We start from the raw sequence: 213,166 nt of genomic DNA on the forward strand, positions 1-213,166 counted from the left end.
TGAACCGCAGACATCATCACCTGGGCCCTACTTCTGTGTGAAATGGGTTGTTTTCTCTGATTATGTCTACTTGTTTGTTTTTCCTAATTACGGAGTCACCACAGCAGATCTTTTTGATCCTTGCTCTTCCTGATGAATACCGGTGATGCTTATTACTAGTGGAGATTCAAACGCGAGGTCCAGAACGCTAACCACAACACCATGGGAGGCGCTCTCTGATTATGTCTACTACTATATAGAGTAATAGGAGGGTAATGGTTACTATAGGGGTGTTATTTCATGTATGGAGGGCTCTTAAAAAACATTTGAAATAAAAAAGTACTTGAATTATGAATAGGGAATCCTACATCCTATTATGGAAAGCAGGAAGTGAACAAATGTAACAGTTACTTCGTACTTTGTTACGTGACAAAAAATAAAAAAATAAAAACTTAAACTACATTAGGAAAGCAGGAAGTGAACAAATGTAACAGTTACTGATTGTAAAAGTACCAGATGGAGGGGTAGGATTTAATAAGCTTTGCTTCTTCCTACTCCTTTTGGACATGTGGAACTGTGAACTGATTATGTGATGCATTCAATTGTAATCTGATGCATGTTCAAATCAAATAAAATCATAATTTTTTTTATTAATTATAAAAAATGAAAAACAATTTTTTTATTAAATTTAAAAAAATAGAATAAAAATAACTTAAATTATATTCAAAAGGCAGGAAGTGAACAAATGTAACAGTTACTGATTGTAAAAGTACCAGATGGAGGGGTAGGATTTAATAAGCTTTGCTTCTTCCTACTCCTTTCGGACATGTGGAACTGTGAACTGATTATGTGATGCATTCAATTGCAATCTGATGCATGTTCAAATCAAATAAAACCATTAAAAAATTTTTAAAAAATTGTAATTACTAAAAAAAAAAAAAAAGAAAAACATTTTTTTTATTTACAACATATTGCGCAACTGCAGGGTCTTGAGACACATGCTAACTCGCAAACTAGAGAGCTAGCGACCTAAACGGTAGCCTTCAAGTTATTTCCTTTAAACTTAAATAGCCAAAAACTTACCACTTCCACACAGATAGGGAGGATAACTATTAACAGTTGTTTAACCTTTAACATGAACATTAATCAAATGTAATAATTTTTTCGCGGGCTGCACTAACATTACCATTAGTTGAAAAATGTAACAAACCAAACTAGTTTGTAGCTTCTTCTTACCTTCTTTGTTGCTTTGGTCGTCGTACCTACATAGGAGACAAATGGCAGATCAAATGGAATTAACATCATTGAGTCATTCAAACCCCCTTTCCCCCTGGTGTGGCCTTTTCTGTGCATGTCCAATTTTTCCACCACAGCGGCGGTGTTTTACCGGAGTAAGTCACCAGCACACCCACACCCACAGCAAAGGAAATCTCTCATTAGTTATGCACAAAGCGCACTGAAAATAGTCTTTTCTTTGATTCCAAGTCCTGAAATCATTTGAGAAAGCATTCAGCGGGAAAACAATTGGTGGATTTTCTTTGAAGACTCGTTTTCCTTTGCGCTAGAAAAATTACAGGGTCGGCCCCCAGAATGAGTCAGACACAAAGACAGCAAGAGGAGGGGGGGGGGTTGCTGTCACAATGTGAGAGTGATGGAGTGTCACAAAATGAAATGCTATCCTATTGTTTCCGATACCAAATCCAATCTTCCGATTTATTTATTTTTTTTCCCCCCACCCCATTTTCTCATTCATCTATCCTCATTGCCCCCCCCCTATCTTCACCTACTAATTGAAAAAAAGTTCAACAAAAGGACTGGATCAACATTAATATATATATATATAGGACAAGCTGAGATACCAGAGGACTCATCGTCTCCTTGACAACCGTCTCCAGGCAACCATTACTCCTCAAAGCATTTCTGCCCTCTTCTCTTGCTTTTTTTTCCCCGAGCCTCCGAGTCTCTATACCGGTTTTTTCTTTTCTCTTAAGAGTCCTCGCATTGGATCCACTTGAGTACCAGTTACAGTACCAGCATAGTAACCTCAAAACCGCGGTGGTTCCGTGTGATTGGGCGGCTGACTGAACACGGTCGTGCTTCCCGGTTCATTCCATTTTGGGATTTAGGGGGGAATCAAAGTAAGATTAAATGCAGTTTTACACATTGAATAGGTTTTGCGGACTTGATTTGAGAGTCAAATACATTTTTCAGTAGACTACTATGATCTGTAGTTTAGGGTTGCGGTTCCGGGATTCGAGATTTAGGGTTAATTCTTATCGAGGGTTCTGTTTAAGTTAAGACTTTGGGGGGTACAGTGGTTCTCGAGATAGAGGTTGCTAGTTCGCACATTTTATGAGTTTCTGGAACGAGCCCCGACAGGAAAGACCAAAACCACGACCAAAAGTAGACAGCTGCTAATAGGATTTTGTGTAATACGTACTTAAATAAAGAACATATTTATGCTGACTTTGGATTTCCACGGGGTCAAAAGAAGTACACCAGTGGGAAAATATATTCATGTGTACTTTTGAAATCATGAACCCACAGCTAACTTTTAATTCTGTTTTTGTACAAAAGAGACTTTGAAAAACCGGATGCTTCCAAGCACAAAAGATGTACTTGGGTAGGTTTGGTTTGGACACCTTTGGGGGGGTCAAACTAAAACCGAGACTGTGAGCCAGCGGGTCTTCGCTCGGTGTCTTCAATCTGTCCGGTATTCAGTGTTTTTGATGCTACTGGGACACAGCATTTAAAGCAGGGGTCTCAAACTCAATTTACTGGAGCTAGGGTCTGGGCAAGGTTTTTGGTTTTCCAAAAAAAAAAAACAACCAAAAAACGCATTTATTAAAAACAGAAAAATGAATAAACTTTGCTTTGGTTTCGATTTTCTACAATAAAAGCTGTGATAAAAAACATTCCACTGTTCTCAAATACTTTTTATTTTTCTGCACAAAATAAGATGAAAAATAAATAAACAAATCAAGAATAAAAAAAATCAATCAATCAGTAATAAATAAATATAATAATAATAATAATAAAACGGCAAATAATAAAAACTTAAGAAACCACATATAGTTGGTGGGTAGATGAAAAAGAAATAAAACCATTAATTTTTTTTAAATTTAATTACAAAAAATGAAAAACAATTTTTATATTAAATAAAAAAAATAACTTAAATTAAATTAGGAAAGCAGGAAGTGAACAAATGTAACAGTTACTGATTGTAAAAGTACCAGGTGGAGGGGTAGGATTTAATAAGCTTTGCTTCTTCCTACTCCTTTTGGACATGTGGAACTGTGAACTGATTATGTGATGCATTCAATTGTCATCTGATGCATGGTCAAATCAAATAATATCATTAAAAAAAATTACAAAAAATTAAAAAAAAATTGATTAAATAAAATTAAATTAAAAATAACTAGGAAAGCAGGAAGTGAACAAATGTAACAGTGACTGATTGTAAAAGTACCAGATGGAGGGGTACGATTTAATAAGCTTTGCTTCTTCCTACTCCTTTTGTTTGTTTGTTTTGTTTTGGCTTTTTTTCAGATTACTATATATACATATATACTATATTGCTACTATATAGGGTAATAGGAGTGTAAAGGTTACTATAGGGGTGTTATTTCATGTCTGGAGGGCTCTAAAAACACTAAAAAACACAAGTACTTGAATTATGAATAGGGAATCCTACATTCTATTATGGAAAGCAGGAAGTGAACAAATGTAACAGTTACCTCATACTTCGGTACGTGACAAAATGTTTTTAAAAATAAATAAATAAAAACTTAAACTACATTAAGAAAGCAGGAAGTGAACAAATGTAACAGTTACTGATTGTAAAAGTACCAGATGGAGGGGTAGGATTTAATAAGCTTTGCTTCTTCCTACTCCTTTTGGACATGTGGAACTGTGAACTGATTATGTGATGCATTCAATTGTAATCTGATGCATGTTCAAATGAAATAAAACCATTAAAAAAAAATTATTACAAAAAACCTGAAAAACAATTTTTTTATTAAATAAAAAAATACAATAAAAATAACTTAAATTATATTAGGAAAGCAGGAAGTGAACAAATGTAACAGTTACTGATTGTAAAAGTACCAGATGGAGGGGTAGGATTTAATAAGCTTTGCTTCTTCCTACTCCTTTTGGACATGTGGAACTGTGAACTGATTATGTGATGCATTCAATTGTAATCTGATTTTTGTATGATCTCAGCAAATAAGCAAGTGACCATAATAAAAGCACAAGACGCCATCATTGGGATGTCAAACCAAACTTTATTCTCGGTGTAAAGGTGTGTGAGTGCTTAGTAGACCGTGACAAACAATGGCATGCTGTTGAGATACCGTTTTCCGGAAGGTTCTCTAACGCATACGTACGTACGTACGTCCTAATAAATAACGCGGTCGGAAAGAGAAACACGAAAAAACATCAAACATCCAAAGGTAGTTTTAGGTTTGTTCTAAGTTTATCATGTCTGTTCCAGAGTTCTTGTGACCCGTCTTATTTTGTAAAACCCCTTTTTTCCTCTTGGCTCCACTTCCTGTTTGTAAAGGGTTCTTAGTGATGATTGCTTATTGCGCAATCAGCAAGAATATGGCTTGGACAAAGTCAGGGATGAACATATAAGTGGTCCTCGGTTTACAATGGGGTTACGGACGTAATCCGTTGAATTCATGAACGAACATTACATTTTAGTCGGTAAACACAAGAATCCGTCAGGAAGTAGTCGGTTTCTGCGTCCGCACAGAGAAAACGCAATAATGCGGATTCACCTGTCAATCTGCCTGAAAGGACAAGATCAGGGCTTACAAGACTGGGATCTCTGGGCCCCTGAACCCCTCCCTGTTCAGGGCACGTCCGACTGGTAGTAGATTCCGACTCCCACAAAAACACGACTTGAGTCGTTCGATAACCCGAGAACCGCCTGAACTGTGTACCACCGATGATATCGAACGCTCTTCTCAACGGAAAAAATGGTATAACACACAGAGTGGGCGGCATTGTGTCAAATAAAGGGTCGTTGCAATTTGCGTAAAAACTAGCTAAGATTGTGCATAACCTAAGGTTCGATACCCTACCAGGGTCCATCGTCTACTGAGCATGCTATAAGAGGATCTACTATAGCTTTACATTGGGTTGCTATCAGTCTATGCAATCAGCGCTACTTGAGTGTTTGTGTCTATTTGTGACCTCCATCCACCCCCCACCACCATGCCCCCCCCCGGAACCCAACACCCACGCCCCCCTTCACTCCTGGTTCTCCAGTCAACATCTTCACAAAGTGATGTGAGTCCTGCTAATTTTTCAGTCTGTTGGCGAAATCTTTTCTCGATAATACGCTCAAATAATTTTTGGGTGTAATTTTTGACTGTAAATACTGTAAAAAACTGTAATACTTAGTGTTTTTCTGCATCGAAAAAAAAAACAAAGTCCAATTTTTGAATGTAAAACCTATTGTCAAAGGTGACAGAGGTGAATACTACATATTTATATATAATAATATTTATATATATGTTGTCATTTTGGTCGGCGTATTGTGGTTATGTTCTAGAGATTGTTATTAAATTAAATTATTATTATATTAAATTCTGTCCACCCCCCTTTGACCACCATTTGGCACCCATAAATGTAAGGCTGGATTAAGATAGTTTAAGGGGTAAATTTGTGCCTCCTCCATTTTTTTCTTGTGTCCTTTTGACGGTTTACACCCCCCCCTCTGTGGTAAATCTTCCAATCTGTTGTGTGTACATGTGTGGGAGTGTGCGTTTTAGCCTGCGTGTGTGTGTGTTGTTGTTGTCACAGTGCGCTGAGGTCGTGGCAAGAGCGCGACTTCTGGCGGAAGATCTTGCTGCCTCGGTGGCGGCTCATCTCTCGGTAGCGTCCCCGGTCACGCTCTCGTCCGTACGAGCGTGGCACTAGCCCCGCCAGAAAGCGTTTGGCCCGGCTGGTGAGACTCTCCCTGCGCCCTGATCCGGGGTCGCCGTCGGCCCAGTTGGGGCCCACACAGTCTCCCCTTGCAGTCCGAACGGCCGCCTCAAGCAGCTCATTGGTGCCGTGTTCGAGAGAAGCCGAGAGCTCTAGGTAGTGGCAGTCGAACATCATGGCGCTGGATTGGGCCTCTGTTGCAAAACGACAAGAATATTCATTCATTTTCTACCGCTTATCCTCACGAGGCGGGGTACACCCTGGACTGGTGGCCAGCCAATCACAGGGCACATATAGACAAACAACCATTCACACTCACATTCATACCTATGGACAATTTGGAGTCGCTAATTAACCTAGCATGTTTTTGGAATGTGGGAGGAACCTGGAGTACCCGAAGAAAACATGCAAACTCCACACAAAGATGCCCGAGGGTGGAATCAAACTCGGGTCTCCTAGCTGTGAGACCTGCACGCTAACCACTCACTCCACCGTGCAGCCCCATACGCACATTATTAATGACAACTAACGTTAGTGACGTTAGTACCCGGAGAAAACTCACACATGCACTGGCCGATGGAATCAAACTCGGGTCTCCTAGCTGTGAGACCTGCGCGCTAACCACTCACCGCCGTGCATCCCCATACGCACATTATTAATGACAACTAACGTTAGTGACGTTAGTACCCGGAGAAAACCCATGCATGCACTGGCCGATGGAATCAAACTCGGGTCTTCTAGCTGTGAGGCCTGCATTGTAACCGCTTGTCAATCTAGTCTAGCCAGTCTGGATCTTAATCCCATAGAAAATCTCTGGAGGGATCTGAAACATCGAGTTGTGACCGCCTCAAAACCTTCAGGATTTCAGGATTGTATCTGTAAAGGGTAGACCTGATCCCTACTAAGATTTGGACAATCCTGACCGACAAGAATCGTCTGACGTCTGTGCTTGCCAGGAAGGGTTCCTCAACCAAATACAGGCACAAATATTACATATTTCACGTAAACCAATACAATATCACCACCACTAACTGTGCGATTATTCAGGATTAATTTGGGGTTTGTGGTTTATTCGAACCACAACTCCGATTTGAAACATCCTCCAGTCCTGACAGGTTAATAACTACATACCAGGAAACAAACCGGCAATTGAATTTATTATAGCAGATACTGAAAAAAGAAATTACATTTTCAAGCTACTGTACCACACACAGAGAACCAGACCTGACATGATTGGGCGCACAATTGGTGTCGGTCTTGGGTAATACAAAAAGAACAAGACCGGATCTGCGATTAATCATCTGGCATCACAACAGCTGTCGGCTTTCACTAAATACGAGGAAGAACGACCTCAAACCAGATCAGCGGGGTTTAGTACTTACAGCTGCTGATTGAATTGACTTTTACATTGTTTACAACCGCGTCTTACCGCGGGAAATAGGTTTGGAGAGGCAGGTGGGGGGGTTGTGATGGAAGACGTCTGAAAAACGGTTAAGGGTTACAGTCTCTCCTACAGGGTTTCCCGTACAATCTTCGAAACATTCATTCATTCCTGCAAAAAAAATGAAAGGTACCTCAATCTGAAAGAATGAATATTAGGATCTTGCATCATTAGAGCCGTCCTATCTCATCGGAAAAAAAACGATAAAGCCGTCTCGGATGAGAGGCAAAATGTCTGTTACTGTGATATATTGTTTGTGCTGCAAAACGTTTTGAGACATAGTTTGGTACCACGTTTTATCACATACTACAGTATTAATTGGCCCTGTACCCTAGAAACCGCCCATGAATGATACAGGAAAAGGCCAAAAATGATACTGTGTCAAGGCCCAGGGCAGTGATACTGATAAAATATAGAGTTTAACCATGTCCAGTATCAGCCCCCGTAGCTGTCCACTCAGAGCGCGCTGCTCTGGTATCGTGCCCGTGAAACAACCAATCAGAGAACAGCGCACGAGCGTGAACACACAGCGTTTGTTTTTGCTGTCTGGTATCAGGCCCAGACAAACCATGTGATAACCTATAAGTAGATGTTACATGGTACTGTAAGCTAGCTAACCGATGTCTGTTAGGAGGGTAATGTTTATGTTTAATATGTGTATTTGTTTAGGTATAGACATGTACAGTATATGTTCTTTTTTTTGGATGTTTGAAAAGTAGAAAGGGTTTGTTGTCTTGTTGATTTGCTGTGCAGGTCTACTTGTGGGAAACAAAATGGCTACTGTGTGCTTGACATACATGTTTAATTTTTGTGTGTGAAATAAATAAAATAAAATAAAAGCATTCTGGATGAGGATGCCAGAGGGAGACATCGTGTCCGGCCATCCTTATTCACATACAGTAAAGTCTTGTTATATCGATATCGGTTAAAACGAATTACTACTTATTACGATACTATTTTCCCGGCAAATTTCTAGTCTTTTATGATATAATTAGCTCCGTTAGTACGATACACGGTTATTATGATAATCCGGTTACTAGGATGCCCTTTTCATCTCCCGCCAGCCAATTTGGTCTGCTTATATCGATACAAAAGCAGCTTAAATCAATCTTTGCTTAAGGATTTCAATACCAAAAAAGAACACAGCGAACGGCTGCTTCCAGTCAACTTTATTTTTCACACTTCCACCACCAGAGTGCAGCACACAGAGCGGAAAACACCCGTCCCTCGCGCCTACCCCTCCGGGTGGCAACACCTTCCCTATCGATAGTTCCGGGGTGAATTATGTCCCGGTAACCGGTAATCACTACAGCGTAAGTTTATTTTTATTTACTGTAGTACAAAATTTATTGTAGTACAAAAGCATGCTAGATACGCAATCCATGAACTCAAGGAGAAAATTACATGCCATATCAAAGATCCGCCCACTTTTAATGCAGTTCGGCGCAGGATCGGATATATGGATAGTCCGGTTATATCGTATTTTTTCCGACTCCCGAGAATATCGATATAACGAGACTTTACTGTATTTCCCCCTTTTTCAGGGTTATAACATTACAATATGACTGAAAACATCGCCTTGACTCATGAAAGACGATTTATATGGAGACAGTTTGATCAATTCAGTTACAGAATTTTGTATTATTTTTCAATCCTAGCTTGATCCGCGTCCTGCGGCGAATTATGTTACAATCTGAAAGGTTCAACTCCCCCAGATATGAGGAGCCAGGAGGAGCCAGACAGTGAGTAAGGAAGCAAACGGAGCCACAGTGAATGTTAATCAAAGCCCAGAGGAGCAGGGCCACACTGACAATATTGAGTCGGTGATAAATATGTTCACAGTGTGTGTGTCACAGTGTATATTCCAGAGTGTGTGTGTGTCACTGTCCATGCCATAAATAGGCTTTATGACTCAGCTCTTTTAGTGTGACCAGAGGTTCTGGAATGAAGATGTTAGGATGCCATCCTCCCTGCGTCAGACTCGCATATCAGCAGGAATCCATGTGCTTTGTCCTCCTAGAACCCAGAACATCTTTCGTCAGGTGCCCCGGGAATGGAGATGGAGCATTTCCATACTGCTGACCTCATTTATGATGCTAGTGGTGACAATATGCTAAGAACATCTCATCTCTCATCATTCAACCCTCGCATTCCTCGTCTGTCTTCCACTCGAAAGTCATTTCACTGAGCCGACACAGAAGCAACTTTTTGGCTTAACTTACAGAAACAAGCTAACATTCCAACATACGTACAAATAGTTGTCAGCTAATAGTAGCCACTAACGTATGGGGCTGCACAGTGGACGAGTGGTTAGCTCACAGGCCTAAGATAGGAGACCCAAGTACGATTCCATCGGCCAGTGCATGCGTGGGTTTTCTCCGGGTACTAACGTCACTAACGTTAGTTATCATTGATAATGTGCATATGGGGCTGCAAAGTGGTCGAGTGGTTAGCGCACAGGCCTCACAGATAGGAGACCCGAGTTCGATTCCACCCTCTGGCATCTCTGTGTGGAGTTGACATGTGTGGAGTTGACATGTTGTCTCCGGGTACTCCGGTTTCCTCCCACATTCCAAAAACATGCTAGGTTAATTAGCGACTCCAAATTGTCCATAGGTATGAATGTGAGTGTGAATGGTTGTTTGTCTATATGTGCCCTGTGATTGGCTGGCAACCAGTCAAGGATGTACCCCGCCTATTGCTCGAAGACAGCTGGGATAGGCTCCAGCACCCCCACGACCCTCGTGAGGATAAGCGGTAGAAAATGAATGAATGAATGACATGGATGGAATACATTTGTGAAAATACAGCTGGGATAGGTGCGGATTCTGGAAGATCTAGATCTAGATATCCACAACTCAATAGAAAGGGCTGAAAAATTAGCATAATAGGCCCCCTTTAAGCCTTAAGTCAATGTTGTACAAGTTCTCTATTTCATCCCCCGAGGCTAATTTTTTGACATGAAACAAAATATGCTAATTGATGTGAACGCTAACTGAGGTAGCACAATGTTTACTTTGCCAGGCAGAGACTGAATATCAAATAAATAAACACAACCTCGGCTTTTCGACAGACATTTTCATCGAAATTTTTATCAGTTATCATACAATACTGATAGATTTATACGTTTTTTTCAACTTGAACAAAGACACTTTTATCTGTCTTTTACATTTTTTTTTTGGCGCAAGAGTGATGACGCATGTTTTTGTCAGGGGTGAGGGGGAGATTAAAAGTCAATAGTGTTAAAAAAAAATCACCCGCATTAGGGTTTTTAGGTCAACACGAACATGAACGTTAAAATCCCCAACAGTAAGCATATTTAAGCATTGTGTTTGACAGGAATGTAGACACGTCATTCAAGTCCCGAGTTGCTCTGTGTCCAAATCCAAATGAATTTTATTCCTCTTTTGGCTTTTCCCTGTCAGGGGTCGCCAGAGCGAGTCAATCGCGTGAATGGTTTTGGCTTTTTTTTTTTTTTTTACACTGGATGCCCTTCCCGACAAAACCCTGGCCAGGAATCAAGCTCATGGCCTCTGCCATGAAGGGCAGAAGGATTTAATATGACACCACCGGGCATCCAAATACAAATTAATTAAAGTCCAGATTCAGCACTCACTAACATTTGTGGATTTTTGCTCCCCGAAATGAAGCTATTTTTTCAACAGAAAACACATCTCATGTAATATTTTCATACATTTACTGCTTTACGCACACTTTAAACATTGCAATCCAACCTACTTTGGTGTTCCCAGCATCACTCGCTAGTGACGTATGATTGACAGCTGCGCCTCTGTTAACATCCAAGCAGAAGCTCAAGTAATTCTACATTGGATCAAACTTACTTAAGATTTGTCAGATCAAAACACATATGTTTTGATGCAGATGACCGCTACCAAAACATGTTATAGTAGAGTCTAATTCAGATGTACTTCTTGGTAAGGCACACAAAGCATCATGGGAACTGTAGTTCTTTTAGAGTAAGCGCAAAGATAATTTACAGCAATTTGTGAGCAAACATTTTTATGGGCTTATTATTATTCCTGGTGTTTCGCCATTGGCTGGAGGCACCGGAACGTATTAATTGCCTCTCTTGGTTAAAGGCTGCCATTCGGCCTGGATAGTTATTTACAAATATCAGTGATATCATGCTGTTGGCATGCATTTGAAGAAAAATATGTCGAGAGCTTTCAACCTGTATTCAGTTTCACTTTAATATCAGTCATGTTATCATGGCCCAGAGGCTGTCCATGTCCCTTGTGGTCTTATCACTGAGCCTGCACATAGACACTGGAGAATGTATTGGTGTTGTTGTCGCCCTGGTGAGTCACAGCGGTGTTCGGTTTAATGCTGACAGCACCAAGCAAATATGATTTTGCCGCTAATAGACGCTTGCATGTAATTGTGTGTGTATGTCATTGAAAATTCAATATGGCGAAACAATAAATGCAGGAAGAGCCGCGTCGTTATTTTACAGATGGAGTATCTATCCACTCCCCAAGCTACAGCTAATCGAATTGTGTTACCACAAGGAGTTAAACATATTTGTCACGCATTTGTCTTGTAAACAGAAAGAAATTGATTTTGCTGATCAATGGTAAATCCCAGAGGAGTGTTGCCGATAATTATGGAGGAATTTTTATGATTGTCTCCCAAAAGCAGCATAAAAGGGGGAGCCTGGCAGTTCAAAACTATATTTATATCTGTATTATACACGTACAAATATCAAATATAGCTATATATCTCGATGGATAGCTCATCTGGAATGTAACAAACTGTGTACAAGGGTATTTGGACACCACTCTCAATCACAGTTAATCAATCGGTGGTTGGCTCAGACCTGCACTCCTTAATCTTAATTCCCAGACATTTGTTTGAGTCAATTCATGACTGTTCCTTAATGCTCAAAGCAAGGCCCATAAATGCATGGTTGGCTGAGAAAAAAACTACCCTGGCTCAACCTAGTAAGTACGGTCATCACTCACTGAAATCGGGTTTTGTCAGAAATAAATCAATAAATGATTGCAGTTTTGCGTTAGACTATGATCTATATATGTAGTGATTTGGTCACTAGTAACGATAAAGCATTCAGACAATCCATTACCTTGACACAGCATGAAGTCAGCCGTGGGAAAAAAATGTTATCCTCATATTTAGTGTGGAAGTGGTTGTGTACTGCACTTTTTTTTCAATCACCTGCAATCCTTATGTGAGACATGAACACGACATGACAAAGCCGCCTATTAAGACCTTCTGGAAAAAACTCCAGAAAGCTCCAACAACGGTTAATTTAGCTAATAGCCGGTTAGCGGCCATCTTGGGCATCAGAGTTGAGCAATGTGTTGTAAACAAGGAATCACAGGGTAATGTAACGGTGACTGATAATGTTAAAACCCGTATTTAGAAAGTCATAAACAGGTTTTCTATACTCTAACTCCAAAAATATTCAGTTATTTAATCATCGTTTATTGCGGCTGAGTCTGAAAAAAACGAGCATTGTAGCATAGCTTAAGACACGTACAGCGTTAATTATCATGTCTTCTGTAACTTTTGACTATAATTCAATGTGTTTTGGAGTTACATATGCAGTTCACATCATTATCATTTCCTTTCTAATCATCAATGTCATTTTATTTGTATCCAATGTCACATTTTAAAAAGGGGAACTAAACTAATGACATCTCAGAACTGGACTTTGTGGAGTCATTCTATTTAGACCGGCAGCCGTTCTCAAATACGCATTCATGCCCCCTCCTCGGGGACAGCAATGTTTTCACACCCTTTTTCCCCCCGATTTGAAACGCTATTATCACGGGAAAATCTGCTGCGAGCTCCAAAACAGACAAGAAAGGAGAGAGAAGGTGTTTGAGAATAACAAGGAGTACAATTTGATAAAACTTGCACGCAAGGACACAAATCAATACAACCTGAAAAGGTGGCTTTGAAGGAAGTGTCTGACTATTCATGCAAAAAAAGGGGTGATCTCCTCCTGTGAGGAACAAAGACGATAATTGCAAGACGCCCAAGGCTGGTTCCAAGAATGTGGAAGACTTGTTTGAGACAAATGGCCTCTCATCTCCTGCAGATAATCACCGCAAGTAAGTATGGCATTAGCAGAAATACATATGTACTGAATGATAATTACAACTAATAATAGAGCAATCAAATGGAATAACGGACACTTGAGCTGCCACTAATTATAATTTTTTTGTTGTCGATTAATCTGAAGCTTGCTGTTTCGATTAATCGAGTAATCGCTCAGGCCAGTTAGTGGTTCGGACCATCACATATCGGAAAAGAGGCAAGGTCCAAGGTCAAAGTTGATGTGTGTGGATAGTAGGGTTTTGAACGATAAATCAATACCGGTTATCCGGTTTGACAAGAAAAGATACGGATTAATCGAGTAATCGCTCAGGCCAGTTAGTGGTTCGGCCCACAACATATCGGAAAAGAGGCAAGGTCCAAGGTCAAAGCTGATGTGTTGTGGATAGTTGGGTTGTGAACAAAAAATCGATACCAGTTATCCGGTTGTGAACGATAAATCGATACCGGTTATCCGGTTTGACAAGCAAAGATACGGATTAATCGAGTAATCGCTCAGGCCAGTTAGTGGTTTCGGCCCACAGCATATCGGAAAAGACGCAAGGTCCAAGGTCAAAGCTGATGTGTTGTGGATAGTAGGGTTGTGAACGAAAAATCGATACCGGTTATCCGGTTGTGAACGATAAATCGATACCGGTTATCCTGTTTGACAAGCAAAGATACGGATTAATCGAGTAATCGCTCAGGCCAGTTAGTGGTTTCGGCCCACAGCATATCGGAAAAGACGCAAGGTCCAAGATCAAAGCTGATGTGTTGTGGATAGTAAGGTTGTGAACGAAAAATCGATACCGGTTATGCGGTTGTGAACGATAAATTGATACCGGTTATCCTGTTTGACAAGCAAAGATACGGATTAATCGAGTAATCGCTCAGGCCAGTTAGTGGTTCGGTCCATCACATATCAAAAAAGAGGCAAGGTCCAAGGTCAAAGCTGATGTGTGTGGATAGTAAACGATGAACGATAAATCGATACCGGCTATCCGGTTTGACAAGCAAAAGATACGGTTGCATCGGTAGCAGCCTCCTGGATCGATAAGCATTAGCCAAAATCCTGATATTAATCGATTGGACCGGGTATCGCAAGACTAGCCTGGGCTTCCGTGCATTCGTCAACAAACATGAACATGAATTCGATTAATCGCTCAGGCCAGTTAGTGGTTCGGCCCATCACATCTCGGAAAAGAGGCAAGGTCCAAGGTCAAAGCTGATGTGTGTGAATAATACGGTTGTGAACGATAAATCGATACCGTTTATCCGGTTTGACAAGCAAAAGATACGGTTGCATCGGTAGCAGCCTCCTGGATCGATAAGCATTAGCCAAAATCCTGATATTAATCGATTGGACCGGGTATCGCAAGACTAGCCTGGGCTTCCGTGCATTCGTCAACAAGCATGAATATGAATTTGATTAATCGAGTAATCGCTCAAGCCAGTTAGTGCTTCGGTCCATCACATATCGGAAAAGAGGCAAGGTCCAAGGTCAAAGATGTGTGTGGATAGTAGGGTTGTGAACGATAAATCGATACCGGTTATCCGGTATCCCAGCTGTCTTTGGGCAAGAGGCAGGGTACACCCTGGGCTGGTCGTCAGCCAATCACAGGGCACATATAGACAAACAACCATTCACATTCATACCTATGGACAATTTGGAGTCGCTAATTAACCTAGCATGTTTTTGGAATGTGGGAGGAAACCGGAGTACCCGGAGAAAACCCGGGGAGAACATGCAAACTCCACACAGATATGGCCGAGGGTGGAATTGAACCCTGGTCCGTGTAATTCATCCATATTTTAAATTATTAATATATATTTTAGGCAGAGCATCAGTGTTTGTGTGCTCTGTAGTAAATGAACAACATTGCAGCGATCTGTTTATCATATGTCCCACAGTCGTCTCGCCGATTGTGAAATCTGCATAAAACACCCCCTATAGCGCCACTATCTCCCCCGAAACACCAACCCATGTTCACCTCTGCCACATGTGGGGAGAAACACAAAGCCAGAGAGGCCTGTCGAAGCGAGATATCACGCTAACCCCACGATTGGATGATCTCTGTTTGCCCCGGTGCGTTTGTGTGCAGGTGCGCCTCCGTCTGCCGTACTTACCCTCTGCACTTATTTCACGGGAGCGAACAAGGTCGCTCTTGTTGCCCACCAGGATGATTGGAGTGTGAGGCTGGGACTCCCTGAGGAGAAGGCGGAGCTGTGCGGTGCGGTGGAAACTTCGCCTGTCAGTCACGGAGAAGACCAGGATACACACATCACACTTCAGAGTGGACAGGTCCTGTGAATACACACCGGGGGTATTAATAAAAAAAAGCACCTCAGCAGAGGCAATTAGCTTGACATACAGTAAAGTGCACAAAGCTGATATCCAGTGGCAGACACATAAGAGTTGAATATCCCTTGGAAGCAATCAACGTAATTGGCGATTTGTCCTTGACTCAAGTCTTGTTACGTCGGAGCTTGGCAGGGCGGTGCGGACGTTTTTATCACTGCCCTTATGACATGACGCAAAGGAAGCTTTATTCACTTGACAATGCATATCACGCTTCGCTTTCAACCTCCTGACCCTTTTAGCAGTGACCACTACCATTCCTGTCACAGAGCTTCAATTAGCCAGAATGTTTCTGAAGCAGAAATTGCAACCTGGTATCCGCCTAAGACAAACCTTTGCTTTATGGCTATGAGCCCATCAGCATATATCAGAATTTTGTCACTATAAAAAGGGCTATACTATTGTTTGTAACTTGAAGCAACACACACGGCCATTTGTCTCGGTGCTTAACCAAGCAAAATGCAATTCAATGTGCATTCACTCCTGCAGTTGCAGAATCCAAGGATGGTCGTCTCAGTCTATTATTGAGTGTTGAGCACCCTAAACTAAATGGGGCGCTTATTTTCAAAATAGCTTATGAAAATTGGATAAATTGCATTCAGAATGTAGAAGGTGGTGCAGCTGGTGATGAAACCAACACTTATATGCTAGGACGACGTTAAAAAATGGGTATTGGATGTAATGTGTTTTTTTCTGCATTTTTCTAAATATTCCATAACAAATATGGATTAGTCATATCTGTAATGCTAACAAAGTCAGTGGAAATCACATATTCCCACTGAAACGGAGAGGGAATGTCTCCAAGGATGCACTGGTTTGGAGCGGTCAAAGGTATAAAGGTGTGTTCAAGTCAAAGAACACAGCAGGTTGTCGTCTTTTTGGTGGATTTATTAAGATTTTATGCTGTGGTACTTCAACAACATACCGGAAACACCGGAACAACAGCCATTTTTTTTATTAAGGTCCAAAATACAATGCTTCCTCAGTACAAGGGCTACTGTCACGGCCATAACAATTCTCTAACATGCAGGCTCTCCTCACTTCCTGTCCGTCACTCCTTTTCCTTCCCAACCCCGGAACATATCTCTCCATGGCAACACATTCGCAAATACAATACATACAATACAAATACACAAATAAATGATAAGTAAAGTAACGTAACTCATATTACATAAACATAATAATGAGCCAAATGTACATTACATACATAAATCAACAAGGAAAATAAGTAAATATGACGCTTATTAGAACAATAGTTAGTCATACAGTTAGCTTGAATGCTACTATTAGCACCAATGAACAAAGGAGCGTCACTTCGCGAAAAAGGTGCGCAAACAACTCCACAGCTCCCACAATGGAACCGAAAACTCACCTCTATGCATTCAGGCACAGCATCAACCCGATGAGATGGTGGATGAGGCTCAAAAAAGCGTCAGAGAAGTCATAAATCGCTCACCCGACACAACGGCGCACTGTGGTGCGTTTACTGACCGCTGAACACAGTACGACAAAAGAACGCCCTGAGATTTAACATTATCAGTGACACAAACCATGTAAATTATGGGCTTTCTAACACTCATCTTCAATACTCTTTCTTCTCTGGCCAGCTGGGGGAAATAGGATAACAAACTAGGAAATGCAGTGAAGCATTTACTAGCTGAAAAGAATAGAAATGAACATAATTTCTGACTTTAATGTTTCTCAAAGCAGAGCTACTCCACACAGCAAGTAGCTGAATCTAAACTTGGCCACGCACAATCAATAGAAACTCATTTCCATGATAGAAAACAGCTCTATAAAGTCATGCCAGGCGTGTTTTTGTCATACTTTAATTACAAACAGCCATACAAAAATTCCAGATATTGTCAGTTACCTCCCTTCGAGCTAAATAATAATGTACTGTAGATATGAGAAATAGGAAGTAGGAACCAAGCAAACATTGGTCAACTCCTCTTTCATAAGATAACAACCTGGCTCTTGCATTTGCCTGAGGATTTGTCCTCAGAAATGATGAAATCCAATTTGGAAAATGTATTTACACACAAAAAAAAAAACATAGGAAATCTAATTTGCGGAATTTATTTACACCAAGCTACCGTCAGTAATCACATTACCGCCATATGATAATCATACTGGGGTGGGGAATTATTAAAATTAAATTTTCCTTGGACTCTGCTTTTTATCAAGGTGTGTGGAAACCAAATTATGGGCAGTCTGCTTGAATGGCTTCACACTGTCCTTCCAAAATAAAAGTCCATGTACTGCATAGGCGAGGATGAGCTGCTGACTTAGCTGTCAAACCTCACATTTTTCTCGGAGAAAACTCCCGTATGAATTAATTTTTTTTTTAAAGTAAGCTCCTATAGAGTTTGACAAAGAAACTCTGCAGTCTGCATCGAAAATTTTTTGCACGTAGGACCTGTGACCTAAGCTTAAACCCGGGCTTACACCAGATCCGTCCTGATGCAATCCGTCATGCTCTCATTGTCTCTGGTAGGTGTTGCTGTGAGCAGCCACAGTACTGGTGCACGGGGGAGAACATGCAAACTCCACACAGAGATGGCCGAGGGTGGAATTGAACTCGTGTCTCCTTGCTGTGAGGCCTGCGCGCTAACCACTTGACTGCCGTGCAGCCTTCGCTGGAAATAATGGTCTCTTATTCATGTGCCCCGCCTTGCTTTTAGCCTTGTTTTTAGCTCTGATTGAATGTATGGATATTGTATTTTAATGCATCGTTTACTCTGTTTTTTACTCAACTCTATTTTTATTTTTTTTTTCTTTACTGTAAAGTGTCTTTGAGTACTATGAAAAGCGCTATACAAATAAAATGTAGAATTATTATTATGTTTTGGGCTGCACGGCGGACGAGTGGTTAGCGCACAGACCTCACAGCTAGGAAACGAGGGTTCAATTCCAGTTTTCCCCGTGCATGCGTGGGTTTTCTCCGGATACTCCGGCTTCCTCCCACATTCCAAAAACATGCTAGGTTAATTAGCGACTCCAAATTGTCCATAGGTATGAATGTGAGTGTGAATGGTTGTTTGTCTATATGTGCCCTGTGATTGGCTGGCCACCAGTCCAGGGTGTACCCCGCCTCTCGCCCAAAGACAGCTGGGATAGGCTCCAGCATCCCCCGCAACCCTTGTGATGATAAGCGGTAAAACGAATGAATGTAACATATTCAGGGCTTCAGCAAGGAGACCTGGGTTCGAGTCCCCTCTTGTGCATGTCTGTGTGGAGTGCATGTTCTCCCCCTGTGTGGGTTTCCTCCCACATTCCAAAAACATGCTAGGTTAATTAGCGACTCCAAATTGTCCATAGGTATGAATGTGAGTGTGAATGGTTGTTTGTCTATATGTGCCCTGTGATTGGCTGGCCACCAGTCCAGGGTGTACCCCGCCTCTCACCCGAAGACATCTGGGATAGGCTCCAGCACCCCCTGCAACCCTCGTGAGGATTAGTGGTAGAAAATGAATGAATGAGTTCTCCTCCTATTTTGTGTGGAAGTGGTAACTTTTTGGCTTCTTATTTTGTCTTTCCCCACCCTTGGCCATCTTAGTATGGAGGTTGCATGTTCTCCCCGTGCATGCGTGGGTTTTCTCCGGGTACTCCGGTTTCCTCCCACATTCCAAAAACATGCTAGGTTAATTAGCGACTCCAAATTGTCCATAGGTATGAATGTGAGTGTGAATGGTTGTTTGTCTATATGTGCCCTGTGATTGGCTGGCCACCAGTCCAGGATGTACCCCGCCTCTCGCCTAAAGGCAACTGGGATAGGCTCCAGCACCCCCCACAACCCTCGTGAATTATTATGTTTTGATGGCAAACCTAAATGTTTTCAGTCTACAACAACAGTAAAGGAATTGGCCTCAGTCCTCCAATACTTCTGGAGATTCTAAATGTGTGCAAGCGTGTGACTGCCCTTGCCCTACATCCATAGTCCCCAAGGTAACACCCCCCCCCCCCCCCCCCATGGAAAGCTCCCAACCAACGCCTGAAGAATTCATCTCTCAAGTAGCCAAGTAGTATCAGATCAAACCCCGGAGCAGGAAATTCAAGGGAGTGTCCAGGCAATCTGTTTGATGGCGTACAAGAAAGGACAAGAGCAGCAACCGGGGGGACGGGGTGGGTGGGGGGGGGGGGGTTACTGGCCACCTGTCACTGTTTCAATAACAGAGGAAGAAGAATGAAAATAAACTAAGCGGGGAGAGGAAGCATTCTGCAGAATTGGGTACGCATATGTGTGCAAACCCAAAGACTGAATCGACTGAGAGTGTGATGCGGGTGCTTGGTAGGAAACCAAGTAAAAGCAAACCACGTAGGCACAGTAAGTCAGGATGGTGCCAACTCCCTCTCCCTTAATTAAGCAGCTTCTCTCTGTTCACAAAGAGCAGGCCATCTGTCATGAACGACTCTCCTCATGCGCAAACAGAAAAAGCCTCAATGGTACTTTAATAAGTACAATTCATTTAGAATTCAGAAATATATTGTGAATTATTACGTCTCATTTCATATGCTAGCAGGGTAACGTGCATCGATTGGACGCTGATCAGTATTGGATGATTTCTGTGAAAAATCATGTAATGGTAAATAACGGTTTTATTTCATTTGAACGTGCATCAGATTACAATTGAATGCATCACATAATCAGTTCACAGTTCCACATGTCCAAAAGGAGTAGGAAGAAGCAAAGCTTATTAAATCCTACCCCTCCATCTGGTACTTTTACAATCAGTAACTGTTACATTTGTTCACTTCCTGCTTTCCATAATACAGTTTAAGGTTTTTTTTTTTTTTTTTTAATAATGCACCTTGTACCGGAGTACGAGGTGATATGACCATACAATGCCATAATGGGTACCATAGTAAGTGTCAATGTAGTGATATATATAGCATATCATGACTGGTTCAAGACTCTTCATCCTTGTATTTAGCAAACATCAACTGCTTGTATTGTTTCTTGAATTCTTAATTTCTTAATTTAATTTAATTTAATTTAATTTAATTTAATTTAATTTAATTTAATTTAATTTAATTTAATTTAATTTAATTTAATTTAATTTTATTTTATTTAATTTTATTTAATTTTATTTAATTTTATTTTATTGGCTCATCGTTGTGCATTGTTTGAGGTCCTTACTCAATCCATTCCCTAGTTTGATTCCACATACTGAAATGCTATGGCTTTTTAATGTAGTCCTAGCATATAAGTGTTTTATTTAAATGTAGTTCTTCCCTGAGATCATATTTCTCCTCTCTTGTAGAGAAGTATTGGATGATATTTTTAGCTAATTGGTTATTTTTAGCCTTATGCATTATTTTAGCTGTTTGAAGATGAACTATATCAGCAAGTTTAAGTATTTGTGATTTTAGAAATAAGGAGTTAGTATGTTCTCTGTAGGCGGCATTATGAATTATCCTTACTGGCCTTTTTTGAAGTACATTTAGCGAGTGAAGATAGCTTTTATAGTTATTAGCCCATATTTCCACACAATGTAAGTAAGATATGGTAGAACCAGAGAGCAATAAAGAGTGTGGAGCATATTTTCATCTATTGTGATCCCCATATGCCGATAAATGCCTTTCAACGCCGATCACCTGTGGCTCGTACGATTGCAGCCTGCAGCCAAAACATAAACAAACATGTCTGCCGTGTGGAACTTACCTGCCAACACATGCTACAAAAACTATCTAGCGGGGTGGAACAAACACTATCACATGGAGTATGATGAGTTTTTCTTTTTTTAGATCATATCTGCAGGGGTGCCGCCAGGAACTCTGGGCCCCATGAAACAACAAATCTTGACCCGGCAGTCAGGGGGACCTTGGACAATAGCACTTTAATAGCATCATTAATACATTTCAAAATGTATTGATATTGCTGGATGATCAGCAGCATAAAATCCGCATCCTTACTAACAGCCCCTAAATGCACCGTCTAACATGTATGAATGCTAATGTTTCATATTATGTTTTTTTTTTTCTTTTACGCCACAGCCCAGTTCATTCGTTTGAACAAAACGTTCAAAGTACAGATACCTGATTTGCATACAAATCATTCTCAACTGCAGCTCTAAATTACTTATATGAATAAATCAATTTTTGATGGGCAATTGTTGCCATGGGCGACATCTTGGCATTTCTCAGTGCCACCATGGGTTTAAATCATATCATATCAATATCTACCGTACATTATATTCATTGCAACTGCTTCAATACATAGTAGATATGGTGTATATATATATATATATATATATATATAGTATTTGTCTTATTTTAGATGTAAAAGTGTCCACTCAAGCAAACCCAGACATCATCATCAGCCATGAGGTCGCATCTAGAGTTTATGGTTAGGGTTACGGTTCGAAAATCAGCATGTGACAAACCACAAACAACAGGCAGGCCCATAAAAAAAACAACAAATGTGAATATGAAGAGTAGGTGAACGTCCCTCTTGTTTGCTTACCAGACAACCTCCTCGATATGTTTTACAATTAAAGAAAAACACTACCAAAAAGTGTGACAGGAGTAAATCCACTTCTCTAATTTGCATATTATGACATCACCACGCTCGGGATTTGTCTCCATGATACCAAACAAGCTAATCAAAACATCTGATCCACTCAAGCAAACCCAGCCATCATCATCAGCCGTTAGGTCGCATCTAGAGTTTATGGTTAGGATTACGGTTTGAAAATCAGTATGTGACAAACCACAGGCAGGCCCATAAAAATGTGGGTTTGCATTTGTCTAGTTTACACATCGACAAATATGAATATGAAAAGTAGGTGAACATCCTTCTTGTTTGCTTACCAGACAACCTCGTCGATATGTTTTACAATTAAAGAAAAACACTACCAAAAAGTGTGACAGGAGTAAATCCACTTCTCTAATTTGCATATTATGACATCAACACGCTCAGGATTTGTCAGATCCCTGTCTCCATGATACCAAACAAGCTAATCAAAACATCTGATCCACTCAAGCAAACCCAGTCATCATCATCAGCCGTTAGGTCGCATCTAGAGTTTATGGTTAGGATTACGGTTTGAAAATCAGCATGTGACAAACCACAGGCAGGCCCATAAAAATGTGGGTTTGCATTTGTCTAGTTTACACATCGACAAATATGAATATGAAAAGTAGGTGAACATCCTTCTTGTTTGCTTACCAGACAACCTCGTCGATATGTTTTACAATTAAAGAAAAACACTACCAAAAAGTGTAACGGGAGTAAATCTATTTCTCTAATTTGCATATTATGACATCACCACGCTCAGGATTTGTCAGATCTTTGTCTCCATGATACCAAACAAGCTAATCAAAACATCTGATCCACTCAAGCAAACCCAGTCATCATCATCAGCCGTTAGGTCGCATCTAGAGTTTATGGTTAGGATTACGGTTTGAAAATCAGCATGTGACAAACCACAGGCAGGCCCATAAAAATGTGGGTTTGCATTTGTCTAGTTTACACATCGACAAATATGAATATGAAAAGTAGGTGAACATCCTTCTTGTTTGCTTACCAGACAACCTCGTCGATATGTTTTACAATTAAAGAAAAACACTACCAAAAAGTGCGATGGGAGTAAATCCACTTCTGTAATTTGCATATTATGACATCACCACGCTCAGGATTTTTCAGATCCCTTTCTTCATGATACCCAACAAGCTCATCAAAACATCTGATCCACTCAAGCAAACCCAGCCATCATCATCAGCCGTTATGGTTAGTGTTACGGTTTGAAAATCAGCATGTGACAAACCACAAGCAAGTGTCCCAACATTCTATTGATGGCTTTTATCCCGGGTTGAGATACTATCAGTGATGACATTGAGGAAAAAGCCAGCCTTTTTCAAAACAAAACAATAAACCGGAGTTGAACTTTTACTTTTTTTTTAATAAGCTGCACTCTCTGCTTCAAAGAGGATGTGTCAAATGTGGGGGATTTCATTCTGTTTTCTCGTGCACAGTGACAAAACTAGGTTTTCCTCCTCTTCTTGCTAACAATAAAGTCATCCACAGCCAAATCACCAGCACGCACAATCCAACACAGTCATGCACAAAAGTATCACAAGTTAGCAATCATTTGCTAAACACACAACTTTACTACCCCTAACTATTATTCATCTGCGTGAACATGTTGATGCACATTACACAACATTACCCCCCCCCCTCCAAGATCTGGAACACAGGTCCTGAACTCTTGCCATGTACTCACTCCCAAGTCATTTGCTCCACGACGAGAAAATCAGCTTACGGCTTTTAGAGAGACAAAAGGTCAAATTCATCTCCACCTGCCGTGCACACATGACACATGGTGCCACCACATGACCACCACTTGACTTCATCAAGATAAAAACCTGTCAACACCGAAAGAAAAACCACATAGATCAATAAAAATGTAAGGAAGATGAATGATGTCAAGAAGGGAGTCCAGCAGTGTGCAGGGGGGGGGGGGGGGGGGGACACACAAAGGAGGTCCTTTGCTCCACTGGCCCGATTAAGATCTCATAATAGGATGACAAAGCTTAGCACGGATGGAATGCAGAGTTAATATCTTGTTCTTTTTCTCTGCCTTGTTTACTGCTGTGGCCAAAACACTCCCCTTAGGGCAAGGGGTCTCAAACACGCGGCCCGCGGGCCAAATGTGGCCCGCAGGACACTAGTTTGAGGCCCCCGCCTTGATATGAAAGTTTAATGTTAGTGCGGCCCGCGCAAGTTTGATACGGATGCCGTATGGTATCATGTACCCAGAAAAAATTATTACGTTTGATTAATGTTCATGTTAAGGGTTAAATAACTGTTAATAGTTATCCTCTCTATCCGTGTGGAAGTGGTAAGTTTTTGGCTATTTAAGTTTAAAGGAAATACCATGAAGGTCGCTATAGCTCTCTAGTTTGCGAGTTAGCATGTGTCTCAAGACCCTGCAGTTGCGCAATATGTTGTAAATAAAAAGTATAAATGTGACTATAGTCGTGTTTTGTCATGTCTACAGGGCTCTAATAATGCTTTGTTCATTTTAATCTGAAAAAAATAATTTGTCTACCCACCAACTATATGTGGTTTCTTAAGTTTTTATTATTATTATTATATTTATTTATTACTGATTGATTTTCTTTATTCTTGATTTGTTTATTTATTTTTCATCTTATTTTGTGTAGAAAAATAAAAAGTAAGATATTTGAGAACAGTGGAATGTTTTATCAGAGCTTTTATTGTAGAAAATCGGAACCAAAGCACTGAAAAAGTTTGTATATTTTTCTGTTTTTAATAAATGCGTTTTTTTGTTTTTTTTTGGAAAACCTGATGCGGCCCAGTCCAGGGGTACACCCTGGACTGGTGGCCAGCCAATCACAGGGCACATATAGACAAACAACCATTCACACTCACATTCATACCTATGGACAATTTGGAGTCGCTAATTAACCTAGCATGTTTTTGGAATGTGGGAGGAAACCGGAGTACCCGGAGAAAACCCACGCATGCACGAGGAGAACATGGCCGAGGGTGGAATTGAACCCGGGTCTCCTAGCTGTGAGGTCTGCGCGCTAACCACTCATCCACCGTATATATGTATTTATTTCAAACTATTTTTAAAAGACTAAAAAGAAAAAGTGATGCACGGCCATTGAGTGGTTAGCGCACAGGCCTCACAGCTAGGAGACCCGAGTTCGATTCTACCCTCGGCCATCTCTGTGTGGAGGAAACCGGAGTACCCGGAGAAAACCCACACATGCACGGGGAGAACATGCAAACTCCACACAGAGATGGCCGAGGGTAGAATTGAACTCAGGTCTCCTAGCTGTGAGGCCTGCGCACTAACCACTTCTCCACCGTGCCGCCCACAATACAATATTATATATATATATATTGCATATATATTGCTTTCATTCCTCCCAATGTGGCCCTTCCTGGAAAAATGTTTGAACACCCATGCCCTAAATAAATCCTTTTCCGTCTCCCTTCCCATATCTTGATCTTCCTGAACTCACAGAACACACACGTGGAGGGCGTACAACCTCCCTGTGGAGACTAAAACAACCTGATGAGGTTTAATAGCTTCTGGGGATTAGGCCAATAAACAGGGAACTAAATTATGCAGAACAAAGTCGACCGAGGCTAAAAAAAAAAAAAAAATAGCAGAACAGCACAGAAAGAATTCCATGGAAAATTCCACACCCCTGGAGTGATGGAGCAATGTTTAGTTTCTCGCTCCCCCCCCCCCCCCCCCCCCCAAGCGACAAAAATGTACTCAAGCAGCAATTAACGTCGTCCAAATTCTGCCTAATTGGCTTCAACACAACAAGCAGTTTTGTCCTCTGGGTGGAAACAAATCTTCCTCGCTCTTAGTTGAGCATATAAACATGCCTGGCCTATTTTTGGCAGGCTGCACTGATAAAAGTTCCAAAACATGGAAAAGATGATATTGAAATGACTCCTAAGTTACAAATCAAATCAACTTTATTTGTAGAGCACTTTTCCCGCAAAAACATGTAACACAAAGTGCTTTACAGAATTAAAACAATTACCACAATTAAAAGGAAAAACAATTACTAAGAAAGCCCCGACCTCCCACCCTCCATACTAGACACACACACACAACATATAGACAAACAACCATTCACACTCACATTCATACCTATGGACAATTTGGAGTCGCTAATTAACCTAGCATGTTTTTGGAATGTGGGAGGAAAACCGGAGTACCCGGAGAAAACCCACGCATGCACGGGGAGAACATGCAAACTCCACACAGAGATGGCCGAGGGTGGAATTGAACCCTGGTCCTCCTAGCTGTGAGGCCTGCGTGCTAACCCCTCAATACAATATTCATTCATTTTCTACTGCTTATTCTCACAAGGGTCGCGGGGGTGCTGGAGCCTATCCCAGCTGTCTTCAGGCGAGAGGCGGGGTAAACCCTGGACTGGCCAGCCAATCACAGGGCACATATAGACAAACAACCATTCACACTCACATTCATACCTATGGACAATTTGGAGTCGCTAATTAACCCGGAGAAAACCCACGCATGCACGGGGAGAACATACAAACTCGAGGGTGGAATTGAACCCTGGTCCTCCTAGCTGTGAGGTCTGTGCGCTAACCACTCGACCACCGTGCCGCCGGTGTGTCTTTAATCTTTTTAAAAAAAATATCAACAGTCTCCACAGTCCTGAGGTTCTCCGGCAATCTGTTCCACAGGTGGGGGCCATAGTGGCTAAATGCTGCCTCACCGTGGGTTTTTGTTCTGGGTTTTGGTATAGTTAAAAGGCCAGTGCCGGAGCACCACAGGGTCCACGGGAGTTTATATGGTAAAAGCAGATCAGATAAATAAGAAGGTGCAAGGCCGTTAAGACATTTAAAAACCAGTATGAGAATCTTAAAATCGGTACAAGCTCAGTGGCTTGAACGTATCTTGAAATAATCCACCTTAAATAACAACATCACATAAGTCAACTTAATCTACAACGCAGAGGACATCATTGGCTGGCTGGCTGGGTGGATGAGTGGGTCAAGGCCAGGCGCTCAGTGTTTCTATTTTGGGATCACGCATGACTTATTTAAACCACGGCAGCCCTGTGTGACGGCAGCGACTGAAGCTGACCTCCATTCATGTCATGTCTACCCTGATTGTAGGTTTGTGAAGTATTTCGGCTGTAATCTGGCCGACTGTAATGTGGCCGACTGTAATGTACCACGTAGCACTTGAAGGAACAAAATCCTGGGGTGTGAATGTAACAGCTTATCGTCTCTGATGGCAGTTTGCATGGCAAGAAAAGGTGCCGCTCACACTGGACTGAGACAGTGACGCCCCCCCCCCCCCCCCACACACCCCGCCCCCACTCTCCCCAGCCAAGAACTGGATGTTAAACATTATGTTATGCATGCTTGAGTCGCCCAAGTGGCAGTACAGCACTCGATTCATCACATAGCAACTTAACACCCAAAAGGTGCACCTGATACAAACGTGTATCAGGTACACCCTGGACTGGTGGCCAGCCAATCACAGGGCACATATAGACAAACAACCATTCACACTCACATTCATACCTATGGACAATTTGGAGTTGCTAATTAACCTAGCATGTTTTTTTTTTGGAATGTGGGAGGAAACCGGAGTACCCGGAGAAAACCCACGCATGCACGAGGAGAACATGCAAACTCCACGCAGAGATGCCAGAAGGTGGAATCGAACTCGGGTCTCCTATCTGTGAGGCCTGCGCGCTAACCACTCGTCCGTCGTGCATCCCCATACACACATTATTAATGATAACTAACGTTAGTGACGTTAGTACCCGGAGAAAATCCACGCATGGAATGATGGAAAAGGTGCCACTCACACTGGACTGAGACAGTGACCCCCCCCCCCCCCCCCGCACCCTCCCCAGCCAAGAACTGGATGTTAAACATTATGTTATGCATGCTTGAGTCGCCCCAGTGGGAGTACAGCACTCGATTCATCACATAGCAACTTAACACCCAAAAGGTGCACCTGATACAAACATGTATCAGGTACACCCTGGACTGGTGGCCAGCCAATCACAGGGCACATATAGACAAACAACCATTCACACTCACATTCATACCTATGGACAATTTGGAGTCGCTAATTAACCTAGCATGTTTTTTTTTTGGAATGTGGGAGGAAACCGGAGTACCCGGAGAAAACCCACGCATGCACGGGGAGAACATGCAAACTCCACGCAGAGATGCCAGAAGGTGGAATCGAACTCGGGTCTCCTATCTGTGAGGCCTGTGCGCGAACCACTTGTCCGTCATGCATCCCCATACACACATTATTAATGATAACTAACGTTAGTGACGTTAGTACCCGGAGAAAACCCACGCGTGGAATGATGGAAAAGGTGCCACTCACACTGGACTGAGACAGTGACGCCCCCCCCCCCCCCCCCGCACCCTCCCCAGCCAAGAACTGGATGTTAAACATTATGTTATGCATGCTTGAGTCGCCCCAGTGGCAGTACAGCACTCGATTCATCACATAGCAACTTAACACCCAAAAGGTGCACCTGATACAAACGTGTATCAGGTACACCCTGGACTGGTGGCCAGCCAATCACAGGGCACATATAGACAAACAACCATTCACACTCACATTCATACCTATGGACAATTTGGAGTCGCTAATTAACCTAGCATGTTTTTTTTTTGGAATGTGGGAGGAAACCGGAGTACCCGGAGAAAACTCACGCATGCACGGGGAGAACATGCAAACTCCACACAGAGATGCCAGAAGGTGGAATCGAACTCGGGTCTCCTATCTGTGAGGCCTGTGCGCGAACCACTTGTCCGTCGTGCATCCCCTTACACACATTATTAATGATAACTAACGTTAGTGACGTTAGTACCCGGAGAAAATCCACTCATGGAATGATGGAAAAGGTGCCACTCACACTGGACTGAGACAGTGACCCCCCCCCCCCCCCCCCACCGCCGCACCCTCCCCAGCCAAGAACTGGATGTTAAACATTATGTTATGCATGCTTGAGTCGCCCAAGTGGCAGTACAGCACTCGATTCATCACATAGCAACTTAACACCCAAAAGGTGCACCTGATACAAACGTGTATCAGGTACACCCTGGACTGGTGGCCAGCCAATCACAGGGCACATATAGACAAACAACCATTCACACTCACATTCATACCTATGGACAATTTGGAGTCGCTAATTAACCTAGCATGTTTTTTTTGGAATGTGGGAGGAAACCGGAGTACCTGGAGAAAACCCACACATGCACGGGGAGAACATGCAAACTCCACGCAGAGATGCCAGAAGGTGGAATCGAACTCGGGTCTCCTATCTGTGAGGCCTGTGCGCGAACCACTTGTCCGTCGTGCATCCCCTTACACACATTATTAATGATAACTAACGTTAGTGACGTTAGTACCCGGAGAAAATCCACTCATGGAATGATGGAAAAGGTGCCACTCACACTGGACTGAGACAGTGACCCCCCCCCCCCCCCCCCCCCCCCACCGCCGCACCCTCCCCAGCCAAGAACTGGATGTTAAACATTATGTTATGCATGCTTGAGTCGCCCAAGTGGCAGTACAGCACTCGATTCATCACATAGCAACTTAACACCCAAAAGGTGCACCTGATACAAACGTGTATCAGGTACACCCTGGACTGGTGGCCAGCCAATCACAGGGCACATATAGACAAACAACCATTCACACTCACATTCATACCTATGGACAATTTGGAGTCGCTAATTAACCTAGCATGTTTTTTTTGGAATGTGGGAGGAAACCGGAGTACCTGGAGAAAACCCACACATGCACGGGGAGAACATGCAAACTCCACGCAGAGATGCCAGAAGGTGGAATCGAACTCGGGTCTCCTATCTGTGAGGCCTGTGCGCGAACCACTTGTCCGTCGTGCATCCCCTTACACACATAATTAATGATAACTAACGTTAGTGACGTCACTCACACTGGACCCCCCCCCCCCCCACAGCCATCGCCCCCCCCCCCCACCCCAGCCAAGAACTGGATGTTAAACATTATTTTATGCATGCTTGAGTCACCCCAGTACTGTATATATATATATCATATATGTGTCTGTGCATGTTTGTTGCCATGGTAACTTAAGTGTAGGTTAGCACACATATGGCTAGCGACAACCGTGCCACTTGGGAATGGGAGGAGTCATTCGGCATGCAGCTGTGCGGCATCTGTCCGTGTACGTCACCGTGCGATTATTGGGATTACACGTGTGTTATATGACGCTGATGCAAAAAGCGTAAAGAATAAGCGCGCAACGGTGGATTATTTAGGATGCCATCCACCCCCCATGCCCCCCTTCCCACCACCACCACCACCAACTGATGGCGGCTCTGGAGTTTTTCCAAGCATCACGCTGGCCTGCGTCTGCTTCTGCTTCGGCCTTAATACCCTTGCCTGGTATTTACACACGCGGAATAACGAATGTAATTAACACTCGGTGAGATTACCAACTGCGGAAATGACAGGAAGTCAAAATAATTAGGAGAGAGAAGAATGTGATGCACAACGGAATTCTTTCAGTGGAATTCCTTAATTGGAATATGAATAATTTAACCTTAAGGGGGAGACCCAGATGGTTCTAGTGGGCATCTGGAGAAAGATACATCACCACTGATACTTCCATTCATCCATTTTCCTCCGCTTATCCGGGTCCGGGTCGCGGGGGCAGCAGTCTTAGTAGGGAAGCCCTGACTTCCCGGTCCCCGGCCACCTCCTCCAGCTCCACCGGGAGGACACCAAGGCGTTCCCAGGCCAGCTGTGAGACATAGTCTCTCCAGCGTGTCCAAGGTCTGCCCCGGGGGCCTTTTCCCGGCTGGGCATGCCCGGAACACCTCACCAGGGAGGCGTCTGGGAGGTATCCGGACTAGATGCCCGAACCACATCAACTGACTTCTCTCAATGTGAAGGAGAAGCGGCTCTACTCTGAGCCCCCTCCCGGATGGGTGAGCTCCTCACCCTAACCACTGATACTTTCTCATGAGATTATTCATGGGAATTAATGCGGGGGTCGGACCCGTTGAGGTGAAGATTTACCATTTGATCCATGTCGCTAACTTTACGTATGATCATGAGCATTGGGTAGTGATCGAAAAGGACGAGATCACAGCTACAAGCTCCTCCCCTCTCTCTCCTTTACAGAGAAGGTGAGAATTCAGGAGAGATGCGGTATAAAGGTTTCAGTCCACTGCATAAGGAGCCAGATGAGGTGACTCGGGCATCTGCTCGGGATACCCAATGGACGCCCCACTAGGGAGTTGTTCAGGGCACAAAGGCCTCGGCAAAGACCCAAAACCTGCTGGAGAAACGATCTCCAGCTGCTACCGCCGCGACCAAACCTCGGAATGATGGATGGATTTATTTAGGAAGCAGATCAAGCCAATCACAGGGCACATATAGACAAACAACCATTCACACTCACATTCATACCTATGGACAATTTGGAGTCGCTAATTAACCTAGCATGTTTTTGGAATGTGGGAGGTACCCGGAGAAAACCCACGTATGCACGGGGAGAACATGCAAACTGCACACAGAGATGCCAGAGGGTGGAATCGAACTCGGGTTTCCTAGCTGTGAGGCCTGCACGCCAACCACTTGCATACCGTGCAGCCCTGCTCCATAACATATCAACAAAAAAATTTCATTCATTAATTTTCTACCGCTTATCCTCACGAGGGTCGCGGGGGTGCTGGAGCCTATCCCAACTGTCTTCGGACGAGACGCGGGGTACACCCTGGACTGGTGGCCAGCCAATCACAGGGCACATATAGACAAACAACCATTCACACTCACATTCATACCTATGGACAATTTGGAGTGAGTGTGAATGGTTGTTTGTCTATATGTGCCCTGTGATTGGCTGGCGACCAGTCCAGGGTGTACCCCGCCTCTCGCCCGAAGACAGCTGGGATAGGCTCCAGCACCTCCCGCGACCCTCGTGAGGAAAAAGCGGTAGAAAATGAATGAATGAATGAATGAATGAAATGGATCGGGGTCCTATGAAAGAGACAGTGATAACAGCATAAGCAGCGTTATGACTGTAGCTTTAGGTATAAGATCCTACTCCACATGTCCCCATATTGGGGGGCCCCGACATTGGTGAATGTCTCTTAAGTATTGGGGATCACCCATGTTTTCTATTTCTAATGAATAGACTTTCACTTTCAGGTAAGGAAAAACACAATGAAATCGAACGTTTACAGATCCAAGCATCAACTAAGTATTCGATGTCGAACTACCAGACTGGGAACCAGAAAGCTACTTACTGACCTGTTTCCAATTGTCAAAAATGATGACTTTGCTGTCCTCGTCGTCGACTGTGACAGTACACTCGTAGCCTTCACCTGCAAGGAAAACAATGGCGGTAAATACAGGGAGCGTGATATGTCGTGGAAAATAGTATGCAGCAAAACAACAAATCTAAAAAGCAGGATAACGGCGTCTGGACTAAGTGAAATGTCAACTGTCTCATCGGCTGTGGGAAAAATTCTTTTCAGGCTCTGCCGTAACATTTGAGAAAATGTCAATCTAATTCTTAAGATTCTGTGCTCGGCACAACTGAAATATGTTGTGGCTGACTAATATGCCAGGTAGTGGTGGGGAAAAACCGGATCATTCCGGTTCATTCAGTAAAAAGATCTGTTCATTTTGGTCATTTTGGTCAATTGGTCGTTAGCCTGTGACTCGGTCAGTCGTGTCGAGTCAGTCCGTTCACTCATGTTCACGTTCGTTCCGACTCAACTGTCGGTCATGAATGAACGGCGGACGAGTGTCGGTCAATCTCTCGGTCTCGGTCATCCAGTCAGCTAACCCCACCCACCCATAGATTGAGGAGTGACAATAGGATAAGACAGGCAAGAACGCAGATAGTAAAAAAAAAAGCATCAGCAACTGAACTGAACGGGTATTTTAGGGGCGGTGACCTCGTTCATTCCGTTCACAAAAAAGAACTAGGTCTTTTGACCCGTTCGTTCAGTTCGTTCAGTTCGTTCAGTTCGTTCAGTTCGTTCAGTTCGTTCAGTTCGTTCAGTTCGTTCAGTTCGTTCAGTTCGTTCAGTTTGTTCAGTTCGTTCAGTTCGTTCAGTTCGTTCAGTTCGTTCAGTTCGTTCCGTTCCTTCCGTTCGTTCCGTTCCTTCCGTGCGTTCGACACACCACCAATGCCAGGAGAATTTGGGGGTTGCAAAGCCTAGCGTTTAAGACCACAGTTCTGTTCGCTCCGTTCGCTCTGTTCGTTCCGTTCGACACACCACCAATGCCAGGAGAATTTGGAGGTTGCATAGCCTAGCGTTTAAGGCCACAGTTGCGTTCGTTGCGTTCGTTGCGTTCGTTGCGTTCGTTGCGTTCATTGCGTTCGTTGCGTTCGTTGCGTTCGTTGCGTTCGTTCGACACACCACCAATGCCAGGAGAATTTGGGTGTTGCATAGCCTAGCGTTTAAGACCACAGTTCTGTTCGTTCCGTTCGCTCCGTTCGCTCCGTTCGTTCCGTTCGTTCCGTTCGTTCCGTTCGTTCTGTTCGTTCCTTCCGTTTGTTCAACACACCACCAATGCCAGGAGAATTTGGGGGTTGCATAGCCTAGCGTTTACAGTTCTGTTCATTCCGTTCGTTCCATTCGTTCCGTTTGTCCCGTTCGTCCCGTTCATCCCGTTCGTTCCGTTCGTTCCGTTCGTTCGTTCGACACACCACCAATGCCAGGAGAATTTGGAGGTTGCATAGCCTAGCGTTTAAGACCACAGTTCCGTTTGTTGCGTTCATTGTGTTCATTGCGTTCGTTGCGTTCGTCCCGTTCGTTCCGTTCGTTCCGTTCGTTCCGTTCGTTCGTTCGACACACCACCAATGCCAGGAGAATTTGGGGGTTGCATAGCCTAGCGTTTAAGACCACAGTTCCGTTCGTTGCGTTCGTTGCGTTCGTTGCGTTCGTTGCGTTCGTTGCGTTCGTTGCGTTCGTTGCGTTCGTTGCGTTCGTTGCGTTCGTTGCGTTCGTTGCGTTCGTTCCGTTCGTTCGACACACCACCAATGCCAGGAGAATTTGGGGGTTGCATAGCCTAGCGTTTAAGACCACAGTTCCGTTCGTTCCGTTCGTTCCGTTCGTTCCGTTCGTTCCGTTCATTCCGTTCGTTCTGTTCGTTCCGTTCGTTTTGTTCGTTCCGTTCGTTCCGTTCGACACACCAACAATGCCAGGAGAATTTGGGGGTTGCAGAGCCTAACGTTTAAGACCACAGTTTTAAAAACCAAAATCAAGGCAAACGTTTTATGTCAGGTATTCACGCGGTCATGATCTCTTGATGGCAAAGGCAAAAAAGCTTTCTCTCTTTGAACGCAGTGGAACTATAGCTGCTGAGGTTTTACACACTTGGACAGTCGTTTGATACTTCAAAGATCCTGAGGGCTATGGAACAAAAAGTCAAGTGCTAGACCCCCAAAAAACGTTGCGGACAATCCCATTGGTTGTCCGGCTTTGGCCCAAATGAAAGTTGTTACTGGTGTCGTGTGCAGTCCAATAACCATCAGACGCCATCTGCCAGAGATGGCTTTTAAGAAGAAAAAACTTTTTCAAAGTCCTCGTCTCCTTCAGCACCACAAAATTGGCCTTTTGGAATTATCAGGAGAGGACCAAACACGGCATTTCTTTAGCTATGGCCTTAAGCTTTTGATCTTTTTTTTGTCTGAGTACCGTTTCTTCTTTTTGTATTTCGGATCTCTACTTAGAACCTCCTGAAAATCCATTAGTGCAAAATAGTTATTTCAATTTTTTAACTGGTCAGGATTGTATATAGATGTAGTTCCTTGACAATAGTAATTATATTAACTAGACGTCTAGCGCTACACTTGGTTCCTTGTATACATGGTTCTGATTTGGGCTTATTTGGTCAAAGTCTGTAGGGTGAGTGACGGGCGTCATTAGGTTCTGAGGACGGGGGGGGGGGATGTCGTTGCTTGGCTCCCGTGTAATAAAAAATAAAAAATAAAAAATAAAAAATAAAAAATAAAAAATAAAAAATAAAAAATAAAAAATAAAAAATAAAAAATAAAAAATAAAAAATAAAAAATAAAAAATAAAAAATAAAAAATAAAAAATTACAAATTAAAAATTAAAAATTTAAAATTAAAAATGTGGAGAATAAATAGAATAAACGAATGAATGTTGTATTTTAACTAATCTTTTACTCTGTTTTATTCTATTTTTTATTCTGTTTTACTCTATTTATTTTATTTAACTCCATTTTTCTGAAAAGTGTCTTTAAGTATTTTGAAAAGCGCCCTACAAATAAAATGTATTATTATTATTATTATTAATGTCGTACACATTCAAAAAAAATAAATCCCAAAAAACAAATAACAAACAAGAACCTGCTTTTGCCCTATTATATGAAATTTGTCAGAGATTTTTTTTGTAAAAAAAATTTAAAAAATCAATAAAAAATATCGGGGCGGCACGGCGGTCGAGTGGTTAGTGAGTTCAATTCCACCCTCGGCCATCTCTGTGTGGAGTTTGCATGTTCTCCCCGTGCATGCGTGGGTTTTCTCCGGGTACTCCGGTTTCCTCCCACATTCCAAAAAAACATGCTAGGTTTTTTTTTAGCGACTCCAAATTGTCCATAGGTATGAATGTGAGTGTGAATGGTTGTTTGTCTATATGTGTCCTGTGATTGGCTGGCCACCAGTCCAGGGTGTACCCCACCTCTCGCCCGAAGACAGCTGGGATAGGCTCCAGCACCCCCCGTGACCCTCGTGAGGAAAAGCGGGTAGAAAATGAATGAATGAATGAATGAGATTAAAGACACACCGGCTGCACGGCGGACGAGTGGTTTGCGCATAGCTAGGAAGACCAGGGTTCAATTCCACCCTCGGCCATCTCTGTGTGGAGTTTGCATGTTCTCCCCGTGCATGCGTGGGTTTTCTCCGGGTACTCCGGTTTCCTCCCACATTCCAAAAACATGCTAGGTTAATTAGCGACTCCAAATTGTCCATAGGTATGAATGTGAGTGTGAATGGTTGTTTGTGCCCTGTGATTGGCTGGCCACCAGTCCAGGGTGTACGCCACCTCTCGCCCGAAGACAGCTGGGATAGGCTCCAGCACCCCCCGCGACCCTCGTGAGGAAAAAGCGGTAGAAAATGAATGAATAAAAAATATCAAATTATTTAGGGGAGGGGCATAAGACCCCCAAAAATAGGCCTAATGACCCCAATTTTCCGGTCCTAACACCATTTGGTTTGTTTCCATGCATGTTTAGTACCCCAAACAAACGATTATAAACCCCTTGTACCAACTGGGTCTTTGTGTTTGGGCGCCAATAAATGTATTAAACCAAACTAAAGGACACATTAATGTCAAAAACCAGTAGACTGAAAAACCCTTGTATACATGACACATCTATTTTAGGTACCAACTCCAGTTCTTAACCAGAGATGTCGTCGACTGGTAATTACTTTGTGAGGCAGCGTTTTAATTGACATCAAGTGTTAATCCACTCACAACGCTGATACGGTGTTGCATCAAATGATCTGAAAGCGGTATAATTAAGCGTGTGTTTCCTGCGGTAGCGCACGCATACTCCAGCACACCTCTGCAGAATGAGATGTAAATCAATGAAGCGGCCATTTTTTTTCGCGGCATAAAGGGCCCATGTGATGCACGGGCGATAACGTTCTCTCATCACAGTGTCAAAGGGTAGATGTCGCTTGGTGACAATGATGGAACAATTTAATGAATCGGTGGTTGAGGACCCGGTTATTAACTTTGACAGGCAGTTCTATTGACTAACTGAGGTCACATGATGGAGCAGGGAAGGGGGGGGGGTGCTTTCAGCATGTACACTAGTTTAGAAAGGAAAGAGTTTGATTCCTTACTTTTGCAATGTTTTCTTCAGACAGTCGATATAATAGTTAGCTAAATGGCTAGCTTGCCTGTTGCCGGGCAAACCATTATTATTATTATATAATACAGGCGGCACGGTGGTCGAGTGGTTAGCGCGCAGGCCTCACAGCTAGGAGACCAGGGTTCAATTCCACCCTCTGCTATCTCTGTGTGGAGTTTGCATGTTCTCCCTGTGCATGCGTTTTCTCCGGGTACTCCGGTTTCCTCCCACATTCCAAAAACATGCTAGGTTAATTAGCGACTCCAAATTGTCCATAGGTATGAATGTGAGTGTGAATGGTTGTTTGTCTATATGTGCCCTGTGATTGGCTGGCCACCAGTCCAGGGTGTACCTGATACATGTTTGTATCAGGTGCACCTTTTGGGTGTTAAGTTGCTATGTGATGAATTTAGTGCTGTTGGTAGTGACAACATTATAACTGTCACTGTACACTGGTATATTTACACATTTACACATTTGGTACCTAGACCTCACAGCTAGGAGATCAGGGTTCAATTCCACCCTCGGCCATCTCTGTGTGGAGTTTGCATGTTCTCCCCGTGCATGCGTGGGTTTTCTCCGGGTACTCCGGTTTCCAAAAAAAACATGCTAGGTTAATTAGCGACTCCAAATTGTCCATAGGTATGAATGTGAGTGTGAATGGTTGTTTGTCTATATGTGCCCTGTGATTGTATATAACAGTATAGCGTATAAAAATATTGTTGACAACTTTCCGTTTGAGCGGGTGCAAGATACCTCAATCGGATTGTGGAAAGGAATATTCCACCCCTGGGAATCCGATTATATATTCATTCGGATTGGCACTTTCCTTTCGTTTGAGTAAATAAACCGAACGCAATTGGATTATTTGGTTCCATGTATACATGGCAGACCTCCCATTCCGAAAACCAAACCTATCAACAAGCACACGTAATGAGGCAATTACCACATGCTTGAGTCTCAGAGTCTATCGAGAGCGATCTGTCCGACTGGCCGGCCAGCGATAATGCCAGCGACGACTTCCCCACGCCATTCTGTCCCAGCAGCACGATCCTCAGCGTCCCTCCGTGGCTGTGGTAGACCGACTGGGCTGCCGACGTTTGACTGAACGATTCATCCCGAGGCACAGCTGTGTCACTGATAGGCAATGTGGCAGGTTCCTCCAAACCCGGGATCCAATCGCAGTCCTCGGATACAGCCTCTTCCCTCCGTAGTTGATGTTTGACAGGAAGGGGTGTGCTTCCTCGTCGGAGGGGCGGTGCCGTGGTGAGAAACATACTGTACTGGAATAAAATGGACACAAAACTCTTAAAAGACGTATCGTTTTTGTAGCTTGAATTCAGTGAGCTACAACTGATTTCCTAAGGGTTTTGCTCAACTGGGTCAGCACCTGGTGAACGTCTAAGGAGGATGTGTTTACTGACGCAGTAGCAGGTCAGGAAAAGGAGACGCTCATCAATATTAACGCAACAATCAATCTTTCTCTTTGCAGAACCCTCCAGAGTATCTGTGGCCTGGCTTCTGCCGAGGGGCGAAGCCAAGCAGTCTGGCGACACTTAATTAAAGGTAGTGAAAAAAGGCTACTTATTCCCGTTAGAGCAGGGGTCTCAAACACGCGGCCCGCAGGACACTAGTTTGAGGCCCCCGCCTTGATATGAAAGTTTAATGTTAGTGCGGCCCGCGAAAAAATGATTACGTTTGATTAATGTTCATGTTAAAGGTTAAATAACTGTTAATAGTTATCCTCCCTATCCGTGTGGAAGTGGTAAATTTTTTTTGCAGAACCCTCCAGAGTATCTGTGGCCTGGCTTCTGCCGAGGGGCGAAGCCAAGCAGTCTGGCGACACTTAATTAAAGGTAGTGAAAAAAGGCTGCTTATTCCCGTTAGAGCAGGGGTCTCAAACACGCGGCCCGCAGGACACTAGTTTGAGGCCCCCGCCTTGATATGAAAGTTTAATGTTAGTGCGGCCCGCGAAAAAATGATTACGTTTGATTAATGTTCATGTTAAAGGTTAAATAACTGTTAATAGTTATCCTCCCTATCCGTGTGGAAGTGGTAAAAAAAATTTTGCAGAACCCTCCAGAGTATCTGTGGCCTGGCTTCTGCCGAGGGGCGAAGCCAAGCAGTCTGGAGACACTTCATTAAAGGTAGTGGAAAAGGCTACTTATTCCCATTAGAGCAGGGAGACTCAAACACGCGGCCCGCGGGCCAAATGTGGCCCGCAGGACACTAGTTTGAGGCCTTGATATGAAAGTTTAATGTTAGTGCGGCCCGCGCAAGTTTGATATGGATGCTGTATGGTATCATGTACCCAGAAAAAATTATTACGTTTGATTAATGTTCATGTTAAAGGTTAAAGACCCGAGTTCGATTCCACCCTCAGATATCACTGTGTGTTTGTTTGTTTGCATGTTCTCTCCGGGTACTCCGGTTTCCTCCCACATTCCAAAAACATGCTAGGTTAATTAGCGACTCCAAATTGTCCATAGGTATGAATGTGAGTGTGAATGGTTGTTTGTCTATATTTGCTCTGTGATTGGCTGGCAGTCCAGGGTGTACCCCGCCTCTCACCCGAAAACAGTTGGGATAGGCTCCAGAACCCCCGTGACCCTCGTGAGGAAAAAGCAGTAGAAAATGAATGAATTAATTAATTTGGACCAGTTGAAGACACTTGGCGGGCCTCATGTGGCCCGCGGGTCGCAATTTCCCCACCCGTGGTGTATAGTGTTGCAATGATTGAAATTGAATACATACATTTGGTAATATGATACTTTTGTTACACACAGATAAGCTTACTTTGGTAGCTCATTTAGGTTAATTGAATGGGCTAATTAATTAAACATGGCTTCCATTGTCAGGCTCAGTGGCGTCCATATTGGTGATGGCGGCAAGTGACCACAGGCTGAGCAGGTTGGCAGGGGTTAAGCTGCTTCTCTCGGCAGGATAGAAAGAAACTAGGGCAAACAACAACAGTGCACAATGCAAATTTAATTCCACAGCCATTTTTTTTTCTTTTTATGCTTGTTTTGTTCCACAGGCTGAGTGGGTCTGCAAAGCATCTCAACCACTATGAGTGGAATTTAAACAGGAAGTTAGCTTGTCATGCGCATAATTATTTCAAGTTTACAGTTTGCACTTAAATGTGATCCGGGACTGTGGAGTATTGTGCTGCGTGCGCGCGCACCGGGTGCGTTTAAGAACAACAAGAACAAAAATAGGTGTTTTCCTTACCTGGTCAGCCATGGTTTGCTCAAAGGATCTCAGGAGGGAAGAAGTGGTGCAGTTGCACTTCAACTCATCGGTGCTCTCAATGCGGTGCCGGCATCATCAGTGCACTAAAAAACGAGCTCCACATTGAATGCACCATCATGTGTCTTTCTTCTCGCTACGGCGCGTAAAATCCTGTGGCGGGAGAAGAGGCGCGTGGCGTGGAGATGTTGGTCACACAGGAGGCAGCAGAGGCTTCTCCGTGAAGATTGGGATGATGGAGATGAGAGAAAGCCATCAGCGATCTATCACACGTCTCCTTTGAGCTGCTCCCCTTGTAGTGTCCTAACAGGGACCACGCGTCCCTCCCCACAGCTTAATGCTCTACCTAGGCGGGGATGAGTGGATCGAGCCAAATAGAGACGGTGTCGATACCGACCGCATGGATAGGTTCGATATTTTTTAGCTCTCGTCTGTGTTATATTTTACTTTTATTGTTATGTTGACATACTTTATTTTTATTTTTATTTTTATTTTTATTTTTATTTTTATTTCTATTTTTATTTTTATTTTTATTTTTATTTTTATTTTTATTTTTATTTTTATTTTTATTTTTATTTTTATTTTTTGTTATGCAGTTTTCAAAATCCATTATTTACAGGCTTCACAATTGGATGGAATTAATGATTTTATTATTATGATTATTATTATTATTGGCATTTGCACACTTTTGGTTGTTTATTTTTATCCATAAACACACACGGAATATAAAAACGGTTGTATTTTTATTTTTATTTTTATTTTTATTTTTATTTTTATTTTTATTTTTATTTTTATTTTTATTTTTATTTTTATTTTTATTTTTATTTTTAGTTTTATTTTTAGTTTTAGTTTTAGTTTTAGTTTTATTTTTAGTTTTAGTTTTATATTTATTTATTTATTTTTGTTTATTTTTAGTTTTATTTTTAGTATTGTTATACAGTTATCCAGTGTTTACAGGTTTCACAATTGGATGGAATTAATTATTTAATGATTATTATATATTATTATTATTATTATTAATTATTTCATTCATTGCTTTAAATTTTTTTTATTGATTTAAATTTTTTTATTATTTTTTTTCATATTGTTATAGTTTTCAAAATTTTTATTTTTATTTTTATTTTTATTTTTATTTTTATTTTTATTTTTATTTATTTCTTGTTGTTATATAGTTTTCAAAATCCAGTGTTTACAGGTTTCACAATTGGTTAGAATCAATTATTTTTAAATTATTATTATTTATATTATTTATTATTTTTATATTATTATTATAATATTATTATTAATTCATTCATTCATTGGTTTAAATTATTTTTTATTGATTTAAATTTGATTTTAAAAAATCGGTTTCGGTATCGACAATGCTGTCGACTTTGGTATCGGATCGATACCGGAATTTGCAGTATCGCCCAACCCATCCCATTTCTTTCTTCTCTTTCTCTCCTCTCTGTCTCGCTCACACACGATATTTGCGTTGTGGATAGTAGGCCCGTCCTTGGATGCCTTTGGATACACCAGTCTCGGCACTTATTGGATGAATTTACTCCATATGTGATGGTAGTTTTAATGGAGTTATTAATAACGCTAATCCATTTACATTGCCTTGCCTGCAAAACAACGGCCGCCAGAGGGAGCCAAAGCAATGCCCCATCTGACAAGGTATCACATGTTTGCACAAAGGAATGAGGTCAGGGGATGCAGGGCATCACCTGGCTCCGATGGCACGTGAAAAAATGTGATATAGGGAAGAGAAATTACCCACTGAGCTGCAAAGCGTCATTTCTTTATGGGCACATTTGTTTTTCTATGTTACATTTGTTCACTTTCTGCTTTCCTAATATAGTTGAACTTGAAAATTTAATTTAATGTAATTTAATGTAATTTAATGTAATTTAATGTAATTTAATGTAATTTAATGTAATTTAATGTAATTTAATTTAATTTAATTTAATTTAATTTAATTTAATTTAATTTAATTTAATTTAATTTAATTTAATTTAATTTAATTTAATTTAATTTAATTTAATTTAATTTAATTTAATTTAATTTAATTTAATTTATAATTGTAACTGTCTGGATTGTAACTGGTATAATTGTAACAATCAGTAACTGTTACATTTGTTCACTTTCTGCTTTCCTAATATTTGTTTTTCTATATCTTCTACCAACATGGATTCATATTCTCTGATCAAAAAGACAATCCGAACAGTTTGGGAATCATGTTTGGAAAACATCGCTCCGTATATCGTGTCTGCGATCATTTATTCCAACAACAAATAACGACCTGACTTTTCCCATGCAGATTTAAGAGCTGCAGGCGGTGCAAAGGAAGCCTATTTCTCAGAGTGACATGTCCGCAATATATCTTCGTGTTCAGTGTAAACTCTTCCTCAATCAATCAAGTCAAGCGGTGTGAAATAGATGGGTTACGTTACACCTATGGGCAATAAAAGAGGAATAAATCCTACCATTTAGTTCTGCCCTGGCATCACTCAACAAGGATAATGGAGATCTAAAAGACTGATGCGTACATATAGTTCTACTCTGGTGCTTGGTCTGGGGTCAGAGGTTCAAGAGCCTGGGCATGGTTTGCAATCTGGAGGAGATCCCCTAGTGGATGGGGCTAAGTTGTGGTGGTTGTGGTTCTTGGTCTGCTTCTTGGTGAACTTGGTTTACTCTGATGGATCTGCGATATCTGCGTCAACTTATGTGACACCTTGCTGTTGGTTGGTGGGGATCTAGGGTGGGTGGATTCTGAGCCGGGGAGTGACGGTTCCCCCGTATCCTCGTCCGGGGGAGCTCACCTAATGGGGAGGTAGTGATACCGACCGGATGGATAGGTTCGATATTTTTCAGCTCTCGAGTGTTAAATTTCACTTTTTTTATGTTGACGTAATGCGGACCCTCATATACTCACTATTCGGCATTTGCACACTTTTGGTTGTTTATTTTTATCCAAAAACATTCACATAGAATATAAAAACTGTTTTATTTATTTATTTTTTCACATTTATTTAATTTCTTTATTAGTGTATTTTTATTTTTATTTTTATTTATTTCCTGTTGTTATATAGTTTTCAAAATCCAGTGTTTACAGGTTTCACAATTGGATGGAATTAATTATTTTATTATTATTATTATTTTTTTTTAAATATTATTATTATTATTATTATTAATTTTTATTTTTATTATTATTTTTATTATTATTTTTATTTTTATTTATTTCCTGTTGTTATATAGTTTTCAAAATCCAGTGTTTACAGGTTTCACAATTGGATGGAATTAATTATTTTATTATTATTATTTTTTTTTTTAAATATTATTATTATTATTATTATTAATTTTTATTTTTATTATTATTTTTATTATTATTTTTATTTTAATTTATTTCCTGTTGTTATATAGTTTTCAAAATCCAGTGTTTACAGGTTTCACAATTGGATGGAATTAATTATTTTATTATTATTCTTATTATATTTTTAAATATTATTATTATTATTACTATTATTATTATTATTATTTTTATTTTTATTTTTATTTTTATTTTTATTTTTATTTTTATTTTTATTTTTATTTTTATTTTTATTTTTATTTTTATTTTTATTTTTATTTTTATTTTTAGTATTGTTATACAGTTATAAAAATCCAGTGTTTACAGGTTTCACAATTGGATGGAATTAATTATTTGATGATGATTATTATTATTATTATTATTATTATTATTATTATTAATTATTTCATTCATTGGTTTAAATTATTTTTTATTGATTTAAATTTGTTGATTTTTAAAAAGTCGGTTTGAACTTGTTTTTATTTTTTATTTTATTTTTATTTTTTATATATTTTTTATTGTTATACAGTTTTGAAAATCCAATGTTTACAGGTTTCACAATTGGATGGAATTAATTATTTAATGATGATGATGATGATTATTATTATTATTATTAATATTTCATTCCTTGGTTTAAATTATTTTTTATTGATTTAATTTTTTTTTTTTAAGTCGGTTTAACTTACGTGACACCTCGCTGTTGGTTGGTGGGGCTCTGGGGTGGGTGCCATTCTGAGCCGGGGAATGACGGTTCCCCTGTATCCTCGTCCGGGGGAGCTCCCCTAATGGGTGGGACTGCATGACGTCTCGGTTAGCGGTTCCTGGTCTGTTCCTGTGTGCTTCTGGCTGATGGATCCTGGGACTCGGGGCCTGCTCAGTGGTGGCTCCCCTGCCTACAAGCAGATAGCAGCTATTCCTGTACAGGATCCATATCTGACTGATGCTAGCACCGCCTGTTGCGCTCTCTCTCTCCTTTCTCTCCAAGATTAGATTCCTGCTATTCCTGCAGCCGATGCTTATCTGGCCCTTCCAGCGCTTCCCAAAGAGGCAATGAAATGGACGTTCATCCTATCTGTTGCTGCATGTTGCCCCCCCCCCCCCCCCCCCTTTGTCTCCCAATCGCACTGAATGGAGATATTTTCTTTCCTATGTGTCTGTTCCCCCCTTACACCTTCTACTGTTTGGTGGTTTTAGTCAATGCTAAGACTTCTAATGTGAGAAGACACACATGATGTTAATTAGTCCACAAATATAATGCTAATGGTTTTATTTCATTTGAACATGCATCAGATTACAATTGAATGCATCACATAATCAGTTCACAGTTCCACATGTCCAAAAGGAGTAGGAAGAAGCAAAGCTTATTAAATCCTACCCCTCCATCTGGTACTTTTACAATCAGTGACTGTTACATTTGTTCACTTCCTGCTTTCATATTTTATGTTATGTTATGTTATGTTATGTTATGTTATGTTATGTTATGTTATGTTATGTTATGTTATGTTATGTTATTTTATTTTATTAGGGTTAGGGTTATAATTGTAACCGTCTGGATTGTAACTGGTATAATTGTAACAATCAGTAACTGTTACATTTGTTCACTTCCTGCTTTCCTATTTTATGTTATGTTATGTTATGTTATTTTATTAGGGTTAGGGTTATAATTGTAACCGTCTGGATTGTAACTGGTATAATTGTAACAATCAGTAACTGTTACATTTGTTCACTTCCTGCTTTCCTATTTTATGTTATGTTATGTTATGCTATGTTATTTTATTAGGGTTAGGGTTATAATTGTAACTGTCTGGATTGTAACTGGTATAATTGTAACAATCAGTAACTGTTACATTTGTTCACTTCCTGCTTTCCTAATATAGTTGAACTTGAAAATTTAATTTAATTTAATTTAATTTAATTTAATTTAATTTAATTTAATTTAATTTAATTTAATTTAATTTAATTTAATTTAATTGGGTTATAATTGTAACTGTCTGTATTGTAACAATCAGTAACTGTCACATTTGTTCACTTCCTGCTTTCCTAATATAGTTGAACTTACATTTTATTTTATTTTATTTTATTAAATCTCTGATTATGGGAATAATAGCTTCTATTATTATCAGCATCTCCACAATCTCATTTCCTCTCATCTTAGCGTCTTTTCCAAGCCTGTGCACATGTTGTAGCCTCAGTCAACATTGTGAACGGCAGCAGTTAAAATCCTCCCAATGACATATATTAAAAGTGCTCACTAATCTGCAGCGGCCCTAATTAAGTCTAGTCGGGACATCAGACGACGCTGGTGTCTTTCACAGGGCAAAGGCAGCGCTGAAGGATCATCAGCCAGATGACAGGAACGAGTAGTCCCATTAGCCCCCACGACCACAAAGAATCTAATGAGGCTGGGGTGATTGGAATGTGCAGCGGTGCATTCTGGGACATATCAGAGGGTCAAGAGGTAACCAAGGCAGGAGTTATGGCTGCCAGACTATGATGGCATGTCTTAATTATGGACATGTGTGATGCATTGCACAGAGAATTACTTGAAAATTGTTATTTATATATTTAAAAAAACATATTTTTCTATGGTGTTTTGGCCTAACCCTAACCCTAACCCTAACCCTAACCTTAACCTTAACCTTAACCCTAACCCTAACCCTAAGTCTTAGCTTGTGTTAGAAGAAACATGCAATATTAACTAGTGGTGTGTCATTCATGAACGAACGGGTCAAAAGAACTTTTGTGAACGGAATGAATAAGGTCACCACCCCTAAAATACCCGTTCAGTCCGTTCAGTTGCAAATGCTTTTTTGTTTTTATTAGCTGGAGAGTCAGTTCACCGTTCCCTATTGCAGGGCAGGACTACGTATCTGCGTGCTTGCCATAGTTCCACTGCGTTCAAAGAGAGAAAGCTTTTTTGCCTTTGCCATCAAGAGATCATGACCGCGATTTTGGTTTTTAAAGACTGTGGTCTTAAACGTTAGGCTATGCAACCCCCAAATTCTCCTGGCATTAGTGGTGTGTCGAACGAACGAACGGAACGAACGGAACGAACGGAACGAACGGAACCAAATGAACGGAACGAACGGGTCAAAAGAACTAGTTCTTTTTTGTGAACGGAATGAACAAGGTCACCGCCCCTAAAATACCCGTTCAGTTCAGTTGCTCATGCTTTTTTTTTTACTATCTGTGTGCTTGCCTGTCTTATCCTATCGTAGCACCTCGCTCTGTGGGTGGGTGGGGTTAGCTGACTGTACGACCGAGAATGAGCGATTGACTCGGTCAATTTCGCCGGACCGGAAAGCTGAGACGCTCGGATCCGGATGGCTGTCTTAATATATCAGATTTCAAGGTATGTCATGACGTGTTGAATTGGAACGAACGTGAACATGAGTGAACGGACTGACTCAATGGCTGACCGGGTCTATGCACAGGGGGAGATCACAGGCTAACGACCAATTGAACAAAATGAACGAAATGAACGAAATGAACGAAATGAACGAAATGAACGAAATGAACGAAATGAACGAAATGAACGAAATGAACGAAATGAACGAAATGAACGAAATGAACGAAATGAACGAAATGAACGAAATGAACAAAATGACCGAAATGAACAAAATGACCGAAATGAACAAAATGACTGAAATGACCGAAATGAATGAAATGAACAAAATGACCGAAATGACCGAAATGAACGAAATGAACAAAATGATCGAAATGAACGAAATGACCAAAATGAACGAAATGACCGAAATGAACGAAATGAACAAAATGACCGAAATGAACAAAATGACCAAAATGACCGAAATGAATTAAATGAACAAAATGACCGAAATGAACAGAATGAACAAAATGAACGAAATTAACAAAATGACTGAAATGACCGAAATTAATGAAATGAACGAAATGACCGAAATGAACAGAATGAACAAAATGACCGAAATTACCGAAATTAATGAAATGAACAAAATGAACAAAATGACTGAAATTAACGAAATGAACAAAATGACCGAAATGAACGAAATGAATGAAATGAACAGAATGACCGAAATGACCGAAATGACCGAAATGAACAAAATGACCGAAATGAACAAAATGACCGAAATGAATGAAATGAACGAAATGAACGAAATGAACAAAATGACCGAAATGAACAAAATGACCAAAATGACCGAAATGAATTAAATGAACAAAATGACCGAAATGAACAGAATGAACAAAATGAACGAAATTAACAAAATGACTGAAATGACCGAAATTAATGAAATGAACGAAATGACCGAAATGAACAGAATGAACAAAATGACCGAAATTACCGAAATTAATGAAATGAACAAAATGAACAAAATGACTGAAATTAACGAAATGAACAAAATGACCGAAATGAACGAAATGAATGAAATGAACAGAATGACCGAAATGACCGAAATGACCGAAATGAACAAAATGACCGAAATGAACAAAATGACCGAAATGAATGAAATGAACGAAATGAACGAAATGAACAAAATGACCGAAATGAACAAAATGAACAAAATGACCGAAATGACCGAAATGAACAAAATGACCAAAATGACCGAAATGAATGAAATGAACAAAATGACCGAAATGAACGAAATGAATGAAATGAACAGAATGACCGAAATGACCGAAATGACCGAAATGAACAAAATGACCGAAATGAACAAAATGACCGAAATGAATGAAATGAACGAAATGAACGAAATGAACGAAATGAACAAAATGACCGAAATGAACAAAATGAACAAAATGACCGAAATGACCGAAATGAACAAAATGACCAAAATGACCGAAATGAATGAAATGAACAAAATGACCGAAATGAACAGAATGAACAAAATGAACGAAATTAACAAAATGACTGAAATGACCGAAATTAGTGAAATGAACGAAATGAACAGAATGAACAGAATGAACAAAATGACCGAAATTACCGAAATTAATGAAATGAACGAAATGAACAAAATGAACAAAATGAACAAAATGAACAAAATGAACAAAATGAACAAAATGACTGAAATTAACCAAATGAACAAAATGACCGAAATGAACAGAATGAACAAAATGACCGAAATGAACGAAATGAATGAAATGAACGAAATGACCGAAATGAACGAAATGAACTGAATGAACAAAATGAACGAAATGAACAAAATGAACAAAATGAACGAAATGAACTAAATGAACAAATCTTTTCACTGAATGAACCGGAATGATCCGGTTCACTGAACTGAACGGTTTTGCCCACCACTAATATTAACGTAGTGAAACATTATTTAACATTAAGCCATTAAGATATAGACTTTTAACGAAAATATCAATGGACATTGAAATACAGTAGACTCCATAATATAAACTCCTCCGAAAAATCCTGTGCAATAACCATGCAATAAATCGTGCAATAAAATTTTGCACTTTCTATGCTCTAGTGTGCTTTTGTACTCTGTTAACCTGGAACCAAACAGAACCGAATGTCCCCCCCATACATCCCGAAGTTGGTCAGATCCATCCAAAAGGACGAGGGCATATCCTTGAAAGGCCAGCAATCAAATTTGAGTAAAGGATAAAAGTAAATCCTGTAGTTTTATTGCTCCCATAAAACAAAATCCAATTACTAGTTTACCTACGTAGAAGGCCACTGACCTCTGTATGACTTATCTTGGACAGTATAATATTGGAACCATACACACTATATAAATCCACTTGTTAAGAAGTCATTTCCCAACAGATTCCCCCTGATGTCTTTTTGGTGTCAAATCCCAGTTTTAATACTCTTTCAGTCTTAGAATGAAAACAGACAGCTACTCTAAAAAATGTCTTTTTCCACAAGGTTAGGAAGATGACATTGAATTTATATTATGGAGCGGGCTGGCACAGATGAATAGTGGTTTTCACATCTGCCTCACAGTGAGTTGAATCTTTGTGGAGCGTTCAGGTTCTGATGTTTGCTAAATACAAGGATGAAGAGTCTTGAACCAGTCATGATGTGCTATACATATCACTATATTGATACTTACTATGGTACCCAATATGTCATTGGATGCTCATATCACCTTGTACTTCGGTACGGGACAAAAAAACAAAAAAAACCAAAAACAAAACAAAAAAAAACAAAACAAAACAAAAAAAAAATTTAGCTTAGGCCGATATTTGTGGCCGATACTGCTTTTGCTCCCTCAATTTATATGAAAAAATTACAATGATAACAAATATTACAGGTCTCAAGTTTTAAATAATGCGGCGAAAAAATTATCGGCGAAACCACACGCGTATCGGCCGATACCGATTCAAGTAAAAAATGCAAATATCGGCCCGATATATCGGCCGGCCGATGTATCGGTCGATCCTTAGTCATATCACCTCGTACTTCAGTACGTGACAATAAAATAAAATAAAATAAAATAAAATAAAATAAAATAAAATAAAATAAAATAAAATAAAATAAAATAAAATAAAATAAAATAAAATAAAATAAAATAAAATAAAATAAAAATTTCAACTTCAACTACATTAGGAAAGCAGGAAGTGAACAAATGTAACAGTTACTGATTGTAAAATTACCAGATGGAGGGGTAGGATTTAATAAGCTGTGCTTCTTCCTATTCCTTTTGGACATGTGGAACTGTGAACTGATTACGTGATGCATTCAATTGTAATCTGATGCATGTTCAAATGAAATTAAACCATTACCATTACCATTACATCTGGGTCAGTACCAGTCGTACGGCTTTTACGGATAGACTATGTGCAAAAAAACGGTGCTGATTTTCAAGCACATGAGTCATTAACTTTGCCTAAATATGTTATATATTGTTTGTAATTATGTTCTACGGGGTTTGATTTTTCAAAGCCAATTGTAAATTTCGCAAAAATTACAGTGAAGAAAATAAGTATTTGAACACCCTGCTATTTTGCTATTTCTCCCACTTAGAAATCATGGAGGGGTCTGAAATTTTCATCGTAGGTGCATGTCCACTGTGAGAGAGATAAACTAAAAAGAAAAATCCAGAAATCACAATGCATGATTTTTTAACAATTTATTTGTGTGATACAGCTGCAAATAAGTATTTGAACACCTGTGTATCATCTAGAATTCTGACCCTGAAAGACCTGTTAGTCTGCCCATTAGAAGTCCACCTGCACTCCATGTATCATCCTGAATCAGATGCACCTGTTTGAGGTCGTTAGCTGCATAAAGACACCTGTCCACCCCATACAATCAGTAAGACTTTAACTTGTAACATGGCGAAGACCAAAGAGCTGTCCAAAGACACCAGAGACAAAATTGTACACCTCCACAAGGCTGGAAAGGGCTACGGAGCAATTACCAAGCAGCTTGGTGAAAAAAGGTCCACTGTTGGAGCTATCATTAGAGAATGGAAGAAGCTAAACATGACGGTCAATCTCAATCGGAGTGGAGCCCCATGCAAGATATCACCTCGTGGGGTCTCAATGATTCTAAGAAAGGTGAGGAATCAGCCCAGAACTACACGACAGGACTTGGTCAATGACCTGAAAAGAGCTGGGACCACCGTTTCCAAGGTTACTGTAGGTAATACACTAAGACGTCATGATGTGAAATCATGCATGGCACGAAAGGTTCCCCTGCTTAAACCAGCACATGTCAAGGCCCGTCTTAAGTTTGCATATGACCATTTGGATGATACAGAGGAGTCATGGGAGAAAGTTTTATGGTCAGATGAGACCAAAATAGAACTTTTTGGTCATAATTCCAATAAGCGTGTTTGGAGGAAGAAGAATGAAGAGTACAATCCGAAGAACACCATCCCTACTGTGAAGCATGGGGGTGGTAGCATCATGCTTTGGGGGTGTTTTTCTGCACATGGGACAGGACGAGTGCACTGCATTAAAGAGAGGATGACTGGGGCCGTGTATTGTGAGATTTTGGGGAACAACCTCCTTCCCTCTGTCAGAGCATTGAAGATGGGTCGTGGCTGGGTCTTCCAACACGACAACGACCCGAAGCACACAGCCAGGAAAACCAAGGAGTGGCTCCGTAAGAAGCATATCAAGGTTCTAGCATGGCCCAGCCAGTCTCCAGACCTGAACCCAATCGAAAATCTTTGGAGGGAGCTCAAACTCCGTGTTTCTCAGCGACAGCCCAGAAACCTGACTGATCTAGAGAAGATCTGTGTGGAGGAGTGGGCCAAGATCCCTCCTGCAGTGTGTGCAAACCTGGTGAAAAACTACAGGAAACGTTTGACCTCTGTAATAGCAAACAAAGGCTACTGTACCAAATATTAACATTCATTTTCTCAGGTGTTCAAATACTTATTTGCAGCTGTATCACACAAATAAATTGTTAAAAAATCATGCATTGTGATTTCTGGATTTTTCTTTTTAGTTTATCTCTCTCACAGTGGACATGCACCTACGATGAAAATTTCAGACCCCTCCATGATTTCTAAGTGGGAGAAATAGCAAAATAGCAGGGTGTTCAAATACTTATTTTCTTCACTGTACATTTTAAGTTCAACTAGCTCTCTGTGTTCAGAAAATGGCATCTAAAACAGAGTAGCCAACGACTGGGTTCAGCATATTTTTCATAAAACAATTGCAAAATTGTTGTGTTGCTGCTGGATGTTCACAAGCCGGAGTGATACTTTGATACTTTTTTTTCCAAAACAGGGAAAAAATGGATGAAGCAAGCACAGAGAACAGAGTATTTGGCTTGCAAGTACGGTATAAACGCATTTTTGGAACGCTCCTACTACGTATATCGTCACCTGACATGAGTCATCAACTTTGCTTAAATATGTTATATATTGTTTGTAATTATGTTCTACCAAAATGACATTTTAAGTTCAACTAGTTTCTCTGTTCAGAAAATGCAGTTTAAAACGGAGTAACCAAACTAAATTCGACTGGGTTCAGCATATTTTTTCATAAAACAATAGCAAAAATGTTGTGTTGCTGCTGGATGTTCATAGGCCGGAGTGATACTGTGATACTTTTTTTTCCAAAATAGGGAAAAAAATGGATGACGCAAGCACAGAGAACACAGTATTTGGCTTGAAAGTACGGTATAAACACATTTTTGGAACGCTCCTACTATATATCGTCACCTGACATGAGTCATCAACTTTGCTTAAATATGTTATATATTGTTTGTAATTATGTTCTACCAAAATGACATTTTAAGTTCAACTAGTTTCTCTGTTCAGAAAATGCCGTTTAAAACGGAGTAACCAAACTAAATTCGACTGGGTTCAGCATATTTTTTTATAAAACAATAGCAAAAATGTTGTGTTGCTGCTGGATGTTCATAGGCCGGAGTGATCCTGTGATACTTTTTTTTCCAAAATAGGGAAAAAAATGGATGAAGCAAGCACAGAGAACAGAGTATTTGGCTTGAAAGTACGGTATAAACGCATTTTTGGAACGCTCCTACTATATCGTCACCTGACATGTGTCATCAACTTTGCTTAAATATGTTATATATTGTTTGTAATTATGTTCTACCAAAATGACATTTTAAGTTCAACTAGTTTCTCTGTTCAGAAAATGCCGTTTAAAACGGAGTAACCAAACTAAATTCGACTGGGTTCAGCATATTTTTTTATAAAACAATAGCAAAAATGTTGTGTTGCTGCTGGATGTTCATAGGCCGGAGTGATCCTGTGATACTTTTTTTTCCAAAATAGGGAAAAAAATGGATGAAGCAAGCACAGAGAACAGAGTATTTGGCTTGAAAGTACGGTATAAACGCATTTTTGGAACGCTCCTACTATATCGTCACCTGACATGTGTCATCAACTTTGCTTAAATATGTTATATATTGTTTGTAATTATGTTCTACCAAAATGACATTTTAAGTTCAACTAGTTTCTCCGTTCAGAAAATGCTGTTTAAAACGAAGTAACTAAACTAAATTCGACTGGGTTCAGCATATTTTTTATAAAACAATAGCAAAAATGTTGTGTTGCTGCTGGATGTTCATAGGCCGGAGTGATACTGTGATACTTTTTTTTCCAAAAGTTTTTTCCAAAAATGGATGAAGCAAGTACAGAGGCACATGCCGTCTAAAACGGAGTAACCAAACGCTTCTCAAGGTAAATTCGACTGGGTTTTGCTGGGGTCACATTTGGGCAAAACGTCCATTTTTTTGCGATCTCGACTTTACCGATTCAGTCTGCCTGTCAGGGTTTTATTCAAATACCGGAAACTGTGGCTGCTTTTGAGTCAATTTGGGTAACAGGAGCGATACGACGCCGTATTTTTCTCTTCTTCACCGTATTCTCCTGTAAGCAGTCAGGCAGCAGAGCTCGCAGTTGACGCACTGCAGGGCGTGACAGCAGGAAATACAGCGGCGGGTTCCAGCAGGGTGCAAGACAAACCATCAATATAGCAGCTAATGATGATACCTCCCATAACAGGGACACTTTTGTCTTCGTTTCCATGCTTGGTCCAGATGTTGAGACCAAGAAGTTCAACTTACGGCTAAACATTCCGATGTTCGGAACCGCGGAACTAATATACGGAGATATAACGTTAACAAACTCAAGTGCGTAATATGGCAACCAGCTCAATGCAAAAACTAAAGTTGAAGCAACTAGCAAAGCGGTAGCTTTTTTGTTACGTCGGTGCCCGGCCAGAGACCCCCTGCAGGTATGGAGATGGGAGATGATGAGGCCGCAGTTGATAGCGATACAAAGAAGAGGACCAACGTAATAAAACAAGAAAGCTGGGACCAGAAAGAACAGCCACTCGTCTCGGCCCACCGACCACGTGCAAGCCCCGCTAAAGCTGACGTAGGTGACCTTGGGTAAAGCCATGGTTACCGACACCAACCATATGGCCGCCACAATGCATAACCTGTGGGAGAAGATAGGAGAACATCAGTAGGACTTCTAATGACTAAGGATGCTAAGGGGTCCCTTTCACATTAGCCACGTTTACATGAGGACTTTTTCTCTTTCTGAAAGCAATGGTATACATCAGGGGTCTCAAACACACGGCCCGTGGGCCAAATGTGGCAGGTTTGAGCCCCCCCCTCCCTTGATATGAAAGTTTAATGTTAGTGCGGCCCGCGCAAGTTTGATATGGATGCTGTATGGTATCATGTACCCAGAAAAAATGATTACATTTGATTAATGTTCATGTTAAAGGTTAAATAACTGTTAATAGTTATCCTCCCTATGCGTGTGGAAGTGGTAAGTTTTTGGCTATTTAAGTTGAAAGGAAATAACTTGAAGGCTACCGATTAGGTCGCTAGCTCTCTAGTTTGCGAGTTAGCATGTGTCTCAAGACCCTGCAGTTGCGCAATATGTTGTAAATAAATAAAATATGAATGTGACTATAGTCATGTTTTGTCATGTCTACAGGGCTCTAATAATGCTTTGTTCATTTTAATCTGAAAAAAATAATTTGTCTACCCAGCAACTATATGTGGTTTTGTTAAGTTTTTATTATTATTATTATATTTATTTATTTATTACTGATTGATTTTCTTTATTCTTGATTTGTTTATTTATTTTTCATCTTATTTTGTGTAGAAAAATAAAAATTAAGATATTTGAGAACAGTGGAATGTTTTATCAGAGCTTTTATTGTAGAAAATCGAAACCAAAGCAAAGTTTATTCATTTTTTTGTTTTTAATAAATGCGTTTTTTTTGTTTTTTTTTGGAAAACCTAATGCGGCCCAGTCTCACCCAGACCCTAGCTCCAGTGGCCCCCCAAGTAAATTGAGTTTGAGACCCCTGGTATACATGGAAAGCAATGTACCAATCGCGTGTCTACATGCGCCGCTATAATGTTCAAATCCGTAATCAATCCCCCAGATCCGTACCCATTTTTTACCCCGGGATACTCACACTTGCGTCGAGCTTACTGGTCGTCTCATCCGTGGTGCGACAATTCGATACCGTAGCATGGACAAAGCAGCCAGACTGAAAATTTCCACCCCGACTGTGATGGAAGTCAGGAACCCCAAAAGGATGCAGGTTGTGTCCCCGAGTATCCAGTCCTGGAAACTAGCGCTCAGAAGCACACAGGGTAAGGTGAGCAGAGCGCCCGTATCGGCCAGGCTGAGGTTGAGAAGCAAGATGGAGCTCGGCTTCGAGCGGCTCTTGGGGTTCCTCACCATCACCATCCACATGAGGAGGTGACCCCCCACGCCCCCCAGGAGGGAGACAAGGCTGACCAGGGGAAGCACCGTGTTGAAGGAGATTGTGGTGTTGGTGGAGACGACATTGAAAAGGAGGTTGACAATGGCAGGCATGATGAAGGGTCATGTGACGTGATTGGATGTTTCTGCTGAGATGTTTAGTGTTTCCTGTAAAACACAAGCGTTAATAATGTCAAATAATAATAATTATAATAAATAATAATTATTTAATATTGTCAAATGACAAAAACTGTGTGACATCATTTAAAGAGACAGAAACAAAAACAGCCATCCCTAGTCAAAAAACGATTATTCTTTTCAGATGGCTGCACGGTGCTGAAGTGGATAGCGCTCAGGCCTCACAACTAGGAGACCCGAGTTCAATTCCACCCTGATTTCCAAGGACTTGTCCTGTTTTCATGATCTGTGTTGGTTGTCTTGGATTTTTTTTCTTTAGAAAGTGCTAAAAGTAGAAATGGAATTTTATAAATAAAATTTATAAATTATAAATTTTATAAAATAATAAAAATAAAAATAAAAATAAATACATAAAAAAATAAATGAAAATGAAAATGAAAATGAAAATGAAAATGAAAATGAAAATGAAAATGAAAATGAAAATGAAAATGAAAATAATATAAATTTTATAAAATAATAAAAATAAAAATAAAAATAAATACATAAAAAAATAAATAAAAATAAAAATAAAAATAAAAATAAAAATAAAAATAAAAATAAAAATAAAAATAAAAATAAAAATAAAAATAAAAATAAAAATAAAAATAAAAATAAAAATAAAAATAATATAAATTTTATAAAATAATAAAAATAAAAATAAATACATAAAAAAATAAATGAAAATGAAAACAAAAATGAAAACAAAAATGAAAACAAAAATAAAAATAATATAAATTTTATAAAATAATAAAAATAAAAATAAATACATACAAAAATAAATGAAAATGAAAATGAAAACAAAAACGAAAATAAAAATAAAAATAAAAATAAAAATAAAAATAAAAATAAAAATAAAAATAAAAATAAAAATAAAAATAAAAATAAAAATAAAAATAAAAATAAAAATAAAAATAAAAATAAAAATAACAAATTGAGGAGCTCTGAGTGAGATCAGGTGTACCAGACTGGAGTTTCTTATGAGGCTGGATCCGATGACAGACCACATGATGGGCCACCCAGTTATCCTCCAGCAAATGCCCTTGAGACAGCCAACAAGTCTAACCAGGGTGAAAGCTTGCAGCGTGATCTACAAATTGCAACAATCTGGTTCGGCAAAGCCATCAAAGATGGAGGACGATAGCGACTTTCCCAAATATGTTACTTAGAAAAACCTTTTTTGGGTCACCAGTCACACAGTTCCAATTTTTTTTCTTCAGAACTTTCTACAAGAAAACAACAAAGAAATAAAAAAGCTATCTGGGTTCAATCAAGCAGAAGAAACAATATGGATGAGACGCAGCATATCCGCTACCATAATAGGCAAAAAGAAAATGTATGAGATGGAAAAATGCATCGCATCAAATCCTGGATTTCAAGAGAGATGCACAACAATGGAGATTTTTAGCAAATCATTTTAATAACAAACTACCCAGCATGCATTATTCATGTATATAATAATAATTGCGCTCCTTGGCATCCAAATCACCTGCTATTCAGAGCTCATCAGGCTCCCTGTGACTGACAGGCCTGATGAGTCAGATGAGAGAGTCTAACCCCCCCCCCCCCTCTTCTGCCTTCTCTCTGTGACATTAAAGGGATAGTTGGGATTTTGACATGAAGTTGTATGACATCCACAGTAGTGACTTTTCCCCGAGCCAAGTTCTGGTCGGTTTTCGGTGTTGAGCAAAGTAGTTCCACCGAGTCGGTAGGGTCACTAAACTCATTCTAAGAGCCCAACAACGTATTTATTACGTATTTATTAGTCTTCTATGGTTTTTTTTTCACACAACTCCCCACTAATGGATTTGAGCATCAGAGCAATATGCTAACATATGCTAACACACAAGCATTAACAAATATGAAAAAGCTAAATAGTCCATGTTGTTATATTTGTAAATAAATTCTCATTTTGATGTAAAGCCACCCTATTTTTGTGTTGTTATGTTAGTAATATAGCGCTGTCGAGACCAGTACATAGTTTTCCAGTAACTACTCTAAACTTAAGTGCCTTAGTGATTAGTTACTTATTAGTTCCTCAGTAACCACTCTACTTATTAGTTCCTCATTCATTCTTCATGGGTTACTCCGTAACTACTAAAAATGTATGTGCCTCAGTCATGAGTTCCATATTAGTTATTCAGTAACTACTCTAAATGTATGTGCCTTAGTAATTAGTTCCTCAGTAACTACTCTACTCATTGGTTTCACATTAGTTCATCATTAGTTCCTCGGTAACTACTAAAAATGGATGTACTTTAGTCAATAGTTTCTCAGTAACTATAAATATATGTGCTTTAGTCATTAGTATCTCAGTAACTACTCTAAACGTATGTGCCTTAGTAATTAGTTCCTCAGTAACTACTCTACTCATTGGTTTCACATTAGTTCATCATTAGTTCCTCAGTAACTACTCTAAATGTATGTGTCTTAGTCATAAGTTCCTCAGTAACTACTCTACTCATTCGTTTCTCATTAGTTCTTCATGAGTTCCTCAGTAACTACTTTACTCATTAGTTCATCAGTAACTACTACAAATGGATGTTCCTTAGTCAATAGTTCCTCAGTAACTACTCTAAATGTATGTGCCTTAGTCATTATTTCCTCAGTAACTACTCTACTCATTAGTTCCCCAGTAACTACTCTACTCATTACTTTTTCATTAGTTCTTCATGAGCTCCTCGGTAACTACTCTAAGTTTATGTGCCTTAGTCATTAGTTGCTCATTATTTCCTCAATAACTACTCAAAATTGATGTAGCTTTGTCAATAGTTCCTCATTAGTTCCTCAGTAACTACTCAAAAGGTATGTGCCTTAGTCAATAGTTCCTCATTAGGTCTTCATTAATTCCTCAGTAACTACTCTACTCATTAGTGATTAATTCCTCAGTAACTACTCAAAAAGGTATGTGCCTTAGTCAATAGTTCCTCATTAGGTCTTCATTAATTCCTCAGTAACTACTCAAAAAGGTATGTGCCATAGTCAATAGTTCCTCATTAGGTCATCATTAGTTCCTTAGTAACTACTCTACTCATTAGTTATTAATTAGTTTGTTAGTAACTACTCTAAATCTATGTGCATTGGTCATTAATTCCTCATTAGTTCCTCAGCAACTACTCAACATTGTTGTACCTTAGTCAATAGTTCCTCCTTAGGGCTTCATTGGTTCCTCAGTAACTACTCTACTCATTAGGTATGAATTAGTTCTTTAGTAACTACTCTAAATCTACATGCTTTGGCCATTAGTTCTTCATTAGTTCCTCAGTAACTACTGTTCTTTTTTGAGACCATGAAAACACTTCCAAAAACCTCCACCAAGGTTTTAGGAACTTTAGAAGCTCCACACAAAAAGCTGACCAGCGTGAAGCCCAGCAAGTAGACCAGCTTTCTCTCTGCGCTCAGCCGAGCTCCAGCTGTGAGTTAGCGTTAAGGCTAACGAAGAAAGCGAGACGAAGATGCTGAATAAATGATTCCACATCACTGAACGCACCCCCAGCCCCGCCACGGCCTCTTTCTCCCCTCCAGTCAAATACAGAAACAGGAATACGCTAATTATTTTTTTTCATATTTAACTGCAGGCTCTGCGAGTCCTTGGAGTTTATCTCCACTACATCTGCCAAAGCAAGAGGAGGACCACCGCAAACTACACTAGTGGTCCTAGTTTTAGCTCCACACTTCCCTATCATTCAATAATAGCATTTATGGTGGCTTTGCTGTGGAATGATCCAAATGTTACAATGACGAGTGTAGTAGTGGGATGCATCATTACTCCCACTTTTGTCAAAATCTCATCAAGTGTTGTCTGTGTATTGTGTGTGTGTGTGTGTGTGTATTGTGTGTGTGTGTGTGTGTGAGGCACAGATGGACGAGCAAATGAACAAACGTTTGTTTATTCCGTCACCCATCTGTGCTGCTCCTGCAGCCTCTCACTGAAGTCCGGCCTTCCCCGTGTCACGGTGCGGCGTTCATCTTGCGTGCGAGCAAAGGCCGACGAGGCAGATTTTGCAAGTTGTTTTATTTTGGAGGAAGTAACAAATTAGCAGCTCGCCCCCCAGCCTTTCCAGATTTCGCCGATTCACCGCATCACGTATGTGACAATGTATAAGCGTGTTATTAATTATGGATGTTATTTTAGGGTTTCAACTGTCTAGATCAGCAAAGACTCGTGGGTACTCGACAAAGACAAGAGTTTCACTGAGACTCGTGTACTAGGCAAAGACTCGGGTTTCACTGAGACTCATGGGTATTCAACAAAGACTTGAGTTTCATAGGTACTCGACAAAGACTCGAGTTTCATAGGTACTCGACAAAGACCCATGTTTCATTGAGACTCATGGGTACTCGACAAAGACTAGAGTTTCACTGAGACTCATAGGTACTCGACAAAGACTCGAGTTTCATTGAGAATCATGGCTACTCAACAAACTCTTGGGTTTCACTGAGACTCATGGGTACTCGACAAAGACTCGAGTTTCACTGAGAGTCATGGGTACTCGACAAAGACTCGAGTTTCACTGAGAGTCATGGGTACTTGACAAAGACTCGAGTTTCACTGAGACTCATGGGTACTCGACAAAGACTCGGGTTTCACTGAGAGTCATGGGTACTCGAAAAAGACTCGAGTTTCACTGAGACTCATGGGTACTCGACAAAGACTCGGGTTTCACTGAGAGTCATGGGTACTTGAAAACGACTCGAGTTTCACTGAGACTCATGGGTACTCGACAAAGACTCGAGTTTGACTGAGACTCATGGGTACTCGACAAAGACTCGAGTTTTATTGAGACTCATGAGTACTCGACAAAGACTCGAGTTTCACTGATACTCATAGGTACTCGACAAAGACTCGAGTTTGACTGAAACTCATGAGTACTCGACAAAGATTTGAGTTTTACTGAGACTCATAGGTAGTCAACAAAGACTAGTTTCACTGAGACACATGGGTATTCGACAAAGACTCGAGTTTCTTAGGTACTCGACAAAGACTCGAGTTTCACTGAGAGTCATGGGTACTTGACAAAGACTCGAGTTTCACTGAGACACATGGGTATTCGACAAAGACTCGAGTTTCTTAGGTACTCGACAAAGACTCGAATTTCACTGAGAGTAATGGGTACTCGACAAAGACTCGAGTTTCACTGAGACTCATGAGTACTCGACAAAGACTTGAGTTTCACTAAGACTCATAAGTACTCGACAAAGACTCGAGTTTCACTGAAACTCATGTGTACTTGACAAACTCTTGGGTTTCACTGAGTTTCATGGGTACTCGACAAAGACTGGAATTTCACTGAGACTCAAGGGTACTTGACAAAGACTTGAGTTTCACTGAGACTCATGGGTACTCAACAAACTCCTGGGTTTCACTGAGACTCATGGGTATTCGACAAAGACTCGAGTTTCATAGGTACTCGACAAAGACTCGTGTTTCACTGAGATTCATGGGTACTCGACAAAGACTCGAGTTTCACTGAGACTCATGGGTACTAGGCAAAGACTTTGGTTTACTGAGACTCATGGGTACTCGACAAAGACTCGGGTTTCACTGAGACTCATGTGTACTCGACAAAGACTCGAGTTTCCCTGAGACTCATGGGTATTCGACAAAGACTCGAGTTTCACTGAGACTCATGGGTATTCGACAAAGACTCAAGTTTCATAGGTACTCGACAAAGACTCGAGTTTCACTGATACTCATAGGTACTCGACAAAGACTCGAGTTTCACTGAGACTCATGGGTATTCGACAAAGACTCGAGTTTCATAGGTACTCGACAAAGACTCGTGTTTCACTGAGATTCATGGGTACTCGACAAAGACTCGAGTTTCACTGAGACTCATGGGTACTAGGCAAAGACTTTGGTTTACTGAGACTCATGGGTACTCGACAAAGACTCGGGTTTCACTGAGACTCATGTGTACTCGACAAAGACTCGAGTTTCCGTGAGACTCATGGGTATTCGACAAAGACTCGAGTTTCACTGAGACTCATGGGTATTCGACAAAGACTCAAGTTTCATAGGTACTCGACAAAGACTCGAGTTTCACTGATACTCATAGGTACTCGACAAAGACTCGAGTTTCACTGAGACTCATGGGTATTCGACAAAGACTCGAGTTTCATAGGTACTCGACAAAGACTTGTGTTTCACTGAGATTCATGGGTACTCGACAAAGACTCGAGTTTCACTGAGACTCATGGGTACTAGGCAAAGACTTTGGTTTACTGAGACTCATGGGTACTCGACAAAGACTCGGGTTTCACTGAGACTCATGTGTACTCGACAAAGACTCGAGTTTCCCTGAGACTCATGGGTATTCGACAAAGACTCGAGTTTCACTGAGACTCATGGGTATTCGACAAAGACTCGAGTTTCATAGGTACTCGACAAAGACTCGAGTTTCACTGATACTCATAGGTACTCGACAAAGACTCGAGTTTCACTGAGACTCATGGGTATTCGACAAAGACTCGAGTTTCATAGGTACTCGACAAAGACTCGAGTTTCACTGATACTCATAGGTACTCGACAAAGACTCGAGTTTTACTGAGACTCATGGGTACTCGACAAAGACTCTAATTTCACTGAGACTCGTGGGTAATCGAAAAAGACTCGAGTTTCACTGAGACTCATGGGTACTCGACAAAGACTCGAGTTTCACTGAGACTCATGGGTATTCGACAAAGACTCGAGTTTCATAGGTACTCGACAAAGACTTGTGTTTCACTGAGATTCATGGGTACTCGACAAAGACTCGAGTTTCACTGAGACTCATGGGTACTAGGCAAAGACTTTGGTTTACTGAGACTCATGGGTACTCGACAAAGACTCGGGTTTCACTGAGACTCATGTGTACTCGACAAAGACTCGAGTTTCCCTGAGACTCATGGGTATTCGACAAAGACTCGAGTTTCACTGAGACTCATGGGTATTCGACAAAGACTCGAGTTTCATAGGTACTCGACAAAGACTCGAGTTTCACTGATACTCATAGGTACTCGACAAAGACTCGAGTTTCACTGAGACTCATGGGTATTCGACAAAGACTCGAGTTTCATAGGTACTCGACAAAGACTCGAGTTTCACTGATACTCATAGGTACTCGACAAAGACTCGAGTTTCACTGAGACTCATGGGTACTCGACAAAGACTCGAGTTTCACTGATACTCATAGGTACTCGACAAAGACTCGAGTTTCACTGAGACTCATGGGTACTCGACAAAGACTCTAATTTCACTGAGACTCGTGGGTAATCGAAAAAGACTCGAGTTTCACTGAGACTCATGGGTACTCGACAAAGACTCGAGTTTGACTGCGACTCATAATGTAGTGCATTTTAGTTCATCCTGAAATGTCACCAGAAAGCCGTTTATCCCCAACTTTTTGTGAGTGGAGCGCATGTCGGAATATTCAAATATTCAAATATTCCTATTCATAAAAACAACAAGTGTCATGTTTAAAATAACCCACTACTTCAACACAAAATTAGAATATTGCAACCAGTGATGGACACCGGTAATCCAGCCACATCCCAATTCCACTCTACCTGCATATCCTGGCAATATCTGGCATGTTCCCCATTGATTTGTGTTGTGTTCAACCGATGAATAATGAATGACTTGCGCTCACGTGTTTAGCACGTCTGCCCTGCTGTGCGCTGATCCTAACCGGTCGTCGACAGGAAAAGCCTCTTAAGGGAAAGATGGGAACAGGACAGATGGGCAGCGACGGTCAGGAGCACAGATGTGATGCTACAGAGACATGGAATGACAACACAGGGCAAAAAGACAATTTATTTATGTATATAATTTATTTATATATGTATATAAAGTCATTAAAAATCATAGTTGGGGTGTGGTGTGGAAATGTAGTGTTTTTAATTTAATTTTATTGCTCCTGGTTTAAGATCATTCAGTCTGGTGCTTGTGTGTCTCACCAAACATTACAGTAACATTACTGACACCTAGTGATTCGTGTAGAATACTGCATATCACCACGGTGCATTTGCCTTATGTTTGTATTTTTCTTCTTTTAGATTTTTTTTTTGCTTGAAAATACCCAATTATGTCAAAAAGAACAGCTAAACATAAATATTATTTTTTTACTTATTATATTATATTATATATTATATTATATTATATTATATTATATTATATTATATTATATTATATTATATTATATTATATTATATTATATTATATTATATTATATTATATTATATTATGTATGTATATTATATATATATATATTAATATTTTTTAAATATGATATATTTGTCATGCACATTTTGTCAATATACGTTTTCTTGTTTTGTTGGCAGATTTGTTATTTTAAGCTCAGATTTTAGTCTTTTTATGATTTTTTAAAACGATTTTATAATTTTAATTTTTTAATTAAATGATGCATTTAAAAATACAAAGTAACAAAACATTAGCATTTATATTATTAAACATGTTGTTATGTTATTCATGTATTATTGAGCATATTGGCATAGGATCACATATTATTGCTCTCAAAACTAAGACTAGTTATGGGTTAATATGAATAAACACATTAAATACATACTGTAATCAATACCCTTGGGTACACCGACACCAGATCATAATCATAATTATAACTTTGAAGTGATTGTGCAGCCACGGTGGTTTACTTCCCATCTGTTAAAATCTTAGAAACTGTTTGAGGTGCAAAAAAAAAAAAAAAAAGTGATCCACTTTGCCTCATAAACAAGCTGTGCCTTCAACGCTGAGCTTTAAGCCGATACGATTAAGCCCGTCTGAACGTGACACCAGCCAGGTACGACACGTTGACAGCTGTCACCGTTCATCCGTGGTTTTTCCTCACAGGCTCACATTCGTGGACGTGATCTCTCTGTCCCGTTCCTTGACTTCTGTCTCTGAACATCACTGATTGGGTTCAGAGAAACCGGGATTGACGTTTTGTGGTTCATGTTACCCTTTCCAAACCGGCATACAAACAAAAACATCCAATCATAGCAGGCATTGTACACAGGACTGTAAAACAGCATCGCTACAGTGCCAAAATCCATGCGCATGAAAACCATAATCACCATACATAAAGACTTTTGCATATTGCACCTAACAAACTAGTCTTGTTTGCCTTGCACTGAATTGTTCTGAGGAATCTTTGGCATTAATACAGCGCCAGAATCCCAAAACCATAATCAGTGTACATAAAGACCACTCTACTCACGCTTGAAAATGTTTACAAAAATGTTTACAAAAAATGTTGCGTCTTTCGTACATTGTTTTTGTATATTGCACTTAACAAACTAGTCAGTTTGCTTTGTACAGTATTGTTCTGAGGAATCTACGGTATCAATACAGTGCCAAAATCCACACGCATATAAATCATAATCATAAAGACTGCCTTACTTGAGCAAAAAAAAAAATTAGGAAAAATGTTGAGGTTTTTGCACATTTTTTTGTATATTTTGCACGTAACAAACTAGTCTCTTTGCCTTGTACTGTACTGTACTGAAAATCTATACAGTGCAAAATCCACACGCATATAAACCATAATCAGTGTACATAAAGACCACCTTACTTGAGCTAAAAATGTTTGCAAAAATTGTGAATTTTTTTTCCACATTGTTTTGGTATATTTTGCACGTAACAAACTAGTCTGTTTGCCTTGTACTGTACTGAAATCTATGGTATCAATACAGTGCCAAAATCCACACGCATATAAACCATAATCAGTGTACATCAAGACCGCCTTACTTGAGCTAAAAAAACGTTAGCAAAAATGTTGAGGTTTTTGCATATTTTTTTTTTATATTTTGCACGTAACAAACTAGTCTGTTTTCTTTGTACTGTACTGAAATCTATGGTATCAATACAGTGCCAAAATCCACACGCATATAAATCATAATCAGTGTACATAAAGACTGCCTTACTTGAGATAAAAATTTTTGCAAAAATGTTGAGGTTTTTGCACATTGTTTTTTTATATTTTGCACGTAACAAACTAGTCTGTTTGCCTTGTAATGTACTGAAATCTGTGGAATCAATACAGTGCCAAAATCTACACGCATATAAATCATAATCAGTGTACATAAAGACTGCCTTACTTGAGCTAAAAAATGTTTGCAAAAATGTTGAGGTTTTTTGCATATTGTTTTTGTATATTTTGCACGTAACAAACAAGTGTGTTTGCCTTGTACTGTACTGAAGTCTATGGTATCAATACAGTGCCAAAATCCACACACATATAAACCATAATCAGTATACATAAAGACCGCTTTACTTCAGCTAAAAATTTTAGCAAAAATTTTTAAGGTTTTTGCACATTGTTTTTGTATATTTTGCACGTAACAAACTAGTCTGTTTGCCTTGTACTGTACTGAAATCTGTGGCATCATATGTGCACATCATATGTACACATCTGTGTGTACATAAAGACCGCTTTACTTGAGCTAAAAAAACGTTAGCAAAAATGTTGAGGTTTTTGCATATTGTTTTTGTATATTTTGCACGTAACAAACTAGTCTGTTTTATTTGTACTGTACTGAAGTTTATGATTTCAATATAGTGCCAAAATCCATGCGCATAAAAACCAAAATTAGCACACATGAAGACCACTTACTCGCACTCTAAAATGTTACACAAAATTTTTTTGTACATTGTTTTTGTATATTGCACGTAACAAACTACTACTTACAGAGGTACTAAAGCTATCTGTAAATGAATGTTATATAGGAATTAATGTTGTAGTCAGAATAGAGAATTATGAAGTTTGCAGACCCAAGCAAGGTCAAATCTAACCTGAGTCCAAACAATAAATATAAATTATGGATGTGGACTCGGGGCAGAGATGAAACAAAATTGGCGAGGTAGCTGTGAAAGGAGGGCAGAGCCACAGGGAGAAAGAAAACCGTGAACGTGCCTGACTTCCTGTGCACGGCGACCTTCTCCAGGGAACGGCCCTCCGTTCAACCTCAGATGATGTGATGGATAAAAAGGGGAAAGTGAGGGCACGTTCCTGCGCTCCTCCTCATCTCCTCGCCTCCTGCTCTTGATTTCCCAGGCCGCTCTTTGACCATGTACGCTGCCCTCCTTAACAACGCAGTGCTATAAAGCCCAAACGGGGTGGCTGAGGATAATGCAGCAATTTATCATTCTTTACTGCCAGCTGGGGGTCTCAACCATTTTTACTATGGGAGCTACTTTGACAAAATACAAAAAGAGGTACTCATTTTTTTTGTATAAATGACTAGATTTTTAAAAATCAACTGTTAAACTATCTAAGGAGTTTTAAGCAACCACACACTGAGGCTATTTTTAGAATACAGAGAAAAGGACGCTGTTTTCCAGCCAATCACAGGGCACATATAGACAAACAACCATTCACACTCACATTCATACCTATGGACAATTTGGAGTCGCTAATTAACCTAGCATGTTTTTGGAATGTGGGAGGAAATCGAAGTACCCGGAGAAAACCCACGCATGCACGGGGAGAACATGCAAACTCCACACAGAGATGGCCGAGGGTGGAATTGAACCCTGATCTCCTAGCTGTGAGATCTAGGAGCCAAATGTGTAAATGTGCAAATATATCAGTGTACAGTGACAGTTATGATGTTGTCACTACTAATAGCACTAAATTCATCACATAGCAACTTAACACCCAAAAGGTGTACCTGATACAAACGTGTATCAGGTACACCCTGGACTGGTGGCCAGCCAATCACAGGGCACATATAGACAAACAACCATTCACACTCACATTCATACCTATGGACAATTTGGAGTCGCTAATTAACCTAGCATGTTTTTGGAATGTGGGAGGAAACCGGAGTACCCGGAGAAAACCCACGCATGCACGGGGAGAACATGCAAACTCCACACAGAGATGGCCGAGGGTGGAATTGAACCCCGGTCTGGACGTTCATCAGTGACTGAAATTCCAAAGTTATTCCACTCACAGACTTCAGTTTGGTCGTTCTTTCCCTACAATAAAAAAAAAAGACATTTGTGTTGAGGCTTGAGATTGGTTTGACAGGTGGAGAGGCTGGCTGGCAATCAGAAGGATGAATCGATCATTAGTTCCTCAGAGGCCACGATAAAAGGTCCTTGAACATAACACGCCATGCAGGCAACCTTCACCGGTGCTATAAGTACTACCTGTGTGTATTTGTGTGGGTATTTGCTACGACATTACAGGCAGGACTAAAGCTAAATATGTGTTGACCTTCCTGGGAAGGAAACCATATACTGTACATACTCGGACATCTTTGTATGGAATTTGCATGTGGGTTTTCTCCGGGTATTCCGGTTTCCTCCCACATTCCAAAAAAAACATGCTAGGTTAATTAGCGACTCCAAATTGTCCATAGGTATGAATGTGAGTGTGAATGGTTGTTTGTCTATATGTGCCCTGTGATTGGCCGGCCACCAGTCCAGGGTGTACCTCGCCTCTCGCCCCAAGACAGCTGGGATAGGCTCCAGCATGCCCGCTACCCTCGTGAAAATAAGCGGTATAGAAAATGGATGAATGTACAACACAAGTTAATTCGTTCATTTTCTACCGCTTAGACATGGCCGAGGGCGGAATTGAACTTGGGTCCCCTAGCTGTGAGGCATGCGTGATAACCACTTCACCACCGTGCACCTGAAAAATTGAGTTTGCATGTTCTTCTCATGCATGCGTGGGTTTTCTCCGGGTACTCCGGTTTCCTCCCACATTCCAAAAACATGCTAGGTTAATTAGCGACTCCAAATTGTCCATAGGTATGAATGTGAGTGTGAATGGTTGTTTGTCTATATGTGCCCTGTGATTGGCCCCAGCACCCCCCGCGACCCTCATGAGGATAAGCGGTACAAAATGAATGAATGAGTTCCAGACAGTGGAAACCTCCTGGAAACTGTGGCATCAAGCATGCCCATAACCAATTTTTGAGTTGACCCAACAGTGCATGATGTCCATTCGTGCATGATGTCCATTCGTATAGCTAGGAGACCCAAGTTTGATTCCACCCTCGGTCATCTCTGTGTGGAGTTTGCATGTTCTCCCCGTACATGTGTGGGTTTTCTCCGGGTACTCCGGTTTCCTCCCACATTCCAAAAACATGCTAGGTTAATTAGCGACTCCAAATTGTCCATAGGTATGAATGTGAGTGTGAATGGTTGTTTGTCTATATGTGCCCTGTGATTGGCTGGCCACCAGTCCAGGGTGTAACCCCGCCGCTCCCCAGCACCTCCCACGACCCTCGTGAGGATAAGCGGTACAAAATGAATGAATGAGTTCTGGACCTCCTGGAAACTGTGGCATCAAGCATGCCCATAACCCATTTTTTAGTTGACCCAACAGTGCATGATGTCCATTCGTGCAATTTTTCAACTGGTATTAAATTTTTTACAGAAAGATATTTAGAGTGGAACTGAAGTATGAAACGTGAGCATCAAATGTTCCTGATTCATACCTCAACCTTTTCCCTCCTCGTTTGTGTCAGAAGGGAGCAATCGGTGTCTTGATAAAACTGTATCTCGCAGAATCAGCCGCCGTGACCTCACCGAGTCGCTGGACCATGAACAGGAACAAAGTCCTGCAGTCAAATACCGAAAAGCTTGAAGAAAAAAAAAAAAAGTTGTAGATACAGTACATCTTCATTATATAACCCTCCTCTTTGCTTTGGGCACCTCAGTCAGCCACCCCCCCGTCCCCTCGTCCCCCCCAGGTATGTGTTGTCTACAAAATGTCTCATCTATCACACCCACTCAATCTCACCGTGACTCATCTTCTGCCCCACGACCTCACTATCACCGCTCCATCCAAGCACGCCCCCTCACAAATGGCGAATGACGGCGACAAACTGAATAGAAACCTTTGAGGAACCAGTGAGGGGGAATCAAACACACATCTGTGCCGAGCAAAGCGCCCAGGATGGAGCCAGAGGAATCTTGTCAAGAGTCTGCTGCTGCTCGGTTGCGTCATATCCCCCCCCCCTTTTTTTTTTTTTTTTTTTTCCCAAAAGGATGAATAGAGGTGTGCCAAGCACATAAGCTCTGGAAAAAGGAAGCCGGAACATTTATTGCTTTACTGCCTCACTTGAAGACACAGAAGTAGCTTATATGATTGCGGCATTGAAAGCCTCGCCCTGGAATAACCCAGCTGGCACTGAAGTAGCATAAAGCAATATAACATACGCCACATTTAACAAGAGTTTACATTATTTAGATGATGGAGATACATTATAGTCGTCCTTTACATCTTTCTGCAATTTCATCCATCCGAGTTGGCTCGCCTCAAGAACGTTATCAAACTCAATTCTTATAGCAATCTGCATCATTAAGTGATTCTTCCGGTATGAACTAGACCTCTAGCATTAGAATTCATTCATTGTCTACGGGCGAGGCAATACAGTACACCCTGGACTGGTGGCCAGCCAATCACAGGGCCCATATAGACAAACAACCATTCTTCGGGCGAGCCAGCCAATCACAGGGCCCATATACACAAACAACCATTCTTCGGGCGAGCCAGCCAATCACAGGGCACATATAGACAAACAACCATTCTTCGGGCGAGCCAGCCAAACACACGGCACATGTAGACAAACAACCATTCACACTCACATACAAAAGCTAAATATACGTATATGTTCATTCTAAATATCTAATCTAAATATAAATGTCAAATTTAAATTTAAACATATCTAAATATAAATGTTACTTCTAAATCCAAACATTAAATCAAAACATAAATGGGAAAAATATATATTAAATCTAAAAATAAATGTTAAATCTGAATATAAATGCTACATATAAATGTTAAATAATAATAAATAAATAAATAATAGTAAAATGTTAAATATAAATGTTACTTCTAAATCAAAACATTAAATCAAAACATATGGTCAAAATTTATATTAAATCTAAAAATAATTGTTAAATCTAAATCTAAATGGTAAAAATAAATGTTAAATCTGAATATAAATGTATATAAATGCTACATATAAATGTTAAATATAATAATAAAATGTTATATATAAATCAAAACATTAAATCAAATCATATGGTAAAAAATTATATTAAATCTAAAAATAAATGTTGAATGTAAATATAAATGGTAAAAATAAATGTTGTTTATATTAAATCTAAAAATAATTGCTGAATCTAAATGGTAAAAATAAATTTTAAATCTGAATATAAATGTTCTAAATCTAAACATTAAATGAAAACATATACGTATGATAAAAAATTATATTAAATCAAAAAATAAATGTTGAATCTGAATATAAATGTTGTATATAAATGCTACCTATAAATGTTAAATATAATAGTAAAACGTTAAATCTAAACCTAAATGGAAAAATGTTCAATCAAAATATTCAATGTAAATATAAATGTTGTGTAAATAAATAAATATATACATAAATAAATATATACATAAATAAATGTTGTATATGAATGCTACATAACTGTTAAATGGTGAAATAAATGTCAAATAAAATTAATTTATATACATAAATGTACATTTATATAAATATAAATGTTATATACAAATGTTAAATTAAAATACAATATGTTAATCCAAAATATTAAATATAACTGTTATATCTAAATATAAATGTTACATATATTTACTGGTAATTGTTTACAATTGAAGTTATTTTATGTTTCAGATACTGATGTATTTCATACTTCCGATCTAACATGCTTTTCCGAGGAGCACGGACAGATGCTCCCTAAAACTATTCCCACACAGTTGTAAGAAAATGTCAAAAGGTCTGGATGAATTACATTCCGCAATCCTCCGCTGGTTACTCATCCGTGTGTCCACAGGCTCCCACTCTGGTTAACCTTCATACAAAGCTTCTTTTGTGCTTTTCATGTCTCTTTCAATGAATGTTCAAAAATCAAAACCAGTCTGCTCTTCGCTCACGTGCGAATCCCAAGGTTAAATCCCGACCTCGGGAAAATAGCTGTCAAATATGCTGTACCATTATCCTGGAATGATTTCCACAAGGAATTGATGAATTTCCAAATGAATACAATTCAATAACTGTCATTGTGCTGGAAAGACGACATCGACATGCAACGTAGCATTCGATGTCGGGATAGGAATGTCGACAATGTCACATGATTACCAGAAATATCCACAGTACACAAAATACAGCAGCAGAATGCAACATAAATACCAGGAGCGTGTACATATAATACTGTATGTATACACTTACTGTAGTTTTGTGGACAATGGAGCCTGATGGATGGGGTGGGCGGAGAGGGGACGGGTGGACGGAGCTTATTCAGTCATCTGACCACCTGATGATAAAAAAATGTGGGTCATTCTGGTGGTTCTGGCCCCCCGAGGGACCGTTACCTTCTCCCTAGCATGCAGTGGGTGGTGTACACGGTGGATATCTCCTGGCTGGTTCGCCACGATCATTTTCGCCGTTCCGCTTTGGCGGAATGGACTGAGCTGGATACTTTTCACACATGGTTGGTTAAAAAGTCCAGTATCCACTCGCATAGTAAGGTCACTCCAAGGTCGTACTGGTCCAGCAAGAGTTTGGCAAGGTTGACTTGAGTCAGTAACAGGAAGCTTTGTAGCCGTGTTTTGGGGCTTCAGGTGTTCAAGCAATGTGCTGTATGTATGTATGTATGTATGTATGTATGTGTACATGTATGTATGCATGTATTTTTGTATGGATGGCTGTATGTATGTATGCATGTATTTTTGTATGTATGTATACATGTATGTATTTTGTATGTATGTATGCATGTATTTTTGTATGTATGTATACATGTATGTATGTATGTATGCATGTATGGCTGTATGTATGTATACATGTATGTATTTTTGTATGCATGTATACATGTATGTATGTATGTATGTGCGGACATATGTATATATGCATTTATGTGTGTATGTACATATGTTTGCATTTATGTATGTACGTATGTATGTATGTATGTATGTATGTATGTACATATGTACGTATGTATTTTTGTATGCATGTATACATGTATGTATGTATGTATTTTTGTATACATGTATGTATGTATGTATGTATGTATGTGCAGACATATGTATATATGCATTTATGTGTGTATGTACATATCTTTGCATTTATGTATGTATGTATGTACGTATGTATGGCTGTATGTATGTATGTATGTATGTATGTATGTTTGTATGCATGTGTACATGTATGTATGTGCGGACATATGTATATATGCATTTATGTGTGTATGTACATATGTTTGCATTTATGTATGTATGTATGTATGTATGTATGTATGTATGTATGTATGTACGTATGTACGTATGTATTTTTGTATGCATGTATACATGTATGTATGTATGTATTTTTGTATACATGTATGTATGTATGTATGTATGTATGTGCGGACATATGTATATATGCATTTATGTATGTACATATCTTTGCATTTATGTATGTATGTATGTACGTATGTATGGCTGTATGTATGTATGTATGTATGTATGTTTGTATGCATGTGTACATGTATGTATGTATGTATGGGCGGACATATGTATATATGCATTTATGTGTGTATGTACATATCTTTGCATTTATGTATGTATGTACGTATGTATGGCTGTATGTATGTATGTATGTGCGGACATATGTATATATGCATTTATGTGTGTATGTACATGTTTGCATGTTTGCATGTATGTATGTATGTATATGTATGTATGTATGTATGTATGTATGTAACATACCCTTATCACTCTGTTCAACATTCCGATGCCATAGTGGGGACGTTGCTCCTGGTGGTGAAGATGGCTTCATGGAGGGCATCCACTGTCTGGAACTTTCCTTGCCGTCCATCCACAAATGTTCTTCATTGGGATTTAGATCAGGGGAACATGCAGGATAGTCCAAAAGAGGGCCGTCAGTCATGACGGATTCCCCCCTGCAACATCTCCAAGTAGCCATTTCTCACTTTTTAGTTGTTATTGTTGAATTACTGCTTGGGTTGTTGCCCATTTTTAGACCAATTTTAACCTGAAAATGCTGAATCGCGGGTGTGTGAGCATCCATTGTATTATACTTTTTTTTTTTGTATGATTCACTACTCCAGTGGACAGCATGGACCCGGAAGGTAAAATCTAGTAACTGGACCATTCCACTGCCTGTCAAGTGTCCTTGAGCAAGACACCTCGGGCATCAACGGACCTCAATTTAATTCTCCCTATGGGATGACTACAGTAAAAATGGATTTATGAGTAAATGTTCAAGCTTTGCTCCTCCCCATGTGTCTCTCAGTGGGGGCTGCATGCTGGCTTACGTCAACTCATTACCACCCTGCCAGTGTTGACACAGCACTGTAGAGTGGCTTACTGCTGACCCATCTGCCGGCATTGTGCACACAAAATCTTCACATCAGCACACATCCACAGTGACAGAAACACGGCGCTCTACAAGTGCAGACATGCTGGAGAGAGATGGCAAGGCTTGCAAAACACGCAGAGTGCGCATGCTCTTGTCATGAACATCAATAAGGTTTTTTTTTTTTTTTTTTTTTTTAATGCTCTCCCAGCGGACTGAAGGTACTGTGATGGTTTCATGCACCCTCACAATGTCAACTATCAGGTGTCTCATTTCCTATTGTTTGTAAAAGCTGATGAGCATTTCATCAGTTCGGAAAGATCAGACAGACTTAAGAACCTCTGGGCCTTAATCGTCCGCTTACATGCAGGAGATAGCAGTAATTAATAGGCACACGATTAGGCAATGATCTCGCTCATTACTGAGACTCATCTTGATCTGCTGGCTCGCTCTCCCAAGGCGACCATCTTTCCAATGTGCTCAGCTGCAAATGTAAACACCACAACAGAGCATCGTGGTCATGCATACTCACGGTTCATTAGCGTGGAGGAAGTAGCTCTTTGACGTTGCTGCCCCCTGTTGTCCAGACACTATAACGCAGTCTTCCCTTAAAATACCCGTTCAGTATGTTCAGTTGTAAATTCTTTTTTTTTTAATTGGCTGGAGAGCCAATTGACCGTTCCTATTGTCGCGCCTCGCTCTGTGGGTGGGTGGGGTTAGCTGACTGAAAGACAGAGACCGACAGATTGACAGAGCGTCGTTCATTCCGTCCCCAAAAAAGTAGTAGTTCTTTTAACCCGTTCGTTCACGACTGACACACCACTTACTCATCACGTGTTGTTGAAGGTGAACTTGAGTGAACTGACTGACTCGACACGGCTAACCGGGTCTATTGCACAGTGGGAAATCACAGCCTAATTACCAATTGACCGAAATGACCGAATCTTTTTACTGAATGAACCGAAATAATCCGGTTCACTGAAATGAACGGTTTTGCCCACCCCAACCGAATCGTTATGATGCACCAACACAGGCATCAGAAATATTTGTGTAAATTCATTTTTATTCATTCTCTTTCACTGAAGCATTTTCAAAAAATAGAATCATTTTTCCTCCCTGTAAAATGAGATTAAAACTATAAGTGATCATAAATAGCTAATAGAGATGGAACAGCTAAGCGTGTTACGACACAGTTCTCCATAAAACGCATACAATAATGCATAGCGATGGATACATGATAAAAATGATCCTGATTGTACATGTACCACAACGGTTAGTGCAGTTTTATGTCCATCATGTGCATATCCATTGGAATAAATACACGTACAAATGTAGCTTTTAGCAGATTGTCAGTCAACGACAGGCAGGAGACGGGAAATTCTCTTTTTGAAATGATTTAGCTTCAGGGCATAAAACAACTAGCGGGGACAAACGTGGAACTAGAACTGTATGAAAAGTGCTTTTGTAAAATTCCCTCTAACGAATGCAATCACTTTAACATGAAAAAGAAAGACACAATAAAAGCACACTCACAAGTCTTTACGTTAATTTAAAAAGTAATTATAAAAAAAAAAAAAAAAGAAAATCATGGACTCCAGGGTGTTGGTCAGCGCCAGTCTTCCGGTTTTCCGGTCTTGTTTTCCATGCAAACCTCAGCCGGACAACCTTAACGTCATAAAGCATCTTTGTTACCAAGATGGGGACCCTCATAGCCTAAAAAAAAAGCAAACGCACTGTCAATTAATACAAAATACATCCCATAATATAAAAACTCTCAACTAGTCCCTTGTAACTTGTGATAATAAATCATGTTTTACGCCTAAAATCAAACATTTTCAACCATAAAAAACAAAAATATAAGGCATTCAGAAGACGCATTCAAATATGTGATATGTAGTATTCTACAGTGGTCACTAGGTGTCAGTAACAGCCACCGCAAGTACTACACAGAAACCAGAAACAGTCTATCTGTCTTATATTGTTTACTATGTCGGGTAATGCAAGTGTAAATGTAACTATAGGGGTGTTATTTCATGTCTGGAGAGCTCTAATAATGTTAAAAAAACATATTTAGAAAGTTGCAAACAGGTTTTCTAAGCTCTAACTTAAAAAATTCCATTTATTAAGAACTGATTAACTGCTGCTGAGTGGTTAGCGTGCAGGCCTCACAGCCAGGAGACCCGAGTTCAATTCCACCCTCGGACATCTCATGTCTCAAACATGCTAGGTTAATTAGCGACTCCAAATTGTCCATAGGTATGAATGTGAGTGTGAATGGTTGTTTGTCTATATGTGCCCTGTGATTGGCTGGACACCGCCCCCCCCCTGCGACCCGCATGCACCAGGACAAAGGAGGCAGCAGCAACAGGAAGTCAGACAGACATGCACCCACACACTACGGCAATTATGTACGGTATATGAATGCATTAAGATAAACGCATTCATATACATAATTAGTTTCACTAGTGTCCGAGAGCACAAAGGATATTTACCATCTGAAGCCATTTTTTGCTCATAATCTCCATAATTAGGAATTTTATTGTTTGAAAACCTCTCTCTTTTACCCTGCGTTACTCAAACCTGTGTTGCACAGAAAGTAGTCAAAGTTGCGTTAAGTTGCTTTAGGAGGTATTCATCACCCGCAGTGAATCACACAGTACTAGAAAACAGTACTAGAAATTACCCAGCATACCTTGTGGGTTAGATATGAGTGTAAAATAGTATTGTTTTGCATGTATATTAGTGCATAAGTCTTTAAATGGATACCTACATATGTTGATATGTTTTGATATGTAATAAGTAATTTTTTTTTTCAGTATAAACAAGATGCCCAAACATCCAAACTTGACACCGCAACAGCGAAGAAGTGGCAAGTCGACTGTTGTTCATACTAATTTGAATCGACTGGCTTGAGTCCCCTGCAGACTTTGGATGCGTGCTTCCTGATTACTCGCAGAGATAATTTGCAGTCGTTTGATTAGTGGCCCTTGAAATCTATTGCAGGGAGTTTTTCATCTTAAAGGCCTGACTGCACAGCTTAAAAAAAAAATAAAAAAGATGAATAATGAAGCCATGCCTGCCAATTACTGCGCTAATAGAAGCCTGTATCTGAACAAAGTTAAACCAGAGCTGAGAAAAGCCTTTCCTCGCCGAAGAATGTTGACGTTCTAATTAAAAAAAAAAACAAAAAAAAAACTTAAACTATATTAGGAAAACAGGAAGTGAACATTTATAAATATTTTATAAATATAACTTTTCCTAATAGTTTAAGTTTATAAAAACATTTGCTTATTCAATTATTAAATATAAATAAATATTAAACATATATAATAAATAAAATAAAATAAATACAAAAATAAAATTTAAATTAAATAAAAAATTAAATAATAAAAAACATAAAAAACCAAACCTTAAACTATATTAGGAAAGCAGAAAGCAAAAAAAAAAAAAACAAAAAAAAAAAACTTAAACTATATTAGGAAAACAGGAAGTGAACATTTATAAATATTTTATAAATATAACTTTTCCTAATAGTTTAAGTTTATAAAAACATTTGCTTATTCAATTATTAAATATAAATAAATATTACATATATATAATAAATAAAATAAAATAAATACAAAAATAAAATTTAAATTAAATAAAAAATGAAATAATAAAAAACATAAAAAACCAAACCTTAAACTATATTAGGAAAGCAGAAAGCAAAAAAAAAAAAAAGGAAAGCAGGAAGTGAACAAATGTAACAGTTACTGATTGTAAAAGTACCAGATGGAGGGGTAGGATTTAATAAGATTTGCTTATTAAATTATTAAATATAAATAAATATTATTCAATATATGTTATGAATAAAATAAAATAAATAAAAAAACATATAATAAAAATAATAAAAAATAAAATAAAAAGCAAACCTTAAACTATATTAGGAAAGCAGGAAGTGACTCCCCAGACCATCACTGACCTACCTCCAAACTGGTTATACAAATATGTATCGCAGATCTCCAGACTCTATCTATGATTTGGGAGTCTTTCAGTTTTGGTGTTTTCGTTTTCTGAGACCCAGTCCGGCTGAATTTCCGACAACCTCCATACTGTAACTGTGCTGGGAGACTCCGCAAAAACTCTATCCACACTGCAGAGATGCGTCATCCCAAGGGAACGATTGGAAAATTGACAATTGTTATTGCTTCCTAACCGGGCGGGTCGATACCACAGGGAACGCCTTGACTGTTTCTTTTTTTTTTTGTGGATTCAGCATGAAGGGTTTTGAAAACTGTCACATGCAGGAAAGGCAAACAGATACATACACCTGGTCCCAGCGGGGTAGTCCAGAGATCTGTTTCTGTGTCGGGGGAAATAAGGTTTTCTCACAGGGAATCTAGGATCTGAAAACCTTTCCAGATCGTTGTGACTTCCCCGCTCCATGCCTACGGGGGGGGGGGGAAATGACATGATGCACATACGATAACATGGGGCTTAAACGTAACTGACCATAACTAACCATATTTCATACATCCATGCATTGAAGTGTGGATATAACGTGGAATAATCACGTACCAGTCGTGGGGTACTAAAACCACAAGTTGAGTTGAGACCTACCTGTATCAAACGAGTTGGACTTCCTTGTGCTGCCTCGTGACACATCCGGGAATCCATTGCGATCTTCATTCTTATCTGATAATAAAACAAACATTTTTGAAATAGGGTCCAAAAACTGTTTGGACCTGGTCTTGTACTAGGCGGAAGTCCACTTGGGGTTCTTTTATTCAAACGGCTGTGAAATGAGTCGAGGAGTATCTAGCACAGTTTAAAATGTAATTGATACAGAGTTACAGGGGTGGGCAAACTGCGGCCCGGGGGCCTCATGCGGCACGCTAAGTGTTTGAATCCGGCCCGCTAGTTGCTTTCTAAGTATTTCAACTTTTAACATACAAACTGGCAAAATTGTAAAATTAAATGACATAGTTAAGTGGTTCGCGTTATGTGATATGTAGTACTACACAGTGGTCACTAGTTGTCAGTAATATTACATCGATGAGACAACTGCCACCGGAAGTACTATAAAGAAACCAGAAACAGACTATCCGTCATATCTTGTCTACTATGTTGGGTAATGCAAGCTTAAAGGTGACTATAGGGGTGTTATTTCATGTCTGGAGAGCTCTAATAATGTTAAAAAAACATATTTAGAAAGCTGCAAACAGGTTTTCCAAGCTCTAACTTTGAAAACATTCCATTTATTAAGAACAGATTAATAGCAGCTGAGTGGTTAGCACGCAGACCTCACAGCTAGGAGACCAGGGTTCAATTTCTCCCCGTGCATGCGTGGGTTTTCTCCGGGTACTCCGGTTTTCTCTCACATTCCAAAAACATGCTAGGTTAATTAGCGACTCCAAATTGTCCATAGGTATGAATGTGAGTGTGAATGGTTGTTTGTCTATATGTGCCCTGTGATTGGCTGGCCACCAGTCCAGGGTGTACCCCGCCTCGTACTTCGGTACGGGACAAAAAAATTACAAAATGTAAAAAAAAAAAAACAAAAAAAAAAACTTAAACTGTATTACGGAAAGCAGGAAGTGAACAAATGTAATGGTTACTGATTGGAAAAGTTACACGGCCGCTACCTTGACATACGTAGACTTTGTGTTTATAAAATATTACCAAATTATGGCGGACGAGGTGTGGTTTTTAATACCTTCACTAAGAGCAGGGTCGGTGCTTGAATCCTTTTCAGGCTTGGCAGATACCAGCAGGCTCTTCTCATTGGTGACAACGTCATGACTGACAGGTGAGATTTTGGGAGAAATCTTAGCGTTTTCCGGGGAGGTTTTGTCTCTTGAGAGGTCCAGACTGGGCTGAAGGTTGGGTAGATAGGAAGTGACTGTGACATATTAGCGCTTAGCGTTTATTTTGCAAACACGCACCTTCACCGGAATGAGAGGACGCTGCCCTTCTGGTCCTCGTGCTTTTTCTTTCCCCTCACGTTTTCTTTCATTGTGTTCTTCTTCCGCTTCAAGTCTTCCTGCCTCTGCTGAAAGTCAACATTAAAGTAAAAATTAAGAATGTATGTCATGTCTTTGGGTCAAAGACATTAATAATTCATAAGTTAGTTAAAATGAAAGTAATAAATAGCTACAAGTTCGAATAAATATTGTTAAAAAACGCTAGGGTTAAAAAGTTTACAGAGTGAGACATCTTCTCTAGAAAGTATCGTTTTGGGCCACTAGAGAGTGCTCTCGCATATAGACAAGCTTTGTCGTTTTTCTCTCGGTGAAAAGCAGGCTAGCTTCACAGCAGAAATGAAACCTGAAAACCTCATAAAGACGCTGAAAATTGCTTTAAACGCTTGTTTCTTGGGAAATTATCGTCTTTGTAAGTATATCGGTGTATAAAGCACTTACATAGATGCATTTTCTGTTTCAAAAGTTGTATTTGTTTTGTCAAGTTCGCTAGCTTCATGCTACTGCTAGCTTGCATTTACAGTTGGTGTACGTGTGTTAGCTAACGGTTAGCTGTGTTTTTAGCCTGTAACATGAGCAGTAATTGGAATTAATTTTATTTTTTCCCTGTATGTTTCACTTACCACTTGTTTTTTTTATAAGAAAGCTTCATAAAGGAAGAAAAAGAGCTTTCTTCATTTGTTGTACATTTATTGTACATGCAGCTATAGTCCATACTACAGTTGCAGTACCTAAACTCTCCTGCAGGTGTCTCTGCCGCATAGCAGCAAGACTGGGCTTGGTGCACTGAGGCGGAGGATCCGGCCTGGGTCCACAAGCAGCTCCGCTTCCGCTTTTATCGCCAGCCTGTGTGTCCTCCTCCATGTCGCTTTGTAGGCCAGTCAGCGGTACGATCCTCTCCTGCCTGCCTGTCTCCGCCAGCTGCTTGGAGGACACCACGCGTCCGTTGTCTGCCGGGATCTCCAAGGTGCCGGTTGACCTGTCGGTGTCTTGATCCATCGCTTTGAGGTCAGAGGTGCTGCTGGTGTCAGATTCCTCAATGTCGGCACCTATGCAGCTGTACACCATGCTGACCAGATCGGTGGACTAAGGAAGGAGACATGTCAACATACAGTACGTTATACAGTACGACCATTTTGGATCATACATCTGCATTCCAAGTTTTCCAAGTTTTCTTAAGGACTCTAAGGCAATGGCTGCAAGTGCGGCAAAACAACGCAATCCAGATTTATTCTAACTGAACAGAGTGAGAATGATATTAATTTAACAAAGCTAATTATTGTGGTTGTTGTTTCCAGTGATGCAGAAGAAGAATGTTTTGCCATCTTAATTAGATGCAAATTAGGAAGCACTCCGATTGTTGCGGTGTCACACTTAAATGTGTCAGATCATAAAACAAATTAAAATATTAGTCGATGACAACAACTGAACGCAATGAAACTAAGTGAATGAAATGAATTAACTAAATCAATTTAAATGAAACTTTTAACTCCCGTTACAACATAACTGAGGAAAAGGTTAGAAAGTGATTTCTGAAGCTTTGGGACTCCAGCCAGCCACAGTGAGAGCCATTACCCACAAATGGCAACAACTTGGAACAGTGCTGAACCTTCCCAAAAGACCATGTTTTCTAATAATCGATGGCGTTGTGCTTTGCACTTGTTTTGTACTGACCTTTTATTATGGCCAGCCTAAGAGCATGTGAGTGAACCTGTGCAAATAAGAGCATACCTGTGCAAACATCATGCTGTCTAATCATCTGCAGCTTGGTGCTGTGTGATAAAAATTCACATTTTGAAGCAACCTTTTACTGTGGCCAGCCTAGAGCACACCCGTGCAACCATCAATGTTGAATCAGTGGAATTGTGTGGCGCAATATAACTGCACATTTTTGGAGTGGCCTTTTACTGTGGCCAGCCTGGAGCACATCTGTACAAAAATCAATGTTCAATCAGTGGAATTGTGCTGTGCAACAAAGCGGCACATTTATTGTGGCCAGCCTAAGAGCACACCTGTGCAAACACCATGCTGTCTAATCATCTGCAGCTTTGTGCTGTGGGATAAAAATTCACATTTTGAAGCAACCTTTTACTGTGGCCAGTCTAGAGCACACTTGTGCAATCATCAATGTTGAATCAGTGGAATTGTGCTGTGCAATACAACTGCACATTTTGGATTGGCCTTTTACTGTGGCCAGCCTAGAGCACATCTGTGCAATCGTCAATGTTGAATCAGTGGAATTGTGCTGTGCAATATAACAGCACATTTTGGAGCGGCCTTTTACTATGGCCAGCCTACAGCACATCGGAGCAATCATCAGTGGAATTGTGCTGTGCAATATAACTGCACATTTTGGAGTAGCCTTTTACTGTGGCCAGCCTAGAGCACATCAGTGTTGTATCAGTGGAATTGTGCTGTGCAATATAACTGCACATTTTGGAGTGGCCTTTTACTGTGGCCAGCCTAGAGCACATCTGTGCAATCATCAATGTTTTATCTGTGGAATTGTGCTGTGCAATATAACTGCACATTTGGGAGTGGCCTTTTACTGTGACCAGCCTAGAGCATACCTGTGCAATCATGTTGTCTAATCATCTCAACAGACCGATTAGTTATGATATCCATAGAAAAAGTTGTAGATCTTCGAGTTAAAAATTCAAAATTTCTGCACATTTGAGACATCATATGAGTTTGGGAATCATACTGGAAGCGTCAGTATTGCCAAAATCCGAGTACAACATTTGAACACAAGAGACTGGAGTCCTGAAGAACAGAGGTGATGAGACTGCACCTGTCGCTGGATGAGGCAGGAGGGGCTGGTGGGCCTGAGGCCTTGCACGGGAACACCCTGTCCGACCCCAGGCGAGGGCATGGCCCCGTTTGCGCCATGCATGGTATTATCTGTCCTCCCCGCGTCCTTTGGGTGCTGAATCATCGAGTAGACGTTCTCCGAGGTGCTGCTGATGTAGACAGGAAGAAGTATTAGTCGTAATGAAGTACTTTTATGGGTGTCGAGGATTGGACCCGGCAGGCCAGCAAAGATGGGAAGTGAGAATATTTTGGTTACTTTCATAAATGTTCTATTGAATTTAGGAGGAAATGAAGTGATGGCTATGAGCCAAAAGCTACATTGACTATGACAGATATTAATTTTGGCGTAGAGTCATCCCACCCAATGTCACAGGTCGATTATCGCTCCGTTGTTATATCACGGTTTTCAGAAATTAATTAATAATTGATCGCTGTTTAGACTGTAGTCTATTATTAGTCAAAACATATTGAAATACAAGTATTATTATTATTATGGTCGCTAGCCAGCAGTAATGCCACAAAACATTGCAACATTACCTTACATGACATTACCTTAAGTCGCGCAGTCAGCCATGGCATGTCTGACGGTAGAAAGAAAAAAAGTTCTCTCATTCTGTGTGGAAGTGGTACGTTTTTGGTTTAAGTTTAGAAGAAATAAATATGAGGCTAACTGGTTAGCTGACAAGCTTGCTAGCAAGGGGAATGTCTACAGTGCAGTGCTTTAATAATGTTTGAAAAATTGTCATTAAATATAACTATTTTTTTAAATTGTATGATTTTAAATTTTTTAAATATTTTAAATATTATCTATTTAATATGATTTATTACAATCAATTTCAGTTTACTTAAATTTTATGTATGGATAATTTAATGACATTTTTAACTGTATTTTTGAGGTTATTTTTGTATTTATTTTAAATTTTATTTGTTTGAATATTTTTACCTTTTATTTATATATAAATAACATGCAGATTGATATGTTTTCCTCCTTTCTCAAGCTTTATGTCGTACAGTGAGTGACTCACTCTAACTCCTGGTTGGATATGGTGGAATTGCGGTTCCTACGGAAACCGGAAAAAATAGACAACACGCTGCGTCTCTTTTTCCTCCTCAAAGACTGGGCCTGATGGATGGCTGACAGCTGACTAAAGGTGAGAGAAAAACAACAAACAGAGATAGGAAGAGATCAATATAACCATATAAGTACGCAAAACTGTGTAAGTTAGCAAAGAACAAGAGAGTCGTCCCCTGATGACATCATAGACAGGTGACGGAGTTGACTTCCGGTTCCTGTTTTCATGTATTAGCAAGCTAATAGGATGCTAGCAAGGATTTTTTTTTTTTCCATCGGAAAATTGTTTCTACCTTCTGTTCTACAAAAAGGAGAAAAACAGCCTTTTTAGAAAAGCATAACTTCCACTTTGACGCAAATATTTTTTTGCTTTTATGACAGCTGAAATATCTAATACCAACACGCTAAAGCCGTCAGTACCATATCTTACTTATTGTGTGGAAATATGGGCTAATAACTACAAAAGCAATCTTCACTCGCTAAATGTACTGCAAAAAAGGCCAGTAAGGATAATTCATAATGCCGCCTACAGAGAACATACTAACTCCTTATTTATAAAATCACAAATACTTCAACTTGCTGATATAGTTCATCTTCAAACAGCTAAAATAATGTATAAGGCTAAAAATAACCAATTAGCTAAAAATGTCATCCAGTACTTCTCTACAAGAGAGGAGAAATATGATCTCAGGGAAGAACTACATTTAAATAAAACACTTATATGCTAGGACTACGTTAAAAAGCCATAGCATTTCAGTATGTGGAATCAAACTATGGAATGGATTGAGTAAGACCCTCAAACAAATTAAAATTAAAATGTAAATTTAAATTTGAAAATGGAAATTTAAATGTAAAAATTAAAATTACAAAAAAAACGCAAACTTTATTGGGAAAGCAGGAAGTGAACAAATGTAACAGTTACTGATTGTAAAAGTACCAAGATGGAGGGGTAGGATTTAATAAGCTTTTCTTCTTCCTACTCCTTTTGGACATGTGGAACTGTGAACTGATTATGCGATGCATTCAATTGTAATCTGATGCATGTTCAAATGAAATAAAACCATTACCATTACCTGTCAGGAAGGACTCTCTTGCTGTAGAAATCTGGCAGTCCATCCTCCAGTACACTGACTCCTCCATTCTCAGAGCAAGGCTACAAGAAACAAGGAAAATGATAACAATGTTTAATCCTTCCATGTCAAAAAAAAAAAAAACACAAGTTGAAAGTCTGCCATTTGCACTTCAAAAAAAACAAAAAAACAAGCAGGCCAAAATTCCAAGCAGCGCTTGTCGTGATTTGGAACGTTTCTCCAATTTTGGTAAGTTAGAAGCTGCCTCCAGGAGACAAAGCTAGTCATTGCACAACGACGCAGGCAACGGCTTCAGAATTCAAAGGCTGCTTATTTTTGGATCGTGCCACTGGCAGGGGGGGGGATAAAATGAATGAAAAGTTGGCACGAAGCAGGCAACCTTCAGAACAACATTTTTCGCCTGAAGGTCCTGCGGAAACGCAACCCCCCCCCCCCTCTTCCCGTGTTCCTCAGTAATAATTCAGATACACTCCCTCTCCCTTCGCACACCCAACGTGGTTTCTCATTTGTAATGAACTCACAAATTCTGGGGGAAGGTGCCCTGCTCTGTGTCTCCGCGGTGGACGGGGCCTTACGTGGGTCACGTGGCGTAAGGGCGAGCCATTGGTGGGAAGGGTGGACAGACATTCCCACGATGCGGAGTGGGGAAGATGGGCAGAGGGTGGAGGAGCGGAAGGGACGGGGGAGGAATTGGGCTCATCTCCGAGACCTACAAAAAAAAAAAAAAAACATTACTACGACTTACGACAAGTTTTTCAAATCAAGTCTATAGAGACAAAAAAACTCACTTGGTCTGGTGGAGACAGGGCGGATTCTTCTGGTTCTGGAGCTCCGCTTCTTGATAGCCATGGTGTCCTTTAGATTAAACATTGCAGCATTAGTGTTGCTGGATATTATTGTTACACCTTTTAGATTCAGTGCATTTTCAGCCTCACAGCGCCACTCACGTAGCACAACTATTCACAGATAATGCATAGTAAAGTACTGATAGGACACAATAGTAAACACAAACGCTATCTCAGTCGCTCTCACACAAACTTAACTTTTCATTTTCTTTCATCCCACCCCCGTTGTCCCAACAGATCACCCCAGACGCCACACCAATCCGCATGTTGATCATCCTTCCTTCTGTCGTAAACAAAACCCCAAGGTACTTAAAACTCCTCCACTTGGGGAAGGGGACTTTATCTCGACATTCTGTCCACAAAAGTCATGAATATAAGTCAATGATAACAACTGTGATGATTTGGACACCGCATTTCCTTTTTTTGCGTGGTGTAAATTTGGCCCCATAACTATAGACGGGCATCTTGCTTTTTTGGTGTGTGTTAGAAGCAAAACAAAAGGTTTGCAAGGTGCTTCCCGTGCTATATAACGCGCATGATGGCAGTGGACACGAAGTGTCTTCAGGCAAAAGGCGGGGTAGACCCCGGACTGGTGGCCAGCCAATCACAGGGCACATATACATAGACAAACAACCATTCACACTCACATTCATACCTATGGACAATTTGGAGTCGCTAATTAACCTAGCATGTTTTTGGAATGTGGTAGGAAACCAGAGTACTCGGAGAAAACCCACGCATGCACGAGGAGAACATGCAAACTCCACACAGAGATGGCAGGAATGGTGGTGGAATTAAACCCTGGTCTCCTAGCTGTGAGGTCTGTGCGCTAACCACTCGGACCGCCGTGCAGCCCTGCTCCATAACATATCAGCAAAAAATATTCATTCATTCATTCATTCATTTTCTACCGCTTATCCTCACGAGGGTCGCAGGGGTGCTGGAGCCTATCCCAGCTGTCTTCAGGCGAGAGGCAGGGTACACCCCGGAATGGTGGCCAGCCAATCACAGGGCACATATAGACAAACAACCATTCACACTCACATTCATACCTATGGACAATTTGGAGTCGCTAATTAACCTAGCATGTTTTTGAAATGTTTTGGGAGGAAACCGGAGTTCCCGGAGAAAACCCAACGCACGCACGGGGAGAACATGCAAACTCCACACATAAATGGCCGAGGGTGGAATTGAACTCGGGTCTCCTAGCTGTGACACAATGTGGTAAACCACTTAGTTGTCACCACAACCAGCTTTACAGGATACTTACTATTCCCAAGGTGACACCCACATCTTCATCAGGGAATTCCAGAGACTCCATGATCCTGGATTGTCTGATCGTATGTCTTCCAGTCCCAGCATCGTCCCAGCGCTTTGTCTGAGACACCTGCCGCAGCTGATGCAATACACACACAAACACACACACAAATACACATGCATCATCATGTACACACTATTAGACACATTAGTGGCAACAGTCTGTTTGGCGACGTCTCAAGTGTATCCGCCCTTTTCGCCCACGCAGGTAATGATGCGGATTGTTGTTGAGCTGACCCGGAGAGAAAAGCAATTTCTTAACAATCAAAGTGGAGAGACGCATGAGAGAGGATGGATTGCGGCAGAACACAACGATGAGAATGAGTTGGAAGGCGAGCAGGAGTGAACAGAATGCAAAACAGGATGAGAAAGGTGTCGTATATTATCAAACGTCTCGTACTGCCTCATCTCAAAACCGCTAGATTTGATGGAAATAAGAACATCCTCGTATTACTCAAACCTTCTTTGTCTTTGAGCACCTTATTCAAAAAACAACACACTTGAACGTTTATCTCCCAAGTGACACAAATGAGGAAATAAAAATGAATCAACCATTTGGAGATTCGGATCAAAATCGCAAGATGCATCACATGAGTGCGTATGGATCACCTTCACAAGTTAATCGGGTAATCGACTCACTTCTCACAAAGCAAGTTTGGCAGCAAGCATTCATGACTCAGTGAACCTCAAGTCTTCAGGGATTACCCGTGGATCAGTGAGTCTCAAGTCTACACGGAACACTTGTGAGTCGGTGAAACTCAGGTCTTCAAGTAACCTTGAGTCGGCAAGGTTCAAACCTCTGTAGCACCCGTGAGTCACTGAAACTCGAATCTTCATTGAGAAATCTTGAGTCAGTGAATCTCAGATTTCCGAAGAACCTTGAGTCGGCAAAGCTTGAATCTTTGTTTAGCACCCGTGAGTCACTGAAACTCGAATCTTCTTTGCGTACTGTTGAGTCATTTAAACTCAGATTTCTGAAGAACCGTGAGTCAGCAAGGCTCGAATCTTTGTTCAGCACCTGTGAGTCACTGAAATTCAAATCTGCATTGAGTCCTCTTGAGTCAGTGAATCAAGTCTGCGAAGACACTGTGAGTCAGCGAGACTCGAATCTTTGTGTAGCACCTGTGAGTCACTGAAACGCGAATCTTCTTTGAGTACTGTTGAGCCATTGAAACTCAGGTCTTGAAGAACCGTGAGTCAGCCAGGCTTGAATCTTTGTTTAGCACCTGTGAGTCACTGAAACTCAAATCTTCATTGAGTACTCTTGAGTCAGTGAATCAGTTCTGCGAAGAACCGTGAGTCTGCGAGGTTTGAATCTTTGTTTAGCACCCGTGAGTCACTAAAACTTGAATCTTCTTTGAGTACTCTTGAGTCAGTGAATCAGGTCTGCGAAGAACCCTAAGTCAGCGAGACTCGAATCTTTGTTGAGCACCCGTGAGTCACTGAAAGTCGAATTTTCTTTGAGTACTGTTGAGTCATTGAAACTCAGGTCTGCAAAGAACCGTGAGTCAGCGAGACTCGAATCTTTGTTTAGCACCCGTGAGTCATTGGAACTCAAATCTTCTTTGAGTACTGTTGAGTCATTTAAACTCAGATTTCTGAAGAACCGTGAGTCAGCAAGGCTCAAATCTTTGTTCAGCACCTGTGAGTCACTGAAATTTAAATCTGCATTGAGTCCTCTTGAGTCAGTGAATCAGGTCTGCGAAGAACCTTGAGTCTGCGAGGTTCGAATCTTTGTTTAGCACCCTTGAGTCACTGAAACACGAATCTTCTTTGAGTACTCTTGAGTCATTGAAACTCAGACTATCGAAGAACAGTGACTTAGCGAGGTTTGAATCTTTGTTTAGCACCTGCGAGTCAATGGAACTCAAATCTTCTTTGAGAAGAATCGGGTCTATATTTATTTCGACACATGCACGGTATTCAAAAATGTCTTTTCAAGGAATGGCTTTGAATGTCCATTCCCACTTTGAAAAGGCCCGACTTTAAATGTTTCAACAATGGTTTGCTAGAGCTCTACAAAGAAGTCATGCAGAAAAGGCGTATTACCAGTACCAGTGTTTTATGTGTGGTGTAGAGTTCCTGCAGAATCTGATCCACAATGGAGTTGGTTAAATACGAAACCACGGACAACTTCACCTCCCTGATGCAAAGAGAAAAGGATAAAAAAAAATACATGTGAAGTAGTCATTTAGAATATTTTACTCAATTCCTTTTACTAGCGTGTTCTTACTCGAGGGCTCTGTTAATATCCTCTGACGCTCTTTCCATGAGGGCGTTGCGAATGGCCGCACGAGGGATCAAAACTTGCTCGGAAATGGACGAAAGAGACGGGCTGAGTCTCTCGGCAGCTGAACAGGACATGGGACATAACTCCCGGCACAGGGACACCATGGAGTCCACCACCACCTGCAACCAAACGCAGTGTCACAGACCATCATGCTCTTCTCCTTCACAGGTATGTCAATTATTTGCACAGGGGTTCATTTTGTCGGCAAAGTTTTCGTCTATCTTCAGGTGAGAGGCGGGGGTACACCTTGGACTGGTGGCCAGCCAATCACAGGGCACATATAGACAAACAACCATTCACACTCACATTCATACCTATGGACAATTTGGAGTAGTCAATAAATTAAATCTAAATTAAATAATAAAATATAAAAAATATCAATTTATAATTAACTTTATTATTAAATATAAAATTATTATTTATTAAATATAAATGTATTATTTATTTTATTATTTAACCTAGCATGTTTTTGGAATGTGGGAGGAAACCGGAGTACCCGGAGAAAACCCACGCATGCATGGGGAGAACTGAAGGTTGGAATTGAACTCAGGTCTCCCAGCTGCAAGGTCTGTGCGCTAACCACTCGTCCACCGTGCAGCCCGAAATGAGTTCTGTGTAATTTTGTCTGATGGACAAAGATATGAATATGTCCCATCACAACTATGAAGCGGGATCGTTTTAGTCTAAGGTAAATTCACTCACTCAAGGTACAAAGAATATTTTGTTCTATGCCTAGATAAACATGTAACCTACCCAAAAAAGGTTTGTTTCTAAATTCAAACTGTCCTCACCTCACACCAAACTAAGTTCATAAACAAAAAGATGCACACAAAAAAAAAATCCGCGGCTGTTTGTTGTTGTTTTGCAAACTAAAAATGTGTCCTTGTGCAATAAATTAAACTGCTCAGATTCTACCTAAGGCTGCACTACTTTTATATCCCAAAGGAAACAGTAGAAGTGAAAACTTTGTTTTAGATGAAAATACAGCATTTTCAGTTCTGGACCACACATAACGGGTATTTAATACTATGGAATTAGGAGTACACCGAACTGATATGAGGGTATCATACCGATAAATTCTGTTATCGGGTTGCTCACTCTGCTGTATACGCTACATAACCTGATAATAATAATAGCAGTAGTAATAATAGTAATGCCATCATATTTCATTAAGGTTGGCCAAATCCAAATTTGTCCGAGTCTTTCTTACCTCCATGTGTGCACCAACTACAGTCAACTAAATGTTAGATGTTCTCGGTTAATGGTTCCATATCGGTCTCGAGAAACACAAAGTTATCGGTATCGGTTTGAAAAAAAAAAGTTCATAAAAAAATCGAATGATCACACGATAAATTAAAATTAAATTAAAAGTAAATTTTGCTAGCCTCAATATATTTCCATGTGCATACAAGTTTGTTTTTCCTTGTCTCTGTCCTCCAAACAGGCTGGAAGAGAGTTCACTCTGTGCATTGGGTCAGCACCTTAGAACAACGGTGAACAGAGTGACACTTCGTCAGTCAAACAGTCTTTGCCACTATGGAGGTAGGCGGGGCTGCTAGCATATACACACAGCAAAAGGGTGGAGCTTCATAAAGAGCAATACAAGGTAACAATTAGAAGGGACAAAATATGCAAAATAACATAGGGGATATTAATAATAGGAATATTACTAATGAGTATCAACATGAACAAGCCAGTATGCCAAATATATTCAAAAGAGGTAGCAAATAAAAGTATAACCTGCCAACTCAGACATCTCCACCTGACCCGGTTTTCCCATCTGGGAAAAAAAAGCTGCACATTGAAATGCAGTGCTTTCATCCCGACAGTCAACACTCACAGAGACGTTTGGTGTGCAGAGTAAATAAGAGCGGAACAGCAGCAAATAATACACAGCATGTCATCACATAAAAAAAGCCTGTATTTCAAGAAATGCTGCAAATGTTTGACAGACGGTACAAATTGCTTATGAGAAAATACACGACCCAAACTTTATAGAGTAAAAGATAGTATATTAAAGGCTTATTTTGTGTATAATTATATATTATCATAACATTAGCAACGGTATGATCTCACAGCATGTCATCACATAAAAAAGCCTGTATTTCAAGAAATGCTGCAAATGTTTGACAGACGGTACAAATTGCTTATTAGAAAATACACGACCCAAACTTTATAGAGTAAAATATGGTATATTAAAGGCTTATTTTATGTATAATTATATATTATTATAACATTAATGGTTTATTTGGTTTTAAAAAATGTTTCAAAACTCACTTGAATTAAAAATGTTTTTTCGCGTCAATACGTTATGTACAAAAAAGTACTTTTTGGAATTGTTTTAAAAAAAGCAACGGTAAGATCTCACAGCATGTCATCACATAAAAAAGCTTGTATTTCAAGAAATGCTGCAAATGTTTGACAGACGGTACAAATTGCTTATGAGAAAATACAAAAAAGTACTTTTTGGAATTATTTTAAAAAAAAGCAACGGTAAGATCTTGTGCCTGGTCTCGACTGACACCCCTACTGTGAGTTTATACCGCATTTGGGATTTTGTGTCTACGCCAATGGAACAGCGTCCAGCCTACCTGCAGTTCTTTGTCGGCAGCCTTGGCCAGCTCCCCCACCAAAGTGTCCAGTCGTTGTCGGATGGGGCCGTCCACCGACAGCACGTGGGCCAACTCACACAAAGACGGATACAGCTACCGCAGACAGGGCACAGATGGTTAGATTCAATATTGAGTAGGTTATAATAAAATATACCAAATGTTTACATTTACATTACCAAGACCTATTAATTTCATAAAAACTCTATGATCCTCCTGTGGGCCACTTCCTTCCGCGATCAGATGACTTGACATTCACAAGATTTAAAAGAAGTGTGTTAAATTAACTGCTTTCAAAATCCCTTACATCATCCCCTGATGTCCATGAAAGCTGCTTTAATGTACCTCACTGAGAATCCCCGGTTGAACGGATACTTCAAGTTTCTACATCAGAGCACACAGAACATCTGTCTGCTAAAAATATGAAACCGCCCGCGAGTGTCAAACCTCACATTTGGAGATTGAGCCAATGAAGTAGCGATAAGTACCCTGTTGAGAGGAACGGGACCAGAACGACCAGGAAGCTTTGATAAAGTGAATACTACGTGATTGACATAGACACGCAGTAGTAGAACAAGGCAGCATTAGCCAATATAATCCAATGGAAGCACTGTGCCTAAGAATCATTTATATGAGATTATTATTTGCGCCAATGCAATTTGCTGTGTCGCCAATAAGGTGCCTAGTGGCGTGCAGTGGCTCAAACTGGCTCGTGGTGGCCCGTAATGGCGGCAAAAATTTAGTTTGGCGGCAAGAAAACTTCAAAACGTTTAAAATCTTTGTGTGTCCACAAAGTGGAACCAAATGTCACAAACAATCCGTGTGTTGGAATCCACTGGATTGTAATGGCTCGAGCTAAGTTGCGCCAACGATGCTAGGAGTCCACTAGGCCGGCGCCAGTTGGTGCCAGTTCACAGCAATGCAATTTGCTGTGGCGCCTAGTGTCGCCAATAAGGTGCCTAGTGGCGTGCAGTAGCTCAAACTGCCTCCCAACTGGCACGTAGTGGCCCGTAACAGCGACAAAAATTGAGTTTGGCGGCAAGAAAACTTGAAAACTTACAAACGTACAAATCTTCGTATGTCCACAAAGTGGAGCCAAATGTCACCAACAATCCGCCTGTTGGAATCTACTGGAATGTAATGGCTCGAGTCAAGTTGCGCCAATGATGCTAGGAGTCCACTGGGCCGGCCCCAGTTGGTGCCAGTTGGCGCCAGTTCACGCCAATGCAATTGGCTGTGGCGTGTAGTGTCGCCAATAAGGTGCCTAGTGGCGTGCGGTGGCTGAAACTGCCTCCCAACTGGCTCGTGGTGGCGGAAAGTAAACTTGAAAACGTTTAAAATCTTTGTGTGTCCACAAAGTGGAACCAAATGTCACCAACAATCCACCTGTTGGAATCCACTGGAATGTAATGGCGCGAGCCAAGTTGTGCCAATGATGCTAGGAGTCCACTGGGCCGGCTAGGCGGTTTGAGCCACTGGACGCCACTAGGCACCTTATTGGCGACACTAGGCGCCACAGCAAATTGCATTGGCGCGAACTGGCACCAACTGGCTCGTGGTGGCCCGTAACGGCGGCAAAAATTGAGTTTGACGGCGAGGAAACAAAGTGGAACCAAATGTCACCAACAATCCGCCTGTTGGAATCCACTGGAATGTAATGGCGTGAGCCAAGTTGCGCCAATGATGCTTGGAGTCCACTGGGCCGGCGCCAGTTGGTGCCAGTTTGCGCCAAAGATTATGTAATTGGCGTGTAGTGGCTCACTGTGGCGTGGAATAACGGCGACATGGCAACATGCCGAACAAACAAATTAATTCAGCGCCACAGCGAGCCACTATGCGCCAATCACAATCACATAATCTTTGGTACAACTTGGCTCGTGCCATTACATTCCAGTGGATTCAAATAGGCGGATTATTTGCAACATTTGGTTCCACTTGGTGGACTCGTAGCATAAACAACACTTGCAACAAACAAACATGCAAATTAAGTCAACCACACTCACAGCCCTGGAGTTCCTGGCTTCCTTCAGGATCTGCCTGGCTGTCTGGACTTCCTCTGAATCCTCAGAACCTTTCAGGACACAAACCTGGTGCTGCACCCGTACACACAAACGCTCCATCACCTAAAACACACACACACATGAACATTACTTTTGAGTTTCCGTTCATACGCATTTAGCGGGTGAAGTAACAACACCTGTTCAGCAGTGCTGGTAACCAAACCCTGGTGCAGCCTGAGGGCCTGCTTCTGAGAGAAACGCTGCGTCTGGTTGTTTCTCAGCAGGGCACGCTGGATCTGTCACAATAACACACACACACACACACAAATGAGAAGAGTCGGCATGGCAGGTGTTTACAGAGTAAAGCATCAAACGGGAGAAAAGTCAATTTACATGCTAATAAGGAGACTGAGCAGAACTTTGATCCTTGGAAATGAGCTCCATGCGTTGGACTTAATGTCTTTTCTCAGGTGGAAATGCTTGCTGTGTAATGATGTTATGTAATGGCAGGTGGAATAAAGAGCTCTTAATGGACGCCATCCAAATGCTAAACTTTATCTAAAAACACAGCAAAATATGCCGCATGTTTTGAATATTGTTGACGAATTGCTCAAATAAAGTTTGGACTATTTGTGCTTTTCCTGGAATCTCCAGTTTTAGCATCCATGCTAGTTGTCAGGATGCATCCATCCATTTTCTAGGTCGCTTGTCCTCACTTGGGTCACATGGGTATGCTGGAGCCAATCATAGGGAGGATAGGATGCAGGATAAGATGGTTCGATCCTCAGCATGGCTGTACTCATACATGTATTACTGGAACATTCCATTTGTTCTGACATGGTTCAGGTGTTAGATTAGTAGTCTCTGAAGACGATAGTTGCTGGTTCAATTCTCTCGTATAATCGTTCAACATATTTATAGTTTTCAACAATCATTCTCAACATTTCAAATCCGGAGATGGAGCGGTTGTTTACCAAACCGAATGGTTGCTGGTTCGATCCTCAGTTTGGCTGTACTAAATGTATTCATACATGCATTAATGGAACATTCCATTTGTTCTGAAATGGTTCAGGTGGTAGATTGGTTGTCTCTCAAGCCGATAGTTGCTAGTTCAATTCTCACCTCTTGTATAATCGTTCAACATATTTATAGATGTCTACCAACCGAATGGTTGCTGGTTCGATCGTCAGTTTGGCTGTACTCAATGTATTCATACATGCATTACCAGAACATTCCATTTGTTCTCACATGGTTCAGGTGGTAGAGATTAGTCATCTCTGAAGCCGAAAGTTGCTGGTTCAATCCTCAGCCCTCGTATAATCGTTCAACATATTTATAGATTTCAACAATCATTCTCAACATTTCAAATCCGGCCGTTTTGAGTCTGCTAAAAAACAAATGGCCAACCTCAATAGTGCCTCCAACTGGTGGAAAATCAGGTAGAGCGGTTGTTTACCAACCGAATGGTTGCTGGTTCGATCCTCAGTTTGGCTGTACTCCATGTATTCATACATGCATTACTGGAACATTCCATTTGTTCTGACATGGTTCAGGTGTTAGATTAGTAGTCTCTGGAGCCGAAAGTTGCTGGTTCAATCCTCTCGTATAATCGTTCAACATATTGGTTAGATTTAAAAAAAATCGTTCTCAACATTTCAAATCCGGCCGTTTTGAGTCTGCTAAAAAACAAATGGCCAACCTCAATGGTGCCTCCAACTGGTGGAAAATCATTTTCCATTACTTAACATTCTGTTTCTGGTTCTGTTCGTTTACCAACCGAATGGTTGCTGGTTCGATCGTCAGTTTGGCTGTACTCAATGTATTCATACATGCATTACCAGAACATTCCATTTGTTCTCACATGGTTCAGGTGGTAGATTAGTCGTCTCTCCAGCCGATAGTTGCTGGTTCAATTCTCTCATATAATTGTTCAACATTTGGCCAAACTCAACTGGTGGAAAATAATTTTACATTTATGTAACATTCCACTTGTTGCAAAGGGGGACATGGGCTCAGGTGGTAGAATGGTCAACCGCTGGTTCAATCCTCGGTCCTCGTGTAATCATTCGATATGTTCTTCCATTTCAACACTCATTCATGCTTTTTTTGTCCGCTAGCTATTCCAGTATTTCTCAACCACTTCAAACCATTTCAACATCAAAGTGTTCAACTCATTCAGGACTTTGGCCGTCTATCCGGACTTCAAAAAATGTCACACATTTGCCATAATTCAATATTTTCTGGGACATTTTTATGACGTAAACAAATCCTGCTTGTTCTGTGCAAGCATGGTGGCAGAGTTCAGGTTGTAGCGCGGTCGTCTAAAAAAAAAAAACTCCAAAAAATAGTTGCTGGTTCTATCCTTAGCCGGTGAACAGATGTCAACACATTTGTACGATATTTCAACATTCATTCGACATTTCAGTTCAGCTTCACACGCAATTTCTACTGAAATTGCTTCAATGAGTTGTTCAGGTGCTCAGCAGTCATATTGTGAGGAAAAAAAAAACCTCCCAGTTGACAACAATATGACTCACAGTGTGAAATGATTGCGTTTGCGGTAACAATTTTCTTAAAAAACGTCAATGTACTGTAGACAGAAAATAAAAATAACAATACTTTGCATCAAATTCTTGATATCGACTAAAAGTAATTATTCGGATAACGTTAGTGAGTACCCCATTGGAAAGAAACGATCTGAATTCCAAATGACTTGAAGTCATCCATCTACCATTCGTCGCCTGCATCATTGGACCGTTGAATCGATTTCCCTCACCTTGGTCAGAGCTTGGTCCGTCTTGTCTGGGGCGCTGCGGTACGCCTGAGAGACGTCACTGAGGGGCAGGGGCATGTACTGCAGTGTAAAGTTGCTAGAAAGAAGGAGAGAGAGATGGAGAAGGGAAAAGGAAAGCGATCGTGAAATAGTTTGTACACAAATATTTCTCATAAATAAATACATTGAAGGAATACACCAATACACGCGACTGACTGTGGAAGCTAATGCTTCTATAGCCAAACAAACTTCTATGTCTCAGCATGCAACTATGGTGCGTTCAAGGACTGCCGAACAAAGCGCCAAATCTCAGCGCTTCACAAAAAACACAGATAAGTCTCAGTTATCCTGTCATGAAACGGTCTGCAGCATATCCCAAAAGAAACTGGGTGAAAGAAAGAACTGGGAATTGTTCATTAAGCGGGATGCGCACCCATGCTAGCTGCATGGTCAGTTACGTGAACCACTACACTAACCAAAACCATAAACCAGTGCAAGATTACGTGAAAAACTTAAACTATATAAGGAAAGCAGGAAGTGAACAAATGTAAGAGTTACTGATTGTAAAAGTACCAGATGGAGGGGTAGGATTTAATAAGATTTGCTTATGAAATTATTAAATATAAATAAATATTATTAAATATATACAATAAATAAAATAAAATAAAAAAATAAAAAAAATAATAATAAAAAATAGAAAACAAAAAAACAAACCTTAAACTATATTAGGAAAGCAGGAAGTGAACAAATGTAACAGTTACTAATTGCAAAAGTACCAGATGGAGGGGAAGGATTTAATAAGATTTGCTTATTAAATTATTAAATATAAATAAATATTATTAAATATATACAATAAATAAAATAAAATAAAAAAATAAAAAAAATAATAATAAAAAATAGAAAACAAAAAAACAAACCTTAAACTATATTAGGAAAGCAGGAAGTGAACAAATGTAACAGTTACTGATTGTAAAAGTACCAGATAGAGGGGTAGGATTTAATAAGATTTGCTTATTAAATTATTAAATAATTAAAAATATTATTATATTTATATAATAAATAAAATAAAATAAATAAAAAAATGAAATAAAAATAATAAAAAATTATAAAAAATAAAAAACATTAAAAAAACAAACCTTAAACTATATTAGGAAAGCAGGAAGTGAACAAATGTAACAGTTACTGATTGTAAAAGTACCAGATGTAGGGGTAGGATTTAATAAGCTTTGCTTCTTCCTACTCCTTTTGGACATGTGGAACTGTGAACTGATTATGTGATGCATTCAATTGTAATCTGATGCATGTTCAAATGAAATAAAACCATTACCAAGATTCCAATTTTCAATAAGCTAATACATTGTTAATCATATGCTCCTGCAATAAATAATACATGAGAAGAATTTTGCTATCCTAATTAAAAAATAATAATACAATTTTTATGTTTTATATGTCTTCCATGATGCATTGAACAGCAAAAAGCCTTTTTGCTTATGGCATATGCTGTGGCTGTAAAAGGATGCAATATTATTTAGTTATTTACAGTATAAGGTTTGAGGTGAACTGCTTTCCGGGACTATTTTACGTGATGGAAATTACCCTGAGAGCACATTCATTCCAAAAGAGACACATCTACAGACTTTCTGTACTTCTGCCAGCAAGCTGAGCTTTGCAGGAAAAAAAAAAAGAGAGAGCTACCTTCTGGGAATTTGACTGCATCGTTTAATTGGGCCAATGATTACTACACAGCTAGAGAGGGTGTTTTTTTTTGATGTTCAAGATATACTGAATCATATAACTGTCACATCACACGACTGATGTAACATCGTGTAAATAAACAGCAAGGCGCTATGAAGGCTATCTGCCTTTTCGATGTGTGACTCATGTATGAATCCAAAATGTGTGTGTGTGTTCATCTTACTGCTCCAACGCTCTTGCCACATCCTGGAACCCTGTCGCCGTAGTGTTGTTGCGATCCCATGTAACGCTCCTGAGAGGAGGAAAAAAAAAACAAGACAGATGATGGGGGGAGCACAGTGAGAGTAGTTGTGCCATCGTGCAGCGGCATCCGCGCATCACAGTGCAAATGAGTGTAGGAGTTCCTTTTCCTTTGTGCATATTAGATCATGATGCATGTGAAAAAGACTGTAACGCCACTAATGAGCTTCTGCTGTGGAAAATCCTCCACCCGTATGTGCGCTTTTCCCCACCTCTTCACCGACTTTGCTTTCCACCTCCGCCGTCCATGCCCTTGAAATGTCATCAGGAAAACTCAAAGCGGGATCACTTTTTCAAGGCTTTCTGTTTTTTTTATTTATTTATTTATTTTTTTCGAGGCTTTCTCTTTTTTTTTTTTTACTTTTTTTGAGGCTTTCTCTTTTTTTCACATTTATTTTTTCGAGGCTTTCTCCTCTTTTTTAAAACTTGTTTTTCGAGGCTTTCTCTTTTAAAATTTTTTTTTTTCAAGGCTTTCTCAAGCAAAGCGTCTCCCACTGATATTAACACCCAAAAATGATGGGATCACTTTTTCAAGGCTTTCTCTTTTCTTTTTACTTTTTTTTCGGGGCTTTCTCTTTTTTTTTTTATTTATTTTTTCGAGGCTTTCTCTTTTTTTCACATTTATTTTTTCGAGGCTTTCTCCTCTTTTTTAAAACTTGTTTTTCGAGGCTTTCTCTTTTTTTAATTTTAATTTTTTTTTCAAGGCTTTCTCTTTTTTTTCCCCCAGGCTTTCTCTGTTTTTTATGTATTTTTTTTTCAAGGCTTTCTCTTTTTTTAAATTTATTTTTTCGAGGTTTTCTCTTTTTTTCACATTTATTTTTTCGAGGCTTTCTCCTCTTTTTTAAAACTTGTTTTTCGAGGCTTTCTCTTTTAAATTTTTTTTTTTCAAGGCTTTCTCAAGCAAAGCGTCTCCCACTGATATTAACACCCAAAAATGACTGTCACGCCACTTATGAGCTTCTACTGTGGAATCCTCCACCCGTATGTGCGCTTTTCTCCACCTCTCATCTACTTTGCTTTCCACCTCCGTCGTCCAAATGTCATCTTTTTTTTATTTTTTTTATTTTTTCGAGGCTTTCTCTTTTTTTTAATTTTTTTTTTCGAGGCTTTCTCAAGCAAAGCGTCTCCCACTGATATTAGCACCCAAAAACTCAAAGCGAGACCACTTTTGAGGCTTTCTCTTTTTTATTTTTTCAAGGCTTTCTCTTTTTTTTCCAGGCTTTCTCTTTACTTTTTTTTTTTAACTTTTTTTTTCGAGGCTTTCTCTTTTTTCTATTTATTTTTTCGAGGCTTTCTCTTCTCTTTTTTTTTTCTCGAGGCTTTCTCAAGCAAAGCGTCTCCCACTGATATTAACACCCAAAAATGACTGTCACGCCACTAATGAGCTTCTGCCGTGGAAGATCCTCCACCTGTATGTGCGCTTTTCTCCACCTCTGACCTACTTTGCTTTCCACCTCCGTCGTCCATGCCCTTGAAATGTCATCAGGAAAACTCAAAGCGGGTTCACTTTTTCGAGGCTTTCTTTTTTTTTTTTCTCTCGAGGTTTTCTCTTTTTTTATTTTTTATTTATTTTTTTTCGAGGCTTTCTTTTTTATTTATTTTTCCAAGGCTTTCTCTTTTTTTTCCGAGGCTTTCTCTTTTTTTTTATTTCTTTATTTTTTTCAAGGCTTTCTTTTTTTATTATGTATTTTTTCGAGGTTTTCTTTTTTTGTTTTTGCTTTCTCAAGCAAAGCGTCTCCCACTGATATTAACACCCAAAAACACCGTAATTGCATCCCTTCATAGGTTGCCCTATTGTCATATCCCCCTTCCATGTTTTCCACTTTCTCCACCCGTGTCCCCGCATGCTCTAATCTGCAAGATAGCACCCCCCCCCCAACCTTCATCTCTCTATCTCCCTCTCGAGTGCTGACTGAGCCCCCCACAACCCCACCTGAGCGTGGTGTTAATTTGCAAGGCTTTGCTGAGCATCTTGGCGCCAGAATCCTCCAGACCATTGCCGCTCAGGTCCACCTTCCGTAGGCATGTGTTGGAGCCCAGGGCGTTGACCAGCACGGTGCCCCTCTGGCGGAGCCGCGAGTCAGCCAAGGACAGAGACTGCAAAACCTGGAGGATGACGAGGAAACGGATCCAAAAGTTATCGTGTATAAGCGAGTAAGTCTCAGTTATACTGTCATGAAATGAATGAATGTGGGTGAAAGAAAGAACTGGGAATTGTTCATTAAGCGGGAAGCGCACCCATGCAAGCTGCATGGTCAGTTACGTGAACCATTACACTAACCAATGCCATAAAGACTAAAATTTACAATAAACTAATACATAGTTAATCATATGCAATGCAATAAATTATACATGAGAAAAAAAAACATGTCTTTCCATGAAGCTATGGAGTTGAACGTGTGTCCAATGTATTTTTAATAGAATCAAGTCAAGCACTAAAATTTCACAGGAGTGTCACTGCAGTGCTTAAAAAGCCCTACAGGGACGTACTTGAAAAATACTGGAGAGCCACTACACATAAATACACTACACAAAGATGCTGGACTAAAAATATACAGTATGCTTTGCTGCATGACGCTAAGCCGAAGGACACTTTTATTGCAAATGTTGATCCTAAATGTCAAAGTTAGCATGAGGGTTTGTTGTGTGTTCAAATGAGATTTTTTTCCCAATTATTTCAACATTTCTTCTTGTATATTTTCATTATTATTCTCATTATTTGGATTTTATTCCCATAATATTTTGACATTTTCGTAATGTATATGGGAATTAAGTCAAAATATAGAAAGAAAATCTAAATGTTATCGGAATAAAGTCAGTATATTATGTGATTAAAGTCAAAATATCAAAATAAAATCAAAATATGGGAATAAAGTGAGAATATTATGGGAATAAAATCAGAATATTATGGGAATAAAGTGAAAATATAGAAATAAAGTCAGAACATTATGGGAATAAAGTCAGAATATTATGGGAATTAAGTCAAAATATAGAAATACAATCTAAATATTATGGGAATAAAGTCAGAATATTATGGGAATAAAATCACAATATAATGGCAATAAAGTCATAATATTATGGGAATTAAGTCAAAATATCGAAATAAAATTATTATCGGAATAAAATCTGTATATTATGGGAATAAAGTCAGAATATTATGTGAATAAAGTCAAAATATTATGTGAATAAAATCCCAATATTATGGCAATAAAGCCATAATATTATTGGAATAAAGTCAAAATATTATAAGTTTAAAGTCATAATATTATGGCAATAAAGTCAAAATGTTATGGAAATAAAATCCAAATATTATGGGAATAAAGTCAAAATATTATGGAAATAAAATCCAAATATTATGGGAATTAAGTCAAAATATTATGGGAATAAAGTCAGAATATTATGGGAATAAAGTCAGAATATTATGGGAATAAAATCACAATATTATGACAATAAAGTCATAATATTATGGGAATTAAGTCAAAATATCGAAATGAAATTATTATCGGAATAAAATCTGTATATTATGGGAATAAAGTCAGAATATTATGTGAATAAAGTCAAAATATTATGTGAATAAAATCCCAATATTATGGCAATAAAGGTATATTATTATCAGAATAAAGTCAAAATATTATAAGTTTAAAGTCATAATATTATGGCAATAAAGTCAAAATGTTATGGAAAGAAAATCCAAATATTATGGGAATAAAGTAGTGCAAAAATAAAATGTGTTGAACTTGAAATATTTACAAAAACGCAGTGGGGGAAAAAAACAAATGGGCACTAATAATAGGCTTTTTCATGCATATCACAAAGCTAACAAACAAAACAGCCAGGAACCGCACTTTGGGCACCCTCTTTTCATAAAGTGCCACCAGCAGCTGCCTGTATAAACAGTGATGCGCAGGTGCGCCCCGTTGTTGGAAGTTGAATTGAAAATGAAAGAGTATAATTGCACAAACCAAACTCGCCCATATGAATCATCCACTGGGCCCACAGACAACATTAGGGGGGGTCACGCTTGGTTGGACGCTGTGGACATGGACATGCCATATGTGGACAACTGTGGCAAGTTCATCTGAGTGTGTTGAAGCTAAAAAAATCATGCACGGGTGGGTGTGTGTGTGTGGGCGTGGATTTGACATTTGTGTGCAACGTTACATAATTCAACTCACACACTCTTCCTCTTGCACCAAATGAACCAGTTTCTGCAGTATTTCATCCAGCACCCTAAAGAGGTAAAAAAAAAAAATAAACAAGTGGGTGGGTGGGGTGAGGTGGGGCTGGGGGCATTCATCACCGCTATCATCACCACCATCTGGCACTGCTGGTCTCCGGCAAGGTCCGTACCTGCCCTTGATGTTGAAGTTCTTCCCCAGCATCAGGTGTTTGAGGGAGGGGTGTCTCGAAAACGCGGGGATGACGGCGAGCAAGTCGGAATCTAAGCCTGCAAACACATTTTTGAAAAAACTTCTTTAAAGGAGTTAAAAAAAAAAATCACAAAAATTCCAGAATGCTTTCAGCGAAACCCATTACCACCCGCTCAAATGTCACGGATCTAAGAGGATGCGTTTGGAAAAGATAATTTAGCAACAAAGTCATCAACACCCCCTGAAGGAGAGTTTAAATCTTTCATTCTAATGACTTTGATTTTGTTAGTAAGCGCCTAAAAATCCCAACGCACTCAAACTAGACCAAAAGTATTGAACTTAGAGGTCGCCTCATGGAGGTCTTAAGGGTCCTTCACATGATTCTTTAGCTTTACTTCAATATTATTCATATTGCTTGTACTTCTCTTCTACATTGTTGGGTGTGAAAGAGGAGAAAAACAGGAACAAAAACATTTAGAGATGAAATGGAGAACCCTTTCAGCCTTAAGACCAGCGTTTGTTCCATAGAACAACGGCGTGAACGGAGTGAAACTTTGTGTCATGTATATTTTTTTTCATTGTACCTTTCTAAAAGTAAAGTACGTTAAAAATGTGGAATCAAACTATGGAATGGATTGAGTAAGACCCTCAAACAATGCACAATGATGAGCCAATTCAAGAAACAATACAAGCAGTTGATGTTTGCTAAATACAAGTCATGATGTGCTATATATATATCACTATATTGACACTTACTATGGTAACCAATTAAATTAAATTAAATTAAATTAAATTAAATTAAATTAAATTAAATTAAATTAAATTAAATTAAATTAAATTAAATTAAATTATTCATTCATTTTCTACCGCTTTTTCCTCACGAGGGTCGCGGGGGTGCTGGAGCCTATCCCAGCTGTCTTTTGGGCGAGAGGCGGACTGGTCGCCAGCCAATCACAGGGCACATATAGACAAACAACCATTCACACTCACATTCATACCTATGGACAATTTGGAATCGCTAATTAACCTAGCATGTTTTTGGAATGTGGGAGGAAACCGGAGTACCCGGAGAAAACCCACGCATGCACGGGGAGAACATGCAAACTCCACACAGAGGTCTGCGCGCTAACCACTAGTCCGCCGTGCCGCCCTTAAATTAAATTAAATTAAATTAAATTAAATTAAATTAAATTTAATTAAATTTAATTAAATTAAATTAAATTCAGAAAGCAGGAAGTGAACAAATGTAACAGTTACTGACTGTAAAAGTACCAGATGGAGGGGTAGGATTTAATAAGCTTTTGCTTCTTCCTACTCCTTTTGGACATGTGGAACTGATTATGTGATGCATTCAATTGTAATCTGATGCATGTTCAAATGAAATAAAACCATTACCATAGCCAAAGTCAAAATCCCGTCTTGACCCAACTTCGGGTATTGTCTAAATTAACATTTAGTTCCGGTATTCAGTTGTATTTTAAAACACGATTTCCAGCAGTGTCTCGTAAAGTTTGAAAACTTTGTTCCAGTCTGTAAACTTCTTATCGTACCAACAAACGTGCTCATGTCTTAAAAAATGTACAAGAATGACCAGATGCCCTCAGGTAGGAGTGCGTCTTACGGGAGTGTCTTACCATTATCGGAGATATCTAAAGTCCCGACACAAGAAACTCTTGGAAAAAGTTCCTGGATAACACCGGCACCCGCAGACCTCAACTGTCAGAGCGAGAAAAGAGTTGGGACGTGAGGGAACGTCCTCGAGCATCAATCGACAAGAAGATGAATGAACATGACGGAGTACCTCGCAGCCGCTGATGTCCAGTTGCAAATCTGCGATGTGAGGGTTGTTGGACAGGCCTAAGAAGAGAGCCCTGAAAGAAAACATCGGCAATGAGAACGAGAAGTTCCGTTTTTTCTTCCATCTAAGCAATGGCTCATCCAACCATAGAATTGCACCATCCGCTCACACAAAGCCTAAAAGTTACAATATAAACAAGTATCATCAGATTTAAAGAGTACCTATTATGCTCATTTTTCAACACTTCTATATAGAGTTGTGGACTCCTATAGAGCGGCGACACACAATAACCCATACAGAAAAACTCCTGGATCTTCCAGAATCTGCACCTATTCCGCCTATATAGGAGCCGTGCTTCTCACCAAAACAGTCTGTTTTACGGTAATGGTTTTATTTCATTTGAACATGCATCAAATTGCAATTGAATGCATCACATAATCAGTTCACAGTTCCACATGTCCAAAAGGAGTAGGAAGAAGCAAAGCTTATTAAATCCTACCCCTCCATCTGGTACTTTTACAGTCAGTAACTGTTACATTTGTTCACTTCCTGCTTTCCTAATATAGTTTAGTTCAATTTAATTTAATTTGTCAGTGTCAATAGTCAGTGTTAATAGTAAGTGTCAATATAGTGATATATATAGCACATCATGACTTGTATTTAGCAAACATCAACTGCTTGTATTGTTTCTTGAATTGGCTCATCGTTGTGCATTGTTTGAGGGTCTTACTCAATCCATTCCATAGTTTGATTCCACATACTGAAACGCTATGGCTTTTTAACGTACTTTACTTTTAGAAAGGTACAATGAAAAAAATATACATGACACAAAGTTTCACTCCATTCACGCCGTTGTTCTATGGAACAAACGCTGGCCTTAAGGCTGAAAGGGTTCTCCATTTCATCTCTAAATGTTTTTGTTCCTGTTTTTCTCCTCTTTCACACCCAACAATGTAGAAGAGAAGTACAAGCAATATGAATCATATTGAAGTAAAGCTAAAGAATCATGTGAAGGACCCTTAAGACCTCCATGAGGCGACCTCTAAGTTCAATACTTTTGGTCTAGTTTGAGTGCGTTGGGATTTTTAGGCGCTTTTTTTTTTTTTAGGCACTCAATCCATTCCATAGTTTGATTCCACATACTGAAATGCTATGGCTTTTTAACGTAGTCCTAGCATATAAGCATAAGAGAGTCCTTCCTGACAGGTAATGGTAATGGTTTTATTTCATTTGAACATGCATCAAATTACAATTGAATGCATCACATAATCAGTTCACAGTTCCACATGTCCGAAAGGAGTAGGAAGAAGCAAAGCTTATTAAATCCTACCCCTCCATCTGGTACTTTTACAATCAGTCAGTAACTGTTACATTTGTTCACTTCCTGCTTTCCTAATATAGTTTGCGTTTTTTTTGTAATTTTAATTTTTACATTTAAATTTCCATTTTCAAATTTAAATTTACATTTTAATTTTAATTTGTTTGAGGGTCTTACTCAATCCATTCCATAGTTTGATTCCACATACTGAAATGCTATGGCTTTTTAACGTAGTCCTAGCATATAAGTGTTTTATTTAAATGTAGTTCTTCCTGAGATCATATTTCTCCTCTCTTGTAGAGAAGTACTGGATGACATTTTTAGCTAATTGGTTATTTTTAGCCTTATGCATTATTTTAGCTGTTTGAAGATGAACTATATCAGCAAGTTGAAGTATTTGTGATTTTAGAAATAAGGAGTTAGTATGTTCACTGTAGGCATCATTATGAATTATCCTTACTGGCCTTTTTTGCAGTACATTTAGCAAGTTAAGATTGCTTTTATAGTTATTATTTTAATGTATTCCACCCAGTAAAAAAAAGTAAAACAAAAATATGCGGTTATGTCAGTCATTTTTCTTTTTTTAAGAGTACATGGAGATTCTCAAACTTAAACTTTATTTTGAAGGTGGATTCTTTTCAACAGCGAGGTCATGTTTTAACTCCAATTCCATTGCAATGCCGTTTCCTTCACCGTTCAGCTGAAGCATATCACTCATCGCCGTAAATGTACGATTAAATGATCTTATTTCCTTGCTTTAATAGTTTTTTTTTGTAGGCAGTGTGTATGAATGGGATTCCAGCTGATGCTCATGCACACCAACACAGAAACATCAAGGCTATCGTGAAGGTTGTGCGTCACGATGAGATGCTAAGTGGGGAGTCTGCTCTTCCCGTTTTGGCTGCAATCCATCACCGGGTAGGCAAAAACCTCCGTTTTTTTGGCAGTTTGCTTTGTTTACTCAGCTCCTGATGCTGTGTTTGTTTCCATTTTTAGGCTGTGGGACAACAGACGTTCAACCATAGCATGGTTATGGTTATGGTTGCTTCCATCTGTGACCTTGAGGTAAAACCTAATGTCATCTCATGTTAAGGAATATTTTTCATAGCCATGAAGAAAAAAAATTTTGCATTATTACTTATGGTGAAAAATTTATTTGGTTAACATCTGTTTTGGTTAGAGTCGGCCCTTCTGGAATGAATTAATGACGCTAACCAAGGCACCATTGTACTTATGCAAGATGGCAGAATCCCTGCATCTCTTTTGTTGTTATTTTGCTACTCTTTGCTAATCTTCCACCTGACGAGAGCTTTTGGACATTGGATTTCGGACTCCAGACTTACCCGAGACTACACATAAATTGTGTCACAAGATCTTGCGAGACTAAAATATGACAAGAGGCTCGGGATGATTCATTCATTCATTTTCTACCGCTTTTCCTCACGAGGGTCGCGGGGGTGCTGGAGCCTATCCCAGCTGTCTTCGGGCCGAGAGGCGGGGTACACCCTGTGATTGGCCAGCCAATCACAGGGCACATATAGACAAACAACCATTCACACTCACATTCATACCTATGGACAATTTGGAGTCGCTAATTAACCTAGCATGTTTTTGGAATGTGGGAGGAAACCGGAGTACCCGGAGAAAACCCACGCATGCACGGGGAGAACATGCAAACTCCACACAGAGATGGCCGAGGATGGAATTGAACCCTGGTCTCCTAGCTGTGAGGTCTGCGCGCTAACCACTCGACCGCCGTGCAGCGGATCGGGATGATTTTAAATAGAAATCACACTACAAATGAAAATTAACTTCAGAATTTTGTCGACGGGCTGCACGCAGGCCTCACAGCTAGGAGACCCTGAGTTCAATTCCACCCTCGGAGTCTCCGGGTACTTCGGTTTCCTCCCACATTCCAAAAACATGCTAGGTTAATTGGCGACTCCAAATTGTCCATGAAGTGTGTGAAGGAGAGATATTTCCTTCCTGTAGCTTTCAGACTGTATAATATAAACTTCTCCAAAAAATCCTGTACAGAAACTGTGCAATAAACCGTGCAATAAACATGCACGCAGCTGTAAATACTGTATATAACTTATTTGTATTACTTTGATTTTGCACTGGGCTGCACGGTGGTCGAATGGTTAGCATCCCAGTTGAATTCAAACCCTCGACCATCTCTGTGTGGAGTTTGCATGTTTTCTCCGGGTACTCTGGTTTTCCTCCCACATTCCAAAAACATGCTAGGTTAATTAGCGACTCCAAATTGTCCATAGGTATGAATGTGAGTGTGAATGGTTGTTTGTCTATATGTGCCCTGTGATTGGCTGGTGACCAGTCCAGGGTGTACTGGGAAATGCCTGGGATAGGCTCCAGCACCCGGAAAACCGGTAGAAAATGAATAAATTTTGTCGACTTTGTTTGTTCCATAGAACAACGGCATGAACAGAGTAAGCCCTTTTGTTAATTCTTGTTTTTGTAAAATGACATTATTCAATTATTATTTTTCCACCTACAAAAAACACACAACATCAGCACTTGAAACAACTCGACAATGCAATTTTGTACACGTCTTACCTCAGCCAATCAGGCGGAACCTTTGTGGACGCCAGGCTGACATGAGTCAGGCTAAATGCAGAGCTGAAGAACTGGCGGAAAGTTGGCAGTGAATCTCTGGCTTTCCTGGAACGGGAACATTCAACAAAATGGGATATTTTAGTAAGGAAGAGGTAGCGTGACAGAGCATTAACCAGTCATCAAACATGGCGACGTCAGGACGATATGAAAAGAAAGAGACAACAGGGTGTGGCGTGCTGATAGTTACAGGTAGATATTTGATGGGGATGAACAGATTGAGTATGAGGTGGGGGTTGGGGGGGGGGGGCTGAGTTAGAGCAAAAATACAGAAGACTGAGGCTCAGCAGATGCCAGCAGGGACGTTTAGGTCAGCATATTGTTGGAGTTTGACATTAATTACTGCCAACATTTTAAAGGCATCTCATACCAATTATGCAGCCACCTGTTTGGCTTAGACTTTAAATTAGCCTACCGTCAAAGGACACACTGTCTGCTTGGACTTGGATACAAAAAAAAAGCTAACGAGTGTAAGTAGCATTGCAAGGTTTATAGTGTCTTTCTGTGCAAATATCCCATGTAACCACATGGATACAAAAAAAAAGCACCTCATGTCTCACTGGAGCTAACGAGTAATGCTGGGAACACGAGTGTAAGTAGCATTGCAAGGTTTATAGTGTCTTTCTGTGCAAATATCCCATGTAACAACATGGATACAAAAAAAAGCACCTCATGTCTCACTGGAGCTAACGAGTAATGCTGGGAACACGAGTGTAAGTAGCATTGCAAGGTTTATAGTGTCTTTCTGTGCAAATATCCCATGTAACAACATGGATACAAAAAAAAGCACCTCATGTCTCACTGGAGCTAACGAGTAATGCTGGGAACACGAGTGTAAGTAGCATTGCAAGGTTTATAGTGTCTTTCTGTGCAAATATCCCATGTAACCACATGTATACAAAAAAAAGCACCTTATGTCTCACCGAAGCTAACGAGCAACGCTGGGAACACGATTGTAAGTAGCATTGCAAGGTTTATAGTGTCTTTCTGTGTAAATATCCCATGTAACCCCATGGACACATTAAAAACAAACATAAAAGCGGACACAAGGTGGACACATTTGATAAGCGCTCAGAAGGTTACGCACTATGCTACAAAAAAAAACACCTCATGTCTCACCGAAGCTAACGAGAGACACTGGGAACATGAGTGTAAGTAGCATTGCAAGGTTTATAGTGTCTACAGTTTCACTGTACAAGGTCCGTGTGGCTTAGTCTTTGAGACAAGCATATGCTTAATAATAAATAATAATACATTTTATTTGTATATGTTTATATGTATACGTTTATATATGTTTTTTAGAGTACTCAAAGAGTTGAGTAAAAACAGAGTAAAAGATGCATTAAATACAATATCCAATATATTTTTATCATAATAATAAATTAAAATTACATTTATTATTATTATATAATAATAAATTAAAATTAAATGTACTATTATTATCACATATTTAAACATTTTTAGCGACTTAATAATAAATAATAATAAATTACAATAATTACAATAAAAATCCAATACATTTTTATCATAATAATAAATTAAAATTACATTTATTATTATTACATAATAATAAATTAAAATTACATTTATTATTATTATCACATATTTATAAAATTTTAGCGACTTAATAAATAATACATTTTATTTGTATAGTGCTTTTCAGAGTACTCAAAGAGTTGAGTAAAAACAGAGTAAAAGATACATTCGAATACTATATCCAATACATTTTTATCATGATAATGATAATAAATTAAAATAATATGCATTATTATTATATAATAATAATAAATTAAATGTATTATTATTATATAATATTAAATTAAAATAACATTAATTTATTAATTATTATCACATATTTATACATTTTTAGAGACTTAATAATAAATAATCATAATACATTTTATTTGTGTAGCGCTTTTCAGAGTACTCAAAGAGTTGAGTAAAAACAGAGTAAAAGATGCATTCAAATACAATATCCAAACAATCATTCAGAGCTAAAACAATGCTAAAAGCGGGGGTCGATTTCTGGTGAATGTGATGTTTTACTTTCATACAAAATAAAATATTGCAAATTAGCAGGACTGCTGTGATCTACAAAATATGTAATTAAAAGCCGACAAATAAAAAGAAATAGAATTGTGGGGTAAAACGTAGCGAGTGAAGGTGATAAACAGCTTAGCGAGGGAAGGTCAGGGTGCTACGTTAAAGCTGCTGACACAAGCTTGCATCGCGAGACGACGGCTCATCTTTGACCCATTTGTATTAATTAGCGCTGCGTCTATCAAGCCTCTGCAGATATTGCATAAGCGAATAACCGCATCACTCTTTCGTACAACACGCCCTCCGGGGAGCCGCGTCAGCAACATGTTTGCGTGTGACGAGCCATTGTTTCTTCTAAGTGGCACAGATGCAGTCAGTGTGTATGATGGCTGACAAAGGGTCGTAAAAAAGGTGCTCGTTACATATTCATGAGCTACAGTCAAGCGTTTCTTATCAGCTTTGTGGCTCCATGTTGTCAAGTGAGCATCACGACAGTCTGGCCGGCGGCATGGAGCCAACATGTAATACCAGCGAGCCTGGAGCGCATGACAGAAAAGTAAATTATGTAATATGTGTGTGTGTGTGTGTGTGGGGGGAAGGGGGGGTTGTTGGCTGGCGAGAGATTATGTTAGCGATTAGGTAAGAAATAATATACAGTGGATCCCCTCGCAGTCGTGATTCAGCATTCATGGCCTTGTTTTGGTTCAGAAAAAAAAACAAAAAACTAAATATGTCCAATTTTTTTTTGTTTTTAATTTTATTTTTTGATTTTGACATTTGACATTTACGGCAATGAGTGATATGCTTCAGATGAACGGTGAAGGAAACGGCATTGCAATGGAATTGGAGTTAAAAACATGACCTCGCTGTTGAAAAGAATCCACCTTCAAAATAAAGTTTAAGTTTGAGAATCTCCATGTACTCTTAAAAAAAAAAAAAAAAGACACATATTTGTTTTAATTTTTGTGTTTTTTTTTTTTACTGGGTGGAATACATTAAAGTAATATCTATAAAAGCAATATTAATTTGATAAATGTACTGCAAAAAAGGTCAGTAAGGATAATTCATAATGCCGCCTACAGAGAACATACTAACTCCTTATTTATAAAATCACAAATACTTCAACTTGCTGATATAGTTCATCTTCAAACAGCTAAAATAATGTTTTAATAAAAACTAAACTACCTGGGGGCCACTGAAGCTAGGGTCTGGGCAAGGCTGGGCCGCATCCCCCCCCCCCAAAAAGAACGCATTTATTAAAAACAGAAAAATACACAAACTTTTTCAGTGCTTTGGTTCCGATTTTCTACAATAAAAGCTCTGATAAAACATTCCACTGTTCTCAAATATCTTACTTTTTATTTTTCTGCACAAAATAAGATGAAAAATAAATAAACAAATCAAGAATAAAGAAAATCAATCAGTAATAAATAAATATAATAATAATAATAATAAAACGGCAAATAATAAAAACTTAATTAACCACATATAGTTGGTGGGTAGACAAATTATTTTTTCCAGATTAAAATGAACAAAGCATTATTAGAGCCCTGTAGACATGACAAAACACGACTATAGTCACATTTATACTTTTTTTTATTTACAACATATTGCGCAACTGCAGGGTCTTGAGACACATGCTAACTCGCAAACTAGAGAGCTAGCGACCTAAACGGTAGCCTTCAAGTTACTTCCTTTAAAGTTAAATAGCCAAAAACTTACCACTTCCACACGGATAGGGAGGATAACTATTAACAGTTATTTAACCTTTAACATGAACATTAATCAAACGTAATAATTTTTTCTGGGTACATGATACCATACGGCATCCATATCAAACTTGCGCGGGCCGCACTAACATTAAACTTTCATATCAAGGCGGGGGCCTCAAAGTAGTGTCCTGCGGGCCACATATGGCCCGCGGGCCGCGTGTTTGAGACCTCTGCTTTAATGGGAATAAGTAGCCTTTTTTCACTACCTGGCTTTGCAGAAGCCAGGCCACAGATACTCTGGAGGGTTCTGCAAAACCTAAACGACCTAAACGGTAGCCTTCAAGTTACTTCCTTTAAAGTTAAAAAAACTTACCACTTCCACACGGGTAGGGAGGATAACTATTAACAGTTATTTAACCTTTAACATGAACATTAATCAAACGTAATCATTTTTTCTGGGTACATGATACCATACAGCATCCATATCAAACTAACATTAAACTTTCATATCAAGGCAGGGGCCTCAAACTAGTGTCTTGCGGGCCACATTTGGCCCGCGGGCCGCCTGTTTGAGACCCCTGACATAAGAGATGATACCAGAAATCTAACACAAGAGGAAGGTTAAAAAAAATGAGTAGAACGGCGCCCAATGACACAAAGATGAGCAAAACTGTACAAACGTGGTAGTTTAACAATTTTTTAAAAATAAATAAAGCGACACGTACGAACGTCCAGTTCAACTCCAGTCATGTAGCGGAGGTCAAATGCCTTTTTTTTTCCCCCCACTGCGGTTTCACCTTCTCTTGATCAGGCAGACATTAAAACACGGAAAGACTGAAAATGAATTTCCCATTTTCCACCTTCATCCAAAGACCCGCAGCAACATTTAATAGGTTCTACCTTGGCCCGTTCTCCGCCACTCTGCATCATTACTGCTGAAAGGCTGGCTGAGATGAAGTTATTTATTGGTTATTAAAACAAGCGCTGGATTTCTACACAAGCCAAAGAAAATTTGTTCAATACTTTTTTAATTTGAGTGAAGGCATTTCGCACAGACACGGGTCTTTATATTGTGTTTTATATTCATTATTAAAAACACATAGTTGCGAACATTCCGATGAATTCAATATCTGAATATACCCGTAATTAAATTACAACGTGCAGCAAAAGTTTGTTTCAGCACTGAACTCCACACTTTGACCTAAAAAAGGATGGTAGAGTGGCAGAAGAGGGCAGAAAAAGCGTCAGATGCCCATTTCTACCACAGAACCAACCAATAACTAATAACTTTATAGCTATAAAAAAAGTCAAAATTATGAAGATTAAAACTCCTCATTGTGAGATAAAAAAAATTCAATTATGATTTTAAAAATCATAATTACCAGATAAACTGGCAAAATTACAAATTCAAAAGAAAGTCATAATAATGATATAAGAAAGTTATATTAATAATAATAATTATTATATATTATTATATCATATATTATTATTATTATATTAAAATTATTATTATTATTATTAGACTTATATAGTCAAATAAACGATCACATTAGATAAAAAGTCAAAATTATGAGATAAATCCTAATTATGAGATAAGAAAGTTCTAATTTTAAGATACAAAGTCAAAATTATGAGTTAGAATTATGACCTAAAAGTCTAAATTACGACATTAAAACCTCATTATGACATTATTGTTATTAGACTTATAAAGTCAGAATTAGGAACTAAAAAGTCAAAAGAATTAGTTAAAAAAATAAACGATCACAGATAAAAAGTCGAAATTATGAGATAAATATAAATAATTATGAATTATAATTCTAAGATACAAAGTCAAAATTATGAGTTATAATCATGACCTAAAAAGTCTAAATCATGACATTAAAACCTCATTATGACATTATTATTGATTATGAGATAAAATGACAAAACTATGAGATTAAAAACTCATGCGATAGTCATAATTATGAGATATGAAAGTTATCATACATTTAAAAAAAAAATCGTACTTATAAAACTCGGAATTATAAGAGTCATAATTGTGAGATAAAATGACAAAATAAGATGTAATTGGGGAATGTCATAATTATAAGCTAGACACAAGAGCACTAAATTCATCACACAGCAACTTAACACTATATAAATATGCAAACATTTCTCAATATGGGTTTAAAATAACACCAACAAGTTTTCCCATAAGGCATTGTGTCTGGGCAACACATTCATTGGGGTGCTGCATTGACATCAGCTTCCTCTGGCTTTGGGCTCTGAGTCCCATGGCTCCCTCTGGTGGACAGAGGCATTTTCCATGCTTCCTATCGGAACACTATCGGAACGGCCATGTTAAACTCATATTGATACATGTTTGTATATTTCTGATGTATAACTTTTGAGTGTTAGTTGCTGTGCGATGAGCTTATTTAATGTTTGCAAGATGAAACCGTGAGTCTGACTCGTGTCATTTTTTTTTAAAGAACACGTTTCTAACAGCACTAAATTCATCACACAGCAACTTAATACTATATAAATATGCAAACATTTCTCAATATGGGTTTAAAATAACACCAACAAGTTTTCCCATAAGGCATTGTGTCTGGGCAACACATTCATTGGGCTGCTGCATTGACATCAGCTTCCTCTGGCTTTGAGCTCTGAGTCCCATGGCTCCCTCTGGTGGACAGAGGCATTTTCCATGCTTCCTATCGGAACACTATCGAAACGGGCATGTTAAACTCATATTGATACATGTTTGTATATTTCTGATGTATAACTTTTGAGTGTTAGTTGCTGTGCGATGAGCTTAATTAATGTTTGCAAGATGAAACCGTGAGTCTGACTCGTGTCATTTTTTTTTTAAAGAACACGTTTCTAACAGCACTAAATTCATCACACAGCAACTTAATACTATATAAATATACAAACCTTTCTCAATATGAGTTTAAAATAGCTAAAACAAGTTTTCCCATAAGACATTGTGTCTGGGCAACACATTCATTGGGGTGCTGCATTGACATCAGCTTCCTCTGGCTTTGGGCTCTGAGTCCCATGGCTCCCTCTGGTGGACAGAAGCAGTCATTTTCCATGCTTCCTATACTCTTAATGAAATGGTTCTCAAACGAAATGCATTATCGGAACACTTTAGGTTTTTTTGCCATGTTAAACTCATATTGATACATATTTGTATATTTCTGATTTACACTTAGCAAAGTGTAAACAGAAACAGTAACAGACTGGAAGTCTCGCATACAAAGACGACCGCTTGGCAACGAGCGATGTTTGTGCATCCGACTCATGCTGCAATGCCATCCGAACACAGCTTTTTGCCCGAGTGAGAAGAAAAGCAAAAAATAAGAGTTGAACACCACCCACCTGTGCGAGAAGCAGTTCTTGGATAGGTTCAGATAGGAAAGGTCGGCACAGCAACCTCGAAGCAACGCTCCAAACAACTAGGAGAGGAGAGGGAAAGCATCAGAGAAAAGTTTGTAGCTTGTGTTCGTTTTTTTTTTTCCATTAAATATTTCAGGCAGACATTTTTAGGCGCAATTATTAAAAAAAAATACACTTAAAAATATTATGTAAATACATATACATTTTGTAAATGGGGGCTATTACTTTGTTAAAAAAATAATACAAAATTATAATAATAAATAAATAATTATAATTAATTTTTTAATTTATTTTAAATTATTATTTTAATTATTTTAAAAGCGGTAGAGAATGAATGAATGAATGAATAATACAATTATTTTGAATTATTTTAAATTATTATTTACATTATTTTAAATAAAAAAATATTTTATATTCATATCAAGGCGGGGACCTCAAACTAGTGTCCTGCGGGCCACATTTGGCCCGCGGGCCGCGTGCTTGAGACCCCTGATGTAAGGGTATGTGCGCAATATCACTTAAGGATACACAGTCCCCTTCACCTCAATAATCCTTCCCAGACTGATATATACAAATATACAGACAGCAAAAAGTGGATAGAATTATTTCAATCTGATTTATTAAGACGAATGACTTCATCTAAAGCGGTAATATAATCTAAACATTGCCATCTCTCATTGGAAAAATGCAATAACTTAAATGAAATCCAGTAAATGAGTCACTATGCTCTTCAATGATTAAAATTGCCTCCTGAAAAATTGAAAAATACAATATGCATTCCTTCATTCACTTTGTACCGCTTATCTTGTTCAACGTCTGGAAGATTTGGACTGCGTTTGATGGGTTTAATCATTCTTGCATTACCTGTTACTATTTTTGGTTGAAAAATAGAAATATCCTTTTTTTTTTAAAGCACAACTACTATGACTGTATTTTAGGCAAAACAGTGAATAACTCATTAAACAGATGATGCAATTCAATGTTCAAATGTAGCAGGACTTAAAACTTGAGTCCAACTAAAGTAAAAGCTAATTTAAAAGCATAGTGGTTAGCGTGCAGGCCTCACAGCTAGGAGACCCGAGTTCAATTCCACTCTCGGCCATCTCTGTGTGGATTTTGCATGTTCTCCCCGTGCATGCGTGGGTTTTCTACGGGTACATTAAATAATATGAAATAATACTATAGTCGGTTGCACGGTGGTCTAGTGGTTAGCGTGCAGGCCTCACAGCTAGGAGACCCGAGTTCAATTCCACTCTCGGCCATCTCTGTGTGGATTTTGCATGTTCTCCCCGTGCATGTGTGGGTTTTCTACTGGTACTCCGGTTTCCTCCCACATTCCAAAAACATGCTAGGCTAATTAGCGACTCCAAATTGTCCTTAGGTCCTTAGTCAGTGTCTCTAGATTATATCAAATATTCCCCATCACACTCAGACCTCACTGAATGAGAAAGGAAATGTTTTTTTTTTTTTTACAGGTTTTTTTTTTTAAGTGACTCCTGAGATAATGAGGAGTGATCAAGAGGAAGGGCGAACGTGACTGACTTAGCCAAGGCTAGCACACAAAGCAAAGTATAAATAAGGACAGCAGTGCAGACTCACATTTGTCAAACTAAAGTTAAGGCCTATCCACAAGGGATTATTCCGAGTTTTTGTTTTGGTTGAAAAAAAATTGCGCCTATACTTTTAAAGAACACGTTTCTAACAGCACTAAATTCATCACACAGCAACTTAATACTATATAAATATACAAACATTTCTAAATATGAGTTTAAAATAACAAAAATAACATTTTAAAGTTTTCCCATATGGCATTGTGTCTGGGGCTTATACACTGAAAATGTCAAAACCCGGGCATGGTTATCGGACAGGTGATGTCATTGCTTTTAAAAAAAACAGCATTTCGGCCGTCTATACGATCAAAGTCAAGCTTTGAAGTTTTTTGTCCCACCCATAAAAATCATTCATATTCACCCATATTCAGTGCCATCCATCCCACAAATGAACTAATCAAGCATCCTTGGTACATACAAACAGGTTAAAAGTACCGTAGATCATATTCATAATTCAATCCAGCAGAGCGTCATTAAAACAACTGTGTCTCAAAGACAATTTGGATGAAGGATAAATGACAATTAGGAAAAACCCTGTGAGGGGAATAGTAAAGACAGAAGAAAATTGTATTGTTGGATTATTCCTGCAGAATAGAGGTGTCCAAAGTGCCCCCCCGAGGGCCATTTGCAGGAATAAAATTTAAATCCATCCAACCATACACTTATCTTCTACCTCTTATCTGAGGTCTGGTTTCGAAATGGGTGGGGGGGGGGGTGTCCAACCCTTTTAGCAGGCCGGGAACAACCCATGGTCGTTAATTCTTTCAACTGTGAAATAACCGAGTCAAAAAGTCTAGCTATTGATTTTATTTGGAGCGGATACAAGCAATTGCAATGGCAGCGTTGGAGAGAACGGTCAGCCCAATAGCCAAGGTCTAGTAAGGTCCCAGCAACCTCTAAAGTCAAACAGCTGCTGTGGCGGCGGTCCCAATTAACAAGAAACTTCCTGTTAAGGAAGCATAAACAACAACATGCACTAACTGAAACTATGTTTGTGTGATATTAATTAAAAAGGACAATTTTGAACGCAGGGTTCAATTCCACCCTCGGCCATCTCTGTGTGGAGTTTGCATGTTCTCCTCGTGCATGCGTGGGTTTTCTCTGGGTACTCCGGTTTCCTCCCACATTCCAAAAACATGCTAGGTTAATTAGCGACTCCAAATTGTCCATAGGTATGAATGTGAGTGTGAATGGTTGTTTGTCTATATGTGCCCTGTGATTGGCTGGCTCACACGAAAAATGGTTGTTTGTCTATATGTGCCCTGGGATTGGCTGGCTCGCCCGAAGAATGGTTGTTTGTCTATATGTGCTCTGTGATTGGCTGGCTCGCCCGAAAAATGGTTGTTTGTCTATATGTGCATTGTGATTGGCTGGCTCGCCCGAAGAACGGTTGTTTGTCAATATGTGCCCTGTGATTGGCTGGCTCGCCCGAAAAATGGTTGTTTGTCTATATGTGCTCTGTGATTGGCTGGCTCGCCCGAAAAATGGTTGTTTGTCTATATGTGCTCTGTGATTGGCTGGCTCGCCCGAAGAACGGTTGTTTGTCTATATGTGCCCTGTGATTGGTTGGCTCGCCCGAAGAATGGTTGTTTGTCAATATGTGCCCTGTGATTGGCTGGCTCGCCCGAAAAATGGTTGTTTGTCTATATGTGCCCTGGGATTGGCTGGCTCGCCCGAAGAATGGTTGTTTGTCTATATGTGCCCTGTGATTAGCCGGCTCGCCTGAAAAATGGTTGTTTGTCTATATGTGCCCTGTGATTAGCCGGCTCGCCCGAAAAATGGTTGTTTGTCTATATGTGCCCTGGGATTGGCTGGCTCGCCCGAAGAACAGTTGTTTGTCTATATGTGCCCTGTGATTAGCTGGCTCGCCCGAAAAATGGTTGTTGGTCTATATGTGCATTGTGATTGGCTGGCTCGCCCGAAGAACGGTTGTTTGTCTATATGTGCTCTGTGATTGGCTGGCTCGCCCGAAAAATGGTTGTTTGTCTATATGTGCATTGTGATTGGCTGGCTCGCCCGAAGAACGGTTGTTTGTCAATATGTGCCCTGTGATTGGCTGGCTCGCCCGAAAAATGGTTGTTTGTCAATATGTGCCCTGTGATTGGCTGGCTCGCCCGAAAAATGGTTGTTTGTCTATATGTGCCCTGTGATTGGCTGGCTCGCCCGAAAAATGGTTGTTTGTCTATATGTGCCCTGTGATTGGCTGGCTCGCCCGAAAAATGGTTGTTTGTCTATATGTGCATTGTGATTGGCTGGCTCGCCCGAAGAACAGTTGTTTGTCTATATGTGCCCTGTGATTGGCTGGCCACCAGTCCAGGGTGTACACTGCCTCTACCCGAAGACAGCTGGGATAGGCTCCAGCACCCCCCCACAACCCTTGTGAGGATAAGCGGTAGAAAATGAATGAATGAATTAATTTTGAACGCTTCTGTTCTACAACAAATCACTTAAGTGGTGTGTCAGTCATACAAAACACAGAGGGGGGGGGTAAAGTTAAAAAATCTGAATGAAATATTAAATACCGTTTGACCACTCCCCCCCCCAATATGAAAAAAACACCATAAGACGTAAGAATTTGTCTCCCTCCAGTAGTCGAGTCCCGCGCTTATAAAAGCTTTCAAGGCGCACTAAACAGTCGGACGGGTGGGGATGCGTGGATGTAATTATTTTAGTTGAAAGACTCATAAACTGGGTGCAAAAGGTGTATGACTCATCTCTTATTCCCATTAAAAACAAGTGCACCTTGACGTGGAGCTATTTGGATGACCGATTCAGCAAATTGCAGAAATGAACGGTTTTGTGCTGAGCGGACACTTTTTTGCTTGTCCGAATATATCAAAGGCTAAACTGTAACTGCATTTCCCCTCAGCCCCCCCCCCCCCCCCCCCTCTGTCCTGTTAGGTAACTGCAGTTGATGTCGTTTAAATCATGTGGAATATTTTCTGCTAGGATTGACTTTGTGGGGGGGGGCCTTAAATGTGAATTATTAAAAATAACAATGTGACCCATGCTGGAATAAAATGATGGCTCGATTAAATGAAACAGAAGCTACTAAATCAGTGGGGGGAAAATGTTTTGATTCGAGGGCTGCATTGCTTTAAAAAAAAATTATGGGGGGGCCAGACTATATATTTTACACATAACAGTCCACCTGGAAGTATTATATCTGTAAAAGTGTGTGTGTTGGGTCCCTTTTTTTCCAGGAGCACTTTGTAAACAGCAGACCACATCAAATAACAGGGGGGGGGGGGGGGCTGGAGCCTATCCCAGCTGTCTTCGGGCGAGAGACGGGGTACACCCTGGACTGGTCGCCAGCCAATCACAGGGCACATATAGACAAACAACCATTCACACTCACATTCATACCTATGGACAATTTGGAGTCGCTAATTAACCTAGCATGTTTTTGGAATGTGGGAGGAAACCGGAAAACCCAGGCATGCACGGGGAGAACATGCAAACTCCACACAGAGATGGCAGAGGGTGGAATTGAACTCGGGTCTCCTACTTGTGAGGTCTGTGCATTAACCACTCGACCGCCGTGCAGCCCGGCCAGGTTGTATGTTAAGTTTAAATTCAATACTTTGGAAAGAACGGGCGGGCCGTATTCAAACACTTGGCGGGCCGGATGTGGCCCCCGGGCCGTAGTTTGCCCACCATTGTACTAAATCGTTACTATTTTTCCACCCATCCATTTTCTATGTCGCCAGCCAATCCCAGGGCACATATAGACAAACAACCATTCACACTCACATTCATACCTATGGACAATTTGGAGTCGCTAATTAACCTAGCATGTTTTTGGAATGTGGGAGGAAACCGGAGTACCGGGAGAAAACCCACGCATGCACGGGGAGAACATGCAAACTCCACACAGAGATGGCCGAGGGTGGAATTGAACCCTGATCTCCTAGCTGTGAGGTCTAGGTGCCAAATGTATAAATGTGCAAATATACCAGTGTACAGTGACAGTTATGATGTCACTACCAACAGCACTAAATTCATCACATAGCAACTTAACACCCAAAAGGTGCACCTGATACAAACGTGTATCATGTACACCCTGGACTGGTGGCCAGCCAATCACAGGGCACATATAGACAAACAACCATTCACACTCACATTCATACCTATGGACAATTTGGAGTCGCTAATTAACCTAGCATGTTTTTGGAACCCTATTTTTGTTTTCTGAAAATATTTCCAATTTCTGCTGTGTGCACTGCTGGTATGGAACAGATAACGAGACATAGTTGAACCCCCTACCTGTTGGCCCACTTTAAACCGCGCCATTGACACTCAAGTTTTTGTAGGCCACTGACGCTAATACTTTGCCTTGCAGCAAGATAATATACAAGCTACATGATATGACCGATTCCAACGCATATTGCGGCCCGCACACCCACCAAAATGGTAAAAACAATGTCAAAAAGTGCAGGTTGCCCTCTACTGCCTTATTATTATTATTGCTTCCTGAAACGAGCAGCACATACATTATGTTCATATCTTCCCCTTATGGGGGCCACATGCACCGAAGACATCATCAGTTATTAGTGAATATGCTCTCCCACGTAGAGTAGAGGGCATGATCATTATTCAACGCACCGCCCGATTTCTTCCAAACTATTGCATACATACTGTAGAACCAGGAGGTTTCCCATACACTCATTTACTATGACATTTGCACCGCCACAGCAAGCATTATCTGGTCGTCCTTGCTCACAAACATAAAGTATTATAATAAGAATGTCTGTGTGATAGAGTAGAGTAGATGGCATCAGACTTTACAATAAAAACCATAATGTAACAGGTAAGTACATAAACACGCAGCAACAATGAACTACCATTGGATAAAGGTAAAGAAGTAACCACAAACCTTAAGTGTTATCTACAAAGCGCCCGCAAAGCATGCTGGGTACAACTCCATAATAGATGTAAAATGACCTTTGCAAGAATAAATTATATTGATGTGATTTATCTTAAGTGTTATCTACAAAGTGCCCGCAAAGCATGCTGGGTAAAACTCCATAATACATGTAAAATTAACTTTGCAAGAATAAGTTATAGTGATGTCATTTATCTTAAGTGTTATCTACAAAGTGCCCACAAAGCATGCTGGGTGCAACTCCATAATAGTTGTAAAATGACCTTTGCAAGAATAAATTATATTGATGTCATTTATCTTCATGTTCTATTTGGACCAAAATGTTGTGTTGCTGCTGGATGTTCACTATATCGTGTGATATCACAGTATCATTCAGCTCACTTTTAAGTGTTATCTACAAAGTGCCCGCAAGGCATGCTGGGTACAACATCATAATAGATGTAAAATTAACTTTGCAATAATAAATTATATTGATATCATTTATCTTAAGTGTTATCTACAAATTGCCCGCAAAGCATGCTGGGTGCAACTCCATAATAGATGTAAAATGACCTTTGCAAGAATAAATTATATTGATGTGATTTATCTTAAGTGTTATCTACAAAGTGCCCGCAAGGCATGCTGGGTACAACTCCATAATAGATGTAAAATGACCTTTGCAAGAATAAATTATATTGATGTCATTTATCTTAAGTGTTATCTACAAAGTGCCTGCAAGGCATGCTGGGTACAACTCCATAATAGATGTAAAATGACCTTTGCAAGAATAAATTATATTGATGTCATTTATCTTCATGTTCTATTTGGACCAAAATGTTGTGTTGCTGCTGGATGTTCACCATATTGTGTGCTATCACAGTATCATTCAGCTTACCTGCAATTGCACCGTGCGTAGTTCTGTGGTAGCTCACCTTTAAGTGTTATCTACAAAGTGCCCGCAAGGCATGCTGGGTACAACTCCATAATAGATGTAAAATGACCTTTGCAAGAATAAATTATATTGATGTCATTTATCTTAAGTGTTATCTACAAAGCGCCCGCAAGGCATGCTGGGTACAACTCCATAATATATGTAAAATTAACTTTGCAATAATAAATTATATTGATGTCATTTATCTTAAGTGTTATCTACAAAGTGCCCGCAAGGCATGCTGGGTACAACTCCATAATATATGTAAAATTAACTTTGCAATAATAAATTATATTGATGTCATTTATCTTCATGTTCTATTTAAAGCGTCACTGTACCAAAATGTTGTGTTGCTGCTGGATGTTCACGGTATCGTGTGATATCACAGTATCATTCAGCTTACCTGCAATTGCACTGTGCGTAGTTCTGTGGTAGCTCACCTTTTAAGTGTTATCTACAAAGTGCCCGCAAGGCATGCTGGGTACAACTCCATAATAGATGTAAAATGACCTTTGCAAGAATAAATTATATTGTTGTCATTTATTTTCATTTTCTATTTAAAGTGTCACTGTACCAAAACGTCGTGCTGCTGCTGGATGTTCACTGTATCGTGTGATATCACAGTATCATTCAGCAATTGCAATTTCACTGCAATTGCACTGTGTGTAGTTCTGTGGTAGCTCACCTTAAGTGTTATCCAGAAAGTGCCCGCAAGGCATGCTGGGTACAACTCCATAATAGATGTAAAATGAGCTTTGCAAGAATAAATTATATTGATGTCATTTATCTTAAGTGTTAGCTACAAAGTGCAGATGCGTACAGTGACACGTCTGCCCAATAGAAGTTCGATGTCAGGGGTTCGTTGCAACAACGACTTGGAAGACTGATGAGGGACTTGGGCATGCATCAGCTCACAATCTCTACGCCAGGCCATTAGGACAATATTTAAGGCGGCACAGAAGAGTAGTGGTTATGGCTGAAGAAGAGAGATCCTTATTGGTCTCCCAGAATCCACCACTGAGCCGACTGGATTCGTGGCGGGCAACGAGGTGTAAGTTTGGTTCGGTGGAGGACGACGCTTCTACTGTGCACTTAAAATGATTTTATCTTCACAACCTCCGTATTACGAATCTCGAAAAAGGATACGCTAACGCAACAAGACATCATTTTATCTCGATGACCCACAAGCTAAATTTAGACGCAACTCAGACAATAGCGTCCCTGTGAGGTGATGCCATCTCTGAAGAAGACATGATGCGCATAACTTCTCTAATGAATGTGTTTTGGTTTTTTTTGTGCGATGCTGATTTGTATTCTGAAAATGAGTTCAAACAACGTGTGCCTGGTGAGGGTACGAACCGAGTCCACTGTGCAGTCCGTTCCAGACAAGTCCAAATGGACCAGACAGTTAGGCTGGGCGAGGAACAAGTAGAGATTCTGCAAAAACAAAACAAAAAAACGTTCAAGTCGGCATACAAATGCTTGGAAGGTAAAAATGTATCGATGCATGATACTCACTGTGGCATCCTCGCCTGAGAGAACCCCGGGGTTTTTACTCAAGTCCAAGTGTAGCAGAGAGTTGGAGTAATCATCACTTGAGCACAACGCCTGCGAGAGAGACACCACACCTGCCGAGGGATAAGGAAGAGGATGGGGTTGGACGTGATTTTAAATACTATCGAAAGTCATTCATTTTCTACCACAAGGGTCGCTGGAGCCTATCCTAGCTGTCTTCCAGCGAGAGGCGGGGTACACCCTGGACTGGTGGCCAGCCAATCACAGGACACATATAGACAAACAACCATTCACACTCACATTCATACCTATGGACAATTTGGAGTCGCTAATTAACCTAGCATGTTTTTGGAATGTGGGAGGAAACCGGAGTACTCGAAGAAAACACGCAAACTCCACACAGACATGGCAAAGGGTGGAATTGAACTCAGGTCTCCTAGCTGTGCGGTCTGTGCGCTGACCACTCGACCACTGTGCAGCCCAGTGCAAAATCAAAGTAATACAAATAAGTTTTATGCAGTATTTACAGCTGCATGCATGTTTATTGCACGGTTTATTGCACAGTTTCCGTACCAGTGTACAGTGACAATTATGACGTCGTCACTACCAACAGCACTAAATTCATCACATAGCAACTTAACACCCAAAAGGTGTACCCGATACAAACCTGATACCAGACTGGTGGCCAGCCAATCACAGGGCACATATAGACAAACAACCATTCACACTCACATTCATACCTATGGACAATTTGGAGTCGCTAATTAACCTAGCATGTTTTTGGAATGTGGGAGGAAACCGGAGAGAACATGCAAACTCCACACAGACATGGCCTAGGGTGGAATTGAACCCTGGTCTCCTAACTGTGAGGTCTGCGCGCTAACCACACGACCGCCGTGCAGCCCAGAAGGGAAACATTTAGATTAAAAAAAAAAATAACTAAAAAGATTTTTGGGGCAGAAACTGAATTGCGAATATGCGGCGATCCGCTATACCCACTTTTGCCACCGAGTTATCTCAAAATCATCGTTTAGGCCCGACTCCGCAATTAACAAACAATCCAGTAACAGAGAAAGAAAAGAAAGCTTTGTGCCACTAAATAATCCATCAGGGACTGTTGAGCTCTTCTGGCAGGCTAATATTAAACCCCTTTTTTGGATGAGGCCCACCAATGTCATTACAATCATCACACACACACACACACACACACTAGTGCAAGATATAGCCTGCTAATTGGGATAAATGCATTCATATACATATATACATATACTACATATACCACAAGGAATAAAAATAACCAAACATCTCATTTATATTGATTTTAGAAAATATACCTGGGTAATATTTTCTCAGAATTCACTAACAAAGAACATGAAAAGCTTAAAAAAAAAATGAAATCCTACTATATTCCTTTGACAACAGACCCGCATATCACATCTACTTAGCCGGAATTTCATTTTAGGATGGTTCTCTGGATTTTGGGAAGACGCCACTGCATGTGGCGCTCTGAAGTGGGCAAAGCGCTAATCTTTTCATCCCTAATTTGCAGCAATTCGCAGGGAAATGAGGGGAAGCGGGGAAAGGGCGTCTAATCTCTTCCCCCATCTATCAGCCGCTTGTCTCGTCTGGAAGGAGAGATTTAGAGGCCATCCGGAATGTTTGACATTGACGAGTTTATGAGGGGGACAGGGACTTCACGAAACATCTTTACAGACGGTGGAGGATCGGAGGGAGAAACCTTGATACATTAAAAAAAATTAAAAATAGAACCAATATATAATGAATCAAGCTATTTGTGGTTGAATACAGCCTACTATTAGTAAAAAATGCATATTTTTAAGACATTAAAAATTAAATATTTTTTTAAATATTTAAATATTAAATATTTTAAATATATTTTAAATATATTTTAAATATATTTTAAATATATTTTAAATATATTTTAAATTATTTTTTATAAAGTATTAAATATTTTTAAGCATAAAAATGTCTAAATAAAGTAAAAACGCAAACATCAGGCATCATTTTTTAAAAATATTTAAATATTTTAAATATATTTTAAACTTATTTTAAATATATTTTTAATATATTTTTTTATAAAGTATTAAATATTTTTAAGCATAAAATGTCTAAATAAAGTAAAAAGCAAACATCAGGCATAATTTTTTAAAATATTTAAATATTTTTAAATATTTTAAATATATTTTAAACTTATTTTAAATATATTTTAAATATATTTTTTATAAAGTATTAGATATTTTTAAGTATAAAAATGTCTAAATAAAGTAAACGTAAACATCAAGCATAATTTTTTAAAATATTTAAATATTTTTAAATATTTTAAATATATTTTTTATAAAATATTAAATATTTTTAAGCATGAAAATGTCTAAATAAAGTAAAACGCAAACATCAGGTATATTTTTTAAAAATATTTAAATATTTTTAAACATTTTAAATATATTTTAAATATATTTTTTATGAAATATTAAATATTTTTAAGCATAAAAATGTCTAAATAAAGTAAAACGCAAACATCAGGCATAATTTTTTAAAATATTTAAATATTTTTAAATATTTTAAATATATTTTTTATAAAATATTAAATATTTTTAAGCATAAAAATGTCTAAATAAAGTAAAACGCAAACATCAGGCATAATTTTTTAAAATATTTAAATATTTTTAAATATTTTAAATATATTTTTTATAAAATATTAAATATTTTTAAGCATAAAAATGTCTAAATAAAGTAAAACGCAAACATCAGGCATAATTTTTAAAAATATTTTTAAACATTTTAAATATATTTTACATATATTTTTTATGAAATATTAAATATTTTTAAGCTTAAAAATGTCTAAATAAAGTAAAACGCAAACATCAGGCATCTGGAAGGCGTTTTTATATGTTGTATACAAACTGGTCACTAGGTGTCAGTAATGTTAACATAACATTCGGTGAGACAAACGGCATCAAATCTGACCAAGAGGCTTTTATTGCAGGTTTTGATGATCTCACAACAGGCACAATAATCCCCAAAAAGGGCTTCTATGAAACCTCCTGGGGACACCGGCATGGAGCGTGCCCAAACCTGTTTTTGAAGTGACTGAGAATAACAATGCAGCTAGTCATTATTGAGTCCTATTTAGCCTATTTCTCTTTGTTTGTTTGCAATAAAATGCATTTATTCAAACAACCATTCACACTCACATTCATACCTATGGACAATTTGGAGTCGCTAATTAACCTAGCATGTTTTTGGAATGTGGGAGGAAACCGGAGTACCCAGAGAAAACATGCAAACTCCACACAGACATGGCAAAGGGTGGAATTGAACTCGGGTCTCCTAGCTGTGCGGCCTGTGCGCTGACCACTCGACCACTGTGCAGCCCAGTGCAAAATCAAAGTAATACAAATAAGTTTTATTAGTTTAGTTTTTTTATAAGGGGGAGAACATGCAAACTCCACACAGACATGCACAAGAGGGGAATCGAACATGGGTCTCCTTGCTGAAACCCTGTATATGTTATATTCATTTATTCATTTTCTAACCGCTTATCCTCATGAGGGTCACAGGGGATGCTGGAGCCTATCCCAGCTGTATTCAGGTAAGAGGCGGGGTACACCATGGACCGGTGGCCAGCCAATCACAGGGCACATATAGACAAACAACCATTCACACTCACATTCATACCTATGGACAATTTGGAGTCGCTAATTAACCTAGCATGTTTTTGTGGGAATGTGGGAGGAAACCGGAGTACCCGGAGAAAACCGTAAAACTGTATGAGTTTGTTTGCAATAAATTGCAATAAATATCGGGGGTTGGGGGGGGGGTGGCAGCACCACAGCAGCTGACAGGAAGAGGCTATACAAGGTGATTAAAGAGGCCAGGTCTGTCCTGGGATGTCCTCTGGAACAGGTGGAGGAGGAGGTGAGCAAGGGGAGGACGAGAGCCAAGATGTCCTCCATGATGAAGGAAGACTCCCACCCCCTCCAACACTGAGGTGTTCCATTACTGACAGGATGATGCATCCTGCGAGTGTGTGAAGGAGAGATATCGCAGGTCTTTCTTTCCTTGTAGCTTGCAGACTGTATCATATAAATAATATACAGAAACTGTGCAATAAACCGTGCAATAAACATGCATGTAGCTGTAAATACTGTATAGAACTTATTTGTATTACTTTGATTTTGCACTGGGCTGCACGGCGGATGAGTGGTTTGCGCGTAGGTCTCACAGCTAGTAGACCCGAGTTTGATTCCACCCTCTGCATGTTCTCCCTGTGCATGCGTGGGTTTTTTCCAGGTACTCCGGTTTCCTCCCACATTCCAAAAACATGCTAGGTTAATTAGCGACAAATTGTCCATAGGTATGAATGTGAGTGTGAATGGTTGTTTGTCTATATGTGCCCTGTGATTGGCTGGCAACCAGTCTAGTATCAGGTTTGTATCAGGTGTTAAGTTGCTATGTGATGAATTTAGTGCTGTTGGTAGTGACAACATCATAACTGTCACTGTACACTGGTATATTTACACATTTACACATTTGCCACCGAGACCTCACAACTTGGAGACCCAAGTTCAATTCCACCCTCAGCCATCTCTGTGTGGAGTTTGCATGTTCTCCCCGTGCATGCGTGGGTTTTCTCCGGGTACTCCGGTTTCCTCCCACATTCCAAAAAACATGCTAGGTTAATTAGCGACTCCAAATTGTCCATAGGTATGAATGTGAGTGTGAATGGTTGTTTGTCTATATGTGCCCTGTGATTGGCTGGCCACCAGTCCAGGGTGTACCCTGCCTCTTGCCTGAAGACAGCTGGGATAGACTCCAGCACCCCCGCAACACCGAAAATGAATGATTGAATGATTTTGCACTTTCTATTATTCCCTTGTGGCAGCACTAAAAGGCCTATCTTATCTTACCTGGAACCTTTTTTAGATCCAACAGTGCAAAACGTTAATTCTTGCATTTTTTTTTCAACTGGTCTTAAAATCAGGAGTGATCGGGAGTGTAAGTGTCTGACCAACAGTAAGTGCTTCTTACCCTTGGAGGACAAGGAGGTCTTGGAGAGATTCAGGAGGCGGAGGCCCTTGTTGAGCCGACACACTTGTTGGATAAGGTTGGCGACTCCTGGTGTCAAGTGTGGGGGGGGGGGGGGGGGGGTAAATAAACATGTTAAAACTTATTGCCTGTGATAGGAAGCAATGACTAAGTAAGTATAAGTCGCACAAATGCATAATTAGGTAGAAAAAAACATACATAAGTCGCACTGGAGTATAAGTCGCATTTATTTTCCAAACTACTTGAACTACCAAAACAGACATTACATTATCTCGGAAGGCAAGTTCTAACATTAATAAAATAATAGAGAACAGACTGAATAGATGTAAGATATGCTAACACAATAGTTAGCATAGCTACACAAAAAATAAACATGAACAGAAAAGGTGTCCAGTGTTTATGTAACATAAACAGTTTTATCATATATAAGTCGCTCTGGAGTATAAGTGGCAGGAACAGCCAACCTATGAAAAATAGTCCGGAAAATACGGTAATCAACAACTATTTTGGTAATAATTAATCATTTTTTCATATAATATTCATAAATTAATTTAAAAAAATAAACGAACATTAACAGTTTTTTCATTTATAAGTCGCTCTGGAGTATAAGTGGCAGGAACAGCCAACCTATGAAAAAAAGTGTGACTTATAGTCCGGAAAATACTGTAATCAACAACTATTTTGGTAATAATGAATCCTTTTTTCATATAATATTCATAAATTAATCAAAAAATGAACGATTAAAAAACAGCTTTTTCATTCATAAGTCGCTCTGCAGTATAAGTGGCAGGAACAGCCAACCTATGAAAAAAAAGTGTGACTTATAGTCTGGAAATTACGGTAATCGACAACTATTTTGGTAATAATTAATAATTTTTTCATATAATATTCATAAATTTATCAAAAAATAAATGACTATGAACATTTTTTTCATTTATAAGTCACTCTGGAAAAAAATTAAATTCCATGGCAAAAAAATATTAAGAGTTAACAAATACACATTTTGTATTTTTTTGAATGAAAAATATAATATAATAATATAATAAATATAAAATATAAAATATAAAATATAAAATATAAAATATAAAATATAAAATATAAAATATAAAATATAAAATATAAAATATAAAATATAAAATATAAAATATAAAATATAAAATATAAAATATAAAATATAATAAATAAATATAAAAATAAAACAATTATAATAACACAAATTCAATAATAATGTTAATTACAAAAATCGTCAACCTCAGTTGAAAAATAACATTTTTTAACATTTTTTTCATTTATAAGTCACTCTGGAAAAAAATTAAATTCCATGGCAAAAAAATATTAACAGTTAACAAATACACATTTTGTATTTTTTTGAATGAAAAATATAATAAAATATAAAATATAAAATATAAAATATAAAATATAAAATATAAAATATAAAATATAAAATATAAAATATAAAATAATATAATAAAATATAATAAATAAATATAAAAATAAAACTATTATAATAACACAAATTCAATAATAATATTAATTACAAAAATCGTCAACCTCAGTTGAAAAATAAAACAAATACTTTTTTCATGTAATATTCATCAATTAATCGAAAAAATAAATGATTAAAATTAATGTTTTTTTTTTTATAACCGTCACAGCCCACATGTGGTAAAAAAATGGATGAAATGGCAGCAGATAAGACAAAAAAAAGGGACTCTGATGGATTTATTTTGTGAAAAGAAAGCAACTGGCACCCTCCATTAATGAAGTACTTTATGAAAAGAGCAACCCACACACTTTTTTGCTGCTAAATTGTAGCCTCACTCCACACGCATTCAAAACTAAAGCAAACCCGCTTGAAGGCAACAAACAAACAAAAATACAAAAATACACAATGCCACGGACTCAAACAGACAAGCCTGCATCGCTATAAGATTATGTAAGTATTCACTCCTTCATCACGCTACACGCTACACGCTACACACCCACACACCAACTCTCATGTGAAGAGTGATCTGGAATTCTTCAAAAGCAACCAAAAGTCGAGATGAAGCAAGAGATCAGAGATGACACGAAAGTGCGTGAGGGTGAGAAGGAGGAGGAGGAGGAGGAGGAGGAGGAGGAGGAAGCTCAGGCCGATACCTTGGTTGTCGAGCGTGTTGTGAGCCAGGTTGAGAGAGTGAATCATGGAGGCTGGGTTCTCTGAGAGGGCGGATGCCATTTTCTGGGGAAAATCCCTGGAGAGAAAAAAAAAATTCAGTTAATTCCACGGAAAAACAAAACTTTCTTGATTAACTACGGTGAAGGGGGAATTAATTAACTGCGATGTTGAAATAATACTCTAGTAATACTCTCAAGGAATGTTTACTTCGACGCCGGTATTGTGATGCCATGACGCTCTTCCTTTAAAACACTGAATAATTGACGGCTAATAATTAAATCCGTTTTGCCGCAATTGTTTCAAAACAATTCCGGTGTTCATAACGACGTTCAATACATGAATTGATTAATTACTACCACATCTCTAATTCTAATATGAAGACATCAAGAATGATTCAATTGGACGGAAAGAATTTTTGAACAGATTCTGTTTAAAAATGTCTGTAATATTTTGCAAAATATTACGTCTGTTTTGCGGAGAACTCATTAACAAATCAGCATCATTTCCCATTCCCTTTAAAAAGGCAGACGTGTTCAAGAATTGATTCCGCTCCGACTGATTCGATGGCATTGAAGCTCTGAACCGACTACAATCACAGTCGGAAGCGAACGCACATAGAGTAAATACTGAAAAAATGTATTTTCTAAAGATCTGATTAAAAAAAAAATCTGATTAATTGAAAAAAATAATCGACCGATTAATCATTCATTTTCATTCATTCAATTAACCAAGCATGTTTGAATGAATTAATGAAATTATTCATTATAATAATCAAAAGTGAGTTGCACGGTGGTCTAGTGGTTAGCGTGCAGGCCTCACAGCTAGGAGACCCGAGTTCAATTCCAGCCTCGGCCATCTCTGTGTGGAGTTTGCATGTTCTCCCCGTGCATGCGTGGGTTTTCGCCGGGTGCATTAAATAATATGAAATAATAATATAGTCGGTTGCGCGGTGATCGAGTGGTTAGCGCGCAGGCCTCACAGCTAGGAGACCAAAGTTCAATTCCACTCTCGGCCATCTCTGTGTGGAGTTTTGCATGTTCTCCCCGTGCATGCGTGGGTTTTCTCCGGGTACTCCGGTTTCCTCCCACATTCCAAAAACATGCTAGGTTAATTAGCGACTCCAAATTGTCCAAACATACGTAGATAAGTTTCAGGGAAATATCAGTTCCCGACTAAAAAAAAAAAAGACAAAACATTTCAAGCATAATTGGCACAATTTGTTTGCTTTTGTGCTCAAATATCTAAAACAAATGTACCAACATAAATGACACAAAAATGGGTTGTTTTACATCCAAATATAACAATATCAGCAGTCGAACATAGGTAAGTTTCAGGAAAATATCGGTTCACGACTAAAAACATGCTAGGTTAATTAGCGACTCCAAATTGTCCATAGTTATGAATGTGAGTGTGAATGGTTGTTTGTCTATATGTGCCCTGTGATTGGCTGGCCACCAGTCCAGGGTGTACCCTGCCTGGGATAGGCTCCAGCACCCCCCACCCCGGCAACCCTGGTGAGGATAAGCAGTAGAAAATGAATGAATGAATGAATGAATGAATGAATGAAGATTACATATGATGTTTGCATATCCTCCTTTTCATGGTAAGCTGCATGAAGATGCTATTTTTAGCGCAAAAAAAAAAAAAAAAGTCTCTCAACTTCAATAAATGTTTTCATGGTGTCCCAAGACATCCGATTCATTTGCATGATTCCAAAATGAAGCAAGCTGCTCTGCCAGATGATTGCAGTAAGACGTCCACAGAGAAAAACAACACCGCCTCCGGGAGGTCGGGAGATCGGAAATCAATAGATTGAAAGGTGTAGAAAAAAGAAGTAGCGAAAAGGTCAATCCAGTGACGGAGATGAAGCTAAGGTGTGAAGGTGAGATGCTCTCCAGAATTGAAGAAGAAGAAGAAGAAGAAGGCTAAACGGTGAATAAACGCAACACGACGCATTTAAGGATGTCGGGTGTGAACCTACGACTTCAGTCCAGCATTTTCCAGAGTGAGTTCTTCCAGACTGTTGGACTTGCTGACTGCGTGAAGGACCTGGTCCACCACCTCTGATCCCTGAAGAAAAAAAAATATAAAAAAATTATACAATATTTAAAGAAATATTTTGTTATTTTATTTTTATTTTTATTTTATTTTTTATTTTGTTATTTTATTTTTAAAATGTGGAGTATGATGGAAGTAATAGTTACAATGCGCATGTCTTTGCAGTACAGTTTGGTGAACCAGGTGTTGTACGCGATGGATGCTACAATCACAGCCAGGTCCCTGAAACACACACACACACACACACACACACACACACACACATAAACAGGTCAAATCAATCTCCTGGAAACATCAGTCATAAATTCATACAGTCACATTATTGCAGCTAAGCTTCTTTGTGGCTTGCCTATGCAGTTTATCATGGAGACAGAGCGGACACAGCGGGACGAGATGTTTGTCTAAAAGATGACTGATACCGCTGTGACAACGCTAAGAAGGTGGGGGGGGGGAAAAATACAGAGGAAGGCCGAGACAAGTTGTGATTGATTGATTGATGGGTGGGTGTATTATGTGGTGAAAATCCGTGATATATTTATATCTGGCACAGTCCTCAAGTCACATGACACAGCTATCGGCCATGACTATTATTACACGTGTTCGAACTAATTAACGACTTGAGAAAAGCTGTATCATGAGAACAGGGCAATCAGAAGCCAATCAGACTGAACTATGGTCGTGGGCTAATATGAATACAGTGATAAAATGCACATTAAGTATCATTTAAAGACATCGTGTTGCTGCTGGATGTTCACAATAGCCGAGTGATTAATTTGGATGAAATTGGCAGGAAATGGTGGAAATGGAACTGATTAAATTTGGGTAGGATCTGGATCCAAGAGTTTTTTAAAAATAAAAAAAAATTAAAAAAATTAAAATTTTAAAAATAAAAACATTTAAAAAAATTTTGTCCAGTCATATTTTTTTTGTTAAAAAATACTCTATGCTTTGTAATTAAACTTAATCTTACTCTTTGTAATTATGTCCTACATTGTTAAGATTTTTGAAAGCAAACAGGAAATTAGCAAAAACTACTATTACTAGTATATTACTATTACTATTACATTTTTAAAAAAAAAAATTAATTTAAAATTTAAAAATAAAATACTTAAAAAGTTTTTGTCCAGTCATATTTTTTTGTTAGAAAATACTCTATGCTTTATATTATTTGTAATTATGTCCTACATTGTTAAGATTTTTGAAAGCAAACAGGAAATTAGCAAAAACTACTAGCTTGTAGTGCAGCCTCATTTCCGGAAGTGACATCATCGGAGTGACATCTCTCAGCTAAAGCAGAGTAAACAATCAAAATACTATCATGCAAAGACGTTGTGTTGCTGCTGGATGTTCACAGTAGCCGAGTGATGAAATTGTCAGGAAATGGCGGAAATGGAACTGATTAAATTTGGGTAGGATCTGGATCCAGGAGTTTTTTTTTTTTAATTTAAAAAAAATTAAAAAATTAAAAAATTTTAAATAAAACACTTAAAAAATTTTGTGTAGTCATATTTTTTTGTTAAAAAAATTAAATTTGGGTAGGATCTGGATCCAGGAGTTTTTTAAAAATTAAAAAAAAAATGTAAATTTAAAATAAAACACTTGAAAAATTTTGTGTAGTCATATTTTTTTGTTAAAAAATACTCTATGCTTTATATTATTTGTAATTATGTCCTACATTGTTAAGATTTTTGAAAGCAAACAGGAAATTAGCAAAAACTACTAGCTAGTAGTGCAGCCTCATTTCCGGAAGTGACATCTCTCAGCTAAAGCAGACTAAACAATCAAAATACTATAATGTAAAGACATTGTGTTGCTGCTGGATGTTCACAGTAGCCGAGTGATGAAATTGGCAGGAAATGTCACAAATTGAAGAACTGATTCAATTTGGGTAGGATCTGGATCCAGGAATTTTTTTAAAATTAAAACAGATTAAAAAATTTTAAAAATTTAAAAATTTTACATTTAAAAAAAATTGTCCAGTCATATTTTCTTCATTAAAAAATACTCTATGCTTTATATTATTTGTAATTATATCCTACATTAAGATTTTTGAAAGCAAACAGGAAATTAGCAAAAACTACTAGCTGGTAGTGCAGCCAGTCATATTTTTTCATTAAATTAATGTTAATATCTCATTTTGTCTCGTTCTAGTGGATCCGGTCTCCATGACACCACTACTAATGTTGACTGGTTAAGGCTTCACTCCGCTTAACGACTATCGTTTTACACCACAGTGAAAACCTTAGCCCACCTTAGCGGACAAACACCTTGAATCAAGCATCATCCAATCAGATGAGAGCTGTCCTATCTAGTCCGAGTATGAACTGATGATGCCTGCTTTCAACCTGACCGGTTGCAATGAATCCAATGCCCTGAGATGACTGAGAATATTCACAGTATGTAACCTTTGTGGAAATCTACACTCTCCAAGTACTCTTGCTGTGCGTGTGATTAAACGTGTGTGCTTTTTCCCACCCCCCCCCCCACCCACAGTGTGTCCGGCCAAACCCACGGTGCCGCTGCGCCCGCTGATAGTGAGGCGAGACGCACAGAAAGAGAACAAGCCCAGAGGCAGACAAGGAAATACAAGAAAGAAAGACAAAAAGGAGCGTGAGGAAGAGTGTGATTTCGCCAGAGGGGGGGTGGGGGGGGGGTGTTGCTGGTGACGGCAGCATCGTGGACTTTTAATACACGTTTTACTTTAGACGAGTAAAAAGCGCTACAAGGCTGTGCACCAGCTGCCACGGTCGAGGCTGCATGTGGAACATGATGCACGGTGTCAAAATCCATCAACAACACGGACTTTTGATTTACGTGTTGATGGTAGGACGTGGAATCGACCTCTGATGTCTGGCACATGATGCCATGTTGGTCTATCTTGTTCTTCTATCTAGTCCACAATGACATGTCAGCCATCTTTTCCGTCCTTACTTTATCCATCATATTTGTAGCGTACAGCACGGAAAATTTAAGATTTTTATAGTTTCTGTTTCAAGTCTTTGTTTTAAAATGTGATGTAATGGTAATGGTTTTATTTCATTTGAACATGCATCAGATTACAATTGAATGCATCACATAATCAGTTCACAGTTCCACATGTCCAAAAGGAGTAGGAAGAAGCAAAGCTTATTAAATCCTACCCCTCCATCTGGTACTTTTACAATCAGTAACTGTTACATTTGTTCACTTCCTGCTTTCCATAATACAGTTTCGTTTTTTTTTTTTTTTTTTAAATAATGTACCTTGTACCGAAGTACAAGGTGATATGACCATAATTAAACAATAAAACAATGACTATACAGTGATGTGTTACCGTATGCATTAAAACCATTGGGACTATTGTGGATATCAAATATCAATATTTTTGCATCTATTACAACAAAGTGTGAGATTTGCTCTCATGAAAACAATTACTGTTTTAAATTGGCCCGTGGTACATTCTAAAAATATTAAAAACAGTAATTTTACAAGAAAAAAGTCAAAATATTAAGAAAAAAAGTCAGAATTTTAAGAAAATGTATTTGAGGAAAAATTATGTCATTTTAGTAACATAATGTTGGTATGTCAAATATTTTTTTGTTCAAGTCACATTAATGAGAAACAATCAAAAACAAAAATAGTTGCAATTTTTGTAAAATTAGGGGGCAGAAAAAGTCAAAAATAAATAAAGTCACAAATAGAGGAGAAAATGTATTAGTCGGAAATGTTTTTAAAAAAACAGCAGAAACTGATTTTTTTTTTACAAGAATAAAGTCAAAATATAAGAGAAAAATGTTGTACTCTAACAAGAAAAACATTGCATTTATATGACAAAGTCGCAATATAGGACAAAATTAGGACAAAATTATGTAATTTTATTTTGAATGGAATATTTTTCTTTTTAGCATAGAAAACCTGTTCATGAAATAACACCCTCTTTGTTTGCATCACATTGTGCAGGCTACGGGATCACAGAGAGGACAATGCCACTGGCATAGTAAGCTACCAAGCTAACTCATTAGCCTTTCCAATGAACATATTCATTCAAATGGAGTGGGGAAGAAGGACAAAAAAGCCAAAACCTTACCACTTCCACACAGAATGAGAGGAGAACCTCCCTCCTGAATGGAATGGCATGGCTTTTAGAAATTGCACATTTACATTTTAAGTGATTCAAGTGACATATTGAGCTAAGCAAAGCATGTGGATATCGCCGATATCATTGTCTGCAGGAAAACCTAATAACAGTCGCTGATATCAGTCAGCAGATTTTAGCGGACATCCTGAGATAAAATATAAAATATAAAATATAAAATATAAAATATAAAATATAAAATATAAAATATAAAATATAAAATATAAAATATAAAATATAAAATATAAAATATAAAATATAAAATAATAGGTTGTTTAAAACCCCATCGGAACAATGCCTATGCACTTCCTGGATGAGGGGTCGGTTGGAGGAAGTCCTGCTTGGTGGCATTTTAGTAAAAAGGTCAAGGTGACATCGTCCTCGGAGGAAGGCGCATCCTAATTTGTAGGAGATGTTGCGTTTATTTAAGTCAAACACAAATGTGGATGATACACCTCGACGAAAGGACCACGCCAGATTAGTGACAGCTGAAGGAGGTGGAGATCGGGAGAGATGGAGAGATGGAGATCAGGTTGAGAGGAATAAAAGCAGACAGATCTGGACACATCCTGGTGTTTGCTTGCGAGTACATCAACCTGAATAGGTCAGATCCTTTACTTGGACAGGGCCAATACAGATAGACAGATACTGGGTGTGTGTGTGTGTGTGTGTGTGTGTGTTTGTGTGAGTGAAACACAAAAGAGGGGTGTTCCACGGACAAAGAGGAGAGCTGAGAAGAAGGACAGAAAAGAGAATGGATGAGAAGCTTTTTAAGCGAAAAGGGTTTCCACATTGAGTTGAGAGGAATGAGCCGTGACGGCGTTTGAACCGTCATCAGTCACCCGAAGATTGATTGCCTTGTGGTCTGCAATGAGGGTAGATGGGTCCAATCAGAGGAAGATATTGCGGGGGGGGGCGGTGATGAAGATGATAGGACCGGGAATGACGAGTAATTTGCAACAAATAACCTCTGACACATGATTTGCAAAAAAAAAAAGACCATTTCTTTGTTTCTTTCAGTCAGTTGGACTTTTTCCTATTTTTTTAAATGTATCGTTCAGGCTGCAATTAATGATTCTTTTCTTAGTCCATTAATCTGAAGCTTGTTGTTTTGAGGAATTGACTAATCGGTTAGGCCCCAAAAACAGGGCTGTCCAAATTTTTTCCAGCGAGGATCTGGTAATGGTAATGGTTTTATTTCATTTGAACATGCATCAGATTACAATTGAATGCATCACATAATCAGTTCACAGTTCCACATGTCCAAAAGGAGTAGGAAGAAGCAAAGCTTATTAAATCCTACCCCTCCATCTGGTACTTTTACAATCAGTAACTGTTACATTTGATCACTTCCTGCTTTCCTAAAATAGTTTTTATTTTTTTATTTTTTTATTAACTTTTATTTTTTTGTTTTATTTATTTAAATTTAATTTTTTGGTCACATACCAAAGTACAAGGTGATATGTTTTTTTTATTTTATTTTAAATGTTTTTAAAATTAATTAATAAATTCATTCATTTTCTACCGCTAATCCTCACGAGGGTCACAGGAGGTGCTGGAGCCTATCCCAGCTGTCTTCGTTTTTTAATTTTTTTTTTGTCATGTAACTGTCAATATAGTGATGTGCTGCTATATATGTCACAAAAAATAAAAAATAAAAAATAAAAATAAAAATAAAATAAAAAATAAAAAATAAAAAATAAAAAATAAAAAATAAAAAATAAAAAATAAAAAATAAAAAATAAAAAATAAAAAATAAAAAATAAAAAATAAAAAATTCATTCATTCATTTTCTACCGCTTTTTCCTCACGAGGGTCGCAGGAGGTGCTGGAGCCTATCCCAGCTGTCTTTGTTTTTTATTTTTTTAAATAAAAAAATAAAAAATAAAACTATATTAGGAAAGCAATGGGTACCATAGTAACTGTCAATATAATGATGTGCTATATATATCACTATATTGACAGTTACCATGGTACCCATTGCTTTCCTAATATAGTTTAAGTTTAGTTTTTTTTTTCAATATAGTGATATACATAGCACATCACTATATTGACAGTTACTATGGTACCCATTATGTCACTGTATGGTCACATCACCTCGTACTTCGGTACATGACAAAACAATTTTTTTTAACTTAAACTATATTAGGAAAGCAGGAAGTGAACAAATGTAACAGTTACTGATTGTAAAACTACCAGATGGAGGGGTAGGATTTAATAAGCTTTGCTTCTTCCTGAAAACTGTACTTAAAATGTACCATTTACTGAAGCCAAAAGGTAAACAAAATCCCATTTGAGTGGCTGAAGTCAAAGGATATGTCGGTTTTAAATAAATAAATATAAAGAAATCATTGTTATTTAATTGTATTGATCCATCGATGAACTGTCGCGGCACTACTTCAAATTTCCAAACGTGACTTCTGCTAGCATCCTTCAATTCTTAGAGCCTCTGTCGAAGTGCAGGAGAGGAGTTTAGTGATAGATTGAGGGCACACGGGAACAAAAGAGGTCTTTAAAAGTAGCAAGTGCTGAGAGGCTCCCTGCAAAATAAATAATTGGGAGGAAAAAGCTCAAACGCTGCAGTGGTTTTTTGTTTTTTTTGCTCGCTATTTAATGCATTAATATATGCATGAGTTGCTGCAAAGACGCACTAAGAATTGCTTTGTTTTTACCCGCATAACAACAATCCCCAGCTACCATTCCGTGTTGATCTTCGTACGAAGATGGAAAGTGCTGCTTTCAATGTGAAGGATAAGGAAGTACACTAGGTTAACTTCTTTTAAAATGTCATGTTTTGGGTTTTTTTTGACAAGCAGCACTTAGCTAACATATTAAATTATTGCATGCTTTATGGATGCCGTGTAGGGAGGAAAAAAAAAAAAAAAAAGACGCCGGTAGAGCGATACAAGAGAAGACATGACATTTTACAGCTGTTCTCACATTCTGCGCTCAGACTCCGACAAGCACATCATTCAACCCCCCCCCACCGCCCACCCCCGCGCCTTTCATTGCCCCCTGGTTGGAACAAGACAAGAAAAAAAGAAAGCGAACAAAAAATTGTACCACCTGAAATAGAAAAAAACTAAAGCCGACATGTACCATGCTAGCATATACGTACAATAAAGATGGCAGTCAAGACAGTATCAGACACTTGGTTCAGTATATTATGCATCAAAATAGTAATGTTGTGCTGCTGCTGGATGTTCATTTTAACAATGATGGCGTACGTTTGTTTTCTTTTCCAAAAGAGGGAGATTTAAGACAAAATGGACAGTTCTATATCTATTTTATTGTTTTTCTTTTTTTTGTTTTTAATTTTTCTTCTTGTAACTAACATTTCGATAATATTTTGATTTTATTCTCCTAGCCTCTCCAACCTAATTTTCCAAAATTGCAACTTTATTCATTGAGTTGTTTGTTTTTCATAAAGTTATGACTTATAAAAAAATATATTTTTTTATTTTTAGGAATTTTTAATATTTCGACAACATGCTACTAAAATTGTTTTTTTCCTTCTTAATAGTTATTCACGTAACATTACTGCTGATTTTTCAATTTTTTGCAAAAGTTTTTTTAAATTATATTTTTAGAATGTGCCAATATAAAACCAATAATGGGCCAAAAAAAAAAAAAAAGAAAAAATTACGGGCGGTACTTTGGACACTCCTGGTCCTAGCTTCAGATTAATCAACTATGCAAATAATTATTAGTTGCAGCTCCACAGGGGGAATTTTCATTGGTCACGCTGTAGTCTTTTTAATTAAATTAAAGTAAAATACAGTAAAAAGACAGTAAAATAAAATAAAATGAAATAAAATAAGCCGTGGAAAATGAATGAATGAATTAATGAATAAATTAAATTAAAGTAAAATACAGTAAAAAGACAGTAAAAAGACAGTAAAATAAAATAAAATAAAATAAAAAAGCCGTGGAAAATGAATGAATGAATGAATGAATTAAATTAAAGTAAAATACAGTAAAAAGACAGTAAAATAAAGTAAAATAAAATAAAGTAAAATAAAATAAAGTAAAATAAAATAAAATAAAATAAAATAAAATAAAATAAGCCGTGGAAAATGAATGAATGAATGAATGAATGAATAAATTAAAGTAAAATACAGTAAAAAGACAGTAAAATAAAGTAAAATAAAATAAAATAAAAAAGCCGTGGAAAATGAATGAATGAATGAATGAATTAAATTAAAGTAAAATACAGTAAAAAGACAGTAAAATAAAGTAAAATAAAATAAAGTAAAATAAAATAAAGTAAAATAAAATAAAATAAAAAAGCCGTGGAAAATGAATGAATGAATGAATAAATTAAATTAAAGTAAAATACAGTAAAAAGGCAGTAAAATAAAATAAAATAAAATTGAATTAAATAAAATAAAATTAAATTAAAATTTTAATTTCCTTTCATTTATAAACAGTTCACCCAAAACAGTGCATCATTCTCCTGTGGCCTTCAATGCATCACTGCAGTAATCTTGTACTGCCATTGCGGATAATTGCAACGTAAACTCTCTCACCTGCTGTCAAGATGGCTGAAATCCATTAAATTGAATTCTCGGTTGTCCTGGGAGTGGTAGATGGTGTCAACATCCTGAAGGAGGAACAGGAGACAAAGCAGGAGTGAGCATAGTCAAATATGAATGATTTCATTCGGGATTCGGCTGAACCAAACACTGTGAAACATTTTATAGCGTGGTGGGAATTGGACTTACCCACTGCACTTCTTCTTTGCACCCAATGCCATTGTAGTCACAAAGAGCAGCGTACGTCTCGGAAAATCCCCCTAAAAAAAAAAAAATAAAAAAAAAGATAAGCGCAAATTAGCAGTTCCAGCATGAATACAGAGATGAAATTAAACACAGCGATCCCTTGTAAACACGGAGGAGGTGTGACTGAGCTCTGAGATTGGAAGCATAGCTGACATTAGGTGCGTTCAGTCGCTTATTAGCGTGTTTCATTCAGTCAACGCGAGGGCAGTGAAAGCAAGGCAGCAGGACTCACCACAGGTCTTCTGGGGGTCCAACGCCGATTCCGACATTGGTGAAAACTGGTGAATTCCATCACTGGTGTCACCTTCTGCTCGACAAATTGGCGGACTGAAAAGTAGAAATAAAAAAAATATGACATAAGTGGCATGCAAACATGAAATTAAACACACATTCGATACCGTCAAGGCCGATTCATTCATTCATTCATTTTCTACCGCGAGGTGGGGTACACCCTGGACTGGTGGCCAGCCAATCACAGGGCACATATAGACAAACAACCATTCACACTCACATTCATACCTATGAACAATTTGGAGTCGCTAATTAACCTAGCATGTTTTTGGAATGTGGGAGGAAACCGGAGTACCCGGAGAAAACCCACGCATGCACGGGGGGAACATGCAAACTCCACACAGATATGGCCGAGGGTGGAATTGAACCCTGGTCTGTCAAGGCTGATTGTTTAATAAAATATTATAATTGCACATTTCTTATGACGCAAATGACATATTATGCAAATTATATGATCACATAATATACCACAAACCCCACCACACAACAACCCAATGCCACATATAGATTGCAGTCCTGTGGGTCACCATCCATACCATTTTTACCATCAATTTTCTTATCCTCACTACGGTGCTGGAGCCTATCCCAGCTGTCTTCAGTCGAGAGGTGGGGCACATCCTGGACTGGTGGCCAGCCAATCACAGGGCACATATAGACAAACAACCATTCACACTCACATTCATACCTATGGACAATTTGGAGTCGCTAATTAACCTAGCATGTTTTTTTTGGAATGTGGGAGGAAACCGGAGTACCCGGAGAAAACCCACACATGATTTCGATTAATCGAAACAGAAACGACTAAATCGTTACTATTTTGCCGCCCATCCATTTTCTATGTCGCTTATCCTCACAAGGGTCGTGGGTATGCTGGAGCCTATCCCAGCTGTATTCAGGCGAGAGGAGGGGTACACCCTGGACTGGTGGCCAGCCAATCACAGGGCACATATAGACAAACAACCATTCACAAAAACATGCTAGGTTAATTAGCGACTCCAAATTGTCCATAGGTATGAATGTGAGTGTGAATGCTAGGTTAACCTAGCAAAAACATGCTAGGTTAATTAGCGACTCCAAATTGTCCATAAGTATGAGTGTGAATGGTTGTTTGTCTATATGTGCCCTGTGATTGGCTGGCTGGCTAGCGACCAGTCCAGGGTGTACCCCGCTTCTCGCCCGAAGACAGCTGGGATAGGCTCCAGCACCCCCGCGACCCTCGTGAGGGAACTATAGGGGTGTTATTTTATGTCTAGAGGGCTTATTTTATGTTTTTATTTTCTCTTACGTCCACTATATTGGGTAATAGGAGTGTTACTGTAACTATAGGGGTGTTATTTTATGTGTAGAGGGCTCTAATCATGTTAAAAAAATCGTATTTAGAAGGTAGTTAACAAATTTTCTTTCTTTAAATGAAAATATTATATTTATAAATAAATAAATAAGGAATCCTACTTCACAAAAATTGACTTATCAGGGTCGGGAACCGATTAACCACCGTAAACGTGGGATGACTGTATTTGGCCACACAAAAAATAGTTTCGGATGTACTGATGTACACTCTTAATAATAATAATTCGTGAGGAAAAAGTGGTAGAAAATGAATGAATGAATGAAAGTTCCTGGTTCATTTGTGACTTTACTGTATCTCAAAAATAGAAACGGAGGACCGAGATCCTCTCCATCCAAATTACGGCGCTCTACCTGCTTTGACTCTTTGATAGGATTACATCCCCGCTAATGGAATTCAACAACAGTTTCACACCATCTGGAGCGCTACGATAATCTGGAAAACGTCTTGCTTAAAACGGGGACCAAGATTCTCTCGGTCGCAGCGCTGCGGGGGTGCTCCAGTCCAGCATGTTAAATAAAATAGAATTAATGAACCGGGAATCGAGATTGCTGTATTTTTGGGTAGCATCCCTTTAATCCCATTTGTCATATCACACACACATACAACCCACTAGTGACCTTAATCTCTGTACCACATCTTCAACTGTGATACTATCGATATTACGCAGCTCAAATAAAGCGGCACCAATCAGTTACAAGGCGGTACAATCAGTCCGCTCGCTTTATTCGCTATGAATGTTCACTACAGGCAATCATCGTGGGGAGAAAAAAAAAGGCTTGCAGATGGATGGTGACATAACCTTGCACAGGTCAATAATAAGCAAGCCCCGCCCCATTGCTGGTAGAAATAGATTGAACACAAGTAAGCATAGTCGCATTCACGCAACGCAACATCAAATGTGACCTCAGGAGCATTGGGGCCCCCCTCCGCCATGGGTCCGCCATCTATAGTCTTTATTTCTGTGATGGAGAAAAGGACTCCTCTATCACTTTTAACGATATGAAGATGCACACGCCGCACACGAATAGGCTGGCACGTAACCAAACACAAACCTGACAACGTATTCCGCATGTGTGGAATTTCGAAAATGCACACTCGATGTTCACACGCCACACACAATCCACACTATGCATACGCAAGACTCACCTCATCAGCCTGCTGCCAACGCATACCAGAAAGGACTACTTTCTATACTAGATATGTTATATATATTACTAGATATATTATAATATTATACACATTATAGTATATACTATATTATTATTATTTAAATTATTTGCAATTTACTGTTTACGCTGTACATTGCTGTTCATATTGATAGGGTGCTGGAGCCTATCACAGCTGTCTTTGGGCGAGAGGTTGGTGACCAGCCAATCACAGGGCACATAGTATAGACAAACAACCATTCACACTCAAATTCATACCTATGGACAATTTGGAGTCGCTAATTAACCTGGTTCATCTTCAAAACAGCAAAATTAAAATTAAAATTAAAATTAAAATTAAAATTAAAATTAAAATTAAAATTAAAAACACTTAAATTATATTAGGAAAGCAGGAAGTGAACAAATGTAACAGTTACTGATTGTAAAAGTACCAGATGGAGGGGTAGGATTTAATAAGATTTGCTTATTAAATATAAAGAAATATTATTAAATATATATAATAAAATAAATACAAAATAAAATACATAAAAATACAAAATAAAAAAATACAAAATAAAATAAAAAATAAATAAAAACAAACAAACCTTAAACTATACTATGGAAAGCAGGAAGTGAACAAATGTATCAGTTACTGATTGTAAAAGTACCAGATGGAGGGGTAGGATTTAATAAGATTTGCTTATTAAATATAAAGAAATATTATTAAATATATATAATAAAATAAATACAAAATAAAATACATAAAAATACAAAATAAAAAAATACAAAATAAAATAAAAAATAAATAAAAACAAACAAACCTTAAACTATACTATGGAAAGCAGGAAGTGAACAAATGTATCAGTTACTGATTGTAAAAGTACCAGATGGAGGGGTAGGATTTAATAAGCTTTGCTTCTTCCTACTCCTTTTGGACATGTGGAACTGTGAACTGATTATGTGATGCATTCAATTGCAATCTGATGCATGTTCAAATGAAATTAAACCATTACCATTACCAATTTATTTTACTTCCTTAAATGAACTCGTGATAATTTCATAACCTGCTTAAAAATGAGCTTTGCATTCAAATCTCCAAAGTGTCAGCCGGCGAAATCAATGCCAGTGTTGGCTGTGTTGGGTGCGAACTACTGTGTTCCCAGGATGCACTTGGCTGAAAGCCGGCCAAAAGTGAAGCTGCCAACTTCTCAAAGCTACTGCAAGCTCCGTTACTGTCGCCTAACTCATCTTTGGTTCTCAGCTTACACAACACAACACAACACAACACAACACACCAGGAAAACGTATTTCCTTGAGGCTTACGCATAAATGGAGTTGTTGAAGACTCTGGAGAGGGCGTGGTTGATGTGACCGACCATGTTGTCCAAATGGTCCTGGGTCTCCAGTCTCAGCGAATAGGTGGTCTTGTCTGTATCGATGACAACCTGCAGCATGTAGACAAGATAGTGTTTGTGAAACAACATCGTTTTAGTCCGAGCTGCATGAAGAAACTTGTACCGTGATGGCACCTGATGCTCTTGATACGTGTTCATTGCACGGATTTCCAGGAAGTTGAACGTGACTTCCACCTGAAACAGAACAGAAACAAGTTGGATTTTAAAGTCCGGCATTGCGGCCACATAGTAGGTGAAATAATGATCTGATCTCCGATCTGATTTTGCAGTTTAACTCCTGAGTTCATATTGGAATTTTAGTCACAGAGTCACAGAAAAGGGAAAAAGGAGCTCGGTTTTCGACTAAAATTATCGCCATCATCTCAGTTACGGTACTATGGTAGCCATTATGTCATTGTATGGTCAGATCACCTTGTACTTCGGCATGTGACAAAAAATAAAAATATAAATAAAAATATTAAAATTACAATTACATTTAAAATTACAATTAAAATTAAAATGACATTTAAAATTAAAACTACAATTACAATTACATTTAAAATTACAATAAAAATTGAAATGACATTTAAAATTAAAATTACATTCAAAATTACAATTAAAATTACATTTAAAATTAAAATTAAAACTACAATTAAAATTACATTTACAATTACAATACAATATTACAATAAAAAAATTACAATAAAAAATAAAAAATCAATAAAAAATAAAACTACAATTAAAACTACAATTACATTTCAAATTACATTTAAAATTACAATTAAAATTAAAATTAAAATTACAATTAAAATTAAAATTACATTTAAAATTACAATTAAAATTAAAATTTAAATTACATTTACAATTACAATACAATATTACAATTAAAATAAAAATTACAATAAAAAATAAAAATTCAATAAAAAATAAAAATTTAAACTAGGAAAGCAGGAATTAATTAATTTTAAAAACATTTAAAATAAAATAAAAAAACATATCACCTTGTACTTCGGTATGTGACAAAAAAATTAAATTTAAATAAATAAAACTAAAAAATAAAAGTTAATAAAATAAATTAAAAAAATATAAACTATATTAGGAAAGCAGGAAGTGATCAAATGTAACAGTTACTGATTGTAAAAGTACCAGATGGAGGGATAGGATCGAATAAGCTTTGCTTCTTCCTACTCCTTTAGGAACTGTGAACTGATTATGTGATGCATTCAATTGTAATCTGATGCATGTTCAAATGAAATAAAACCATTACCATTACCAGAAACTGAACCTCACAAACTAGTTGGGGGAATCTAGTTTTTGGTGACTCAGTCTCTGAAGAATAGATGGAACGTGGCACGTACAAGTCGCACGTTTCTTGAAGTTGTTCAGCAGGAACACCAGCTGCTGTCTTAGCGTCCTTGCTTCCCACTATTATACCACCACCATTATAACTGTGCTTGGCTTCTCTAAGCATCAAGAGATCAAGGTTGGCTAGTGAAAGCCATAAAAGTCCAACGAGAGCGGGGGATATTTACCTTGGTGGGCACTTTGACGGCAAAGAGATACAGTCTCCATGTTGCCAGGACCTGGAGGGGGGGGGGGGGAAGAACACATTCCTTTCATTTGTCACAGAACCCCAACTGTACAATGCAAAGAAACCACAATGTAAAGACGCCATAATGGCGGCTTTGGATGATAGGAAAAAAGAAGATGCACAGATGAACAAAGTAAATGTCACTAACAAGGTAATTGAACAAATAATATGTGTTATTTTATTTTCTCTTACGTCAACTATATTAGGTAATAGAAGTATTAATGTAACTATAGGGGTGTTATTTTATGTGTAGAGGGCTCTAATAACGTTGAGAAACGTATTTAGAAGGTGGTCAACAGGTTTTCTATCCTCTAACTGAAAATATTGTATTTATAAATAAGTGATCCTACTTCAGGCTGCATGGTGTAAAAGTGGTTAGCGCACAGGCCCCACAGCTAGGAGACCCGAGTTCGATTCCATCCTCGGCCATCTGTGTGTGGAGTTTGCATGTTCTCCCCATGCATGTTTTCTCCGGGTACTCCGGTTTCCTCCCACATTCCAAAAACATGCTAGCTTAATTAGCGACTCCAAAGTGTCCATAGGTATGAATGTGAGTGTGAATGGTTGTTTGTCTATATGTGCCCTGTGATTGGCTGGCAACTAGACCAGGGTGTACCCTGCCTCTCGTCGAAAGACAGCTGGGATAGGCTCCAGCACCCCCCCGCGACCCTCGTGGGGTAAATATAGGGGTGTTATTTTATGTCTGGAGGGCTTATTTTATGTATTTTATTTTCTCTTACGTCCACTATATTGGGAAATAGGAGTGTAAAGGTAACTATAGGGGTGTTATTTTATGTGTAGAGGGCTCTAATCATGTGGTCAACAAATGTTCTTTCCTCTAACTGAAAATATTGTATTTATAAATAAATAAATAAGGAATCCTACTTCACAAAAATGGACTTATCAGGGTCGGGAATCGATTAACCACCGTAAACACGGGATGACTGTATTTGGCCACACAAAAAAATAGTTTCAGATGTACTGATGTACACTCTTAATAATAAACACGGTTATATTTGAATTGATAAATATTTGAAATAACCAAAACTGAAGAAATAAATGCCATTTTAGGTAATGTTGAGATCGCATTTATCGATGCAATTGATTCACTATAGTACGAGAAGATGCGAAAGACATCTCGATATCCGACACATACACTTTTCTTTCTTTCCATTGTCATCTCGGTGTTGTCCTTTATACCCCCCCCCCCCCTCCATACATCCTGTCATTGCTGAGATCTCCATGAAAATTTGCTCACCGACGCCACCTTCGTCCTTTAAACCCTAATCCCTCCCATCTCCCGGTGAGCTACACAGTTCTCCGTCTGCATCCCCTCTTGCCCTTCCACCGCCTCCCTTTTCTGTCAATTCCCTTGACTACTTTCCGGCTTCAGTTTTTCTATTCTTTTTCTGCTCTGTCGCTTTCAATTCCTCAAGGCCTCCCTGGGCTGAATGGTTAATGGTGCCCCGCTGTGGGGTGGCGAGAAGAAAAAAAAAAAAAAAACGTACAAAGCGAGAGAGTGAGAGAGAGAGAGATTTGCATCCTGATAATATAGTCTTCTTATCCTTAAATATTCCATGACGACAACGCCGACAGGCAAAGCTGATCGACTTGCACTTAAAAAAAAAAAAAAAAAAAAAACCTCAAGTAAAGATATGACATAAGAGGACGATGACTAGAAAAAGGACAGATACTGAAGTACTTTTTATAAAAAAAAAAAAACTACACCGCAGAGTCTGTGTGGTACATTGCCGGTTCAAATCGCAGCTCCGCTTAAAACCCGAACGAATCATACGGCTCAGAGCGAGAGTCCGGAGCCGTCTCCTTTCTTCGCAGGCTCGGCAATCTGGCAGAGGGTCTCGTCACGTAAACAGAGGCATTAATAATTCAGGCCCTCAGCTGGGCGCCGATTTGATCTACTGAATCCCGAACAAGACATATTGAGCAGGAAACTTTCTTCTTTAGGTATTTGATTACAAGCATATAAAAGAAAGCAACGAACGGAATCCGTTGCATCGGTAAGTCGTGGGAATAGCATGTGTAGGTTTTATTTTTTTATAGAATAGACGAAACAAGCTATGCTTATTACACTCGCCATAGTACAATCAAAATTTGGCAGCAATAATAATGCTAACACTTGGTTAAATGTTAGCATGCTGATGTTAGCATGCTATCAATGTTAACACGCTAACATCAGAGTGCTAACACTTGGTAGGTGTTAGCATGCTAACACTTGGTTAGGTGCTAGCATGCTGATGTTTGCATGCTAGCAATGTTAACACGCTAACATCAGAATGCTAACACTTGGTTAGGTGCTAGCATGCTGATGTTAGCATGCTAGCAATGTTAACACGCTAACATCAGAGTGCTAACACTTGGTAGGTGTTAGCATGCTAACACTTGGTTAGGTGCTAGCATGCTGATGTTTGCATGCTAGCAATGTTAACATGCTAACATCAAAGTGGGGAAACTTGGTTAGGTGCTAGCATGCTGATGTTAGCATGCTAGCAATGTTAACACGCTAACATCAGAGTGCTAACACTTGGTAGGTGTTAGCATGCTAACACTTGGTTAGGTGCTAGCATGCTGATGTTTGCATGCTAGCAATGTTAACACGCTAACATCAGAATGCTAACACTTGGTTAGGTGCTAGCATGCTGATGTTAGCATGCTAGCAATGTTAACACGCTAACATCAGAGTGCTAACACTTGGTAGGTGTTAGCATGCTAACACTTGGTTAGGTGCTAGCATGCTGATGTTTGCATGCTAGCAATGTTAACACGCTAACATCAGAATGCTAACACTTGGTTAGGTGCTAGCATGCTGATGTTAGCATGCTAGCAATGTTAACACGCTAACATCAGAGTGCTAACACTTGGTAGGTGTTAGCATGCTAACACTTGGTTAGGTGCTAGCATGCTGATGTTTGCATGCTAGCAATGTTAACATGCTAACATCAAAGTGGGGAAGATGGGGGGGGCAAGTCCATGTATGCATGCTGCAGAGCGTGAAAAAAATGTTCGACAGTAGCGCCCCGCTTTTCGCAGGAGTTAGATTCCACGTTTACCCGTGAATGGCAAAATTCTGCAAATAATTCATGCACAAAAAATCTACTTTAATCACCCCCCCGCCCCCCCAAAAAAAAATTACAAGCATATAAAAGAAAGCAACGAACGGAATCCGTTGCATCGGTAAGTCGTGGGAATAGCATGTGTAGGTTTTATTTTTTTATAGAATAGAAGAAACTAGCTATGCTTATTACACTCGCTATAGTACAATCAAAATTTGGCAGCAATAATAATCCATATACAATACATTTAATAACAAACGAGCATGTTAGGAATGGTGAACAGGCCTCTGAACGACCACTAATTGACACGCATGTTGACATTGCTAGCATGCTAACACCTAGCATGATAGCGGTAAGTGTTCTTTTCATATGTTATAACATTGGCATCTTAGTAATGCTAGCATGCTAACATTAGGATAATAGCTTTTTACTCATTTTCATAGGTAGACATTATTATGTTGTCTTAGCATGTCTTAGCATGCTAACATTAATTTATTTTCAATTTTCATGAATATAAAACATACATACATACGTTTACCACTTTCATGCTAGGTGTTAACATGCTAACATGAGGTGTTAGCAGGCTGATGTTAGCATGCTAGCAATGTTAACACATTAACATCAGAGTGCTAACACTTGGTAGGTGTTAGCATGCTAACACTTGGTTAGGTGCTAGCATGCTGATGTTTGCATGCTAGCAATGTTAACATGCAAAGTGGGGAAGATGGGGGGGCAAGTGCGTGTATGCATGCTGCATAGTGTGAAAAAAATGGTCGACAATAGCGCCCCGCTTTCGCTGGAGTTAGATTCCACGTTTACCCGTGAATAGCAAAATTCTGCAAATAATTCATGCACAAAAAATTCTACTTTAAATCACGCCCCCCCCCCCCCCAAAAAAAAAACGAACTTAATGCGCTATTCACAATAATTATGAACTCATTCAATACCAGCCATTTTTTAAAAAAAGCCGTCCCTCTCAGGATCGGCCATTTTTGAGGAATTCGACAGATTTTCCAAGACACCCAGAATATTGTGTTTTAGGTTAGCTTAGCACTTTTTCCTGTTCTTTAGTAATCAGCAGTACAACACACGTATGTAATGCTAAGAGTCCACTGGGCTGGCGCCAGTTGGTGCCAGTTCACGCCAATGCAATTTGCTGTGGCGCCCAGTTTCACCAATTAGGTGCCTAGTGGCGTGCAGTGGCTCAAACTGCCTCCCAACTAGCTCATGATGTCCCGTAACCGAGGCAAAACTTTAGTTTGGCGGCAAGAAAATTTGAAAAGTGTTTAAAATCTTGGTCGCAAATACTTGCATCAAAAAAACAATTGGAGCAAAGTGTCCACCAAGTGGAACCAAATGTCGCAAACAATTCACCTTTTGGAATCCACTGGAATGTAATGGCACGAGCCAAGTTGCGGCAATGATGCTAAGAGTCCATTGGGCTGGCTCCAGTTGGTGCCAGTTCATGCCAATGCAATTTGCTGTGGCGCCTAGTGTCACCAATAAGGTGCTTAGTGGCATGCAGTGGCTCAAACTGTCTTCCAACTGGCTCGTGGTGGCCCGTAACCGAGGCAAAAATTTAGTTTAGTTTTCAATATGTTGTGTTAATATCTTCGTTGCGCCACTTGCATCAAACAATCGGCACAAAGTGTCCACCAAGTGGAACCAAATGTCGCAAACAATTCGCCTATTGGAATCCACTGGAATGTAATGGCGCGAGCCAAGTTGCAAAAAAAAAAAAAGCACCAAACATGATCTCTACTGTGCAGTTTCATTATCACCTAATCTTTACTTTGCTTATTGACTGTTCAAAATGTAAAAATTGTACTTGATTCGATCAGAAAGGCCTAAGTTATGCAATATCTGGAGCCCGGCTGCTTTTTCCAACACAAAATAGGAACGTTAAACGGACTCGACTGACCACTTTGCAACCAAACTTTTGTGCCAATTCAGCGTTTTTGTGCGATCACAAGTCAGTGATTTCGGACAAGAGTGCATGGCACACAATGTCGTGGTTGATACGTTGACTGGATGGAGTCAAACTGGAACAAAATAAAAAAAAATTCCGACTTGAATTTAACATTTTATGGAAATTCAGGGTTATGTGCTTACCTCTAACACCTGATTAATCACCTGATTAATATGCATGTCCAAAATTTAATAACTTGCAAGGTCTAGTTTTGCAGAAGACACCCACCAAGGTGACATTATTTAACCCATCAGCCCCCCCCCCCCCCCCGACACGACATGAAACTATTGTAATATGATAAGAACGTCACAAGAAAAAAGAAGTGTGGGAAGGGAATATAAAAGGTGCCCTTGCTGTGATGGCACTCGTTCAAAAAGACACGGCGGGTACGCCCCACGGCAAAAAACAGTCACGACTGGAATGGAGTGCGAGTCGAAGGTGTAAACAGAAAAGGTTTCTTTTTGGAATGTGTGTGTGTGTGTGTGTGTGTTTGCAGGGGGACTAATATAAATCTGAGGCAGTCGGGCACCGATTCTTACACTTCAAACGACAGGGAGCAAATCAAAGTGTGTCTCTGGGTGGTGTGTGCTGCAGCGACAGCCTCTGAGGCAACAAGCGGTGGATCAGAGCCAGACTGGGTCAGCGGTGGTATTTGTGGCACAACCCACAAGGGCGTGTAAAACACACACACACACACACACGGTACACACAGTTCAAAATCCGGAGGGGTGATTTGATACGGTCATTTGCATTGTACAATATGCGGATTCAGCAATAAACACATGCTTCTTGTGTATATTCAGTAAGCAAAGCCAGTTTAGGACTACATTTGAAAGTGGATCTAATAGCCACGTATACATGGACTCAAATATTCCAATTGCATACGGTTTATTTGCTGAAACGAAAAGAATACAACATTCCGGAAAAAAAAATGCCAATACAAATGAACATATTTTCCTGTTTAAATCTATCCCGGGTGCGTTCTTTCTGAGCATGCTCAGTTATGACGTAACACGCAGCTTCTTCGTTCTTCGGTTTTAAAAAATTGAGGCGAGCAATCGGCACTGGACTATTGCGGAAAGTTTGTTTTTGATCCAAATTAAATTTCAAGAAGAAAAAAAACTCGATACGGACTTATCGTATAACTCAAGGAAGTCAATATCATGTGATGTTGATGTTTACGTTTTACTGGGCATGCCCAATTGACTATTCTGTTTGATTATAGCAGCACATGTAAACAAGCGATTGGAATATTCCTTTCCATGTATATCATTGTTTTCGGAAAAGTCATTTGAAAAGAGAAAAACTCCTCATGTAAACATGGCTAATGAGACGTTCAATGTTCTGAGTTGTCTCTGTAGCACAGTGTCGATGATACGTCAATCAAATCAACAATAGCCATGTATACATGGACTCAAATATACCAATTGCATTCGGTTTATTTGCTGAAACAGAAAAAATACAACATTCCGAAAAAAAAGTGCCAATCCAAATGAACATATAATCGGATTCCCAGGGGGTGGAATATTCCGTTCCCCAATCCGATTGAGGTATCTTGTACCCGCTCAAACGGAAAGTCTTCTTCGTCGTGTTTTTCTTCTTCTGTGGTTTATTAGCGGTTGGCAAGCAGCTTTCGATGTGCATTACCATTACCATCTGTGGAACAGAATCTATAAAAGAAAATATACCGTAAAACGGGGTAATAAAGGGACCGGCAGGGTAATAAGGGACAATTTTCGGGAAAATGTTTTTTGAACGATTTGTTCAAGAATATATGCTTCTTTGAAAAAAAACAACACAAAGCAGCTTCCTGTTTAATATGAAAAAGCGGAATTACATTTAAAACCTTTTCCGGAAAATTGTCCGTTATTACCCACGAAGATTGTCCCTTATGACCCAGTTTTACGGTATATCTATATAAAACATGTCCCGAGTTTAATTAAAAGATATTAGCTAGATTGAATTAGATCTTTTCCTGTTTAAATTTATCCCGGGTGCATTCTTTTCGCGCATGCTCAGATATGACGTAACACGCAGCTCCAGACGTTCTTCGGTTTTAAAAAATTGAGGCGAGCAATCGGCACTGGGCTATTGTGGAAAGTTTGTTTTTGATCCAAATTAAATTTCAAGACTGGACGAACAAAAAAAACTGGCAATACAGAGTTATCGTATAACTCGGGGAAGTCGATATCATGTGATGTTGATGTTTACGTTTTACTGGGCATGCCCCATTGACTATTCTGTTTGATTATAGCGGCGCATGTAGACCAGAGATTGGAATATTCCTTTCCATGTATACCATTGTTTTCGGAAAGGTCATTCAGATAGAGAAAAACACCTCATGTAAACATGGCTAATGAGACGTTCAATGTTCAGAGTTGTTTCTGTAGCATGATACGTCAATCAAATCAACAATATGTGAAAAACAATGATGTGTTCGTGAGCTTTTATGAATGTAAGGCTTGGTGTGGACTAAGTATTTACATTCAATGGCCCAATCGCCAATGCAACATTCGTAATACCGTAAGGCTTCGAAGGTAAGTGGCATTCATTGTTTACATTTGTGACCTCTGTGAAATAAGCTATCCTATGACGATGACAGTTGGTGTCCATACCCCAAAATCTGGGCTAATAACTATAAAAGCAATCTTCCCTTCCTAAATGTACTGCAAAAAAGGTCAGTAAGGATAATTCATAATGCCGCCTACAGAGAACATACTAACTCCTTATTTCTAAAATCACAAATACTTCAACTTGCTGATATAGTTCATCTTCAAACAGCTAAAATAATAAAGGCTAAAGGCTAAAAATAACCAATTACCTAAAAATGTTATCCAGTACTTCTCTACAAGAGAGGAGAAATATGATCTCAGGGAAGAACTACATTTAAATAAAACACTTATATGCTAGGACTACGTTAAAAAGCCATAGCATTTCAGTATGTGGAATCAAACTATGGAATGGATTGAGTAAGGAACTCAAACAATGCACAACGATGAGCCAATTCAAGAAACAATACAAGCAGTTGATGTTTGCTAAATACAAGGATGAAGAGTCTTGAACCAGTCATGATGTGCTATATATATCACTATATTGATACTTACTATGGTACCCATTATGTCATTGGATGCTCATATCACCTTGTACTTCGGTACGAGGTACATTACTAAAAAATTTTTTTTAAATGTATTATGGAAAGCAGGAAGTGAACAAATGTAACAGTTACTGATTGTAAAAGTACCAGATGGAGGGGTAGGATTTAATAAGCTTTGCTTCTTCCTACTCCTTTTGGACATGTGGAACTGTGAACTGATTATGTGATGCATTCAATTGTAATCTGATGCATGTTCAAATGAAATAAAACCATTACCATTACCTCAAGGTATTCCTCCATCATAAAAAGCACCAGCCATTCCAAAAACCACCAGCCTTTCTTGATTACAGAGAATGCTTGTAAAGGGGACAGGGGAAGGGGGGGCGGCGTTAAAAGCACCAATGCTCCAGGTCCTGTGTCCTAAGTGTACTTTACTCGGGCCAGGACCAAAAGGAGATGGAGGCAAATGAGAACAGAAATGCATAAGGTCAGCACCACATTATGTGCTTCATTCATTCATTCATTCATTCATTTTCTACCGCTTTTTCCTCACGAGGGTCGCAGGGGGTGCTGGAGCCTATCCCAGCTGTCTTGGGGCGAGAGGCGGGGTACACCCTGGACTGGTCGGCCAGCCAATCACAGGGCACATATAGACAAACAACCATTCACACTCACATTCATACCTATGGACAATTTGGAGTCGCTAATTAACCTAGCATGTTTTTGGAATATGGGACTTGAACTTGGGTCTAATTACTGTGAGGCCGTGTCGCTAACCACTCGTTCGCCGTGCAGCCTTTCTACTACATGATTCATTCATTCATTTTCTACCGCTTTTTCCTCACGAGGGTCGCGGGGGTGCTGGAGCCTATCCCAGCTGTCTTGGGGCGAGAGGCGGGGTACACCCTGGACTGGTGGCCAGCCAATCATAGGGCAAATATAGACAAACAACCATTCACACTCACATTCATACCTATGGACAATTTGGAGTTGCTAATTAACCTAGCATGTTTTTGGAATGTGGGAGGAAACCGGAGTACCCGGATAAAAAACCCACGCATGCACGGGGAGAACATGCAAACTCCACACACAGATGGCCGAGGGTGGAATTGAACCCAGGTCTCCTAGCTGTGAGGTCTGCGCACTAACCACTCGACCACCGTGCCGCCCTGCTTCATTCATATAAATAAAAAAAATACGGCATGGAAGCGCCGTGACTGCAAAAGGGTTGCATCATTGTAGATAGGATTAAGATGTTTACATAAGGAGGAAGGGGGGCTGACAAGCGGCAGGAATTGGATGCATGGGGGGGGGCTTGTGGACAAACAACAAGAAAGAAGTGCGAGTGATGCCAGATGGATGGGAAGAAGAAGAAGAAGAAAGGATGAAGAATATGATAAGGCAAAAAAAAGGAAATGAATAAGATAGAAGATGGCAGGACTGTGGGCCAACACTTCTTAGTCTCCTTATGTGGGAGGAGAGAAGGTCAGCAGTCACACTTCATAGACTTTCTGCCAGGGGCTACCAACATGTGGTATGTTAATCAAGTAAAACACAAGCCCCTAATTACAGCACCGAGGGCTTCACATCACGCACAGTCAGATTGGTAAATATGGACGCTCGTAGAGTGACTCCATGCAGAGCAGAACACACACACACACACACACACACACACACACACACAGGAGGCGTGAGTAGTAACCGTGCGCTTGGTAATGCACACCATTATGCAAGCATATTACACAGAACAATGGGGGTGTTGACAGAAGGGGGGGGGGGCAAACATTGGGAGAATGTACAAGTTTGCCGCTAGCTGAGGTAGTTGTCGTCTTTCCTGCACAAACCGATGCTCTGTTGCATTCCTTGCAACAATTTCAGCACAAATAAAGAAACGTTTTTTCCATTAAAAGTGTCTAAAGCAGTTTTTTTTTCGTCTTTGTTATTTTTTTTTTTGTACTATGTTCAGTACCACCCACGAGTCACGCAGCAAAAAAGCACTTCTTTCAATGCCGAGAAAGGTTTTGCTCTCATTTTGCTCTCCCCAGGCATTCATTCATTCATTTTCTACCGCTTATCCTCACAAGGGTCGCAGGGGTGCGGAAAGAAAATTTGTTGACCACCTTCTAAATGTGTTTTTTTTAACATGATTAGAGCCCTCTACACATAAAATAACACCCCTATAGTTACCTTTACACTCCTATTACCCTGGGAGCCTATCCCAGCTGTCTTCGGGCGAGAGGCGGGGTACACCCTGGACTGGTGGCCAGCCAATCACAGGGCACATATAGACAAACAACCATTCACACTCACATTCATACCTATGGACAATTTGGAGTCGCTAATTAACCTAGCATGTTTTTGGAATGTGGAAGAAAACCGGAGTATCCGGAGAAAACCCACACATGCACGGGGAGAACATGCAAACTCCACACAGAGATGGCCGAGGGTGGAATTGAACTGGGGTCTCCTAGTTGTGACGTCTGGGTGCCAAATGTGTAAATATACCAGTGTACAGTGACAGTTATGATGTTGTCACTACCAACAGCACTAAATTCATCACATAGCAACTTAACACCCAAAAGGTGTACCTGATACCAGACTGGTGGCCAGCCAATCACAGGGCACATGTAGACAAACAACCATTCACACTCACATTCATACCTATGGACAATTTGGAGTCGCTAATTAACCTAGCATGTTTTTGGAATGTGGGAGGAAACCGGAGTATCTGGAGAAAACCCACGGGGGAGAACATGCAAACTCCACACAGAGATGGCCAAGGGTGGAATTGAACTCGGGTCTCCTAGTTGTGAGGTCTATGTGGCAAATGTGTAAATATACCAGTGTACAGTGACAGTTATGATGTCATCACTACCAACAGCACTAAATTCATCACACAGCAACTTAACACCCAAAAGGTGTACCTGATACAAACCTGATACCAGACTGGTGGCCAGCCAATCACAGGGCACATATAGACAAACAACCATTCACACTCACATCCATACCTATGGACAATTTGGAGTCGCTAATCAACCGAGCATGCTTTTGGAATGTGGGACTTGAACTCAGGTCTTATTGCTGTGAGGCCTTGACGCTAACCACTTGGTATGTCAACATTTCCAATACTTCTGGACCTAATGTACTGTCTACTGTACCAACTGTTAGTGGCAAGGCCTCACAGCAATGAGACCCCAGTTCAAGTCCCACATTCCAAAAACATGCTAGGTTAATTAGCGACTCCAAATTGTCCATATGTATGAATGTGAGTGTGAATGGTTGTTTGTCTATATGTGCCCTGTGATTGGCTGGCCACCAGTCCAGGTTGTACCCCGCCTCTCACGACCCTCGTGAGGATAATGAATGAATGAATGAATGATGGGGATGAAAATTTAATTTGATAGTAAATTGCTGATATATTGTATACAATATAACACATAGATAGTACTATGTCTGGGCAGTTGGTACAGTAGACAGTACATTAGGTCCAGAAGTATTGGAAATGTTGACATACCAAGTGGTTAGCGGCAAGGCCTCACAGCAATAAGACCCGAGTTCAAGTCCAGTATTCCAAAAACATGCTAGGTTAATTGGCCACTCCAAATTGTCCATAGGTATGAATGTGAGTGTGAATGGTTGTTTGTCTATATGTGCCCTGTGATTGGCTGGCCACCAGTCTGGTATCAGGTTTGTATCAGGTACACCTTTTGGGTGTTACACATTTGCCACATAGACCTCACAACTAGGAGACCCGAGTTCAATTCCACCCTTGGCCATCTCTGTGTGGCGTTTGCATGTTCTCCCCCGTGGGTTTTCTCCAGGTACTCCGGTTTCCTCCCACATTCCAAAAACATGCTAGGTTAATTAGCGACTCCAAATTGTCCATAGGTATGAATGTGAGTGTGAATGGTTGTTTGTCTATATGTTCCCTGTGATTGGCTGGCCACCAGTATCTCGGCTGAAGACAGCTGGGATAGGCTCCAGCACCCCCTGTGACCCTTGTCACAGAAAATGAATGAATCATGTAGTAGATATCAATGCCTGGTCGCAGATGACTACAATGTATCCTACCAGATATCTTATTATTATTATATTACTTTAATAATTTGGTTTATGGGGCTCTTTGGTATCTGCCCCGTTCTCTCTGAATGAGCTCCACAGGACAACGTTCAAAATATTGGTACTGTTGTTTAATGCAACAAACGAGTACAGGACTGACAATTTTATTTTTGTTTTTGTGTGGTTGAATATTACTTGGCGGCACGGCGGTCGAGTGGTTAGCGCGCAGACCTCACAGCTAGGAGACCTGGGTTCAATTCCACCCTCGGCCCACCATCTCTATGTTCTCCCCGTGCATGCGTGGGTTTTCTCCGGGTACTCCGGTTTCCTCCCACATTCCAAAAACATGCTAGGTTAATTAGCGACTCCAAATTGTCCATAGGTATGAATGTGAGTGTGAATGGTTGTTTGTCTATATGTGCCCTGTGATTGGCTGGCCACCAGTCCAGGGTGTACCCCGCCTCTCCAGCACCCCCCGCGACCCTCGTGAGGAAAAGCGATAGAAAATGAATGAATGAATGAATGAATGAATATTACTTTGAATATTTGAGCAATATAATAATGAAGAGGGGCCCTTCAAGGAACCACAGAGTGTAAAGAGGCCTCGGATGCGTACGAGCGTGCTGCGTGCTCAGCACTGTCAAACAGTGAACGTCATGGGCAGTAATGGGCCCATTATTTGGCTGGAGCAACGGAACCGCGCTGGATAAAAAAAAAACAACACAGTAACCGATCAGGATAAATAAGTGGCGGAAAGAGCAAATCAACAACTGGGGCATCACAGCTCATCTCAGATTCCATCCCTACTCTCCCTTACTCCATCTTCAACCCCCCCCACCACCACCACCACCTCCCTTCCACAACCTCCCCCCTCTGCCTTTGAAGATGCTTTGTTTTCAGACTTGGCTCTAATCCTACAATAGGCTGATCTCATAATGGGGAGAAGATCATACAGGCATGCATGTGTGTGTGTGTGTGTGTGTGCGTATGTGTGTGTGCATGTGTGTGTGTGTGTGTGTATATACCCACTCTTGGAAACATGCATGTTGATGCCCGCCCTGGGTGCCTCTTGGTACACCCCTGCCTTTGTCTGGGATTGCAAGACGATGGAGGGGGTCAACCTTAGTTGTGTGTGTGTGTGTGTGTGTGTGCATATGTCATAGTGTGATGGCTGGTACAGTCAACACACGCAGACAGCTGTAACCAGCAATCTCCGCAGGGGAAAGGGAGCCAAAAAGAAAGGATGACATGGGAAACAACAGCCAATAGAAATAGAATATAAATATATTGAATATAATAATAATATATTAATATATATAATGTAATAATATTATAATGTAATAATGTTATATGATATAATATATATGGGCGGCAAAAATATATAAAATATATATATAATAAAACTTTTTTATAAAAAAATTTTTTACATTTATAAAATTATTTTTTTGAACCTTCATAATTGTATATTTACATTTGACAGGACTTTCACCTGCGTAGTACTTTTCTACCTTCAAAGTACTCAAAGCGCTTTGACCCGTCTACAACATTTGCTTACACATGACACAGCATCAAAACCTTGCCCAAGGATACTTTGACATGGTCATGGGGGGGGGGGGCGACTGAGGATTGAACCAACAACCTTCAGTTTGGGAGACAACCACATTTTTATGCTTTTTTTTCCACCCTGTATCCCCTTGAAAAAACTCCCTTGTATCACCGTGACACACAATGTAACCATCATATTAAAACTAAAACTGAAGTCTTACACCCCCCCCCCCCCCCCAAACCTCCTTTGAATGAATCTAGAGCACTCGCCAAAGCCCACGTGGACAGTAAAAAAAAAAAAAAAAAAGTCTTAGAACTAATTTAATTGCCTCTGATGGAAGGAGGGACTCTACTTTTTATAGGTTGAATTAAAGATGGAGGGATGCAAAGAATGGAGGGAAGGGCACGAGGGAAAAAAAAGCAGAGAGTGGGAGAAGCCACCGGCATGCAGGGGGGGGGCGGAGAACAGTAGTCGTGGGGGCAATGATGGGGAGGAGAGAGATTGAAATGACAGACAAAGAGGCAGCAGGAGAGAAAACAAAAGAGGAGGACAGGGTTAAAATAGTGGGGGGAGGCGGGTAATGAGGGATGAAGCAGGGGGGCGGGGTCACAGGAGAAAAAAAAATGCACAAACTAAACCAATTAATGAATGTGATATTAGCTTCTCAGGGGGTGTAAAACTGACATACGTACAGCAGTCACCATTTGTCCAAAGTAGACATGGCCTTGACTCATAAAGCACCTTGAACGCATCGCATCGCATCGCATCGCCCACACGCCGCCTGGGAAGCACCGTCTCATAAACAAGACACGGGATTTCTTCACAAGAAGCAATAAAGGACTAATAAGCGACGTCGGCGTATGTACAGTACAAAGTCAGACCCACACATGCGCGCACCAAACTGCGCCCGCGGCATTAAGGCCATCCTGCCACATCTAATAAACTCTCCGCGTGGATCCAGTCGGCCACGACGGTGTCCACTTTTGCTCCGCCTTAAGCCCTGATTTTCCGACGCGTCTGTTGTGTGTGTGTAATCTGCGACTTCTTATGGTGCTTTCAATTTGTCTCAATTAAGATTAGGATTGATTTCCGCTTTGGTTTGTACCCCCACCCCCACCCCCACTCACTCACTTCCAGTTTCATATTCATCTACTCGCACATAAAAGATGCCTTCACTGCAGCGATCAATACTTCATTCAGGTGATGCGGGCATGATAGCAAAGTAATGGGGGGTTGTGAAAGTGACTCTTTTATTGAGGGGTCTCTTACCAGAATCCGGTCTTCTGATTTACCGCTCCTGGCGTCCTGTTTGATGGCTCGCACAAACTTAATGGCCTGCTTGTCCAGCACCTTCCTGATGCTCTCTGGGGGGACGGAGGGAAAGCGGAAACAGATGCGTCAAAACAGCTCACGATGGCTAACATCGAAAAAGACGTTCAAAAGAGATGATGATGAATCGAAGCGTTGCTTTAAAACCGAGGTACGTTCATACCCAAGTGTGATTATGACGTATAGTCAATACGTTAGGTCTTCATCTCTTGTCCAGACATCTTCTGTGATGTTGCAACTCACAAGAGGAAATCGACATGGTCGGAATTGCAATTTTCCACTACAGTTTTGGTTGCTGGTCCGACCGTTTCCTGAAGCTATCTTAATGCAACATACTCTTCGCCATATCTATGAAGCATTACAATGGTAATGGTTTTATTTCATTTGAACATGCATCAGATTACAATTGAATGCATCACATAATCAGTTCACAGTTCCACATGTCCAAAAGGAGTAGGAAGAAGCAAAGCTTATTAAATCCTACCCCTCCATCTGGTACTTTTACAATCAGTAACTGTTAAATTATATTAGGAAAGCAGGAAGTGAACAAATGTAAGTTATTTTCATTTTTTTTTTTATTTAATTAAAAAAATGCATTTTTTTGAGAATTTTTTATTTTTTTAATGGTTTTATTTCATTTGAACATGCATCAGGCTACAATTGAATGCATCACATAATCAGTTCACAGTTCCACATGTCCAAAAGGAGTAGGAAGAAGCAAAGCTTATTAAATCCTACCCCTCCATCTGGTATTTTTACAATCAGTAACTGTTACATTTGTTCACTTCCTGCTTTCCTAATATAATTTAAGTTATTTTCATTTTATTTTTTAATTCAATAAAAAAAATGCATTTTTTTGTAAATTTTATTTTTTTAATGGTTTTATTTCATTTGAACATGCATCAGATTACAACTGAATGCATCACATAATCAGTTCACAGTTCCACATGTCCAAAAGGAGTAGGAAGAAGCAAAGCTTATTAAATCCTACCCCTCCATCTGGTACTTTTACAATCAGTAACTGTTACATTTGTTCACTTCCTGCTTTCCTAATATAGTTTTTTTTTTTTAGTTTTTTTTATCACGTACCAAAGTAGGAGGTGATATGACCATCCAATGACATAATGGGTACCATAGTAAGTGTCAATATAGTGATATATATAGCACATCATGACTGGTTCAAGACTCTTCATTCTTGTATTTAGCAAACATCAACTGCTTGTATTGTTTCTTGAATTCTTAATTTCCTAATATAGTTTAAGTGTTTAATTTTTATTATATTTTTATATATTTATATGTATATATTTTATTTTATTTTATTTTATTTTGTTGCAAGTTGAAGTATTTGTGATTTTAGAAATAAGGAGTTAGTAATTCCAATACAATGTGTTTGGCATCTGTCAGTCTATTTTGTTCCGTATTGGATGGGAACATGCTGAACAACCAGAAAGCAAAAGGTATATTAATAATAATGATGATAATGTTGTGCAGAGAGGATTTATGTCGAGATAAAATTCAGCAAAAAGGCTTAAAGTTGGCGCTGATGAATGAATGCTGCCTCACTTAACTTTATTGAAATTTGAATTGGCCTTTTTCTTGTGGCGAGACGGCATCTGGCTTCAGCCTTACACGACAACATTAACATCGCTTCTGACTCCGATCGGCACATTGAATTAGCAAATGACTATAGCAGATGCAGGGGTGGGGGGGGGGGCACAATTGAATCAACAAGTCAACAAATTAACGTAAAAGTCATTCACGTTACATTAAAATTAGTTAGCATTGCGTCATTTGATGGGCAGGAGCAAATTCACCGAGACGCCTCTGTAATAGAAAAGCAGAATCGAACGCACCATGGCGGAGGAAAAGCAGAATCGAACGCACCATGGCGGAGATTAAATGTAAAAAAAAAAATTCTCCTCTCATTCCATGTGGAAGTGGTAAATTTTTGGCTCCATTCTAAATATTTTTTTTTCTGATATGTTGCAAACCACTTGATTGATTTTGTCTTCATGGGGCCAAACCGATTCCTCGATTAATCGAAACAGAATCGACGCACCATGGCGGAGCTTGAATGTTAAAAAAATAAAAAAAAATCTCCTCTCATTCCATGTGGAAGTGGTAAATTTTTGGCTCCATTCTAGATCTTTTTTTTTCTGATATGTTGCAAACCACTTGATTGATTTTGTCTTCACAGGCCAAACCGATTCCTCGATTAATCGAAACAGAATCGACGCACCATGGCGGAGCTTGAATGTTAAAAAAATTAAAAAAAATCTCCTCTCATTCCATGTGGAAGTGGTAAATTTTTGGCTCCATTCTAAACACGTAAAAGTCATTTACGTTACATTAAAATAAGTTAGCATTGCGTCATTTGATGGGCAGGAGCAAATCCACCAAGTTGCAAACCACTTGATTGATTTTGTCTTCATGGGGCCAAACCGATTCCTCAATTAATCGAAGCAGAATCGACGCACCATGGCGGAGCTTGAATGTTAAAAAAAAAAAAATCTCCTCTCATTCCATGTGGAAGTGGTAAACTTTTGGCTCCATTCTAGATCTTTTTTTTTCTGATATGTTGCAAACCACTTGATTGATTTTGTCTTCACAGGCCAAACCGATTCCTCGATTAATCGAAACAGAATCGACGCACCATGGTGGAGCTTGAATGTTAAAAAAAATAAAAAATCTCTCATTTCATGTGGAAGTGGTAAATTTTTGGCTCCATTCTAGATCTTTTTTTTTTCTGATATGTTGCAAACCACTTGATTGATTTTGTCTTCATGGGGCCAAACCGATTCCTCGATTAATCGAAGCAGAATCGACCCACCATTTCGGAGCTTGAATGTTAAAAACATAATAATAAATCTCCTCTCATTCCATGTGGAAGTGGTAAATTTTTGGCTCCATTCTAGATCTTTTTTTTCTGATATGTTGCAAACCACTTGATTGATTTTGTCTTCATGGGGCCAAACCGATTCCTCAATTAATCAAAGCAGAATCGACGCACCATGGCGGAGCTTGAATGTAAAAAAAAAAAAAAAAATCTTCTCTCATTCCATGTGGAAGTGGTAAACTTTTGGCTCCATTCTAGATCTTTTTTTTCTGATATGTTGCAAACCACTTGATTGATTTTGTCTTCATGGGGCCAAACTGATTCCTCGATTAATCGAAGCAGAATCGACGCACCATGTCGGAGCTTGAATGTTAAAAACATAATAATAAATCTCCTCTCATTCCATGTGGAAGTGGTAAATTTTTGGCTCCATTCTAGATCTTTTTTTTCTGATATGTTGCAAACCACTTGATTGATTTTGTCTTCATGGGGCCAAACCGATTCCTCGATTAATCGAAGCAGAATCGACGCACCATGGCGGAGCTTGAATGTTAAAAACATAATAATAAATCTCCTCTCATTCCATGTGGAAGTGGTAAGCTTTTGGCTCCATTTTAGATCATTTTGTTTTCTGATATGTTGCAAACCACTTGATTGATTTTGCCAAACCGATTCCTCGATTAATCGAAACGGCAAGCTTCAGATGAATCAACAAAAGAAAAGCGATCGCTCGTTGCAGCCCTGCACCAGTAATTCATTATTCATTTTCCTCATAGACGATGAAGGAAACGAAGTTTGATGCCCATTACTAATGTTTGTGGCCGTTTTCAGAATCGATCCATTATCATATGACGGCATATATGGGACAGCCCGTTGTTTTGTCAACTGTGAAGAACGCATTTGGCAGAGAATCAATACCAAGGAACACTGAGGCTTTTATGGAAGACCATGAAGGTCCCACGGGTTGAAGAATTTAGGACACAGTATTTGCATTTTTTTTTTAAATTTGTAAAACTAAGCGCTGATGCTGCAGCTCTTATTTAAATTGGGCGACATGGGGATGGATTAGCGGTGCCACGCAAGGGTTGAAGTAGTCAAAGAAACGATAAAGACCTTCAACACGCGCACACAGAACCTCTAATAGGAGGATTCATATCGCAACTATTTTTAGCCTCGGAACAGAAAGAAATGAAGTACACAGAACTGAAACGGACACTTTTCATGTTCAATTTCCATGTCCTTCGCAAAACAAGCTAGCAACAAACACATAAGCCCTTCAAGATGCTCCCCCGTCTACATTTCCAGCAGAGGCCACGCTTGCTGTAAATGTTCTCAAGGGGCCCGCTAATGGAAAGCCTGCTTTGTCATGATGGATTTCCGTACTTTCTCTCTCTCTCTCCACGTCGGGGCTGGGATTAAAATCGATTGACCGAAAAAAAAAAAAAAAAATCGATTGACCGATGTTAATAATTTGGTTGATTGTGTGGAATTGATTGTTCATCCATCATGTCAGAAATTGAGGTAAAATGGGATGCAGTACTCAGTTGCAACCAGCAGAGGCGCTGTTGAGTTAGCTTTGATTTGTATGTGTGTGGCCTGAAGAAGAACATTTCAGCTAAAAATGTGATTTATACCATTTTTTGTTTTTTGTTTTGATGTAAATTACCAAAAGTATTAGCCTTCTCGTTGTCTTTTTACGCTTTAAAAAAAACTTTCCCGGGAAAAAGAGTCGACAGCTGAAATAAATCGAAATACAACACAATAATTTGGATAATCTCGGATCAAAATTTCATGAAGCCCTAATATCAGCTATGGCAAGTTAACACAATGTCCAACACAGTAACGGAAACAGGAGTTCAGAACCTTCTTCATAATGCAATTCTCCCATTCCATTGCATATAATAATAATTCAATAATCGTTTCTTCGGGTACTCCGGTTTCCTCCCACATTCCAAAAACATGCTAGGTTAATTAGCGACTCCAAATTGTCCATAGGTATGAATGTGAGTGTGAATGGTTGTTTGTCTATATGTGCCCTGTGATTGGCTGGCCACCAGTCAATCACCAGGCACATATAGACATATATATACATACATATACATAGGACAGCTTGAGTCTGAGAGCTCGGTGCAAGATCCAATCTACATCCTGGAATTGCTGAATTGAACTCATTCATTCATTTTCCAACGCTTATCCTCACGAGGGATGCTGGAGCCTATCCCAGCTGTCTTCGGGCGAGAGGCGGGGTACACCCTGGACTGGTGGCCAGCCAATCACAGGGCACATATAGACAAACAACCATTCACACTCACATTCATACCACAAACAAAATATAAAGACACCTAGAAATCTAGCAGGTATTCTCAATTGGTGGGTTGGGACCCAGAAGTGGGTCGTGGAGAGTAAGTCCAACATTAATTCATTCAATTTCTACCGATTATCCTCACAAGGGTCATGGGGGTGCTGGAGCCTATCCCAGCTGTCTTCGGTCTAAAGGGTCCAGGGTACACAATGCACTGGTGGCCAGCCAATCACAGGGCACATATAGACAAACAACCATTCACACTCACATTCATACCTATGGACAATTTGGAGTCGCTAATTAACCTAGCATGTTTTTGGAGTGTGGGAGGAAACCGGAAAAAAACAACGCATGCACGGGAAGAACATGCAAACTCCACACTGGGTGGAATTGGACACGAGTGTCCTAGCTGTGTTTATTCTAGTCTGCGCGCTAACCACTCGACCACCGTGCAGCTGATAATGTGTATCCATGCTATCTATTGCGCTCCTGATTGATCTCACACATGGAACAGGGAAAAGGGGGGGCAAGCAAGGTGGTGGAGTATGGATCAACTAAAGACGGAAGAGTTATAGACGCCAAGCTTGGATCCCCACAGGGATGAAGGGCGGACAACTGGGATGGGATGGGTCAGCGCTCCCTTTGCTTCCACTTTAATTCCCTCTCATATCCCAAACAGCATTTTTTTAGCACGTCCGCAGACCTGCTCGCTCATCCAAGCGGCCTCCCTATTGGCTGAGGTGTGGCAGGTGTGTTCATGACTTAATGCAGCATGGCCAGACAGAAGGGGATGACCGGGGTGAGCTGGTTAACAGCAGGATTAAAGTACCGTCACGATAATTAGCAGTGAGAGACGTGGCGTGTGCAGAAAGAAACGAAAAGTCTCACACAGATCAGTCTGAGAGATATTATTAAAGCAACAAGATATATCTTACTCGATTATGAAAATCGATATAAGATTACAACCTTCACAGCTTCGGCAGCCATTAACTCCGCTTTTGCCTCAGGGGGCATTTACTGCGCTTGCTAGCGGCGATAACTCATTCAGAGGTTAAACATCCCACGTAAAGAGTGTGTGTGTGTGTGGGGTGGAAAAAGGAAACTCACCTGTGATTTCCCTGCTGACGCTGGCAAAAGCCAAGGCTGTGGTCTCCTTAGAGGCCATGGCGCACTCGGAAACCTCCGAAAGACTGTACTCCACGACTGGCCCGAAAATGTCCCAAATGTCCTCGAACGCGTCTCCAGGCTTTCACTTCCTCCTTTTCGGCCACCGGGAGCTGTGAATGGAAGGGATGGTGTGGTGCGCACTGGTGGAAAGGCTTGGAAGGGAACACTTGTATGAGAGGGAGAGAGAGAGAGAAATAGAGAGAGAGAGAGAGAGAAAGAGAGAGAGGAGGGGGTGGACGGACTAACAGAGAAAGAAAGAAAGACAGGAAGCAATCAGCGTGGATTTATGCATCACTCGCTTCCAAACACCTCATTATATCAGCTAACTTTAACATGCATTGATTAAAATGTTTGATTTTATATCATTTTAATTAATTATTTGATAGAAGATGAAAAGCTCTCACCTTAATTCTTGGTATCATTCCGAATCCAAATAGTATTTTCATTAAGAAACTATGACAATATATGTCAATGTAATTGTTTGAGAAACATAACTCAACAAACTCAACAACTATTGGCTCACATTTAAATGGGTGGGACTTATGTCCACCTTTACTTCCTGTTTACTTTTATTTAAGCACACCTGTGTTCTATTAGTAACTAGTAGTCAGCCGAGCAGCTGATGTAATTATTTGAGGCTAATTGGTTCCTATCCGGGCTGCACGGTTAGTGTGCAGACCTCGCAGCGAGGTGACCCGGGGTTCAATTCCACCCTCGGCCAACTCTATGTGGAGTTTGCATGTTCTCCGCGTGCATGCGTGGGTTTTCTCCGGGTACTCCGGTTTCCTACCACATTCCTGCTAACATGCTAGGTTAATTAGCGACTCCAAATTGTCCATAGGTATGAATGTGAGTGTGAATGGTTGTTTGTCTATATGTGCCTTGTGATTGGCTGGCCACCAGTCCAGGGTGTACCCTGGACCCTTGTGAGGATAAGCGGTAGAAAATGAATGAATGGTTCCTATGCTTGTACTGCATAAACAAAAGTTCTATTCATCACTTTTAATGTCAGTGATAAGAACATTAAGCAAAATTTAATATGGTTTTATAGATATTTTTGTGATGTGAGCTTCGTCTCAAAACTACTGGATTCGCCGCGTATGACTGACAGCAGTGCTGCCGCTGTCGTCGTGTGTCAAAACAAGGTTGACACCTTCAGTAGTTTTTTTTTTAATCTATTTTGTTTTCCTCTTCTCATCTCCACTGGGGTAGCTGTGCTTTATTATTATTATTATTTTTTTTTACCAAACTGCAGCAACAAGTACAAATAAACAATTAACAAGTAAATATGTACTTTAAATTAATTCATTCATTTTCTACTGTTTATACTCACAAGGGGTGCTGGAGCCTATCCCAGCTGTCTTCAGACGAGAGGCGAGGTACACCCTGGACTGGTGGCCAGCCAATCACAGGGCACATATAGACAAACAACCATTCACACTCACATTCATACCTATGGACAATTTGGAGTCGCTAATTAACCTAGCATGTTTTTAGGAATGTGGGAGGAAACCGGAGTACCCGGAGAAAACCCACGCATACACGGGGAGGACATGCAGAGGGTGGAATCGAACTCGGGTCTTCTAGCTGTGTGGCCTTGTGCGCTAACCACTCACCGCCGTACAGCTCGGGCCATTCATTTTCTACCGCTTATCCTCACGAGGGTAGCGGAGGTGCCTATCCCAGCTGTCTTCAAGCGAGAGGCGGGGTACGCCCCTGGACTGGTGGCCGGCCAATCACAGGGCACATATAGACAAACAACCATTCACACTCACATTCATACCTATGGACAATTTGGAGTCGCTAATTAACCTAGCATGTTTTTGGAATGTGGGAGGAAACCGGAGTACCCAAAGAAAACCCACGCATACATGAAGAGAACATGCAGAGGGTGGGATTGAACTCAGGTCTCCTAGCTTTGAGGTCTGCACGCTAACCACTCTTCCACCGTGCAGCCTGTACTTTAAATCAAACAGAAAAAAAATCAGTAGTCCGTTTTTTTTAGAAGACCTTTGGCGGTCCTTTGCTTAATGCATTGCCTCTCAAATAGTGGGGCAGACCCCCCCCCCCCCCCCCTCCCCGGGCAGGAATATGACGCATACACAGGCAGAACATGCAAACTCCACACAGAGATGGCTAGGGGTGGAATTGAACTTGGTTGGGATGTCCAGAATATCCGTATATTCTTACTTGCGGTTGCCTACTGACAATGAGGAAGTGTTGTTCCGATGCTGGGAGGACAAGAGACATGTTTGTGAGTTGGAGATACATACATGGTGTTGGAATGTGTTTAGGTCCGAATAAAGTTTTTTTTCAAAAAGCGTCAGACTCTATGTGGCTGTGGAAGAGACTGGAAACCTTTAGAAATGGTGGAAGTCAGCAAGTCCGAAAAAGTTTGGGAAGTTGCGGAGAGTATGGAAAATGTGGTACCAGTGATGGAACTCATACGGCAGTTGGTGTCAGTGGTATGATGGACTACAAATATGACCCGCCTATAAAAACCTGCCCGGATTATGACTCACTTCCTGCCATGGTCACATGACGTTGAACCGAAAGCATCTTCATTCTGTTTAGTCAACATTGTACACTGCATGTCTGATAACACATCATAAATCTCAATGGCTAATGGGTGTGATTAATCCATTACTGGTAATTAATTACATTTTTTTTTGTATTTGGGATCTAATTAATCTTTTGCCTTAAAATATTGTTGGTCAAGTGAATCTCAGAGTGCATTTCATTGAAGGCCAATTAGCTTGCTACCCAAACCGGCTGCCAAAGTCATCAAAAGTAACTTTTAAAAGTGCTATCTTAAGAGTTTGCAGCAAAAAAATGAAATCTAAGCAAGATTACGTATCTGAAATCAAAGAAAAAAACTACTTTAATATATTTTTCATGACCAGTATATATATATTTATTTATTATTGGCCACTTTCTATGATGGAGCAATATGAGTGTTTTTTTCTGGATGTTCATGACAAAAGTCTGCCGTGATTAGTAGTTGCAAAGAAGAGACACCCATTTAATTTCATTCATTCATTTTCTACTGCTTATCCTCACAAGGGTCACGGAGGGGGTGCTGGAGCCTATCCCAGCTGTCTTCGGGCGAGAGGCGGAGTACACCCTGGACTGGTGGCCAGCCAATCACAGGGCACATATAGACAAACAACCATTCACACTCACATTCATACCTATGGACAATTTGGAGTCGCTAATTAACCTAGCATGTTTTTGGAATGTGGGAGGAAACCTACGCATGCACATGGAGAACATGCAAACTCCAATGGTGGAATTGAACTCAGCTCTCCTAGCTAGCAACCCCCCATTTACTTTATTAGTCAAAATCATGGCTTGAGGAAAACATTTAGCTTTAGCCTGTAAGCCTCTAGCGTTAGCCTGACAGCTAAGCTACAGGCTACATTGTCATCGAAACGTCTTCTTTTGTCTACGTCTTTTCAGTTCAATCAACTAATTTGGGTGTTAAGTTGCTATGTGATGAATTTAGTGCTGTTGGTAGTGACAACATCATAACTGTAACTGTACACTGGTATTTGCAGATTTACACAATTGGCACCTAGACCTCACAGCTAGGAGACCCAAGTTCAATTCCACCCTCGGCCATCTCTGTGTGGAGTTTGCATGTTCTCCCCATGCATGCGTGGGTTTCCTCCCACATTCCAAAAACATGCTAGGTTAATTAGCGACTCCAAATTGTCCATAGGTATGAATGTGAGTGTGAATGGTTGTTTGTCTATATGTGCCCTGGGATTGGCTGGCCACCAGTCCAGGGTGTACCCCGCCTCTCGCCCGAAGACAGCTGGGATTGGCTCCAGCACCCCCGCGACCCTCGTGAGGAAAAGCGGTAGAAAATGAATGAATGAATGAATGAAATTATTGGGTAAACTAAAATATTGAACATATTTGCACTACAATGCAAAAAGTCATAGAAGCTCCAAAAGCTAAAATTTCTCCTGACGGCAACATTTCCAACAATTCATTAATTCAGTGTCAAAATATTCCCTTTAAAGTCATATTTCCAGATATCATATCAGTCAATATGTTTTTTGTCTTTGACTAATATGAGTGTTTTATCCAATCTTAGCGATCAAACGGATTACAGAACAAGGTTATACTGAGTCCGTACAAGAAATGGTTATGCTTTTGAGGAACATTACTTTGAAACCGAGCAACAAATCGAAGAGATTCGTTCAGTGCTTTTCTGCTTAAAAATTCCGAGAGCACCACTCGTGTCCGTGACATAATTTGGTATGAATAATTTCCAGGACAAGCTCAAAACGCATTACCCAAAGAAGTATGATTCACCCACTCATCTGAATGACTGCCACTTGTCAGTGTCATTTCTTATGCAATCCAATTCAGCTGTGTTTCATAGACCCAGTTCAACCCAAGCCTGATTTCCAAGCCGACAATGCCCTGGAATCGCTTCATTCAGTGACAAATGTTCTATTGAATAGAGGGTCCCTGTATGGACTCCATGTGGATGCGCAGCTGCGCCCTGGTATCATTTCCAGGAATTGTCCCTTGAGGGTCCCGGAGCTATAGAACAAACACATAGTGTGAGCTATAAGCTTGCATACATAGTTCCGCATTTGTGTTAGACCAGGGGTATCAAACATGTGGCCCGCGGGCCAAATGTGGCAGGACACTACTTTGAGGCCCCCGCCTTGATATGAAAGTTTAATGTTAGTGCGGCTGGTGCAAGTTTGATATGGATGCTGTATGGTATCATGTACCCAGAAAAAATTATTACGTTTGATTAATGTTCATGTTAAAGGTTAAATAACTGTTAACAGTTATCCTCCCTGTCCGTGTGGAAGTGGTAAGTTTTTGGTTATTTAAGTTTAAAGGAAATAACTTGAAGGCTACCGTTTAGGTCGCTAGCTCTCTAGTTTGCGAGTTAGCATGTGTCTCAAGACCCTGCAGTTGCGCAATATGTTGTAAATAAAAAGAGTATAAATGTGACTATAGTTGTGTTTTGTCATTTCTACAGGGCTCTAATAATGCTCTGTTCATTTTAATCTGAAAAAAAATAATTTGTCTACCCACCAACTATATGTGGTTTCTTAAGTTTTTATTATTTGCCGTTTTGTTATTATTATTATTATATTTATTTATTACTGATTGATTGATTTTCTTTATTCTTGATTTGTTTATTTATTTTTCATCTTATTTCGTGCAGAAAAATAAAAATTAAGATATTTGAGAACAGTGGAATGTTTTATCAGAGCTTTTATTGTAGAAAATCTGAACCAAAGCACTGAAAAACTTTGTATATTTTTCTGTTTTTAATAAATGCATTTTTTTTTTTTGGAAAACCTGATGCTTGCCCAGACCCTAGCTCCAGTGGCCCCCAGGGAAATTGAGTTTGAGACCCCTGTGTTAGACACTTTTGTGTCTGAGTCTCACTGATACTTTACACTGATGAAAAAAACCCAACCCAGTAGGGGGGCATTATACTGGCGAAAGCAGGGCTTGGGGTATTAAGGGGCGAGAAGATGTATATAGTCTAGGGGAACTGTATAGCCATGGCCAGGTTCCATGGGGTTAAAAACTTCAGCGCTGTTCAAAGATGCACTTGAAAGGGTGGAGCATTATTTATTCATCAGTGCAGCCTTTCATAGATGGGAACTGAGATACTCAATAGGCCCTCAATTACGTGTCTGTCTGCATGCTGTATGTGAATGAACATTTTTTCTCTGTAATGAAGATGGGGAAGAACGTTTTCACTGAATTGCTGTCTCTCACTGAGAAATTTTGAGGAAGCATGCAAAGGTCTACCAGAGAACAGACACATTATAACCGCTGTCGTTGGTAAACAATAAACACACAGAACAATGTTTGCTTAACATTAAAATAAAGCACTGTTATTATCCATAGGCATAAACTATTTCAGAGTGTTTTCAAATACATCCAGATAGTCAAGTTCACCCTCAACTGACACATCTGATAGCAGTAGAATTAATACACACTGCCCTCTTCTGGTGAAACTGAGTTAGAACACTTACAAACTTACCCTTTGGTGCAGTCAGTAGCACTAGAACACAACAAACACAAGAGTTAAATTCATTCATTCATTTTCTACCGCTTATTATACACGAGGGTCGCAGGGGGTGCTGGAGTCTATCCCAGCCGTCTTCCGGCGAGAGGCGGAGTACACCCTTGACTGGTAGCCAGCCAGGGCACATATAGACAAACAACCATTCACACTCACATTCATACCTATGGACAATTTGGAGTCGCTAATTAACCTAGCATGTTTTTGGAATGTGGGAGGAAACTGGAGTACCAGGAGAAAACTGGGGAGAACATGCAAACTCCACAGAGATGCGGAATCAAACTCGGGTTTCCTAGCCACTCGTCCACCATGCAGCCCCAGATCAAACTATTAATTTATTCATTTTCTACCGCTTATTATACACGAGGGTCGCACAGGGTGCTGAAGCCTATCCCAGCTGTCTTCAGGCGAGAGGCGGAGTACGCCCTGGACTGGTGGCCAGCCAATCACAGGGCACATATAGACAAACAACCATTCACAAGCTTGCTGTACTGCTAGGTGGCTAACATTGTAGGGCTAGTGGCGCAATGGATAACGCGTCTGACTACGGATCAGAAGATTCTAGGTTTGACTCCTGCTTATGAGAGACAGCCTTGATCGTATAGTGGTTAGTACTCTGCGTTGTGGCCGCAGCAACCCCGGTTCGAATCCGGGTCACGGCAAGGTTTTTGTCTTTTCTGAAAAGAATCAACAACCTGGCTGTACTGCTAGGTAGCTGATATTGTTGGGCTAGTGGCGAAATGGATAACGCGTCTGACTACGGATCAGAAGATTCCAGGTTCGACTCCTGGCTAGCTCAGCATAATCCTTTATAGACCATGAAACAACATGTTTGGAAATGCGAGTTTCAGATGTTATTTTGAGCTAAGAATTTACCTTGCAACTAAAAATTTGACAAATCTGAAAGCAACGTTGTTTCTGACTACGGATCAGAAGATTCTAGGTTCGACTCCTGGCTAGCTCGCCATAATTGTTTCATGAAGATGAAGCAACATTTTGGAAATATTGTATTGAAAGGTTCTTTCGAGCTAAAAATGACCTTGCAACTAATAATAAGACAAATCTGAAAGCAACGTTGTTGTTTATCATGAGGTGATAACTGAAGGTCGTATTTTCTATCCTTCACTGCGGAGAGACAGCCGTGATCGTATAGTGGCTAGTACTCTGCGTTGTGGCCGCAGCAACCCCGGTTCGGCAAGTGGAAACTGAGCAGTCCAAGTTTTTAGTGTTGTTTAAAATTAATTCACTTTAACTTCACCTTGCTGTACTGCTAGGTAGCTGACATTGTAGGGCTAGTGGCGCAATGGATAATGCGTCTGACTACGGATCAGAAGATTCTAGGTTCGACTCCTGGCTAGCTCGCCATAATTGTTTCATGAAGATGAAGCAACATTTTGGAAATATTGGATTGAAAGGTTCTTTCAAGATAAAAATGTCCCTGCAACGAAGAATAAGACAAATCTGAAAGCAACGTTCTGGTGGTTTATCATGAGGTGATAACTGAAGGTCGTATTTTGTATCGTTCACTCACGAGAGACAGCCTTGATCGTATAGTGGTTAGTACTCTGCGTTGTGGCCGCAGCAACTCCGGGTCACGGCAAGCTTTTTGTCTTTTCTGAAAAGAATCAACAACCTGGCTGTACTGCTAGGTAGCTGATATTGTAGGGCTAGTGGCGCAATGGATAATGCGATCAGAAGATTCCAGGTCCGACTCCTGGCTAGCTCAGCATAATCCTTTAGAGACCATGAAACAACATGTTTGGAAATGCAAGTTTCAGATGTTATTTTGAGCTAAGAATTTACCTTGCAACTAAAAATTTGACAAATCTGAAAGCAACGTTGTTTCTGACTACGGATCAGAAGATTCTAGGTTCGACTCCTGGCTAGCTCGCCATAATTATTTCGTGAAGATGAAGCAACATTTTGGAAATATTGGATTGAAAGGTTCTTTCGAGCTAAAAATGACCTTGCAACTAATAATAAGGCAAATCTGAAAGCAACGTGTTTGTTTATCATGAGGTGATAACTGAAGGTCGTATTTTCTATCCTTTACTCTGGAGAGCCAGCCGTGATCGTATAGTGGTTAGTACTCTGCGTTGTGGCCGCAACAACCCAGGTTCGAATCCGGGTCACGACATAGTGAAACTCCAAAAAGTTAGTTTTTAATGTTGTCTGAAAGGAATTCTAGCCAACTCAATCCGTTATAAAGTACAGCGAAACTGTAGGGCTAGTGGCGCAATGGATAACGTGTCTGACTAGCTCGCCATAATTCTTTATAGACCATGAAACAACATTTTTGGAAATAAGAGTTTCTGATGTTATTTGGAGTTAAGAATTTACCTTGCAAGTAAAAATTTGACAAATCTGAAAGCAACATTGTTTCTGACGATGGATCAGAAGATTCAAGGTTCGAATCCTGGCTAGCTCGCCATAATTGTTTCTTGACATTCTGGAAATATTAGTTTGTTCACTTTCACTTTATCCAACCATTGGGGAAAAACAGTGCGCGTCAACAACCTTGCTGTACTGCTAGGTGGCTAACATTGTTGGGCTAGTGGCGCAATGGATAACGCGTCTGACTACGGATCAGAAGATTCTAGGTTCGACTCCTGGCTAGCTCGCCATAATTGTTTCATGAAGATGAAGCAACATTTTGGAAATATTGGATTGAAAGGTTCTTTCAAGATAAAAATGTCCCTGCAACGAAAAATAAGACAAATCTGAAAGCAACGTTCTGGTGGTTTATCATGAGGTGATAACTGAAGGTCGTATTTTGTATCGTTCACTCACGAGAGACAGCCTTGATCGTATAGTGGTTAGTACTCTGCGTTGTGGCCGCAGCAACCCCGGTTCGAATCCGGGTCACGGCAAGCTTTTTGTCTTTTCTGAAAAGAATCAACAACCTGGCTGTACTGCTAGGTAGCTGATGTTGTAGGGCTAGTGGCGCAATGGATAACGTGTCTGACTACGGATCCGAAGATTCCAGGTTCGACTCCTGGCTAGCTCGTCATAATTCTTTATAGACCATGAAACAACATGTTTGGAAATATGAGTTTCTGATGTTATTTTGAGCTAAGAATTTACCTTGCAACTAAAAATTAGACAAATCCGAAAGCAACGTTGTTTCTTACTACGGATCAGCAGATTCTAGGTTCGACTCCTGGCTAGCTCGCCATAATTCTTTATAGACCATGAATCAATATTTTTGGAAATATGAGTTTCTGGTCTTGTTTCAAGCTAAACAGCCGTGATCGTATAGTGGTTAGTACTCTGTGTTGTGGCTGCAGCAACCCCGGTTCGAATCCGGGTCACGGCAAGCTTTTTGTCTTTTCTGAAAAGAATCAACAACCTGGCTGTACTGCTAGGTAGCTGACATTGTAGGGCTAGTGGCGCAATGGATAACGCGTCTGACTACGGATCAGAAGATTCTACGTTCGACTCCTGGCTAGCTCGCCATAATTCTTTATAGACCATGAAACAACATGTTTGGAAATATGAGTTTCTGATTTTTGAGCTAAGAATTTACCTTGCAACTAAAAATTTGAAAAATCTGAAAGCAATGTTGTTCGAATCCGGGTCACGGCAAGTGGAAACTGAGCAGTCCAAGTTTTTAGTGTTGGCTAAAAAGAATTCACTTTCACTTCATCCAATCATTGAGCAAGAACAGTGACAGTCAACAACCTTGCTGTACTGTTAGATTGCTAACATTGTAGGGCTAGTGGCGCAATGGATAACGCGTCTGACTACGGATCAGAAGATTCTAGGTTCGACTCCTGGCTAGCTCGCCATAATTGTTTCATGAAGATGAAGCAACATTTTGGAAATATTGGCTTGAAAGGTTCTTTCGAGATAAAAATGACCTTGCAACGAAGAATAAGACAAATCTGAAAGCAACGTTCTTGTGGTTTATCATGAGGTTATAACTGAAGGTCGTATTTTCTATCCTTGACTCTTGGGAGACAGCCGTGATCGTATAGTGGTTAGTACTCTGCGTTGTGGCCGCAGCAACCCCGGTTCGAATCCGGGTCACTGCAAGCTTTTTGTCTTTTCTGAAAAGAATCAACAACCTTGCTGTACTGCTAGGTAGCTGATATTGTAGGGCTAGTGGTGCAATGGATAACGCGATCAGAAGATTCCAGGTCCGACTCCTGGCTAGCTCAGCATAATCCTTTAGAGACCATGAAACAACATGTTTGGAAATACGAGTTTCAGATGTTATTTTGAGCTAAGAATTTACCTTGCAACTAAAAATTTGACAAATCTGAAAGCAATGTTGTTTCTGACTACGGATCAGAAGATTCTAGGTTCGACTCCTGGCTAGCTCGCCATAATTGTTTCATGAAGATGAAGCAACATTTTGGAAATATTGGATTGAAAGGTTCTTTCGAGCTAAAAATGACCTTGCAACTCATAATAAGACAAATCTGAAAGCAACGTTGTTGTTTATCATGAGGTGATAACTGAAGGTCGTATTTTCTATCCTTCACTCCGGAGAGACAGCCGTGATCGTATAGTGGTTAGTACTCTGCGTTGTGGCTGCAGCAACCCCGGTTCGAATCCGGATCACGGCATAGTGAAACTCCAAAAAGTTAGTTTTTAATGTTGTCTGAAAAGAATTCTAGCCAACTCAATCCGTTATAAAGTACAGCAAAACTATAGGGCTAGTGGCGCAATGGATAACGCGTCTGACTACGGATCAGAAGATTTCAGGTTCGACTCCTGGCTGGCTCGCCATAATTCTTTATAGACCTTGAAACAACATGTTTGGAAATAAGAGTTTCTGATGTTATTTGGAGTTAAGAATTTACCTTGCAAGTAAAAATTTGACAAATCTGAAAGCAACATTGTTTCTGACTACGGATCAAAGATTCTAGGTTCGACTCCTGGCTAGCTCGCCATAATTGTCTCTTGACATTCTGGAAATATGAGTTTGTTCACTTTCACTTTACCCAACCATTGGGGAAGAACAGTGCGAGTCAACAACCTTGCTGTACTGCTAGGTGGCAGACATTGTAGGGCTAGTGGCGCAATGGATAACGTGTCTGACTACGGATCAGAAGATTCTAGGTTCGACTCCTGGCTAGCTCGCCAGAATTGTTTCATGAAGATGAAGCAACATTTTGGAAATATTAGATTGAAAGGTTCTTTCGAGCTAAAAATGACCTTGCAACGAAAAATAAGACAAATCTGAAAGCAACGTTCTTGTGGTTTATCATGAGGTGATAACTGAAGGTCGTATTTTCTATCCTTCACTCTTGGGAGACAGCCGTGATCGTATAGTGGTTAGTACTCTGCGTTGTGGCCGCAGCAACCCCGGTTCGAATCCGGGTCACGGCAAGCTTTTTGTCTTTTCTGAAAAGAATCAACAACCTGGCTGTACTGCTAGGTAGTTGACATTGTAGGGCTAGTGGCACAATGGATAACGTGTCTGACTACGGATCTGAAGATTCTAGGTTCGACTCCTGGCTCGCTCGCCATAATTCTTTATAGACCATGAAACAACATGTTCGGAAATATGAGTTTCTGATGTTATTTTGAGCTAAGAATTTACCTTGCAACTAAAAATTAGACAAATCCGAAAGCAACGTTGTTTCTGACTACAGATCAGAAGATTCTAGGTTCGACTCCTGGCTAGCTCGCCATAATTCTTTATAGACCATGAAACAACATTTTTGGAAATATGAGTTTCTGGTGTTATTTCAAGCTAAGCAGCCGTGATCGTATAGTGGTTAGTACTCTGCGTTGTGGCTGCAGCAACCCCGGTTCGAATCCGGGTCACGGCAAGTGGAAACTGAGCAGTCCAAGTTTTTAGTGTCGTTTAAAATTAATTCACTTTCACTTCACCTTGCTGTACTGCTAGGTGGCAGACATTGTAGGGCTAGTGGCGCAATGGATAACGCGTCTGACTACGGATCAGAAGATTCTAGGTTCGACTCCTGGCTAGCTCGCCATAATTCTTTATAGACCATGAAACAACATGTTTGGAAATAAGAGTTTCTGATGTTATTTGGAGTTAAGAATTTACCTTGCAAGTAAAAATTTGACAAATCTGAAAGCAACATTGTTTCTGACGATGGATCAGAAGATTCAAGGTTCGAATCCTGGCTAGCTCGCCATAATTGTTTCTTGACATTCTGGAAATATTAGTTTGTTCACTTTCACTTTATCCAACCATTGGGGAAAAACAGTGCGCGTCAACAACCTTGCTGTACTGCTAGGTGGCTAACATTGTTGGGCTAGTGGCGCAATGGATAACGCGTCTGACTACGGATCAGAAGATTCTAGGTTCGACTCCTGGCTAGCTCGCCATAATTGTTTCACGAAGATGAAGCAACATTTTGGAAATATTAGATTGAAAGGTTCTTTCAAGATAAAAATGACCTTGCAACGAAAAATAAGACAAATCTGAAAGCAACGTTCTGGTGGTTTATCATGAGGTGATAACTGAAGGTCGTACTTTGTATCGTTCACTCACGAGAGACAGCCTTGATCGTATAGTGGTTAGTACTCTGCGTTGTGGCCGCAGCAACCCAGGTTCGAATCCGGGTCACGGCAAGCTTTTTGTCTTTTCTGAAAAGAATCAACAACCTGGCTGTACTGCTAGGTAGCTGACATTGTAGGGCTAGGGGCACAATGGATAACGTGTCTGACTACGGATCCGAAGATTCCAGGTTCGACTCCTGGCTAGCTCGTCATAATTCTTTATAGACCATGAAACAACATGTTTGGAAATATGAGTTTCTGATGTTATTTTGAGCTAAGAATTTACCTTGCAACTAAAAATTAGACAAATCCGAAAGCAACGTTGTTTCTTACTACGGATCAGCAGATTCTAGGTTCGACTCCTGGCTAGCTCGCCATAATTCTTTATAGACCATGAATCAATATTTTTGGAAATATGAGTTTCTGGTCTTGTTTCAAGCTAAACAGCCGTGATCGTATAGTGGTTAGTACTCTGCGTTGTGGCCGCAGCAACCCTGGTTCGAATCCGGGTCACGGCAAGCTTTTTGTCTTTTCTGAAAAGAATCAACAACCTTGCTGTAGTGCTAGGTAGCTGACATTGTAGGGCTAGTGGCGCAATGGATAACGCGTCTGACTACGGATCAGAAGATTCTAGGTTCGACTCCTGGCTAGCTCGCCATAATTCTTTATAGACCATGAAACAACATGTTTGGAAATATGAGTTTCTGATTTTTGAGCTAAGAATTTACCTTGCGACTAAAAATTAGAAAAATCTGAAAGCAATGTTGTTCGAATCCGGGTCACGGCAAGTGGAAACTGAGCAGTCCAAGTTTTTAGTGTTGGCTGAAAAGAATTCACTTTCACTTCATCCAATCATTGAGCAAGAACAGTGACAGTCAACAACCTTGCTGTACTGTTAGATTGCTAACAATGTAGGGCTAGTGGCGCAATGGATAACGCGTCTGACTACGGATCAGAAGATTCTAGGTTCGACTCCTGGCTAGCTCGCCATAATTGTTTCATGAAGATGAAGCAACATTTTGGAAATATTAGATTGAAAGGTTCTTTCGAGCTAAAAATGACCTTGCAAACGAAGAATAAGACAAATCTGAAAGCAACCTTCTTGTGGTTTATCATGAGGTTATAACTGAAGGTCGTACTTTCTATCCTTCACTCTTGGGAGACAGCCGTGATCGTATAGTGGTTAGTACTCTGTGTTGTGGCCGCAGCAACCCCGGTTCGAATCCGGGTCACGGCAAGCTTTTTGTCTTTTCTGAAAAGAATCAACAACCTGGCTGTACTGCTAGGTAGCTGATATTGTAGGGCTAGTGGCGCAATGGATAACGCGATCAGAAGATTCCAGGTCCGACTCCTGGCTAGCTCAGCATAATTCTTTATAGACCATGAAACAACATGTTTGGAAATGCAAGTTTCAGATGTTATTTTGAGCTAAGAATTTACCTTGCAACTAAAAATTTGACAAATCTGAAAGCAACGTTGTTTCTGACTACGGATCAGAAGATTCTAGGTTCGACTCCTGGCTAGCTCGCCATAATTGTTTCGTGAAGATGAAGCAACATTTTGGAAATATTGGATTGAAAGGTTCTTTCGAGCTAAAAATGACCTTGAAACAACATGTTTGGAAATAAGAGTTTCTGATGTTATTTGGAGTTAAGAATTTACCTTGCAAGTAAAATTTTGACAAATCTGAAAGCAACATTGTTTCTGAGGATGGATCAGAAGATTCAAGGTTCGAATCCTGGCTAGCTCGACATAATTGTTTCTTGACATTCTGGAAATATTAGCTTGTTCACTTTCACTTTATCCAACAATTGGGGAAAAACAGTGCGCGTCAACAACCTTGCTGTACTGCTAGTTGGCTAACATTGTTGGGCTAGTGGCGCAATGGATAACGCGTCTGACTACGGATCAGAAGATTCTAGGTTCGACTCCTGGCTAGCTCGCCATAATTCTTTATAGACCATGAAACAACATTTTTGGAAATATGAGTTTCTGATTTTTGAGCTAAGAATTTACCTTGCAACTAAAAATTTGAAAAATCTGAAAGCAATGTTGTTCGAATCCGGGTCACGGCAAGCTTTTTGTCTTTTCTGAAAAGAATCAACAACCTGGCTGTACTGCTAGGTAGCTGATATTGTAGGGCTAGTGGCGCAATGGATAACGTGTCTGACTACGGATCAGAAGATTCCAGGTTAGACTCCTGGCTAGCTCGCCATAATTCTTTATAGACCATGAAACAACATTTTTGGAAATATGAGTTTCTGGTGTTATTTCAAGCTAAGCAGCCGTGATCGTATAGTGGTTAGTACTCTGCGTTGTGGCTGCAGCAACCCTGGTTCGAATCCGGGTCACGGCAAGTGGAAACTGAGCAGTCCAAGTTTTTAGTGTCGTTTAAAATTAATTCACTTTCACTTCACCTTGCTGTACTGCTAGGTAGCTGCCATTGTAGGGCTAGTGGCGCAATGGATAACGCGTCTGACTACGGATCAGAAGATTCCAGGTTCGACTCCTGGCTAGCTCGCCATAATTCTTTATAGACCATGAAACAACATGTTTGGAAATAAGAGTTTCTGATGTTATTTGGAGTTAAGAATTTACCTTGCAAGTAAAAATTTGACAAATCTGAAAGCAACATTGTTTCTGACGATGGATCAGAAGATTCAAGGTTCGAATCCTGGCTAGCTCGCCATAATTGTTTCTTGACATTCTGGAAATATTAGTTTGTTCACTTTCACTTTACCCAACCATTGGGGAAGAACAGTGCGAGTCAACAACCTTGATGTACTGCTAGTTGGCAGACATTGTAGGGCTAGTGGCGCAATGGATAACGCGTCTGACTACGGATCAGAAGATTCTAGGTTCGACTCCTGGCTAGCTCGCCATAATTCTTTATAGACCATGAAACAACATGTGTGGAAATATGAGTTTCTGATTTTTGAGCTAAGAATTTACCTTGCAACTAAAAATTAGAAAAATCTGAAAGCAATGTTGTTCGAATCCGGGTCACGGCAAGTGGAAACTGAGCAGTCCAAGTTTTTAGTGTTGGCTAAAAAGAATTCACTTTCACTTCATCCAATCATTGAGCAAGAACAGTGACAGTCAACAACCTTGCTGTACTGTTAGATTGCTAACAATGTAGGGCTAGTGGCGCAATGGATAACGCGTCTGACTACGGATCAGAAGACTCTAGGTTCGACTCCTGGCTAGCTCGCCATAATTGTTTCACGAAGATGAACCAACATTTTGGAAATATTAGATTGAAAGGTTCTTTCAAGCTAAAAATGACCTTGCAACTAATAATGAGACAAATCTGAAAGCCATGTTGTTCGAATCCGGGTCACGGCAAGTGGAAACCATAATAAGACAAATCAGAAAGAAACTTTATTCCAGTTTATCTTGAAGTGATAACTGCGGGGTCGTATTTTCTATCGTTTACCTTACCGTTTATCATTTACCTTGTGACTAAAAATTTGACAAATCTGAAAGCAACATTGTTTCTGACTACGGATCAAAGATTCTAGGTTCGACTTCTGGCTAGCTCGCCATAATTGTCTCTTGACATTCTGGAAATATTAGTTTGTTCACTTTCACTTTACACAACCATTGGGGAAGAACAGTGCGAGTCAACAACCTTGCTGTACTGCTAGGTGGCAGACGTTGTAGGGCTAGTGGCGCAATGGATAACGCGTCTGACTACGGATCAGAAGATTCTAGGTTCGACTCCTGGCTAGCTCGACTTAATTCTTTATAGACCATGAAACAACATGTGTGGAAATATACCTTGCAACTAAAAATTTGAAAAATCTGAAAGCAATGTTGTTCGAATCCGGGTCACGGCAAGTGGAAACTGAGCAGTCCAAGTTTTTAGTGTTGGCTAAAAAGAATTCACTTTCACTTCATCCAATCATTGAGCAAGAACAGTGACAGTCAACAACCTTGCTGTACTGTTAGAGTGCCAACGTTGTAGGGCTAGTGGTGCAATGGATAACGCGTCTGACTACGGATCAGAAGATTCTAGGTTCGACTCCTGGCTAGCTCGCCATAATTGTTTCATGAAGATGAAGCAACATTTTGGAAATATTAGATTGAAAGGTTCTTTCGAGCTAAAAATGACCTTGCAAACGAAGAATAAGACAAATCTGAAAGCAACCTTCTTGTGGTTTATCATGAGGTTATAACTGAAGGTCGTACTTTCTATCCTTCACTCTTGGGAGACAGCCGTGATCGTATAGTGGTTAGTACTCTGTGTTGTGGCCGCAGCAACCCCGGTTCGAATCCGGGTCATGGCAAGCTTTTTGTCTTTTCTGAAAAGAATCAACAACCTGGCTGTACTGCTAGGTAGCTGATATTGTAGGGCTAGTGGCGCAATGGATAACGCGATCAGAAGATTCCAGGTCCGACTCCTGGCTAGCTCAGCATAATTCTTTATAGACCATGAAACAACATGTTTGGAAATGCAAGTTTCAGATGTTATTTTGAGCTAAGAATTTACCTTGCAACTAAAAATTTGACAAATCTGAAAGCAATGTTGTTTCTGACTACGGATCAGAAGATTCTAGGTTCGACTCCTGGCTAGCTCGCCATAATTGTTTCATGAAGATGAAGCAACATTTTGGAAATATTGGCTTGAAAGGTTCTTTCGAGATAAAAATGACCTTGCAACGAAGAATAAGACAAATCTGAAAGCAACATTCTTGTGGTTTATCATGAGGTTATAACTGAAGGTCGTATTTTCTATCCTTCACTCTTGGGAGACAGCCGTGATCGTATAGTGGTTAGTACTCTGCGTTGTGGCCGCAGCAACCCCGGTTCGAATCCGGGTCACGGCAAGCTTTTTGTCTTTTCTGAAAAGAATCAACAACCTGGCTGTACTGCTAGGTAGCTGATATTGTAGGGCTAGTGGCGCAATGGATAACATGTCTGACTACGGATCAGAAGATTCCAGGTTTGACTCCTGGCTAGCTTGCCATAATTCTTTATAGACCATGAATCAACATTTTTGGAAATATGAGTTTCTGGTCTTGTTTCAAGCTAAACAGCCGTGATCGTATAGTGGTTAGTACTCTGCGTTGTGGCCGCAGCAACCCCTGTTCGAATCCGGGTCACGGCAAGTGGAAACTGAGCAGTCCAAGTTTTTAGTGTCGTTTAAAATTAATTCAATTAAACTTCACCTGGCTGTACTGCTAGGTAGGTAGCTGACATTGTAGGGCTAGTGGTGCAATGGATAACGCGTCTGACTACGGATCAGAAGATTCCAGGTTCGACTCCTGGCTGGCTAATTCTTTATAGACCATGAAACAACATTTTTGGAAATATGAGTTTCTGGTGTTGTTTCAAGCTAAACAGCTGTGATCGTATAGTGGTTAGTATTCTGTGTTGTGGCCGCAGCAACCACGGTTCGAATCCGGGTCACGGCAAGCTTTTTGTCTTTTCTGAAAAGAATCAACAACCTGGCTGTACTGCTAGGTAGCTGACGTTGTAGGGCTAGTGGCGCAATGGATAATGCGTCTGACTACGGATCAGAAGACTCTAGGTTTGACTCCTGGCTAGCTCGCCATAATTGTTTTTTGACATTTTGGAAATATTCACTTTCACTTTCACTGTCTGAAAATAATTCTCGCCGACTCAATCCGTTATGGAAGTACAGCAAAAATTTAGGGCTAGTGGCGCAATGGATAACGCGTCTGACTACGGATCAGAAGATTCCAGGTTCGACTCCTGGCTAGCTCGCCATAATCCTTTATAGACCATGAAACAACATGTTTGGAAATATGAGTTTCTGATGAATTTACCTTGCAACTAAAAATTAGACAAATCCGAAAGCAACGTTGTTTCTGACTACGGATCAGAAGATTCTATGTTCGACTCCTGGCTAGCTCGCCATAATTCTTTATAGACCATGAATCAACATTTTTGGAAATATGAGTTTCTGGTCTTGTTTCAAGCTAAACAGCCGTGATCGTATAGTGGTTAGTACTCTGCGTTGTGGCCGCAACAACCCCCGTTCGAATCCGGGACACGGCAAGCTTTTTGTCTTTTCTGAAAAGAATCAACAACCTTGCTGTACTGCTGTACTGTGGAAATATGAGTTTCTGATTTTTGAGCTAAGAATTTACCTTGCAACTAAAAATTAGAAAAATCTGAAAGCAATGTTGTTCGAATCCGGGTCACGGCAAGTGGAAACTGAGCAGTCCAAGTTTTTAGTGTTGGCTAAAAAGAATTCACTTTCACTTCATCCAATCATTGAGCAAGAACAGTGACAGTCAACAACCTTGCTGTACTGTTAGATTGCTAACATTGTAGGGCTAGTGGCGCAATGGATAACGCGTCCGACTACGGATCAGAAGATTCTAGGTTCGACTCCTGGCTAGCTCGCCATAATTGTTTCATGAAGATGAAGCAACATTTTGGAAATATTAGATTGAAAGGTTCTTTCGAGATAAAAATGACCTTGCAACGAAGAATAAGACAAATCTGAAAGCAACGTTCTTGTGGTTTATCATGAGGTTATAACTGAAGGTCGTACTTTCTATCCTTCACTCTTGGGAGACAGCCGTGATCGTATAGTGGTTAGTACTCTGCGTTGTGGCCGCAGCAACCCCGGTTCGAATCCGGGTCACGGCAAGCTTTTTGTCTTTTCTGAAAAGAATCAACAACCTGGCTGTACTGCTAGGTAGCTGATATTGTAGGGCTAGTGGCGCAATGGATAACGCGATCAGAAGATTCCAGGTCCGACTCCTGGCTAGCTCAGCATAATCCTTTAGAGACCATGAAACAACATGTTTGGAAATACGAGTTTCAGATGTTATTTTGAGCTAAGAATTTACCTTGCAACTAAAAATTTGACAAATCTGAAAGCAACGTTGTTTCTGACTACGGATCAGAAGATTCTAGGTTCGACTCCTGGCTAGCTCGCCATAATTGTTTCACGAAGATGAAGCAACATTTTGGAAATATTGGATTGAAAGGTTCTTTCGAGCTAAAAATGACCTTGCAACGAAGAATAAGACAAATCTGAAAGCAACGTTCTTGTGGTTTATCATGAGGTTATAACTGAAGGTCGTATTTTCTATCCTTCACTCTTGGGAGACAGCCGTGATCGTATAGTGGTTAGTACTCTGCGTTGTGGCCGCAGCAACCCCGGTTCGAATCCGGGTCACCGCAAGCTTTTTGTCTTTTCTGAAAAGAATCAACAACCTGGCTGTACTGCTAGGTAGCTGACATTGTAGGGCTAGTGGCGCAATGGATAACGCGTCTGACTACGGATCAGAAGACTCTAGGCTCGACTCCTGGCTAGCTCGCCATAATAGTTATTTGACATTTTGGAAATATTCACTTTCACTTTCACTGTCTGAAAATAATTGTCGCCAACTCAATGCGTTATGGAAGTACAGCAAAAATGTAGGGCTAGTGGCGCAATGGATAACGCGTCTGACTACGGATCAGAAGATTCTAGGTTCGACTCCTGGCTAGCTCGCCATAATTCTTTATAGACCATGAAACAACATGTTTAGAAATATGAGTCTGACTACGGATCAGAAGATTCCAGGTTCGACTCCTGGCTAGCTCGCCATAATTGTTTTTTGACATTCTGGAAATATTAGTTTGTTGGGGAAGAACAGTGAACAGCCATAATTCTTTATAGACCATGAAACAACATGTTCGGAAATACGAGTTTCTGATGTTGTTTTGAGCTAAGAATTTACCTTGCAACTAAAATTGAGACAAATCTGAAAGTTGTTCGAATCCGGGTCACGGCAAGTGAAAGTGAGCAGTCCAAGTTTTTAGTGTTGGCTAAAAAGAATTCACTTTCACTTCATCCAATCATTGAGCAAGAACAGTGACAGTCAACAATCCGGTTGTACTGTTACTAGATTGCCGACATTGTAGGGCTAGTGGCGCAATGGATAACGCGTCTGACTACGGATCAGAAGATTCTAGGTTCAACTCCTGGCTAGCTCGCCATAATTCTTTATAGACCATGAAACAACATATTTGGAAATATGAGTTTCTGGTGTTGTTTCAAGCTAAACAGCCGTGATCGTATAGTGGTTAGTACTCTGCGTTGTGGCTGCAGCAACCCCGGTTCGAATCCGGGTCACGGCATAGTAAAACTCTAAAAAGTTAGCTTTTAATGTTTTCTGAAAAGAATTCTCGCCAACTCAATCCATTATGGAAGTACAGCAAAAATGTAGGGCTAGTGGCGCAATGGATAACGCGTCTGACTACGGATCAGAAGATTCCAGGTTCGACTCCTGGCTAGCTCGGCATAATTCTTTATAGACCATGAAACAACATGTTTGGAAATATGAGTTTCAGATGTTATTTTGAGCTAAGAATTTACCTTGCAACTAAAAATTTGACAAATCTGAAAGCAACGTTGTTTCTGACTACGGATCAGAAGATTCTAGGTTCGACTCCTGGCTAGCTCGCCATAATTCTTTATAGACCATGAAACAACATTTTTGGAAATATGAGTTTCTGGTGTTGTTTCAAGCTAAACAGCCGTGATCGTATAGTGGTTAGTACTCTGCGTTGTGGCCGCAGCAACCCCGGTTCGAATCCGGGTCACGGCATAGTGAAACTCTAAAAAGTTAGCTTTTAATGTTTTCTGAAAAGAATTCTCGCCAACTCAATCCATTATGGAAGTGGCGCAGTGGATAACGCGTCTGACTACGGATCAGAAGACTCTAGGCTCGACTCCTGGCTAGCTCGCCATAATTGTTTTTTGACATTTTGGAAATATTCACTTTCACTGTCTGAAAATAATTCTCGCCAACTCAATCCGTTATGGAAGTACAGCAAAAATGTAGGGCTAGTGGCGAAATGGATAACGCGTCTGACTACGGATCAGAAGATTCTAGGTTCGACTCCTGGCTGGCTCGCCACAATTGTTTCTTAACATTTGGAAATATTGGCTTGCAAAGTTTTTTCGAGCTAAAAATGACCTTTCAACTCATAATAACAAATCTGAAAGCAACATTATTGTGGTTTATCATGAGGCGTAACTGAAGGTCGTATTTTTTTTTATCCTTCAACCGATAGAATCCGGGTCAAATAATGTATAATATAGTTACAAACAATGTATATAACACATGCAAGCCATGTTGATAAATCATGCCAAAGACCTTCTAAATATCTACCACCACAATATCGGTGGACCAAAATGCTCAATCCAGAGACTGATAGAGAAAAAGTTCTCATGAAAACAAAAGCACACAAACACAGATTTAATGACTAATGCCCCTAGAGTCCACATCTTGGCAGGCAACTCCTCACCTAATGATAAACCATCCTTGCAAAAAGGTAACAATCCTGGCTCAGGCAGGCACTATACAGGCTCGCTGATGGAAACACCTGAATGGAGACAAATTATCTTCCGTGGCCCAGAGGAGCCCTTCCAATTCCTGCGGCAACACAGTAATACTTTACTGCTATGTGGATCACAATTTTGTTCCACCGGTTCCCGAGATCTTTAAAATGATCAATAATGGAATGAAAAAAAAAAACTGTTGTACATCATCTAACATGTTCTCCGCTTTTGGCTTGGAAATCCTAAAGACATCTAGAAATCGAGCAGGTATTCTCAACTGGTGGGTTGGGAGCCAGAAGTGGGTCGTGGAGAGCAAGTCAAACATTCATTCATTCATTTTCTACCGATTATCCTCACAAGGGCGAGAGGGTCCAGGTTACAACCTGGACTGGTGGCCAGCCAATCACAGGGCACATATAGACAAACAACCAAAACAATTTGGAGTCGCTAATTAACCTAGCATGTTTTTAGAATGTGGGAGGAAACCGGAGTACCCGGAAAAAGACCCACGCATGCACGGGGAGAACATGCAAACTCCACACAATTGTGTGGAATTGAACTCTGGTCTCCCAGCTGTGAGGTCTGTGCGCTAACCACTCAACCACCGTGCAGCCTATTGTTATTATATTCATTCATTCATTTATTTTCTACCGCTTCTACCGTTCACAGGGGTTGCTGGAGCCTATCCCAGCTGTCTTCGGACGAGAGGTGGGGTACACCCTGGACTGGTGGCCAGCCAATCACAGGGCACATATAGACAAACAACCATTCACACTCACATTCATACCTATGGACAATTTGGAGTCGCTAATTAACCTAGCATGTTTTTGGAATGTGGGAGGAAACCGGAGTACCGGAGAAAACCCATGCATGAACGGGGAAAACATGCAAACTCCACACAGAGATGGTAGAGGGTGGGATTGAACTCGGGTCTCCTTGTTGTGAGGTCTGTGGGCTAACCACTCAACCTCCGTTGAACCAGCCTAAAAATATAATCATATTCATTCATTTTCTACCGCTTTTCCTCACGAGGGTCGTGGGGGTTGCTGGAGCCTATCCCAGCTGTCTTCTGAGAGCGAGAGGCGGGGTACACCCTGGACTGGTGGCCAGCCAATCACAGGGCACATATAGACAAACAACCATTCACACTCACATTCATACCTATGGACAATTTGGAGTCGCTAATTAACCTAGCATGTTTTTGGAATGTGGGAGGAAACCGGAGTACCCGGAGAGAACATGCAAACTCCACACAGAGATGGCCGAGGGTGGGATTGAACTCCGGTCTCCTAGCTGTGAGGTCTGTGCGCTAACCACTCAACCACTGTGCAGCCTAAAAATATAATCCTATATCAAATAAAAATTATTTTGATGAAAACATGTTGCAACTTAATGCCCATTGGAAAATAAATTCATCATTTTCTACCGCTTTTCCTCACAAGGGTTGTGGGAGTGCTGGAGCCTATCCCAGCTGTCTTCTGAGAGCGAGAGGCGGGGTACACCCTGGACTGGTGGCCAGCCAATCACAGGGCACATATAGACAAACAACCATTCACACTCACATTCAAACCTATGGACAATTTAGTCGCTAATTAACCTAGCATGTTTTTTTTTTTGGAATGTGGGAGGAAACCAGAATACCCGGAGAAAACCCACGCATGCACTCGACCGTTGTGCAGCGTAAATATATGATCCTATATCAAATAAAAATTATTTTGATAAAAACATGTTGCGACTTGGAAATAAATTCCCTTTACCAAACAGTTCTACGCTTTAACAATCAGCAGTATAAATAATTGATGAAGATTCCTTGGCTAAACCCTGCTGAATAAAGACATACTAATGAGGGGGTTCAAACCAAATGACTTTGGTGGGCATCTGGATGATTATGCATTTTCCAGAACTATTTCAGCACATTTGTTAATGTCGCTTATGAAAAGATTTATCACGGCCCAAATTATGGACCAGTTGCGGCAATTGCACTAAAGCGCTTCAATCGGTGCGCCCCAGCTTTCTAATCACCCATTCTGTAGTTTCCCCTTTAGTTCTGCCCTTGATTTTATTGACAGCTCGGTTCAGCCATCCTCAACAGTAGCTATCAAAACAGCAGCTGGGGTCTATATTTTCCACCCGTGTGCCAGTGGGGGACTAATGACAGTAATCAGAGAGAAAGGATTTGAGACAGACCGGATATAAAATGCACAACCTCTAAATGGCTGCCAAATGTAATGAATTTGAGACGACATATGGTGGCATCTTTCACTCTTATTGTCGTTCAACCGTTCCCTTTGATTTACCGTCATTACCTAGAAGACACATTTGCAGAAATACAGAAGGCAAATTCTGCTTGTAGTTTATTTTAGCATCTTCTGAATGACTTATATTTGTATTGTACTTCATTTAGCTACTTTTATACTTGGAAATATATATATATAATTTTTTTACATTATATATATATTTTTTTTTAAATTTTTTATTTTATTTTATATATAATTTTTATACGAGTTCCTCGTATTTTGGTTACTTTATCTCAGTGATTGTCAACTAGTGTACCGTGAGAATGTAAACTTGATATTGATATTGAATATTTCTCACGGTACACTTGTTGACAATCAGATAAAGTAACCAAAATACGAGGAACTAATAAAAAATTAGATATAAAATGAAAATTTACAAATATATATATTTAAAAAATTATATATAAATATATATATTTTTTTAATATATATATATGTAATTATTAAAAAAATTACAAATATATATACAATATTAAAAAAATGTATATATTTATATACTTTTTTATATTATATATATGTTTGTAAATTTGTATTTTATTTTATATATAATATTTTATAAGAACTCATAAAATTATATATAAAATTATTAAAATATAAAATATATATAAAATTATATACAAAATAAAAATCTACAAATATATATATTTAAAAAATTATATATATTTAAATATTATATATATTTGTAAATTTTTATTTAATTTTATATATAATTTTTTATACGAGTTCCTCGTATTTTGGTTACTTTATCTCAGTGATTGTCAACTAGTGTACCGTGAGAAATATAATATCATTTTGTAAAAGCTTACATTCTCAAGGTACACTAGTTGACAATCACTGAGATAAAGTAACCAAAATACAAGGAACTTGTATAAAAAATTATATATAAAATAAAAATGTAAAAAAATATATATAATATAAAATATATATATATATATATTTCCAAGTATAAAAGTAGCTAAATGAAGTACAATACAAATATAAGTCATTCAGATCTTCCATCTTAGACAAGTTCCGTTGGTAATCAACATTGTCAACTGTTCTGTTCGGGGGAATCTGTAAAAATGTGTGTTGTGAATCAATACCTTTGTGAATTTTTGCTTCTGTTGATCCATAAAGTTGTCCAATCATTGTGTCCCGTGTCAATATTGCCGTTCAAGATAACGCACATGTTTTTTTTTTCTCCAGTCTATTTTTGGAGATTGGGTCCACACACCGCATGCCTCAAAAGACCGACCACTGTCTGGAGAGGTCGTTTCTGTCACAGGTCATAAATGGTAGAAGTATTCCCAAGTTTCAGCATCTCCAACAGGAATACATGGAGAGGGCGAGGGGGGGTGTCATCACATAAAGGAAAAGAGGAAAAACTGAAGGCAAAGATATCTGCCAAATCAGCTGCGGTTATCTTTGGTGGAACATAAGACCTGTTGAGGGAAGGTGTGTGATTCATTTAGTCATTTTTAATCATAATTAATTTATGCCACACATTTGTTAGGTGGTGCTTTTTGCAAACCCTTCACTGAACTCAATGATGTCCTCGTGTTTTTCGTGGCAGGGAGCCGAAAAAGAGGCAAACTCACTCACTCGAGCTACAATAAACAAACAGTCTTTGTGCCTCCGGTTGGAACTCCTGGTTCTTTGCAGCAAAATACCACGCAAGACGTTCCTCTTTGTTTGGGAGTTTGTTCAGATTTTTCCCATCATCAAGACTTCCTTTGACACTTGCAGGGAATTCACTAACTACAAAAGAATGGCGGACATCATTTCTTTACATCTGGTTGGGTCAGCAAATTATGTGTTGAGGCCATGAAAGACAATATTGGACTTATTAGTGCATGGGTAAGTACCGTATTTGATAGCCGTTTATGCATGTCTGATCTTTTCCATATTCTTCTTCTGCAGTATTTTTGCTGTCATATATAATCCGGCATCTGCAATTGTTTTAATAATGTGGATGTCATCAATTTTATATATTTTTTTTATTAGTTATCCTGCAAAGTTTCAATTTTGTCGATGGCAAGCAAATGTTTCAGCTCCCATTTTGAGTTGGAAGGCTTCACTTGCTTCACAAGCATGTTTTTTTTATAGGAATTATTTCTGCATTTCAGATTTTCAATTTCAACTATGGTTTTAGTATAAATTTAGCTTGTTATTAGTCCCTGCTGACTCAAGTGTGTTGTCAAATGTACGTTGCCTAATTAAAGTAGCTTTAGGTACTAAACAAGGATAATTGCAAGAATCAGAAAATGTACAATTTCGGCTCTGGGAGTCAGAGTAAAGAGGCAAACAAAAAATGAAGCTGTGGCGGTACCTTATATTATAAATGTGCAACAAACATAGAACAATACAAACATATTAAGATAGGATTGGTCATTCACACGCACATTAATTCCCAATAACAATTCCAAATAAATCAACATACAATACAGTGCTTTCATTAAATATACAATATAAGGACGGGGACTAAGAGTCCCAGGGCATACGACAACAGTTCAATGGCCCAAGGTTGAAGGACGGGACTTGAGTTTATATGGAAGGGCCAATGAGCATTGAGGAACGAGAGGAACGGAAGAAAAGGGAACGGCTGCAAAGCCTCCTACCGGCCCGACCAGAACACGTGGATGCCAGCTCCTCATGTAGGAATCCGGGCTTGAAGCTCTTAGGCGGGTTGCCTTAGTGCAGAGTTCCGAGCTCGCCATCTAAACCTGGCCTACATAAAATAAGACCAGTATAAATTAATCAATGTGCAAACACAAAACATTTCAATCACTATATAATACAAGTCATAGCATAAGCATAACTTCCATATTGTACAATATATTTTAGCACTTATACCCGAGTTCAATTCCACCCTCGACCATCTCTGTGTGGAGTTTGCATGTTCTCCCCGTGCATGCGTGGGTTTTCTCCGGGTACTCCAGTTTCCTCCCACATTCCAAAAACATGCTAGGTTAATTAGCGACTCCAAATTGTCCATAGGTATGAATGTGAGTGTGAATGGTTGTTTGTCTATATGTGCCCTGTGACTGGCTGGCCACCAGTCCAGGGTGTACCCCACCTCATGCCTGAAAACAGCTGGGATAGGCTCCAGCACCCCCTCGTGAGGATAAGCAGTAGAAAATGAATGAATGACTAATAAGTAATAAATAACAGTGTATGGCAGACAAAATTAGCAGCAATAAAAACTTAAAGTGCATACGTAAAATGGTACCAACTATTGCAAAAAATGGGCTTTAAAATGCCTCAGACCACAATATGTTCCTTTACAAATTCATGGAATACTGAGCGAACAGGCTGATATCAAAAACTCACTAGTAGAACGCTGCTAATGCAGTTAGCAAAGAAATACAAACAAACACTCACCAGTTCCGTAGTTCTTATCAAAGTAATGCTCCTTCCAATACGTCGTCGCGCAGATGGGCGCCCTCTACACTCCGACAACGCATGCATTAAGTTTAGACTTTTATTGTGAAATAATGACGACGACATCAACTTTGACATACCGGCGGCAACTCTTTCCAAGCGTGTCCCTCATCCTTACCGGCGCGTAAATCTCTTCCGGATTATATACAACACTGATTGGGGGAGCACAGTCACATGACTTGGTGACACACCATTACGTGACGTAGTGACATCGAACCTACGTGAGGTCGCACGCACGAGTAATTTCATTCACTAACACTAACACTAACACTAACACTAACACTAACACTAACACTAACACTAACACTAACACTAACACTAACACTAACATCAATAATAATACTAATAATTATTATTAATTATTATAATTATATAAATAATCTAAATATAAAAATAATAATATAAAAATAATGATAATGATAATATAAAAATAAAAACATTAATAATATAAATAATATAGAAATAATAATAATATAAATATAAAAATAATAATATAAATATAAAATAATTTATATTTAATACTAATACTAATACTAATATTAATACTACTACTACTACTACTAATAATAATAATAATAATAATTATTATTATTACTATTATATAAATAATATAAATATAAAAATAATAATGATAATATAAAAAATAATAATAATATAAATATAAAAATAATAATATAAATATAAAAATAATAATGTAAATATAAAAATAATAATACAAATATTTTTTATTTTAAATAAAAATAAACAACAATAATAATAAAACTTTTCTTTCTATCTGGGTTACAGTGTTCCAACTCGACGAAAGAGCGCTTTGGTTGTGACATTGATTACCCTGACCATAAACAATAAACAATGAAATAGCTTTATTAAGAACTTCCCAAGTTCTTCTTTTGCGGTTAATTGGTTCTAGACCCGACCGGGTTAGATGAATTTCAGCAATATAGGATTAACTTTTGAAAAAAATGCGATAGAGCGAGCGAGTGGTAATTGTACCGCGATATTGACTGTAATCTCATCAATCTGGTTGAAAAAGCATTCAGTCCCGCTGAAGAAAAGCTGACCAAATACACAACAGACGGCCGACCTGTCTTTTCATTTCTGCAGATAGCAGATGAGAGTCTTCCAGCCAAGATGGCAAACGGCCCCCAGCAGCTACACACTGCCATCCCTGGCTGGCTTCTGTTCAGTACTGTCTGAGGAGATCAACAACTACTTTGACAACTTAGGACCAGCAGTACTCCAAGCTGCTATTGAGGTACATTGATGTATTTTGGCATGGTCTAAAAAGAGAGACGCCCTGCAATGAGCAAACTGGCTCCGAATTAGAAAGATGGAGCGATGCTGAGTGCAGTAATGGTTTTTACAAGCTTGTTCTGTCAAGCAGAAGGTGCTCTACATCATACAGTAGACTTCCAGCTTTTTTTTTTCCTCTGGATGAGAGAATAGAGTGTGGTCTTTTTGGAAGTAGACGAGGATTTGCTTGATGAAAGTGAAATATAATGTTCTGTCATCGTTTGTGTTAAATGCAACACCGGGATGTTGACTGTTTATGTTATGCTTCATATTTCATGACCTATGCTAATTTAATAGCTACGACTGAGAGGGAAAAAAATTACCAACATCAATCAGTTTGGTTCATTATAGGAGAGTCATGAATGTGTACCCGTAAAATATTAGAACCTATATGGGTGGGTGAAAGAAGTTTGATGATGGTGGCGCTTCGCCAAGATTTGGATGGAAATTTCTCAAGATAAATTGAAATATTTGGCCTAACGGTGGTGCTAGAAAACAAGTCAGGGTTCATCAGTCAGTTTCTACCGCTTATCCTCACGAGGGTCGTGGGAGTGCTGGAGCCTATCCAGGCCTGGACTGGTGGCCAGCCAATCACAGGGCACATATATGATATAACAACAATTCAAGAAACAATACAAGCAGTTGATGTTTGCTAAATACAAGGATGAAGAGTCTTGAACCAGTCACGATGTGCTATATATATCACTATATTGATGGTTACTATGGTACCCATTATGTCATTGGTCATATGGTCATATCACCTCGTACTTCGGTACGTGACAAAAAAACAAACTTAAACTATATTAAGAAAGCAGGAAGTGATCAAATGTAACAGTTACTGATTGTAAAAGTACCAGATGGAGGGTCATTGTATGGTCATTATATGTAATGTATGGTTAAAATAAAATAAAATAAAATAAAATACTTAAACTATACTAGGAAAGCAGGAAGTGAACAAATGTAACAGTTACTGATTGTAAAAGAACCAGATGGAGGAGTAGGATTTAATAAAATTAGCTTATTAAATTATTAAATATAAATAAATATTATTAAATATATATAATAAATAAAATACAAAAAATAAAAACGAAATAAAAAATAATGAAAAATTAAAAAACATAAAAAAAATATAAAACCTTGAACTATATTAGGAAAGCAGGAAGTGAACAAATGTAACAGTTACTGATTGTAAAAATACCAGATGGAGGGGTAGGATTTAATAAGCTTTGCTTCTTCCTACTCCTTTTGGACATGTGGAACTGTGAACTGATTATGTGATGCATTCAATTGTAATCTGATGCATGTTCAAATCAAATAAAACCATTACCATTACAATTAACGGTCACAAATTTTATGGCATAGAAATGTGAGAGTTGCTTAATGTTGAAGTTTTCCTTGTCATAGTTTCAGAATAACCTACATATTTAATAACAACTGAAGCAACCCCACGTATTTTCAAAGGCATCCGAACACAAACACAAACCTGAAAAGATGAAAGAATATTATTACCCAAATGGTTTGAGACTTTGTGGATGGCGACAGATCGTTACCTGAGCTGAGGAACATATCAAAAAAGAAAAACAAACAAATAATAAAATAAAGTACGCATTTTTACCAAACATCAAAATGCTATATGCGCTTTTGTGTGTCTGGGGACGACAATCTAACAGTTTACATTGTACCCCCTGGTACACATGCAGATAGGGACATTGGAGAATTTGAAATGATGCTAGTCGTGACTGTGCCTACCGGAGCTCATTATCTGTGTAATGAACAGATCATCTGTGAAGGATGCCCCCACTGTGCCACTGAGACAGATGCTGACTGTTTATTAGCAGGGAAGCGGTTGCGGATAAATACCAGCAGATGGCAGCAGATATACACCAAAGTACTCAACACATGACTACAACATGAAGTACAATATGAGATCCTACATTTCATTCATTCATTCATTTTCTACCGCTTTTTCCTCACGAGGGTCGCGGGAGGTGCTGGAGCCTATCCCAGCTGTCTTCGAGCGAGAGGCGGGGTACACCCTGGACTGGTGGCCAGCCAATCACAGGGCACATATAGACAAACAACCATTCACACTCACATTCATGCCTATGGACAATTTGGAGTCGCTAATTAACCTAGCATGTTTTTGGAATGTGGGAGGAAACCGGAGTGCCCGGAGAAATGAAGAAAAGCAGGAAGTGAACAAATGTTAAACAGTTACTGATTGTAAAAGTACCAGATGGAGGGTCATTGTATGGTCATTGTATTACATTGTATGTAATGTCATTGTATGGTTAAAATAAAATAAAATAAAATAAAAACCCTAAACTATACTAGGAAAGCAGGAAGTGAACAAATGTAACAGTTACTGATTGTGATGGATAATTTGGAGTCTAATTAACCTAGCATGTTTTTGGAATGTGGGAGGAAACCGGAGTACCCGGAGAAATTAAGAAAAGCAGGAAGTGAACAAATGTAACTTGTAATGTTACTGATTGTAAAAGTACCACGCATGCACGGGGAGAACATGCAAACTACACACAGAGATGGCCGAGGGTGGAATTGAACCCTGGTCTCCTAACTGTGAGGTCTGCGCGCTAACCACTAGACCACCGTGCCACCAGATCCTACATTTATCTTTGTAAATATATACATTATGATGTTGTTTATACGCTGTATCTTATTCGATTCCACAGCTGCACCCAACGTTGTGTTTGCTTTCTGGATTCTGTACATGACGCCGAATCTTTGAACATGATTTAGTATCAGTGATTGAAAGGAACCAGAGCAGAACCCAGTCGCTTCATTACTGATCGTCCCAGATCTCTGAATGACACAGTTTTCCCCACATGGATGAAAGAAATAATATGCAGTCAAACCTTACAAAAATCTTTTTAAATATTGAATGGACTCGGTGCCCCCTTTTTTCCCCCCGTCTAGTTCTCCGTCTTATGGGTACTGTCCTAATTGATTATATAATATAAAGAGTTTACACTATACTGTTGTATGTAAAGTATGGTCAGATCTTAGTTGATGGTATGGTATGATGTCACAACCCTGATCCAACCCGGACTATGATCCCTTACCGCAACACAGTTATGACCTCTAAGACTTAGTCCTGCAATCACAATGTCATTCTTTCAGCCATTACCATGAGGTCATGACTATACTGGGTATTGGAATGTTAATTGATTGGTTAATTGGAAGCTTTTACCCTTATAGTCAACCGAGTGCAGTGCTTTCAATACTGTTGACACTCCGCCTGTCTATCTTGCAATGTTCTACTCTACCATCGCTTGGGACTGAGACTGAGATAATGGAAGTCAATCATTTTGGGGGGTAGAGACTCACCTCACTGTGGGAACAGTTTGTTTTCCAGCGTAGAAGAATTGTGCCTGATTGGGAGGTGCTGACTATTGACATCAGTGTTGGAGGTCCTGGTCTAGAAATGGCCATAGGAATCATATCATCTGCGAAATATAGTAGAAATATAGTATTTGCGTCAGATATGTTTTTCATGTTCGAAATAAAGAAGAAGAAAAAAATATGAGTCTAAAGGTGACTATAGGGGTGTTAGTTCATCTGTAGAGGGCTCTAATAATGTTAAACATGAAAATTCGCTTTTTGTGGTTCAAACATGTGTACGTTTATATATAAATAGATATTTTTAGTTGTATTGATTTTGGTTGGTTTGTGGCGCTTTGGATGTTTTTCATGTTCGAAATAAAGAAGAAGAAGAAAAAAATATGAGTCTAAAGGTGACTATAGGGTTGTTAGTTCATCTGTAGAGGGCTCTAATAATGTTAAAAATGAAAATTCGCTTATTGTGGTTCAAACGTGTGTGTACGTTTATATATGAATAGATATTTTTAGTTGTATTGATTTTGGTTGGTTTGTGGCGCTTTGGATGTTTTTCATGTTCGAAATAAAGAAGAAGAAGAAAAAAATATGAGTCTAAAGGTGACTATAGGGGTGTTAGTTCATCTGTAGAGGGCTCTAATAATGTTAAACATGAAAATTCGCTTTTTGTGGTTCAAACATGTGTACGTTTATATATAAATAGATATTTTTAGTTGTATTGATTTTGGTTGGTTTGTGGTGCTTTGGTTGTTTTTCATGTTCGAAATAAAGAAGAAGAAAAAAAATATGAGTCTAAAAGTGACTATAGTGGTGTTAGTTCATCTGTGGAGGGCTCTAATAATGTTAAAAATGAAAATTCGCTTAGCGTGGTTCGAACATGTGTACGTTTATATATACATGGGTATTTTTAGTTGTATTGATTTTGGTTGGTTTGTGGCGCTTTGAATGTTTTTCATGTCCGAAATAAAGAAGAAGAAAAAAATACAAGTCTAAAGTTGACTATAGGGGTGTTAGTTCATCTGTAGAGGGCTCTAATAATGTTAAAAATGAAAATTTGTTCATCGTGGTTCGAACACGTGTACGTTTATATATAGATAATATTTGTATTTGTATTGATTTTGGTTGGTTTGTGGTGCATTGGATGTTTTTCATGTTCGAAATAAAGAAGAAGAAAAAAAATATAAGTCTAAAGGTGACGATAGGGGTGTTAGTTAATCTGTAGAGGGCTCTAATAATGTTAAAAATGAAAATTTGCTTATCGTGGTGGAGTCTGGAACAAATTAACTACTCAACCTGGCCTTTTTGTGTCGTCAAAGTGATCCATCCACCTATTTTTGATAACTTGCATAAACAAATAACCAGTGCACCTTTGAATAATCAAAGTTGTTAAAATTCTTGTTAGTTATTATCGATAACTACCACCATGTAAAATAAAAGAATGACTTGAAACAAACCACTGAAGGTCGCAGTAATGCACTGGATCGTATCATGAATTGCTAAAGCCCAGTGTGGGGCGAGGGGGGGGGGGGGATTATCCTGCCGACATACGAGGTGATGGAACCAGCCTCGTGTGAGCGTGTCCTCTGGGTCTCTGCCTGTTTGAGGTGCAGGCCACAGATTTTCTATTGGCAAGATGTAAATGAACAGAGTGAAACGCAATTCAACAAACACAGAATATGATTTTCTCCATATGCTATAACACCGAAGCAATAAGCCCGGCAGCCCGAAAGGGTCGAAAAAATTGCAATTATTGTATGATACTGAATATGACAAATGAGACAGATGCTGTGATCATTTACCCAAAGGCGTGATATCTGCTCCACCTTATTACTCCGTTCTCTTCAGCGAGCAATTAAACTATCTGACACGACAGGCTTAATGAACACATTTCTCTCTGCGGGTTTGGGAATTTGTAAGTTGTTATGTACGTTGTCTTTTTTTTTTTTTTTTTGGTCTCTCTGAATTAGCCGTGTCGACTGACAGCGCTAAACACAAACACACATATATAAAAACATCAGAGAATTCCCTCCTGAGTCTTCAGCCGCAACAACAACATTACTACAGATATGATCACTCTGCTCCAAGCTCGAAGCGATGGGGGCCAGCTTGGCTCCCCGGCAGCCACGCCGAACAGATAAATAAGAAGTCCAAACATTATCGCCTGCCCTCACCTCTGGGCCATATGTATCTTCACTTTTTTTTTCTTTGATGAAAGCAGCAGGTGGACAACCAAACAAGCAATATTCTTTACAGGGGATACTTGCATCTTTTGTTTGTGGTTATTTTACAAACTGTAGTTCATAAGGGCGGCACGGCGGTCTAGTGGTTAGCGCGCAGAACTCGCAGCTAGGAGACCGGGGTTCAATTCCACTCTCGGCCATCTCTGTGTGGAGTTTGCATGTTTTCCCCGTGCATGCGTGGGTTTTCTCCGGGTACTCCGGTTTCCTCCCACATTCCAAAAACATGCTAGGTTAATTAGCGACTCCAAATTGTCCATAGGTATGAATGTGAGTGTGAATGGTTGTTTGTCTATATGTGCCCTGTCTGTTTACTTGCTGCACGGTGATCTGGTGGTTAGCGCGCAAACCTCACAGCTAGGAGACTTGAGTTCAATCCCACCCTCAACCATGCGTGGGTTTTCTCCAGTTTCCTCCCACATTCCAAAAACATGCTAAGTTAATTGGCGACTCCAATTGCGCACGTGCGCACATTAGAGCGAACGTTGGTTGCAAATCTTTGCTCTTGTCAAGTCAAGTCCAAAAGTCATCATAATTGAGATTCAAGTCCAAGTGGTGTGACTCTAGTCCACACCTCTTCCACCAACCATTCAAATTCAATCATTTATCATTTAGTAGAAAAGCTGCACGGTGGTCGAGTGGTTAGCGGCAAGGCCTCACAACAATGAGACCCGAGTTCAAGTCCCATATTCCAAAAATATGCTAGGTTAATTGGCGACTCCAAATTATCCATAGGTATGAATGTGAGTGTGAATGGTTGTTTGTCTATATGTGCCCTGTGATTGGCTGGCCACCAGTCCAGGGTGTACCCCGCCTCTCGCCCGAAGACAGCTGGGATAGGCTCCGGCACCCCCCGCGACCCTCGTGAGGAAAAAGCGGTAGAAAATGAATGAATGAAATGAATGTAGTTCATAAGAGTCAAACTCAGGGTCGCGGGCCACATCAGGTCTACGCTGCATTTTCATTCTGAGTTGTTTTTGGAATATGGGACTTGAACTCGGGTCTCATTGCTGTGAGGCCTTGCCGCTAACCACTCGACCACCGTGCAGCTTTTCTACTACATGATAAATAATTAAATTTGAATGGTTGGTGGAAGAGGTCTGGACTAGAGTCACACAATTTGGTCTTGAGTCAATTATGATGACTTTTATGACTATTATGAAGACCAACGTTCGCTCTAATGTGTGCACGTGCATAATTGGAGTCGCCAATAAACCTAGCATGTTTTTAGCATGTTTTCTCACCCACGCATGGTTAAGGGTGGGATGGAACTCAAGTCTCCTAGCTGTGAGGTTTGCGTGCTAACCACTAGATCACCGTGCAGCAAGTAAGCAATCGCATACTGAAAATACCATAACATTAGCCAGTATGCAACATTTCAGACTGAGTTACAAAACAGACTGAGTTTTGGAATGTGGGAGAAAAGATGCAAACTCCACACAGAGACGGCCAAGGGTGGAATTGAACTCAAGTCTCCTTGCTGTGAGTCCTGCGCGCTAACCACTCAACCACTTTTGAAGTTATTTTGAACACACACAAAACATAACCTCCGGTAACAAATGCATATTATTAGCTTGTCAATCGTGTTTCAATTCAAGGAGGGGAGGGGGGACTGGAAAAATCTGAACCAGCGGTTTTGAACCACTCCTGTGATGTAAGCGTGGGGGAGACGGTGCGTCAGGCCACATGCCAAGCAGCAGCGCATGTAAAGGTTGGTATTAAGCAAATGTTCCATGCTTATGGAAGCATGATAGGGGATTATGTCGCCTCAGGTAACACCATGTCACCACAAAGCAAGACAAGAAGACAATTTCAGTGGAGGCTTGTGACAAATCATGCCCCCTTTTTCAGCCCCCCCCATCCTATAGTCGACTTCCAACCCTATTTTGCGAGCGTGGCAGAAACGAAAACTGCATGCTCCCAACACTGTCTCCTCTATCAAGCGGGAGGGGCGCTTTAATTACCCACCTCATCCAACCATTTGTCCTGCTTCTGAGGTGTAAATACCTTTAGTCTATTTTACCCTCAAGTTCCCGTTCACTAATTAGGCCTGTAATCCCCCCTCCTAGCCGAAACCAACTCCTGCTGCAGGTTCCCCCCCCCCTGTTACACTATGGATTCCCTGTCGGCTTGCTATGGGGAGATCGAAGTGTAATTAAGATTGTTAATGAAGATTTTAATTTTCCGCTTCTAATGAGCCGGTAAACTCTGAAGCGCTAAACGCTTGAGCGAGAGACAGAGCGCGGGGATCCAGGACTAAACGGAGGTGAGGATAAAAACCTCCGAGACGGACGGGGGAGGTGATGAACGCTACAGCAATATTACATTAGAGGTCACGTACTTAACAATATTATTATTGTCACGGTGATGCGTTTGGGAACACACGGAACAGGCACTTTATTGAAATATTACAAATATAGACGGGTTAATAAGATTGTTAGCAGGATGTCGTCCCTTGACTGGTTTTAGTGGAATTAACAGAGGTCATATCGTAGCTCAACCAGCAACGATATGATGCATCCGGATATCCGGGTTGACGAGCGAACGATTCGGCTGTGCCGCTAGCATCGCCCGTATTGATAAGAATCCTCGATAAATCTTTAGATGAATCGATTGCAGAGACATGCACCGCGAGAGAAGCAATCGTTGACAAGAGTGACTTTTAAACAACGCCAGAGCTGCGCTGGCGGAGAAAGGATTGTCGGGTATGCTCCATAGCTGCCATGACTAAATGGATGTCAAAGTAGCAGGCGTGAAAGATTTTCAACACATCAGGAACAAAAAAAAAAAAAAAAAAAAAAGAAAGTTTGGAATATCTTGGGATTTTACAAGAAGGGAGCAAAACTTGAGCAGCCAAGCTAAATGTTTTGTAACTCAGTCTGAAATGTTGCATACTGGCTAATGTTATGGTATTTTCAGTATGCGATTGTTTACTTGCTGCACGGTGATCTAGTGGTTAGCGCGTAGACCTCACAGCTACGAGACTTGAGTTCAATCCCACCCTCAACCATGCGTGGGTTTTCTCCGGTTTCCTCCCACATTCCAAAAACATGCAAGGTTAATTGGCGACTCCAATTGCGCACGTGCGCACATTAGAGCGAACGTTGGTTGCAAGTCTTTGCTCTTGTCAAGTCAAGTCCAAAGGTCATCATAATTGAGACTCAAGTCTTCCACCAACCATTCAAATTAAGTTATTTATCATGTAGTAGAAAGGCTGCACGGTGGTCGAGTGGTTAGCGGCAAGGCCTCACAGCAATGAGACCCGAGTTCAAGTCCCATATTCCAAAAACATGCTAGGTTAATTGTCGACTCCGAATTGTCCATAGGTATGAATGTGAGTGTGCATGGTTGTTTGTCTATATGTGCCCTGTGTGGTGTACCCCGCCTCTTGACTGAAGACAGCTGGGATAGGCTCCAGCAAGAGTTGCTAATTAACCTAGCATGTTTTTGGAATGTGGGAGGAAACCGGAGAAAACCCACGCATGCACGGGGAGAACATGCAAACTCCACAGAGAGATGGCCGAGGGTGGAATTGAACCCGGGTCTCCTAGCTGCGAGGTCTACGCGCTAACCACCTGACCGTCGTGCAGCCATACATACATTCATTCAGAGCTAAAAACAAAGCTAAAAGCAGGGCACGGTAGTCGGGTATAAAAAGTTAGACATTGGACTTTCTAGATCTTCCAGAATCTGCACATATCCGAGCTGAAATGTTTAACATGAGGAAAAACACGACTAAAAACAACCGTACTTGAACTATTACTATTAATAACATCTTCATAAAGTGAGCATTTTAACTACAGCAAAGCATGCTGGGAAATTCTTATTCTTAAGGATTTAAACAGGTGGGTTTTGAGTTGGTTTTTTTGAAAGTGGGAAGGTCAGGGCAAACACGGAGTGAATGGGGCAAAGAATTCCAGAGAATGGGGGCAGGGATGGAGAAGGCTGTCTCCCCAGGTTCGGGGCTTGGTCTTAAAGGGGAGTGTCAGGAGGTTGGAGTCTGAGGAGCGAAGGGGGTCGGATTGTGGGGAGCTTCGTAGGTAATTAGAAGGACTGTGGGATCTTTGAATGCATCTTCTGAATGCTTTATATTGGCATTTTAGTTCATTTAGCTATTGTTATGCCTAAAAACGCTTAATTTGGGCTATAAAACAAGTAAAATATGCAATTTTTTAAACCAAAATTAGGCCGTATTCAGCCTGGAATCAGCGAGTGAAGCCGTGAAATTGGAAGCGCAAAATGACGAGGGATTACTGTACTTGGTTGCCTCTGATATAACAGACATTTCACCTTATACCAGAAAGTTACATTAAAAATATTACCCCCGCAGTTCACTGAAATTCTTACTTTCCTGTTATGGAGCCACCTGTAAAGCGCAGACGTATCACAGAAATGCAAAAATAAATGGATGCAGGCGACACACACACACACACACACTAGGAGACACATTAATATGGTGCAGAATTACCAGAGGGATTCAGTGTAAGGTTCAAACAGAATGAGGAATCTTTATGTACTGGAGTTCATGCACACACACACACACACACACACCAACCTGAGCGCCATGTGATGCAATCAAGCAGGACGATGAAAGTGCGACTCGCAACTCCAGTCTCGTTCCCAGTTCCACGTTGCCAACATTTCTTTCTTTCTCCGGTGCTGCCATTATGCTGTGATCAATTATGCATGCAGTAATTATTGACAGCGCCATGACAGCATATCTCACCTAGAATGGTGCATTGCGGTGTTGATGCTTTGGGGGAGACTGATAAACACGCCTATATGAGTCGTACATCGATAAGAAATCTTGTTTGGTTCCAGGTGAATATGTTTTATCAGTTTGGTGGCTCTGTGTGTGTGTGTGTGTGTGTGTGTGTGTGTGGAAGCAGTGGGTCAGAAAAGTCACAGCTCTGTTTTGCCTCCAAATTACTTTTCATCCTCTTTAGACACGTCGCCTCCACCCAAGCCATGAATCATCAAATTTATGAGAATACACACTCCTCATCAAAATATCATTTTCTGTCAGGTATTCACATTGTCACTGCGAGGGAGCTGCCATGTGGAGATGTTGCAGAGGGGGCATCTGTCAAGACTGAAGGCCCCCCATCTGTGTGGTTAAGGACTTAAAAGGACTTAAGCTCACTCTTTTGGACCATCCTGCGTGTTCCAATCATCTATAAATTCAATGGAGAACATTTGAAAAAATAAATACATCAGTTCCAGATAGTGGATGCTCTCTGTGAAGCCATCTTCGCTATCCTCCTGGAAACATTGGAATCAAGCATACCTGTACTGCCTTCTTTGATGAAAAGCTTGGCAGCTAGTTAACAGTTGAATGTGCTCCAATAAACAAACAAGGTTTGTCTTTTCTTGTCCTTTACTGGAGTAATACTTCTTCTTATACTGTAGAACTGTACAGAAACATAAACACAGCACCAAAATATATATTATATACATCAATAAACAAAGAATAATCATCAGTATGAGTACAGCTAGCATAATAGCTACGATCTTCAAGCTAGCCACAACTAGCATCAACAGTTGAATGTGCTCCAATAAAACAAACAAAGTTTGTCTTTTCTTGTCCTTTACTGGAATAATTATTCTTCTAAAACTGCAAAACTGTACAGAAACATAAACACAGCACCAATATATATATTATATACATCGATATACAAAGAATAATCATCAGTATGAGTACAGCTAGCATAATAGCTACGATCATCAAGTTAGCCACAACTAGCATCAACAGTTGAATGTGCTCCAATTAAACAAAGTTTGTCTTTTCTTGTCCTTTACTGGAGTAATTCTTCTTCTAATATTGTAAAACTGTACAGAAAGATAAACACAGAAAAATAAATATATTATATACATCGATATACAAAGAATAATCATCAGTATGAGTACAGCTAGCATAATAGCTACGATCTTCAAGTTAGCCACAACTAGCATCACACTTAGCAAACTTATACAAACAATACAACAGTCGTAAAATTACATTTTCTTGCCTTAAAATTATTTAAATGATGTTAAACGTTACTTACAGACATATAGTCTCCAAGGTAGTAGATTACTCGTTATTACGAGTAATACAGCGTTTTCGCCGATGGTTCGTGTTGAACAGCAGTCAATGAATATACAATGGATCATTGCGTCCACTAGGTGTCGCCAAATCTACAGCCAAACAATACACAATACCCAACCCCGTTCTTGAGTTAAAAAGAATGGTTAACAGTTAACAGTTGAATGTGCTCCAATAAACAAACAAGGTTTGTCTTTTCTTTTTCTTTTACTGGAGTAATTCTTCTTCTAATATTGTAAAATTGTACAGAAACATAAACACAGCACCAAAATACATCGATGTACAAAGAATAATCATCAGCATGAGTACAGCTAGCATAATAGCTACGATCTTCAAGTTAGCCACAACTAGCATCAAAATTAGCAATCCTATACAAACAATACAACAGTCGTAACAATTATTTACATGATGTTAGACGTTACTTCCAGAGATATAGTCTCCAAGGTAGAAGCGTAAAAAATTACTCGTTATTACGAGTAATACAGCGTTTTCGCCGATGGTTCGAGTTGAACAGCAGTCAATGAATATGCAATGGATTATTGCGTCCACTAGGTGTCGCCAAATCAAGGGCCAAACAATACACAATACACAAACCCATTTTTTAATTAAAAAGAATGGCACAGCTACTCATTACTGAGTCATTTTCCCAACATATTTTGGTGTTTTTAAAACTTGTGATCAGCTGATGAACAGTCTACAGCAAGGGTGGGCAAACTACGGTGCGGGGGCCACATCCGGCCCGCCAAGTGTTTAAATACGCCCCGCCAGTTCTTAACTTAACTGTAAACGTAACATACAACCTGGCATCATAGCTTGAGCCAAATTTTTTTTTTTATCAATTATTTGATGTGTTCTGTTTACAAAGTGCTCCTTTAAAAAGGGATACAAGCAAATATAGCAGATTCCATGACACTTACCCACCCATCGTCTACAGTTTAGTTTAATGCTTGTTTTTCTTATTTTTTGCATTTTAAAGCTCTATTTATAATGCAAATTTTAGTAATTTTTCAACTGGTATTAACATTTTGACTAGGAGTGTGTGTCAGGACTGTTTCATCTTCACTTTTCAGCATAATCCCAAACTCAATCACAAATTTAGAATTTCATGTAATGCCATTTTTTTTTAGCATATTAACTGCTAATATGCTCATGTGTACCCCGCTTGTTTTTCCACTGGAGGCGGGTATTATCATTGTAATCAAGCGGAGACTCAGCTAACACAATCATTTTCAAAACCATCATGTAGATATACGTAATCCCCCCCCACCCCCACACACACACACACACACTCATTCATATGTGATTATTCTAATAAATCTTTTTAACCAGCCGTTCAGTCACACGCTGCAATGGCGTACACACCCTCCAGCCATCATTTGCAAACAAACCCGGGCCTCCACGACCAGGAATATGACATTGCATCACGGTCCCCTTTTCTTCCACGTCTGCTTTATTTGCCACCGCTTCCCGTTTTTTTTTTCTTTTCCTTTGTGTCAGTGAACAAACTGAAAATGTCAACCTCTTTTTCCAGAAGCTTCAGTGAGCTGGAGAACATTGTCCTCAATCACAGTCCTTACAAGACTTGAATTGGGCGGATCAGAAAAGACCAGTTTCTCCTTCATCGTGTTGAACACACACACACACACACACACACACACACACACATGTATGGTCTATGATTCAGATATTTCAAGCAGCCAATTTTCAACAAGACTCGTGCGGCACATTTTTATGCACTTCACAGCTCATCTACTCACACACACACACACACACACACACACAGGGTAAATTTAAGCAACAGAACGCTTATTATCCCGAAAATTTGGGAGACAGCCGAAGAAGCACACGGTGACTCTGACTCATCTCTTTGAAATAGTTCCTCTTTTATTCAAATTTACAAAAAAAGAAAGTGAGAAGTAAG

At 39.5% G+C, this 213,166-nt stretch overlaps 3 protein-coding genes, 2 long non-coding RNA genes and 36 other non-coding genes across 50 annotated transcripts; 36 read left to right on the forward strand and 5 right to left on the reverse strand.

Moving 5' to 3' along the window:
* Positions 1–5,210: 5,210 nt before the first annotated feature.
* rem2 (RAS (RAD and GEM)-like GTP binding 2) lies at positions 5,211–40,447 on the reverse strand. Its single transcript, XM_058067393.2, has 5 exons — positions 40,421–40,447; positions 38,136–38,472; positions 32,603–32,676; positions 15,563–15,740; positions 5,211–6,110 (listed from the first exon to the last, which is right to left on the reverse strand). The coding sequence occupies exons 1-5, from the start codon at positions 40,430–40,432 to the stop codon at positions 5,788–5,790; spliced, it is 924 nt and encodes a 307-aa protein (XP_057923376.2). The 5' UTR covers positions 40,433–40,447; the 3' UTR covers positions 5,211–5,787.
* A 13,290-nt stretch (positions 40,448–53,737) lies between these two features.
* On the reverse strand, positions 53,738–75,359 carry LOC131124944 (somatostatin receptor type 5). 3 transcript variants are annotated; one of them, XM_078791377.1, is made up of 5 exons: positions 69,850–69,976; positions 69,545–69,667; positions 63,727–63,848; positions 55,629–56,089; positions 53,738–54,629 (listed from the first exon to the last, which is right to left on the reverse strand). In XM_078791377.1, exons 4-5 carry the CDS (start codon positions 56,033–56,035, stop codon positions 53,966–53,968), a joined length of 1,071 nt encoding a protein of 356 aa, XP_078647503.1. In that variant the 5' UTR covers positions 56,036–56,089; positions 63,727–63,848; positions 69,545–69,667; positions 69,850–69,976; the 3' UTR covers positions 53,738–53,965. The 3 variants fall into 3 exon arrangements, with proteins under 3 accessions (XP_078647503.1, XP_078647504.1, XP_057921939.2); XM_078791378.1 differs by lacking the exon at positions 63,727–63,848; XM_058065956.2 differs by lacking the exons at positions 63,727–63,848; positions 69,545–69,667; positions 69,850–69,976 and adding an exon at positions 74,958–75,359.
* Positions 75,360–75,470: 111 nt separating this feature from the next.
* carmil3 (capping protein regulator and myosin 1 linker 3) lies at positions 75,471–170,990 on the reverse strand. Of its 8 annotated transcripts, none has more exons than XM_078791370.1 (40): positions 170,628–170,990; positions 164,323–164,417; positions 149,256–149,306; positions 147,859–147,918; positions 147,653–147,774; positions 143,775–143,869; positions 143,486–143,556; positions 143,291–143,364; positions 134,794–134,869; positions 134,571–134,659; positions 132,571–132,665; positions 130,414–130,500; positions 125,368–125,477; positions 125,209–125,286; positions 116,427–116,503; positions 109,252–109,356; positions 105,360–105,429; positions 105,193–105,274; positions 103,539–103,635; positions 103,364–103,418; positions 101,122–101,294; positions 99,112–99,180; positions 97,197–97,290; positions 94,618–94,716; positions 94,424–94,543; positions 92,403–92,516; positions 89,755–89,930; positions 89,571–89,664; positions 87,475–87,600; positions 86,148–86,214; positions 85,881–86,068; positions 85,342–85,421; positions 84,222–84,341; positions 83,177–83,345; positions 81,117–81,471; positions 80,350–80,456; positions 80,121–80,280; positions 79,025–79,099; positions 78,733–78,852; positions 75,471–76,138 (listed from the first exon to the last, which is right to left on the reverse strand). In XM_078791370.1, the coding sequence occupies exons 1-40, from the start codon at positions 170,683–170,685 to the stop codon at positions 76,098–76,100; spliced, it is 4,194 nt and encodes a 1,397-aa protein (XP_078647496.1). In that variant the 5' UTR covers positions 170,686–170,990; the 3' UTR covers positions 75,471–76,097. The 8 variants fall into 8 exon arrangements, with proteins under 8 accessions (XP_078647496.1, XP_078647498.1, XP_078647500.1 ...); XM_078791372.1 differs by having other exon boundaries at positions 80,350–80,453; positions 170,628–170,888; XM_078791374.1 differs by having other exon boundaries at positions 85,935–86,068; positions 170,628–170,887.
* A 6,499-nt stretch (positions 170,991–177,489) lies between these two features.
* trnar-acg (transfer RNA arginine (anticodon ACG)) lies at positions 177,490–177,562 on the forward strand. The gene has a single exon. It is a non-coding gene; the product is annotated as a tRNA-Arg (tRNA).
* Positions 177,563–178,052: 490 nt separating this feature from the next.
* Positions 178,053–178,125, forward strand: trnar-acg (transfer RNA arginine (anticodon ACG)). Its single transcript has one exon. It is a non-coding gene; the product is annotated as a tRNA-Arg (tRNA).
* A 1,186-nt stretch (positions 178,126–179,311) lies between these two features.
* trnar-acg (transfer RNA arginine (anticodon ACG)) lies at positions 179,312–179,384 on the forward strand. The gene has a single exon. It is a non-coding gene; the product is annotated as a tRNA-Arg (tRNA).
* Positions 179,385–179,697: 313 nt separating this feature from the next.
* trnar-acg (transfer RNA arginine (anticodon ACG)) lies at positions 179,698–179,770 on the forward strand. The gene has a single exon. It is a non-coding gene; the product is annotated as a tRNA-Arg (tRNA).
* A 237-nt stretch (positions 179,771–180,007) lies between these two features.
* trnah-gug (transfer RNA histidin (anticodon GUG)) lies at positions 180,008–180,079 on the forward strand. The gene has a single exon. It is a non-coding gene; the product is annotated as a tRNA-His (tRNA).
* Positions 180,080–180,475: 396 nt separating this feature from the next.
* Positions 180,476–180,548, forward strand: trnar-acg (transfer RNA arginine (anticodon ACG)). The gene has a single exon. It is a non-coding gene; the product is annotated as a tRNA-Arg (tRNA).
* An 873-nt stretch (positions 180,549–181,421) lies between these two features.
* Positions 181,422–181,494, forward strand: trnar-acg (transfer RNA arginine (anticodon ACG)). Its single transcript has one exon. It is a non-coding gene; the product is annotated as a tRNA-Arg (tRNA).
* Positions 181,495–181,778: 284 nt separating this feature from the next.
* Positions 181,779–181,851, forward strand: trnar-acg (transfer RNA arginine (anticodon ACG)). The gene has a single exon. It is a non-coding gene; the product is annotated as a tRNA-Arg (tRNA).
* A 177-nt stretch (positions 181,852–182,028) lies between these two features.
* On the forward strand, positions 182,029–182,100 carry trnah-gug (transfer RNA histidin (anticodon GUG)). The gene has a single exon. It is a non-coding gene; the product is annotated as a tRNA-His (tRNA).
* Positions 182,101–182,474: 374 nt separating this feature from the next.
* trnah-gug (transfer RNA histidin (anticodon GUG)) lies at positions 182,475–182,546 on the forward strand. The gene has a single exon. It is a non-coding gene; the product is annotated as a tRNA-His (tRNA).
* Positions 182,547–182,638: 92 nt separating this feature from the next.
* Positions 182,639–182,711, forward strand: trnar-acg (transfer RNA arginine (anticodon ACG)). The gene has a single exon. It is a non-coding gene; the product is annotated as a tRNA-Arg (tRNA).
* Positions 182,712–182,996: 285 nt separating this feature from the next.
* Positions 182,997–183,069, forward strand: trnar-acg (transfer RNA arginine (anticodon ACG)). Its single transcript has one exon. It is a non-coding gene; the product is annotated as a tRNA-Arg (tRNA).
* Positions 183,070–183,692: 623 nt separating this feature from the next.
* trnah-gug (transfer RNA histidin (anticodon GUG)) lies at positions 183,693–183,764 on the forward strand. Its single transcript has one exon. It is a non-coding gene; the product is annotated as a tRNA-His (tRNA).
* A 64-nt stretch (positions 183,765–183,828) lies between these two features.
* trnar-acg (transfer RNA arginine (anticodon ACG)) lies at positions 183,829–183,901 on the forward strand. The gene has a single exon. It is a non-coding gene; the product is annotated as a tRNA-Arg (tRNA).
* A 259-nt stretch (positions 183,902–184,160) lies between these two features.
* trnar-acg (transfer RNA arginine (anticodon ACG)) lies at positions 184,161–184,233 on the forward strand. Its single transcript has one exon. It is a non-coding gene; the product is annotated as a tRNA-Arg (tRNA).
* Positions 184,234–184,411: 178 nt separating this feature from the next.
* Positions 184,412–184,483, forward strand: trnah-gug (transfer RNA histidin (anticodon GUG)). The gene has a single exon. It is a non-coding gene; the product is annotated as a tRNA-His (tRNA).
* Positions 184,484–185,116: 633 nt separating this feature from the next.
* trnar-acg (transfer RNA arginine (anticodon ACG)) lies at positions 185,117–185,189 on the forward strand. Its single transcript has one exon. It is a non-coding gene; the product is annotated as a tRNA-Arg (tRNA).
* Positions 185,190–185,385: 196 nt separating this feature from the next.
* On the forward strand, positions 185,386–185,458 carry trnar-acg (transfer RNA arginine (anticodon ACG)). Its single transcript has one exon. It is a non-coding gene; the product is annotated as a tRNA-Arg (tRNA).
* Positions 185,459–185,530: 72 nt separating this feature from the next.
* Positions 185,531–185,602, forward strand: trnah-gug (transfer RNA histidin (anticodon GUG)). Its single transcript has one exon. It is a non-coding gene; the product is annotated as a tRNA-His (tRNA).
* A 92-nt stretch (positions 185,603–185,694) lies between these two features.
* On the forward strand, positions 185,695–185,767 carry trnar-acg (transfer RNA arginine (anticodon ACG)). The gene has a single exon. It is a non-coding gene; the product is annotated as a tRNA-Arg (tRNA).
* A 285-nt stretch (positions 185,768–186,052) lies between these two features.
* Positions 186,053–186,125, forward strand: trnar-acg (transfer RNA arginine (anticodon ACG)). The gene has a single exon. It is a non-coding gene; the product is annotated as a tRNA-Arg (tRNA).
* Positions 186,126–186,384: 259 nt separating this feature from the next.
* On the forward strand, positions 186,385–186,457 carry trnar-acg (transfer RNA arginine (anticodon ACG)). The gene has a single exon. It is a non-coding gene; the product is annotated as a tRNA-Arg (tRNA).
* A 451-nt stretch (positions 186,458–186,908) lies between these two features.
* On the forward strand, positions 186,909–186,981 carry trnar-acg (transfer RNA arginine (anticodon ACG)). The gene has a single exon. It is a non-coding gene; the product is annotated as a tRNA-Arg (tRNA).
* Positions 186,982–187,212: 231 nt separating this feature from the next.
* trnar-acg (transfer RNA arginine (anticodon ACG)) lies at positions 187,213–187,285 on the forward strand. Its single transcript has one exon. It is a non-coding gene; the product is annotated as a tRNA-Arg (tRNA).
* A 178-nt stretch (positions 187,286–187,463) lies between these two features.
* trnah-gug (transfer RNA histidin (anticodon GUG)) lies at positions 187,464–187,535 on the forward strand. Its single transcript has one exon. It is a non-coding gene; the product is annotated as a tRNA-His (tRNA).
* A 468-nt stretch (positions 187,536–188,003) lies between these two features.
* trnah-gug (transfer RNA histidin (anticodon GUG)) lies at positions 188,004–188,075 on the forward strand. The gene has a single exon. It is a non-coding gene; the product is annotated as a tRNA-His (tRNA).
* An 828-nt stretch (positions 188,076–188,903) lies between these two features.
* trnar-acg (transfer RNA arginine (anticodon ACG)) lies at positions 188,904–188,976 on the forward strand. The gene has a single exon. It is a non-coding gene; the product is annotated as a tRNA-Arg (tRNA).
* Positions 188,977–189,548: 572 nt separating this feature from the next.
* Positions 189,549–189,621, forward strand: trnar-acg (transfer RNA arginine (anticodon ACG)). The gene has a single exon. It is a non-coding gene; the product is annotated as a tRNA-Arg (tRNA).
* A 177-nt stretch (positions 189,622–189,798) lies between these two features.
* On the forward strand, positions 189,799–189,870 carry trnah-gug (transfer RNA histidin (anticodon GUG)). The gene has a single exon. It is a non-coding gene; the product is annotated as a tRNA-His (tRNA).
* Positions 189,871–190,474: 604 nt separating this feature from the next.
* On the forward strand, positions 190,475–190,547 carry trnar-acg (transfer RNA arginine (anticodon ACG)). The gene has a single exon. It is a non-coding gene; the product is annotated as a tRNA-Arg (tRNA).
* Positions 190,548–190,650: 103 nt separating this feature from the next.
* Positions 190,651–190,723, forward strand: trnar-acg (transfer RNA arginine (anticodon ACG)). Its single transcript has one exon. It is a non-coding gene; the product is annotated as a tRNA-Arg (tRNA).
* Positions 190,724–191,135: 412 nt separating this feature from the next.
* trnar-acg (transfer RNA arginine (anticodon ACG)) lies at positions 191,136–191,208 on the forward strand. Its single transcript has one exon. It is a non-coding gene; the product is annotated as a tRNA-Arg (tRNA).
* Positions 191,209–191,280: 72 nt separating this feature from the next.
* On the forward strand, positions 191,281–191,352 carry trnah-gug (transfer RNA histidin (anticodon GUG)). Its single transcript has one exon. It is a non-coding gene; the product is annotated as a tRNA-His (tRNA).
* An 88-nt stretch (positions 191,353–191,440) lies between these two features.
* Positions 191,441–191,513, forward strand: trnar-acg (transfer RNA arginine (anticodon ACG)). The gene has a single exon. It is a non-coding gene; the product is annotated as a tRNA-Arg (tRNA).
* A 237-nt stretch (positions 191,514–191,750) lies between these two features.
* Positions 191,751–191,822, forward strand: trnah-gug (transfer RNA histidin (anticodon GUG)). The gene has a single exon. It is a non-coding gene; the product is annotated as a tRNA-His (tRNA).
* Positions 191,823–192,058: 236 nt separating this feature from the next.
* trnar-acg (transfer RNA arginine (anticodon ACG)) lies at positions 192,059–192,131 on the forward strand. The gene has a single exon. It is a non-coding gene; the product is annotated as a tRNA-Arg (tRNA).
* A 5,229-nt stretch (positions 192,132–197,360) lies between these two features.
* Positions 197,361–198,390, reverse strand: LOC144898612 (uncharacterized). The gene is made up of 3 exons (XR_013627510.1): positions 198,357–198,390; positions 198,217–198,280; positions 197,361–197,563 (listed from the first exon to the last, which is right to left on the reverse strand). It is a non-coding gene; the product is annotated as an uncharacterized LOC144898612 (long non-coding RNA).
* A 6,074-nt stretch (positions 198,391–204,464) lies between these two features.
* Positions 204,465–210,574, reverse strand: LOC144898559 (uncharacterized). The gene is made up of 3 exons (XR_013627450.1): positions 210,451–210,574; positions 209,719–209,833; positions 204,465–204,548 (listed from the first exon to the last, which is right to left on the reverse strand). It is a non-coding gene; the product is annotated as an uncharacterized LOC144898559 (long non-coding RNA).
* Positions 210,575–213,166: the final 2,592 nt, after the last annotated feature.

The sequence above is a fragment of the Doryrhamphus excisus genome, linkage group LG6 (assembly GCF_037039965.1).
Source record: "Doryrhamphus excisus strain RoL-2023G ecotype Guam linkage group LG6, RoL_Dexc_Guam_v1.1, whole genome shotgun sequence".
In the NCBI taxonomy this organism is placed as follows: domain Eukaryota; kingdom Metazoa; phylum Chordata; class Actinopteri; order Syngnathiformes; family Syngnathidae; genus Doryrhamphus; species Doryrhamphus excisus.

What these genes read in the sequence shown, in the direction of transcription:
- rem2 (XM_058067393.2), bottom strand. An exon ending in CTCTGAGACTCAAGCATGTG is followed by an intron (nt 32,677 to 38,135) that starts GTAATTGCCTCA and finishes TTTTCCTTGCAG; the next exon opens with GTGAAGGCTACGAGTGTACT. An exon ending in TTTTTGACAATTGGAAACAG is followed by an intron (nt 15,741 to 32,602) that starts GTCAGTAAGTAG and finishes GTGTATTCACAG; the next exon opens with GACCTGTCCACTCTGAAGTG.
- LOC131124944 (XM_058065956.2), bottom strand. Translation starts at nt 56,035, where the DNA reads ATGCCTGCCATTGTCAACCTCCTTTTCAATGTCGTCTCCACCAACACC. An exon ending in CCAGTAAGCTCGACGCAAGT is followed by an intron (nt 54,630 to 55,628) that starts GTGAGTATCCCG and finishes CTTCTCCCACAG; the next exon opens with GTTATGCATTGTGGCGGCCA.
- carmil3 (XM_078791370.1), bottom strand. Translation starts at nt 170,685, where the DNA reads ATGGCCTCTAAGGAGACCACAGCCTTGGCTTTTGCCAGCGTCAGCAGG. An exon ending in AAGAGAGTCCTTCCTGACAG is followed by an intron (nt 84,342 to 85,341) that starts GTAATGGTAATG and finishes TCTCACCTTTAG; the next exon opens with TCAGCTGTCAGCCATCCATC. An exon ending in ATATCCAACCAGGAGTTAGA is followed by an intron (nt 83,346 to 84,221) that starts GTGAGTCACTCA and finishes TGTCTACATCAG; the next exon opens with CAGCACCTCGGAGAACGTCT.